The sequence below is a fragment of the Heterodontus francisci genome, chromosome 12 (genome assembly GCF_036365525.1).
Source record: "Heterodontus francisci isolate sHetFra1 chromosome 12, sHetFra1.hap1, whole genome shotgun sequence".
Lineage (NCBI taxonomy): Eukaryota > Metazoa > Chordata > Chondrichthyes > Heterodontiformes > Heterodontidae > Heterodontus > Heterodontus francisci.
Genome location: NC_090382.1, coordinates 86,229,404 through 86,455,399, shown reverse-complemented (window position 1 = coordinate 86,455,399; position 225,996 = coordinate 86,229,404). Strand labels below are relative to the sequence as shown.

Below are 225,996 nucleotides of genomic sequence, written 5' to 3'. Positions count from 1 at the left end.
GGACACCAAGATCTCTCTGTTCATCTACACTACCAAGAATCTTCCCATTAGCCCAGTACTCTGCATTCCTGTTACTCCTTCCAAAATGAATCACCTCACACTTTTCCGCATTAAACTCCATTTGCCATCTCTCAGCCCAGCTCTGCAGCCTATCTATGTCCCTCTGTACCCTACAACATCCTTCGGCACTATCCACAACTCCACCGACCTTCGTGTCATCCGCAAATTTACATACTGTGTCAGAAAACCCTCCTGCACACACTGGACAAAAACTGACCCATCTAAAGTACTCGAACTATAGTATTTCCAGTCAATATTTGGAAAGTTAAAGTCCCCCATAACAACTACCCTGTTACTCTCGCCCCTGTCGAGAATCATCTTCGATATCCTTTCCTCTACATCTCTGGAACTATTCGGAGGTCTATAAAAGACTCCCAACAGGGTGACCTCACCTCTCCTGTTTCTAACCTCGGTTAGATATGAGCATGAGAGCAGGGGGGAGTGTTGAAATGGCAAGCAACCGGAAGCTCATGATAAGTGATAAGGTTAGTACTACTAAAGTGTGTTTTTTGTTTTTAATTAGTGTAATTTATTAATAATTACTAGTAATTATTACCTTTTTTTATATATAGTAAGTAGTGGTTTTTAGGGAATCACGGTCCTAGTGTAAATAATCTCAAATGTTTGAGTAAATTAAGGGTAAGTCATGGCAGGGCAGTTCAGCAACGTGCAGTGCTCCTCCTGTGCAATGTGGGAAGTCATGGACACAAGGAGTCCCTTAGGTCCATCTCCCTCTCTAACAGATATTCCGCTTTGAATACTGGTGGGGGAGATAGCATCTCATGGGGATGCAGCAAGAGTCAAGTCTGTGGCACCACGGGTGGCTGAGCTGCACAGGAGAAGCTGAAAAAGAGTGGGAGAACTATAGTGATAGGGGATTCTATCATAAGGGGTACAGATAGGCGTTTCTGTGGCCACAAACGTGACTCCAAGATGGTATGTTGCCTCCCTGGTGCTCGGGTCAAGGATGTCACGGAGCGGCTGCAGGATATTCTGAAGGGGGAGGGTAAACAGTCAGAGGTCGTGGTTCACATTGGTACCAATGACATAGGTGGAAAGAGAGATGAGGTCCTGCAACAAGAATTTAGGGAGCTAGGTAGCAGATTAAAAAGCAGAACTTCAAAGGTTGTAATCTCTGGATTACTCCTGGTGCCATGTGCTAGTGAGTATAGGAATAAGAGGATAGAGCAGATGAATGCGTGGCAGGAGGGAGGGCTTTAGTTTCCTGGATCACTGGGTCTGTTTCTGGCGAAGGTGGGACCTGTACAAGTTGGACAGGTTGCACCTAGAACAAAGAACAGTACAGCACAGGAACAGGCCATTCGGCTCTCCAAGCCTGCGCCGATCTTGATGCCTGCCTAAACTAAAACCTTCTGCACTTCCGGGGCCCATATCCCTCTATTCCCTTCCTATTCATGTATTTGTCAAGGTGTCTCTTAAACATCGCTATCGTATCTGCTTCCACCACCTCCCCTGGCAGCAGGTTCCAGGCACTCACCACCCTCTGTGTAAAAAATTTGCCTCGCACATCCCCTCTAAACTTTGCCCCTCGCACCTTAAACCTATGTCCCCTGGTAACTGACTCTTCCACCCTGGGAAAAAGCTTCTGACTATCCACTCTGTCCATGCCGCTCATAGCTTTGTAAACCTCTATCATGTCGCCCCTCCACCTCCGTCGTTCCGGTGAAAACAAACCGAGTTTTTCCAACCTCTTCTCATAGTTAATGCCCTCCAGACCAGGCAATATCCTGGTAAACCTCCTCTGTACCCTCTCCAAAGCCTCCACGTCCTTCTGGTAGTATGGCGACCAGAATTGCACGCAATATTCTAAGTGTGGCCTAACTAAGGTTCTGTCCAGCTGCAACATAACTTGCCAATTTTTATACTCTATGCCCCGACCGATGAAGGCAAGCATGCCGTATGCCTTCTTGACTACCTTATCCACCTGCGTTGCCACTTTCAGTGACCTGTGGACCTGTACGCCCAGATCTCTCTGCCTGTCAATACTCCTAAGGGTTCTGCCATTTACTGTCTACTTCCTACCTGCATTAGACCTACCAAAATGCATTACCTCACATTTGTCCGGATTAAATTCCATCTGCCATTTCTCCGCCCAAGTCTCCAACTGATCTATATCCTGCTGTATCCTCTGACAATCCTCATGATTATCCGCAATTCCACCAACCTTTGTGTCGTCCGCAAACTTACTAATCAGACCAGCTACATTTTCCTCCAAATCATTTATATATACTACAAACAGCAAAGATCCCAGCACTGATCCCTGCGGAACACCACTAGTCACATCCCTCCATTCAGAAAAACACCCATCCACTGCTACCCTCTGTCTTCTATGACCGAGCCAGTTCTGGATCCATCTTGCCAGCTCCCCTCTGATCCCTTGTGACTTCACCTTTTGTACCAGTCTGCCATGCGGGACCTTGTCAAAGGCTTTACTAAAGTCCATATAGATAACATCCACTGCCCTTCCTTCATCAATCATCTTCGTCACTTCCTCAAAAAACTCAATCAAATTAGTAAGACACAACCTCCCCTTCACAAAACCATGCTGTCTCTCGCTAATAAGTTCGTTTGTTTCCAAATGGGAGTAAATCCTGTCCCGAATAATCCTCTCTAATAGTTTCCCTACCACTGACGTAAGGTTCACCAGCCTATAATTTCCTGGATTATCTTTGCCACCCTTCTTAAACAAAGGAACAACATTGGCTATTCTCCAGTCCTCTGGGACCTCACCTGTAGCCAATGATGATGCAAAGATTTCTGTTACGGCCCCAGCAATTTCTTCCCTTGCCTCCCTCAGTATTCTGGGGTAGATCCCATCAGGCCCTGGGGTCTTATCTACCTGAACCGGAACGGGACCAACATCCTTACTGGGAGGTTTGCTCGTGCTGTGGGGTTTGGGGGGGGGGGGTTTAAACTAATTTGGCAGGGGGATGGTACAGTAGGGGGTGATGCACAGCTAAATATAGAAAAGAAATTGAGTCAGTCTGGAGCAAATATAGCCTTGTTCAGGCACAAGCGCATAATGCAAGGCTGGATTGCATCTATTTTAATGCAAGGAGTCTTACAAGTAAGACAGATGAATTGAGGGCATTGATTAACACATGGGAATACGATATAATTGCGATCACAGAAACATAGTTGAGGGACGGGCAGGACTGGCAGCTCAATATTCCAGGATATAGAATCTTCAGGCGTGACGGGAGGGGTGGGGGGGGGGATGTAAAAGAGGAGGTGGCATTGCACTATTGATCAAGGAATCAATTACTGCAGTAAGGAGAGATGATATCTTAGAAGGTTCCTCAAATGAGGCCATATGGGTAGAACTTAAAAACAAAAAGGTGGCAATTACTTGGCTGGGAGTGTACTACAGACCTCCAAGTATTCAGGGAGAGATCGAGAAGCAGAAATGTCGGCAAATCTCAGAGAGTTGTAAAAATAATAGGCTAATAATAGTAGGGGATTTCAACTTCTCCAATATTAAATGGGATTGTCTTAGTGCAAAAGGCTTAAAAGGGGCGGAATTCTTAAAATGCATACAGGAGAGCTTTTTAAGCCAGCACGTAGAAAGTCCTACACGAGAAGGGGCGGTACTGGACCTAGTCCTAGGGAATGAAGCCAGACAAGGGGTAGAAGTGTCAGTGGGGGAACATTTCAGGGATATTGACCATATCTCTGTAAGATTTAAGGTAATTATTTAATTAACTGAGTTAGGGGAAGGCTGATTTCAATATGATAAAACAGGATCTGGTCAAAGTGTTCTGGGAGCAGCTACTTGTAGGAAAGTCTACATCAGACCAGTGGGAGTCATTCAAAAAGGAAATAGTGAGGGTTCAGAGCCAACATGTACCTGTTCAGGTGAAGGGTAGGACCAACAAGTCCAGGGGGGTCTTTAAAATAGTAATTAGGAGAGCGAAGAGGGGGCATGAAAAAACACTGGTGGGTAAGATAAAGGAAAATCCAAGGCGTTTTATAAGTATATTAAGGGCAAGAGGATAACCAGGGAAAGAGTAGGGCCCATTAGGGACCAAAGTGGCAATCTGTGTGTGGAGCCGGAGGATGTAGGTGAGGTTTTAAATGATTACTTTTCATCTGTGTTCTCTATGGAGAAGGACGATGTAGCTGTAAAGATCAGGGAGGGGGATTAGTGATATACTCGAACAAATTAGCATTGAAAGGGAGGAGGAATTAGCGGGTTTAAAAGTGGATAAATCCCCAGGCCCAGATGAGATGTATCCCAGGCTGTTATGTGAGGCAAGGGAGGAGATAGCAGGGGCTCTGACACAAATTTTCAAATCCTCTGGCCACAGGAGAGGTGCCAGAGGACTGGAGGACAGCGAATGTGGTACCATTATTCAGGAAGGGTAGCAGAGATAAACCAGGTAATTACAGGCCGGTGAGTCCAACATCAGTGGTAGGGAAACTATTGGAAAAAATTTTGAGGAATAGGATAAATCTCCCTGTGGAGAGGCAGGGATTAATCAAGGATACTCTGCATGGCTTTGTCAGGGGGAGATCATGTCTAACAAACTTGATTGAATTTTTCAAGGAGGTGACTAGATGTGTAGATGAGGGTAAAGCAGTTGAGGTAGTCTACATGGACTTCAGGAAGGCTTTTGATAAGGTCCCGCATGGGAGATTGGTTAACAAGGTAAGAGCCCATGGGATCCATGGCAATTTGGCAAATTGGATTCAAAATTGGCTCAGTGGCAAGAGGCAGAGGGGATGGTCGAGGGTTGTTTATGCGAGTGGAAGCCTGTGACCGGTGGTGTACCACAGCGATCAGTGCAGGGACCCTTGCTGCTTGTATTGTACATTAATAATTTAGACCGTAAATATAGGAGGTATGATCAGTAAGTTCGCAGATGACACGAAAATTGGTGATGTTGTAAATAGTGAGGAGAAAAGTCATAGATTATAGGATGATATAGATGGGATGGTAAGATGGGCAGAGCAGTGATAGACTTCAAGTGGGCATAGACAGGCTGGTGAAATGGGCAGACACGTGGCAGGTGAAATTTAATGCAGAGAAATGCGAATTGGTAAATTTTGGTAGGAAGAATGAGGAGAGGCAATATAAAATAAAGGGTACAGTTCTAAAGGGGGTGCAGGAGGAGAGGGACCTGGGGGTATATGTGTACAAATCACTGAAGGCATGTTGAGAAAGTGGTTCAAAAGGCATATGAGATCCTTGGCTTTATAAACAGAGGCATAGAGTATAAGGAAGTTATGATGAATCTTTATAAAGCACTGATTTGGCCTCAACTCACCAAGGCTCCTTTGACAGCACCTTCCAAACCAGCAAACTCTACCACCTAAAAGGACAAGGGCAGCAGATACATAGGAGCAACAACACCTGCAAATTGCCCTCCAAGCCACACACCGGGCTGAATTTTACGAGTGCGCCACATTTCATGGTGGCGCACTCTGATGGCGGTGTGCATCCCGTGCGGATGCGCTGTCCCTGAGCCCCCGCAATATTATGCGCGGGGTCTGATTTAAATAGAGGGGGAAGAACGCCCACACCCGATGACACCATCGGGGGCAGCCGCCGTTTCCCAGCAATGGCGTCCGACGCCACTGCACAGGCACCGGTACCATTTTTAAAGGATTTTAAGCCCTTAACAGAGATTTTAATTTTTAAAGGGACCAGGAATTTAACTTATAATAAAAATAGTACATTTATCATAAAAGTGCCACTTCCAGCCCCCAATGATCACACAATAAATTTATTTACTTCTCCCCACCGAAAGCCCATTCTTGATAGTCCCGACCTTTAAAGGGCGGCACAGTGGCGCAGTGGTTAGCACCGCAGCCTCACAGCTCCAGGGACCCGGGTTCGATTCCTGGTACTGCCTGTGTGGAGTTTGCAAGTTCTCCCTGTGTCTGCGTGGGTTTTCTCCGGGTGCTCCGGTTTCCTCCCACAAGCCAAAAGACTTGCAGGTTGATAGGTAAATTGGCCATTATAAATTGTCACTAGTATAGGTAGGTGGTAGGGAAATATAGGAACAGGTGGGGATGTTTGGTAGGAATATAGGATTAGTGTAGGATTAGTATAAATGGGTGGTTGATGTTCGGCACAGACTCGGTGGGCCGAAGGGCCTGTTTCAGTGCTGTATCTCTAATCTAAACCCCAAACTTTGCACTCATTGCCCTTCAACCCCTTCCCACCATCCCCACAGCCAATGAAAAATGTTTTCTCTCCTTCTCCACCCCTCCCGCCCTGAAAATTTTATTCCTCCCCCCCTCCCCACCAGGTTCTCGCCTTGGAACTCCATATGGAATTCCGAAGGTGCGCGGAGTACGAACGGCAGCCGTAAAATCGGCGTGGGACGCAGGCCGCCTGCAGGTAATTAATTTCATTTGCAACTCCTTATTGTAATTTGAATATTAAAATGAAGAGCCCGCTGCCAGGTGACGGGGGTGGGGGGGTGGGGGGTGCGGCCGCACCGAGGTCCCCCTGCCGCCGGTAATATGCGGCGGGCCCTTCACGACGTTGCAGGTCGAGGCGGGCCTCTCCCTGCCCTGCCACGATCCACGGCATTGAAGGGCTGCTAAAATTCAATCCACCATCCTACTATACCGCTATTCCTTCACTGTCGCTGGGTCAAAATCTTGAAACTCCCTTCCTAACAGCACTCTTGGTGTATCTACACCCCCACCTTCTTGAGGGCAATTAGGGATGGGCAATAAATGCTGGCATAGTCAGCATCGCCCACATCCCCCAAAAGAATTAAAAAACTAGAGTATTGTGTCCAATTCTGGGCGCCGCACTTTCGGAAGGATGTGAAGGCTTTAGAGAGGGTGCAGAAAAGATTTACAAGAATGGTTCCAGGGATGAGAGATTTCAGTAACGTGGATAGATTGGAGAAGCTTGGGCTGTTTTCTTTGTGAAGATAAGGTTGGGGAGAGATGTGACAGAGGTGTTCAAAATCATGAGGGGTCTAAACAGAGTAGATAGAGAGAAACTGCTCCCATTGGCAGAAGGGTCAAGAACCAAAGGATACAGATTTAAAGTGATTGGCAAGAGAACCAAAGATAACATGAGGAAAAAACCTTTTCACGCAGTGAGTGGTAGGATCTGTAATGCACTGCCTGAAAGGGTGGTGGAGGCAGATTCAATCGTGCCTTTCAAAAATAAATTGGAAAGCATCTGAAGGGAAAAATGTTTGCAGGGCCACCGAGAAAGGACAATGGAGTGAGACTAGCTAAATTGCTCTTACAGAAGGCCAGCATGGACTCCACAGGTTGAATAGTCTCTTTCTGTGCAGTAACCATTCTATGATTCGAACAACTTGTTAGCATGTTTTACTGATAGTCGAAAACCAGTGCTGCAGGGGAAAAGCTACACAAAGCTTCATTTGTTTGTTACTGTTGTTATTGCTGTTATGGTAATTATGCCTTATCTTATTCACCTTTTCCATTACAGGCCTCTTTTATCTCTTGTGGTTTGTCAGAATGCCACAACAGGAAATATTTAACAATGCTGTCTTTGTAGGACAGGATGATCAATCAGTTCATTTTTTGCATGAAAATAATATTGCTATATTGTGTAATGCAATGGCAGCTGGTGATCTTTTTGACAGGTGAGGCACAGCTATACATGCCTAACCGAGCCGGTGAGTTATCATGGTATTGGGCCCTTCCTGTGGAATCCCACCGGCAACCTTTTGCATACTCTTGCACTCTCAGTCCCATACTAAGGTGTGCCTCATCTACATGGCCCTTTACATGTTTCTATAGAAAGGAAAGCAACTAATCACATTTAGGCCAAGCAAATACACAAAAGAAGAAAATGAAGCTTTGTCATCCTTATCTTCCTCAGCTCACAAGACAGGATCCATGTGTCGAACCATAATTCAGTTTATAGGTTAAAGGACAAGAAACCTTCCTGTTTTCAAAAAGGCTGGAGTTGATATTGAAACTTTAAAGACTGCACTATTGTTTTATTTATAAAGCACTGTCTTTATGGCACATTTCATGATTTTGGCCTCTGCCAACAATGCATTAACTCCCCACTTGCAGATGCACACACAGAATGCTCGGTGAGGCCTTATCTGAGGAACTGTGTCTGCTTATTTGTGAGATATAAAATAACAGATAGTATATAAAAATTTGTATTTGTATAGTGCCTCTTGGGCATCCCCACAACCTTCATTGACCAGCATGCCTTCAGCCAGCAAGGTCCTACCCTCTGAAACTCCCTAACTGAGTCCCTCCACTTTGGCATCTTCTTTTCTGCCTTTAAGATGTACCTTAAAGCAGGGTGATGGGCTTTTCGGATTTGATGTGGTACAGGAGGATATGGACAACAGAGTTTTGGATGAGCTTAAGTTTATGGAGGGCAGTGGCCAGGAAAACAATAGAGTAATCAAGTATTTAAGTGACAAAGGCATGTATGAAAGTTTTGGCCACACAATTCAGTTCCGTAGCGCCCATATATTTGAAGCTTTAGTTGCCTTTTCAGGTCCAAAATGGCATTCACGCTGCACATGCACACTTTTTCTGGTGCGTGCTGCACCAGGCACCATTTTGCACTCACGCAGAGACTGTGAGCCGGAAGTGTGCAGAGTAGGTAAATCATGAAATCTGTCAGCCTGTAATGCTGATTTGACTCTAGCAATGTCATTTTTGACTTGAACACTCCAGCTGATGCCCTCTCTTAACCGCTCACAGCTGAACATGCATTCAGCATCAGGAAGGAACCCCCAACCAGTGCTATTTAAAGCGATCATCAACTACTTTCAGGTTAGCGCCTGATTGATTTCTATTGGTTGCTGTGGATTTAGTAGAGGGTTTGGAGGTTTGCACTGCTACTTAAAGTTGGTGATAGCTAGAGGGAATGATGTGGCATGTGGTGAAGGCCTTGGCTCTGACTTCATAGGTTCTAGTCAGACCCCTGACTACCAGTCATGGGTGCTGTACTTTCTATCCCCCTTAACCTGCAGCATGACAGGGAGAATAAGCAGAGGCAACACATAGGAGGACAAGCTGTTTGAAGAGGGAGGAGGAGGAAGGGGAGAAGGGCTGTCAGCAGGAGGCCATATCCATCCAGGATGTTCAGGGAGGAATTCTCTTATTTCAACCTCAGTGAGGAACCCTGTATGCAAAGTCACAGTTTCACTAAGGAGATGCTTACTGAAAGGTGGCAGGCAGGTCTGCAGCCTCAGAGCAGGGTGAGAGGAGCGCTGCCAGTGGCTGTAAAGGTGACTGTGGCCAAGAACTTCTTCATGTTAGGTCCTTTCCAGACTGGAGCAGGCAACATCTCACATTTTACCATCCACTGCTATGTAAGAGAAAGACTGACGGTCCATGAGCCAGGAGAGGGGAATACGTTGCATTGTGTTTGGTTAGAGAGAGGCAGGCAGAGTGAGCATGCAGCTTCGCCAAGATAACAGTCTTCCCCAGAATGCAAAATGCCATTGGCTGCATATACGTCGCTTTGTGTGTGCCGCATGCAAATACAGAGATGTACATGGGATGTGAGCATCACTGACAAGGCCAACATTTATTGCCCATTTTGAATGCCCATAAGAAGGTGGTGGTGAGCTGCTCACTTGAACCACTGCAGTCCATGTGGTGTAGGTACACCCACAGTGATGTTTCACTCCCTCATTATCCAGCTGGTGTCTGACTATATTCAGCACATCATGCAAGTCAATGCCCGGTATCCTGACAGCAGTTCTGAGGACTTTATTCCATGCAAGTCCACTGTACCATCAGTATTTGAGCCACTACAAGAAACCAGCTGGTGGCTACCAGGCAAAGTGGACTATCCGCTGACCATCTGGCTCATGACTCTGGTGCGCAATCTACTCATGCATGGGTAGCATGTATAAAACGAGAGCCATGCTGCCACACAAAATGTCATTGAGCAGGCTTTTGGGGTGTTTAAGCAATGCATCCGTTGCCTGGACCACTCAGGGGCAGCCCTGTAGTACTCTTCAGAATCTCCATGATTCAGCGTGGTCTGCTGCATCCTGCACAACCAGGGCATCATGATGGCACAGCCCTTGCCACAGCCCTTACATGAGCACTGAGGAGGAGGTGGGGGGCGGGGGGGTAGGGAGGAAAGAGAATGAAGAGAAAAAGCAAGATGAGCAGTTGGTGGAAGGGAGGAGGCAATTAACACATTCCTTTTCCAGCCAGGCGCTCTGTGATCAGCTCATCTGAATGCGATGAATGTCACCCCAATTCTCCATTCACCAACAGTCCCACCTTACCTTCCCTCTGTTACTGACCATCACAGTGCCCGCTTGGTCACAATGTTGAAATAAAAGCCACCACAAAACAAACATTCCAAACTAACTTTATCAATCAAACATTCCAATATTCCATTAAAAAATCAACTTTGTACATTCCCTCAGTGCAGGACAACCTCCACAGCTCTAGCCTGAGAAGGCCTGATTGTGGAAAGCACAACCCCGACATGTCTGAACAGGCTGGCTGACAAGCAACAACATGGGCACTGGTGAAATGGCCTTGGTGGGAGGATGATTGCTGACATCCTGAGAGAGGACAGCAGGCTTGTGCTCCATGGTGCCAATGCCATTCCCCTGGGAAAACTCAGCAGCCTCAGCATCCTAGTAACATGTTGGACTGCCATAAGACCCTGCAAGCCTCTTTGAACACTGGTATCTGCAGCCATGATGGCAGCAGTCTGAGCTTGCATGACTTCAGTCTGAGCTTCCACTGCAGGACTCAGACATTAGGCAGCTTCCGCTTGTGTTGCAATGGAAGCTGCGACATCAGCCATCAAACGCTGTATCAGAGTTGGGTCCACAAGTAATGGAGATGGCCACCACTTCCAGCTGGAAAGGATGGGTTCCAAGCTCTGCACAAAGCTGCTTGCAAGGTTGCTGCCAGACTCCTCCACGCTTCTGGCCCATCAAAGTCCTGATCTGGTGCTCCAGGGCAGAGGTCATGTGCGACCTTGCCCTCTGGCAATCTGGCACCTGCACTACTCCTTCCCCCTGCACTGGTTGCAGCCCACTCATGCCCGGTATCGCACTATGTGCAGGCCCTGCCTCTAAGCTAACCTTTAATGTATGCACAGTGCCAGTATCTGAGCTGGTGGCTGCGAGTGTGAGAGCAATTGATGGAGTTTCTTCATCATCACTCTCATCTTCCTCATTTTGCTCCTGCACAATTGCCTGGTCAGGTGGCAGTTCATGGGTATCAAAAAGGAGAAAGGCACAAGGGTAGGGTTTTTTTTAATTCATTCATGGGATGTGGGCGTCGCTGGCCAGGCCAGCATTTATTGCCCATCCCTAATTGCCCTTGAGAAGGTGGTGGTGAGCTGCCTTCTTGAATCGCTGCAGTCCATTTGGGGTAGGTATACCCACAGTGCTGTTTGGAAGGGAGTTCCAGGATTTTGACCCAGTGACAGTGAAGGAACGGCGATATAGTTCCAAGTCAGGATGGTGTGTGACTTGGAGGGGAACTTGCAGGTGGTGGTGTTCCCATGCATTTGCTGCCCTTGTCCTTCTAGTTGGTAGAGGTCGCGGGTTTGGAAGGTGCCCTTCCTCAGCCAATTTCAGCACTTGCTCTGGTCAAAATGCACCTGCCTTTTAAGAGGGGAGGCTGGATTTAAGCAGCACAGGCTAGGTTTAAGTGATGCTCACCTCTCACGAGTTTGCACTGCCCATTCAGGCGTGCAGCCACTCAGCAGCACGCTTAGCACAGACCGTATGCTACAATCATGATAATGAGCAGGCAGCACAGAGTTTGCTTGCTGCCTGCATAAGAAGGAACAGGTGCAGATTATTTGCACATCGTGATCCCTGAATCCGTTTTTGAGTATTATTGAATTTTGCGCATCTATGTCTGCAGATGATATCATCAAAGGACAGTATATAGAAGAAAAAGAAGAGAAGGGGGCCAAGGATGGATCATTGGGGGATTCTGGGTTAACTGTGCAGGGAGGAGAGAGCTGCCATTGGTAGATACTCTCTGGTTATGATCAAATAGGTAAAGGTGGAACAAAGCAAAGTTGACCATGTTGAAGGCCGAAGAGAAACACGCAAACAGTTCAAATGACATATTAAACATTAATATTAAAGTTAGTCACTTTATCATCTGAGCACAAAGATCAAAGGATTGCCAAATCTTGATGGCAAACAGTTACTGTCTTTACCATTGTGTATTCAGTCCATTTGCATGGTATAGTATCTGATAATGCAAGCAAATTTTATTTCATTACTACGTCAATGTATTTTAAATCTCTCCTGAAACTCAGCAAGTTTATCCAATAGCTGTGGTATATAGATCATGAAGATTCCAAGTTTTTTTTTCATGGGATGGATTGGCTGTCCGTCCTTCCTGTTATTCATTGTTGTATGTTCATTGATTCGATCCAAAATCTGTGCTGAATTAACTGATCTCAGTTGGAATAGTGATTGGAATACTTTAATGTTTTCAGTGCTCCTAGGTTAGGAAGGAGAAATTGGTCAAGGTTTCTGCTCCTGACTGCTATCTAGCTATCCCTGCTAGTAGTATGTAACATGGATGTTGGGCCAGGACAGAATTAAGCTCAGCTGTAATATTCCGGTAGCCTGCCAGCACTTAACTATGAAGGATCACACATGAATAATGATCGCTTGGGCAAGGCACCAATGTGGAGGCTGGCAGCTATGGAACTGTACCACATCAAGGAGTCAGGAGAGGAGAGGAGAAAATTGACCGGAGGGAAAAATTAGGTTTTAATCTAGGCCATGGTAAATGCAGAAGGCATGTTTTTTTTTATGCGAAGTGTTTCTACTTCTGCCTAAACAGCTTGGAAACTCCATGAATGATTGTTACAGTTCCATAGGCACTCATAACCTTTCAGCATTTTACCCAAGTAGCTATTCTTCAGATGTGAGCCTTAACAGTAACTACTGACAGGCTTTACATATGGCCATCAATAAATTTGAGCCTGAATCCTGTCCTCACCTGACAACCATATATACATACTTGATAGCAAAGGTGACTTGACAGTGTAGCTTTTCATTCTCCACAATGGCTGTGCAGCTTTTGACATGGTCAATCACACCATCCTTCTCCAACACCTCTTCTCTGTTGTCCAAGTCAGTGGAACTGCCCTTGATTGGTTCCACTCCTATCTATCCAATCATCTCAAGCAAAATCTTCTCTTCTCACCACCACACTGATATCTCCAGAGGCCCCCAAGGATCTATCCTTGGCCCCCCTTCCCTGTTCTCTTCTACATGCTGTCCCTTGTAATAATATTCAGCAATTTGCAAGAGCTAGACATTTACAGAACCAGTAATCCGGAGCAACGGGTTTGTTTTGACCTGCCTAAGTCTAAGGTTAATCACATCTTGATTTCCATTATCTATATAAAAACCACCTCAACCTACTAATCACTCTCAGGTGTCCATTATCCTAGATATAAACCATCTAAATGCCATAATTAGGAGATAATTTACAACTCAATCTGATTTACTTTATTTTATATTAATGCGGGAGATGAAGTTCTGCTTTAAAATGATTGGATGTGTGTTTGCAGGCAGGCACCCATGATTCTGAATGCCTATCTATTAGTCAATTTATAAGCCGCCTGAAAGCCTCAATTATATTATTGCCTGCAGTCACTTTTGGGTAACTGCAATGGTGATGCTGAGTAATATATCATATAAACTAGATAATATTGCCACCAGAGGGCATCAGTTGTGAAAAAACAGTAGAACTATAGGTCAATCAGGATTGTGGGTGTTCAGGATTCCAGAATCCCTCCAGGTATGACCAAAATCTACTGAGAAACAAAGAAATAGAACAGCAGTGGGAAACATTTTAATTGGTGATCAATGGAGCCCAGGAAAATATATCACACTAAAAAATAAGAACAAATTAGCCAACAAAATTGAAACTAAAGAGGACATACACCAAGTACACAAACCACAAAGCAGAGGACGACAAAAGAGAATACAATAAGGTTGGGAAAGAAGTTACAAAAACAATTAGGAAGACAAACAGAAACTACAAAATTAAATGATCAAGGAATATGCAAAAAAGTAAAGGATTCCACAAACAGAAATAACAAAAGCTAAACCAGAATAGGGATCGGGCCACTAAGGGATACATATGATAAACTCACGGGTAATGACAGCGAAATGGCAGAAATATTAACTAATTATTTTTCCTCAGTATTTACCAGGGAGACTAACATGGTGGGCATGACATTAGAAAAAGATCAAATAAGATATTTAAGATAAAAAGGTGGGAGATAATTAATAAACTAATGAAACTTAGAGAGGGTAAAGCTCCTGGTCTGGATGGATTGCATCGTGTTTATCAAAAGAAGTTAGGAAAAGATAGCAAAGGCTGTATTACATATATATAAAAAATCATTAGAAAAGGCAATAGTGCCAGAGGTCTGACAGACAGCAAATGTGATTCCTTTATTTAAAAAGGGAGAACAAGTCCAGGGAACTATAGACCAATCAGTTTAATGTCAATGATAGGAAAGATAATGGAATCTTTGTTCTAACACGTAATAGAAAAACACCTAAAATGTGAAAATATAAAGAACAATCAGCATTGATTTCAAAAGGGAAGGTAATGCTTGATCAATGTTATTAAATTCTTTGAAAAGGTAACAGGAACAGTAAACAAGTGAAATGTAGTAGACCTAATATATTTGGATTTTCAACAAGGTACTGCATTGTAAACTCATGATTAAGGTCAAACATGTAGGGCTGGATTTTATGCACCCACCGCCAGGAACGGCGGCAGGCAAAAAAAATGGTGGTCCGCATGCGCGGGTCGCACGCTGCCATGTCACTGCGAACTGCCTTGTGGCAGCCCACAATAATATGCCGGTCACATGGAAGGGGCGGGCTCTCTGATGCCAGCAAAGGTGTCAGCTGCCTGTGCGCAGGCATGGCACCATTTTTAAAGCCCTGCTGACTAATTTATATGTTTGAAGTTATAACCACGCCCCCCCCACTATGCTGATTAAAAATCTGCCTACCTTTTACCACCCCTCAATAACAATAAAATTCGCTATTTGCCCTCTCCCCCATGCCCCTCCCCAAAGCACTTACCTTCCACTCTTGATTGCACCCCCCCCCCCTCCCCCCGCCCCCACCAAATTGATCAATGTTCACAGGTCATCCCTTCCCACCATCCCCTACACTAATGATGTAAATTTGACTCCGTTTCTGTCCCCCCACCCCCACCCCTGCAATAAAAATCTTAAGTTCCCCCCTTTCCCACCACTGCAGCACCTGCTTTCCCCAGACGGGAAAATGAAGGTGCGTGAGTGTTGGCTGCCACTCAGAAGATCGTGGCCCGATGATAAGATTGGAGTCAATTTTATTTAAATGAATGCATTCTGCTAATTTGAATATTTTAATCTGGGTCCCATCACCCAGCGACAGGGGGCGCAGCCACGGAGCCTCGCCGCCACCAGGAAGATCAGGCCCAGCCCTCCTGGCGTTTGCCTCTATGGCGGGCTGCTGCCGGAACGATCTTCCGGCACCAACCCCCGCACCCCCCCACCCCCCCCCCCCCCACCCCAGCACCTGCTACGGGGCCCGACATCGGGAGCTTTGTAAAATCCTGGCCATAGAGTTAGGAGACAAATAGCAGAATAGATAGCAAGCTGGTTACAAAACAGAAAACAAAGCATACTGGTTAATGATAGCTACTCAGATTGGCAATAGATGGGAAGCATTGCTCCACAATGATTGGTGCTGGCACCATTGTTGTTCACCATTTACATAAATGATTTGAATTCAGGTTGACTCAATGTGGTTGACTCTTAACTGCCCTCTGAAATGGTCTAGCAAGCCACTTAGTTGTGAAGGGCAATTAGGGATGGGCAATAAATGTTGGCCTTGACAGCGACACTCACATCCTATGAAAGAATTAAAAAAATGGAGGTACAGTTTCAAAGTTTGCAGGCAACACCAAATTGGAGGGTTTAGTTGATTCAGAAGAGGACTGCGACAAAATACAGGAAGACATTAATAAACTTGCAGAATGGGTATGTAATTGGCAAGTGAACTTCCAAATACATAAGTGTGAGGTGGTACATTTTGGTAAGAAAAATAAGGAGGCCACATACTCCTCAGAAAATAAGTGTTCAAATGGGGTTCAAGAACAGGGGGATCGGGAGTACAAATACACAAAACATTAAAATGATGCAGGTTAATAAGGCCATTAAAAAAGCAAACAAAATACTGAAGTTCATTTCTAGAATTGAACAGCAGAGAAATTATGCTAAAGTTGTATCGAACCTTGGTAAGACCACACTTGGAGTACTGTAGGAAGTTTTGGTCTCCATATTATAAAAATAATATAGAGGCATTGAAGAAGGTGAAAAAAATATACTAGGATGATACCAGAACTGGGAGGTTATACCTATTGGGAAACATTGAACAGGCTGGAGCATTGTTCTCTAGAAAAGAGAAGACTGAGGAGTGACTTGGTAAAGATCACACCTTAAGATTATTAAAGGTTTTGATAGGGTAGATGTAGAGAATGTGTTTCCACTTGCGGAGGAAGAGCTGAAATTGGGGTATAAGACACAGAACACAAAAGTCCGAGTGTATCAAGCCTGTGTCCTCAGTACCTTGCTCTATGGCAGCGAGGCCTGGACAACGTATGTCAGCCAAGAGCGACATCTCAATTCATTCCATCTTCGCTGCCTCCGGAGAATATTTGGCATCAGGTGGCAGGACCGTATCTCCAACACAGAAGTCCTCGAGGCGGCCAACATCCCCAGCTTATACACACTACTGAGTCAGCGGCGCTTGAGATGGCTTGGCCATGTGAGCCGCATGGAAGATGGCAGGATCCCCAAAGACACATTGTACAGCGAGCTCGCCATGGGTATCAGACCCATCGGCCGTCCATGTCTCCGCTTTAAAGACGTCTGCAAACGCGACATGAAATCCTGTGACATTGATGACAAGTCGTGGGAGTCAGTTACCAGCGTTCGCCAGAGCTGGCGGACAGCCATAAAGGCGGGGCTGAAGTGTGGCGAGTCGAAGAGACTTAGCAGTTGGCAGGAAAAAAGACAGAGGCGCAAGGGAAGAGCCAACTGTGTAACAGCCCCGAGAATCAAATTTTTCTGCAGCACCTGTGGACGAGCCTGTCACTCTAAAATTAGCCTTTATAGCCACTCCAGGCGCTGCTCCACACACCACTGACCACCTCCAGGCGCTTACCCATTGTCTCTCGAGATAAGGATGCTAAAGAAGAATAAATCCAATATAAATTTCAGGAGAAACTTTTTTACCCAGAGACTGGTTAGAATGTGGAACTCGCTATCACAAGGAGTAGTTGAGGTGACTCATATAGATAAATTTAAGGGGGAACTAAGTAAACAGATGAGGGAGAAAGGAATAGAAAAATATGTTGATAGAGTTAAAATGAAGAAGCATGGGAGGAGACTCACGTGAAGCATAAATAATTTTTCAGGTCACAATTCATAATATTAGCATTTCTGTTGGACTGAATGGCCTGATTCTGTGCTGTAAATAATCTGTAATACTATTTAATACTGTTATGGACATGTGGTAAGGGGTGTGGGTGGCTCCCATTGTTCACCTCCCAACTGACCGCAATTGTGTTTTGTTTAAAATGATGAGTTAGCCCTTGAGTGTTTTACTTGCCAAATAAACAGACAGTGACAGGTTTTCTTGTAGATTTAAAACAGAAGATTAACTATTTATTAAACAGCATTCATCCCCCCAAATGTTTGCAACACCACTCATGCAAGCATTTACTCTCACATGCACTCTCAAGAGAAGATAGCTAGAAGGTAAAGGGTAAGACTTCAAGATGTGGTAGGTGTTTGTAGTTTACAGTAAACCTGTTGAATCTTCTTGGAAGGACAGTTTCTTTTAAAGGTGCAGGCTTGGGTATATGTACTTGTTGAGGTGTTGTCGATTTCTGGTGGTTAAGATTTCAGACTGAAGGTGGCGGTCACTTTCAGTTCTCTGCTGCACCAAGTTGAAGTGTAGAATTAGCAACGGGGCTTCTTCTTCTTGTTTAGGCTGGATCTTTTCACACACTCCTGGCTGGACTGCCTTCTCTGTGATGTTGCTGTGATCTCTCTCTCTCTCTTTCTCTCTCTCTCTCTATCCAGAGGGTTACATTTTTCAGGTCACAATTCATCATATTAGCATTTCTGTTATTCGACACATGGCCTTCTACCCTGGTGTGACCACACAGTGGACCATGATTTTGAATCCATGGTTACCTCTTCTGGATGAGTATCATTCTGTTAAGATGTGGCTACTTCACTCCTTCTTTGTCTCAGAAGAAAACCATTCAATTCAGGAATGTCTTGATGGTTTCAGGATGAGTGTATTCACCACCTCTTAGTCTGGAATGTATCCTCCTGTCCTTTTCAGACAGTGAAACAGTGTTTGAATACACAGGCCAGGTCATTTGACCTTTGGCACATTGTCCACCTTTGTAAAGGAGAAGTCAATTTCAAAGAGCCCGCATTGAATAAGGTTTGTATCTTAAAACTAGGAATATGATATGCCTTTACTGGGCATGACAATACTATGTAACAAATCTGTTTTTGTACATCATTGGAAAGCAAATCTCATGAAAGCGCACAAGGAACTCCAAAGAAACTGTGGAAAATTTTATAAGCGGGCATAACTATGGCAGGTAAATTCAATACAGATAAATGCATATCGAAAAAAATGGAGAATACATGTACTTTAAAAAAGTATATATATAGTGTGTTTGTAAAGCCCTTGTGCAGCTTTAAACTTTAATAACTTTAGATGTGCACGTGAGAGAAGCAAATTGTAAATGGCATATGAAAGCATAATTCAGGACACTTTAACACAACACAGTTCAAATTTCCAGACTTCAGCAGAATCTCTTGTGATACATTGCTCAATCTGATTTTCCAACAGTTCACCTTTTCTTCTACTGTCACCATTTTCAATCAGTTTCAGCATCATTAACTCAGCATTAACAAAGGCATTAGCAACATTAACAATAAAAAAAACTTCAGGAGTTATGCCTTCATATGCTGTTTATAGTTTGCTTCTATCATATATACATCGAAAATTATTAAAGTTTGAATTGCACAAAGACTTTATAAACACCCTGCATACACTATATCTAGACTATAAAAATGATGTCAAACTAAGATAGGGGCTGGAAAAGACCTGGGAACTGATAGCAGATTCAATATGCAATAATCTTGGAGCAGCAATTAACAATTAGAAAATACAATGCTTAACTAGATTGGAAAATGAGTTAAGTATTGAACAAATTTAGCCAGGCCTGGCACCACCAATTGGGCCTCACATGCAGTCAACAGTTATCATGTAATCATAGATAGTTCACCCAGGGGTTATGACCACCCAAATAGCACACAAGCGCATGCCAGTCTGAGACCGTGTGAATGTCAATATTAAGCACGTTTATTAACAGGCTTTTGTTTTTGAACCATGCATCTTGAAGCAGAGCTTAAATATAGGCATTTTTTAAGATATGTAGAAAATGTTGGCCAATCAAAGACAAGGTTGTTGTAACACTACGTTTGGGTGGGATCGTCACCTCATATAACGAATTATATGTGAGCAGCATTTGATTCACAGGTTGTGAAGCATGTGGCATGAACTCCTTGTAAGTGCCAACTGTTTTCATGTTTTTAACCTTATCTTAAATGTACATAGTGCGGATAGCTGGACCAGAAACAAGGGGACACTATCCAGTAATGTACTCGCTTTCTTTTAATTGACTAATTGGTTAAAATTTAAAATTACTGTGCTTTTGTTCATTCAGTAAATCTGCTTCTTTGGGCAGAATTTTGTTTTGCTCGTGGAGACGGGCATGGAGCCAGGAGGGAGAACAAAATGGCAAGTGAGTACCATTCCCGACGTTGCACAGGTCCCCTGCCATTTGTCCGGGCCAGGGATGACCTTCCGGCCTCAGGCCAATTGAGGCCCTTACGTGGCCAATTAAGGGTCTCTTTCCGCCTCCACCTCAATTTTGCTGGCGGGCTCCTAGCAGGGTCGGTGGGGGAGGGGTGTGTGTCCCTCCTTCGGGAGCAATCTAGGATCCCCGGAGGGCCCCCCCATTGGCAAGCGCTGCCGACCCCCCGGAAAGACCCCCTCCCCCCACACTGTCACCAGGGCCTGCCTGAATGGCCCCCGCAACGCTGATCCCACTCACTTCTCCCGGCATCTTCTCTCTCCTCGGTACTGCAGAGTTCATGGCCTTCTGATTGGCAGGCAGCTCTGGAGGTGGGGGCATGTCCGTTAAAGGGACAGCGTCCCTGATGGCAGGCAGTTAATTGGCTGCCCAACGTTAATGAGCTTTGGGGGTCCGAGGGAGGGCCAAGGCGGGGTCTCTCCCTGACTTCCGGCCCACAACTGGGACCCCCATTACCAAAATAAAATGAAGCTCTGTTTCTTTTAAGTGCATTTACTGCAGATTTATTTATTTGATGTAATCTACATAAAACAGCTTAAATGGATGTACGGGGTGATATTTAATGTATTCAGGATTTTACTTATTGTAATTAATTTGTAATATAAATGATTTGCTGTAACATAACATTGCCCATCCAACCTAAGTTAGGACTCATCCAATTTTAATTTCTAGCTACACCACTGATGCACCTGCTGTTAGCCAATCTGTACTAGCTGCATGTTCTTTCTTTTTTTCTTTTGGGCCTCCTTATCTCGAGAGACAATGGATACGCGCCTGGAGGTGGTCAGTGGTTTGTGAAGCAGCGCCTGGAGTGGCTATAAAGGCCAATTCTGGAGTGACAGGCTCTTCCACAGGTGCTGCAGAGAAATTTGTTTGTTGGGGCTGTTGCACAGTTGGCTCTCCCCTTGCGCCTCTGTCTTTTTTCCTGCCAACTACTAAGTCTCTTCGACTCGCCACAATTTAGCCCTGTCTTTATGGCTGCCCGCCAGCTCTGGCGAATGCTGGCAACTGACTCCCACGACTTGTGATCAATGTCACACGATTTCATGTCGCGTTTGCAGACGTCTTTATAACGGAGACATGGACGGCCGGTGGGTCTGATACCAGTGGCGAGCTCGCTGTACAATGTGTCTTTGGGGATCCTGCCATCTTCCATGCGGCTCACATGGCCAAGCCATCTCAAGCGCCGCTGACTCAGTAGTGTGTATAAGCTGGGGGTGTTGGCCGCTTCAAGGACTTCTGTGTTGGAGATATAGTCCTGCCACCTGATGCCAAGTATTCTCCGAAGGCAGCGAAGATGGAATGAATTGAGACGTCGCTCTTGGCTGGCATACGTTGTCCAGGCCTCGCTGCCATAAGTTGCATGTAAGGCTTTGCAAACAGCACAAGGATGGACATAATTTACCCTTATGAGTCTCATAGTATCATATTGAAGGCTTAGAGTGCTCTCATTAGGCCACACTTGAATACTGTGTTCAATTCTGGTCATCAAGTGAAAGATCCAAGCCCTGGAGAAAGTGTAACGAAGGACAAAGTAGCTGATCCCTACCATTAGAGGATGACGAACTATTAGAAAATAAATCAGACTCTTTGGCCTTACAAGAAATGATAGGGAACCTTACAGAGGCATATGTATAGAAAAGTAGAATAGAAACAGTTAATTCAGAGCACTGTGGATAAGGGGCTATCGGTAACAGACAAGTTAAGGAACCTTACCCTGCAGAGAGGAAAGAGAACAAGAAATAAAATTGACAGAGAAAAGTCTTATATTATTCTTTTGAACAATTATTTTGTTCACCTGAACTAAATACTATTTGGGTAGAATGTGGTTTGTTCATTCCTGGTGACACCTTTCAATTGTTGATGGTGTGTTTCATGAGAAGATCAAGAATGAGAGGAAATACATATCTTAAAAAGAAGGCAGTCTTCCTTCATTAAGAAAAAGAACAGAAAAATAGATGAAATGATGTAAAGGTTCATTTTAAATCTTTCAAAGTAAATTACACAATATTTTCTAATAAAGTAAACAGTGCGTTTAGCATTGTACAAAATTGCAGACAACCCAAAGTGCCTTACAGCCAATTAAGTACTTTTGAAATGTAGTCACTATTGTAATGTAGGAATGTGCCAAATTGCAAATGTCAAGCTCCCATAAACAGCAATGATATAGAGTCATAGAGAGATACAGCACTGAAACAGGCCCTTCGGCCCACCGAGTCTGTGCCGACCATCAACCACCCATTTATACTAATCCAGTGAATGTGTTTATAATTTGGTGGAGGTGGTGGCGTATTGGTAATGTCACTGGGCTAGTAATCCAGTGGCCCAGGATAATGCCCTGGGGACAGGGGATGAAATCCTACCACAGCAGCTGGTTTAGATTTTTTAGATTTAGAGATACAGCACTGAAACAGGCCCTTCGGACCACCGAGTCTGTGCCGACCATTAACCACCCATTTATACTAATCCTACACTAATCCCATATTCCTACCACATCCTCACCTGTCCCTATATTCCCCTACCACCCACCTATACTAGGGGCAATTTATAATGGCCAATTTACCTATCAACCTGCAAGTCTTTTGGCATGTGGGAGGAAACCGGAGCACCCGGAGGAAACCCACGCAGACACAGGGAGAACTTGCAAACTCCACACAGGCAGTACCCAGAATTGAACCCGGGTCGCTGGAGCTGTGAGGCTGCGGTACTAACCACTGCGCCACTGTGGTGGGATTTAAATTTAATTAATTTGATTAATGAATTAAAATATCTAGAATTGAAAGCTAGTCTCCTTAATGGTGCCAAGAAACTATCATCAATTGTCATAAAAACCCATCTGGTTCACTAATGTCCTTTAGGGTAGGAAATCTGCTGTCCTTACCTGCTCTGGCCTACATCTAACTCAAGACCCACAACAACGTAGTTGATTCATAACCGCCCTCTGAAATGGCCTAGCAAGCCACACAGTTGTCAAGGGCAATTAGGGATGGGCAACAAAAGCTGTCCTTGGAATGATGCAGACATCCCATGAAAGAATAACAAAAAATTGGTTGTGGGATAAATATTGACCAGGACACCAGATATATTTAAGAAGTCAGTAAGATTATAGGATGTTACATTTTTTCAGATATGCTTAAAAGAAAGGTTTATTCAGAACAGCCCTTAGCTTTTTCAATAAGGAACTGTAATCACTGAAAAATAGGTGGACGGGAGCCGCACATCAACTGAAAAGACGGTGGCGAACCCGCTTCCAGCTCACCTGGGGATCCGACCCTTATTTTGCAGGTCGCCGGGCTTCAGTTGGTGTGAGGCGGGACTTCCGGTTAAGGTAGGAAGTCCCACCTAATAGAGCTGCCGGCTAATCAGCAGGCTGGCAGCACTTAGTCCCAGCAGCGCCACGGGGAGCAGTGGCCACTGCTGGGACTGCAGCCCAACATCAAGAAAAGATGTTAGGGAGCCTGGAGCAAAGGTAAGCTTTGGTTGCCTCGCCGGGGGTAATCGGGCAGCCCCCAGCGAGGCAAGGGTGGTCGATTAGGGGTAAGGGGGGGCGTGTTGGGAGTGGTTGGGGTAGCGGATGTGGCCCTTCATCGGGCACAGGGTGCCCGATCATGAGGGCCTCCCTCCCCCCATCCCCACCCCCCCTGGTACGTTCGAGAGCCTCCTGGTTTTGTCAGGTGGCTTATCTCGGTCCTCGGCCACCCGACCAGCCATGGGTAAAATCCCCGTGGAGGCAGGCGTAGGCCCTTAAGTGGTCATTAAGTGGCCACTTAAGGCCCTTGATTAGCCGGGGGTGGGCCGGCTGTTTATCGCCACCGCTGCCCTGCATAAAGTGGCAGCAGAAGCGGGAGCAGGTCAGCAAGGGCCCGTGGAGCCTCCCGCTCCAGTTCTGATGAAAGGTCACAGACCTGAAACATTAACTCTGTTTCTGTCTCCACAGACGCTGCCTGACCTGCTGAATATTTCCAGCACTTTCTGTTTTAATAAAAGCAAAATACTGCGGATGCTGGAAATCTGAAACAAAAACAAGAAATGCTGGAATTACTCAGCAGGTCTGGCAGCATCTGTGGAAAGAGAAGCAGAGTTAACGTTTCGGGTCAGTGACCCTTCTTCGGAACTTTCTGTTTTTATTTCAGATTTCAGCATCTGCAGTATTTTGATTTTATTTTATGGCTGTTTCCTAACTGCCCTGTGAAGTGAAAGAAAGACTTGCATTTATATAGCACCATTCCCAATCACAGGATGTCCCAAAGTGCTTTACAACTAATGAATTACTTTTGAAGTGTAGTCACTGTTGTAATTAGGAAACACGGAAGCCAATTTGCTCATAGCAATCTCCCACAAACAGCAATGTGATAATGACCAGATAATCTGTTCCTTTGATGTTGATTAAGGAATGAATATTGGCCTGGGCACCAGGGATAAGTCTCCATCTCTTTTAAACCTACCCGAAAGGGCAGACGGGGTCTCGGTTTAACAACTGTGGAGCATTCACTCAACACTGCACTGGAGAGTCAGCCTTGATTTTTGTCCACATTTCCTTGAACCCACAAACTTCTGACTCAGAGGTGAGAGTTCTACCAACTGAGCCACAGTTGACATATTAGACTAGATTGCTAGATGTGTGGTCTAGAAATCCACCAGATGCATTAAACTGCTAGCCACGGTTCAAACATAATGCCCATCACCTTCTCAGGACAAATAGCGATGGGCAATAAAATGGGTCTTGCCACATTTCAAGAATGAAAAAAACAAGCACATATTCTAACATTGTTCATTTGTTAGCAAAGCCAAAAGAAACTCGAGCTGATTTTCCCCCTTGCTTGTCTTGGATGATAAGGCCCTCGCACCCTGGCTTTTATCCTGGCTGATAAATAACTTCGTTTAGATTATGAATCAAACCTAGGACTTTCTCATTTGGCATGACTCAGTGCCAAATTGAGCAGTGCATTTACCCAGTGAGCTATCAGGGATTTCATGTACTATATTTCTTAAATCATGAAGCCTGTTTCTTAAAATTTGATGCACTGATTTTAACATAGAAAGCTATATTTTCCAATCAACGTTAACACCAAAATTACCCCATGGGTAACACCAGCATTAAAATAAAACCAAAGCAGAAAATATAGACTAGAGAGTTCATTGCAAATCCCAAAAGTAATATATTTAATTAGATGCATGCCTGTGCCCCAGACACTGTTCTGCTATGTCTCATATCTTTTCAAGTGCAACTTTCTGACTGAAAATGTACCATGCTCCTTTGTGTCTCATTCTTTTGAAAATAAACAGAGGTCTCTCTGTGTTTAAAATGGGTTGGAAACTGTCTCAGTCAGTACTCATAAAATCTTACTGCTTGTATTGCTCTGAGGTTAATAGCTATCCAAGTAGTAGTTTGACATTTTTATATTTATAACTGTCATCAAATCACGAAAATCTACTGACGATAGTTTGATAAAAAAATTTTACAAACTCAAAAAAATCTGCAAGATTTACACAAAGGAATTCATAATTTTTCAGATCATTCCATTATTTTAAGTGTAAGGTAAGTGCATTTGCTATGGAATTTAGCATTATGCAAGCAGTTTCTCATAAATTACAGTATATTACAAACAGAGTGCGATGAACAATCCACACTTCAGCTGGTATATTTCAGAAGACTAGACGTTCAACTTCATTTAAAAAAAGGTTTATATGGCAGCCCAGTGTGGTTGCAAATTGATATTCATGTGCTAAGCTAAGAATAATAGGATGTGAATTTATGCTTGCAGCATGTTCCTGATCTCAGGCGTGTCCAGACAGCGAAAAGGAAAATTTTATGAATAAGCTCCCTTCCATCTCTTAGCCACTCCTAGGGACGTGCTCAATTATCGAATATTGCACAGTGAATTTTAAAGATGGGGATAGAGAATAAAAAACATTTTTTTGAAAAAATACCTGCATCCAGATTACATAGAATGCTTCAAAGGTTGTTGGGGGGATATTTTTTAGGGGGGAATTAGAATTTAATTGGATCTAGTATGTAATATCTAACTCTTTTATTCTTTTTCAGTCCTTTCAGATTTTATTTTCTTGATCCTAGGATATTGGGAGATATAGTTATCTGGTTGTTGCGACCAGGTGAGATGGGGGTCTAGGGTTCTCTCTCAGCTTTCACCTGGTCTTACCGTAAAAGGGTTTTATTTTTAAACACACTGTTTTTAGCTCCCCCTTGGTGAATCGTTGTTCAACACCTTCTAATAATAAGGCAAAGAAACCAGCCAAACAGGTTTTCTTAGGTTTAAAGAAGAAAAGTTGAAATTTATTAAACTTTAACTCTAATTTGGTTAACACCTACGGATAGACGACATGCCCACGCTAGCATGCATATGTGATACACACATGCAGATAGAGACAGAAAAGAACAGAAGAAATAAAGTGGAAACGTTTGAGGCAATATATGAAGATGGCTTTGGTTGCTGTTTTTCGAGCTTGCTGTAGAGTCCTTGATTGTAGATAGGTCTTGCTTTTCGTTGGGGCCCAGAATTCTTCTTAAACCTGGTTCGATGTAGGAGACTTTTCTCTCTTGAGGTTAACGTCTTCAGTGGACTTGGAGTTCCATGAGAAAGAAATGGAAGCAGACAGGAGAGGCTGTGGCGAGCCAGCCAGGAGAGGTCTTTACCGTCCAGGAGCAAACAGTCTCTCTCCCTCAAACTGTCTGTACAGTTCAAAAAAAGCTCAGGCTACCCAGGAGGTTAGTAATGTGACTAGCTAGTTTGACCATGTCTGTTTGTAGATTCAGCCATCTTAGCAGTCATCTTGGAATTTTGATCACGTCTGTTTGTGGATTCAGCCATCTTAGCAGTCATCCTGGAATGTGAGCTTCCTCAACTTCAACGTCTGGTGATTAAAGTCCATTGTGGAATGAATGTGTCAGGGAATGGTCCTTTGTCTCCACAAGCACTCTCTGTTAGTACGTAAATGTTTTTTCTAGCCATGGCTAATCTGTTTAACAAGTCATTTCCTCGCTCCAACAACAGTTTAAAAGCAATGCTCATATGACAAAATTAATACGCCTCATTCTTGGCAGGCGAGGGTCTGCATGACATGGTGATTAAGTGAACTGATACAAATTTGTTGGAATTTCATGGTAAAATCTGGAGAATTAAGAAGGAGCTAATCAATCTGTTATATATCGATACAGCAAATATTTACACAGAATTATTTGTTTTTTCTGTTCAGGTTGGACTTTTTATTTTATTCATTCATGGGATGTGGGAATCACTGGCAAGGTCAGCATTTATTTCCCATTCTTAATTGCCTTTGAGAAGTTGATGGTGAACCAACTTCTTGAACTGCTGCAGTCCATGTAGGTACATCCACTGTGCTGTTAGGAAGTGAGTTCCAGGATCTTAACCCAGTGACAATGAAGGAACCATGATATATTCCCAAGTCAGGACGGTGTGTGATTAGATTAGATTAGATTAGAGATACAGCACTGAAACAGGCCCTTCGGCCCACCGAGTCTGTGCCGACCGTCAACCACCCATTGAGACTAATCCTACACTAATCCCATATTCCCACCAAACATCCCCACCTGTCCCTATATTTCCCTACCACCTACCTATACTAGTGACAATTTATAATGGCCAATTTACCTATCAACCTGCAAGTCTTTTTGGCTTGTGGGAGGAAACCGGAGCACCCGGAGAAAACCCACGCAGACACAGGGAGAACTTGCAAACTCCACACAGGCAGTACCCGGAATTGAACCTGGGTTGCTGGAGCTGTGAGGCTGCAGTGCTAACCACTGCGCCACTGTGACTTGGAGGGGAACCTGCAGCCGGTGGTGTTCTCATGCGCCTGCTGCCCTTGTTCTTCAAGGTGGTAGAGGTCGTAGGTTTGGTAGATGCTGTCGAATAAGCCTTGGCAAATTGCTGCAATCTATCTTGTAGAAGGTATACACTGCACCTACGATGCACTGGTGGTGGAGGGAGTGAATGTTTAGGGTGGTGGATGAGGTGCCAATCAAATAGGCTGCTTTGTTCTGGATGGCATCAAGCTTCCTGAGTGTCTTTGGAGCTGCAGTCATCCAACAAGTGGAGAGTATTCCATCACACTCCTGACTTGTGCCTTGTAGATGGTTGAAAGGTTTTGAGGAGTTAGGAACTGATATACTCACCGCAGAATGCCCAGCCTCTGACCTGCTTTTGTAGCCACGGTATTTATGTGGCTCATCCAGTTAAGATTCTGCTCAATGGTGACCCCCCCCCCCCAAGGATGTTGATGGTGGGGGATTCAACAATGGTAATACCATTGAATGTCAAGGGGATATGTTTACAGTCTCTCTTATTGGAGATGGTCATTACTTGGCACTTGTGTGGCATGAATGTTACTTGCCACTTATCAATCCAAGCCTGACTGTTGTCCAGGTCTTGCTTCATGCAGGCACGGACTGCTTCATTATCTGAGGAATTGTGAATGGCACTGAAATTTGTGCAATCATCAGTGAACATCCCCACTGCTGACTTCATGATGGAGGGAAGGTCATTGATTAAGCAGCTGAACATGATTCAGCCTAGAACACTACCCTGAGTAACTCCTACAGTGATGTCCTGGGGTCCAACAACCATCTTTCTTTGTGCTAGGTATGACTCCAGCCAGTGGACAGTTTTCCCCCTGATTCCCATTGACTCCAGTTTTGCGAGGGCTCCTTGATGCCACACTCTGTCAAATCTGCCTTGATGTCAAGGGCAGTCACTCTCAACTCATCTTTGGAATTCAGCTCTTTTTGAATGTTTGGACCAAGGCTGTAAAGAGATCTGAAGTCGAATGATCTTGGCAGAACCCAAACTGAGCATCAGTGAGAAAGTTATTGGTAGGTAAGTGCCATTTAACAGCACTGTCGACGAAAACATCCAACACTTTGCTGGTGACTGAAATTAAGCTGATAGGGCAGTAATTGTCCAGATTGGATTTGTTCTGCTTTTTGGGGACAGGACGTAACTGAGCAATTTTCCACATTGTCTGACAGATGCTAGTGTTTTAGCTTTAGTCAAACAACTTGGCTAGGGGAGTGGTGAGTTCTCGAGCACAGGTCTTCAGCACGACAGCTGGGATGTTGTTGGGTTCATGACCTTTGCCGTATCCAATGTGCTTGATATAACATGGATTGAATCGAATTGGCTGAAGACTGGCATCTGTAATGCTGGTGACATCAGGAGGAGGCCGAGATGCATTATCCACATGGCACTTATGGCTCAAGATTGTCACAAACGCTTCAGCCTTGTCTTTTGCATTGACGTACTGGGCTGTGCTATCATTGAGGATGGGAATGTTCATGGAGCCTCCTCCTCCCAATAGTTGTTTAATTGTCCACCACCATTCATAACTAGATGTCTCAGGATTGCAGGGATCCGTTGGTTGTGAGATCGTTTTGCATTGTCGCTTGTATGCTGCTTCCGTTGTTTAGCATACTTGCAGTCCTTTGTTGTAGCTTCACCAGGTTGGCATCTCATTTTAGGTATGCCTGATGCTGCTTCTGGAATGCTGTATTACACTTCTCATTGAACCATGGTTGGTCTCTTGATTTGATCGTAATGGTAGAATGAGGGATATGCCAGGCCATGAGGTTACAGATTGTTGTAGAATACAATTCTGCTACTGCTGATGGCTCACAGCGCCTCATGGATGCCCAGATTTGAGCTGCTAGATCTGCTCTGAATCTATCCCATTTAACATGGTGGTAGTGCGACACCACATTGGAGGATGTTGTCAGCATGAAGACGGGACTTTGTCTCCACAAGGACTGTACAGTAGTTACTCCTACCAATGCTGTCATGGACAGGTACATCTTCGACAGGTAGATTGGTGAGGATGAGGTCAAGCAGGTTTTTCCCTCAAGTTGATTCCCTCACCATTTGTGGCAGGCCCAGTCTCGCAGATATGTCCTTCTTGACTCAGCCAGCTCTGTCAGTAGTGGTGCGACTGTGCCAGTCTTGGTGATGGACATTGAAGTTCCCCCACCCAGAGAACCTTCTGAGTCCTTATATGATTATAAATAGTGAGGGGAGTTAATATTCTATTAACTGGCTTAATTAACACAAATAGTCGACATGATACAATGGCTGAAACAACTTAAAATTATATGTCCTCCTTGGCTCAATGGTAGTACTCTCAACTCTGAAGGTCACGAGTTCAAGCCCCAGTCCAGAGATTTAATCACAGAGGCCTTGGACTTCATTTGTATCTGCGCTCAGAGACAAATGTAAAATGAATTACAGGCTTTAAAAGATTGTGGAATTTTCAGCGTAATTGAGTTTTGCATATAACTACAACATGAACAAATCCCCTCAATCGTCATTGGATGGTTATCAATCCCAAACGCGCCTCCGCGCATAAAGCTCGCCACATCACAAATTACAAAGCAACATATATGAGTTTCTTTCATTTGCACTTGTACAGAGGCTCTCTTAAAATTATGACCAGATTTTCAGGCATGGTAGGAAACAGTCAGTTTTCTGGTGTTTTATTGATTCTTTTGAGAGTTTTTTTTAGTTAACCCTCTTTGAGGCTTGTACTGTATTTTCTGTTTCTTTTAAGAACTTTTTTAAGTAAAAGTCACAGTAAAAATTGAAATGCTTCTCTAATTGCAGGTTCTTAAACATGGGTATCTAATTCATAAATAAACGGTTGAAAGAGTTGCAACTTTAAATTTCATACTCAAATAATGAATATATGGTGTGAGTTTGGTGTTTTCCTTGGTATCTGATTATCGAAGCTGATTTTTGATTCATACCCATTTTAATTTTTTTTTATTCTTTCATGGGATGTGGGCATCCCTAATTGCCTTGAACTGAGTGGCATGCTAGGCCATTTCAGAGGGCAGTTACAAGTCAACCACATTGCTGTGGGTCTGGAGTCACATGTAGGCCAGAGCAGGTAAGGACGGCAGATTTTCTTCCCTAAAGGACATTTGTGAACCAGATGGGTTTTTACAACAATCGACAATGGTTTCATGGTCACCAATAATCTAGCTTTTAATTCCAGATTATTAATTGAATTCAAATTTCACCATCATTTGGAAGATTCTACATAGATTGGTAGGAAATTTGCACATATTGTGAGATTATGAGAATGGGTATATCTTTGGGTCTAACTTCTGCAATGCACCAACACAGAAAATTCAAGGCCATAATCTGGGTTAAAATTTCACTGCAGTACTGAGGGAGTACTATGCTGTCAGAAGTACCTAACTTCAGATGAGATGTAAAATTAAGGCTCCTTCTGCCTGCTCAGGTGGATCTAAATGATCCAACAGCACAACTTGAAGAAGAGCATGAGATTTCTCTTGATGTCCTGGCCACCATTTATCCCTCAACCAACACCACTAACACAGATTATCTGGTCTTTTAATTCTCATTGCTGTTTCTGGGACCTTGCTGTAGATAAATTGGCTGCTGTGTTTGCTGCCATTACATCAGGCAGTACACTTTATTATTTATTTAGAGATACAGCATTGAAACAGGCCCACCGAGTCTGTGCCAATCAACAACCACCTATTTATACTAATCCCACATTAACCCCATATTCCCTACCACATCCCCACCATTCTCCTACCACCTACCTACACTAGGGGCAATTTACAATGGCCAATTTACCTATCAACCTGCAAGTCTTTGGCTGTGGGAGGAAACCGGAGCACCCGGCGGAAACCCATGCGGTCACAGGGAGAACTTGCAAACTCCGCACAGGCAGTACCCAGAACGGAACCCGTGTCGCTGGAGCTGTGAGGCTGCGGTGCTAACCACTGCGCCGCCCAAAAACATGTGTCAGAAGTGGGATTCGAACCCACGCCTCTAGTTGGAGACCAGAACACCCGGTTCATTACGGAAGGACTTTACTCTTTAAGTCTGGCGCCTTAGATCACTCAGCCATCCTGACCATCAAGCAGCCTAGTTAATCGGTTGAGAAGTATTTTGGGGTATTCCAAGGACTTCAAAATAGCTATATGATTACAAGTTATTTTTTTCTTACAGATGGTCAACTCACCTTTTTAGTGCAGTTAGGCAAAGTAACTTATCATAACCAAATAGTCAAAATAGGCAGAAATTGGGAAAAGTAAAAGTTCATAAAAGTTAATAAGTCTTTGTATCTGTTTAATTTTAAGGGTACTGTTACTGTGACTGCTGGATCCTTTCTTGAAAACTTGGAGAAATTATTGGTCACTGTTTTTACACTTGAAACCCAAAGACATTACTTGCTTGAAAGACATTATTATGGTACAACAGCGTCATTGTGTCACTTTACCCGGACGTCTTTTCCCTTCAGTTGCTTCTCCAATTTCCTCTTGGAAGCTACCATTGAAGCCTGCCTCCACCACCCTTTCAGGCAGTGCATTCCAGATCCTAATCACTTGCTGCTAAAAAGGTTTTCCTCATGTTGCCTTTGGTTCTTTTGCCAATCACTTTAAAACTGTGTCCTCTGCTTCTCAACCCTTCTGCCATTGGGAACAGTTCCTCTCCATCTCTTCTGTCTAGATAAAATTAAGTTAGTAAGGCAGCTGTTTGAATGGCAAACAGGGACTGGGACTGAATTGGCGTGTGTGGGTGGTACCTGTACCTGGGAGACAAGCAGATGCCGTGGGTAGGAGAACTACAATTCCCAGAAAGCTTTCCGAATGTTCACACCTGCGTCGAAGGGTTCGTCCTGGGCTCGGTCGCCCTGGCAACGGGAGAGCTGAGCTGTCCATCAAGGACACGTGACAGGCTCGGGTCTTTGTTCTGACTCGCGCCGGGTGAAGGGGAATGACGTAATGTGGAAGCACCGAATTTAAAGGGAGGGTGGAGAGAGAGTAGATTGCTGTATTTTTCGCTCACTGAACGTTAAGGAGTTTGCTTCAAGTCAGTGCTGGAGCAAAAATAGTTTAAAATGCCACATCCTGTGACTCTTTACGGACCGTCACCTTGGGGCTTTAGATTAGTAGGAGGCAAGGACTATAGTCAACCCTTAACAATCTCGCGGGTAAGCAACAAGTCTCCTCAAAAGGAACGTATTGGAACTTTTTCATTTCACTTGACGCTGTGGAGTGTTGACTTGTATCGTTTTCATTTCCTGCGTTTAAAATTATTTTACAATATGTTTTAAAAAGTCTGCCTGCAGAAGTGTTACTTGCATCAAAGTTGCTTAAATTTTTTGTGATGCATGTAGTTAGAAATAATTCCGGATTGTCTTTCTGGAATAGTGTCATTTTAATAAAGCAGTATTATCCCGTGGGAGCTCCTTACTCGGTTGCTTTTCTAATGATAGTTTTGTGTTCGACGTTCCGTTTCTTCCCAAGTCTTGTCCTTTTTTAAAATTGAGATTAAACAATCACACCAAGAATTATCTTGGGGGCATAACGGGCTGTTGGTTAGTTCACTGCAAGTGAGCTTTGATGTGATCGAGTTTTACTTGCATTTGAAATATAGTTACAGTGGGCTTGCTTTCTGGCGATTGTACTGGTAAAATGAAAACTTGTTCGAAATCCTGGCAGGGGTTTCTCCAATAGTTCAAGTCGTTAATGCCTCAAATAGATATGTAGACTAGGAAGGGTCACTCTCGAGAACTCGACCGAGTTAGTTGATGGTAACTGCAACCATACGCCAGGCGGAAGGCAACGACTCGAATAGTGGAAAACTGATCAAGAAAAAGAATGAAATTATTGTATTTCTCTAACTGAATGCACCATTTGGATGAAAGTGAAACATTTGCAACAATTTATAGATCGGATGGTTGAATTCAAATATTTAGTAAATACTGTAGTTTCCTCCTAAATGAAATAGAGGAAATGCTGGGACGGGGGGGAGGGGGGAAAGGGTGGCGAATGCTTTTCTAAATCGCGAGTGAGTTATAATTCAACATCACTAATGAGTTATAAATCACATACCCTGGATTTCATTATGTATTCTGGTTATGTTGTATGTTAACATCAATTAAGTGAAATTTATTTTATGGTAAAGTTTTTTTTTCTAAGTAAGCAGGTTTTAATGGTGCATTTTGGTTTGGTTCCAGTTTAGCTGAAGGCAGTTTGCTAATTGGGAGAAGATTTCCTATATACATTTGGTACAATAAAATGAAATACATTTATAAAGAATGACTTTATAATTTTGCTGTATCTAGCGTGCAAGGAAGGTGTTTGGGTGTGATGTAGGTTTTGGTCAAATTGATTTTTCTAACTTAAAAAAAAAAGTTGTATTAATGTCCTGAGATTTAAAAAAAAAATAATGGAAATGGCATCAAGTGTCCATTAATGTCCAGAGTCAATTCATCCAAACGACTAGTCTAAATATCATTAATCAAATCGCATTAGTAATACCTACATCGCTTGCATGGAGAGATGTATCCTGTTTGGGTTTTTGTACTGGTTATAGAATTCCCCAAAAATTGGTCTAGAATCAAGTTGCATTTTACTGATATTCATGTCAGTCTAGAGTGAAATCCAAAGCCAGATGATAGCATTTATACAGTTAAAATACCAAATTATATTGTTTTAAATTTAAAAGCCATACTGTCTTTTTAAAGTAGCTTAGTGTAATAGGATAAAACGAATTATCTCATTGCCTTAAACTAAACCTCCTTCCTATATTTAAATGTAATTATTTACATGCAGTATTGTGATTGCTACATATTACCATAGTGCTCAAGTTTTCATTCAATCCCCTTGCCAGTCCCATAACCTGAACTACATGTTTGATTTAACAATTGTGTCTACTGTGCATCAATGTTTAATACCTTGCAACCAATGGATTGACACAAAGGGAGATTTGTTACTCTTTGAAAGTGGCTGCTGTTTGGAAAGGCCTATTAATCTTTTTTTTATAAAATTCTGGTAGCTGTTTTATTTTCTGTCTCTGGAATAGTGGCATCCATGTCCTGTATTTCAACCTTTTACCAGTATTTTAAACTGTATACTCTTTTTATAGCACTTAAGTGTGATTTTATAATTACCAACTTGGGAACAGTGAGAAGTGAGAAACTGTTGCTCGCAACAGCAAAGCACCTTTTTTTTAAATGTAGGAAAATATCCCAAGGCACTACATAGAAACATGATCAGGTCCAAAGTAATTAGAAGCATGACTTAAAAACTTGGACATAGGTTGATCTTAAAGACAAATAGAGGGATGGAATTCCAGAGTTTAGGGCCTAGATGGCTGGACGCATGTCTACAAATGTTGGAGTGGAGGATGCACTAGAGACCAGTGTTAGCGGAACAGCCTACTTGAATGGGTCTTGGGCTGGAGGAGACTACTGAAATGGAAAGGGTAAGATCGTCAAGGTTTTTGAACATAGACTGAGAATGAATTGTAAGTGTTGCCGCTCTGGGAGCCAGTGTAGGTAAGCGAGCATTGGGGTGACGTGATGTGGGATAGGATACAAGAGATTTTGAGAAGGTGGTCAGCTAGAAGAACATTGAAATAAATGAGTCTAGTGGTGACAAATTATGGAAGAAGGTTCCAACAGCTGGTCAAATGAGATAAGGATCAAACTGGCAATGTTGGGGGAGGTGGCAGTAGACATTCCTGATGGATATGAATGGGAAGTTCAGTTCGGTGTCAAATAGGATGCTGAGGTTGTAAAGTCTATTTCAACCTGGGAGAGTGGCTGGGGAAGGGAACTGTATTTGGAGGTAAGGGTAGAGTTTGTTGGAGGTGGGGGAGATGAAGTTAATGGCTTAGGTTTTCCCAGTATTTAGATGGAGGATAACATCAGGAATCACTATACCTATAAGATACTTCTTGTCACCAAGAAATGGTAAATTTTCCATCATCCTGCTGTGTATTTAAGTTGCTGATGTTTATTTTGTACTTAAAGCAGAATTTTGCTCCAAAATCAAAAGATTGTGGCATCAAACTTGCCTTCAGTGAGTAAGGTTCAATACACAAATTCAAGTCTGCCTGTGAAGCAGTACATTTATTCTCTAAAACAAGAGGATCTGTACACGATACTGATAACTTAATGACTTAGTGCACAGATAGAATTTGAACATTTTTAAAAATCAAATTATTCTGTGGTTGGAGTAAGCATCAAAATGGGTCAGTTATTTTGTCTCAAATTTAATATGCCACTCTTATAGTGGTAAATAGGTGAATCCAATTTCCACTGTTGTAGATGTGACTAATTCAAGTGTCATTTGGATCCCTACCAATATAAATAAGCAGCAGACATGTAACATTGTTTTCAGCAGAATGTTTATATCTTTGCAATGGCATATTTTAAAATGTTAGTGCATTTTTGTATGTTTGTGATACTTGTGTTTTTAATGCTTAGTGTGATTTATTCTGTGGTACTTTTGAGGTTACTTAGAGGCTGTACATGCAAAGGTCAGGCCACATGTCGAGTTGCTGTGGCTAGTTGCAATGTGACAAAAGGGCTGCACAAGCATTGAAGACAATGCAAGAATGAGGAACAAGAATGATTCCAGATGTAGTGGATGGCCTCAAAGGAAAGGTTAAAACAAGCTCAATCTCTAAGAGCAAAGATACTTGGATGGGGATGAGGGGGTAGTTGATATGTATATAAATTATTCAATAGCTTAGTTAAGGTGAAATATTACAAAATAATAGGATCAGAGCTGTATGTTTACATAAGTGAGTATTTTAAATTAGATAGCAAAACACCACTCCATACATTTAAGAATGTCTGGAATAATTTACTGAGTAGTAAGAAGACATCTAGGTATTGGCCATTTTGATATTTAGATGCTTAGCTGAGAGGTTATAATAGAGGGGTGATCTTTAAATGACTAAACGACCTTTTCACATCTTTGACTTTTAAATTCCTTCCATTGAAATAGGTGAATTGCACTCAGTCCACCCAAAATATTTTAAAAATAACTATAGCTTACCAAAACACATCTCTTTAAACTCATCCTAAAAAAATCATCTTTGTGAATAAAAAGAAGCATTGAATTAAAATAGCCAATATTGTGATTAACATTAAATGAAATGCTATCACTTGATAAACCCAAAGGATTCCGAATTGTTTGCATATTCTCAATCTTGCACTAAGGTCAGCTATTCATATGCATACTTTTTGTTTTTAAATCCTTCTGATAAGTTTGTTCTATTAACATGCCAAGAATGAAAGGGAGACTTTGAAATTTGTGATAACTTCAAATTGTACATTAGAATCTTTTCTAAAGCTGGGTTTTCTGGTGAAGTGCTATTTAGCCAAATCTTGTGTGTGGTTTCAGTTCTAGTACTTCCCTTGTATGGATAAAGTTAGATTGCATTTAAAGAAACCATTAAAGCAGACTGACCTGAACCACAATTACAGTACTAAGTGTGCCCAGTACTTAATAGTAGGACAACAGATGCTTGAACATAATAGCTTTTTATGTTCTACATAAACTAATGGGAAAATGTGACAGAATAAATCCGTAGTAATTAGTTTTATGCAATTGAAATGAGACCAAGCATTAGTTACAGCATGTCCAAACTGGTGCTTTCTGTCCATTTTAAGTAGGTTGTTGGACTTTGAGGTTCAGAGGTCAGAGCTCCACATATGGTATTATTGCTTTTCAGCTATTTGCTTTGTCTACATGATGTAATGAATTTGGCCTAACCATCAGCCTCAAGAAAACTAACATCATGGTGCAGGACGTCAGAAATGCTCCATCCATCAATATTGCCGACCACGCTCTGGAAGTGGTTCAAGAGTTCACCTACCTAGGCTCAACTATCACCAGTAACCTGTCTCTGGATGCAGAAATCAACAAGCGCATGGGAAAGGCTTCCACTGCTATGTCCAGACTGGCCAAGAGAGTGTGGGAAAATGGCGCACTGACACTGAACACAATAGTCCGAGTGTATCAAGCCTGTGTCCTCAGTACCTTGCTCTATGGCAGCGAGGCCTGGACAACATATGTCAGCCAAGAGCAACGTCTCAATTCATTCCATCTTCGCTGCCTCCGGAGAATACTTGGCATCAGGTGGCAGGACCGTATCTCCAACACAGAAGTCCTCGAGGCGGCCAACATCCCCAGCTTATACACACTACTGAGTCAGCGGCGCTTGAGATGGCTTGGCCATGTGAGCCGCATGGAAGATGGCAGGATCCCCAAAGACACATTGTACAGCGAGCTCGCCACTGACATCAGACCCACCGGCCGTCCATGTCTCCGCTTTAAAGATGTCTGCAAACACGACATGAAATCCTGTGACCTTGATCACAAGCTGTAGGAGTCAGTTGCCAGCGTTCGCCAGAGCTGGCGGGCAGCCATAAAGACAGGGCTAAAGTGTGGCGAGTCGAAGAGACTTAGTCGTTGGCAGGAAAAAAGACAGAGGCGCAAGGGGAGAGCCAACTGTGCAACAGCCCCGACAAACAAATTTCTCTGCAGCACCTGTGGAAGAGCCCGTCACTCTAGAATTGGCCTTTATAGCCACTCCAGGCTTTGCTTCACAAACCACTGACCACCTCCAGGCGCGTATCCATTGTCTCTCGAGATAAGGAAACTCAAAAGAACATGATGTATGCAGAACAGTATTCACCAGAGTCCATAGTTTTTTTTTATACAAATCTGTCAATTGACACTTTTTTTTTTGTTATGACTTTCTGTGACCAAATCTCACTGGTACTTTGTCACATTTAAGCCCGACACGAAATGCACAATACATAACAGATGTGTCCTGTTTTCATTACCAGCTTTTTGAGTTGGGGTAGAGGATTTTTCATGTATGTGAAAATGTTTAAAAAAATTTTACTCATGGAGAACAGCTTACCATGTGTGATGATGCCAGAATGTTGAAGTATAGATGCCATGGGCAGGTCAAAGTAGATTTCCCATACCTCCTTTTAAATCATCCTAGCATGAAAACAACCTTTTGAATGACTTTGCAACAGATATTGTGCACCACCTGTAGGTCTGAATTTCAGTAGACATTGGCTCTAGTTGGTCTTCCAATTGACCATAAAATTGTACAAATTTTGATTTGGGTTGTAAAGGAGGAGATTTGTATCATGCTAGTGTAATATTTCTGAAGCTAACTGTCTGGAATGTACTTTTATAAACTGAATAGCTAATTCAAATGCTGGGAGTGCAAGTGCTCTTGTGTAAAGCACGCATGTGATTTGGTGAAGATTGAATGGGGCAAAGATCTGTGTGTTGGTCAAAAATTCACTTAATAGCAAAATAGGATTCCTGTGAAGAGCAATTTATGAAATTACTAAAACCAATATTTGTAGGAAATATTGAACCTCTAGTTTTGCAAACTGGGATTTCGGCTCTGAAATTTGTCACAATGTAGACTCCATTAAAGTTCCTGTTCTATATTGAGTGGTTCTTTCACTTTTTTTTTTAAATGCAGAAAATATAAAAATGGGATTTTCTTTAAATTAATAAAGTTGTTTTTAAAAAGTAAAATTGTATTTGTGACCGAAGTGGGAGTTATGCACTGTTAATGGAGACCCACTACTCCACAGGTCACAGCATTAAAGTTTCTCGCCTACCAGAAAAATAGCCAAATCACCTTTATTTATCCCCAGAATAAAGCATGCAAAGTCAGGTTTCTTTAAACAACACACAAGTTATTAATAAACCAAGTTTTAAATGACAATGTGTTGAATCTATATGTATGAAAGGATTTTATAAGTCTTTAATCTTCCTAACACTCGTGTGCACACACAAACATTCAATTACCAACGGTTAACCAGGAAAAATGTTTATTGATTTTGACAGTTTTTCAGGGATAATATAACTGGGTTGTATCTTCTGGTAATATTTTCCTGGATCAGTGAGGTGGCCCAGAGTCAGTCAGATGTCACTCTGTGTCTCTCCAGGTGAAATTAATGAACAGTCTATAATGGGTAGGCATTCAGAACATGGGAACATAACACAAGAAATAAGAGCACGAGTAGGCCATTCGACCCCTCAAGGCTGCCCCACCATTTAATAAGACCTCAACTCCGCTTTCGTGCTAGCTCCTCATAGATTTTTGAAATATCAGGGATTTGAGGGCTATCTACCTCCTGTTTAAGTACTTTCAGTGATCTAGCCTCCACAGCTCTCTGGGGTAGAGAATTCCAGACGTTCACTACCTCTTGAGAGAAGAAATTCCTTCACATCTCAGTTTTAAATGAGTGTCCCCTTTTTTCTGTAACTATGTCCCCTAGTTTGAGATTTTTCCACTGGTGGAAACATCTTCTCAATGTAGGTTGTCTGCAACAGGCATCACACAGATCTTTCAGCAACAGGTTATAGCAACAGATCTATTTTTAAATTTTAAAGTAGCAGTCTAACAACATTAGAAACTTTCTTGAGTTCAGGGACTTCCAAACACAAAGTCAACAGGACTTTGCTCTTGGCAAAGGAGCTTTCTCCACAGAGCACAGCAATTACAGAACTCTCTCTTCAGACAGTAATTCATGAATGGAGGCAACAGCAACCTGCCCCACCTGAAACACAGGCTTTCTTTCTCCAAAACCATCTTTCTTCTGAGTGTAGCAATTTTCCCTTTTCTCTGTGTCTCTTCCTCTTTGATACAGGAGTTATTTTTCAAGAGTTTTCTGGGCTGTATTACTGGCCAGTTTCCTGCTCTTTCAGCTGTTCACAATCCCCTAGTTTTTTCCTTCAGTCTGTTCTGTTTCACTGGAGCACTGAAACTAAGTTTTTCCACAGGAGTCATAAGTCTATCAGATTGCTTGGATACAAATTGCCCTGCAGCCTGGACTCTTCAAACACAAAACCTCTGCAGTTATTGTCCAGAGTTTCTTTTCAGTCTTAAAGGCACACGACTTTTTTTTTTTAAAAAAGCGCTTATGACCTAATCTAAACTACAGTACAATTTTTCAGTGAAGTTTTGCACTATTTACAAGAGGGGAAAAAAATTATAGTTGCCTTGCTAGCTGACACAGCACTGGGGCAGTGGCGGTGGTGGTGTGGTGGGGTTGGGGGGGGGGGGGGGGTTGTGTGGGCAGGGTGGAAGAGTCACAAACACCATTCTGTGATCATGGTGAATTATTCATCCTTGACCACTCCTGTTTAAGAAAGGAGGGGGAGAGAAAACTGGGACCTACAGACCTGTTAGCTTGACATCAGTATTCGGGAAAATGTGATAACTGGGTACGTAGAAAATAATGTTAAGATTGGGCAGAGTCAACATGGATTTATGAAAAGGAAGTCCTGTTTGACGAACCTGTTAAGAGTTTTTTGAAGATGTTGTAAACCGTGGCGCGGAGTCAACTCCCCCTTGGCCCCTTTATTCCCTTCACCCACTTGATCCTGGCCATCACGTGGGACTAAGTCCTCTTAATTCAGGCTCAGGCTGGGTGTTTGGGATATCGGGGTTACAGGAGAGCCATCCTCCACCTAATCCACCGGCTACGGTTAATGGCTTAGTACAAAGAGGAGGAAACTCAGTCCTTTAACTATCAATTTACTTTATTCACGTTGTTGCACAATGTAAGAATAAGGCTTATACACGTGGTTAGACAAAAGCATGCAACTCAAACTGGGTTATACAGTTAATAACAAAGCTAACTAGAATTGATAAGCACACCCACTAGGTTCCTCTGACCTTTCCCTGACCTAGTCACAGAAAACAAAGGATAATACCCGAAAAAGGGGAGAGCTGACGCTGGCCAGGTGTTCCGTTCTGTCTCTCTTTTACGTCGTTGCTCACGCAGGGTCTTCCACTTCCGCGATGGTTGGTCTCCGGAGTTTCTCGCTGGCTCTATGCCTGAGATTCTCCATACTTATTCTCTTATTGCCTCTTCAAACTGTGCTGTTTCTTTCTTGTTGGTTTAGGCCTGCTCACTTCATTCATATCTTTTCCTTATTGGCCCAGGCCCAAAGACCCTGGTATCACACCTTGTCCAAATAAGGCTCTCTTCCTGTGATCTCTCCCTTGTCTGTTACATAAATTAATTAGTTCAAACTGGTTTTTACCAGCACAGGCCAGTGTCTGAGCTCAAGTTACTTTAGTTCATGAGCTATGCAACAGTTTGTAACAGACTCTGTACTTCTTGCAGCCCCTGGCCAACAGTGTGATTAGCAGAATAGATGAGGGGGTAGAATTAGTGGATGTGATGTATTTGGATTTTCAGAAGACTCTTGATAAGGTCCCACACAGGAGGTTAGTAAGCAAATTGGAGAACATGGGATTGAGAATTAGTTAACTGACAAACTGAATAGGAATAAACAGGTTGTTCTCCGGTTGGCAGGCTGTGACTAGTGGAGCACCGCAAGGATTAGTGCTTGGAGCCCAGCTATTCAGTCTATATCAATGATTTTGGATGTGGGACCAAATGTAATATTTTTAAGTTTGCTAATGCAAAACTAGGTGGGAATGAGAGTTGTGAGGAGGCTTCAAGGGGATTTAGTGAGTGGGCAAGAACATGGCAGATGGAATTTAATGTGGGAAAAAAAGTGAAGTTATCCACTTTGGCAGGAAAAACAGAAATAGAGTTCTTAAATGGTGAGATTGGGAAGTGTTGCCCAAAGGGACCTGGGTGTCGTTGTTCACAAGTCACTGAAAGCGAGCAGGTGCAGCAAGCAATTAGGAAGGTTAACGGTATGTTGGCCTTTATTGCAAGAAGATTTGAGTACAGGAATCAAGACGTCTCGTTGAAATTGCATAGAGCCTTGGTGTGACCACACCTGGAGTATTGTGTACAGTTCTTAAGGAAGGATATACTTGCCATAGAGGAAGTTATACAAAGGTTTGCCAGACTGATTCCTGGGATGGTGGGATTGTCATTTGAGGAGGCTGGGCCTGATTCTCTTGAGTTTAGAAGAATGAGAGGTGATCTAATTGAAACATACAAAATTCTTACAGGGCTCAACAGGAAGGATGTTTCCCCTAGCTGGTGGGGGGGGGGGGGGGAAAGAGGACTCTAGAACCAGGGGACAGAGTCAGAATAAGAGGTAGGCCATTTAGGACTGAGATGAGGAGGAATTTCTTCACTCAGAGGGTGGTGAATCTCTGGAATTCTCTACCCCAGAGGGCGGTGGAGGCTCAGTCATTGTGTGTTCAGACAGCGATTGATAGATTTCTAGATATTAAAGGCATCAAGGGAAATGGAAAGAGTGTGGGGAAAATGGCATTTAGGTAGTTCAGCCAATATCTAGTTGAATGGCAGAGCAGGCTCGAGGGGCCAAATGGCCTACTCCTGCTCCTATTTCTTATGTTCCTACCTTTTTTTTGACCTGGTCACTCACTGTGCTACATTAAGACCTCCCCTTCATTGCTCTGCTCAGTGGGACTTTCTCACTTTTTTTTCTATCTGACTGTAGCTAGAGGATCTCCAACAATAGTTCTCCCCCCCCCAACTGCAAGCTACCCGCTGGCAATATCATCTGCAGGCTGCCATATCTATCCTGATGACACAGCTCTACTTTTCGACTTTTCTGCTGCCTCCAAGATGACCGATTGCTTCTGTGACATCAGTTGCTAGAGGATCTGTAATTTGTTCCAGCTAAATATTAAGACTGAGGCCCTTCTCAGACCTTTGCCACTGATTCTAACCTGCCCCCATCTGCTGTGTCTGACAGAGCCAAACTGTTTGCACCTTGGCATCCTAATTAAGCAGATTCCAGCCTTGTACTCTGTCACAAAGACCACCTACTTAGACCTATGTTATATTGCCTGCCTTAGCCAATGTGGTGCTGAAACCTTCATCTATGCCTTCGTCTTTTCCAGACTTCATTATTCCAAAATTCTCTTTGTTTGCCTCCTATTTTCCACTCTCTAAACTTAAATCATTTGAAAACTTGCTGCCCATATCCTGACCCACAACATGCCCTACTCACTCATCACCTTGTCATTGCTGACCTTGCATTGTCTTCCAATCCCACTAATTTAACACTACTTTCCTTGTCTAAATTCCTTTGTAGCTTTTCTGTTCCCCTACCTTTGCAACTTGCTCCAGTCCTACAATCTCCCTCCCCCTGAAATCTTGTTCCTCTTACTACTTGTGCATCTCTTCCTTATTGTTCACTACCATGCCTTCAGTTACCTAGGTTTCACACTCTGGAGGGTCCACCTGTGAATTTTCTCTCCTTCACCTTTTTCAACCAAGCTTGAGGCCACTTGACCTAATATTTCCTCCTTCTTTGGCTTAGAAATTTTCTTTGCACCTATGAAGCACCTTGGATCATATTTTCTATGTTAAAAGGTGCTATATAAATGCAAGATAGAATGGCCACCTTTTTGTGCTGCAACTAATTGGCCAGTCATATCCATAGTGGCACTTTGCAAGAACAATTTAACTAGTCCCACTACCCCACCTTTTCCCTACAGCCTTGATTTTTTTTCTCTTTCCTCCTCTCTCTTTCCCCCCGCCCCCCACCCCCTAAGCTGCTTATCCAATTCCCTTTTGAAAGCCACAATTTGAATTTGCCTCCATCACACTCTCAGGCAGTGCATTCCAGATCCTGACCACTTTTATAAAAAAAACACTGCCTTGTTGCGATTCACCTGAAATTGGTGCCCTCTTATTTTTGACCCTTCCTCCAATGGGAACAGTCTCTCACTACTGTTGTCAGGCAAGCCCCCCCACCTGCCAAGAATGAGGAAAATTAATTTCGCCAAATGAACATTGATTTTAAACTGCTGATGATGGTGAAGAAAGAACTTGCTTTAAAAAAAAAAGATTGGAGACTTTCTCTAGAGAGGGACATTAGCATAACTGCAGACAAGGACATCAAAGGACAAAGGAGCTATTCTCTGCTCCAATTTGATCAACAATGGACTTTTGATTACCAGACGTTCCAGGTTAACTACTAAGATGGCCGAATACAGAAACTGATGTGGTTGGGCCAGTTTGGTCACATGACGCTGCAGTTTTTTGAATTTGAGCTTCCAACAAGGAATTGGAAATCAGAAGGCTGTTTTCTCCTGGATTGAACAGTCTCTCCTGCCTGCTCTCATCTCTCTCACCAGCTTCAGAAACCATTGAAGACATATGAATCCCAAGAGAGAAAAGTCTCCGACAGTGAACAAGGTTTAAGAGGAATACTGGGCCCCAACAAAAAGTAAGAGCTGTCTACCACCAAGGACTCTATGGCAATTTCGAAATACAGAAACCATAACAAGAAACCCCCTTTTTAGAGACTGCCTCCAACCTCTCCATTTTATTTTTCTTCTCTTTTTTCTGTCCCTGTGTGTATCTCATGTGCATGCTAGCGTGGGCGTGTCGTATATCCATGGGCATTAACCATATTGGAGTTTAAATTTAAGATTTAATAAATTTTACTTTTCTTTAAACCTAAAGAAAACCTGGTGTGCTCATTTCTTTGCCTTATTGGAAAGCTGTGAATAAAGATTCACAAAGGGTAGCTCGAAACAGTGTTTAAAATTAAACCCGGTTACAATAAGACCAGGTGAAGATAGTAAAAGACCCCAGGCACCTTTTCTTACCTCATTGTAACACTGTCTAGACCCCTCATGATTTTGAACACCACCTCTATCAAATCTCCACCAACCTTCTCCTCTTGGAGAACAACCCCAGCTTCTCCGGCTTATCCTCATAACTGAAGTCCCTCTTCCTTTGGAAGTATTCTCTTTTCTGCACCCTCTCTAATGCCTTCACATCCTTCCCAAAGTGCAGTGGCTGGAATTGGACACAGTACTCCAGATTAGGTTGAATGTTCTATAAAGGTTCATCATAACTTACTTGCTTTTATACTCTCTGCTGCCTTTTTTTTTATGAAGCCCAGGCTTCCAAATGCCTTTCTCAACCTGCCCTGCCACCTACATCAATTTATGCACATATACTCCAGGAATTTCTGTTCCTCTGCTGCCTTTAGAATTGTATCCTGTCAGCCAGACCCCCATCTGCCAAGACCTGAGGCACACATTATTTCACCACATGAACAAAAACTTTAAAATTGCAAGCCCTGACTGGAAAGTTATTTGCATAGTAAACAACAATGTTGAAATAATGGGGACCCAGTAGTTGCTTTCCCAGTACATAGAAGTGGTCGAGCCAGTTTGTCACATGACTAGCTGGCTGGAGTTCTTTGAATTTGAACTTCCAACAAAGGATTTTAAACTCTGAGTGCTGTGTGTTCATGGACTGAGCAGATTTCCTTTCCTGTCTGCCTGCTTTCATCTCTTTCCACAGAACTGAATCTTGTGAAACCACGTGAAACTCAGTTTTCCTACGTGAACAAGGTTTTAAGACTACTGGGCCCCAACGAAATGCAAGACCATATCTTCAATCAAGGAGTACAGCAAGCTCGAGAAACAGTAACGAGTGCCTCAGACTGTTGTACTTTATCTTTTCCTCTGCACTTTTCTGTCCCTATCTGCATGTTTATATCGTGTGCATGCTAGCGTGGGCACATCGTATATCTGTAGGTGTGAACTGTATTAGAGTTTTTCAAGGATTAATAAATTTAATCTTCTTTAAACCAAAGGGAGCCTGTTTGTGCTCATTGCTTTGCCTTTATAATTGGAAAGTTGTGAACAAGGATTCACAGAGGGAGCTCAAAACAGTGTGTTTAAAATTAAACTCTGTTGCAATAAGACCAGGTGAAGACAGCAAAGTTCACATTGCCTCTCCTTGTTACCAAAATGAACCACTTCACACTACTGCATTAAATTTCATGTGCCATGTATCCATCCATTCCACTATACGGTCTATGTTCTTGTGAAGTCTATCACTATTCTCCTCCGTTTGCTATATTTCCAAGTTTTGTCATCTGCAAACTTTGAAATTGTGCCCTGTACACACCAGGTCTAGGTCATTAACATAATCAAGAAAAGCAGTAATCCTAGTACCAACAGGCGCAAACAGGCTTTTGGTTTAGAGAAGAAAGATGAAATTTATTAAACCTTGAACTTAAACTCTAATACAGTTCACGCCTATGGATATACAACACCCGCGCTAGCATGCACATGCGATATAAACATGCAGATAGGGACAGAAAAGAGAAGTAAAACAGTTTGAGACAATATCTTGTTACTGTTTCTCTAGCTTGCTGTAGTCCTAGTACCAACCCCTGGGGAACCCCACTATAGACCTCCCTCCAATCCAAAAAAACAATGGTTCACCCCTACTCTGTTTCCTATCACTCAGCCAACCTTGTATCCATGCTGCTGTTGTCCCTTTTTTATTCCATGAGCTTTGCTGCCAACTTTGCTGGCAAGCCTATTAAGTGGCACTTTACCAAACACCTTTTGGAAGTTCATGTATGCTTTATCAAACCTGGAGTTTTTTGGTGAGGTAACATTCAAGTTAGTTAAATACAATTTGGCCTTGATAAATCAGTACTGGCTTTGCTCCATTAATCGACACTTTGGACAGGTGACTGGTGTTTTTTTTTAACCTGGATTATCCTTTTCTATAACCTTTCCCACGAGTTATTTCATAGAAATAACATGTAAACAGGGCTTTAGTCCAACCAGTTGATGTGTTCACTCTCTGAGCAAGAAACCTTTTTTTGGTTGTTCACCGTCTAAGTCACAGCCTGGTAAAGTGTTTATTGCTCTAATTTCCAAAGTCAAAGGTCACCATAGACAAATATAATTAGTGAGCTGAAATACAGTGAGGATTTCCTGCTTAATTACTGGTTTTGCTACAGATTATCTAGTTATTGAGCAAGTGAATGTAAAAGTGATTAAATTGTAACCATTTCCCTATTGGAATGGTTTGAAATACTGACACAGAAAAAATGTATAGTGAATGCCCAATGTTACAAAATTAATAAATCTAGCCATATGTTAACCATGATCACATTTCCAGATGTATTGACTGACTTTGGAAAGAATTGGGTACAGATTTACTAGAATGATGAGGATGATGGGGTTAAAAGACAGATTTAATAAATTTCCTGGAGCTCAGCAGATTAAGGAGTGATCTAATTGAGGTGTTTTAAAGTGGTAAAGAGATTTGATAGGATGGGTACAGAGAAGTGCTTTCCTCTAGTGGACAATACAGAACAAGAGGACAAAACCTTAAAATTAAAGCTAGGCCCTTTTTTAGGGATGAAATCAGGATGCATTCTTTTCAAACAATCATGGAAATCTGGAAGCAAAATAATGCTGATGTTGGAAATCTGAAATAAATTCACAATGCTGGAAAGATACAGCAGGTCAGGCAGTCTGAGACAAACAGCAAATGTTTTTAGGTTGATGGCCTTGCATCTGTAACTCTTTCCAGTTCTGATGTAGCAGGTTTTAAGCAAGTACAGAGGCATAATCACGAATGATTCTGCTATTCTCATTGACGCCCCTTCCAGACCCATGTTTTAGTTTTTTTTTTCCAATTTGTCCCATTACCATCTTTTGCCTTGCATCATTATCACTTTTTTTTTGCCATTTAATCACCTCCTGCCATCGACCCTACCCTTTTTTCTTTTTTTTTCCTTCTTCCTTCACTACCCTTTCACTACATATATACATGCTTAAAACCTGTTATCTCTACCTTCTACAGTTCTGAACAAAAAATTCAGAGCTGAAGGGCTTAATTTTTTTCAGAGGTGGGAAACAGGAGCCAGGTCTGCTTTTTGGGTCAGAAACTCACCTTGGGTTTCCTGCCCACTTAGAGCCAGTGGGGACAGGAATGGAGATGGGTCAGATAAGTATGGGATTGATTTTAGACTCCTCTCTCAGCCTGTGTCTGGGGCTCCCATAGAGTAGCCATCTCCCAAGGGATTTCCCTGCCATCACTGATGCTGTGGCGCAGTGGTTAGCACCGCAGCCTCACTGCTCCAGCGACCCGGGTTCAATTCTGGGTACTGCCTGTGTGGAGTTTGCAAGTTCTCCCTGTGTCTGCGTGGGTTTCCTCCGGGTGCTCCGGTTTCCTCCCACATGCCAAAGACTTGCAGGTTGATGGGTTAATTGGCCATTATAAATTGTTCCTAGTATAGGTAGGTGGTAGGGAAACATAGGGACAGGTGGGGATGAGGTAGGAATATGGGATTAGTGTTGGATTAGTATAAATGGGTGGTTGATGGTCGGCACAGACTCGGTGGGCCGAAGGGCCTGTTTCAGTGCCGTATCTCTAAACTAAACTAAGGAAGAGAACTGAAGCTTTGGCACAAACCATGCACTTAATCAATGCTGACCTGGATCTAATGCTGGAATATTGGAGGCTGTGAGAGAGGAGAGGGAGGTCCTCTTCCCAGAAGATGGCAGGAGGAGGCTGCCTCATCCTACAGCAGGGACACCTCTGTTCAGCATTCTCTCCCTCTACCTCCTGCTCCTCCCCCAATGAGCTGTCTCTTTAGGGCCTCGCCATCCTCAAGGTCCAGACCTCTGCAGGGTCATGTTCAGGAGAGCATAGCAGAACACGATAATGACTGGAGACCCTTGGAGGGCACCACCTGATCGTCTGGGCTCCTGCAGAAGCCCAATGACCTGCTCAACTAGTTGTCCTGCTAAGTAGGCGACTTTGGATGTATTGCCTGTCTGGGGCGCACAGAGGGGTCAGTAACCACCTCCAAGGGATTTCCCCTGCTCCTAGGAATCATCCATGCACTCTGGTGGGGGAGGGGGGTGTGGTTGGAGTGAAGATCCTGAGGTAGCCTGAACTGCTAGAGAATGAAGGAGTCACGGTAGCTGCCAGAAAAGCGAGCACATATGGTGGAAATTCTTGTGGTTCCAGACCAGTTTCATCCACTGATTGGAGACCTGAATTTATTTAAGAAAGGAACAGAGGAAAAAGTGACTTTGCTAGCAACATGTGATGGCCACCTAATTTGCAACACTATCTTACATTGCAAGGCCTGTGAGGTGGAGACAAGTCTGGCCTGTCCCAGCAAGAACCAAGATTTGGGAAATTTAAGGGAACTGCTTGTCATTAGCAAGGCATCACAACTATCACTTGAACAATGGGACCCTGGTTCTGAGAAAGGAATCCTGAGACATGGCCTGTGAATTTGCAAGAAGAAATGCACTGCTAACCACCAAGCTTGAATCATGGGTGACTGTCAGGTGATAAGTCACCTCCCCATCTGTGTATTTTAAGCTGGTGTCTCTCTAACAGGCTGACCAGCATCTGGACTCCCAAGTAGGTGTCCATCCATTCTTGCTCCTGCTCTCCATTCCAGCTTGCAAACCTCAAACCGTGCCTGCTGGCTGACCACCTCTGCATATTCCGGCGGTAACTGAGACACCTTGAAAGAAATCATCTGCATCACTGTCTCCAAGAGACCTACCAAATCGGCCATCTCTCTCTTCAAACAGGAAGCCTCAGGACCACCAAATTCAACTGGAAGCCAGCCGAATCACCTAACTCCTCAGACTGTATACTTTTTTTTTCTATGGACACTAAATCAACCAATCTATCCTTTCCCACTCTGTAATGTGTTTATGTCCCTGCAGGGCCATGTCTGTCCTTGGATGAATGCCAGAGCTGCACATTTCAAAGAAAGCATCAGTAACCAGCATGTGATAGACAGAGCTAAGCAATCCCATAACCAACAGATCAGATCTAAGCTCTGCAGTCCTGCCACATCCAGCTGTGAATGGTGGTGGACAATTAAACAACTAACTGGAGGAGGTGGCTTCACAAATATCCCTATCATCAATGATAGGGGAGCCCAGAAGCACTGAGTTGCAGATCCATCTCTGCTACCTCCCTGAAGTCCCCAGCATCACAGATGCGAGTCTTCAGCCAGTTCAATTCACTCACTCACTCCTGCGTGATATCGAGATGACTGCAGGCACTGGATACTGCAAAGGCTATGGGTCCTGACAACATTCCAGCAATAGTACTGAAGCCTGTGCTCCAGAACTTGCGCGCCTCTAGCCAAGCTGTTCCAGTACAGCTACAACACTGGTATCTACCGTGCAATGTGGAAAATTGCCCAAGTATATCCTGTACACAAAGCAGGACAAATCCAACCTGGCCAATGCCGCCCCATCAGTCTACTCTCGATCATCAGTGAAGTGATGGAAGGTGTCGTCGACCAGTGCTATCTAGCAGCACTTGCTTAGCTGCCAGGGCCACTCGTCTCCTGATCTCATTACAGCCTTGGTTCAAACATGGATAAAAGAGCTGAACTCAAGAGGTGAGGTGAGAGTGATTGCCCTTGACATCAAGGCAGCAGTTGACCATGTATGGCATCAAGGAGCCCAAGCAAAACTGGAGTCAATGGGAATCGCAGAAAACTCCACTGGTTGGAGTCATACCTAACCACACAAAGGAAGATGGTTGTGGTTGTTGGGGGTCAATCATCTCTGCCCTAGGACATCACTGCAGGAGTTCCTCAGGGTAGTATCCTAGGCCTGACTATCTTCAACTTCAGCTGCTTCATCAATGACCTTCTTTCAATCATAGGGTCAGAAGTGTGCAATCTGCAAACATCCCCAATGTTCAGTACCATTCGCGACTCCTCAGATACTAAAGCAGTCCGTGTAGAAACTCAGCAAGACCTGGACAATATCCAGGCTTGGGCTGATAAGTGGCAAGTAACATTCATGCCACACAAGTGCCAGGCAATGACCATCTTCAACAAGAGAGAATCTAACCATCTCCCCTTGACATTCAACGGCATTACCATCGCTGAATCCCCCACTATCAACATCCTAGGGGCTACCATTGACCAGAAACTGAACTGGAGTAGCCATATAAATATCGTGGCTACATGAACAGGTCAGAGGCTAGGAATCCTGTGGCGAGTAACTCGCCTCCTGACTCCCCAGCCTGTCCACTATCTACAAGGCACAAGTCAGAGTGTGATGGAATACTCTCCTTGCCTGGATGGGTGGAGCTCCAACAACGCTCAACGCCATCCAGGACAAAGCAGTTTGCTTGATTGGCACTCCCTCCATCACCGATGCACAGAGGCAGCAGTGTGTACAAGATGCACTCCAGCAATGCACCAAAGCTCCTTTTTTAGACAGCACCTTCCAAAGCACTACCTCTACCACCTGGAAGGACCAGGGCAGCAGATGCATGGGAACACCACCACTTACAAGTTCCCCTCCAAGCCACACACCATCCTGACTTGAAACCATCTCACCGTTCCTTCACTGTCACTGGGTCAATATCCTGGAACTTCCTAACCGCACTATAGATATACCTACCCCACATGGACTGCAGCGGTTCAAGAAGGCATCTCACCACCACCTTCTTGAGGGCAATTGGGTATGAGCAGTAAATGCTGGCCTAGCCAGCGACGCCCACATCCAATTAACAAATTTTTTTAAAAAATGCAGTGGTGTGTAGCCATTTTTTATATGCCATTTTAAGGTCTGCAGTTGATGCTTGGAAGGAGCCAGAAGCAAAAGTTCAAGGCCACGGTCACTTTGACAGTCAGTGCCAGGACATGGTGACCAGTACTGTGAGGTCTTTGGCGACAAAAGCACTGACCGTCTGCCTAGAGTCAGTTGCCTGCAGCACTAGTTTTCTGTCATCTCCAGTAGCTCCATCCTTGGTTGAGGGTTTGGCCTCCATTGCCTTCCTACTCTTTTTTTTTTTTCCTCTCCTGTGACTACCTGATGCCCAGGTTCTGCCCTTCCTGCAGAGAGTGTTGCCTCTCATTGCCTGTCTGGGGTTCAGACAGTCATGCCTCCATTGCCACCTGAAGCCTTCCTTCTGGGCAAGTGGCCACCCAGCTATCCTTAACATCCTTTGCCACCTGCTCTTCTGGCCCATGATGCCAGGGGGTGCTGAGTACCCACTGTCATCTATGGAGCACCAGGCTACCTTTGCCTTGCTGACCCACTATGGGGCTGGGATGATGCCCTTGGGCAGCTATGACTGGCTCCCCACCCTTTTGACCAATTGGTTAGTTTCTGAAGGCACTTATTAGCTGTCTGCCCCTTTTCAAAACAAATTTTAAATGTCACCCCTTGACCAGCTGTAACTCTCAGCTTTTTAGCTGATTTTTGTTTGGCCTCCTTTTGGGAGGAGAGCAGGATCCCTGTCTCACCTTCCCCTACCTATTCCTTATTGCCAGCACCGGGATTAATGCCTTGAAATTGACATGCCTCCCAGTACCAGTATCTTGGTGCAGGAGTGGGGAGAAAGAAAAGAGAAAATATTTTCTGTTTTGTGTCCTCATGCTGCCTGACCTGCTGAAACTTTCCAATGTCTTGTGTTTTTTTTTATTATAATGGAAATCTAGAACTCACCAAAAGTTGGAAGTTTTCAAGGCTGACAATAGTTTTATTCTTAGGTAAGGGTATCCAGATAAGGAGCAAAGGAGGGCAAACTCTGCAAGTGCTGATAGTCGAATAGAGTGGGAGAAACTGGCTTATGGCCTACTGCTGTACCTCTTATGGCATTTCAGATTGTATAAACCCAAAATGTTTAATTTAGATAGCCTATCAATGCTAATGAGAACTGCACTGATCTGGACTTTGCGAAATTGAAATTTAGTTTTAACCAGTTAACTTGTCTGCCATGGCTCAGTTGGTAGCAGTTTCGCTTCTGGGTTCAAGCCCCATTTCAGGGCTTGAGCACAAAGCAAGGCTGACACTTCAGTGCAGTACTGAGGGAGTGCTACACTGTCAGAGATGCTCTCTTTTGGATGAGACATTAAACTGAGGCCCCATCTGCCTGCTCGGATGGATGTGAAAGATCCTATGGCACTATTTTGAAGAGCAGGGGAGCTATGCCTGGTGCCCTGGCCAATGTTGATCCCTCATCACAAACAAATTATGTGGTCGTTATCACATTGCTGTTTGTGCGGGGTTGCTACATGCAAATTGGCTGCCGTGTTTCCTACATCACAACAGCAACTTTACTTTGAAGTACATAATTGGTTGTAAAGTGCTTTGAGACGTCCACTGGTCATGAAAAGAGCTATATAAGTGCAAATCTTTAAGTATATTATAGGAACATAACTTTACTATTGCAGTGATTTTTATTTTCTTCGTCTTAAATCCTTGCATTCTGGATTAGATTGTGTTTTTTTTTAGTTTGTTTTATTAGAGATTAGCCGTGGTATATATTTAATTCCAGTGCAATATGTGAGGTTTGTTGTGTTATGGACTTTCTCAAACCAGATACTTGAGGTTTAATCCTTCAGTTAGTGATCTGGCTAATTTCAGGATGGCAGTCGAGTGCTACAGCTGGTGTGGGGAGGGTGACTAAGTCAAGATTTCTGCTAATGACCATTGTTTAGTGCTGGAAAGGTTGTTTGTAGATTTTGAATGACTGTCGGATTAGGCTCCACTACAATAAGCAACCCTCGCTGTCAGGGTTCATATAATAGTGGATCTTTGAATGAGGGTCGAGAACGCAACAGGTACTCGTGGAACCAACTCTAGCATAAGTCAATACTTTCAGAAGACTGAAGGAAATTGGGCAGGGATAAAAATTGTAGAGTTCTAAAGCTTTACCTAACAGAAGAATTCTGTAGCATTTCTATACTGGAAATTGCCCAAACATTTACCATTTACTTTTCCATATGTGCGTGTTCAAATAAGAATTTTTTTCCCCTAGGGAAGCTATGAAGTGCGACTCTGGGTTGCATCTGAATTTGTCCGACATGTTGCTTTCACAGTCTATGCTGGTCAATCTTTGGGAGGCACTGTGCCTTTTGTGACTTTTCTGCAGGGAGGAAATATTATCAAGTCAGTCATCCTGTTTTTGCTTATGGACATCTAGTGAGCTCTGAAGTGTCATTTGTTAGAAACCTGAGAGTAGCTATACAGGCCATAGTCTTATTCATGCCTATGGGAAGACTGAGGAGGTCAAATTATAAATGTTTTTGCTCTAAGCCTTTACATGTTCTAAGTTTTTGAATTGGTAAAATATGTCCATGTTGCCTAGCTTGAGATTTGGAGGCAAGTGAGTAGAATTTCTACACCAGTCTGCTATTTAGCAAATCATGATGAAAGTATTGGGTGTAGATGGCACTCTAAATTAGCAGAAGCGGTTTCCTTCAGGAAAAGCAGAATAGAAGAAAGTCTGAACAGTTAAAGAATGGAGGGAGACAAAGAGACTGCTGATTCAGATGCCTCAAATATTAGATGCTAGAAAACTCCAGAATTCATTGGCTGGAACATAAAGCTGGAACTTTGATATCTGGTGCATACTTACAAACTTTGGCAGCACCATGTAAACAAGCAGTCACCTTAGTTAGAAATGTCTGAACCTCTACTCTTTTCTCACCCAGTCTTCCAGTATTGTAAAACCAATTCTTAATCTTCGTGACCTAAATAGCCAAAAAATGGCCACTTTCTGCTGTGTCCTATTCAGAAAATGCTGCAAACGTAGCAGGTCAGGCACCATCTGTAGAGTGAGAAAGAGTTAATAGATTTTGAGAGAGCAGGGCATCTCGTGTTAGTGCCCTATATTAGTTACACTTTCTTCCTTGCCCTTTAGCCCAAGTTTTCTGCCCTGGAAATGTGGGTTGATGTGGTGAGGGAGCTAATTTTGTTTTTTAAATCTCTACCATTTACTACCTGTAGAAATGAGTCCAGTATAAATTATTTTCTTTCTGAGCCAGAGAGGTTGAGTGGTATTGCAGAAATATGGATTTTTTTTTTACTGCTAAGTAGCAACTTTAACTTCAACTGGTACAATTGGTTTAGGATGTGCAAATGCAACAATTTTGTGAAACACACAGGAAGGTTGAGGGAAAGCTGCTTTTTTTTTTTGCGAGATTGACCGAGCAGTGCAAAAAGTGTCATTTGTGGCAGCTTGCTAGTTACAACTTTCTGGATGATTTACACTTAAATAACAGTGTGCACATTAAACATTCCAGTATTTCCCCAGTAAACTCCTGGGCCTGGGAGGGTGCAAGTGATACAGTTGCTAGGAGGGTGGGTTAGTTGGAATTTGTGAGCTGGTTCTATTGGGTCTCTACTTTACTTTTCTCCTATGTTGCAAAATTTTAACTTGGCTTTAACTGGGTGGCTTGGTGCTTTCTATACCTTCTCCCTTTGTTTTCTGACATCAGCAGGTAAGAATAGTGGGATGATGTTACCTTCCAGATAATTGAATCATGGATATTCTATTAGTTTTGTCTATCTTGAAATCCATAGAAAGTTTGTGTACGTAATGCAGCCTTGCATGGTAGCTGAACACGAGCTGGGATATTTCCTAATTGATTGCTAGCAGGAAAGCAGCAATAGTGAAAGGATTAATGTGGAGAGAAACAGTTTAGCCACCCCCACAGGAAAATGGCACATTGGTGCTCTGAAAATCCTTGCCCTTGCTGGGTGGATACAGAAGAGCATCATAAATCCAAGTCTGAAGACTTGATCAAATTAGGTGAATAGGTTGTAGGAAGTCCTGCCTAAGGGTGGTGTGAGTCTTAAACTTCACCCCACCCTCTTCTGAAAAGGAGAGATAACTACCCTGATGGTTCAATGGGGAAGGAACTGTCTGGTGTGCAGTTAATCCATACAGAAAAGCAAAACCTCTGGTCCAATGCCTGGTTTGTAACATTAGTCTATCTCGACTGGATTGTTGGTTGGAGTATGGAAGGGAAAAATAAGCCTTGGCTTTGGTTTCTGATGGCCTTGTTAGATCCTTTTTTTTTAGGATAACATTGGGCTTGATTTTTGGGATCTTCCCTACAATTGCATTTTCATCAAGCTCCTACAAAACAATAAGCATTTAGGGAGCTTGTCAGAGCACCTATGGTACTCCATTTCAGGAAACGGTGGAGGGGGGAATTCAACAAGGAAAGTTTTTTTTAAAAAAGAGGGGATAAATTGAGTGTTCTTTAAGAGGAAAAAATCCTTTTTTTAAAAAAATAATAGCTTTGGACACCAGTTTGAGATTGAAAACATAAGTGATACAGTGTTTGGACCTACCCTAAAATTTAAGAAGCAAATATTCTGTGTACACTATGCCTTTTTCTTCCAGGCTTGCAAATTGAAAGATGTTTACTACTTTTGGCTGAAGTATACAACTTTCTACTGAAATTTGCAATTGGGATGTGTCTGGACCAGAACACTAAAGCTGAAATTTCCCACAAGTGGTAACTGTTAGCACATCAATGTGGAATTAGTCATAGAAATTTGTACAGCTGCATTAATCACTAGAGAATGGCTATGGCATGATGTGTGTAGAAGCATGATCCTCACTAGGATTTCGGGAGAGACAACTCTAATCCAATTGGCTTTTCACAAAATTAATTCTACCAAGTGTTCTTCATTCTTGTGAACACAAATTTAACTTTTATTTCTATATGAATGACAATAGAGTTCATCATACCACTTATTGTACGATCTAATCACCTGAAGTTTTTCTGCCTTTTACAAGAATTCTAGTTCACTTTTTTTTTCTCTTGTGCTTTGCAAATAGTCTGACCTTGCTTTACCTAGAGGTCAACTTGTGTGCTAATATGTGCAGTATCAATGGCAAGGCAGTATGACTGCATTAGTGATCCTTAAATGGTAAGCAGATTGCACTTTATGCACTGAAATCTGCCTCATGAATTTTGCCAGACCTTTTTTTATGCCCCACAGTCTTTGGAAAAAGTTTGAAATTTAACAAAATGTTGCTCCCTCTGCAATCACTTGTCTTTTTAAGTGGCTTCATCCCTTGAAAACTAATCGAACCTCAGAAGTTGAGATTTATTTTTTTATTATTCATTCATGGCTTGTTGGCTAGGTCAGCATTTATTGCCTATCCCTAGCTGCCCTTGAGAAAAGGTGGTGGTGAGCTGCCACCTTGAACCGCCGCAGCTTATATGGGCTAGGTACACCTAAAGGCCTGCTCAGGTCAGGTAAAAGAACCCGACCAATCCACAGCAGACCCGAGCCCGAGTCCTTCCAATTTCGCCCCGAGCCCGACCCTACTCTGGCCGACCAGAGGCCGACACAGACATGACCGTCCCTTTTACTTACCTTCCAGCTGCGAAGCTCCACAAAGCTGCAGCGCATGCATGATGAAGTCACTCGCTCACTGCACAGACTCCGTTTCATCCTGGACTCCCAGCTTATGTAACTTTAAAAAAAAATTTTTAATACTTACCGGCAGAGCACTTACTGTGTGTGTCCTGCCCAGCCCAACTCCAACACGTCATCTGGTTCGGGTCGGGTAGCAGGTCTTTAGGTACACCCACAGTGCTTTTAGGAAGGGAGTTCCAGGATTTTGACCCAGCGACAGTGAAGGAACAACAATATAGTTCCAAGTCAGGATTGCATGTAGCTTGGAAGGGAATTTGCAGGTGTTCCCATGCATCTGCTGCCCTTTTTCTTCCAGCTGGTAAAGGTCACTGGTTTGGAAGGTGCTGTCTAAGGAGCCTTGGTGTGTTGCTGGAATGCATCCTATAGATGGTACATGCTGCTGTCACTATGTCAGTGATGGAGGGAGTGAATGGGGTGCCAAACAAGCCGACTGCTTTGTTCTGGCTGGTGGTGTTGGAGCTGCACCTATCCAGGCAAGTGGAAAGTATTCCATCACTCTCCTGACTTGTCGTGTAGATGGTGGACAGGCTTTGGAGAGTCTGGTGGTGAATTACCCACCACAGGATTCCTAGCCTCTGACTTGCTCTTGTAGCCACAGCATTTATGTGACTGGTCCATTTCAGTTTCTGATCAATGGTGAACCCTAGGATGTTGATTGTGGGGTCTCTGTGATGGTGATGCCATTGAATATCAAGAAGAGATGGTTAGATTCTCTCTTGTTGGAGATGGTCATTTCCTGGCACTTGTGTAGCACAAATGTTACTTGTCACTTGTCAGGTCAAGCCTGGATATTGTCCAGGTCTTGTTGTATTTCTACACTGACTGCTTCAGTAAATGAGGAGTTTCGAATGGTGCTGAACATTGTGCAATCATTAGCGAACATTCCCACTTCTAACCTTATGATTGAAGGAAAGTCATTGATGAAGCAGCTGAATATGGTTGGGCCTAGGACACTACCCTGAGGAACTCCTTCTGCAGTGATGTCCTGGAGCTGAGATGATTGACCTCCAACAACCACAACCATCTTCCTTTGCGCTAGGTATGACTCCAACCAATGGAGAGTTTTTGAGATACACAAATCCTGCCATGCCTGCTGACTTGTGCCTATTCCAGAGTGGTTGGGAGTGTCTGTATAATTGTCTCAACTGCATTTTTTTTTTTTGTTTTGCTACTTTTTTTTCCCTCCCCTTTTTTTTCCATGTGGGCAGTGGTTTGTGCTGTTACCTAATATCTTTGTTCAAGTGACCTTTTTTGTTTACCAATTCTGGGCAGTAAATGTCAGGTAGGCTATTTGAGGAATTGTCACAGATGATTCTGACCCTGAATTTGATTGACTGACTTTTTTTTTTCAGCAACAGTTAAAGCAAAGTGGCAATGCATTTCCCCCATGCCCCCATCCTAGCTGGGGATGCTGAATCAAATTTAAGGTACCACTACTGAAATGGGCTATTTCAGCAAAGACCATGGATTCAACATGGGGCTTTCCTGGTCTCTGAGGCTCTGTACTGTGCCTTCCAGAGCATACTTATCCACTGTATCGTCATCTTGTACTTTGTGTTTTTAAGTCCGACAGATATCCCCAGGCACATTACTGCATAAAAATAATCGTGCAAGGTACTTGGATGTTTCCACATGTGCTGTACAAATGCAGTTATTAGAGATTTATTACTTATTGATTAGTATTGTGAATGTCATCTGTGCATGTTGGATAACATTTTAAAATATACAATTTTGTGTCTGTATAATTGGGTTTCCTCAACACTGAAGTCCAATGAAAGTAATTTCATACTGTATCAAGACAAATCGGTCAATAAATTGATCTTGCTGCAACGTTGAGTGGCAACAAGTAAATACTTTTTTGTAGATTCCTTTAGTTCAGACTTGTAGGTTGTATCTCTATCTTTTGACCTGCACTTCCTTTTCAATATAGCCCCCCACTGGGATTGTGCAGTCTGAACTTATCTTTCTATGTTCAACAGGTCATTTGTGTACCAACTTGTTCAGTAGAAACCTGCTTCCCCCTTACAACTGGCCCTGAATAAATGCTGCTTACCTGGTATTAATGCCCGCAGTGTGCTTCAGTTCATTTCCATACTCACTCCAATTAACCACCTGCATCCTATCCTATACTAACTCTCATTTCTTCATGTGTGTCCTTGCCAACCTTTATTGGCTCCCAATTGCCAGTATATCAATTTCAAAATCCTTACTCCATCTACAACATTCTCTTCCCATCTTTACAACATCCGTCAATCCTATAATCCATCATGCAATTTCCATTCTTACTTGAGATTATCTTGGAACTGCTTTTTCCTTTTACTCCACCTTTTTAAACACTGGTCAATTATCTGACACTCTGCTGTCCCAACAATCCTTGCCTTCCTTCACAAGCAGCCTCATAGGCTACTATTTTGATCTTTTAACCCCTTTCTCCCACTACTACTCCATGTCCACTTGGAGGTGAAATGCTTTTGGACCATTTTTATTATGTCAAAATTGCTTTTAAAAGTTGTGCTTGTTTTCATTAGTCATTTTTCCAGTAAAGTTTTATTCACAATCACTGCTCTGCTCTTTCCGCTTTTACGTTGTTACCTAGTGAAGCAATTCATATACAGAACAAACATCCTGAGCATGTGTAGAATCAGAGTACAAGTGATCTGAACAATGTTGGTTTAATAAAGGGTCATTAGCATACTTAAATTTTGACAGGTGATATTACTTTAGGGTATGATTAAAAAGGGTGTGTGACATTTTCTACAAAGTATTATGCAGCATACATATCTATTTAATCTTGCCTTTTTAATCTTGGCAAATGCTAATCTGTTTGTTCATTTTCTGTCTGCTACTCGATCTAGAGTAGTCATTAACTCTACTGTTACAAACGTACAGCTATGGGCAAATAACCGCTTTTACCTTGAGGGCAGGCTCTCGAGCTAAATGCTAGGAGGACACTCTGACATAACACTTAGTTACAGCTTTGAGGTTGCTACAGCTATCTCTGCCTGCTGAGTTATTGTGGAGAAACACTTAGCCTAAAGAGTGGGATTAGTCTGGCAAGCTGATTTCCATTTTAAACAGACTTCACACAGACAGGAAGGAAAGACCTACAGCAATGTGGGAGGCAAAATTGGCAGGTGCAAGGTGGCACTGGCCACAGCTTCAATCCTACATGTAGGTAGCTCAGTAGTATCAGTCATTTGACCATTGACCTGAGACGATAACACCATCTGCTAACAGCCTTTTCCTAGGAATAGCACAGCTTGTTCCGAATGGAGATGGGCCTAGAAAAGGTGGCCCAAACATTGCTGTCTCAACTCACCTTGTTTGGCTTACCATAGCCAGTGAGCATCTCCAACAGTGGTGCAAAAGAAAGTAATGAATACAAAAGCAGAGACAAAACATCTTGAAACTTGCATGCATGGAAATATTCAGACACCCTGAAAGATGTTCCACGCTTGTAGCCAGAGAGCTTGCCCGGCTGGACATTTTGACATTGTAGCACTCTGCAATTTGTTTCTTGGAGCAGGGATCATTGAGCATGGAGTAGGTTATACACTCTTCTGGTCAAGGAAGGGTAAAGATGAATGATGCCTCTCGGGTGTTGGATTTATGATTTTAAGAATGCCGTTGCCAGCAGGCTTCAGAACCTAACCATTGTTTTTTCTGATTGACCGACCCACCCACCCCAATGAATACCAATCCAGGACAGTCAGTTCACCACTATCGGCATATATGTTCTACCCTACTAGTTGATATACTGACTAAAGAAGGCTTCTACAGTGACCTGCACAACCTTCTACTCAAGGTTGACTCCAAGAATAAGCAGCACACTTGGAGATTTCAGTGCAAGAGTTGTGTGACCAAGAGCATTGGTGAGGTGTCTTGGACAGACATGGCATTGACAACTGTAATGACAATGGTAAACTTCTGCATTTCAACATCACTAAATTTTTCTATTGCAGCAGAAAGCCAGAGTTAGGACCACCTGAAGGCTTCCCTGCTCAAAGCACTGGCACTAATTTGACATACTAAACAACACAGTTATGCTCAATGTTGACTGTTTGCTTGAACACTGACCACAGGCTTGTAGTGCCTTCAGAATCAAACCATCACTCAAAAAAAGGACCAAGTCCATATACTCTATATTTACCAGATGTAAAAGCAGTCTTCTGGAGCAAGCTTGAAGACAGACTCCACAGTGACCCAACTCTGGGCAGTGATCTTAACCAGCAGAGCAGTGGGGAAAATCCTGCAAGAAACAGCTGCAGAAGTGGTTGGCTTCTCAACCAGATTGGTTTGATGAAAATGATATGGACGTCCAAGAACTTCAAAAGAAACAGTCCTGCCACAGTGGATTACGTGCATGCCCTGATGACCAGGCTAAAAAAAACTGCATTTGGGAAGCCTGCAGTACCCTACAAACCAACCTCCTGGGTCATCCAAAACAACTGGTGGACAGTGCTTGTTGAGAGGATACAAATGTCAGCAGATATGGGAGAGATGATCTCTTTCTATGACGTCTTTGATCTGTATATGGTCCTTCCCACCAGGTGCAGGCACCACTGAAATCTTTGGATGACACAACCCTGCTCATAAAGAATTCATCTTGTACTGATCAGAACACCTTTGCGAGCCTATTTGGTGACCAGCGGATGGTGCAGGAAACGTCCATTGTAAAGCTCTCCCAGAGGGAAATGAAGTCATCTTGAGCTGGATGAACCATCAACCTGTGAAGAAATCAAGACCACTGTAGCACAATTAAAAATCTCTCTCTGCACCTGATGTAGATGGGATTCTAGCTGAGCTCTGTAAACAGGGAGGAGATGTGATATTTGATAACTGACAGATCTGTTTACTGTTGCAACCGAGGCAGGAGGAGTGCGCTGTTGAATTCAGTCCCACTTCTGCACAGGTCGCAACATAGTTGCATTTTCCCACTCATCGAACCAGTCAATCAGATTCTAATTTCCCAAAAAATTAAAGTACACCAACCAGGTTTCTTAAACTGAATTTTGTTGTTTATTGGTTAAGAATTGGTTTATAATTAACAATGAAGTAAACATGCACAGATTGAAATATTAAAACCCCTATTTTATCCTCGCCCTTGTGCATGAGCACACACATACAAAAATGGTTAACTGCAAAGAAAAAAAGGAATTTTTTGTTTACCACTCCTTCAAAGAAATAGAAGGCATTAAAAAAACACTTGGGCTTAAAAAAAGGTATGGAAGGAAGTCCTTTTTTGTTTTGGTGAGGTATCCCAAAGGCAAATAGGTGGCTGCCACCTAGAACAGTTCTTTCCAGGCAATTTGATTTTTTTTTTAATAGGTCTGTATGGGTAGGCTTTCAGAAATTCAGCACAGAAGGTTTCACATAGGTCTTCAGGTGTGCAGCAACAAAAGTTTCAATTCTCTCTCATTCGATAGAGCTCCTTCAAACATGCAATATTTCCTCATACAGGAGGCAACAGTCAACTTGATGCAGGGATTCTTCAAAGTGAGAGATATATCGGCTATTGTCTTCTGGCAGGCACTGTTTCTGGCCAAACACCCACTGGCTTTTTTAACAGTTCAAAAATGAAACTAAAACCTTTCCAGAGGCAAGTTGTATGAAAACCATAAGTTTTGGTTTGTCATTCCCTTGTAAACATCCTTTTCAGAGTCATGAGCACAAACCCCCTGCTGGGTTATTTGCAAGCAGATGCTTTCCAATTTAAGATTTGTTTACAGGTCAAACTTCTGTTGACCTTCCTGTTTCAGCAAAACACCCAAGGTTCAGCTTCCTCAAGATTCCAGCTTTCATGGACTCCTTTTTCAGATTTTTAAAAAATAAGATTCTCCAGTTTTAACAAAATGGAAACTCCTAACATTACAGCATGCCGGGAGAAAGGGGTAGTGTCTCGGGACCTTTTTTGAGATGTTGATTGTCTCCCTCTATAAAAACAAGGGAAAGAAGTCTGACTGCTCAAATTAGAGGCGCCACCTTCCTGTCTATTTGCAGGCAGATTCTTGGCTAATGTACTTCTAAATAGACTTGTACTGACGACAATAGATGAAAGCCTCTTGAAAGTCAGTGCAGATTCAGACCAATAGGGGAGCTACAGACACTATTTTTGTGCTGATACAGATGCAGGAGAAGTGTTGAAAGCAAAACTTGTAGATGTCACCAAGGCACTCCATTCCCAGTCAGCTGATAGTATCTTCCAGATTGGGGTGCCCTCCACAGAGTCTCCTCATTTTCTATCAATTGCAGAAAGATCAAGACAAACAGCATGGAGCCCTCTCGGGCAGTTCTCTATCTCCAGTGACATTAAGCAAGATAGTGTTCTGGAACTGACCCTTTTTCTCCAGTATGATGTTTCAAGCCACAAAGGCAGGCTTGATAGAGCACATAAATCTGCTGCTGAACAGCTGGCAGTCTCCTCAACCTGTGACTGACTACGGGAAGTACCAAAACCACAGAAGAGCTTACCATGGAGCTTCTGTTTGCTGACGATTGCACCCTTCTGGCAGACATAAAGGAGGCAATGCAGCTCATTTGTAGTTGTTTCTCCTGAGGCAGCAAAAGCCTTTGGTCTTACTAGTAGCCTAAAGAAGACCAGAAGTGCATCACCAACCACGGTCCTGAGGAAATTGCAGTCCACTGCAGATTGGTATCCGAAACCTGAATGCAGTAGAACAGTTGACCTATCTCGGTAGCATTATCTCATGATGCCAGACATAAATCAACTGTCCAAGGCCAACAACTCCTTTTTTGGCTGCCTTTCGAAGCATGTTAGGCAGAACCATTCACTACACATCTCTACCAAAATTTCATGTATACAGAGTGGTTGTCCTCACCCTCTATTGTATGGGTTCCGTACAGAAAACAAAGGTGATTACTGGAGCACTTGCATCAACACTTTTTTTGATCTATCATGAACATCAGATGGCAGGACTACATCACAAAAATCAAGTCCTCAACAGAGCTAATATGCCCAGCAAACAGTTTTTGTTGTGCTGGGCAGGACATGTGTCATGCATGGAGGAGTCCAGAATGCCAAAAGCAGTGCTTTATGGTAACTATGCTCCAGTAAGCAAGATCGAAGTGCACCTCACAAACCTTTCAAAGACCAGTTGAAAAGACAGCTCTGTATGGCTGACATTAACCAATGGGTGTGGGAGCAGAAGGCTGCTGACACACAATAACCAGGAAAGCAGTTTACAAGTGTGAAACGGACACTAGGCTGCTGAAGAAAGGCTCCGACAACTGAAGGAGTCTGCTTATACCAATGCCTTTCCAAACCGGGGGTTCTTGTGCCCCCACTGCTCAAGCCTGCAGATCAAGAATTGGCCTCTTTGGTATTTGACATAATGGTGACTAGAGATGAGCCTTCCCATGATCTTTGCCAAGAATCTGCCATTATCGCAAGTAAAACGGTGGTTGTCTTTCCCCTCAGCCCTTTTTTTTGTACTTAATTATACACTTAACCAGGAACATGCAAGACTCCATTATAGTTAAGTGCATTAAATTGCAACAACTTGTATTTATGTAGTGCCTGTAATGCACTAAAATGCCCCTGTGGTTTTGCAGGAGCATTATAAAATAAGAGTTGTATAAGGAAATATTGGGGCATATCACCAAAAGCTTGGTCAAAGTAGGTTTAAAGGAATGCCTTAAAGGAGGAAAGTGAGGTAAAGCGCTGAAGAGTTATAGGGAGGGAATTCCAAAGCTTGGGGCCCAGGCAGCTGAAGGCACAGCCACCAGTGGTGCAATTTAAAATTGGGAGTGCAGTTATCTCAGAGGATTGTGGGGTTGGAAGAGATTAGAGATGGGGAAAAGGCCATAGTGACTTGAAAGCAAGGATAAGAATTTTAAAATTGAATCATTGCTTAACTGGGAGCCAAGGTAATTAGCAAGCAGAGGTGTTGGACTTGCAAGTCGGGGCATGGACAGCAGAGTTTTCAAGCTCCAGTTTATGGAGGGTAGAATGTGGTAAGCCAACCAGGAGTGATTTGGAATAATCCAGTCTAGAGGTCACATGGGTATGATGAAGGTTTCAGCAGTGGTGGGGCAGAGTTATGAGATGTTATGGAGGTGGAAGTAGCTAGTGGAAAATGAGCACTACATTTTAGAGTAGAAAGCTTAGGAAATCTTTTTAAAACTAGATTGCAAGGTCAGTTTTTAGAAGGAAATAGACGATCACCCTTTCATGATCTTTAGCATCTGTACTGAAACTATTTGTTAATGTTGCAGGTAAAGGAATGCTCAGAACATTTCAGACACTTCAAAGAGGCACTTCAGGATATTTAATGCTGCGGCAATGGTGTATTGCAGATATGAGGCTAGGCCTTCAAAGTTAATGGGCCATTGTTTAGGTTTAATTTCACTGGGCATTCATAAACATAAACATAAAATATGATTGTCATTCACCAATACAGTTTGCCAAAAGTACACCTGATCTGCAGCATGAATTTCTGTTGCCTAATTATTTTGTATTTGTTATGGACAGGTGGGAAATGATAGGTTCCATTTTTTTTACCTCTCTCCTGACCGAAAACTGAGTTCATTTATAAAATGTGTTTTAACCCCTGAGTATTTTTAATGGTTAACAAACAGACAAGTGGCAGGTTTTCTTGTAGGTTTAAAGAAAGATAAATGTTTACTATAAAATATTTGCAATTTCACCCCCACACACATGCAATACAGAGACACGTACAGACAAGAGAAGAGAGAAATTAGAAGGTAACATGCATTTAAGGTCTGATGTGTTTTAAAAGCATTCACTGTAAACCTGGTGTTCTTCCCTGGGGGTGCAGATTTTAAAAGTGCAGACCTGTTTCCATTTTTGTCTTGGTTCACTGAAGACAAAACTTAAAGTTTCAGGAGGGCGAATGTGTTGTTGCAGGCTTTGTTTTGTTGTATCTCAATCACAGTTCAATGTCTAACCCTCTTACAATTTCTTGGGTATGGAGTTCAAAGCTAATTCCTAGTCACTGCCTACTTGTAGCTTTAAAAGGTGTTCTTGGGTTTTCCTCCTTTTCTCTCCCTTCGCTGCTGCACCACCACCCACCCCCCCCAGTAGATAATTTCATTAAGCTCCTCTATCTGACCCCGAGTTCCTGTCGTGACTATGGTTTCTCTACCATTGTCCTTAAATGGTGTCTGGTGGGCTATTGTTAGGTAATGGGGTCTGGGTGTTGCCCATCTTAATTTCATTTTGATAAAATGGAGATTTTTCATACCCATTCATTTGAATTTGGAGACACCAGGTCTGTTGCACCACTGTTGATGCAATTTTGTCGAAGTAGCCATTAACACAGAATGGGCAATTTACAGCCTTCTCCAAGGTTGACTTAGGGTTCTTGTAGTTTCCATGTGTATTGACAGTACAGGGTGAGGTCACTGACCTCTTACTCTGTCTTGTTTTTCCAGAAAAGTGTCTATTTTTGGGTTTGTTTTATAAGTTCATTAGTTCATAGTTTCTCCATGTGTATGCATGATTGTATGCTCAAGAAACAATTTGCAAATGTTCAAGATCAAAGAGCATAATGCCTTTTTCACAAGATTTTATACCCTGCAAATCTAGGGTTGTGACTTGGGCACCACAGAAATTTGCAGATTTCATTTAGCTGCTGGTATTTAAAATATAAATTTGAAATGACACAGCTGAGTGACTAAGACAGCAAATTGTGTTTTGTTCATAGTATGATTATGGTATAGCATCATGCAGTGTACACAAATCTACACTTTAGCAAATACTCAGTAAATAAAGGGAATTTGTCTAGAAAGAAAAACACACAAGTGTAAGCTTTTGTTTGAAAGTTATCAAATATGGTGGTCATGTATTTATTTTGTCCCCCTCCTAGTCTAAATAATATGCTGCATCTAGCCACAAGTCCCCAGAGAGCATAATGTGCAGCATTATGTTCATCTGGGAAGCAGATTATGAAAAGGGTGCATTGTCGCTCAAAGAAAACTAATCTTGTGCCTCTATTTTTAAGATAACCCACACATGCACATCACTGGCCTACAAATGTGATTGATGAAGCTTGTTCAGTTAGGATTCCAGCAATGGATTACTCGACTGGGGCAAGTTTAACCTTTTTGGCTACTAGTTTGTTAGACCGGCTCATCAGTAAAAGTACAATTGTGAAGGAGTATTTTCCTTACTTGCCCCCTCAAATGCAGAGTAGAAAAAAATGTAAATATTGTATGTAGAGCATACAAATGCTGGTATTGCCAGAGACACTCACTCACATCCCATGCAAACTAATAATTTAAAAAAACACTCTCTATCTATATCATATATATATATTCTTCTCCATATTCTCTCTACCTCCTTTTCTTGTGATCTTGTGAAAATATTTAATTGTTTTGTGTCCATTTGTGTCAAAATGTTACTAAGTCAAACTGATACTCCATAATGACTTTATAGCTATAAACGCATTATACTTTTGTTTCAAAAATACACAATTAAATTTTTAAGCTTTGCATGTGACCTTTTTAATCATTCATGGGATGTCAACATTGCTGGCAAAGCAGTATTTATTGACCATACCTGCCATTTTCTTAAACTGCTGGAGTCCAGATGGTGTAGGTACACCCATAGTGCTATTGAGAAAGTTCCAAGATTTTGACCCAGCGACAGTGAAGGAGTGGAAATATTTCCAAGTTAGGATGGTGGGGAGCTTGCAGGTGGAGGTGTTTCCATGCATCTGCAGCCCTTGTTGCTCGAGGTTGTGGTTTTGGAAGGTGCTGTCGACGGAGCCTTGGCAAGTTGCTGCAGTTCATCTTGTTGCACACTGCTGCTATTGTGCACAGGTGGTTTTAAGGTGGTGGAAGGGGTGCCAATCAAGCAGGCTGCTTTGTTCTAGATGATGCTGAGCTTAGTGTTGCAGCTCATCCAGGCAAGTGGAGAGTATTCCATCACACTCCTTACTTGTGTCTTGTCGATGGTGGACAGGCTTTGGGGAGTCAGGAGGTGAGTCACCCACTGTGGAATAACTAGCCTGTGACTTTTGTAGCTACTGTATTTATATGGCTGGTCCAGTTAAATCTCTGGTCTTCAGATTGTGGTTTCCTTTTCGAGGTAGCATCTGTGCATTATGAACGTTGACTTGCACAAGAGTGACTGCACTTCAAAAGCGCCTTTTGAGATTGCCCAGCTGTTTAGAAACATGGGCTGAGTGGTCTACTCCTGCTCCTATCGAGCCTGCCCCACCATTCAATACAATCATGGCTGATCATCCACTTCAATGCTTTCTTTCCCCACACTGTCCTCATTATGTAATTGGTATTTAGAAATCTGTCAATCTCTGCTTTAAACATAGTCAATGACTGAGCTTCCACAGCCCTGTGGGGTACAGAATTCCAAAGATTCACAACCCTCGAGTAAAGAAATTTCTCCTCATCTCGGTCCTAAGTGGCTACCCCCTTATTTTGAAAATGTGTCCCCTGGTTCTAGACTCTCCAACCAGGGAACCATCATAGCTGCATCTATCCTGTCTATTCCTTTTAAGTGTTTTGTGAATGAGATCACACCTCATTCTTCAAAACTCTAGAAAATACAGGCCCAGTTTTCCCCAATCTCTCCTAGAACAGTTCTGCCATCCTGGGAACAAGTCTGGTGAACCTTCGTTGCACTCCCTCTATGGCAATAATATCCCTCCTAAGGTAAGGGGACCAAGACTACACACTGTATGGTCTAACGAGGGTACTATATAATTATAGCAAGACATCACTATTACTGTACTCAACTCCTCTTGCAATAAGGGCTAACGTACTATTAACCACCTTTAATTGCTTGCTGCACCTGCATGTTGGCTTTCAGTGACTTATTGACAAGGACGCCCAGGTCCCTTTTGTACATCTACACTTTCGAATCTCTTACTGTTTAAGAAATACTCTGCACTTGTGTCCCTCCTACCAAAATGGATAACCTCATTTTTCCACATTATATTCCATCTGCCACGTTCTTGCCCACTCAGTGAGTCAGTCTGTCCAAATTCCCTTGAAGCCACTTTGCATCTTCCTCACAACACACATTCCCACCTAGATTTGTGTCATCCATGAACTTGGAAATATTACATTTGGTCCCCATATCCAAATCATTGATATATATTGTGAACAGCTGGGGCCCAAGCATTGATCCCTGCAGTACCCCACTAGTCACAGCCTGCCAATGCAAGAATGACCCATTTATTCCTATTTTCTGCTTGTTAACAAATCCTTAATCCATGCCAATATATTACCTCCATGTGCTTTAATTTTGCAAATCAACCTTCTTATTATAAATTCTCCTGCCTCTGTCTGTAATGGACTTTATCAAAAGCCTTCTGAAAATCCAAGTATACCATGTCCACTGATTCCCCTTTATCAATTCTGTTAGTAACATCCTCAAACTCTAACAGGATTGTCAAACATGATTTCCCATTCATAAATCCACGTTGACTATGCCCAATAAGATTATTATCCATTTATCACATCCTTTAGAATAGATTCTAGCATTTTCCCAACAGGTCTGTAATTACCTGTGCTCTGTCTCCGTCTCTGTCTCTGTGTCTCTCTCTCCCTTCCTTCTCAGAGTGGGGTAACATTTGCTACCATCCAATCTGCAGGAATCATTCTAGAATCTACAGAATTTTGGATGATGATCACCAATGCATCCACTATCTCCATAGCTACCTCTTTCAACACTCTGGGATATAGAATATCAAATCCTGGGGGCTTATCAACCTTCAGCCCCATTAATTTCTCCAATACAACCTTATTACTAATACTAATTTCCTTCAATTCCTCATTCTCAAACCCTTGGATCTCTAATTCTGGGAGATTTCTTATCTTCCTCAGTGGAGGGACTCAAAGTAATCATTTTAGCTTCTCTGCCATTTCTCCGTTTCCCATTATAAATTCTCCTGCCTCTGTCTGTAATGGACTCCCATTTGTCTTAGCCAAATGTTCTCTTTTTTTTTGTACTTTAATAGAAGCTTTTACAGTCTGATTTTTGCTAGCTTGCATTCATTATTCTATTCTTCCTTCCTTTCTTTATCAATTTCTTCATCCTCCTTTTGCTGTATTCTAAAATCCTCCCAATCCTCAGGTTTACTATTATTTCTGGTAACTTTATAGGCATTTTCTTTTTAATCTTTATACAATCCTTGACTGCCTTTTGGGGGTTTTGTGCCTTGCAGAAATGTATAGTTGCTGTACACTATGTAATAATTCTTTAAAGACTATCCATTGCCTATGTACAATCATACCTTTTTAATATATTGTCCCAATCCACCTCAACCAGTTTGCACTTCATAATTTCCTTTGTTCAAATTTAAAACCCTGACTTCAGATTGAAGTAGCTCACTTTCAAACATAGAATTTACATTATCATATTATGGTCACTCATCCCTAAAGGTTCTTTTGTAACAAGATTATTAATTAGCCCTTTCTCGTTGAGTATTATGCAATCTAAAATAGCCTGTTCTCCAGTTGGTTCCTCAACATACTGCTCTAGAAAACCATCCCTAACACACTCCAGAAACGCGTCCTCCACAGCATTAGTGCTCATCAGGTTTATCCAGTCTATATGCAGATTCAACTCACCCATGATTACTGTATTGCCCATGCTACATGCTTCTCTAATCTCCTCATTAATACCATGCCCCTCCCTCCTACACCAATTCTGCACCACGTGTTCAATTGATCAATCTTGCTATTCCTATGCTCACTAGCATGTGGCACTGGGAGTAATCCTGAGAACTGCTCTTGAGGTCCTGCTTTTTAATTTCCTTCCTAGTCTTGAAAGCAGATTTTAGGGAGCTATCTCCCTCTTCCTACCTATGACATTGGTACCAATGTTGACCATAATCTCTGGCTGTTCATCCTCCCCAGAATGATGTCCTGCAGCTGCTCCATGACATCCTTGACCCTGGCACCCGGGAGGCGTACACCGTCCTGGAGTCACGTTTACTACCGCAGAAACACCTGATCCCCTAACTATTGAATCCCCTATCACTATTGCTCTTCTATTCTTCCTTCCCCTTCCATGCAGCTTAACTACCTGTGGTGCTGCGGACTTTGTTCTGGCTGCACTCCCCTGAGGAACCATCTCTCTCCAGTATCCAAAATGGAAAACTGATTAGTAAACAAGATAGACTCAGGACTCCTGCACTGCCTGCCTGGTTCTCTTAGACTGGCTGGCAGTCACCCATTCCCTCTCTACCTGCATGCTCTTAACCTGTGGTGTGACCACGTCCCTAAACATGCTATCTACGTAGCCCCCTGCCTCACAGATGCACAACAGTGACTCCAGCTGCCGCTCAGGTTCCGAAACCTAGAGCTCAAACTTGTGCAGCCGGTGATGCTTCCTGCAGATGTGTTCGTCTAGGACTTCCCACATACCACAGGATGCACATTCCACTTGGCCAAGCTGACCTGCCACACCGTAACTTTAAAAACTTTATTACAATGAGAAGTAAAATAACTTGCCAGTTGCTCACTAATCAACTTCTTCCCCTGTACCAAAGAGGGAGGCAGCTACTGGAAGCTGAGAAAAGGTAGAAGAAAGAAAGGAGCCCTTCCCTCACACACCAAACTCCCACTTTACACTCTGCACTCAAATTTGACTGCACGGAGAGCTGCTTTAGATTTTTCTTAATTTATAGTTCCCCTTCCTGAACTCCCTTCATACTCTGTGCCCTCCAGTAGCACTCCATGCAGACGAGCAGCATTGGTGAAAGTCCCCTGAATTTATATTCTCTGAAACCAGCTCTGCTACAGCTCAGAAACCAGTTTAAGCTAACTACCTAATTAACTAGCTACAGCTACTGAGTGTTAGTATACCCTTGTTTAAAACTGCAAGAAACCTGACTTGCCTCTTAACTGAAACAGGAATTTCAAATAATTGCTAAATATAAACAAAATAAAAGCTAATCTTGAGAACTTAACCCTTAAAATCCACTCACTTACCAAACTCCCTTTCACTCTTTGTGCATAATTAAATTCACTTGGATTTTGAATTAGCCATAATAGAATGATCTAGTTTATACAATAAGAATTGCTTGGACTCCTGAACTGAAGTTGTGTGCTTTCCATGCACATTTTGAGACTTTCTGGTGGTTTGAAACAAACCAGCAGAAGTGGAAATTGTTTCAGTAAATGGCTGGTAAGCCTTCAAAAATGAAAGGCGAGGATAAGCAAACCAACCATTTTACACTTTTTAAAAAAAGTCTCAAGCTAGCCTATTCAACCATTCACTATCTATCCCAGATCTTTGAGCTCTAGGCAACTCTGTTCTCACATTACCAAATTTGTTTTTTAAAATGCTGAGGGGCTCATTGGTTTCTTTTTGAGGTAGATGTAAGATTTATGCCATGTCATCATGTTAATTGTGACTACTGACCTTTGCTGCTCCTTTTGATCCTCTAGTCTATTGTTCTGCAATTTTGAACACCATACTATCAGTCATTGAAGTGGAGCCAAAGGTGGCTTATGGAAAAAGTTTATTCATCCAACTGTTGTAGCAGCTTCAATAATATGTTGCTCTTCCAAAAATCTCCTTGCAATCAAACCCATGTATAGTAGTCTCTCTGTCTCTCTCTCAATTTCTATAAAAGGAACTTGAGTTGTAACTAAGTTGCACTTTTGATTCATATTTCTAAAATGTTTCAATGTTTTTTTCTGAATTACTCTAATCTGGTTACCATTTGACATTTACATTTGAATGACGTATTGTTTGTGACAATTAGGTTGGAATTGGGGAAGAAACAATTTTTATTACTTTTCAAAAGAATGTTTTAATTACTCTTAATTATATGCTAAACTTCATAACTTGAACAACATTCTGTATGGGGGTCAGTACTTTTTATCTTCAAATATCCCTTCCCACCACCAGCCCAAGAAAAACTACGAACTAAATCAGTGTTTCATCTGCAGTATATCCCCAACTCTTATAAACATCCACAGAGAAGGCTGTTTGAGCCTCGTGTTTTTTTTAATATGTCATCTGAGATGTGGGCAATGCAGCACCTGCCCCCAAACCCCCCCCCCCCCCCCCCCCCAAAGTACTCCTCCTTGGTGTCAGCCTAAATTATGTGGTCAAATCTCTGGAGTGGAGCTCAAACACCATCTGACTTGAAGGTAAAAGTGCTAGCACTGAACCAAGATGGACACCTTAGTTGCATTGAGATTTTTTTCCCATCAGGATACTAACAACATGATTTTAGTGTGCATTAAATTAACTGACAATACCAGTTTGAAATGTTTTCTTTGCTTTCATATCCTTGCTCTGTAGACTTTCCAAGGATGTCTGCTGGATCCAGTGAACAATTAGCTGAGCTATATACATTGAGTACGGGAGAATGTATGACACCTGGGGAAGGCGTTGACCCCTTGGAAGTAGAAGATAGGGAAAATGTCATGGGTCACAATTTACCAAACTGGAAAAAAAATTTTTATTGAATCAACTCAGTGGATGGAATCTTCGGTATATATAAAAAAATTTCTGGGTGTCGGGACCATTTCCAATTCCAATTGCTGGGTCAACAGCACACTGGCAGGGACTAAAAGCTGACAAATCTCCAGGACCTGATGGCCAACATCCTAGAGTTCTACAAGAGGTAGCTGCAGAGATGGTGGATGTGCAGGTTGATTTTCCAAAATTCCTTAGATTCTAGAATGGCCCCACGTATTGGAAGTTAGTGCTGCTAATCAAGAAAGGTGGGAGAGAAAAGAAGGAACTACAGGCCAGTTAGCCTGAAATCAGTCATCTGGGAAAAATGCTGGAATCTATTAGGAAGTCTTAATGACTTAAATCATAGTATGATCAGAGTCGACATGGTTTTAGATTAGATTAGATTAGAGATACAGCACACCGAGTCTGTGCCGAACATCAACCACCCATTTATACTAATCCTACACTAATCCCATATTCCTACCAAACATCCCCACCTGTCCCTATATTTCCCTACCACCTACCTATACTAGTGACAATTTATAATGGCCAATTTACCTATCAACCTGCAAGTCTTTTGGCTTGTGGGAGGAAACCGGAGCACCCGGAGAAAACCCACGCAGACACAGGGAGAACTTGCAAACTCCACACAGGCAGTACCCAGAATCGAACCCGGGTCCCTGGAGCTGTGAGGCTGCAGTGCTAACCACTGCACCACTGTGCCGCCCTAAAACGTAAGGGCAATCGTGTTTGACAAATTCAATTTTTTTTGAGGCTGTAACTAGTAGGGTGGTTTTAAATGGGATGTAATATGCTTGGATTTCCAAAAGACCTTCAATAAGGTGCAACTCAAAAGGTTAATACTCAAGATAAGGGCTCATGGAGTTGGAAGTAATATATTGGCATGGATGGTGGAGTGAATTTGTGAAACACGATTGCCCCTCCATAAAACCATGTTTACTCTGATCATACTATGATTTAAGTTGTTAAGATTTCCTTAATAGATTCCAGCATTTTTCCCAGACGACTGATTTCAGGACTGGTTAACAAAGAGTAGGGGTCAGCTGGACATTTTCAAGTTGGCAGGCTGTAAGTATTGGAGTGCTGCAAGGATCAGTGCTAGGGTCTCCGCTATGAATGACTTTGACTTGGACGAAGAGACCAAGAGTAATATATCCAAGTTTGCTGATGATACAAAGCTAGGTGGGAATACAGGCTGTGAGGAGGAGACAAAGGCTGCAAAGAGATGTAGTCAGGTTAAATGAGTGTGCAACAAAGAAAAAGGTGTCAGAATAAGTATAATGTGGGGAAGTGTGAGGTTATTCACTTGGGTTGCAAGAATAGAAAAGTAGAATATTTTTAAAAGATGTGAAACTTCTAAATGTTCAGAGACTGGTGTGTACTCTTATAAGGAACACAAAGTTAGCGTGCAGGTACAACAAGCAATTAGATAGAAAAAAAGCATATTGACCTTTTTATGGCAAGGAGATTGGAGTACAAGAATAAGGAAGTCTTGCTACAATTATATAGGGCTTTGGTGAGACCGCACCTGGAGTACTGTGTGTAGTTTTGGTCTCCATATCTAAGGAAGGATATATTAGCCTTGGAGATGGTACAGTAAAGGTTCACTAGATTGGTCCCAGGGATGAGGGTTGTCATATGATCAGTTGAGTAAATTTTGTGCCAAGCATGAGTAGTAATCTCATTGAAACATAGATTCTGAAGGAGCTTGACAAGGTAGACAGAGGTTGTTTCTCCTGGCTGACTGGGGAATCCAGAACATGGGCACAGTTTCTGGATAAGGGGTCGATCATTTTAGGACTGAGTTGAGGAGAATTTTCTTCACTCAGGGTTGTGAACTTTTTGGAATTCTCTACCCCAGAGGGTTGTGGATGTTTAATCATATTTTTAAAGGCTGAGATGGGCAGATTTTTGGTTTCTCAAGGAATTAGGGAATATGGGAAGTAAGCAGGAAAGTGGAGTTAGGCAGAAGATAACCATGATATAGTACTGAATGGAGCCTTGTGGTTCAGTACTGCTCCTAATTTCTTATATTTGACATTTGTCTAATTGCAAGTCATTAAACTTGGTTCAGATTGTTTGTTTGTATTTTGAACTGTAGATGGTGAAATTCCAAAAATTGTTGTTATGGGATAGTCATGCCTTGTATTCATCTCACTTACATTTTTAAAAAAAAGTAACAACTTGGAGACATTACAGAAAACCTAGATTGGCTTTGGTATTGTGTAACATTGCTAATTTTCTGCCAATATCTTTGCAACTTGGCTGCTGAAAAAGTTTGTTTATCCCCATGTGAACTTGAGATTTTTTCTGAATTCAGTACTCTAATATGAATTTGACTTTTGATGAGTATCCCAAGAGGTACTGGGTGTACTCTTCCTGTTTGGAAAATATTGGTTTTTGCTAAGTTTGAAGAGATGTATGCACTTAAAGAACCAGTTGTAATAAATGAGACCATCCGCAACCTTAATGTCATATTTGACACATGAGCATCTGACCACATACTCCACCAAGAGTGCCTGCTTCCACCTCCATAACATCAGTCAACTCCTGCCTTAGCTCATCTGTTACTGAAACCCTCATCAATGCTATTGTTACCTTCTAGAGTTGGCTATACTCCTGGTCTCTTGGCCTGCCTCCCATCTTCCATGCTACGTAAACGTGAGCTGATGCAAAACTCTGTCTGTATCGTAACTTGCACCAAGTCCCATTCAACCATCACCCTGTCCTACATTGAGTCACTGTTGGACTGGGAGCCAGTTTGAAAAACTTAATTCTTGTTTTCAAATCCCTCTAGGGGTTCACCGCTCAGTCTTTTTGCAGCCTCTTCCAGTGCTGCAAGCCTACAAGATCTCTGAGCTTCTCCAGCTTTGGTGTTTTGTGCATCTGAGATTTTTAATTGCTCCACCATTTAGTCTGTCTGTCTGTCTCTTTTTTTAATACCTACCCCTTTTGGTCATCTGTCCTAATATCATATTTGTCACTCAGTGCCAAATTTTGTTAATATTCCTGTGAATTGCCTTGGGTAGGCTTATTGTGTTTAAAGACAGTATAGTGTGTTGCTATATACTGCTAAAGTGCTTAGTTAAAAATTTGTAAGTTTTAATATACATTGTATCTCTGCACAGACTCATCTACCCTCAACCTCTGAACTACATATGCTGCCAGTATCTGTTCTGGTGCCTACAACCATCAGATTGGGTGACTGCTTCCTCTGGCAAAAAAACTACAGGCCTAAGCTCCATCGTGGTGTTTGATTTCAATTTTGGCTGTCACTTTGTGGAAATTTTCAGCGAATCTTGATACTTAAGTCCTTTGCAGTAATTTTTGAAAAAACCTTCACAATTAAGTCAAGCAAAAGTGACTACGCATTTTCATATCCGAAAGCTTGTATAAATGTTTTCTTGTGGTGGAGAGCGGAAGGGTGCAAGGAATTGTGTATCAAATATGCAAATTAACTCCACAGGGCTATTGCTGTTATTACTATGCTGATGTTATGAAGTGGTCATTGTCAAAATAACTAAGACATTTCCAGAATCGCAAAATAGGGCTTTTTGTTCGCTCTTTTTTTCCTCTTTTATTTGACTTGGTTTATCAGTCCTGCAACCACATTTCATTGCAGTCATTGAGCATAGTGTTTGGGATAGAAATGCAATACTGGACCAATCTGCTTCCTGGCTTGGCATAGTCATGTGACCTCTACCATGCAGCACTCTGACTTCAGGCAGCCATTAGACTGTTTCAATAAAGAGACAGTACACACCAGACTGCCCTGTCCGCTCATAACATGGTGTCAGTGGAGCTGAGATTAAGTGTTGAAGAGCTGTTTAAAAGCACAGCTATGGAACGAAGTCCACAAGAATGGTCAGAGCTGCTAAAAGTCACAGAAAAGGAACAAAAACAGCTGAAAGCAAAAGGTAAAATAATGGGTACAAATTTTCCTCTGCCTGTGCCAGTCAAAATAAAAGGTGATGTGAAGCAGAACTGGCAGTTTTTCCACTCAATGGCAAAATTATGAAATTGCGACAGATTTAATTAACAAACCAGAACAGCTAGGAATAGCTACACTTTTTTTTTTCAATCAATGTTGGAGCGAGACTGGTAAAAAGTGTATTCCACCCTAAATTTTTCCAAAGAACATAAACGGACAGCAGAAATTTTGAAAGCCTTGAAGACTTTGAATCCCAAGTGAACATAATCTATGAACTGTAATGTTCAATATTTGGGCCGAAGGTGAAAAAGAGTCTGTTACTCAATATGTGACTGCATTCACACAACTCGCAGATTTCTGTGAATTTGCGCAACTTCTTTGGCCTCCTTGTCTCGGGAGACAATGGGTAAGCGCCTGGAGGTGGTCAGTGGTTTGTGGAGCAGCGCCTGGAGTGGCTACAAAGGCCAATTCTAGAGTGACAGGCTCTTTCACAGGTGCTGCAGAAAAATTTGATTGTCAGGGCTGTTACACAGTTGGCTCTCCCCTTGCGCTTTTGTCTTTTTTCCTGCCAACAGCTAAGACTCTTCGACTCACCACACTTTAGCCCCGCCTTAATGACTGCCCGCCACCTCTGGCGAACGCTGGCAACTGACTCCCACGACTTGTGATCAATGTCACAGGACTTCATGTCGCGTTTGCAGATGTCTTTGAAGCGGAGACATGGACGGCCGGTGGGTCTGATACCAGTGACGAGCTCGCTGTACAGTGTGTCTTTGGGGATCTTGCCATCTTCCATACGGCTCACATGGCCATGCCATCTCAAGCGCCGCTGACTCAGTAGTGTGTATAAGCTGGGGATGTTGGCCACCTCGAGGACTTCTGTGTTGGAGATACGGTCCTGCCACCTGATGCCAAGTGTTCTCCGGAGGCAGCGAAGATGGAATGAATTGAGACGTCGCTTTTGGCTGACATATGTTGTCCAGGCCTCGCTGCCATAGAGCAAGGTACTGAGGACACAGGCTTGATACACTCGGACCTTTGTGTTCTGTGTCTGTGCCATTTTCCCACAATCTCTTGGCCAGTCTGGACATAGCAGTGGAAGCCTTTCCCATGCGTTTGTTGATTTCTGTATCTAGAGGCAGGTTACTGGTGATAGTTGAGCCCAGGTAGGTGAACTCTTGAACCACTTCCAGAGCGTGGTCGCCAATATTGATGGATGGAGCATTTCTGACGTCCTGCACCATGATGTTTGTTTTCTTGAGGCTGATGGTTAGGCCAAATTCGTTGCAGGCAGCCGCAAACCTGTCGATGAGACTCCGCAGGCACTCTTCAGTGTGAGATGTTAAAGCAGCATCGTCAGCAAAGAGGAGTTCCCTGATGAGGACTTTCCGTACTTTGGACTTCGCTCTTAGACGGGCAAGATTGAACAACCTGCCCCCAGATCTTGTGTGGAGGAAAATTCCTTCTTCAGAAGACTTGAACGCATGTGAAAGCAGCAGGGAGAAGAAAATCCCAAAAAGTGTGGGTGCGAGAACACAGCCCTGTTTCACGCCACTCAGGATAGGAAAGGGCTCTGATGAGGTGTCGCCATGTTGAATTGTGCCTTTCATATTGTCATGGAATGAGGTAATGATATTTAGTAGCTTTGGTGGACTTCCAATCTTTTCTAGTAGACTGAAGAGACCACGTCTGCTGACGAGGTCAAAGGCTTTGGTGAGGTCAATGAAAGTAATGTAGAGGGGCATCTGTTCGCGGCATTTCTCCTGTATCTGATTAAGGGAGAACAGCGTGTCAACGGTCGATCTCTCTGCACGGAAGCCACACTGTGCCTCAGGGTAGACGCGCTCGGCCAGCTTCTGGAGCCTGTTTAGAGTGACTCGAGCAAAGACTTTCCCCACTATGCTGAGTAGGGAGATTCCACAGTAGTTGTTGCGGTCACCTTTTGTTTTTATAGAGGGTGATGATATTGGCATCGCGCATGTCCTGAGGTACTGCTCCCTCGTCCCAGCACAGGCATAGCAGTTCATGTAGTGCTGAGAGTATAACAGGCTTGGCACTCTTGATTTATTTTAGGGGTAATGCTGTCCTTCCCAGGGGCTTTTCCGCTGGCTGGAGAATCAATGGCATCACTGAATTCCGATTTTGTTGGCTGTATGTTCAGCTCATCCATGACTGGTAGAGGCTGGGCTGCATTGAGGGCAGTCTCAGTGACAACATTCTCCCTGGAGTACAGTTCTAGGTAGTGCTCAACCCAGCGGTCCATTTGTTTGCGTTGGTCAGTGATTATGTCCCCTGATTTAGATTTGAGGGGGGCGATCTTCTTGATGGTTGGCCAAAAAGCTCTCTTAATGGCATCAAACATTCCTCTGATGTTTCCGGTGTCAGAGGCCAGCTGAATATGACTGCATAGATGTTGCCAGTGGTCATTTGCGCAGCGCCTGGCTGTTCTCTGTGCAGTGCTTCTGGCTGCTTTAAGTGCTACGGATGTTAACTCGCTGGGGGCTTTCTTGTAGTTCAGCAGTGTGCTTAGCGGCTATGACGGGTTCTAGCTGTTCAAAGTGAGATTGAAACCAGTCTGCATTTCTCTTCGCATGTTTACCGTAGGTGGTCAAAGCTGACTCATAAGATGGTGTCTCTGATGTGGGCCCACTTGGTCTCAGCATCCCCTGTGGGAGTGTTTTGAAGGGCTGTTACAAAAATTTCTAAATTCATTTGTAACCGCTGTGGATGAGAAATTCTGCTCGTGTTGATGCGCGGGTGGCCCTTCTGCTCTGAATGATGCAACAACTTTGGGCTGAGTCTGACCTTGCTGCACACCAGGGAGTGGTCGGTGTCGCAGTCTGCACTGTGGAAGCTGCGTGTGATTTGAACACTGTTTAAGGAGGCTCGCCTTCTGATGATGAGGTCTAGCTGGTGCCAACGACGCGATCTTGGGTGCCTCCATGAAACCTGGTGACAGGGTTTAGTGTGAAAGAACGAGTTGGTGATGCAGAGGTTATGATAGGTACACAACTCAAGCAGTCTCTGCCCGTTCTCATTCATCCTTCCAACGCCATAGCGCCCAAGGCAGGAGGGCCATGAGTCATGGTCGGCCCCAACCCTGGCATTAAAGTCCCCCAGCAGGAACAGGTGTTCGGAGTTGGGGATGCTGCTAATGATATTGAGTTCCTCGTAGAACTGGTCTTTAGCTTCTTTGCGCAACTAAAAGATCTAATTAAAGACAGGATTATATTAGACATAAGAGATCCCGCCGTGAGAGCAAGTCTACTGAGCAAAAACTAACATGCTCTCAGAAAAGCGATGGACATGTGTGGAAGCATGAGGTTGTAAATCAGCAGCTAGACCATATTCATGGCAAAACAGAACAGGCCTTGCATTATGCTAACAGACATTCCAGGCCCAAAGGGCAGAAAGATCACCAAACGGCAGGATACAAATACTGCGGAGGACATCGCGCGCAGGAAAAGAAGGCATGTACAGTGTGGGGACAGCAGTGTTCTCACTGCAAGAAGTTGAATCATTTTGCTCGCAAGTGCTTGGCTAGACTGAAGCATAATAAGCAGGTACAGATGGCAACTGGAAAGATATCCACTGAAGATTCTGTTGAATCAATATACAACATGCAATGGGTTGCTTCAGACAGGTCGATCGGTGATTAAATGGTTCGTGACTGTTGGAATGATGACTGCAGAAGGAGAATTTCAAGTCAATATAAAGTGCCAGATAGACACTAGTGCGTCATGCAACATCATGACCTTCACAGACCTGTGCAAGGTACTAAACATGGCGATCCAAAAATGAAGCCCTTGAAAGTAAGGTTGAGGCTAGATGATGGCACCATACTAGTGCCAAGAGGACAAACTACTGAGAGCCCAATGCATTGACGAGAATGAAGATCTGGACTTCCAAATCATAGACAGCAAGCAAAAGCCACTCATCTCAGCCGAAGCATGTCTAAGGCTTGGACTGGTAACCCTTAACATGCAAAAAGAGATGCTAAAGAGCTTCCATGCAAGCCGTCAAGACTGAGGAAAAAAATCAATGAAAAAGAAAATAAAAACAGATCAAATAATTAAGGCGGAAGACGCTGCGGAGGAGAAGGCCTTGCAAAAGCCCTGTCCTCTGATTTTAAGGAAGAGAAAACCCAGGAGATGGCCTACAGGAGCGGGTGCAGGAGCAAGAACGCCTTTGCCAGTCACGAGGTGACGCGAGGAAGATCTGGCAGTTGTCTGCTCAGGCACCTGAGGTGGAGGCCATGGGGAAGGAGCACTCTGATTCTGCAGAGCGGGCAGACGAAATCAAGGTAAAATGGCAGCCAAATTTCTTTTTAACAAAACTGCCGAAATATTGCCAGAATTGAGCATTGGAGAACCAGTCAGGGTACAAACCTTCAATGCGTTCAAGAGACAGCCCAAGTGGCAACTTTGGACCTGCATAGAGCAGTTGTCACCTCTATCATATGTAGTGGAAGTGAAGGACCAGAGATACTGTCATAATCACAGGCACATGCGCACAACTGGAGAAGCTATTCCTTCACAGCAGGCAGCCGATCAGGAAGATGAGAACTCTCCAACTGCACAGCCCACAGAACAACCATCAGCCTCAGAGGCCATTAAGAGACTGGCACGATAAAGACTGTGCAATGCATGTGTGGAGACTGATGCAAATGACAAACTGCTAATGCATGAGAACAGTTGTGTGCATTGTGGGTAACTTGGGCAACTCCGTCTAAATGGTGATGCATACAGATTTTTGTATGAAAAGGGGGATGTTTGGGATAGAAGTGCAATACTGTACTAATGTGCCTCCTGGCATGCTGTAGTCATGTGACCTCTACCATGAGGCACTGACTGCGGGTAGCCATTACAGTCAGTTTCATTTAAAGACAGTACACACCAGACTGTTGTCCTGTGAGCTAGTAACACACACAGCTGCTTTAACATTTCAAAGGTTTGCAAATTTTAAGAGACTCCATAGCACTGACCTGGAAAGTAAAAATACCCAATCCCGTTTCTCTATCCATCTAAAGAAAAAAAACTACCAGAGTTGCTAAATGTCTTCTAAACTACATTTTAACTGATCTGGTAGCTGTTTTCTTTTGTGAATAACAAAACTTTTGATTAGTACCTTTTTTTAATGTTGTAAAACTTGGTTGACAAAATAGTGTTCAGAGTTCTGTCAGGAAGGGTGATGGCTACATGATGTTAGTAGCCATTTGATCTTTGAGATTGTGTTACAGCCATGCCCAGATCTCTAGGCAGCACAATAAATGTTCATAGTTGATTTGATTTTAGTGGTTGAGGGTCTTCAGCTGTTACCGTGTTTTTGAAGTTTGGGTATAAATATCAGTCACTGGTGGATAGATCGGGGTAATCCAATTAAAACTATTGCTCAACTTTTAAGCAGTCTGATTTGAAATATTTAAAGTTATAGTTCATAAAACCTGTAACTTATAACCAATTTAATGAACAAAGCCCTATTCCACCTATTGCCTTCCATAAGCTTGAGGTCATCCAAAACTGTCCACATCTCAACTCGCACACCAAGTCCCATTTCACCCGTCAGTCTCATACTCGCTGACCTACATTGGCTCCCAGACTAACAACTTTGTTCTAATCTCCTTATGTTCACATTGCCCCATTGCCTTGCCCCTCCCATTCTCCTGTAACCCCTCTCGCCCTACAACCCTGCTGCACCAATTCTAATTGGACATCCCTAACTGCTCTTGAAGGAAGTGGTGAGCTGCTGCAGTCTGTGTCGTGTTTATTATACTTTGTCAGAGCAATTTGGCACAACTGAGTGGTTTGCTAAGCCATTTCAGAGGGCAGTCAAGAGTCAGGCACATTGTGGGTTGGGAGTCACATAGGCCAGACAGGATTAGGATGTCAGATTTCCTTCCCTAAAGGATATTTGTGAGCTGGATGTGCTTTTATGACCATCTGGTAGCTGCATGGCCACTAACTTTTTTTTTTCCCTGATTTTTTATTTTTTATTTAATTAACTGAATTTTTAAATTCCCCAACTGTGATGGGATTGAACTCGAGTCTCCGGTAATTAGTCCAGGCTTCTGGATTAGTAGTCCAGTAACATAACCATTGTGCTGCTATACCCCAGTGTGAAGGTCACCACTGCCCTCAATTGTTTTGCCTCTGTTTCCTTCCAGGGTGCTATCGGAGACCTAGCAAGGCTTTTCAGTCCACTAAACATAAATGCATAAAACAAGTGATTGTTTGGTTGCCAGGGCTGGGCGTTTGTAAACTTCCCTTGTGATGACGATAGCCAGAGCAAATGAGTACTCATTTCTCCCTAGCACCCTGTACTTTTGGGAAGCCATCAATTGAACACATGGCAATCCAAGCACCGCCACAGCCATTTTCATCAACCGCAAGAGATAATATCCTATCAGCAGGCACCTAGTGTGCAACCACAAGAAGAGGTTCATGCAGGTGTGTTCCGATTCCCTGGGAGCTGTCATGATGTTTTCATACTCCGGCAGTCCAACATTCCAGATCCTTCCGTTCCAGGAAACCGACTTGAGGATTGGCTCGTAAGAGACAAAAAAATGCCTGCTTCAAACATCTGAACTCTGAGGGGCAGTGAAGTGCAAGAGCACTATACGAACCACCTGACCACCAGGTGTGTCATAGAGCAAGCCATTGGAATGTTGACTATGCGCTTCAGGTGCCTAGATGGGTTTTGAGGCGTACTTCAGTACTTGCAGTGGTGTATCTGCTGCATTTTGCCCAATGTTGCATTAGCAGAGAGGATTGCAGGTGGGGGAGGATGAAGGCGCTCCTCGTGTGCAATTGATGAGGAAAATATTGAAGTGGAGGAGATGGAAGAGGAAGATCTATGACCCATCACCAGACTACCACATAATTTCTACCTGCGTTCTCGAGATACCGAATAGGTTGAAGATTCAGCTAATGGCAACTTCCACAGGCAAACACTGCAAATTAAATCCTTCAGCTTGCTCCGAGCAGCAAACCCTGCCCATGCACTAAGCAGTCCTTCAGCCACACATCTGCCCAATGGGTTCCATCATGTATTGACATTCGTCATGAAATAAGTGAAAGAATGAGTTGACGTGTGACACTCGACATGGAAGTGATGCCAAACAGTAAAATTTGTGTTCATAAAGACACTCGTGCACACCTTTTGGTAAAGTACAATAGCTTTCTCTTGCATGTCACCAATCCACTAATGGTCATGTTGGACTTCTGGAGTGTTTGCATGGTACATCTGTCAATATCTGGCTGAGTTGCTGATGCATCTCTGGCATTTTCCTTCTCAACAAAAGCCCCCAGTGTTCAATGTCTGTGTCCAGCTGGAGTGGAGCTTGAAGAGGATTGTTTCCCCACACTCAATGCAGACTCTCCACAAAAACAAAATACTGTAGATGCTAGGAATCTGAAATAAAAACAAAATGCTGGAAATACTCAGCATATCTGGCAGCATCTGTAGAGAGAGAGAAACTTGAAATGTTAAGTCGATGACCCTTGATCGGAACTGTTTGGAGACACAAAACCTGGAAATCCAAAATTTATTTCCTCAATCAAGCTGAAAATGGAAAATGTGCTGGCTTGACTTGAGTTTTTTGCTGCTGCAATTCAACTTCCTCTCCTCTCCTCTCCTCTAACTTGGAAGCTGCCTTTGTAATATGTGATCTTAATGTTTTAATTGGTTATTGAAAGAGTGAGAGTAGTTTAAATTATTTTTGGAATCCATGGTTGGCAAAAGTGCTCACAGCAATTCTAATTGGTGAATGCTAAATTTCAGAGTTCCAGCTGTTTGCTTTGGGCAGTTGCCTGGTTTTATTTTTTACGCTGTAATTTGTCTCAATATTTTGAGGGGGTGGTGGGTGGGTGGAAATTAAACATGTGCTTGAGTCTTTCAGTTCAGTCCCTGGTTCTTGGCAGTATGCAAGACAAAGGTTTAAATTCTGGCTATGAAGGGGAAATATTTTAAATCATTCTGTAACATGTCAATCCAAAGTTTAAAACACTCTCAATTTAATTCTTGGATGGCTTTGCATAGCTAAATGAGTATTTAGTTTTTATTTCCTATCCCCAGTTCTACCTCACTACCACTACTACTGAAACTCTCATGTCTTTATTACCTCCACATTCCACTTTTTCTAAAGGCCTTCACACTGGTCTCCTAAGCCCCGGTCCACAGCACTTTACCCAAGTTGTATCTCGCATTCTAACCCTGCTTGCCTGTCGACCCTGTCCTTACTGAGTTCCTTCCGAGTCCACTTCAAAATCCTCATCTACAAATCGATCCCTGGTCTCACTTCAACTGATCTCTGCAGCCTCCTCTAACCTTATGTCCATACTCTCTCACGTTTGCCCTATGGCTTACAATGCAACTTCTCCCCACCTCCTGAGTGTGTCATCAGTATCACAGGCTTTTGCACCATGCCCTCACCCTCTCTCATTCTCTACCCAAAACCCTTCTATTTGCTACATCTCTCTTTTTCACTTTTAGAAGTCTCCTTTTTAAAATCTAATTTCCTGAAACACTTTTTAAGAAATCTTATCTAACTTTCTTGTGCTCTAGTCTGGACCGATTGTGAAGAACCTTATGTGATGCTTTATCAAAGCCATTGCGGTTGGAAATTAAAACCGAAAATGCTGGAAATACTCAACAGGTCTGACCAGCATCTGTGGAGAGAGAATTCTTTATCTGATGAAAAGTCACAGATCTGAAACGTCAACTCCTGTTTTCCATTCCAGGAATGCTGCCAGCCCTGAGTATTTCCAGCATTTTCTGTTTTTATTTCTGATTCCTAGCTTCTGCAGTATTTTGCTATTGTATTAATTGTATTTTTTTATAAACAGGATAATTTTGATTGTTTCCCCCCCGCACCCCCCTCCCGAAATGTTATCAATGCAAATTAAATATCACCTTGCATATTTTGGATTTCTTCAAATTCTGAGTATACACTATTTTTGTAATCGTGATGTTGGTGGGTTTTCTTTAGTATTCACTCTCAGGATGTGAGTGTTGCTGGCAAGGCTGATATTTATCACCTATTAAGTAGTTTGATATAATTGAGTGAATGGCTCACTAGTGAACCAGTTAGGTTTTTAATGGCAATTTGACTGCTATTACTGATATCGGCTTTTTATTTTATTCTGAATTCTGATCCACAATTTTTAACTTGCTGAAAATGTATTGCTTTTAGTCTTTTATTTTAAACATTTCTACAATAGCTTATTTCCAATATCTGGTCTCCTGGATAAGTAACAACTTTCCAAACTTTACTATTGCAGTGAAATCTAGGAAAGGTTTCAATAATGTGCTTTGGGAAAGTAAAATGGTACGGGGGGAAGAAATTTAAAATGCAGAAGAGGCAAAAGAGGTTTGAAAATAGGAATTTCATAAGAGGAATTTTAGAAAATCATCGATTGTTTTTAATCTTGGCATATTTCAAGTGTTAAATGCAAGGGTCTCTTATGGAATGCACTGCTTTCATTTTAATCTCCTTCAGTATGGTATCCGACTCCCACAAGGCTATTTGATCTCTGTGTGAGGCCTGGTTCTACTATGATGAAAAGAGAAATAATTTTAGAACTTTACTAGCTCTTCCCAAACTACCTCATAAACTAAGCTAAATAGGATTTTTCCAACTGCAGTTATTGAGTGAGTAATGAAACAGTTATTTCAAATATATAAATGCCAAATCTTTAATTTTGCATTCAGATTATGTTAAACATTTTTATTTTTAAGTGTTGCAGTTCATTTCTAACACTTAATTTGGATTTCTGTCTTCACTTAACCCCTAGTTGAAAATACTTGCTTTATAATTTCCTGCTGTTCTGGGTTGTAATGACTTGGGTTTTCAAATTCATTTGTCATCAGCCAGCTAGTCATTGCAGTGGAACAATAGTTCTTGCTGTTGATTTTTATGTAATATGTGGCAACTAAAAAAAATTCTGCCCACCCCCTCCCTAAAACTACATATTGAACACTAGGCTATTATGATTTGTGTTGGATTTAATTAAGTCACAACTTCTAAAGTTGGACTTTTTTTTTGTTAAAGGTTACCCCTGGAAGTAAGGCATCCTCGGCTAATCTTTGTCCTGGTGATGTCATTATGGCTATCAATGAAGACAGTACAGAGAATATGAACCATTTGGATGCTCAAAACAAGATCAAGGCCTGTACAGACCGGCTCACACTTTCTATTAACAGGTCAGTAAGTTTAGTCCAAAGCTCTTTTTAAGGTCAAGCTGTATTTGTAATGATCTCACAGCTGGGGGAAAAATATATCAGTCATGAATTTATAAAAGCAATCCATTCATGTAGCCATTAATGGCCAATTCTCCAACAGCATTAGTTTTAATCATCCCTCCACTGCTCTCTAGTAGATATTTTTGCAAAGTATTGTTCTGCCCCACCTGCAATATTGTATATTGCCTGATACTGTACTGTATTAAGAACCTCTTGGCACTGGAGAGAATACTATGAAGCTTGGCTAAATCGATGCTTTGCAATCTGGCAGGAGGGTGGGGTACCTGGAGCGTTGAAAGTTGGTATCAAGGGGGAGGGAGGGAAAGACTGAAATGCACTGATGCATGCACATACTCCTCACACTGCCAAACTCTCAATGACTCTCTGCATTAACCTATTGGAGTTTTTTTCAATCCAATTTTGATTGTGTCAAAATCCGCTAAATAAAGATTTGTTCCTGCTCAGAGAAGTTAATTGTCACATATGCTTAATTGGCTTTTGAACAGATGTGATCACCTTTCTCCCTCTGAACTCTGTCATGCAGGCCCCCACCTGCTAAGAATGAGGCACATTAATTTCACCACCTGAACATTAAATTTCAAATTTTTCCTAAGATGAACAGAAGGCCTGTTACAAGGGGTTGCCAAGCCCCTGGCTGGAAAGACATTTTTGCATACTAGCAGACAATGTTGGAACAAAGGAGCTATCCCCTGCTCCCAATACACAGACAACTTGGTCAGACCAGTTTCGTCAAGACTGGCTGTTGCAAGTTTTTTGAACTCACCACAGAGAATTTGAACTCACAGCTGTTTGCTCCTGGACTGAAAAGACCTCTAGTGGCCGGATCACCGCAGCCTCTCCTGTCTGCTCTCATCTCTTTTTCTCACCAGCTTTGGAATCCATTGAAGACACAGGAACCCCAACGGAAAAGTCTCCTATAGTGAACACTGTTTAAGGAGAATACTGGGCCCCAATGAAAATTTACCTACAAGCAAGAACTACCTACAAAGGGACTCTACAGTGAGCTCAAAGCACAGTAACAAGAAACTCTTCAGATATTGCCTCAAACCTCGTCCACTTTGATTTATTGATTTAGAGATACAGCACTGAAACAGGCCCTTCGGCCCATTGAGTCTGTGCCGACCATTAACCACCCATTTATACTAATCCCATATTCCTACCACATCCTCACCTGTCCCTATATTCCCCTACCTATACTAGGGGCAATTTATAATGGCCAATTTACCTATCAACCTGCAAGTCTTTTGGCTGTGGGAGGAAACCGGAGCACCCGGAGGAAACCCACGCAGACACTGAGAACTTGCAAAGTTCTCTTTTCTGTCTCTATTTGCATGTGCGTATCGCATATGCATGCTAGCGTGGGGTGTGGCGTGAATCTGTAGCTATTAACCAAATTGGAGTTTAAGTTTTAATAAATTTCACTTTAAACCTAAGAAAGCCTGTTTGTACTCATTTCTTTGCCTTATAATTGGAAAACGGTGAACAAGGATTCACCAAGGGGGCGCTAAAAACACGGTGTGTTTAAAATTTAAACTCTTACGGTAAGACCAAGTGAAGGCTGGGAGGGACCCCTAGTCACCTGGTCATAACTCGTCCTCTTGAAAATCTCTCTCGCTCTTTTGTTTCCCCCACCCCAGTCCCAACAATCACTATTCTTGACTTTTTCTCTCCCAGTTCATTGTACAACAGCGCTGTTATGAACAGCAGGAATTTATTTATTTATTGAAAAGTGCTGTTTGATTTCTCACTCAGACATTTGTAGCTTTTTTGTCGTCAAAAGCCATGACTTATCAGGAACATTTAATCGCAGTGAAGAAAAATATACACATGGTATAAACCTCCTATCATTTTGCAAAGCTCATCTTAAACTTGTAACTTTTTTTTTTCTATTGGCATGACAACTTGAGCTGTGTGCAGTAAACACTGTTGTAACCAAGCCTCTGTTCATGTGGTACTAAAAGTAATTACTTCAGAATTTTGAGAAGAACACTCATCTAAATTTGGTGTCTAGTTTGGGACTGACATCTGTTTCCAAGTCTGTTTCCAGGCCTCTGTCTTGTAGCTGTACTGGATAAAGTGAATTCAAAGTGATGCAGGATAACATTTATTATTAATACAGGGTAGTCAAGAAAAGATAATGTCAACCATCTGTCGCATTAGTATATCCTGACATCCTGTATTTGAATTAGAATGGCTGTTTTTTCTGCTGTATTTATTTAGCCTTGCATTGATGTATCATTTAAAAACAATACAATTGTTTTTTTTATAAATAGAAATTTTAGGGCAGGTGACAACCAGGAGTGTTGAGTAGCACCAACAACTAATACTCCTGAGCCTTCCAGTGCAGCATTATTGATATTTGAGGATTGATGTGAGCTGCTTCACTGCTCACATACATATTTTTGGTGATTGGATGTTCACTTTTTTTTTGTTAATTATCTGGTGTATGATTGTCATTTGGGCTGCATTAATATAACATACAACTCCGAGTCAGAAAGTTGTAGGTTCAAGCTCCACCACAGGACTAGATTGAAACATTATAGAAAGACTGCATTGCGAATTAGAGACTTTTATAAAAAAAAACTGAGCCCACCCTGCTCCAGGTCCAGGTAGATGTGAACAAATCCCACCGTAAAACAGGAAGGTGTCCTGGCCCACATTTATCCCTCAACCCAGCAAAACCCTTTTAACTGATCATGTATCTTACTGCTGTTTGTAGGAGCTTGCTGTGCATAATTTGGCTGCTCGGTAGATGCACTTCAAAAAGCAATTTATTGGATGTGATGCGCTTTGAGACATCCAGAGGACATGAAAGATGCCATATACATGCAAGTTTTTTTTTCCTTTCAATTGGCAAATTGCAGCAAACTATCTGTTTTTGCTTTTGAATTTTTTTTTAAAGTGGGAGTGATGATGAAGAGCCAAAATAGTGCACGAGCTGGGGTTGGCAACTCTATTCCTTGAGATTTGACGTGATATGGTTGCAAATGTCATTTTATTTACTTCAGTTGATTGTCTATCATTAAGGGCTGAATGAAATTTTGTAGAATACAAAGGTTTCAGTGAGATGAATTGTAAAAGCAAGTCTAGGAAATCCATTTCCAGAGGGTTTTTTTGGGTTAATTGCTGAACTCTCTTCTACCAAAAGAACCTTCCACGTCCTTTACCTCCTCCATTTCTCATTCCTTTATTTTTAATCCCTTGCATTACCAGTTTTTTTTTTTTTAAATCACTTCACTGCTATGCTCTTTGCTTTTGTCCATTTTTATCCTGGCTTCAAATCTCCATTCCTTTCAGTCATTTTTCCCTCCCATAACCAATCTGGCATAATCCTCTATACAGAGCTATGCATGGGTATTTAAATGGAAGGGAGAGTTGGAATGTGCAGTGTGGAAGATTAATTTCTTGGCTTTAAATTCATATGCCCTCACCCCCTTTTAGGGTCTTTCCCATTGTTCCAGTTATTGGCTGTACTGTCCTTGTTGTGACACTTCTCTTTTTTTTTTTCCCCTCCCTGCCTTGAGTCTGTTTGAGGTACACAACTGAGAAGTTGTGCTCTTCTCCTGGGTTTCTAGCAGCAAGAGGGTGGGCAACCTTAGCATGACACCACTTGTTGGTGATCTAGTTGAGGTCCGAACAAAGCAAGGAACACAACAAGCTTGACACATTTTGTAGCACTAAACGTTGCTTTTGTGACTCGTAATGAGAGAAAGGCCTCATGTCATGCAACTTTTTTTTTGTAAGTAATTTTAAATGCATAATAGCTGGAAAAGTGGAGAGCAACTGAAGTCTGTCCCAAGCAGCAATTGTGGCAATTGAACTGCCGAAATCACTCTGGATTGATGATTCTAAATAATTGAGTTTAGTAACTCCTCCAAACTATTTTCTGTTCTCCAGTGGCTTCATTAACACTCGCTGTTCAAGCAATTTTTAGCATCAGAGTGGATGAGTGAGTGCTGTATTTAATTAGACTTCTCTGGAACTGCTTTTTAAAGGGATACCAATGTTGAGACTTTAATTTTAAAAACAAAATCTCGAGAATCAACTGGCATAGTTCTGGCTTGATTGCATTTGATTAAACTACTGTAATAAAATTTGAACTGGAAAAATGTTTGTGGTTTGATAATTTATTCAGTTGCTTGAATTTATGGAGCATGTAAAATTAGCAAATATGAATGCATCTTGCTCACACATGCAAATAGCCTTACTATATGAAATAAGAACTATGAAATAAGCTTCTGACCTTGTATCCCCTCCACAAAGCAAAAACCCAACATACTTTCATTTCCATAACATTGCCTGTTTATGTCCCCACTTTGGTGCACATGCTGCTGTAGCCTTCATGTGTGCCACATGAGACTCCATTGGATTCTGATGAAAGGTCACTGACCTGAAACGTTAACTCTGCTTCTCTCTCCAGATGCTACCAGACATGCTGAGTATTTCCAGTGCTTTATTTATACTGGAGATGACATCAGTCTGGTCTCATTAGCCACACAGGCCGACAAAACGCCATCTTGAATTCCAGCAAGGCAGAGAGAGAAAGATCATTTCCAGCCAATATAGTTAAACCCGGCTGAGACAAGTTGGAAACTAGCTACAGCAGAGACAAGAGTGTGCCTTTGCAAAAAATGATTTTTCTACCAGTGAGAATTGACCCACGGCATCAGCACTGTCTTCAACCCAACGTGAACTGCCAAGAGAAAGCAACAGTCCAACGATACCAGACAAACAGCAAATAAGCCTGCAACTTTAAAAATTCACTTTCCGAGGAGGATCCCACAAGTTATTCCTGAAACAACAGACTTTTACAACCTTTAAATAAAAGTAAAATACTGCAGATGCTGGAAATATGAAATAAAAACAAAGTGCTGGAAATTCTCAGCTGATCTGGCAGCATCTGTGGAGAAAGAACCAGCTTTAACGTTTCAGGTCCATGACCTTTCTTCAAAACTAGAAAAGGTTAGAAATGAGATTTGAGCAAGTGAAAATGGGGGAGGGGGAAGAACAACAAAAAGGAAGGTATGTGCCAGGGCAGAGGGCAGGAGAGATTAAATGACAAAGATGTCATGGAACAAAGGCAAAGGGAGTGGTAATAGTTGTATGAAAAGACAAAGCATTAGTCCAGAGAGAGCAATAATGACATCATAATGAACAGCTCTGTCCAAAAGCAAAAACCTGAAACACGTTTAAGACAGGCCCATGGTTTAAAAAATGGAATAAAGTAAATAAAACAAAATAAAATGGAACAAAATAGGCAGTCATGCTCAAATTGTTGAACTCAATGAGTCCAGAAGGCTATAGACTTTTACAACCTGACCTCTGAACAGGTCTTAACCCTATACTTTTTTTCTATCTTCTCTTCAGGGTACATGTGAGAGTAAATGTGTGCGTGAGTGGTGGATGATCCTTTTCAGGATTGGTTTAAAATAAATACTTGGGTTTCCTCAAATCGGTTAAAAAAAAAAATCATCTATCTGGTTATTTGATAAAACACAAGGGGTTAAAACACTAGTAACAAAAACATTTGCTGTGGTCAGTTGGGAGATGAACAGTGGAAACCAGCCATGCCATCACCCACCTGGCTGTATCAACATTCATTATTTATTCCATTTGTTAATTCAACTTAATGGGTTTTTATCCACCACCACCCCCCCGCCCCGCCACTTCTATTTTGGAGCTGTCAGAGGGCCATTACGTATTCCAACTCTGCATTAGATATTCTCTTGAACACAGCAATGCTAGCCAGTCCTGTAGCTGTCAGAACATCTCTAGGGCAGTTGGGGATGGGCAATAAATGCTGGCCTAGCCAGCGACAGCCACAGTCCATGAGCGAATAGATAATTACTGCAACTTGACCACACTGCCTAATGTCTAATTCTGTGATTTTTTCTTTTTTCCCCTACCTGGCTGGCTGCTCCTTTCATTCCTCCTTTCTTGTTTACCGATCTCAGCAAGTGGGAGGGCAGTCTGTCTAATTTTCCCCTCCACACAGTAATTGATCTGTGGGTTTATCAATAAAAATAGTTAACTTGGCCTCTTTTTGTAGCTTTGAAGAAACCATCTGCTGCTATTGTCAAAATGAATGGGAACCATCTATCTTAATGGGCCTGGGATGAGACAATTGACTGATACTTTTGTTCATTTGAAATAGATTGTGAACACTGACTTTTCCATAACCTTGCTCACTTAAACCTTTTTGTCTAAGCAGTTTCAGACTCTCATTTAAAAATTGTGAAAACAAAAAATTAACTTTTTGTTTAAGATTTAGAAAACAAAATAAAAATCCCAAACTGTGACATGACCTGTTTTGGAGAGAGGTTAAGTCACTGCATGACTGAGGTTCATTGAGTACCAAAATTTCATCCATAATATATTTTAGTTTTGCTTGAGTTATTTTAAAATATCTTTTTTTTGTTTCTCTCTCTCCCCATGCTATCCTTTTTTACATGTACCAATTCTACAATGAAATGAGCAGACAACCCACTCCTGCTTTGCCAACGCTCCTATGTAATCCGAAGTAGAGAGTATTTACAACATAAACTGGGCATTTGGCCCAACAGGTCCATGCTGATGTTTGTTACGTCTGAGTCTCTTCTCCCCTTTTTTTTTTCTACCCCCATCAACATATCCTATTTCTTTCTTGCTCGTGCGTATTTGGCTTCACCTGTAAATGCATCTATGTAAGTCGCCTCAACACTTTTTTTCTTTTTGTGCTGAGTTCCACAAGGCTCCTTTCCAACTCACAGCCTCTACCACCTAGAAGGATAAAGGTAGCAGACGCATGGGAACACCAACTGCAAGTTTCCTTCCAAGTCACGCACCATCCTGACTTGGAGCTATATTGCTATTCATTCACTGTCGCTGGGTCAAAATCCTGGAACTCCCTTCCTAACAGCACTGTGGGTGTAGCTACCCCACATGGACTGCAGTGATTCAAGGTGGTGGTGAATAGTTTGGGATCGGCAATAAACACTGACCATGCCAGTGACACTCGCAGGTTGGAGAAGGGATTCTTCTCCTTGGAACAAAGGAGGGGAGATTTGATGGAGGTATATAAGATTATGAGCGGTTTAGTTAAGGTAGATAAAGAAAAGATGTTTCCATTAATTGATGATTCAAGGGGGCACCGATTTAAGCTTTTGGGCAAGAGATGTGGGGAGGGGAATGTGAAGAAAAACTTTTCATGCAGCAAATGGTAATGACTTGAAATTCGTTGCCTGTGAGAGTGGTGGTTCTATCAATGATTTCAAAAGGAAATTGGATGGGCTATTGAGGGAAATTGAAACTTGCAGGACTGCAGGAATAGAGCAGGGTAATGGGACTGACTGGATTGCAGTACAAAGAGCCAGCATGGGTTTGATGGGCTAAATGACTGCCTCCTGTGCCGTATGACTCTGACTCTGTCTTGGTTCTATACTACTTAAAATTCTTTCCTTTTATTGACCTAAGTTGTTTTTTTTTGTGAAATGTGAACAAATCCATTGATATTCCCAATGAATGAAGATGTTGACCAATGAAAATTTGAGATAGTTGAATCCTACTTCATTGCTTTAAAATTCTGTGCATGAATTGTACTTTTTTATTAAAAAGTAGAAAGACTTGCATTTGTACTGTACCATTTGGGATCTCCCAAAGCACTTTACAGCCAATGGACTACTTTTGAAGTGTAGTCACCTGTTGTAATGCTTGAGACAAGGCAGCCAACTTATGCAAAGCAAGCTTCCTCAAGCAGCATTGAATTAAGTGATTGACTGACTGGATTATCTGTTTTAGGTGTTGATTCAGGGATAAATGTTGGGCAGAACGCTGGGAGAACTTGCCTTTTTTTTCAAATAGTACCATGGGATCAGTTGCATCTACCTGAGAGGCAGACAGGATCTCTCATCAGAAAGACAACACCACCTCCCGCAGTGCAGCGCACTCTCCGTAATGTTCAGAAATCCTAGCTTAGATTATGTGCTCAAGTGATCTTGAACACATTGCTTTCTGACTCATTTAGCTAGAATATTAGTTTTGACCATCTATTTAAAGAATTGTAAATATATTAAGGCTGTACTTGTACCCAGAAGTTTTTTTTTGTTTGTCAAGAAACTAGCTTGGATCTAGCTTTGTATAAACTGCTGTTTTTAAAGGCAGCAAATTTGAATGTATTTAAACCAAAGCTCATTTAGATAACTTTTCCTCAATCCAGGCTAACCAAAAGCAAAGAAAATTCTATTTTGATGCATGGCACATTCTTCATTAGCAACCAATGATAAGGGGGTTTGCCTATTTGAATACACTTTAAAAAAAAAATCTGGAGCTCATTTTGTCAAAAAGGCAATGGTAACTTCTGCCTGACTATAACTCAACCCTTCAGAGTCCAGATATGCAACTCGAGGCCTCTGCTAAGTACAAGTTGCCATAGTAATCAAGTAAGTATGGAATCAATTTGGTAAGTATATTGTTAGGCCATGTTAAGTAGATCTAAGCTAAATCATTGTCACTTATACAATTTGAACATGATAATTGCACAATCTTATTTTGCAAAGTAATACATTAAAACTTTCACCTAGTCAACTTTTATGCTCAGCACATTCTTCTAAAGCTTGTGTAGACATTAGTCATTTTCCTTTTTAAGAACAGGCATGTCTGCCCATTTTAGTAATTGTGGCTTTGCAACAAAGAATAAATGGCTACCCTGACACAAGCACAGTAATTCTAGTTTTCTCAATAGTTGGATGTCACAAAGTCAGTAATGCATTTTATAGACATTCTTTGCTATCCACAGAAAGGTTAAAACATTTGAGATTATATTTTGCTGCTCTTAATGGCTGGGTATACGCTCCAATTTCATATAAACAGCAATTTTCATAAGTATAGCCAAAACGTACTTATCTGTTGTCTGATGTGGATTGGAATGGAATGTGACCTGTCCGTGGTTGTAGAAAGATTGAGGTAATTTTGATTTCATCATTTAAGAAGATAATTTTTGTTTATCATTTTAGGATATTAGCCATATTTCATAAAGCTGTAGAAATTGAGTTACAAAACCAACAACATTTTTCATTATTAACTTTTGGATCAGTAAAATCATTCTAATCAAACCTTTTGGGCTTCCTACTGCCATAGTGAAACTATCTACCTAGTCTGTTGGGTGTATTAATAGTGGGTTTCACAATGGCCGGCTCAAAGTTTATCCATCGTTCAGCTGAAACATATACCCCTGGCAAGTCCTACATTTAATCCCCAGTTTTCACTGAATTGGCAGATTTCAGCCAAGGCAGTGGTAAAGGCAATACACTTGACTCTTTTTTTTTCTTAAGTGTTCACAAGTTAAGGAGGGGAAAATTAGTTAAGTTTCCTACTGCTTATCAGTTAAATTTAGTTTGAGGTGTAAATTGGATAGCAAAGAAAATAAGTGGGGACGAAGGTTTTTTAAAAAAAATGAATTGCTTTGGACACTAGGCCTTTCTGGACCTGCTTCAGGTCTTGATATTTTTGTAAGCAAACCTACTTTTTTATTTTTGAGCATTTCTGTATTTTTATATGGGGATTGTGTTTTGGAGATGACTGGTTGGTATCTCATGTAATTGAAACAAGGAAAATAAAAGTCTACTCTGATACAGAATTCTACTCAGGACATGAATTTAGTCTTGTACTACCATTGCTCATCTTGATTGTGATTTTATAACACAATCAGTATGGAAGTATTTTATTATATCCTATAAAATCTGAATTATTTCAGTGCTCAAAGTTGAGGTTAATTCTCAGTCTGAAAAAGCAGTTTTAGTTTAGCTCCCTTTTTCCTACAGGTTCGCATAGGTTAGGAGTTCTTTGTGGATATTTAAGTGCTTACTCTAACTTATCTGCCCTCAAGATTGAGGATCCATATTTCATGTTTTTTTAACCATTGACAAAAAGTCGATTTTCCAAAATGGATTAGATACTAGAAAAACATATATTTTTATTGCTCTTTTAAAGAAAAACTAGTGGTTCAAGGGGCTGTCACATGAAAAGTAGATACTGAGCAAAAACCAAACAATTAGGAGAGATGACTGAAGGTAAATTCAAAAGTGTAACCTTTGAGGAAATATTTTAAAATCCAGGACAACAGCATTGAGCTCAAGGGGTTTAGTGAGGGATTTCCAGAGAGTTGAGTGGAGGTGGCTGAATGTTTAAACATCACTGGAGGAGGGCAAGGAGAATGCACAGAAACCAGAGTTGAACGGACACATTGGATGAAGGAGGTTGAGAAGGTGGAGTAGGGAAGTCAGAGGTTTGTAAACAGAAACCAGAATTTGGAAGAGGGCTAGTTGATAACAAGCGTGAAGTTTGAAGAGTGGTTTAGAATGCAAGCAGCAAAAGTGTGATGAGTTTTATCTTAGATGAAGCTTAACCAGTTGGAGAAATTTCATCTTGAAGATGCAAAAGCATGCATCTGGATTTTGGCTACATATTTAATCATTCTAAATGGCTGTATTGTTGAAGAACAACCCATTGCCAACTCCATTTAGTAGTTGCTGCGGTTCCTGACTCTTTTTCTCTCTCTCTGTCTCTCTTTTCAGTAACATTGACTTGCCAAAGGAAGTGGATCTGTGTGCCTGAAAGGAAATATTTAATTTCTTTGGATTTATTTTTGGAAACATCTCTATATTGAGCCCTTTATCCTTTTGAGTGTGTTTGTTTTTTCCAGATGTGATGAATATAATTTTAAAAGGTTAGCTGGCCTCGCATGGTGCTGCTGACAGTGTGGTTGTAACATTTAGGTGCTAGTATGGAGCTCCATTTCATCTGGCCGTGTTGATGAAAGCCATTGCTCAGCTACCTGTGTGGAAGTGATCTAACTAGGCACATTTTGAGATCAGACAGACTAATTGGTCTTGCTAAGAGAGCATTTATAGACTGCCAATTGCTTGATTGAAAATCCCCTGCTCCTCCACTGATATTACAATTGGTTAATACTTATTTTAATTATTTGTCTATAGAGATGTATCACTTTTTTAGAAAAAAACATACTGCAGCTTGCTTGTGACTTGTTAGTTGGATCTACAGGTGAAACACAAACTGTATTCCAGATCCCCATCGCATCCACGATGTAAACCCTATAACTATTTATTTCTTGGACTTAAAAGAACTTTGGTACCTGTCCAGTTTTTAACTGCTTTTTAAAAAAAAAAGTAACCAATATTCATGCTGAAAGCATTCAAGTTGACACATTGCAAGAAGTTTTATCCTGCAAGGCACAGTAGATGTATGTGTGCACGGGAGTTAAAGATGGAAGAAACGCTAGCGTGTTGAGAACCTGCCAAATTTGTACATTTAACTGGTGCATGTTTGGAGCATACCGAAACCCCCGTGAGACAAGCTGGTCTGCGATTTTTTTTAAAAAAAATATGCTAAAAGGCAATTGTCCGAAGATTTTTAACCCAGGATTCTGGCTTTCACCACATGGGTTTTCCAGGGTCAACAAGGTGAGAGCACGGTGGGGATTGATGGGGCTATGAAACTGACAGGCTGGAAAGCTTTTGAATATTGAAACAGGACAGCTGCTACTTTGCCCAACTGAAAGGCTTTTGTTTACAGGACTTGTTCTGAGACTTTGGTTTCCCTACTTTGGAGGTGATTTTCCAAGACTTTTGAGGTAATTTCTGCTCCCTTGAACTTTTGACTTTGATCGGCACTTCCCAGGTGTCAGCCTTGGCAACATGGGAGCAGTTTACACAGCTCTACCTTAGACTCTGAGGAACAAGAGGAGTGGCACCAACAGGAGCAGCAGCTTCCTTCTCCTTTAGCCTGTTTACACTCCACAGGGCAGAGGTGATGGACACAGCTCCATCATGCAGAAGATTATACAGGGTGTACTGACAAAGGATCAGTTTTCTCTATGACTAAGCAACAGTGTCTCAGGCAGCTCACGCTTTCTCGACATGTCATTGCTGACATCTGTAGCCTCCTGGAAGAAGATCTCTTTCCAGGTGGGCCTGGTGGACACTCGCCCCCTATGGTAGTCAAGGGCACAACAACCCTGAAATTCTTCACTTTTTCTGCTCCTTCCAGGGATCTGCTGGTAACATTTGCAGAGTTACAACCTGCTGCCTATAAGTGCATCTCCCAGGGAATGGTTGCCATGTTTGCTAAGGCTGCCACTTGCATCCACTTTACAACTGATGAAGCCAGTCAAAACGAGAGGGTTCTTGCATTTGTTGTAATAGCTGGATTCCAACAAGCCCAAGGAGTCCTAAACTGCACCCATGTGGCAATCAAGGTGCTCTCAGATCAGCCAGGAGTAATAATGAATCGCAACTGGTTGCATACCAGAAGTCATGATGCATGTCTACATGATCTCCAGGAAGCTGTCATGATGCCTTCATTCTCTGCCAGTCAAGTCTCCCACAGATCTTTCAAGCTCTCAGCAGACTCGGATGGCTCCTTGGAGCCTCTAAGGGCATGGTTGGTGACACCTGAGTAACCTTAACACTGAAGCACAGAAAGGTGCTCCTGTACCTTTTTATTGTATGAGTGGGTCATTGAGCAAGCCATTTGGCTGCTGAAGATGTAATTCAGGTGCCTGGACAGATCTGGGGCTTCACTTTATTGTTATGGTCAAATGAGCAGGGGATCACAGTTGCCCCTTCTTGCCCTCCCTCTAATCTGACCGCAACTGGGTTTATTCCTTTTCAAACCGTGGTTGTGCTTACCACCTCCGTGAGTGTTTTACCTTTTACCTTTACTGTGATAGTGAAAGAACCAATTGGACAGGTTTTCTTGAGTTTAAACAAGAAAAAGGTAAGTTTATTATACTTAAACTGTAAACCCAATTCTAAAAATACTAAAAAATTACGCTACACTTATGCAAACATTCTAACAAGAATCTCACACACAAATAGATTACAGAAGGGGAAAAAAATTTTGTGGTTGAATTAAAATCAAGAATAAATGAAACTTAAGTACACAGTCTGTGAAGTGGGTAATCTGGTAGTCCTCTGCCTGAAGCTGTATTCTTGAAGTCCTCTTGTCAAAGTGCACTTTGGCCTGCTTTGTTCAAGGTTTTCTTGAAGGCAGAATTGTAGTTGGCTCTGTTCCCCGGTCACTGGCTGTAGCAGTCTGTAGGCTTACGAACACATGAACAAGGAGCAGAAGTAGGCCATTCAGCCCTTCTAGCCTGCTCCACTGATCTGTATATCTCAAATTCCACTCTCCCATCTACCCCTGATAACCTTAGATTCTTGTTCGGCAAGGGAATCTATCTACCCCGCCTTTAAAATTATTCAATGACCCCACCTCCACCACCTTATGAGGCAGAGAGTTCCAAAGTCTCAAACCCTCAGGAAAAAATTTCTCCTCATCTCTGTCCTAAAAGATCGACCCCTAATTTTAAAACCGTGCCCCCAAGTTCTGGACTCCCCACAAGAGGAAATATCCTTTCCACATCCACCTTGTCAAGACCGTCAGGATCTTATAAACTTCAATCAAGTCTCCCCTCACTCTTCTAAACTCCAGTGAATACAAGCCCAGTCTGTCCAACCTTTCCTCAGAAGACAACCCGCTCATTCCAGGTATCTATCTAGTAAATCTCCTGTGAGCCACCTCCAATGCATTTACATCCTTCCTTAAATAAAGGAAACTAAAACTGCACACAGTATTTGAGATGTGGTCTCGCCAACGCCCTGTATAACTGAAGCATAACATCCTTACTTTTATTTTCAATTCCCCTCTTTTTAATGCAGGATAACATTCCATTAGCCTTTTATTACTTTCTGTACCTGCATACTAAATTTTTGTGCCTCATTCACTAGAACAGCTTGATCCCTCTGCACTTCGGAATCCTTTATTTTATTTTTATTTTTATTTAGAGATACAGCACTGAAACAGGCCCTTCGGCCCACCGAGTCTGTGCCGACCTTCAACCACCCATTTATACTAATCCTACATTAATCCCATATTCCTACCACATCCCCACCTTCCCTCAATTCCCCTACCACCACTAGGGGCAATTTACAATGGCCAATTTACCTATCAACCTGCAAGTCTTTGGCTGTGGGAGGAAACCGGAGCACCCGGCGAAAACCCACGCAGTCACAGGGAGAACTTATAAACTCCGCACTTGCAGTACCCAGAATTGAACCCGGGTTGCTGGATCTGTGAGGCTGCGGTGCTAACTACTGCGCCACTGTGCTGCCCCAATTCTGCAGTTGTTCTCCATTTAAGTAATACTCTGCTTTTTTTATTCTTCCTGCCAAAGTGAACAACTTCACATTTTCCCATATACTGCATCTGCCAGATTTTTGCCACTCACTCAACCTATCTAAATAGGTCTGCAACCTCCTTATGTCCTCTTCACAACATACTTTCCTCCTATCTTCGTGTCATCTGCAAATTTAGCTACCATGCCATCATTCACCTCAGCTAAGTATATAACAATAGAAATTAATAATAAAATAAGTATCTAACAATATAAATTGTAAAAGGTTGAGGCCCCAGCACAGACCCCTGTGGGACTCCACTCATCGCATCCTGCCAATCAGAAAAGGACCCATTTATGAATACTGTTTTCTGCCAGCCAGCCTATCTTCTATCCATGCTAATATGTTACCCACTACACCATGAGCTCCTACTTTATGCAATAACCTTTTATATGGTGCCTTCTGGAAATCCAAGTGCAGTACGTCAACAGGCTCCCCTTTATCCACGGCATATGTTACTCCTTCAGAGTGCTCCAATAAATTGCTTAAACACTCTCCCTTTCACAAAGCCATGCTGTTTTTTTCCCAATTACCTTGAGTTTTTTTAAGTGCCCAGCTACAACCTCCTTTTAATGATTGATCGATTCTAACACCTTCCCCACGACAGACAACAAGCAAACTGGCCTATAGTTACCTGTTTTCTGCCTCTTTTTTTGCCCTCCCCTTTCTTGAATAGAGGGATTATATTTGCAATTTTTCCAGTCTAATGGAACCTTTCCAGAATCTAGCGAATTTTGAAAAATTACCACCAACGCATCTATGACCTCATTAGCCACCTCTTCTAAGACCCTAGGATGAAGTCCATCAGGACCTGGGGACTTGTCAGCCCACAGCTCCAGTTTGGTCAGTACTGCTTCCCTGATGATTGTAATTTCACCAAATTCCTCTCTTCCTTCCACCTCCTGATTTACATCTATTATTGGAATGTTTTTTGTATCCTCTATAGTCTATAGTGAAGGCAGAAACAAAATATTTCTTCATTTCATTCACTGTTTCCTTTTATCTACTTTTAACACTCATTCTCACTCTCTAGAGGACCAACACTCACTTTACATGCTCTTTTTTCCTTTTTAAATACCTGTAGAAACTCTTGCTATCTGTTTTTACATTTCTAGCTAGCTTCCTCTCATACTCTAATTTCTTTCTGCTGATTAACCTTTGTTATTCTGTCATTCTTTATATTCTGACCAATCATCTGACCTGCCACTCATCTTTGTGCAATTATATGCTTTTTTTCTTAATTTTGATGCTTTCCTTAACTTCTTTAGTTAACTATGGATGATGGGTCCTCCCCTTGGAATTTTTCTTAATAGTAGGAATATCCTGAGTATTCTGAAATATCCCCCTGAATGCTTCTTTGTTAATCGATCTCCTAGTCTAGTAACCCAATTCACTTCAGCCAGCTCAGCTTTCATGCCCACAGAGTTGCCCTTATTTAAATTTAAAATACTAGTCTTATACTCCCTCTTCCCTTTTTTAAACTGGATGTAAAATTCAATCATATTGTGGTCACTGCTACCTAGAGGTGCTTTTACTCTGAGGTCATTTAATTAATCCTATCATTACACAATACTAAGTCTAATATAACCTGCTCTCTGGTTGGTTCCAGAACGTGTTGCTCTAAGAAACTCTCTCAAAAGCATTCTATGAACTCATCATCCAGGCTATTATTACCAATCTGATTTTTCCTGTTTATATGTAGATTAAAATGATTATTGCTGGCCCTTTATCACAAGCACCCAATATTTCTTCTTGTATACGGCTTCCACTGCTATGTCCAGACTGGCCAAGAGTGTGGGAAAATGGCGCACTGACACGGAACACAAGTCCGAGTGCATCAGGCCTGTGTCCTCAGTACCTTGCTCTATGGCAGCGAGGCCGGGACAATGTATGTCAGCCAAGAGCGACGTCTCAATTCATTCCATCTTCGCTCCTCCGGAGAATACTTGGCATCAGGTGGCAGGACCATATCTCCAACACCGAAGTCCTCGAGGCGGCCAACATCCCCAGCTTATACACACTACTGAGTCAGCGGCGCTTGAGATGGCTTGGCCATGTGAGCCGCATGGAAGATGGCAGGATCCCCAAAGACACATTGTACAGCGAGCTCGCCACTGGTATCAGACCCACCAGCCGTCCATGTCTCCACTTTAAAGACATCTGCAAACGCGACATGAAATCCTGTGACATTGATCACAAGTCGTGGGAGTCAGTTGCCAGCGTCTGCCAGAGCTGGCGGGCAGCCATAAAGGCAGGGCTAAAGTGTGGCGAGTCGAAGAGACTTCGTAGTTGGCAGGAAAAAAGACAGAGGCGCAAGGGGAGAGCCAACTGTGCAACAGCCCCAACAAACAAATTTCTCTGCAGCACCTGTGGAAGAGCCTGTCACTCTAGAATTGGCCTTTATAGCCACTCCAGGCGCTGCTTCACAAACCACTGACCACCTCCAGGCGCTTATCCATTGTCTCTCGAGATATGGAGGCCAAAGAAGATACTTGGTCCTACATGATGGTTACTGTTAGGGGGCCTGTAGACCACTCCCACTAGTGATTTCTTTCCCTTACTACTTTCCCTTACCTCATCTCCACCCAAACAGATTCTGTATCCTGATCTCCTAAACTAAGGTCATCTCTAACTATTGCATCAATGTCATCCTTGATTAACAGTTCTTTACCTAGCTTCCTATTCTTTTTAAATTTCATATACCCCTCAATATTCAGGACCCAGTCCTTGTCATCCTGCAGCCACGTCTCCGTAATGGCTATCGGCACACATTGAAATAAATAAATATGATCTATCAGTTCATCTACTTTGTTATGAATGCTACGTGCATTCTGATAGAGCCTTTAGTTTTGTGGGATTTTTGGTTATCTTTGTAACATCTGCTCTTGACTGTGTGGTATTAAGTCTTTTATCTCTGTCCCTGCCTGCCATTCTCTGACCTTCATTTCCCATGTTACTATTCTGCTCTCCTGCCTTGACTCTACCCCTTGGTTTGCTACATCTACCCAGGCTTGATTCCTCACCCCCACCCCCTGGTTTAGTTTAAAGCTCTCTCTACTTCCCTCCTTATACGGTTTGCTAGAACACTTGTCCCAGCATAGTTTAGGTGCAGATTGTCCCAACGGTACAGCCCCCACTTTCCCCAGTACTGGTGCCAGTGCCCCACAAATCAAAACCTACTTCTCCCACACCAGTCTTTGAGCCACATATTCATTTCACTAATCTTAAGCACCTTCTGCCTATTGGCGTGTGGCTCGGGTAATAATCCAGAGATTATTACCCTTGAGGTTTTGCTCTTCAATTTGGTGCCTAGCTCCTCCCTGCTGTGTAAGCAGAACCTCTTTCCTCATCCTACCTGTGTCGTTGGTACCTATGTGGACCACGACAACTGGATCCTCCCACTCCAAGCTGCTGTCCAGCCCTGAGCAGATGTCCCACACCCTGGCACCGGGTAGGCAACACAGCCTTCTGCACTCGTGTTCTCAGCTGTCAATCCCCCTCCCTATACTATCTCCTGCTACCACTACATTCCTTTTAGTTCCACATACTTGGATGGCTTCCTGTACCAGAGTGCCATGGCCAGTCTGCTCATCCACCTTGCAAACCTTGCTTTCGTCCACACAGGTTGAGAGCACCTGAAACCTGTTTGACAATTGCAAAGTTTGAGGCTTCTCCACTAATGTCTGCTTGGTCCCTTTTACCTGCCTTGCTCCCATCCTCCTGTCCCTCGCTGCTGACCAAAACAGCTGACCCTGTTCTAAGAGGTGTGACTGTCTTCCAAAAGAAAATGTCCAGATATTTCTCCACCTCCCTTATGTTGCGTAGCGTTTGCAGTCCGGCTTCCAGATCAATAATCCTGACCCAGAATTCCTCTAGCAGCTTACACCTTCTGCAGACGCGTTCATCATGGACTGCCTTGGCATCCAAAAGCTCCCACGTACCACAGCTGCAACATCACACCTGTCTGGCCATTGTTACTTATGCTATTAGGTAATTTACTTTAATTACTTTCTTAATCACTTTCTTAATTAACTGTTTCCCAATCTACTAAGCTTAACTAGTATTACGAAATGAAACCTTACAATTTGTAAAATTACCTGAGTTTTGAAAGATGAATGGTTGGTGAGTGTTTTATCAATCATCTATCTTGGCGTCCAAGGAAGGAGATTCACCAGGTTCCACTTGCCCCAGGATGTCAATTCACACTTGGAGGAGGTTTGCTCTTTCAAAGTCAATATGTGATGATTGCTTTGACTGCTATGCTCATGAAGCCATTTTAGGTAATTCAATCACTTCGAGCATGCCATTGTCCTGGCTGGGCTGTTTGGACTTTTGTCTCCCGTTCAGTCTGCTGGTATTTCCGATGCAAATTGCAGTGGCCATCTTGGCTACTAATTTTTTTTAAAGTTACTGTAGGGTTTTTTCCATTATGTCTAATGTAAGTTTCCAACTGATGAAATTAATATTTCTCATTTGGCATATAGGGTTTTGTTGACACTATGCACCAGCAAGGGTGTCCCGAATGATAGTGGTGTGCTATACACAAAGACGACGAGAGCTGTGGGAGGAGGAAAGTGATGGCAGCGCTGCATCCTCATCTGAGGAGGAGCCTGATGTGGCCAGAGTGCCTGCAGCCGCATACCTAGCTGAGGGAAATTCCCAGCACAGCATCATACAGGCATGATTCTACTAACTTGGGACTGTAGCCATGCAGCTCCCTATGCTGAACCCACTGCCCCGCCCCCCCCCCCCCCCCACCACCCCAGTACAAAGCAATCCCAATGTTAATAATTCCATCTCACTGACACCCACTACTCATTTTCTACTCCTGTCATACCATTTATCTCTGTTAACTTGACAGGCAAGAGGCAACAATGGGCACTTGAAATAAAGTTTCTGGTGCATAAACATTTGCAATGAATTTGACACATTAACACACTTTTAAACACCCAAGGAATTCCCTAGTGAAACTAGTGCCTTTCTTTTTTCTTTTCCTATTATTTCTACTTGTTGCTACACCATTTGGCTTTGGCAGAGCTAAAGGCAGGCTGTTTGTTCCACTGCTTTGACAGCTGAGATGTTTGTGGCCGATTATCCGCTCGGTTTTGGAACCTGTGACTACCCCAGTAGCAGCTGTGCAGGGGCAGACTCCGCCATTGGGGCAGGAGCCATTGTTAGGATTGCATGTTGAGAGAAGTGGGAGTACCTTGAGCAGAGTCTTCACTGCCATGTGCCCTTTCTCCATCTACTTGTCATGGTCCACCGACACTTCCCTGCTAGCCAAGAGCTGGGGAGTACTTTGCTACATTTCAGTGAGGCTCTGAACAGCCAATGTGAGGCTTTCCTCCATCCTAACTTGGTGAGGGCCAGGATGTGCCAGTTGACTGCCACATCTGATGCTCCATGCAAGTGGATATCAGCACAAAAGGCTGAAACATCATACATTCATGCTACAGAGGGACTCCTCTAATCTCTCCAATGGTGCACAGTTCCTCTAGAAATGCTGACAGAACCTCAAATTTTCTGTTGTTCCAGAATAATCCTCTCAGTTGATGACTCAAAGGCTCAGCATCTGCATCCAGCTGAGCAGAGTTTGGAGTGTCCTGTGCCCTCATATGGGGTCTCTCCACTGCTGTCCCTGTCTCCAGCTCCTACACCTGCTTAAGATGTAATGTGTGATTCACTGTGACAAATTAGCTACCTGCCTTGGAGGTGTATTTCTGAGCTGGTGGATGTTGGGTTTGAGTTGTGTGATGGTGTGTAATGTTCTAAGGACTCCTTGGCCTTCTCCTGCACAATCCCTTGTGTTATGCTTGAAAAATTTGGAAGATGAAGGACATAAATTAAAACTGACGAGGCAAGAGGGTTCAAAGTCCTTATTGTGCAGATGATTATATTTCAGTTAAAGACATCACATCAACCAGAGTGATTGTGTGCCATTTGGCTGTGTTGTTGTATCTAATTTTATCGCCAGGTATCTGGCAGACCCCGACTATGCACTCAGTCTGCTGACTTCTCGTGCTTTGCCCTCCACAGGGATCAAGATGGCACTTAATGGAGGGCCACTGCCAGTTCTCTGCCTCTCAATGGAGTTGTGCACTTTTGTTTTTCTTTATCATCTTGCACAAGAATAGAATTATGATTGTGTTGTTAAGATCTCATTGAGGACCATTAACTTTTAAAGAGAGTCAAATTCCCAGTTATTACTAAAAGAATTGTGCCACAAGATTTCAAGTTTTTAAACAATTTACTGTACAGGAGTTGAACAAAGCAAAACACTACAAACTTACAACTACAAAATTAAAACTACAACTTGACACAATTTTAAAACATAAAATCACAGAACAAGAAATTGTATTCTTTAAACTCTAAATCTCAACAGAACACTCCTGTTTGACTGTTAATAGCACCTCAAGAGTCCCCTACACATTACAGGATCTTGGTGATTTTTCACTTTGCCTGGAACTAATCCAAAGTATACCACAGCTCTTAGAAATTCTTTTCAAATTCCTTAATTTCTTAGCTGTCTTGAGGTATCAGATCTCTCAAATCTGGGATCCCCACTTTGATCACTGGCCTTGCTCAAAACACCCCTGGTTCCTGATGGCTTCTTTTGCTCCTGAATCCAGCTGCTTTCAAAGCCAATTGCTTTCTCTGTGACCAACAGTCTGTCCAAAAGCCAACTGCTTGGCTGTCTGCAAGCGCACAGATCAAAACACCAAAAAGCACCCCCTGCATCATCTATCTCCATAGCTAAGTGGTACATATGGGATGTCCCAGATAGCAATTTAAACTAATCACTTTCAACTCTATCTTCTCTCTGTTCTAGGAAATCGTATGAATAATTTAAACTTCTGAAGCAGCTGCAGACACGCCATCTCCATCAACAAGTTCAAAAATTGTTTAGGATCGTCACCTTCCCATTATGACCTTATTAAATAAACATGGGCCATCCTTTGATTTGTAGCCACCCTAGGTTTGTTTGCCAGATTCTCAAACCAGGTGTTTTCATTCGTCTTGCACTAAAAAATTCAATTGCCAAATTAAAAGCTTACCTCTAGAAAATTAATACAAACCATGAACCAGGTGATTGGAATATGTTGAGCAGATGGAATGACATTTGTGGAAGGTGATTGAGGGATGGGTGTGAGATGACATGAGAGCCTGTCAATGGTGGCTGCTCAAATGGAGAGGGCAGGACGTGCCTTGTAAGAGGAATGGATGGAGTAGCAAGCTGTGTTGTCTGAAGTGCTGCACAGGAGAAGGCTGGTGAAGTCAATGTGGGGATTGGTATTTGAATGTGGCATGTCACTTGACTTTCAGCATTGTATCCATGAGCAAGAAACCATCCTCCTTGCTGCTCAATTTCCTTTTGAGATTATTTATAGTGGCTGAAGCGAAGACTTCCAGCAATGCCTGGTTTGTTTCAGAGGCTCCTCTCCACTGGGAGGAGTATTTCTTCAGGCCCTAACAGCCCACAGCATGATCTCTGGGGTGCCTCAGAGAACTGGAGGGCATCCTTCCCACATTGAGACTCGATCATTGCAGTGGCTGTCTGTGTCCTGACGATTGAAGTTTGATTGAAGTTTGAATGCATTCTGACCCCTGCCCTATTTTTTAAAAAAAAAGTGTAGTTTAAACAGTCAGGTGAGTGTCGCGACTAAGCCCGCCCACTCCAATTGGTCGGGAAACCTGAAACTAATGCCATGGCTGAGTGTTTTTTTAAAAAAAACACGTGAAGCTCACGCTCACTGCCACTAACATTCAGGTTCCTGAGCTGCTGCCAATTGCCTCCACTGTGAGTGGGTCCATCAGTTAAAATTCTGCACATTGAGTCACTTTTTTTTTTCTTTACAAAATTGTGCCACTGAGCTGTTCCTCCTGCATTCCTGCCAATTGTAAAATTGGAACCCAGCTATTTAAAAAGTAGCCATCAGCAGTGTGGGCACTAGAACACACATTTCTGAAATTAATCTGTTGCGATTTTGTTAAACTTGATCATTTACTTGCCATGTTTATGTTAAAATTAAAAGTGAAAAGCTGCTATGGATTTAATTTTAATATTGACAAAGAAGCAGGCCATGGCATGGTTTGAAAATGCATGGGTTGATGTACTGAACTTTACCAACTAGAAAGATGCCAAGTTAATTCTTGGACTGCACTGATTTAATGAATCTCCATCATGAAGACCATGTTATTGACTTCAGAAATGCGAGGCTGGAACAAAAAACTTTTGTGTACTTCTTCACTGGCTCTCACTAGAAATGTGTGGATCTTGAAGTATTGTGCAATGCCACTACTGAGACTGCCTCCAGACACGCACTGAAGAATGAAGCAATTGGGTGGTATTGGAAAGCAGCTACTACGCTCTGCCAAATTGTACTTTTGTACATATCATTGCTTTCAGAAGAGATGGAGTGAGGGAAGAAACTGAGAGGAAGGTGAAGAGCAGATAAAATCAAGCGTTGAAATTACTTGTGAGTGGCATAGATCAGGACAACTCCAATTTAATTTTCAAGAGTAATATTAATCAAGCTCTTGCTCCCTATTTCACCCTTGTGGCACCAATTATTTTGAAGCATTGCCCACATTTTTGTGAAATGTATGCACATGTGTTTGACTAGCTCTTTGGCTGTATTATTCTGAATGAAAATGCATCTGTTTATTTCGAAATACTAGTGGGTCTGGGTGAACAGGGATGTGTTTTTATTTGGGGATACAAAGTATCAAGGACTAGGACAGATTGAAGGTTTTGGGCAAGAGATGCAGGGGGGAATGTGAGCCAGAATTTTGTTTATGCAGCGAGTGGTCAGGACCTGGAACTCACTGCCTCCAAGGGTGGTGAAATTGAGTAGGCACTTGAGGGAAATAAACTTGCAGTACTTCAGGGATAGAGCGAGGGAATGGGATTGACTGAATTGCTCTATAGAGCCGGCATGGTCTCGATGTGCTGTACTTATGACTATATATAATAAATGACTGGACATATGACTGCAATCCTGAAACAAAACATTAAGGATCTGAACAGTGGGAATTGATCTAGATGTTTTTAGAAGATATTCCAGGAACTAAAGCCCATACATGAAAGCTCCTTGATTTATACTATGCAACGGGAGCCATACATCATCTTTCACTATAAAATACTGAGGTTCCAGATGTTCTGTTGCACACCTGTGACTTTTGTCCTGTAATAGTACACATTTCACTCTTTACTAAGTGCTTCTTCTTGGAGAAAATTGGCTGTAAATGATCCATGGCAGATGTAGCTCTTTAAATTTAATTTTTTCCTCCTACAAGAGTTTCTTTTTGCTTTATGGCAAGTTTCTAGAAGAGTTGGATTTAATTCTCCTGAATCGATTTTAGTTTCAAATGTTCTGATGATTTATAATCTGTTGTAACTGGCCAGTTCAGTCATTCAGCAGCTGCAGTTGCAAAGTTCTTTTTTCAAACATAGATTTTCGTTCAACTGTTGGAAGTTAAAGGATGTCAGTAATGATTCTAAACCCCATAATCTTTTGCTCAGTGTACTTTTTTTTTAAATTTCCAGCATCTGCAGTATTTTGCTTTTGTTAGACACTGTGTGCAATTTTAGAATGTTCACAGTAGTTTAACCATTCCATGAAATGTGTTTGGGAAGGATCATCAAGGGGCCTGATATACCATGGCCAATGTTCTTCAGCACATTGGGGAGGTGTTGCTGTTTAGTGGCCCCCTTTTGACTTTCTTCACAGATGGTTTTGGGTTTTTGTGGAAGGAGCCTATTTGTCACACAGGAATGATTTTCAGGCTGCCTGGTATTTACCAGGCTCAGACATCATCCTTTCTGACTAGAATGTGATGCCCAGACTTTCCACTTGCATGTGACTGATGCTCTACTGTATATGTGTATATGTTCTAGTTTGGCCTCTGGGAAAAGAGCAGGGGAGTGGAACTAATTGGATAACTCTTCTCTTTTTCAAAGATGAATAAATGGCCTCCCTCTGTGCTGTAAGATTGTGTGGTGATGAGAGGTTCACTTGGAATCAAGAACCTGAGTTCGTACGTTCCAAAAAAAAAGTCTTTGAAGCATGCCACTTAGTTCCACAAAATTATTCCATCAGGATGTTTAATGCTGAATTTTTTGATTGTCAAATTACAGCTGACTAGTTTGCCAAGGAATTTTGTGTTTAAATTGGGTTAATACTTGAATCAGGATTTGTAAACCACAGAAAATCTTTGCATCACAGGCAATCTTAATCCATCATCCTCAAATCAAGTTAAACAAAAACAGCAATTTCAAGTGAACTAACACATTTTATAATTGGATGTAATTAGATTTTTAAAAAAGTAACCTGTCTTTGTGAAATTGTTTGCTGGCTTGAAAGTATCTAATAGTACTGGGCATTTTGTGTTTAAAATTTTATACACAAGGAAGCGATTTGGCCCACAGGAATTCTGCACAGCAGGAGAAAATGGGAAGGAGTTTGGGCCACTTAAAGCTCCATGCTTAGTTTACATATGTTCCATTTTGAAAGTTTAATTCCAGACAAATGCGTCTCCTGATCCAAGAACAGAATTTCCATGAGCCGTGTCCTATTAAATTTATTTCTGTATGGTCTGCTGATCACCCATTTTTAAAGTTTTATGGGTGGGGGGGGGGTGGTGGTGCTGAAATTCCTCAATTTGCAGAATCCACAAAGAAATGACCTAGACAATGCACTGGGTCTTATTTCCTGGAAATCCAATTTAACTTCTGTCTGCCCCTTTACAAGGTAAATGATCAGGCAGTTTGAGGAATGGGGACTCCCTAAGTTGGGAGTTCCCACTTCCACTCCACAGTAGGGAGCTGGCATTAAAGTGATGGCAGAGAATCATACAGCCACACTGGCAGAGCTTAGACTCTTCAAAGAATTGCATTTTTAGTTTCATCAGAATTGTCCCCTTGTTCAGGAGACTGATGGGACATTTACCAGGTTCAAGGGATGAGCCTGGGTAGCCCTCCCAAGTGGTGAACAAGGTCTGATCTCGCAGCATGAGGATGGTGTCTGACCTGGTAACAAGATATTCTACTGACACAGCAAAGCCTGGGGTTAATACTGCAGGGGGCAGTTGTGTGTGACCCAGATTAGATGCAAAGCAATTGTCGAGCCAGAGCCCTAATCCAGCCTATGATACTCAGTGGTTCAGAATTTATGTTCAGTTCAGTACACGATGTTTGTCTTTCATGCAGTAACGTGTGGTGTTAGCTTGAATTTTTACATGGGCAGGACAAGGGATTTAAATTAGCAGTTACATGTATTTTTTTCTTTTTAATATCAATTTATAATGTTGGCAGTACAGTGGATTTTCCTGGCAAAATAATTGGAATTCAGTTTGTGCGCAAAGATGTGGGCATCAACATGATATGAGGGTCATGGATGAAGTGATGTATGGCAGAAAAAGAAGGTAAAATGGACAAATGTGACAGGACTTTGTTTCTTCAAGAATGTTGGTTAAAGGTTCTTTTCTCTTAGGAGTGGGAATAGTAAACTGGGGCACATATCTTTACTAATGTTCTGTTTCCATCCCCTTTCCCAGGCTCCATTCCTGCTCAGATATGGCTCCCTGGGTGTCAATTACCCCCATCCCTCATGCAGTCATTATGTGTCTAAGCTCTGGCAAACTATTCATGGCACATTACAATGAAACCAAATCTTCTCTCAGTTGTCAATGGGAGTTATCAGATAGGGATTAGAATCTGGAGTCCTGGCTGTTGTCTTCACTCTGTCTAACCCAGGAATTAGAGGCCACTTGTAGCATGTCTTCTGCTGCCTAGACTAACTTGGTTTCACATCTCATCTTAAACACAGTAGTATTGCACTGAGGCAATGTTTAAAAAATGAATTTGCACAAAATGATATATTGCTATTAAGATAACTGGCCAACATCGGGGTTATTTGTGCATTGAAGTTGACATTGGATTTTATGCTCTTTGTTCACACTCTTGGAACAAAACAGCGAACATGCTTTTGAAGAAAACAGTACCACTCCTTGTAGGCAAATAAAGTGTTTAACACTCATTGGGAAAGTGAGTAAAACAAGGGTGGGTCACATCATAAATTCTTATGGTTCCTTGATGATGATGTGTAAAGCCGATGTGTTTTACTTATCAAATGTCTAATATCACTTGGTCTTACCTGAGAAATCTACTTGGTAGGGAGAAGAATTAAATAATGCATCTTAATTCTTCTGCTACAAACATAAGTAAAATGTTAGCTTTCAAGGTGGATTCTCACTCAGTAATCTGGTATTTTAGAAGTCTCCCCTCTTTTTGTCTTCCCTGGTAATTTTCCGCCGCCCAATTTTCTCTCCTTTTTTGGCTGCACTCTGGCTGTGATCTGTGGACTTCACCTAAAAGAGTCTAATCTCCAAGGCTCGATGATCACTGAGTTATACAGGGGTATGAGGGCCTTACCAAGAGTGAACTAGCATTGAGAGTGCCTTCTAAACCTCAGTAACCTGGCCTATTTAAATGTCAATGGAGAGGAACTATTGCAATGCATTTAAAGTTCTGTATTTATCAAAATGGATAAGGGTAATTGATTATTAGAGAAATTGATCAAATCTCTGGGTTCTGATCATTGCCTTCGGGTGGCTGAAGAGAAATCAAAAACCTGTTCCAGATTAGTGACCAGGCTGTACATCGCCCAACATTTCATCGATCTTTTGTACACCATGATACTGGTGTGCTGCAGAAACTCCTACAGCTCTGACTTCAATGCCAGTATATTGCGGGATGAGGAAGTACCCGTCAATCATGCTATTGAGTAATGCAAATCAGGAAGATAACTAAATTTAAATAGCAACAATATCAAGGTAAACACTTTCATTACTGCAAAGAAACTGTATTTGTTTTAAAGTTTGAAGGCCTGCCTTGCTCTCAGTTGGGGCAGCAGTACAGACATTGAAATTAGTCTGAGTCCTTAGCTAAGAAAAAAAAATCACTCCTGGGTTCTTGCTCCTGTTTGTTTTTTGGTGACCATTTTTGGAAAGTACATGTATGTATAGCAGGCCGGTCCATTGCTGCTTTCCAGTCATTTAGCCTGCTGACATTCAGTGGGACTCGTACATAAACGATGGCTTCTTGGACAAGGTACTGAGGGTTGCAGGAATCTAGAAAACTGCATTCCATGCAAGTCATTGCGTTCAAGAGAACAGACAATAAGCAGGGGAAAACTGGCATGGTAGCAGTGCAAGAGGGGAATAAAAATGATTAGGTGTGGTCCCTTGGACATTGGAATGAAGCTGAACAGATGGGGAGGCTGGAATTCTGAAAAGCTCTGATTTGTAGTTTATGAAGTCCTTTGCATCATTTGAGAACAAGAAAGGGCTATGGAACTGCTAATTCATTTTTTTTTATATAACCCAGAATATCTTGTACCTTTTGAAAAGGAATGATTCTAAGATGGACTCATGAACTGCAATGGCAATGACTGCTCCCTGAGCCCCAAACATCCATTGTCCAGGAAGCACAAAGCATTTTATTAGCCCCAGTAAATTCAGTCTGACCTCCACCTCGCTTAGTCAGAAGGTAGTGCACAAGAGCGAGACTTCAGCACATTCAAATCCCACCCACGTGCACGGAGTTAAAATTGGGCTCCAAGTATTTAATGAATGTCCTTGGAAAAACAAATGCAAGATTCAATGACGTCAGCTTAGCACAGGTAGCATAAGCAGAATTTGGCACTCGGCAATTCTTATGACATTTGTGCAGTGTGAGGCTAGCTCACTTTAATAAAAAAAAAAGTAGCTGTCATGTTCAGTACCAGTTTACTTCATTCTTACTGAAGTACAGTATGTAACATAAATCATGTTATCACATTGCTTATTTGTTTTGGACCTTTGACCAAAGAGGTACCACTTATTAAGTATGCAGGTGATTCAGTGCTATATAGTTAGCTGACTGTGGTAAATCATTGGGTATGACAGGATGTTGTGTGGCATGCAGTTTCATTACGATATCTTCTGGCATTCAGATACTATTAATCTTGCATCAATGGATATTAACTATCCCACATAAACGAACAGATGCCTCTGAAGTTTATCGCCTTAACTTCAAAATGAACTCTGAAGTTTGCATTGCGACCCTTTTTTTAAAAGATACTTTTACAATAATGACTGTAGCATATAAAAGAAATAGGAATAGGCCATTTAGCCCTTTCACACCTGCTCTGCATGTCTGATCTACCTCCGTCACCTTCCTGCACCATCCTCATATATCTCTTAATCCCCTTCGTAACCAAAAATTTATCGATCTCTGTTTTGAATATACTCTACTGAAGATCCACAGCTCTTATAGAATAGAAGATTCCATAGATCCACCATCCTTTGAGTGAAGAAATTTCTCCGTCTCCGTCCTAAAAGGTCAGTCCCTCATTCTGAGACTGTGACCCTTAGTACTAGATTCCCTAGCCAGGGGACACATTCTCCCAACATAGAAGGTTGAGATGAGATTTGATGAAGGTGTTCAAAATCATGAGGGGTCTGGACAGAGGTAGATAGGGAGAATCTGTTCCCAGTGGCAGAAGAGTCAAGAACCAGAGTACACTGATTTTAAGGTGAATGGCAAAAGAATTAAAGTCGATTTATGAGGAAAAACTTTTTTACACAGTGAGTGTTTAGGATCTGGAATGCACTGCCTGATAGTGTGGCGGAGGCAGATTCAAGTGTGGCTTTCAAAAGTGTATTGGATAATTATCTGAAAATAAATTTACAGGGCGACAGGGAAAAGGAAGGGAAGGGGAGTGGGACTAGCTGAGCTGCTCTTGCAGAGAGCTGGCATGGACATTATGGGCCAAATAACCACCACCTGTGTTGTAACTATTCTATGATTCGGTCTACTCTGTCAAGCCCCTGAAACAATGCCATTCATTTAATATTAGACCTGTTGTACTTTATGCAAGATTTGATAGTAACTTTCAGATGGGATAAAGTCGTAACTATGCTCTTACCTCCCATTTCCAATTTTCTTAAGAACATAAATAGGGGCAGGGGTAGGCCATTCTGCAAGTCAATGGGATCATGGCTGATCTTGTACTTCAACTCCATTTTCTTGCATTATCCCCGTTTTCCCATGGCTTTTTTTTTTAATGTGTAGAAATCTATCGATCTCCGTCTTGAACATACTCAATGACTGAGCCTCCACAACCCTCTGGGGTAGAGAATTCCAAAGATTCACCACCCTCTGAATGAAGAAATCCCTCCCTCTTCTCAGTCCTAAATGGCCTGCCCTTATTCTGAAACTGTGTTCCGTGGTTCCAGACTCACCAGCCAGAGGAAACATCCTTCCTGCATCTACCCTTTTATCACTTCAGATGTTAATCAGAAATCACGATATGAAATATTAAAGGTATTTTTATGAATTTATGCTTCCAACATGGGGTTTCGGCTGCGGGGATTCTATAAAGGGATTATGGAATATGCTGGATCATGATTACTTTCGCTATTAATTTTATATTGAAAGGAATTTGGGCATGTCGGTAACACTCGTACAAATTCCTGTGGTGCATTCCCAGTGGGAAAAGCTCTGCACCACCAACATGAATTCATAAAATGATCCCAATGTTGCTGCAAATATGGAAGATTTAATAACTTGTTGCAAGAGTAAATGTCACAAAAGTGTAAGTTTCACCCAGGATTTTGATTGCATGTCCAATTTTGATGTGGTAGTATTTAAATGTAGGGTACAGTAACACCTAGCAACTGACCTATGTACAAGAACTGTAAACTGCCATTGAAACCTTTAATCTGGTGGATTGCAATTTTTGTGCTTGCAATAATTAGGAACATTTAATGTAGGATAGGAAGTTAAATTGGTATTTTGTAAAGTAATAAATCCTGATTCATGCTTTTCTTTTTCCTTTTCCCCGCAACCCCTGCTGGCCCCACCCAACACCCCCAGCTACCTTTTTCCTGGCTTCCTCAAAGACGATTACTCATGCTGGGTTGCCTTGTACTTCTATTTTGTAATTAGTGTCACAGGACGCATTTGCCAGAACAACAGGCTTTGTGAATTTAATGAGTTAGAAGATGATCTTAATAGCAGAGCCTCATTTAAATAAAAATTCCTGGAGTCCCAGCCAGATTTACTACCTGGCTGACAGATGGGAGTAAGAATTTGATGGCAGGTGGCCACAGTCGTGGACCCTGGTGCCATGTTTGTGCTCCAAAACTGTCTTAACTACACCGTCCCAGGATATGAAGACCATATTGTTTGTAATTCCTTCATTCCCTGCACCCCACCTTTTACATAATGACTTTAGTTAGAATCTCATGCTTGCTTTATTAATTCTCTAAGAACTGCCTCAGTTGAAATGTTAAATGCCATTTTAAATGATATGCCAAAATTTTGTCTTTGAAAGCAATGCATTGAAACTTGGTTGATCCCAGTTTTGTCTTTGTGTTCATTGAATGAATGCTTTTGGGATCTTACAAAATAAATGACATTAATATTTCTGCACCTAAAGATTATTTCGTTAGAGCTGCTTGAGTCATTTTGTTGTTTTTCCTGTCAGTAAGTACATAATTTTGAAAACATCTGACAGTATCTTAACATTTTCCAGATAAGCAGATTGAAAAGTTATTATGAAGTTTAATATTTCCTACTGGCTATGGAAACATTTAAAATAAAATTGTACCAATTTAATAGCCACCCTGTTTGTTAACATCCATGCATTTTAATACTGTTTGGTGTTCAATAGGTAAAAAGAACCATACATCAATTCTGCCTTAAAATAAATTCAGAAAATGCTGGAAATACTCAGCAGGTCAGGCAGCATCTATGGCAAGAGAGAAAGAGTTAACTTTTCAGGTTGATGACCTTTTTCATCAGTCTTGAAACATTCTCTATTTTCCACTCCACAGATGCTGCCAGACCTGCTGAGTATTCCAGCATTTCCTGTTTCTATTCCAGATTTCCAGCATCTGTAGTTTTCTTTTTTGCTTTTGCATCAATTTTGTCCTTTCTTGGGTTGGAGGGGAGAACAATCTGGCTTCTGGAACTCTTCATGGTCAAACTCCCAAAAAGAATCAGTTGGATGGTTTTGAGATATTCTTGGTGCTGGGGATTTTTTTTTTTAGTAGAAAAGAAAATCCTTAAGCTACTTGTATCTTGAGAAGGAAAGGTAGGGAGGAATATTTGCTGTGTCCTGAAGAAATATTTAAACATTCTTGGGCTTAATGGATAATTGTGCTGTTTGCTATTCTCAAGTACTAAAGATGTGAAAGATCAAATGTTTGATCATTGGTTTGTTTCAACCAAGGTGATAGTAGATTGCTACAATTGTCCTGTGGAAATGAGAAGGGGGGCAGCGGGCAATTCAGCTGTGGTTCCCATTCCTGAACACTATCCAGTGAGTTAACCATGGCCACTGTTACTGAAACTGTGTGCAGATGGATGGTGAGGATATTGAGATTTGCCTCCATTTGCTGTCGCTGCTTATATACTTGGACACTTGGGTAGGATGCAGAGGACCGCTGTACCTTTTGTACTTTTAATACCTTTTGAACAAATACGTTTTTCTATGCAGGTTCAGCTTCATTGGTACTGTAGTTACCACCTTGGGGTTCTAGCTATAAGGGTGCCATCCATAATTCAGTGTAAATCCTAGGGTGGCTACAGTGATTTTATAATGGGCACTGATATTTAGGTCAATCAGAACCACCCAAGTCAGGAATAACTGTTGTTCACAGGTTGTTACATTCTGATACTGCATCCAGTCCTGTCTTCTCATGTTCACATATGTGCATTTTTCAGCAATGATCACTTGATGACCATTGGGTGCAGGAAGAATGGCTCAAGTTAACTGTAGTTACCTGATGGCCACTTTGGCTAAGACCAGTTAACTGAGTAAAGAGCAAGGTTTGAACTCATGTTTGTGGTCTGTAGTTCAGCATTGCATGAGATGATGCACTTAATCCACTAAACAATTGGGGGAAATCCTTGGATCCCTTAATCCCTTAATCTGTTAATCTAAATAAATGTCTAATCTTGTTGCCAAACCATTGTCATACGTAATAGTGCTTTTATGCACAAAAATTTAGTTGAACCTATAATGACCCTTCAATTCTAAGCCCATTTATGATAGACTTGCAACTGCTAGTCTCCTTAGCACTGAACTTGATATAATTTGGGGGGGTCATCTTAATTAAATATCAATTGATGATGATGGTACAAATATCATGTAAAATTGGAGTAGTACATGGTAAGGTGGTGGAAATGGGTGGGTGAACAGTTGGAATTAAGAATGTAACCTGTAAAAAGCCAAGAATAGCTGACATTTTGTCTCAGGCTAATGTTGATTCAATTTACCTGCTATCAGTTGAATGGTTGAGTAGTTATACTGGATGGCTTGTGATTCTTGCCATTTCAAAAGAATGTCATCCTCTGGTGGATCTATCTGGTAGAGACACCCAAATAAGGAGCAAGTAGACAGGAAAGAGGAACATGCTATTTGGATAACTTCCCAATGCTCTGGGATGAGATGTTGCAAAGGGCCAAAAAATGCTAGGCTTCAATGGGAGGAAGCCACAAAAAGTGGCTTGTCTATTATGCAGAGGGTGGTAGCAGTTGTACTGAGTGCTCCCTCTGAGTGGATTTCAGGAAAGCCCAAATAAGCATCTTCTACTCAGGCACATTAACTTTGGTAGAATTGCGTTGCAGCAGTTGTGTGCTACTGCAATGCCAAAACATGAGTAAATCTGGCAGTCAGCATATCAAATTTATTTTTTCACTTGTTTCCAATTCAATTACTGCTGTCAAATTGGTTTCCATTATACCAGCAAGTTGACCTTTAACCCTTTAAATGTTTTGTTTAGTCTTAGAATTTAACATTGACAGACTGCAACATGCCACTAGATCTTGTGTAGAGTTCAGATTTTCGACCTGGCCCATGACTTTTTTTTTTAAAGCGGGGTTATGGGTGGAAACTTTATTGGAATGGTTCTCCGCCAGGCTCGCACCTTGCCCTTTGCAGAGCACCATAAGTGTTGAAAATTTTGCAAGGAAAGTGTTGGTCTTGTTAATGTGCAGTTGTGAAAAAGGGCTGGCTTGTTGCATTTAATGGTGTGTTCCTGCTCCTAAAAATCCTTGTGTCCTTGCTGTTGATTTAATATGCTTTGCACTTGCTAGCTAGGCTCAAAGATGAAGAGTAGTCGGTTGGGCAAGACTGAGCTAGGATATATGCCAATCAGAAGAGTAGGGGACAAAATTTGATGGCCGGGGTGGGGGGAGGAAGTGGGGAAAATCTGTACAAAATTACACTGAGAGCCAGGTCGATTTGAATGATTATCCAGTGAATGATGTAACTGAATATGACCCAAGCAACAAATATTGATAGCGCTGGCAAAAGCTTACATTTTGAACATGCGAAACAATTTTACGGGCTGTGATGTGTCTGATGTAATATACATTCTTTCCTTTTTAGTCATTATGGCAATATTTAGGAACAACACAACTTCTGAAGAATGCCAGCTACTGTAGTAGTTTGGTGCCTTCCTACACATTTTTGACTTTTTGTAGTCTCTGAAACTATGGCAGAACCACTTTTTTTCTCTATTCTCCTGACCTATGCTTTCCCCGCTGACCATGGAACGCGTGTACCTCCACATAGGTTGAGGAGCTCTGTCTCATCATATCCAGAATGAAAGCCAAGACAAAAGTGTGGCGTGTCTTGATGTGCCAGTCGTGCCAACAGAAGACCAGCTCCAAAGGCTCATGCCTGTATTATGTTCTCCCTCACCATCAATGTCAAGAAAGCAAGTTATGGTACAGGGGTGTTGTCGCCACCTGTAATCCGACTCATCAACACATCACTGGAAGCAGTCAGCAGATTCTGCAAACTTGGATCTACGGTGACAGACAAGTAGTCTCTGTTGATGAAGAGCTCAGCACACTCATTGGAAAGGCAGCCACCAACATTGGCCGACTAACAAAATGGGCATGAAAAACAACAAACTGACCCACAGGACCAAGATGCTGATCTATAAGACCTGTATCCTCAGCACATTGCTGTATTGCAGCGAAGCCTAGACAACTTGCACCTTCCAAGAAAAAAGGCTCAACGACTTCCATCACCAGTGTCTACAATGCATCCCCAGAATCACCTGGAAAGACAAAGGACTGAAATTTATACTCCCACAGGCGAAAACAATGGTGGCCTGCCCTTGTAGGCTGAATGTCGCAGAGCTGCCGTGGTATTAAGCATGGCGGCTCAATTAAATAGCTGGGGCAAGCTGCCCTCCCTGATGACGTGGAGGGGGTGGGATGTCCACTCCGGTCAATGGTGTCGCTGCCTGTGCCATTCATTTAAATATTTAAAGAGACACTTAATAAATTAAATACATTTTATTTTGCCCCTCGCCCATTTCCCCAATAACAAATTAATTACTTTCCCTCTTTCTCTTTCCCCCCCCCCCCCTCCACCCCATCACTTAACTTGTCCACCTGACCTTCCACCCCCCCCCCAACCTTTAAATGTTAAACTATAACCCTTCTCACCGTCCCTACACCAATGATATTTGACCCTACTTCCTTCCCTCCCCAACCCCGCACTGAGAAACCTACCTCCTCCGCCCTCCCCACCAGTGTTCCGTCTCTGTTCCCCAGATGGGGATCTGAAGGCACAGGCGTGCCAGCCAGTAGCACAAAGATCGTACCGGGACAGACGAAGGTCTCATTAAAATCAATAAATTAATGAATTTGAATATTTAAATGGAGGTCCTGTTGCCAAGTGGCAGGGGAGGGGGTGTCTCCACAAGGCCTCACCACCACCACCAGCAATATCGGGTTGGGCCTTCCTGGCATCTGGGTGCGTGGCATTTTCCAGCCCATGCCCTCCCCAACCCCTGCCCTGATTTGTGGGGTGGGGGGGGTGGGGGGTGGTGGTTTGTAAAATTCAGCCCTTTTCTAGGGGAAGCATGTGAGTGCTAATCAAGCAAAGAAGGTTTCACTAGATTGGGCATATTGCAGAGGATGGAAGATGGCTGCATCCCCAAGAATATGCTATATGGGGAGGTAGCCCATGCTAAGACACCAGCAGTGCTCCTAAAGCTCTGATTCAAGGATGCTGTCAAGAGACACTAAAGCCCTCAACATCAATTATGAAGAGTGGGGAAACTCTGACAATAAATGCAAATGATGATAGCAGCGGTGGGCAGAAATTCGCCACCACAACGACATGTGGTTTCAAAAGTTCCAAAGTTGAAACCAGCCCTACAAACAAGGAGTCAGCAGCGATCATTCCGCACCACCACAACAGACAACTTCATTTGTGGCACTTGTGGCAGACTTTGCCTTTCCAAAATCAGCTTGTTCAGCCATCAAACAAAGTGCACTGGATGATCTCATTTGACCTCAAGTTCTGAGGCTGCATTCCCATCATCTTTCGCAGATGGAAGGATGCCAAATCAAAAAAATAAAGTCTGTGAAAGATGATCTAATTAGTAGTGAGGTATAAGTGCAAATCTGTATTTCCACTGTGGATCACTATTTCACTTCAGGACATAAGTAGAGTCCTCTAGCTTCAAAAGTACTTGGGGTGGCACAGTGGTGCAGTGGTTAGCATCGCAGCCTCACAGCTCCAGCGACCCGGGTTCATTTCCGGGTACTGCCTGTGTGGAGTTTGCAGGTTCTCCCTGTGTCTGCGTGGGTTTTCTCCGGGTGCTCTGGTTTCCTCCCACAAGCCAAAAGACTTGCAGGTTGGTAGGTAAATTGGCCATTATAAATTGCCCCTAGTATAGGTAGGTGGTAGGGAAATAGAGGGACAGGTGGGGATGTGGTAGGAATATGGGATTAGTGTAGGATTAGTATAAAATGGGTGGTTGATGGTCGGCACAGACTCGGTGGGCCGAAGGGCCTGTTTCAGTGCTGTATTTCTAAACTAAACTAAACTAAACTATACCGTAATGTTAGGGAAATTTCCAAGTCTGTTTGTGAAGAAGACACTGAGACTAGGATGCTTCGGTGGAGATTGTTTGTTTGTATATTGCTTGTCACAGAGTTTACTTCTGCTTGACAAACAACACCTATATCCCTATATCTATATATAGGGCAGCGCAGTGGCTAGCATCACAGTCTATATACTTAGATGAGGTGAGCGATGGCATGGTAGCTAAATTTGCAGATGACACGAAGATAGGGAGGAAAGTATGTTGTGAAGTGGACATAAGGAGGTTGCAGACCTATTTAGATAGGTTGAGTGAGTGGCAAAAATCTGGCAGATGCAGTATATGGGAAAATGTGAAGTTGTTCACTTTGGCAGGAAGAATAAAAAAAGCAGAGTATTACTTAAATGGAGAACAACTGCAGAATTGGGGCAGAACAGTGGCACAGTGGTTAGCACCGCAGCCTCACAGCTCCAGCAACCCGGGTTCAGTTCTGGGTACTGCCTGTGCGGAGTTTGCAAGTTCTCCCTGTGACTGCGTGGGTTTATGCTGGGTGCTCCGGTTTCCTCCCACAGCCAAAGACTTGCAGGTTCATAGGTAAATTGGCCATTGTAAATTGCCCCTAGTGTAGGTAGGTGGTAGGAGAATTGTGGGGATGTGATCGGGAATATGGGATTAATGTAGGATTAGTATAAAATGGGTGGTTGATGGTCGGCACAGATTCAGTGGGCCGAAGGGCCTGTTTCAGTGCTGTATCTCTAATTAAATAAATATATCTATATCCACTTGAATACAATTAACTAATTAACACCCAACACCTGTTCACCCTATTGTCCTGAACTACCAGGTCTTTATCATCCATTAACAGCACTTCAGACCCTAACGCATAATCCTGTGTTTAAATTTGAGCCCAGTTTTGGAAATGACAGAACTCCAGTGGTGCATAAGGCACCGTGGAATCCTGGTATATGATGATCCTGTTTGTATATTTGTAATACCATTGCTAGCTGGAGTCACTTAAGATTACTTCTTTTTATTGCAGAACGGAAAGCAAACCCTGGTCCCCAAATGGTTTTGAAGATGGAAACTCCCATCCTTTCAAAGTCGATTTGCAGTCACAGCCGCAAGTATGTATTAAAATCAGTGAGAGATAACATTCCAAGGGTTATTGCAATTGTAGGTGCCACTGTGAGGATAAAGTTATATGACTTAATCCACCTAAAGCATACACTTGGGAATTTGCTCCTAACTACTCCCACTCCATTGCTGGAAGTGTGACTGAAACCTTGTTTGCATGCATTAGGAGTTTCAATTACAGCACCAGAGTGGGAGCAGCTCTGAGGATATTTCCTTCCAGATGTTACTAAACCACCTTTGGAGCCATGCAACAGGAGTGGATAGAGGAGGAAAAGTAAAAGGATGCATTTTTTTAATCAATGCAATCATATTTAAAATATAAGGAATCGATATTTTTAATCTCTCCTTGAAAATCAATAAATTACACTTGTGACCAGCTGCTTCTGAAAGCTGCCTGAACAAACATAGCCTTATAAACTAATCATCTCCAGACATTTTGATTTAACAAAAGTTTCCTTGGCAAGAACCTCTCTCTTCAATGCCACCCAGAATGTGTAGGACGGTCAAGCGCCTGGTGGTAAAGATAAGTAATTACCTCACCACCTAAGAGCAGCTGCAAAGCACAAGCATCTCTCCCAAAAGATCACCCCTGGAAATCAACCTAGGCCCAAAGACCTGAAAACTGCCTTACAACCTGTGTTCTTCCTGGACTAAGTAATCTCTTTAACATTGAGTGAAACTAACCAAACATCCCCTTGGAGGAGACTGGCACAAACCAGCCAATGAGACAATATTATTTGGCCTCGAGAGGCTAGGGTACTGAGGAAATACATTACTAAAAAGCAGTTCTGCTTGGGCCATATTCTGTGTTGATTAATTTGCAGGTGATGCAAGGGAACAGAGTAAGAGATGATTAAGACTCTCAAATGAATATTGATTAGATAATTCACCAGCAGCAAAGTGAAAGTATTGAACTATTCATCCTTTTTAATCACATCACAATTGTAGGCATGCAAAATGCAATCTGTAATCACCGAGTAATAGCTACAAATAGCCATTAAATAACAAATTGAAGAGCATGTAAAAGGACAGTGGAATAAATCAAACGCTGTAGTGTATTAAACAATTAATAGTCTGCATACCTTATTTGGGCATGATGTGTTATATTAAAGCAGGAACAGTCTGGAGTGTATTAGTTACATTGAGAAGTCTATCGATTGGACAGCAATCTATTTTCATCAAAATAAAAGCAAAATACTGCAGATGCTGGAAATCTGAAATAAAAACAAAGTACTGGAAATAGAGTTAACGTTTCAGATCTGTGACCAGATGAAAGGTCATAGACCTGAAACATTATCACTGCTTCTCTCCACAGATGCTGCCTGACCTGTATTTCCAGCACTTTGTTTTTATTTATTATCTATTTTCATCAGTTGCTTGCTAAAATCAAATTGCACTTATATCTCTAGATGAGCATTCAGGCCACTATAAAGTGCTCTCACAGAATGTATAAGACCTTTTACTATTTGCAATCTTGTGTAAATTTAATTGAAAGGAATCTTTGCATGCTTTCCAGCTGGATATATAGTGCACATAGCCTGCCTGTCCACGTATAAGGAGCATAAAGAAAAGTTTTATACCAGTTATACAAGGGACCCTCTTGAGGAAACAGACTTTTTGGGAAGGTATATTTTTCTCTTTATGAAAATTGAGATAATGTAGGAAAGTAGCTGAATAATGACCCTAAAATCACCAGAAAGCCAAGTGAAAGTAAATTATTTCCATAAGCTTAGCAGAACTGTCTTCTCCCATGGTGAGTTACCTGTCCCACCTTGAGCAAGGACTTGGAAATCTGCCCTTGATCTGCAAATAGAGTAGCCTTTTCAGATGTTTAAGTTGAAGGAGCACAAATAGTGATTATATGCACTGTCAGTTACTCACACACAGCTGGCATGTATCATGTAGTTGGGTTCTTTTTAAATTGCTGTATGAAGCCTCTTTTCATTTTTTGAAGAAATTTATGGTGAGTTGTAGCTTGAATGAAAGAACTAAGAATGTTTGCGGGCTTAGCTTCAGCTATCAGTAATTGTGTAACTAGCTGCCAGGCAGTACTTTGTGATATGAGTACTTGGGCCATAAACTCAAAAATCATTGGAAGCACCTAAAGGTTAAAAAAAAAACATCCAGCATAACTTTGATAGAAGATCTGTGAAATCTTCAAAATTACAGCAAATGATGCTGGATAACCCTTGGAAGTTCAACTGTGGAATGCTTTGCCACAAGTGGATGTTGAGGCAGAGGTTGTATTCAAAAATGAGTTGTATAGAAGTTGACATAGTGTCAGCTTGGAGTATCAGCAAACCAATGTTCAGCTTTAGAGATGGTTGTGGAGGGAAGTGAATGTATGAACTGTTTGGGAGTCAAAGTATCAGTGTGTATGTTGCTGGAGGTTGTCTAGTGATATGCTTATAGGCACTCTGATACCTACTCCGAAGGAGCCCTCACTAGAGAGCAAAATCTCGAAGTAATATCACCGTCAGAAGCAAGTCAAAAATTGCACAGGCAGAATGCTTTTTTTTAAACAAAATTGCTCCAGAAAGTGATTTCCAGCTACTCAAATTCTCCACATAGCCTATTTCAACTGCTGACAGGAACTGCATCTTGATATCTCATACGGATTTATCCCTAATGCATTGATTAGTGTACAACCGTACAAATGTGAAACTGCAGCATCACTGAGTCTTATCGAATATATAATCAACTTCCTGGGGACTCAGCAGGCAGATCGTGGAAAAGCAAATCCTCCCAGTTTGCAAACTGAGTGGTTGAGAGAATGGACTTTGGGGTGGAAAACTGTCAAACTGCTTCTTCCCCAACTTACTGCCCAAGAAGAAAGATGATCCACTTTTGGAGAAAAAACGCCACCAAAAATGGCATGGAATTTGGGTGCATCTCTTCCTAAACATAAACATGATTTGCTTCAACGGTCAAACATTTATATCCCACCCCCATATTTAGCCATTTAACTTCAAATAGTCTTTCCCTATAAACAGCTCCTGCAGCCCCTAATGCTGCTGCAAAGGTACACGAAATCTAATATCTTCACTGTGTGAATTCCTAGCACCTATGCTTTTTCTGTCATGGGGCTCACTGAATATTATATTTTTAAGATTCTGGAATTTAGCATGCAATCAAATAATCTCAAACCTAACGAGTGTAAAGCCCATACAGATCCAACCCTATGACTTACATGATAACCCTAAACTCAATGTGTCATAAGCTACAAGACCAAAGCTTGAACGCAGTCAGTCAGTATCACTCCAATCTAAAACCTGCCTTGGAAAATGAAACATAAAATTTGGTTTTCTGACCAGGAGTTTATGTATTCAGTAACTTTGCATTTCTTTATTCATTCACAGGATGTGGATGTCACTAGCTAGGCCAGTGTTTATTGCCCATCTTAATTGCCCATGAAGGCGGTGGTGACTAACCTTCTTGAACACAACTAACTGAATGGCTTGCTAGGCCATTTCAGAGGGCAGTTAAGAGTCAACCACATTGAAGTGGGTCTGGAGTCATATAGGGCAGACTGGGTAAGGATGGCAATTTCCTTTCCTAAAGGACTTTAGTGAACCAGGTGGATTTTTGCAACAATCCAGTAGTTTCATGGTTACCATTATTGATGCAAGCTTTAATTCCAGATACATTTAACTAACTGAATTTAAACTCCCAAGTTGCTGTGGTGGGATTGGAACTTGTGTTTCCAGATCATTAGCCCACTAATCCCATAATGGATCCCAGAGGATGATGACTTTTGGTTTTCAGTTTACCATTTTCTGTCATTGCATTTGTTTTTGTGGGGTCTTAAGTCGTGGTCGTGGCTTGCTTTTGTGTACCACATGATTGGGCCACAGAGTTGCTATTATCTATCTAGGTTTATTTTTCTGGCTGGTGCTGGGAAATACCAGAGCATTTTATACAACAGAAGTGGCCACCAACATGGCTGAACCTGCTTCCCTATTGAGGTGCTATAGGGGAAAAAAAAATTGCTTCCTATTTAAGTATCACTGAATTGTTATTTCTACTGCTGCTAGACTTGTGGATGAAGCATTCTCTCCAGTCACAGTTGATAACTGCTGTTTGTCATGTGCCTACCATTACGCTGAAGTAAAATTCTAACATCATTGGTACTTTTTTATTGGAATGTTGACAGTGCTAATCTGTTTTGATATAAAAGTTTAAAGTAACTCTGAAATTTTTAACCATGTTATTTTAATTAGCAAACTTCATTTTTGATGCTTAATGTGCTTATGCGGCATTTCTTGCATGCTGTCCTTGTGTGGACTTTAATGCATTCATTTTAAATGGATTAACATCTGTATAAAGCAAGCAAATATAGCACATTAAGCAATTTTACATGAAGTTTACCAATCAGAATTTCTACCCTATACTGTTTACTGAATATTGATTGCATATTTGCATAATAGGAAAGTAGACCCAGTCCCTACAGCTTAATAAATTAGTTTGAAAACACAATTTATAACACCTACAAGTGATACAAATACATCTTTACAGCAATGTACAAAAACTCAATAGTGACAGAAAGAAACAGGAAGTACTTAATCTCAAATTAAGCAATTCTTAACAGCTGCTTCAGCAGTGGGATAGTTTGTAAATGCCACCAAAGCATAGTTGCAAGAATATTGCATAAAATATCGCTTTGCATGCTATCTAAGCCTCAGCTATAAGAATGGCTGACACAAATTTCGTTTAGTTTCCAGAATATACTCCACTAGAAAGTGGCAATGGAATTACTGAGCAGCATCAGAAAGTTTTACAGAAAGTAAATTCTGCCTTTTTTTAAAAAAAACCTTCTCCAGCATCGAAGGGAACAGCTAAAATCAGTTTTCCAAAATGAAGGGTTGGAGGAAATAATGCTTCTGACCGATATGTGTAGTTTACATTTTGGTCCCACTTAACTTTCAACAGGCATTCATTCTGTGCCAAATAGAAGATTTAACATTGAGTAAATCTGGGCAGCACAGTGGGGGAGCAGGGGGTACTTGTGCATTAAGATGGTCTGATTTCCTCCTCACTTCATGTTGTACATAAATACTAAGGGAAGGCCATATGCCTCCCCACAGGGTAGAGACACAGAATCCTCCCCAGGGCAGAAAATGCTCCACAAAACGTCCCACTACTTCTGAAAGTGGAAGAGGATTTGTCTACAAGTAGTCACTTTATTTTTAAAAACCTTTCTACTCCAAGTTTTTATTTATTTATTTACTAAATTTGAACAAAATTGTTTTTGTTGTAAATCCAATAACTTTGAACACTTTTTTTTAAAAACATTTTAAATCAAAAATGACCTAATATCTGCCATTTACTGTAAGTGTGTATTAATCCATCATTCATGGAAAATAATGAGTAAATTGAATCAATGCCTCCCTTTCCTGGAGAAATGGGAGTATATTTTCAATATGACTGAATCGACGGATATTACTGTCCAGCGCTGCCAGAAATTATGTCATTGGAAGGAAGGTTTGAAGTATTTCCTCTATGGGCTTTCTTGCTGTAAGTTTAAGAGATGAGATAAAATAAAACATCATTGTTCAGTCTATAAAATCATGGCTGAATTTCTTGCAGGATTGTATTTTGGGAATGTTCTCCACAAATGTTAACTTCTGAAGTAGAAAAGCTCACTGGATTCCAATTTAACCAGCCTGTGGTAATTTCTTTCCCTTTTTTTTAAATTTTGAAATTTCATAATCTGAGCTTCTATCAGTTAAGGCTGCCCAATGGTTTAAGTAGATGAATGCCTAACCACCATACCACTATATTAAGAAGGAAAGAAACTGGAATTGTATTGAAGTATGTTTTTCTAAAATCAATATTGTACTGGTTTTAATGACATACTTCATCATGCATCTAAAACTGTAATCATGGATGACTTGCCTGATGGCTCATTGTGTGACTCCACTGCATGATGTAGTGCTGAGCTATAGCATCCATTTAAGGTTCCAGATTTAATCCCTGTTCCATATTGAGTTAGCTGATCTCAATTGCAGTAGTGGTAGAGATGCCAATGTACCCCAGCCAATGAAGGGAAGATTTAATGAGGATTAGTTCATCTAAAATTCTTAGAGGGCTTTACAGAGTAGATGCTGAGAAGCTAGGCTGAATTTTGTGCCGTCCTCAGACAGGAATGAAGGCAGGGTGAGGTGGTCCATTTGAGGAGAGATGTCCGACCAAAGTCCAACATTGTGAAGTTCGATCCCAATTTTGTCCATGGTGGCAAAGATGGCAGGTGTAACTGAGACAGTGACACTGCAGACAGGCAATTAAGGTATTTACGAGGCCGATTGAAAGTGATTTTATTTGTAGTCGTACATTTCATTAACGACGCACTGGATTCACAGGGCTTCAAAGCTTCGTCCGCCTCAAGGAGGCGACATGGACGCAGGAGCTCGTTGCTGGCTGCAAGGGAAGGCCATCAGGAGAGGCAGTATCAACAGCCAGGAAGGGTAGAGAAGGGAGGCAGTCACCTGCAGCACCATTGCAACAAGCTGAGGCCACAAGAGGGCCAGCAGTGTCCTCCAGACAGTGGCGAAGGGCACAGGGGAAAGGCTCCTCCACGCAGAATGAGATACCCTCCAGAGTGTGTCTACAGGTCGAGGCTCAACTACCTGCAGATTAAGAGAGGTAGTGCCAATGAAGACTCTCCAGATGACCTGTGCGCTATGATGCAGGGTGAGCTGTGCTGCAAGGGACTTGGTGGCAATCTAATGCCAGTGACACTGAAGGTCACCATGGCACTGAACTTCTGCCCTTCTGGATCATTCCAGGGATCCACTGGGGACATGTGGGATCTTAGTCTGTGGCCCATTGGTATATCAAGGAGGTCACCAGTGCCCTTTTACAGGAGTGCTGGCGACTGCATTTCTGCACTGATCCTAACTCATAGGCTGAGGGGGCCGTTGGGTTTGGGGCCATCGCTGGATTCCCCCATGTACATGGCATCATCGACTATACACGTGTGGCCATCAAGGCTCTTTTGCACCAGCCAGTGGCCTTCATCAACAGGAAGGGCTCCACTCCCCCAATGTACAACTGGTCCTCAATCACCATGAACAGATCCTGCAGGTCTGCGCACGTTTCCTAGGAAGTTGTCACAGTGCCTGTATTTTGAGGCAGTCCCAGCTGCCAGAACTTTTCCAGCCTCCCCCCTGCCTTCAGGGATGGATGCTTGGAGACCAGGGCTACCTGCTGAGGACATGGCTACTGATACCTGTGAGGAATCCCCACACAAATATGGAGGAACATTGCAACTCCTGCCACAAGACACATGCAACCATGGAGCAGGCCATTGGTCTGCTGAAAATGAGATTAAGGTGCCTAGATTGGTCCGGTGGAGCCCTTCAGTGTACCCCTGCAAGGGTGTCTCTCATCATAGTGGTCTGCTGTGCACTGCACAATCTGGTGTTAGAAGGGGGAGGCGTTGAACAATGAGTAATGTGAGGAGCACGATACCCTCACAGCCCATAAGGGTACAGGGTGGGGGGGAATATGGCCAAGCTTCACCAGATGAAGGACTCCAGTGGCAACAGGAGAGTGGCCATGAGTTACATGTACGGAGGCTCACTATGCCCTTGTACATTAACGTTTCCTTTGATCCTCAATGCATTAAAGACTTTCCTTTTATTCAGCCCTCTTGCCTTTTTTCCATCAGGCAACAAATGCTTGTTGAACAATTGAACAGCACTAAGCTGGCAAGGTTCCAAACTGGATCGAGCACAGCATGATCCCTTGCCTTGAGTCTCTTCACAAAAGCCTGGTTGAGATGAAGGGCTGAAGGCCTGATGGAAGAGGAAGGAGATCTTGTTTGTTGGAAAGAAAAGCTTAAATGAGCGTGACCGTAAACATAGAGATCTGCAATTTCTCTCCATTTAGATAGTATACAGCTTTTCTATTCTTCCTGCCAACTTGGACAATTTTCCCACATATACCCCATCTGCCATATTTTTACCCACTTGCTTAACCTAACTATATCCTTTTGTAGACTCTTAACTAACTTTCCTTCCTATCTTGGTGTTATCAAGAGGAGGTTATCGGCAAATTTAGCTGCCATACCTTTGGTCCTTTCATCCAAGTCATTGATTATAAATTGTAAATAGTTGAGGCCCAGCACTGTTCCCTGTGGCACTTTACTGATTACAGCTTGCCAACCCAAAAAGACCCATTTATCCCTACTCTCTGCTTTCTGTTAGCTAACCAGTCCTTTTAACCATGCTAATATTGTTTAAACCCCGCCCCCCCCCCCCCACACTGTGTGTGTCAGCCCACCAGCCTGCACATATCTGCACTGGTAGAGGGTGCAGGGGTATGTGGTGACCCTAGACTTTCTGATGCTCCGACATCCCCCTCCGATTTAGGCAGGTTCTCCCACAGTCTGAGTCTGTTTGAGTAGGCACTGTGTGACTTGCATGAGAGAACAGAGACAGTGAAGGGCCACGGGCCTCCCCTCCAGATGTAGCATGCACCGTTGCTTTGGAAATCCTCATAGGCACCGGATGCCTGATGATTAGTATGGGTGCATAGCTGCAGATGCACTCTGGTGTCCTAGGACGTCCTTGCTCACTGTCTTGGAAAAGTGTCCCTGTCTCTCCAACTGCAACGCTTCTTCCGTCCTGCGGCCTAGCCAGCTCCATGGCCTCCTGCTCCATTGGGGATAGAATGCGGGGAATTGGCCCGCTCTCTGCGATTGTGTGCAATCTTCTCCTGCAGACGGGAATGGAAGCTGTTGGTCCCCCAGCGAGAACAATCTCAAGTCATAGGCTGGTGGTTGTCCAGCTGGCACTAACGGGGGCACACTGCCTTCTGTATGTGGCTCCTTTTCTAGGGACCTTGTGAGGGTCTGCACCAATAAATAACCTCCTTTTCAGGGCAATTTTGCCATGCCTCAGGCAGTTTGCCTGCATCACTTGACCCTTTGCCCATGTTTGGTTGGGCACTCCCTCACCACCCAATGCACCCACCTGCTTTGCTGGATGCAAGACCCTGGCAGCCTGTAAGAGCACCTGGAGGGAGCTATCAGTGAAGCATGTGGCCACCCGGGGTCTTTTGGCCATCACCCTGCAGCCTTTCAGAACACTGCCACCCTTATGACTGCAGCCAGCAAGATTGAATGCAGGGCTGACCGCCCTTTTCAAAATGGTGCATCTCCACCTCTGCCCTAGCCACTGACCACGTAATTGGTCGGCCCCTGTGACACATTGCTCTTAATTGGCCAGCTGCTGCTGTATTGCTTGCGGTCGGCCGCTCCTGGTCCTGACATGGCATACGCCTGCTTCTAGTCCCAATGGCGGGACTGGCATCTGTCAAACAAAATCCGGCCCACTGCTTCCCCTGTCTGGGGAGTCTAGCACTCGGGCTCATTTTATCAGGATGAGGGACAGTATTTAGGACTGAGGTGAGAAATTTTTTTCACTTGGTTGAATTTTTTGAATTTTCTGTCCCAAATGGTTGTGGATGCTCAGTTGTTCAATATTTTCAAGACTTGGATTGAGAGGTAAGACAGGAAAGTGTGGCTGATGTAAAAGTTCACTCATGATCTTAAGTGGCATAACAAACTTACAGGGCCTTATGGCCTATTGCTGCTCCTATTTTTTTTCTTCTCATTTGTGGGTTGGATTTTATGGCTGCCTAGAGACTTGCTAGGAGGCAGGGGCAACAATAGAATTGTAATGGGAGGTGGCACATAGGGGACCTACCCCCCTCCCCCCCAGTGAAACAAGGCAACCTCCCTGCAGGCTTTGGGGGCTGTCAGCAGCAAAGGCAGCCTCTCTGTTAACACCCTTCCACACCCACCCAATCAACGAGGCCTGCCGGACTGGCCCCAACGACCCTACCTCTACCCTACATCCCTTTAAAGGGATGGGGATCCCAGCACTGGGCATACCTGAGTGTTGTTGAATCACACTGTTTGGGGTGGGGGGGACTCTGAAAGGCTGAAGTGGAGTTCTCCTCACCTTTTCGGTCCAGCTCCAGGCACCCCACCAGCAGCACTAAATCCAGCCATGTGTCTGTGTGTAGAAATCTGTCAGATGCCAATGCTGTTCATAGCCATTTGGTAAAAGATGCATTGGAAAAGCATAGCATAACTAATTACCTGTCTGATCTATTATCCATAACAAATATTTATCAATCTCCGATTTAAAATTAATAACTAAATAAGCATCAGTTGCCATTTGCAGAAGAGATTGAAACTTTTACCACCCTGGAATTGTTTTCTAACTTTACATCTGTGTCTAAAAATTGGAGCCAGGACTATGTCCCTTAGTCCTAGAATCCCCAATCAGTGGAAATAGGGTAGATAGAGAGAAAGTATCTGTTCCCTTTAATATCTTGAAAACTTCGGTCATATTGCCCCTCATCTTTCTAAATTCCAAGGAATACAACCCCAGTTTGTGAAATCTCCTGTTGTAATTTAACTCTAGAATCCAGGTATCCTTGTGGGAAATTGACGCTGCACTCCATCCAAGGCCAATAGACCCTTCCTAAATTGTGGTTCCTTCTTTCAATACTCCAGATGTGGTCTAACAAGGGCATTGTAAAGCTGAAGTATGACTTTTACCCCCTTTTTATTCTAATCCTCTTTTTTTTTTTGTGTAAGTGTTAGTAACTGATGTACCTTAATCCCTAAGTCTCTTTGGATTTATTGCAGGGGCATATCAGTATCTTGCCACTCTGTGCCAGATGACATTGATACTCTATCGTATTGTAACACTCTTTTTGAAGTAGATTTTAAGTACAATCCTGTTCATGAACATTGGGATCCCTTGGTAAAGTGGCCAACCTGGAAATGGTACATGAATATATTTGACATTTGAAAAAATGGGTTCGTCAATTCCACTTTTATGCCCACACTTGATACCCTGAGTAGGTATTGATTGGCCAAAGGCATTATTTGTCTTTAACTCAAATCTGTTGCAAGGTTTTATAACCTGCACAGATGAATCCCTACCACTTTTGTTTGTGAAAATGGGAAGGGTTTTTGTTTTGTAAATGTTGTTTTGGTGTTTCCTTTTTAATGTTTTAGAACAAACTGAAGAAGGGCACTTAAGGTGATTCTGGAGAGAATGAATATTCAAAAGTTATGTACAGTAAAATGGGTCTGTTTTATAGCCATGCCCTACATGCATGTAGGAAACTAATCCAGAGCTTAACTGGCTAAGCATATTTCTTGGAAATCTGAACTGAAGCTGTTGAGCATGATCATAACTTTTTTTTTAATAGTGTCTGCATGTTTCAAATCTAATGCAGAATAATTTGTCATGCTGTATGGTAATGGATCAACATTTGTGAAAGCATGCACTCAGGTCTTTGTCCTAATTCCCTTGTGTAAGAGAAACCCAGATGCTGTACAATTTTTTTCAAAAATTGTCCAAGACTACTTGTGTAATTCCAAAGAGAATCATAAAAATATTGCTGGCAGAGGGCTTCATCTATAGAAAATGAGATGAGAGGTGGGAGGGAGTCATTAGTTACTGGATCCATGACGAACATTTTCAAATTTCCAATCAAGGATCCAACTTTTCAAATCTGAATAATGCAGATATTTCTTGTTTTCTTTCTATCCTCCCTTGCTCCCAAATTTGAAACTAGTTCATTCTAAACAAAGCATTTTTCTGAGATTAATATACAGCCTGACTCCCTGGCAGTGATTCAGTCTGCATCTCAGTAATAACAAGCATCAGCTGCATTTAGAAAGGACAAGCAGCTGTTTCTCGACATTAGAGAGGAATCACTGAGTAATAGCATTGACTTTTTTTAAAATTCTGATCTCATCTGTTATGTGTCTAAAGCATAACATTGGAAGTGGGTGGTGGAATTTAAACAAATGTGTTAAACTTCCTGAACATGCCTATGCCTAATGACCACATGGCAACATCCGTGGTCTGTAAGATGGTGGATTCTGTTACGCGTGAGCAAAGGAAAGAAAAATGTAATGAAATGGGTGCATAAGGGGTAGAATTACTAAAGGTTCTTGGCAGATGCTGATTCGATATTTGTCCCAAGTTAAATACAAACCCCATTGATTCTGTTTCTCGACTCCCTCCCCATTCTCCCTTTTCCACACTTTTTTTGTTCTCATCTTGTTCTGAAGGCACTGATTCATGTTGGGTTGGATTCCACTTGTGCCTGCGATCCTCCATCATATTGCACAAGTGGCTGTTTGTATATTGGACAACATGAAAGTAAGTATTGGCAGGTTATTCATCAGAGGGCTGAGTGGAAGCAAGCACAACTGATGCTAATCGTATTCTTGTCCAACATATATATTTGTACTTTCCAATGCATGATATTAGATAATGATCAAGAGCAGCAAACTTGTCTGCACTGTTCTTTCTCTTGCCATTCTCCCTGGTCTACCAGCATGGAAGCCTGTTGCAGTCTGGCTGAGATCACCTAATTCAGTTTAGACTAGACATTGAACTTTTACTGCTGTGTCTGGCTCATTAATGTACTAGGCAGCACACTTGACTGCTGAACCATCAAAATGCTTCTGTATAGTGTTGAGAGCTGAACTGATAAAGGCAAGGAAGCAGATGCTCTGTTTTGGAATTTGTACTTCCAGGAGGGTGTTAGTCCTCAACAGGGAAGACAGTAATGAAAGCAAGCAACTTGTGACTGTAATAGAGCATTTAACAGTGAAAAGATTAATGTCTGAGTAGATTCCACTATTTTAGCTGTCAATAATCTTGGCTGGCAGGTTGTTCAACCTTACCCGTCTAAGAGCCAAGACCAAAATACAGAAAGTCCTCATGAGGGAACTCCTCTTTGCTGACTATGCTGCATTCACATCCCACACAGAAGAGTGTCTGCAGAGACTCATCGACAGGATTACGGCTGCCTGCAATGATTTTGGCCTAACCATCAGCCTCAAGAAAACGGACTTTATGGGACAGAATGTCAGAAATGCTCCATCCATCAATGTCGGCGACCACGCTTGGAAGTGGTTCAAGAGTTCACCTACCGAGGCTCAACTATCACCAGTAACCTGTCTCTCGATGCAGAAATCAACAAGCGCATGGGAAAGGCGTCTGCTGCTATGTCCAGACTGGCCAAGAGAGTGTGGGAAAATGGCGCACTGACACGGAACACCAGTCCGAGTGGATCAAGCCTGTGTCCTCGGTACCTTGCTCTACAATAGCGAGGCCTGGACAATGTATGTCAACCAAGAGCAACGTCTCAATTTATTCCATCTTTGCTACCCCTGGAGAATCCTTGGCATCAGGTGGCAGGACCGTATCTCCAACACAGAAGTCCTCGAGGCAGCCGACATCCCCAGCATATACACCCTACTGAGCCAGCAGCGCTTGAGATGGCTTGGCCATGTGAGCCGCATGGAAGATGGCAGGATCCCCAAGGACACATTGTACAGCGAGCTCGTCATTGGTGTTGGACCCACCGGCCGTCCATGTCTCCGCTTTAAAGATGTCTGCAAAAGCGACATGAAATCCTGTGCCATTGATCACAAGTCGTGGGAGTCAGTTGCCAGTGATCGCCAGAGCTGGCGGATAGCCATAAAGGCGGGGCTAAAGAGTGGCGAGTTGAAGAGACTTAGCAGTTGGCAGGAAAAAAGACAGAAGCGCAAGGAGAGAGCCAACTGTATAACAACCCTGACAACCAATTTTATCTGCAGCGCCTGTGGAAGAGTCTGTCACTCTAGAATTGGCCTTTATAGCCACTCCAGGCACTGCTTCACAAACCACTGACCACCTTCAGGCGCTTGTCTCTTGAGACAAGGAGGCCAAAGAACAAGAAGAAGAATCTTGATTTTAATGCGCCAGTGGTTTTTTGGCCAGTTTTGTTTCCCTCACTGTCCCCTAGGCTAATTTTTCCTAGGAATGGGATACCCTTCCGTACATCACCTAAGTGGTTATTTTTAATGTGAACCTCCACATTGACTGTCACCAGATCATGTGGAATCCTGCCCTCATCCAAGGTGCATATACATTACATTTCTATTGGCGATTGTTGAGTAGCAATTAGAAGTGCGAAACATGGCTGATTTCATCTTTAGCCGATTCATCTAGACAAGAGCAAATGTATTGAAGGTGGTTATGTGGCCAACCATGTTAAAAGTTCCAGAGAGGTCAGTCTGGAAGAGGAGAGGGAGTGTGTCAGCGTGTTAGTCAAAAGGAATCTAATTTGTTACATTGATTAGGGTCGTTCAGTGGTATGGCAAGGAAGAAAACTTGAGTGGAGAAATTCAAATATGAAGTCTCAGGAAAAATGGCACAAATTTAGGTGGCGACAACACATACAAGAGGCAGAATTTTAATTAAGCCAACCCGCTGGTAGTGGGTTAGGAGCCAGTTTCTCAGTGAAGCGGGCCTTTCCATGGCTGTTTAACTCAGAGTGTCCTGACCAAGTGTGGATGCGATGATGATTTGAACCTGTCAATGGAAGCCTTTCTACTTAAGGGGACCCCAGCGTGGGTCAGGATGGCTGAATGCTTCAGGAAGGACAAGAATGGAAGCTGGACAAGGGAAGGCTCACCCTGATTCTGACACTTCCCTGGGCGTTGTGCTGCAGGCTGTAAGGGCCCACGAAAGTTTTGTTTGCTGCAGACAGGAGGAATAGGCCAGCCTCACAGAACAAACAGGCATGCTGAAAGTGGCAGAGCCAATGAGCAGCAGGAATGTGGGCTCTAGAACCTGGTTACCTTGTGAGGACAGGAAAGGTGAGTTGCATCCCATTTTCAGGTGCCATCTCCAGCAGAGCACTTCTCAGAACAGCTCACTATGCAGCTCCACTTATTTTTCTCGCTCTCGCTCTCTGTGCACCTCCTCGCATCCCCATCTGAGCGTCAAATACTCGAACTGATCCTCATTTTATTAGCATGCTACACCCTTCCCTCTCGGTCACCCCCACAAGTGTGCTTATTATATTTCTCCTACTTTTAACTCTGCTTTCTTTCCTTACAGAAGAGAGCGCACAACTCCAAACACAGGCAGCAAATTGGGGTGGCCCTCCAATCATAGCCATCTGACTGCTGTGGAGGAGGAGGAGGCCTTGGAGATCAGGGTAGTACAGTCGGTGGGCATAGGTGATAGATGGGGTCTCCCACATGCCTACCACTTGGCATGTTAATTTGATGTCGCCACTAACTGAAGTGTGAAGATCTGCACAATGTTGACTTTGAACCCCTTTCCCCATGGAGCGAGATTGGAGGAGTCTGCCTCAAACATGAATGCCCTGATGTCCACCTCCATGGAAGGAGGTCACCTGCATGGAGCATCACAGGCAGCAGGCAACTGAGTGCATGCTGCCCCTGACCAATGGCCTGTATGCTCAGTCTGCCACTTTTACACAGGATGGATAAAGCCTTACCTTAATCATTCAGAGCTTCACTGAAGTGCAGCAAAGTGCTATCCAGTTCTTGGCTCGCAAGGAGGTGCGAACAGACCATGAGAGGGAAGATGGAGAAATGGCACATGGAAGTTGGGAGCCTACTTGAGGTGCTCCCACTTCTCATCCCTTGCCTCCACCCCTATACAAAGCGCACATGCTGCCTCCTGCCCCAATTACAGAGTCTGCCCCTGTACAGGTGCAAGTAGGGCAATCTTTTATGGGGCCAAAACCCAGAGGATACCTGCCATGGGTATCTGTTGTCAGAGCAGTGGACGAGCAGTCTTCCTCTAGCTCTACCAAAGCCACAGGAGTGGCATCATGTAGGAGTAATGGAAAGAAGAAGTGGTAGATTTCTTAGTTGTACAAGGGGATTCACCTTGGGTGTTTTTAACAGTGGCAATCTTGTAATGCATATGAACATTTCAATGAATAATGAACCTTATTTGAAGTCTTAATTTTTCTGCCATCTCCATTGTTGCCTCCCAAACTGCAAATGTACAATAACCTTCAGGAGAATGGTTGTGTGACCAGAGTGGAAGATGATCAAAGGGTGTGCGTGTGATGGAGGGATTCTTGACTATGGCAGTGATTTGTGTTGGGCGGCAAGGGGCACAGGGTTCAGCATCGGAGTGCTACATGGATTCACTCTCAGGTTATCTGAAACATAAGTAAGTCTGTCCCAAGCTTCTCTTCCAGAGATAGGTGAACTGCTGCAGACATCCTGGCCACATCAGGCTCCTAGTCAGAGGATACAGAGCGAGGAGCACATTCCTCCTCCTCCTCCTATAGGTTCATTCCCCTCTGCAGTGCAATATTGTGCAAGGCATAGTGGCCACTACCATTCTAGACAAGAGCAAAATACTGGTATTTATTGACAAATACTCCTGGATGATATAAGGGTGCCTTGATAGTCATGTGTGCAGTCTGTCTGGGAATCCAGCCACTGCAGCAAATGCAAGAGTCCTTTCTGTCTGACTGTCCTAATCAGTATCAAACTGTATGCACGAGGTAGCCTTGACCAATATTGCATTGGTTATCTGGGCAATACAGTTGTGGCCAACAGGTTGTGAAATCCTGCAGATGTCACCAGCAGATCCCTGGAAGGAGCAGAGGTGAAGAAATCAGGGCTGTGGTGACCTTGACTGTAGAGGCCTGCTCAGGTCGGGAAAAAGAACCCGACCCAAACCCGACCAAACCACAGCGGACCCGAACCGGCCCGCGTCCCTCCGATTTTGCCCTGAGCCCGACCCAAACGCGCCATTACTCTGCCCGACCCGACCATCCGTTTACTTACCTTCCTGACACCGAACCTGCAAGAAGCTGCAGCGCATGCACGCGACGTCATAGTGATGTCACCCGTTCACTGCGCAGACTCAGTTTCGTCCCGGACTCCCAGCTAAAGTAAGATTTTTTTTTTTAATACTTACCAGCAGAGCACTTACCGTGTATAGCTGGCCCTGGAAGATTGGCCCGACCTAACCTGAACCCGACACGTGTCTGGTTCGGGTCGGGTAGCAGACCTCTACTTGACGGCACTGGCAATGCGTGCCGACTTGTGGTGTTCCAGGAGACTGTAAATATCAGTAACAACTTGCCAAGAAAGCCTGAAACACTGTTGCTCTGTCATGTTGAATAAAGCTGATCCCCCTGCCTTTACATCCTGCACTGGGGGTATCGCCTCATTCACGCCTGATCTGTGTCAGTCCCCTCTGCCCTGTGGAGTGGCATGTAGCTGCAGAGAAGACTGCTTCAGCTGCTGTTTAGTGCTGCTCCTTGTGCTGTTATTGGTACTGCTGCTCCTCTTGTTCCTCATTAGAGGTCCAAGGTAGAGATGCATAAGCTGCTCCCATGCTGCAGTGAAGACTGGTGGCAAGTAAGCGCAGATCAAAGTTGACATTCCAAGTTTGGGGAACAAGTTGGAAATCACCTGCAAAGCAGCAAAAGCATACTCAGAACAAGTCCTGTGAGCACAAGCCTTTCACTTAGGCAAAGCGCAACTAAGCAGTTTAACTCCTTTTAAACTTTCCAGCCAATCTTTTTTTATTGAGGAATGAATCCCCACTGTGCTCTCGCTTTGTCCCTGGCAAGTTCCACACAGCTTGGGAAACCCATGTACTGGTTATTAACGCCAGAATACCCATTTAAAGACTGCATTATTTGCTGTTCACTTACTTAAATCAAAGACTAGACAGCTCTAAGGTAGTATCCTACACACCAACAAACATGTCTCAGTAGAAGCTGGAAGTGAGCTGGATCGGGTCAGGTTTCCGACATGCAGGCATTTTTTTTTTTTTTTTTTGGAAATTTAACCCCCCACCAGCTTCCCCCCTCCTCCCACCCCCTCGCAGTTAAATTCTGTCCACAGATTCTGGAGGGGGAAAAGGAGGTTGAAGAGGAGGCCTTCGTTTATAGCACAGTCATGGGGAGGCGGTGGTGTAGTGGTCATGTCACTGGGTTAGTAATCCAGAGCCCAGGCTAATGCTGTAGACACATGGGTTTGAATCCCACCATGGCAGATGGTGAAATTTGAGTTCAATTAATAAATCTGGAATAAAAAAGCTAGTCTAATAATTATGAAACCATTGTCAATTGTTGTAAAAACCCATATGGTTCATTCATGTCTTTTAGGGAAGAAAACCTGCTATCCTTACTGGTCAGGCCAACATGTGACTCCAGAGCTACAGCAACGTGGTTGACTCTCTTAAAATGCCCTCTGAAATGGCCCAGCAAGCCACTCAGTTCAAGGGCAGCTAGGGATGGGCAACAAGTGCTGGCCTAGCCAGCAACGCTCACATCCCACAAATGAATAAAAAAAAAGTGTGGGTTCTATTGAGGAGGGATTGATGACAGGAAAGGACAGGGGATAGTATCCAAGGAGAGAGGATTATTTATAATATCAACTAGCATCAGGGCCAAAAAGGGAAGTAGGGTGTCAACAGTTTAGTTGGAATTGGGTTGAGAGCAGAAGGTGGATCTCCATGGACAAGATAAGCTTGGAGAGACATGAATGTAGGTGGGGGCAAACTAGAAAAAGATACAGTTTCACATGTAAGGGAGTAGGAAGGCTTGGCTTGGTTGGCAAGCGGAAGGGAGGGTAGCTGGAATGGAAGGTCTCTATCTTCTGGACAAAAGTCCATGAGTTCTCCCTCACTTGGAGGTAAGCCATGTAAAGGGGACTCTTTTTAAATTGTTCTGATGGTTCAGTGGGTATGATAATGAACCATACAAATCCTATATTTCCCTACCACCTACCTATACTCGGGGCAATTGCTAATGGCCAATTTACCTATCAACCTGCAAGTCTTTGGATGTCGCAATCTGTGACGTTTTTGTGGCACATGCTGTATTTGCGCATGTGCCAAAACAGCGCCACCTACCGTTCGCGTTGTCAACAAATGCGGTCTTTTTTTTAAAGAGGTACTGCACTGAAACAGGCCCTTCGGCCCACCGAGTCTGTGCCGACCATCAACCACCCATTTATACTAATCCTACACTAATCCCATATTCCTACCACATCCCCACCTTCCCCTACCACCTACCTACACTAGGGGCAATTTATAATGGCCAATTTACCTATCAACCTGCAAGTCTTTGGATGTGGGAGGAAACCAGAGCACCCGGCGGAAACCCACGCGGTCACAGGGAGAACTTGCAAACTCCACACAGGCAGTACCCAGAATCAAACCCGGGTCACTGGAGCTGTGAGGCTGTGATGCTAGAGCTGATTGGAAAATGATGGCTAGAGCCTTCACTACTTTTTCTTGCTTCCCATAACTGGCTAAGAGGCATTTTTATTTTGTCTGGGCCTGACAATCTAGCCATTTTAAAAGGTGTTAAACTCCTTTTAATACTTCCCCTCTCACTGTTAATTTCATCTAATATTTCACACTTCTCTGATTGCAGTGTTTGTGTCGTCCCTGTCTTTGGTGAAAACAGACGCAAAGTATTTATTAAGAGCCATTCCCATGTCCTCTGCCTCCACACGCAAGTGACCCTTATGGTCCCTAATAGACCCTACTTTTTCTTTAGTTATCCTCTTGCTCTTTATTTATATAAAAAAAAACTTTTTAGTTTTCCTTGATTTTACTTGAAAATGTTTTTTCCTGCCCTCTCTTTGCATTCCTAATTTCCTTTTTAGTCTCACCCCTACACTTTTTATACTCCCCTAGATTTTCTGCAGTACTGAGCCCTTGGTATCTTTCTTCAGCTTTTTTTTTTATCCTTTCCTTTAAACCCCTTGACATCCAGGGAGCTCTGGATTTGTTAATCCTGCCTTTTTTCTTTTGAGGGAACATACTTACTCTGAACCCTTACTATCTCTTCTGATCTAGCACTGATTTACCTTCAAGTAGCTGTTTCCAGTTCACTTGAGCTAAATCACATCACCACTTAGTAAAATTAGCTTATCCAAATTGAGAACTTTTATTCCTGGTCTTTGTCCAGCTACCCTAAATCTAACTGAATTATGACCACTTACACCAAAGTGCTCCCCACTGATACCACTTCCACCTGCCCAGCTTCATTTCCTAAAACTATGTCTAGAATTGTTCCCTCTGTCTTGTTGGGCTTGCTATGTACTGGCTAAAAAAGTTCTCTTCAATGCATTTGAAGAGTTTTGCTCTCTCTGCCTTTCACATTAATTCTATCCCATTTAATATTAGGGTAGTTGAAATCCACCCCTGCCCCCCATGACCGCCCTATTGTTTTTGCACCTTTCGGAGATTTCCCACATACTTGTTCTATCTCCCTCTGACTATTTGGGCTATTGAACACTAATTTTCCATATTAAGAGGTACACTGGTAACGCACAACCCAGCTACATCCGTGAACGCATAAATGACCCTTCTTGCCACAGTTACATTTTTTTAATGTGCTATCATTAACAGATGTGTAAATAATTTATAAATATTTTCCAACTAATTTCTAGGTCATTGCAGCACATCAGTTCTGTTAAAAGTAATGAGTGACGGTCATAAATATAGCATGTGACTTGTTTTGTGCAGTTTCTCTCCTCTGGGACCATTGATTTGATGTTTATTGCTACTGCACTTGTCAGTACTGTGTGACTGAAATATTTTCTTGCTGAAGGTATTAAGAGGAAAACAATACTTTGCCTTAGCCATCTCCACTGGGAACAAGGAATTAAATTCTAGCCAACGAATGTAGTAACCATGTAAAAACTGAGTAATTTGGTCTGATAAAATGTTAAGAAAAATTTGAGTGACTTGCTCGTGTAATGATAAATTGAGAACCCATGTTCCCTAGGAATGCGATTACATGTTATATGAAGCAAAGATTAATCTTTTTCTTCATCTGCTACAGGATTGTAGGCCCATTGGGAGTTCAAATAACAGAAAGCCGACGCCATTTGTGATTGGTGCAAACATAACTGAGGCCAAACAGTACAACACACCTGCTGCACTCTACACCAATGACAACGTAGACCACACTTTGCAGAAACAGTTAAGTGACCTTCATGTCACTTCTCCTCATCAGTAAGTAATGTTTTAATGGTCACTGCAAAATAAGATTGTTATCCTCTTTGTAAAGGCGATGGAAAGGAGAAAAGGTCATTAGTCAGGGCTCTCTGATTTGCTTTTCTCTCCCTTTGACTTCATGGCAAGTCCATGTTCTTCTCTCTCCTACCTATTTAACAACTTTACTTGTAGAAAATCTTTTTTATCCTAGATGCATCTGATCAGAAACTAATAGCATAAATATTTTGAGTATTCAAATCTAATTGTATAACCTGATTTTCACAAGTTTGTTACAAGGTGTAAATTATATTTAGCTTCAAAATCCAAAGAGGGAAAGGTGAATTGGAAAAAGAAATGTTGATATGCAGACCTAAAGATATTTAGGTAGGTACGTGGGATATATCATGTAGTTGTGACTGACCTTACCAGTTTTGAACTCACCTCCCCATGGAAACAGGAATGGAACTTGAGACCTTTTCTTGGCTTGAATGGCTCAATTCCAACTGAGCCATCATAGGGATTCTACCATTTCTATTTGTTATGTGGCAGTGTAAGTCTGCAGCACATAGTAAGTACGGAGTTTGCTTTGTAGTTTCCCCTATATTAATTTGGTTTTGTTTTTGAAGTAAATGAGGCTAAGTAGGCAGAACTTCCAAATCAGTATGAGAGTTGAAAACTTCACTTTAATTTTCATTAAAAAAATCTTGCTGCCATATATGTCAGGAAGGTCTGGTAGAGAGGGGACTCAATGTGTTGATTGTCCAATGTCCGACAAGATGGTGATCAGGATATTACAATTGAACTTAATCCCTAAGCTATGTAGTTGAAAAATTGGCACTATTTCGTGCATGTTCTGGGGAAGCTATTACATCCATTGCAGTCAAATAGCTTTTTGACACTGTCTAGGCTCACGTAAGAAGTGGCAATTTAGGAGGATCGTTTGTGCCCCATGGAACTATACCCCAGCAGGAGGAGAGTAAATAAACCATGAAGCACTTATTTTATTTTTCCCAAAGCTTTTGTAAAATACAAAGCTGCCAAAGGTCTTGTTCCACATAGTAAAAGCTTGCTTTTACTGTACCATGCCAGCATTAAGTACAGCACACACTCAACTCTAAGAATCAGCTTCACTTGGATTTATGATGTGTTTTTTTTGTAGAATGTTTTTTTTTTCCCTGTGGAGCACTTTGATTCTTGAGCAGAGAGGACAATGTGTCTGTTGTCTTTTTGTCCTGATACATGACGGCAGACAGATGCTTGCTTTTTGTTTTTAGCCAAGGGTGAACTAATTCTGCCTTTCCTGTAAATTAACAAAGTAGAAATCCAAAGAAAAAGGTTGGAATATTATATCCCACAGTTTGACAACCTGAAGGCTGTGAGTATGTTCTTGCAAGTTATGTCCTTGGATGTTTGTCTTATACTCCTTTTTATATCATATGTACGGCAGGTAAATAAAATTACATTTACTCTGCTGATACAAGACACCCTCTCTCTGTCAACTTTCCATCATATCCTTAACAATAAGCCAATTGTTCGGGGCTTTTGGTCACCCTCCATTACCTCTCCTAAATGGCCATTTTCCATGTGAGTTTAGACAGTGAGTGTTGGCAAGCGGCTCAATCCCTGGGAACATTAGAACCAAGCCTGGTCCTGTCCTAGCCCAATCTTTATATGTATGCACTTCAGCAGGGATTGCTGGCTAGTGATTAGGAGCAGAAAACCTGGCCAATTTTCCCCTTCCCAGCTAGCCCCTTGCCACCAAAGTCTTAATCTTGTTTTCTCTTGTATTGGTTTTGGATGGCAGCTGCTCTTTATTCTGCCATTCACACCTCCTCTGGACACATCTTCTGTCTCTTTATTTATTCCATTATTACTGCTGTTATGACCAGGTGAGAACGGGGTCTAGGGGTCCCTCTCAGCCTTCACCTGGTCTTACTGTAACAGGGTTTAATTTTAAACACTGTTTTTAGCTCCCCCATGGTGAATCCTTCTTCACTGCTTTCCAATTGTAAGGCAAAGAAACCAGCAGAAACAGGTTTTCTCAAGTTTAAAGAAGAAAAGTTGAAATTTATTAAACTTAAACTCCAATTCGGTTAACACCTACAGATACACGACGCGCCCACGCTAGCATGCATACGTGATACACACACATGCAGATAGAGACAGAACAGAGCCGAAGAAATAAAGTGGAAAAGTTTGAGACAATCTCCGAAGAGGGATTTTGTTATGGATCTCCGAGCTCACTGTAGAGTCCTTGCTTGTAGGTAGATCTTGCTCTTCGTTGGGGTCCAGTATTCTTCTTAAACATTGTTCGCTGTAGGAGACTTTTCTCTCTTGGGGTTCATGTGTCTTCAGTGGATTTGGATTCCATAGGAAAGAGATGGGAGCAGACAGGAGAAGCTGTGGTGAGCCAGCCAGGAGAGGTCTTTTCAGTCCAGGAGCAAACAGACACTGAGTTCAAACTTTTTATACCATGCAGAAAACCCCAGGTTGCCAAGCAAGTTAGTAATGTGACTAACTGGTCTGACCACGTTTTGGCTGTGTGGATTGTATCATCTTAGGGCCTGGAATGTGCTTCCCTACCTTCAATGTTTGTTGCTTAAAGTCTATTGTGGGTTAAATGGATAAGGGAACCTCTCTTGTCCCTATTGGTATGTAAATGTCTTGCAGCCCTTGTAACAGGCCTTCTCTTCCCAGCAACAATTTGAAATTTAATATCCATATGGTGAAATTAATATGCCTCATTCTTGGCAAGTGGGTCTAGCATGACTCTGCACCATCAACTCCTGTCATTTATTGTCTCCCAACTTCTGCCCTATCACAAACCTTCCCTTTTTCCACCCTCTCCCATTTGACCTCTTAAAACCTATTATATTTCTAGCTTTTCCTGGTACTGGAGGGTCGTCAACCTGAAGCGTTAACTCTGTTTCTCTCCCCACAGATGCTGCCAGACCTGAGTATTTCCAGCATTTTCTGTTTTATTACAAATTGAGTGACTGCTTGCTGAGCATGTCCATTCAATCTGCAAGGGTGCCCCTGAGCTTCTAGTTGCTTGTTACCTTTTAGTTCTCTGTTCTTAGCCTTCTGCGTTGTTCCAAGGAAGCTCAAAGCAAGTTCAAGGAATAACACCTCGTCTTTCAATTAGGTACTTTACAGCCTTCCAGCTTCAACATTGAATACAACAACTTGATCATAACTATCACCTCTCTTTTCTTGGATAGCTGTAACCATTTATACCTCCTTGGGGCCCATCCTTTGTTTCACAATTGTCCATTTAACACCCCTTTTTGCCTTGTATTGTCATTCCTTTTGTTATTTAATCACTCTTGCCCTCCACCCTATCACAGACCTTCCTTCTTATTCCTCTAACACTTTTCCTGCCTGTTAGAGATTTAACTTGCATTTGTAATGAAAGGTCATCAAACTGGAACATTAACACTGCTGTTCTCGCCATTGGCTGAGCAATTTTAGCACAGATTTCCAGCATCTGCAGTATCTTAGTTTTGTTCCATTTGTTTTCCTGTATCTTTCTGGCTTACTTACTGACTCTGTACTAGCCCTCTGGTTCTCCCCTCTTTCAAATTGGAGTGAAGGAACTGCATGGCTGAGCTCTTTGCTAATGAGTCACAGTGGATATATTGCACAATAAACATGGCAGTAGAACCGAACTGGATGAGCAGATTTACAGAATAATGTGTGCATTCCACTATAAGAATGTCAAGTTGTACATTGGATATATTTTCAGAATTGCATGATAATTTTTGCAGCACTTGGATGCAATTAGCGGTAAAAATCTAATTATATGGTAACTAATCTGCCTTTGTTTAATTCTCAAAGCTATTGTTTTCTTTATAGCACTGATCTGCCAAAATTATCACCCAAATTATGGAATGAGGTAGACACTGAATCAGATGTTTATAAGATGCTACAGGATGGTGAGGAACCAGCTTCAGAACCTAAACAGTCTGGATCCTTCAAAATACTACAGGGCATGCTGGAAGCAGAACAGACAGGTAACGCCTCATGAATAGATGAAGGTTGGAACATTAGTATTTTGAATGTGATGATTAAAATATGGTTTGTTGATCCTTCTCCAGTATCAAAATCCCAAAATGTTGGGGTAAAAGTTTCAGCTTTTACATTTGGTAGACAAGTGGCCAGGTAACGTTAGCCAGTGGATCAGTTGTATCAACAATTAATAAAAATAAAGAAGATTTGAAGGGGGAATTTATCCCTCACAAACTTGGTCATGGGACATTTTCAGAGCAGCATTAATGAAGATTCCCTTTCCCACCTTCAGACTCATTTGAGTATAGTTTGAAAGACCAACAGAAAAAAAATTGCACTCCAAATAAATTGAACAGAGCTCATCCCAGTGTAAACTATATATATGTGGCTTATTGAAAGAAGCTGACTCTTTATCTCTTCTCTGATTCTTATTTAAAGTGAGGATCTGCTGTTAAAGAATGTACTTTCTTACAGAATATTTTTTTTTAAAAAAGCTCCAATATGCTGACTTGGTGATCCCTTCTATTGTTTCCTGAACCATATAATCGAGAACTAATAAAATACATTGGCCTGGATTTAGTGAGGTGTTTGGATGATGAACTGTGTTTGCCATCATTACTCCTTTTGAAACTGACCGCATCTTCAGAATTTAGCACAAGCATGGTTTAACATTTCACCATTGGCTGTCTGAGATTTCTTTTAATGTGATTGGCTGCCTGGACAGCTTGATGACATCACTGCAACGTCACGCCCATTAAAGAAAGCTACCGTCCGCTGCACCGCAAGAGGTAAAGTTCTTACCACAGAGATTGCAAGATCTTTCAGGTTTTCTTGGACGACAGCAGTGAGACCCCTTGCTTTGCTGCTGACTGCAAAATCTAAACCAAAGTTTTAGGCCATGGTTTTGAATATTCCAAAACCTAATTATGACAACTTGAAAGTATGGACCTTTTTAGAACATTACTGGAACCATTTAATGATTTCACAGCAATGCAGTAGAATTCAACATTTTCTTCACTGCACTGGCTGTCGGCTATAATAGAAAGTAATTGTGAACAGTGAGTGATATTTTTGCATGTTGGCAACATACTCCACATCTTTCAGTGCAGTCACATTTTAACCAGATAAATAGACTTGCAGTTTAAACATGGAGAGCGTAATTGGAAACTGGCCAATTATTGGGTTACCTTTTATATTAGTTTATGTATATTTATATCTGTACACACATGTAAAATTCTAACCTTAATAGCACAGTCCTAATTATATGAATCTTGTGAAATTTCTTATAGGTGACAAAAGTGAAAGGCTGACTATCACCAAAAGTGTAAAATCTCCTGTAGCAAAATTCAGCAATGCTGCACCCACACTACAGAAGTTACCGCCATGTACTAGATGTGAGACTGGCATAGTGTAAGTATAGATGATGTAATTTAGGTTGATGAATTTAGGTGTGTGCTAAGTTGGTGAAACTCAGTCATAGGGGTGTTCGCCTTGACTAGTGAGGAAAAAAAATCCAACCCCGGGTTTCTGTTCATAATCACATTTAGTGATCCCAGCTGGAAAATGTCCATATGTGGATGATAGACAAGTACAGGGTTAGGTTTGGCTGCAATGCTTCTCACTGTTGAGCAACCTGTTAATATACATGTTTAGACTAGTTTATGAATGGGTGCTTGAGTGCTGCGATACTGTGGCAACACCTTCAGGAACAGAGGAGGGGAGAAAACCGGTAAAACATTAATTTAACGAGGACAGTCTTTACAAGTATACTTAACAAAACATTTTGCTTGAAGAGCAGCTGTGTCATTTTCACACCATGATCTGTAACAAGATATTTGAGATTTATTTTCTCATTGTTTTGCCAGCATTTTGGGTTTGAAGTGCAATATTCATTATATAAAATGTGAAAGGTCTTTTACATAAATGATATTTATTCACATATTTCCATGATTTCTTTCACCTTGGCTTTCCTTTCTTTCCTGTCCATTTCCTTTTGCCCTTATGTTTTATCTTTCTTTGCCTCTGCAGCACTTTTTATCTTGCTGTGCAGTCTTTGCTATTCTGCAGGAGGTGGGGCTGGGGAGAGTGCAAGCTACTGAGCATAAGCCTAGAGAGTAAGGAAGTGAACCACTGAGCAGTGAGTACAGAAAACAGGCCATAGTGTGCTGAGAGGACCTCGGGGACAAAAATCAACAGTGAGGATAGAACGCTGTAAGAAATATTGAGGCACATATGAGCATGGCACTGCTGAGGGAAGGAGTTTGGTGATTGGTATGGACTCCAGCATCATACAAAAGGATAGTGTGGTGACTGTTTGTCTGTTTGGAATCCAATCCACTGTGCCATTTGTGCTTGGGATATTGGTTTGTGTCTGTAATTTCATCCACGTCATTTGTATTCCCAATCTTGGCTGCATTGCTGCAGGACAGTGGTTCTCAAACTGGCGTCGATAGAGACTTTTCAGGGGGTCCTCAAAATAATGTGAAATGTGACCCAGGAGGCAGGAGCAGAGTGGGCTGGCAGTCTCACATAGGAAGGGAATGCACAAGGATAGACAGACTCTGCAGTGAGAAGCAGGTACATCCATCTATCTGATATCTGTAAGTAAACGCCTATTTTCTTGAAAGCATTATTAAAACACTCTCTTTACATGCAGCACTTTCATATTATGAGTTAATTTAGTTAGGGGATCAGTGATTACTAATCCATTTGTAAAGCGGTCCTTCAACCAAAAAGGTTTGATGAAAAGCTCTAGTTTATTTATGTGATCTCAAGACAGGAAGAAGAGCAGTAGCCTTCCAGCCCTTCCACCTCATTTCATTATTCAAGATTTGATCAGTAAGTTTGATCTTTTTCCAACTGAAACCACTACACGTGCAGAATCAACACTTGAACCAGGTTTCCTTTTGAATGCTTCAACTGAATCGGTGTTTACTGGCAGAAGTGTGAAACAGCTATGCTTTTTCCAAGGTTTAGCTTCTGACTTTAGGATATATTCCACAAAACAAGGAAAATATAATGTTCATAATATGGGTAGTCTACATTATTTTTTTAAGACTTGGTCATCATTTATCCCTTGTTTCTCTCTTACCACCATCCCCATCTTTTTCTAATCAGATTATCTTTGCACATCTCAGTGACTTATAATCTGGTTAAATGAAAGATCTTGTTTGCCCTCATCCCGAATCATTCCTTCTATATGTCTCTTTTTTTTGACATTTGTTTTTACTCTTTCTAGTGGTGCTGTTGTTAAGGCACGAGAGAAACTCTACCACCCAGCATGCTTCATGTGTTCCGACTGTGGATTAAATCTGAAGCAAAAAGGCTACTTCTTCATTGAAGAGCAACTATACTGTGAGACCCATGCAAAAGCAAGAGTTCAGCCTCCAGAGGGATATGAAGTTGTAGCTGTGTATCCCAATTCCAGAGTGTAAGCGTTAAGCAGTGCCTTCTGGATCTTTGTATTTAAAAAAAAATGAGAACAAGTAAAACTCTCTTTTTGCTTCTGTGATCTAGATTCTGAATGAAGCTGTGTGCCATAATTTAAATCTGAATTAGTATTCAAGCCATACCTAGAATCAGAATGACCACACATGCAGAACTGACTGATATTTTGATGTTTCAAATTGAGCTGTATCATAAATGCTTACCAGATGACTTCAAACAAATACAGTACCATTAAATTTGCAAGGATTGCCTTTTGGAATACAAATTTCAAGTAACTTGGCACACAGTTGGTGTATCACTGCATCAGTTTTTTTTTTTTGTGTGAATTCTATTTCCCCTTTTCCACATACCCCTGCTCCGTGTCTGCTCCATGAGGGTGCCAGGCATCTCCATTCCTCATGTCTCAATCTAGAATGAGAGTGCTGGTAGAGGATGTTCTGTTGTGGAAAGCATTGCAGCCAAGTCTGAACCTGCCCATGATCACATACATGCACTTTCCAGCAGCGGCGTCACTGTATGACAATCAAGAGCAATAACTTTTTGGCTGATTTTCCTCCTTAACCTGGGACGAAGATTGTAATTGTAGCATCTCGCCACTATCCCAGTTTATATCAGAAATCTTGATGCAGACTAGGAATTGACCTGGGACCTTCTGATTTCTATGGTTCAGTATCTTTTTCATTTAAGACAAAATTCAGCTTTTGTAAAATGCTCACAATGAGCATTTTAGTCATGTTTTTATTTTTCATTCAATTTAAGACAAAAACTTAGACCAAATTTATGGCACAGTAGCTTCTTTACAGTTGTAGCTTTCATTTTTCAGAATTGTAACTGAGCAATTGTCTTTTTGATGGCCTATGTTCACACACTAACTTGGGTAGAATTTTTTTTTAAATTTGAAGCAAATATATGGGAAAACCTTTGTGAATAAACTTCCAGATATTGCAGACATATTAACTGGCTAGAATACATGTAAAATAAACGCTGGTTATAAGGTTGCTGTGACCACCCTTTTTTTTTGAGGGGGTGGGGTGGCTGGTATTGGTGGCTGTACAAACTGCTAACATGCTGCGTTATTTCAAATGATGAACACTGCTTGCCTTAAGGAACTAATCATATTGATTTCCAGATACCAAGTAGCTAATGTATTTTTGCTCAATTGGACTTTGTCATATTAAAAAAAAAAATGATTGTGTATGTTGTTACATGAATAAACAGTTTTCAGCCAATCTGTAGGGGGTGGGGTGGGGGGGGTGCATTGTTTCTGTCCATCCAATAGGTAGACCTAAACTAATCTTTGTGCACTGTAATGTCTGGCCCACCTGTTGAATAAGTGTTATTTTCAATGGGACTCTAGATTTTTCATGTATTATGAGTATAAACAGAATAAACACAAATAATTTTAGTATAGTCAGTGAATATGAACTAAAGTGAGATTGACTTACTGCCACTTGAGGTAATACAAAACATTATATATGATAGATATTCAACCAATGATATATTAGTACCACCAGATGGGATAAGTGTGTGCAGGACTAAAAAATATTGTTGCTGAGTGTTGCAGCCTGTTCCCTGCTGGATGCTCTGTTAATAATTTCCATTTGGGCCTGTATTATTTTTGCTGCTCATTTTGATTGGATACCTCATTCCTTATACGTGCTGCATGTCAACAAGGGCCTTTAATTAACTGCTTATTTTCCTGATGCCTGGCTGGAAGTACTTTTCATTCAGAGCAAGTGTAAGTCAAACTTAAAGGGACACTTATTTTTTATGTAAATGGTTTTTGGATGCAATTTTCAAGTATAGGTCTTGAAGTTGTTTTATTTTGGAAGCATTTTCCCTGTACATTTGGATCAGACCATGAGGAAATATTATGTCCGAAGTTAAGCAGCAGATGACCACAGCAATCTCCTGAAAAGCACTTCTTTGTAATCGATTTCATTGATTTCTCTGTGACAATGAAATCGATTACAAAGAAGTGCTTTTCAGGAGATTGCTGTGGTCATCTGCCTTTTTGTAGTGGAACTAGAGATTGTCCTCAAACTGGCTTTTACTTTTTTTTGTGGGGTGGGGGGGGGGGGGGGGAACGGGTAGCAGGGGATGAAGTAATCAAGTTGAGAGGCTGTATAGTCTAATTAGTGCATATTTCTTTACTTACTCATGCTCAGTGTTTCACTGATTCCCTCCTGAAAATTACTATCCAAGTCCTCTGGAATATATTTACCTGCCTTTGTGCTTGTGAGCAGTGAACGATGCAGGGTATGCGAGGTGGCACTGCAACCTGGTTCTGCTGCGTATTTGACTTCTGTACGAAGTGCAAAGAGGCATGTATTAAAATGCTGGCTGCTTGATACCATTCAAATATTGCTTGTATGATGGACTATGTTGCTTGTTAGTGTGCTTGAATGTATGCTAGTGGTGGAGGGGGAAGTGAATGAGTGGGGTCGAAATAGTGAAAAAGAGTTTGAGGAAGATCTATGATTTCACATTTCTCACTGTCTCTATACAGAGTGACAATAATTTCCAGCCAGCCTCTGAAGTAACTCTAGGGCTTTTATGTTACAATTAGCTACTCTGTCAGACATCATTTTGCCTTACAACAAAGAAGTGGAGTTGAAAGGCTGAAAGCATCAGGAGAAAATGTGACAGTATAGTATCTGTCCTATTGCCTGTATGAATGCAGATGTATGCATAATACAGTGATAGTCTGGAAGAAATTCTTGGATGAGAACATATAAGGATATGAGTAAGGGAAAGGTACACTTATAGGTTGGTACTGCAAAGCATACCCTGCTGTACAATTGACAAGCATGGTAAACAATCCAAGACCTGTACATAGGTTTGATTGAAAGGGAGAACGTTTGTAGCCTGTATTACTTTTTCCCATCTATTTGGTGCAAAGTCATGGTGTCTAATCTTGCCTTGATTTGATTTTTGTAGCCAGGTCCTCTGCACTGTGCACACAGCATTGAAATGATCTCTATGCTGGCTCCTCCCATGCTTTGTATGACTTGCAGATGTGGGTAGTGTATTGCATTGCCAGTAGAGCAACCCTCATCTGCATTTCATTCAGCAGCACCTTTACTGTTCTATTAACAAATCGGAGATCTTGCGGACTCCTTTCCTCCATTGTGGTAAACCCAAAAGAATTGATTATGCCTGACTTGCTGAATTTTCCAGAGTCTGGCTTAATTAGGTATGCACAGCAAACTCCTAAAATTTTAATGTACCAGTCATTAAAGTTTTGGCCTTAAGTGAGATTTCTGCTGCTTTAACACAGAATTTTTATAGGTTGTCAATGGGCTGGATATAATTGTAGGTTATGCATTTAGCCTGTTCTGTTTTGCTCATGTGTGGAACTGAGGTTAAAAAAAATTCTATTAAAATGTCTTTGGTATTCTAGTGGAACTGAGCACTTAGTGGTTGTAAGCCATTTTTGTTAAGCATAAATATTCAAGTGTTTGATGAGTACAACATTATATAGTAACATCAAGTTGCATGCTGTCGCTATCATTTTTACTTGCTGAATGACTGGTGTCAGTGTTATGGACGTGTGTTAGTGTAGTGTATAGATTGTAGATACTGGGTGGTTATCAATGAATTACAAGTCAGCTCACGTGTTCCATCTGAATCACTCAGCTGGATTAGCACTTATAATGCATTAACAATAATCTTGTGTTATATTTCTTACTGGTAAAGATAGATAAGAGAAGCCCTTATTGCTTTTTAAAAAATTTGATCAAGTTTTTTGGTTAGAGCAAAGAATGGTAGAATGTACATTAGATCAATCGATGGGAATATAGAAAAATGAGTGTGATGATCTGTGTGACTTGCATACTGACATAATAGACGAGAAAACTGCCGCACACAATTTAACCTCTTTCTTGCATAAGATAATCTTGGATCTTTTTGAATACCTTCAACTTGATTTGGGAAGCCTTGTTTTTTTTTTGAAGGAACCAAGTAGGATCATATTGGATTTGACCTGTTTATGCAGTCAGTAAAATTGACAGGATTAATGCTCACATGAATTGAAGCCTGTCCATGTAGCTTTTTTTCTGCTATTTGCAAATTTTAGGATTTTGACCAATTTTGAAATGTTCCACCATCTGCGGATAAATTTTTCAATGCCCCATGTTGCTGGCATCGCTTGAAAGGACAAAAGTCTCCAACCTGCTGAGGCCCGCCGGCAGCATAGGGATGTGAACAATTATTTTGTATGTATACAGCATGCAAAATATAACCAGAATCTACCCATGGAAAAAAAAATGATCACTTGGTTCCAATGCTTGTTTCCATAATTTGTCAATCATGTAAATGTGAGCGATTTTAGTAAATTTTTGTCTGAAAATAATCTGACTGGTTTTCGGGGTATGTCAACAATTCCCAAATTTTGATGACTAAACAAAAACACAATCTTCCTTCCATTCTATTAACAGGAAATTGGTCTGCAGGGCAATGGTGTGTAAATAGAGCCAATGTTTTCAAATACTTGCAATAGATTTAAAAAGAACTTTTGACAATTTTGTTGCACCATGCTGGCACACTAGAGATTCTCTGCTAACTTTGTACAGCATACTTGCATCAAATAGCTGAATTCCAAGTGTTTGACTATACTTACCATATATAGACTGCTTGAGACATGAACTTTTTTTCTGTTTCTTACAATATCTCTTGGATGTCAATATATAACCTATGATATGTTCTTATATTTTACTATATTTACAATGTAATCTACATACTTTCCTAGTTCAGGTTTAACTCTTGTGTGTAATTTCTGAATGTTTTATGTCTTGTTACAGATTATAAAATGAAAGCAAAATACTGCAGATGCTAGAAATGTTGGAAATACTCAGCAGGTCTGGCAGCATCTGTGGAGAGCGAAGCAGAGTTAACGTTTCAGGTCTGTTCTGATGAAGGATCACTGACTTGAAACGTTAACTCTACTTCGCTCCCCACAGATGCTGCCAGACCTGCTGAGTATTTCCAGCATTTCTTATTGTTACAGATTATCCTGTTTTCCTACATCTTTTGTTACTAAGCAATTACCTTTTATTATGTTACTAATTACTGCTAGAGAATGAGAATAAAGCCATGAACACAAACTACCACCTTTGCCTTGGTGTTTCATTTTTTTGTATCGGTTTTATACTCTTCTCCTCTTGGAGGCCTTTAAATTACACTGGCATGTGGTTGGAGGCTAGTTTAATATGGGAACATCATAGCCAAGCTCAATTCTATCCTGCTCAATTGCCACTTTCGTACTTGCTTTTCAGCAGGGATCACAGGATCGATCTTTGTTACTAATCCTGGGGTGATGTCAACTGTGGTAGGCCTATCATTGCTGAAGTGAAGTTAGTTAACTTTGCATAGACCTTGGACTTTTCTAGTCTGAGTATCACACCTGGCAGTGCATCCATTAAGCAGTGGTTTTTTTTAATGTATTTTAAATGCACTAGTAAAGGTCCCAATGCATTGCTTATTGGTAGACAGAGTTGGAGTGCAGTTTTTGAAGCTTACTGCAGCTGTAAATCGGCCTAAACATGAGCAGCTTGTCCATCAGGCTCCACTACAGCAAGTTTGCTGAAGCAATATATGAACACATGACTAGCACAAGTAAAACTATACTTATGCAAATATTGTCTTTATATTTCAGTAATATTTGTAATACTATTTGCCACTTTACTTTTGGCTTATGCAACTTCTCTACTTTCTCCCAATTTTTTCTCAGTAATTTGCACTACTAAAAAATATACATACATTTTCTACCCTTCCCCACCCCACCCCACCCCCACATAGTAGACTTATCATCCTTGCTGAAGTTGATCTTTGATCATTGATGTAGCAGTGCACCAAGAAGGTTTTCTCCACAGTGGAGTCTGTAGTCTCCAGAAACTTAAATACAAAGGTATCTGCTGTGGTTCAGGGCTGACTGGCTCTAACCATATGAACTCAGCATCACAACACCTCAACATCCCTCTCCTGTTAAAATCATCAGGATCATTTTACTGACAAAAATTCCTTTTAGCTCAATTTATTTACTATCTTAATCTGAATAAAGCACTTGCGTTCAATTTAGCTGATAATTAGAAGTTTGTCACTCTTTGGTTGTATGTGGCTTTCCCTACTCTGTCTGTCTGGCTAAATCATAGCTAGGGTGGAGGTGGAAATGTTGCAGATTGCCCTAGTACACCTTGAGGTGAGAAGAACAAAATCATCAGGGTTCCTACTTGTGACTTCTATCCAGCAAACACGACTGGAAAGTGCATATTTGTGGGCACTGTTAGGCTTGATTGTGATTCTCTGCTCTGCACAGTTGAAGAGTCTGCTAACAGTTTGTCTAGGCTTACACATGAAGAATGTATACCTCAATGAGGAGTTTGAGTTGCTGACACTCAATTATTCCTGTATATGAGTCACCATTTTTAAGAACGCATGAGGAAAATGGAGCAGAGAAAAAACTTATGGAATATTATGAAAATCTCAAACTGACCTTGTGTAGCTTAAACGTCATGAGCCAAGTAGAATTAATTCTTCATTATCAAAGCACTTCCCCTCTTTGTTTTACTGCAGAGACCAACACAGAACAACTGTAAAAGCAGTTTTGTCTGAATGTGGCTGAGTTAAATTGCTATGGATTAATGTACTATTTAGAGGATTTTGAGGAATTAATGGTTTGTAATTAATTATGATGGGCTAACTGCCATTTAGTTTTGTTTTTTGAGAAATTTTCAAACAAATCAAACTTTTCCAGATTTGTAGTGACAAAACTTGGGATTGCTCTTCTAATGAGCCATCTTTTCCCTGAAATAACTTAAATTTACCAGAGAATAACATCTGGCCACACATTTATTCTGGAATCACTCCATTTTGCTGAGGCTACAATCTATCTTGAAATAGCTTCCAGAAACAGTAAGCTGTGCAAACATATGCAGAATATATGTGTGTTCTTTTGTAAAACCAGATGGTGCTGTGCATATATTGAAAAAATGAATTTCAAGCTCTTGGACAACAGTGCACAGTATGAAATTTATGTCATCAGTGCAAATCATAAAAAACACTAAGGATAACTTATCTATCTGCTAAGTTTTTTAAAAAAATTCTTGGGTTATGACTTGATTTTTGTCTGCTTGCAGTGTTAATGTGACCTTAAAAATTAAAAGCATAGCAATACAATTTTAATGTATTAGTGCAATAATTGCAATATTTTTAAAAGCAATTCCTTTTTATTAGATTTTGAATGCCTACCATATTAGTATCCAGTAAGCACTTCTTATGGACAGAAGCAACCTAACAGAATTCTACACTGGAATAGAGGGAACCTGTTTCATTTGCATTATATCGGTTTTACTGGACTTGAGGCAATTGAATGTAGCAACACATTTGGTGGTGTCCTATATTTGTGGTTCGTGCCTACTTTCTTACTGGTATAACTGACGTGTATGTATTGTGAATTCAATCACCCCCACCTTCCCCTAATCCAAACAGATCTGAAACAAGTCTTGTTTCTTACAGTTTGTGATGATATTTACTGCACATTTAGGATATTACAAGTAGCAGGACACACATGGTGACTGACAAACATGGTGATTCAGGTCATTATGCTTCAACGTACTGAAGGATTGAGGATGATTCACATTGTGAGGATTCCTCAGACATGGTGGAGCTCATTATATGAAAATAATATCCTCATAAACCACTGGAACAAAGCTCAAGCAGTTTGTCATCTGAAACTGTGATGAGATTATTTCCATTCCTAGATTCCACTTGCCTTTTTGTTGTAGTTATTTGCTTAGGAACTGGAATGCTGTTCTGGAATTTCTGTCCAATGTTAATCGGACTAAAGGCAATGACTCAAGTTGAGCAATAGTTCAAATGGGAATAGCAGAAACTCAGCCATATGGGCATTAATTATTGTCTATTCGACTATTAGAGCCATCATAGCTGATTCTGTATTCACCCGATGTCATATACGTACATGAGAGTAGGAGAACTCATCACCACCCCCCCCAACCACACTATTTAAGAAGGGAGGGAGAGAGAAAACAGGGAATTACAGACCTGCTAACCTTACATCAGTCATTGGGAAAATGCTAGAATCTACTCTAAAAGATGTGATAACTGGACATTTGGATGATAATGATCTGATTGGGCATAGTCAACACTAATGTATGAATGGGAAATCATGTTTGATGAACGTGTTGGAGTTTTTTGAGGATGTTACTAACAGAATTGATAAAGGGGAGTCGGTGGACACTGTATACTTGGGTTTTCAAAAGGCCTTTGATAAAGTTCCCCACAGGAGGTTGGTTAGTGAAATCAAAGCACATGGGATGGGAGGTAATGTACTGGCATAAATTAAGGATTGGTTGACGGGCAGAAAACAGAGTGGGAATAAACGGGTCATTCTCGCGTGGGAAAGCTGTGACTAGTGGGGTACTGCAGGGATCAGTGTTTGGGCCCCAGCTGTTCACAATATATATCAATGATTTGGCTTTGGGTACCAAATGTAATATTTCCAAGTTTGTGGATGAGACAAAACTAGGTGGGAATGTGTGTTGTGAGGAAGACTCAAAGCGGTTTCAAGGGAATTTGGAAAGACTTGGTGAGTAGGCAAGACTGTGTGGCAGATGGAATATAATGTGGAAAATGTGAGGTTATCCACTTTGGTAGGAGGAATAGATGTGCAGAGTATTTCTTAAATGGTAAGAGATTATGAAGTGTAGATGTACAAAGGGACCTGGGTGTCCTTGTCACTGAAAGCTAACCTGCAGGTGCAGCAAGCAATTAAGAAGGCTACTGGTATGTTAGCCTTTATAGCAAGAGGATTTGAGGACAGGAGTAGTGAAGTCTTGCTTCAATTGTGTAGAACCTTGGTTAGACTGCACCTGGTGCAGTTTTGGTCCCCTTACCTTTTGGAAGGATATTATTGCCATAGAGGGAGTGCAAAGGTTCACCAGACTTGGTGTTACCTAAAGTGGTGCAATGGATGGCACCCCCATACTACTGTAAGCTCCTACTGTTAACATACATACGAACAAGGAGCAGGAGTAGGCTATTCAGCCCCTTGAGCCTGCTCCATCATTCTATGAGGTCATGGCTGATCTGTTTGTGGACTCAGCTCCATTTTCCTGCTTACCCCCGATGCCCTTTGACTCCCTTGTTTGTCAAGAATCTGTCAACCTTGGCCTTAAAGACACTCAATGACCCTGCCTTCACCACTCTTGGAGAAGGGAGTTCCACAGACACTCTGCCCTCCTGAGAGAAAAAAAATTCTCCTCATCTCTGTCTTAAATTAGCCCCTTCAATTTTAACAAGCAAAGATTCTCAATAGTGCCTCACCCGTGTGAAGAAATGGTATGGCATCATCACTGAAGGAAAAGATTGTGATACCATTCCTGCAAGATTATAAGCGATTTAGTGTATACTTGTTCAGTTGCAATATTCTACATATATGATGTTTAATGCAGTGTTAATAGTTAGATCACTGCTATGATATATTTCGTGGACACTGGTAGGTGCAGTTTAATGCAAGGGAGTATAAAATGATGCACTTCGGCAGGAAGAATGAGGAGAGACAATATAAACTAAATACAATTTTAAAGGTGTGTATATACACAAATCTTTGAAGGTAGCAGAACACACTGAAAAGGCTACTTCTAAAGCATATGGGATCCTTGGCTTTATAAACCAAGACAGAGAGTACAAAAGCAAGGAAGTTATGCTAAATCTTTATAAATCACTAGTTCGGCCTAGCTGTTGTGTTCAATCTTCGGTACCACGCATCAGAAAGGGCGTCAAGGCATTAGAGAGGGTGCAGGGAATGTTTACCAGAATGGTACCATGAGTGGGCTTTCAATTACATGGAGACACTAGAGAAGCTGGTGGTTAATCCCCTGCAGAAGAGAAGGTTAAGGGGAAATTTAATAGAAGTGTTCAAAATTATTAACAGTTTTGATAAAGTAAATAGAGAAACTGTTTCCAGTGACAGAAGGGTCAGTAACCAGAGGAAACAATTTGAAGGTAATTTGCAAAAGAACCAGAGGCCAGATGGGAATTCTTTTTATGCAGCAGGTTATGATGATCTGGTATGCACAACCTGAAAGGGAGGGGGCAACAGATTCAATACTAACTTTCAAAAGGGAATTGAATAAATACTTGGGGAAAAGTTTGACAGGTCTATGGGGAAATTACAGGGGAGAAAGACTAATTGGTTAGCTCAACCAGCACAGCCACAATGGGTCAAATGGCCTCCTCTGTGGTGCATGATTCTATGATCTATAAAGGTGTATCCCTTGTTTCCATAGTTAGTGATCCCTGTGAGTTTCCTAAATGACAGCTGAGAAGTGCTGCAATGTGGCTTTTATATAATAATTGAAAGAACCATTGAGGTCTTAAAGGCCCAGATTTGGTGCCTTGATAAATCAGGAGGAACTCTACAATTTGCTTCCACGTATGTATTCTGTACAGTTGTACTTGCACAACTTTGCATCTAAAGAGGCCTGGATATGGAGATTCTTGGGGAGTTGGCCCTACCTGCTTTTGAGACAGAATGGAATGGAGCATAATGAGGACTCCTCGATGTCAACACTGTTGCCTTGGCTCTAAGGTCATCTAACTCAGAACAAACCAGAAATAAAGGTGACATTTTTCTCGTCTCCTTGGCTCAGTGGCGCATTATGCTGTGTATCTACCTACAGCAGTAGCAAGGAGCTCCGGGTACGAGTAATAATTCACGATAGAAGGTAGGACCTAGCTATTTGGGTTTGTGAATTAAAATATTGCATGTTTCAAACCACCTCTTGATACTAAAAAACCCAAATAGCTATTAAAAACCTAAAATAAACTCACTCAAGGTTGCTTAATGTGGTCACTCTCACTTTTATAAGGTAGAAGTCACAATGGAGCTTGCATAATGAGAAACCTTGGTTGTGTCATTTTTACAAAGCAATTGTGATCTCTAAAGAGATTTCTATTCATTGGTGAAAATAATGCAAGGAAAGAAATAACAAAGGAAGGAAGGAAATCTCATTCAGGTCAGGAGACTTACGAGAATGTTCAACATAGTATCATGGCAATGCTTGTAATACAGTTCCCTTTAGAAGAAGTGATCAGTTTTCTCCCTTGGATTTTGATTCTGTATCGTAATTTAAATCAATTTCCATGGTAGCAATCAGTTCATCATTTGAATAGTTTAAAATGCAGAAAAAATACTGAGATTTTTATTGGGCTAAAAACGGGTGCAATGGTGGATGGATAAACAGCATGACTTATGATGTTGGCAAGCTGCATTAACCAATTTCCATTCACTGTGGTATCTGGCACACTTCTGATACAGATAGGGTGCCACGGATTATCAAACACAATTCGGAGGCCTAACACCCATTTTACTCAGGAAATACAGGGAGCCATGTGTTGGATTTCTCCCCCGTTATCTTAAAGGCACAACACTTCATTAATTATTTCTCAAATATTTTTTCTTGGTTTATTTCCCAAATATATGAAGCAGCGATGTAAATTCAATCAAAATGCATTAGCGATAACTTGCATTTATATAGCACCTTTAATGTAGTAACATTCCTGCGAAATGCCTTGTGATGTTTTATCAGACAAAATTTAACACCAAGCCACATAAGAATGTATTAGGTGACCAAATGCTTGGTCAAAAAGGTAGGTTTTTAAGGAGTGCCTTAAAGGAGGAGAGCGAGAAGGTGAGGTTTGGGGAAGAAATTTCCGAACTTAAGACAGCTGAATATACAGGCATCAATGGTGGGGTGAAAGCAATCAGGGATGCACAAGAGGCCGGAATTGAAAGAACAGAGTTTGTGAAGCATTTTAGGGCTGGAAGAGGATACAGAGATAGGGAGAGTGAAGCCATGGATCGATCTGAATGGATTTAATTTTAAAATTGAGGTGTTGCTGGACTGGGAGCCAATGTAGGTTAGCGAGCACAGAGTGATGAGTGAATGAGACTTGGTGCGAGTTAGGAGATGGGCAGCAGAGTTTTGGCCAAGCTCAGGTTTGTCAAGGATGTAAGATGGGAGGCTGGCCAAGAGAGCATTGCAATATTCAATTTGGAAGTATCAAAGACATGGATGAAGTTTTCAGCAGCAAGTGTGCTGAGACAGTGGGAGATGGCTAACATTACAGAGGTGGAAGTAGTCAGTCTTGGTATTGCAGATCATATGGGGGATGTGAGCTAGGCTCAGGATCAAGTAGGCCGCCAAGGCTGCAAACCGTCTGGTTCAGCCTGTGACAGGGAGGTGGATGGGCCCCAAACAGTCGAATTCTCTAAACATCTCTGCCTCTTCACCTCCCTCTTACCTTCAAAATGTTGACCTCTTTTAGCCATTCCACCTAATATCTCCAACTTGAGCAAGGCATCCATTTGTTTTTCCTTACGCCTGTAAGTTCCATGATATGTTTTTCTATATTAAAGGTATAATGCATAATTGTAAGTTGTTGGATTAATCAATATAAATGGACCATATTTCCTCTCCAGTTCCTGGCAGTGTTTATAGCCTGTATTTCATGTTATCTGTTACAGAAACTGACATTTTTCATTATTTTCAGGCTCCACAACATTCAATCTTTACCCATCTGGAATCTGCTCAATATACTTCAAATCCCTAACCCTTCCAGACCCTGTACTTAAAATTCCTGCTCTCCTGCTTGACCTACTAATCCAGTTAGAAGGGTCACCACATTGCAAATAGCTGAGTCTGTCCTTCAGATAAACCCGACTGCTGAGCTTTCAACCTCAGTTATTCTATTCCAGTAGATTCCATATTGTTTATACAAGCCAGAATAAAAGGCTGCAAGGGGCTGATAATAGACGGGAGAGCACAGTATCAATGCGTAACAGGCTATTCTTAGTGACCAGCCAGTAATGATAAACATATCACAAACATACAAAGCCGAATTCAATAGCTATGCCCTGCATTGTTTTGGATTTTCTTAGTCTGGAAATAAACTATTTCCAGGACAGGGCTTGTATTTCTTGATGTAATATGATAATTGATGAAGTACCCTCTGTCTGAGAGTCCGTCATCATAACAGTGTCACACATAAGTAATATGTTCCTCAAATTTCTGTAGCCTGTTCCCATGGAACTGAACAAAAGCCAGTTCAGCTTTCTGTTTGGTTCTTAAATTATTTTGTAATGCAAGAAGTAGACACAAGAAGCACTTTAATGAGAAGGGGTGAGATTTTTTTACTTTGGTCAGACTCGGGAGGTGGTGGAACAAACTCGTTGCTGACCTGAAGTTACTGTCAACAGGCTCAAGCCATTTTGAGGGCCAGACCTCATTTCAGTATCATTAGAAAGCTGTACCAGTACTCAAAAGTAGAATGCCTGTTGTAAAGAGGGGGTTTCTCTGCAAAGCCAAGATGGAGGTTGCATCTTAAATAGGGGGGGAAGCAATTGCAGAGGGAGTTATGAGTGGGCTGCTAGAAAGCTAGAAGACATTTCTTTTTTTTTAATTACCTGGACTGTTTTGTGAGTGGATTGTACCAGCTCTGTTTAAGGTGCAATCTCCACCCATTTGGATTCAAAATTGCATTGGGATCCTACAACTGCTGCAGGAACCCGATTTTCGTATTAAAGGCAGCCAGAAATTCTGCCTGATACAGGTAGGTGCTCTGGTCGCCCATTTCTACCACAGGTCAGAAATAGTGGTCACTGTATCAGAAGCAGGAGTAACTGGATTAGAGTGCTAAGTGGTGCACTTTCATCTTTGGCTCCATTCAGCTCCCACACCATTACCTCTGGTGTCCCCCAAAGGATTCATCCTTGGCCATCTCCTATTTCTGAAAGCAGTGTTAATTTTCACAAGTAAGCTGACGACACCCAGATTTTCATCACCACCATCTCTTTCAACTATCAGACTGTTTATCTGACATCCAGGACTGGATGAGCAGAAATTTATGCCAGTTAAACATTGGGAAGACTGAAGCCATGGTCTTAGGTTCTCACTCCAAACGCCATTCCCTAGTTACTGACTCCATCCCTCTTCCTGACAACTGTCTGAGATTAAATCAGCCTGTTCCAAACCTGGTGTCATATTTGACTCCAAGATGAGCTTAGGGCCACATATTGCATATCCATGCCATCACTAAGATCACTATTTCCACTTCCGTGACACCGCCTGACTACACCCCTGCCTCAGCTCATCTGCTACTGAAACCCTCATTCATGCCTTTGTTACCTCTAGACTTGACTACCCCATTGCATTTCTGGCTGGTCACCCACATTCTACCCTCCATAAACTTGAGGCTGTCCAAAACACTGCTGCCTGAGTCCTTACTCATACCAAGTCCTGTTCAAACTATCTTCTTCTTGGGCAGTCCCTTGGGAATGAGGATGACTTTGTTCCACTCCACGGTTGTGGGTCCTTAAGTGACTCAATAGTGCAATTCTGGATCCGCACACTCTGCCACAGGTGGGGCAGATGGTGTTTGGTGAGGCGAGTGAATGGGATGCTTGAACTTCCGAACACTCATTCTGCTGTTTGAACTTGGTCACTGCTGGGCATGTCAACGTTGTTCGAACTGGCTGGCACCTTTGCGGATGCTTCTCCATTTTTGGCAAGAGATTCCCACGAATCAGTAGAGATGTCGCATTTTTTAGGGAGGCTTGAAGGACATCCTTGTAGCGTTTCCTCTGCCCTCCTGGTAGCCTCTTGCCGTGATGGAGCTCAGGGTAGAAAGCTTGTTTTGGGAGTATTGTGTTTGGCATCTGGATGATGTGACCCAGCCAACGTAACTGATTAGTCATGACCAGTGTCTCGATACTGGGGATGTTGGCCTGAGAGAGGACACTGATATTGGAGCACCTGTCCTGCCACTGAATTTGCAGGATCTTGGGGTGACACCACTGGTGATATCTCCCCAGGGCTTTGAGATGTCTGCTGTACGCGTCCATGTTGCTGACGCATATAGGAGGGCAGGTAACACTATGGCCCTGTAGACCACGAGCTTGGTGCCAGGTTTGAGGTCTTTGTCGTCAACTACTCTTTTCTTCAGACGACCGAAGGCTGCCCTGGCACACTGGAGGCAATGCTGAGTTTCATTGTCGATGTCTGCCCTTGCTGAGAGGAGGTTCCCAAGGTATGAGAAGTGATCAACATTGTGCAGTGGTTTGCCGTGGATCATGATAGTCGGGAGGTGTGTTGCGCTGCGGGAGTATGCTGGTAGAGGACCTTTGTCTTCCGGATCTTTAGCTTTAGGTCCATTTATTCATACACCTCTGTGAATGCATCACCGATGGTTTGAAGCTCAGCCTCTGAGCATACGCAAGCGTCGTCAGCATACTGCAGCTCGATGACAGAGGTTGGAGTGGCCTTGGTTCTGGACTGGAGGTGACGTAGGTTAAATAGTTTCCCGCTCATCCTGTAGAGTAGATCTACTCCGGCAGGGAGCTTCAAGGAGATGAGGTGGAGTGTTGCAGCGAGGAAGATGGAAAAGAACATTAGTGCAATGACACAGCCTTGCTTGACCCCAGTTTGCATTGGGATTGGTCAGTGGCAGATCTGTTGGCAAGGATTACAGCTTGCATGTCATGCAGCAGGCAGAGGATGGTGACGAATTTCTCCAGGCAGCCAAATTTGAGGAGGATGTTCCATAATCCTTCCTGGTTGATAGACTTGAAAGCCTTTGTGAGGTTAAAGAAAGCCATGTATAAAGGTTGCTACTGTTCCCTACATTTTTCTTGGAGTTGTCGTGCTGTGAAGGTGATGTCCACTGTGCCTTTCGATGGACGAAATCTACATTGTGATTCCAGTAGCAGCTCTTCAACCACAGGGAGGAGGTGGCTGAGAAGGACTCATGCGATGACCTTCCCTGTGGTGGGCAGCAGGGATACCCCTCTGTAGTTGCCACAGTCGGTCTTGTCGCCTTTTTTGAAGATGGTCACAATTACGGCGTCTCGGAGATCCCCTGGCATGCTCTCCTCCTTCCAGATGAGGGGGATGTAATTATGTCAAGAGTGCCTCTCTGCTGTATTTTAGAATTTTGGTGGGAATTCTGTCTTATTTTTTAGCTGCTGGATGGCCGTTTCGATCTCATGTTGGGCTGGGGTTGTGCTGAGATTGTGGTGGATAGCATGCTGTGGAATGTGGTGTCGAGGGTGCTCGCATCAAGGACTGAGTCACGATTGAGGAGATCTTTGAAGTGCTCCTTCCAATGAGCGCTAACTGCCTCTCTGTCCTTGATCAGCGCTGCTCCATTCTTTGCTCTCAGTGGGAAGGTCCTTGGGTACTTTGGCCGTAAATGGTCGTGACTGTGCTGAAGAATCCATGCATGTTGTGGCTGTCAGCGAGTTGCTGTACTTCCTGCACTCTTTCAGCTCACCAGCTGTTCTTTAGGTCATGGGTTTTTTGTTGAATGTCTGCCTTCAATTGTCTGTATACCTGTTTTTTTTCCCTCGAATTTTGGTGATGCTTCCATTTCAGGAAAGCCTTGCACTTGCACTTTAATAACTCCTGGATCTCCTGGTCTCGTTAAACCAGTCTTGAAGTTTCCTGATCGAGAAACAAAGAGTATCTTCACAATTGCTGATTATGGTAGATTTGAGGGCTGGTCCATGCATTTCAGGCTGGTCACCCACATTCTACCCTCCATAAACTTGAGGCTCTCCGAACCTCTGCTGCCTGTGTCCTTATTCACACCAAGTCCTATTCAACTATCACCCCTGTGCTCGCCGACCTACGCTGGCTCCCGGTCAAGCAATGTCTTGTTTTTAATATTCCCATCCTTGTTTTCAAATCCCTCCATGGTCTCGCCCCTCCCTAGCTATGTAATATCCTCCAGCTTTGCAACTCTCCAAGATATCTGCTCTCACTTAATTTTGGCCTCTTGAGCATCCCCGATTTTGATTGCTCCACCATTGGTGTCCATGCCTTCAGTTGACTGGGTTCTAAGCTCGAGTTCCCTCCCTCAAAGTCTCTGCCTCTCTACTTCTACTTAAGATGCTCCTTAAAACCTAACTCTTTGATCAAGCATTTGGCCATCTGCCATAAATTTGCATTATGCAGCTTAATGTCAAAATTTGCTTTATAATACTCCAGTGAAGTGCCTTGGGACATTTTTTACATTAAAGGCCCGATATCAATATAAGTGGTTGTTGATTTTCCCACCAGTCTGAGGCCCTGAAAATCAAGCTGCTGTCTTATCATCAAGGTCCAATTTAAAAACTGTCTTGGGGCTTCCCATACGGCTCAGTGAGTTTTTTTTCATTATTCATTCATGGGATGTGGGCATCGCTTGCTAGGCCAGCATTTATTGCACGACCTATTTGCCCTGAAGAAGGCAGTGGTGAGCTGCCTTCTTGAACCGCTGTAGTCCTTGGGGTGTAGGTACACCAATAGTGCTGTTAGGAAGGGAGTTCCAGGATTTTGACCCAGCAACAGGGAAGGAACAGCGATATAGTTCCAAGTCAGGATGATGTGACTTGGAGGGGAACTTGCAGGTTATGGTGTTCCAATGCATCTGTCCTTCTAGGTGATAGAGGTCGTGGGTTTGGAAGGTGCTGTCGAAGGAGCCTTGGTGAGTTGCTGTAGTGCAACTTGTAGATGGTACACATTGCTGCCACAGTGCATTGGTGGTGAAGGGAGTGAAGGTTGAAGGTGGTGAATGGGGTGCCAATCAAGCAGGCTGTTTTGTCCTGGATGATGTCGAGTTTCTTGAGTGTTGTTGGAGTTGCCCCCATCCGGGCAAGTGAAGAGTATTCCATCACATTCCTGACTTGTGCCTTGTAGGTGGTGGACAGGCTTTGGGGGGACAGGAGGTGAGTTACTCATTTATGTGGCTGGTCCAGTTCAGTTTCTGGAAAATGGTAACCCCCAGGATGTTGATAGTAGGGGATTCAGCGATGGTGAAGCCATTGAACATCAAGGGGAGATGGTTAGATTCTCTCTTGTTGGAGATGGTCATTGCCTGGCACTTGTGTGGCATGAATTTTACTTGCCACTTATCAGCCCAAGCCTGGATATCATCCAGGTCTTGCTGTATCTGGACATGGGTTGCTTTGGTATCTGAGGAGTTGAAAATGGTGCTGAACATCCCTACTTCTGACCTTATGATTGAAGGAAGGTCATTGATGAAGCAGCTGAGGATTGTTGGACCTTGGACACTATCCTGAGGAACTCCTGCAGTGATGTACTGGGTCTGAATGATTGACCTCCAACAACCACAGCCATCTTCCTTTGTGCTAGGTATGACTCCAACTAACAGAGTGTTTTCCCCCTGATTCCCATTGACTCCAGTTTTGCTACGGCTCCTTGTTGCCATGCTCGGTCAAATGCTGCTGCCAAGAACAGTCACTCTCACCTCACCTCTGGGGTTCAGCTCTTTTGTCCATTTTCGACCAAGGCTTTAATGAGATCAGGTGCTGAGTGGCCCTGGCAGAACACACACTGAGCGTCAGTCAGCAGGTTATTGCTGAGCATGTACAGCTTGATAGTACTGTCGACGATCCCTTCCATCACTTTGCTGATGATCGAGAGTAGACTGATCGGGCAGTAGTTGGCTGGGTTGGATTTGTTCTGCTTTTTGTGCAAAGGACATACCTGGCAATTTTCCACATTGCTGGGTAGATGCCAGTGTTGTAGCTGTACTGGAACAGCTTTGCTTGGCATGCGGCTAGTTCTGGGGCACAGGTCTTCAGTACTATTGCAGGGATGTTGCCTGGGCCCATAGCCTTTGCAGTTTCCAGTGCCTTCAGCTGTTTCTTGATAGGACATGGAGTGAATCAGATTGGCTGAAGACTGGCATCTGTGATGCTGGGGATCTCAGGAGGAGGCTGAGATGGATCATCCACTTAGCACTTCTGGCTGAAGATTGTTGCAAATGCTTCAGCCTTGTCTTTTGCACTGATGTTCTGGGCTCCCCCATCATTGAGGATAATGTGGTACTGAATCAAACAGAAGGGAAATGTCCCAGGTTTGATCTCTGGTCTGTATTTGCCAATAAGATGCTACATACCACTAGGGTGAGGTACCAGGCTGGCACCCATGGAACTGTACTTCACCACAAGCACTGAACTGCAGCAGGAAGAAAGTGAACACTTTGGGAGGGGGTAGCGAATGGGAAGTCTGAATTGGTTCACCAACCAGATCCTCTCAAGAACTTCAATTTGCAATGAATAGCCTGTTCTTGCATCCTCAGGAGATTCCAAAGTACTTCACATCCAATGACTTATATTTGACTATTAGTAGACATAATGGGAAACCATTTTGTGAACTGCATGGTTTCCAAAACAGCAAATAAGATCACTGATAAATTCATCTGTTTCAAGGAGAAAAGTGAAGCTGTTTCGTGTATTATGAATGATGATTTTTCTCTGTTTTCTTCCTTATCTCCTTAAGGCACTGACTGAATTGGGATAGGGTTCCATGGGTGCCAGCAACCTTCATTTAAGTAGCTATTCTTCATGTGTGAGCCCAGAAATGAGTATTCAACGATGGGGGATGTGACAGCTAAACTCTATTGAGTTCCTATCTGAGGTGTGATTTTCCAAGTATGTACTGAGGGTAGAAAACCTCACCTGCTGGAACCAGCTGTCAGAAAGTTAGGAGTGCGCTAACCATGAATTTTTGATATATACTGCTGGTGTTTGAGGTTTCCTGTGGTGGATAATGCTTAGCTACATGTGTATTTCCAGCAAGTGTTACCAATACCGATGAGGAGTAGAAATGTTGGCTTGATTTTTTTTTCTAAACACATCTCTAGCCTTGATACAATACAAATGATGAAATCAATTAGCTCAGCACAGATTGAGAATGAAACTGTGACTTTTTGGTCTGCCTTGTCCAGTGGTACAATGGCAAAGGGCTACTGGACCTTTTGGGAGAAATTGTAATAATGGTTTGCTGTCAAATAACTATAAGTAGATGTGTCCGTTGCCATTGCCTCCACTGTTAGTAAAGATGCTGCTATGCCCACAGCTGACATTGTTCACACAGAAATGTTTACAGATGATTTCCATAGGAAGATCAGACAGTTATGCATTACCACAGTGCAACTAAACTGTAAATGGAATGATAGATTGAATATGTGGGTGCTCATTTTTTCAATTTATCAATAGGCAGCTCTGGGACTGAAGAGAACGCTGGAGGTTTGGAGTGAAAACACTGACAGCTCTTGATACCAAGTTAAACATTAGAATACAGTTAATGTCACGCATTTCCACACCTGTGATTGGAACAGTCCATTGAAAGCCTAGTTATTCCCAGCTGATCTGTGCCACAACAGAGGCTTAGTGTGTGGAGCTTATGGGTTGATTTTCATCTTGCTACCACCCATTTACATTAGGCCAAGAGCAAGATGAAAATCAGGAGAAATAAAATGCTGCTCTTCTGTTTTTCAGGCAGACTTCAATGAAGATGTTCAGTTCTTCCAATAGAAACAGACCAGGGCTTCATAAATACATGCAAATAGGTGTCAACTGAAGATAGGACTCCAATGTAATTTTCCTGTCAGTCAGCACTGCCACTGCTACTTCCTCCACCTACCCACAAACTATGGCCAGTACTGGTCAGGAAATAGCCATTTAAACTATTTTAGATAAAAGCAAAATACTGCAGATGCTGGAAATCTGAAATAAAAACAAGAAATGCTGGAAATACTCTGCAGGTCTGGCAGCATCTGTGGAGAGAGAAGCAGAGTTAACATTTCAGGTCAGTGACCCTTCTTCAGTTCTCCACAGATGCTGCCAGACCTGCAGAGTATTGCCAGCATTTCTTGTTTTTATTACACTATTTTAAAGGTTAATTATCCACTCTTATTTTTAAAATGCTACAACTGTTGGGAGATATTTTGCTAGTAGGTTTTGGTTACTTGGTTTATTTTAAAGTGCTTATAATGCTTGCACAACCTTTTGACATCCCAAAGGAGTTCTGGCAATTCCTCTAGCTTGCAGAGGAGGAAGAAAGGAGCAGCAGCAATAGGAGGATGGAGCAAATCAAACTGCACCTGCAGGGAGACCAGATAAACGAAGGTGTGCTTACAAGAATCCTTACCGTCTAAATACAGTGTCCAGTCCCAGGGTGGCAGGCTTGCACTTATATGAGAAGTAGTGCACAAGGCGGCTGTGCTTTGTTAAGGGTGGCTGTCAGTGTTCTGTTAGCTCCTGCAACAAGCTCTGAGACCCATTGCTGCAGCTGGCACTGCATTGCCTGTTGCAGTCAAAATCCCATTGCAGCTTTCAACTTCTTTGCCTTCAGCTTCTCTCAGGCTACACAATGGGATATCAGGATTATGAATCAATTTGCAGTTCCAGTTACGCTAGGAGAAGACTGTCCACAGCTGCTTTTACCCAAGTAGCAGTGTTTGTAAACCCAGGTACAGCTATCTGGCTATGACTGTGGATGTATGCTTTGCCAGCTATATTTCATCAGGAAAGAAGTAATAGGAGCTATGCTGTGTTGTCGGGGCTGACCTTCAGCTGGTGTCTGTGAAGATGCCCACAGCCTGACATTTTATACTCTGGACCGTTCCAAGCTAATTCTGGTGATCTATGCCAAATCAGTCAATCAGTATTGCACTTATATAGCATTGTTTGCCAAGGTTAACTTTTTCATAACTTTGGACATGGAAAGCTACCAACAGCATAAGAGGCCACAGTATTATAGCAGTATTCTTGAAAGTGAACTCATTATTGATAGCACTCATGTAACTATCTTTGCCTTATGCTAAATCAAATGGCTTTCATGAAGAACAAGGCATTCCATTTCATGAAGAACAGGTGGTCTGTCACAATATAAACAGGCCAATATCAGTTTCTCTGGAACCTGTCATGATGCCTTCACCTTTACATAATCCACTGTGACAGCATTGTTAATGCAAAAGGCAGACTGGATGGATTGCTGCTAGGTGACCCAAGACTTGGATCAAGGTCACATTGAAACAGCCAACACAGAGTGAATGGAGATGTAATGATGCACATGCTGCCATGGTGGAAGTTTCAATAGGAATACTGAAACAGATGTTCAGATACTCAAAATGATCAGATGTCATTTTCCAGCATAGCCTGACCAGGAGCTAAAGATAATGGTAATGTGCCATTTTGTAATACAGGGAGGCATTGCCAAAGAGCAGGTCCCCACCAATGGTATAGCAGGACTCTGAGACCAAGGCTGACAATATTCCTGAGCCATATGATAGATGCTAATAGATGTCACACACAACTAAGTGACTGATCCACCCAATGCACAAACATGTTCACAATGTAGTGGTTCAAATTAGTATTTCCACCATTGCCCTCTGCACAATCTCAACTATCATGGCTTCAAATAGGCATTTGGTAGTACAGAACTTGAGTATTGATGAAAATAGAGACATTTTGTTGAAGCTTTTTGTCTTGTACTCATCAGGACAATTCACAAGAATACAAAAGTAAGGGAAAACGACAAATTTGTACTGTATGAGAAGACAGTGCTGATTGGTTGGCAAGTGTACTCTGATTGGTAGAGGCATTGCCATGGAGAATGCATCAGTTATGGTGGTTGACAGTTAACTGCCAAGCTTTGTCTGAAATTTAAACGAGGCATCTTGACTTTAATTCGTCAAGCCATTGTCCTGTGGAATGAACCAGCGAATGGCTGTTACTTACTTTGTTCAGTTGAAACAGGTGCAATGTGTGTACATGTTCTTTCTGTCTGCAAAGAACATACATATATATATATATAGATGTAGCTTCCACACAAGATCAGGGGGCAGGTTGTTCAACCTTGCCCGTCTAAGAGCGAAGTCCAAAGTACGGAAAGTCCTCATCGGAGAACTCCTCTTTGCTGACGATGCTGCTTTAACATCTCACACTGAAGAATGCCTGCAGAGTCTCATCGACAGGTTTGCGTCTGCCTGCAATGAATTTGGCCTAACCATCAGCCTCAAGAAAACGAACATCATGGGGCAGGATGTCAGAAATGCTCCATCCATCAATATTGGCGACCACGCTCTGGAAGTGGTTCAAGAGTTCACCTACCTAGGCTCAACTATCACCAGTAACCTGTCTCTAGATGCAGAAATCAACAAGCGCATGGGTAAGGCTTCCACTGCTATGTCCAGACTGGCCAAGAGAGTGTGGGAAAATGGCGCACTGACACGGAACACAAAAGTCCGAGTGTATCAGGCCTGTGTCCTCGGTACCTTGCTCTACGGCAGCGAGGCCTGGACAACGTATGCCAGCCAAGAGCGACGTCTCAATTCATTCCATCTTCGCTGCCTTCGGAGAATACTTGGCATCAGGTGGCAGGACTATATCTCCAACACAGAAGTCCTTGAAGCGGCCAACACCCCCAGCTTATACACACTACTGAGTCAGCGGCGCTTGAGATGGCTTGGCCATGTGAGCCGCATGGAAGATGGCAGGATCCCCAAAGACACATTGTACAGCGAGCTCGCCACTGGTATCAGACCCACCGGCCGTCCATGTCTCCGTTATAAAGACGTCTGCAAACGTGACATGAAATCGTGTGACATTGATCACAAGTCGTGGGAGTCAGTTGCCAGCATTCGCCAGAGCTGGCGGGCAGCCATAAAGACAGGGCTAAATTGTGGCGAGTCGAAGAGACTTAGTAGTTGGCAGGAAAAAAGACAGAGGCGCAAGGGGAGAGCCAACTGTGCAACAGCCCCAACAAACAAATTTCTCTGCAGCACCTGTGGAAGAGCCTGTCACTCCAGAATTGGCCTTTATAGCCACTCCAGGCGCTGCTTCACAAACCACTGACCACCTCCAGGCGCGTATCCATTGTCTCTCGAGATAAGGAGGCCCAAAAGAAGCTTCCAGTACACGCAAATATGCCGCATTACGAGTCCGAATGACAATCTTAAATTGGTTGTCAGCATAATTCTTAGCACACTGAGGATTATTTGGCAAATGTTGTCCAATCACAGAATCACATCTAATGTTGAACACTGTTGAGTTTTGCAAGTACAGGCTGGTTGGATACGGCCTGTACCTTGCCCATTGCAAATAGCGGAAGGAACATGTTGTTCGATATGGGCCGCCTGTCTTTGGGACGTACAGCCTATATACCTAGCATCACACTGGTATTGAAATTCATACATCACATTACTCATTTGTGTGATAGGCAGAACGGCTTTTTGGCTTGATGGCAGCATCCCTGTTAGTGGTGAACACCACATGTATTGCTACTGCATAGTAGCAGTGTGAAACAGTTAGCTTCCAGAGTAATCTGAGGCAGACTGGCCACTTTTCAGGGCCGCAAATGACTGCCTTCAGCCCATTCATAAGTTTGTGCGAAATACAGCAAGAAATGATCTGATCAGGGTAGCCATTGTCACACAGGAGGCCTTTGATTCAACCTAGTTCAGCATCATGCTTGCATGGTGAGCAAATGGCTCGGGCCCTATTTACGAGGTTGCTGATAAAGCCATTCTCACTGGTTTAAATTTCAAACAAAGCTTGGCAGTTAACTGTCAGTCCCATAACTGGTGCATTCTCCATGGCAACACCTCCACCAATCAGACTCCACTTGCCAACCAATCAGCACTCCCTTCTCATACAATATAAATATGTTGTTTTCCCTTACTTTGGTATTCTAGCGAATTTTTCTGATGAGTGCAAGACGAAAAGCTTCAACAAAATGTCTCTATTCAGCAATATCATGGGTTCGTTAATCTCCTGCTGGTAACTTATTCCACCCCAACAGAACTTACTGGACAAAACTGAAATAAAATAAAACTAGTTTATTTATCATTAAAGATAACTGTATGTGTCATTTGTGATTTTTTCTCCAGTGTCTCCACTCAGAGACAGTGTATATACTCTAGGTGCTTTCCCAATGACAGACGTAAGTGAGGTAGCTGGCTGGCTCCGGGGTGGGTCATGGGATGACCCTAAAGCAGCTTGTGCCCCAGCCAATGTTGCAGTGGCTGGTTGTCCCCATTCCTGGTATGTCTTATTGTATTTCAGCAGGGTGACTGGATGGGAGAGATGGAGAGATACAGCACTGAAACAGGTTCTTTGGCCCATCGAGTCTGTGCCGACCAACAACCACCAATTTATACTAATCCTACATTAATCCCATATTCCCTACCACATCACCACCATTCTCCTACCACCTACCTACACTAGAGGCACTTTATAATGGCCAATTTACCTATCAACCTGCAAGTCTTTGGCTGTGGGAGGAAACTGGAGCACCTAGCGGAAGCCCACACAGTCACAGGGAGAACTTGCAGACTCCATGCAGGCAGTACCCAGAACCGAACCCAGGACGTTGGAGCTGTGAGGCTGCGGTACTAACCACTGCGCCACTGTGCTGCCCCACTGAGAAATTTCATCATCTGTATATATTCCAGCCAAGCCCCAACTAATGCCTACTCCTGTAGCACATTCACCCATCGGCAAGGTAGCAGCCTTGTGGGTAGCCGTGATACCAAGGAAGCCCTGCCTCAAGACTCTTTCCCTCTGATCCCATGAAAGCAATCAAATAACAATCTGGCGGGCAATCCATTCTACCAGATTGCTATCCATGTGTGAAAGTGAAAATTAACCTAGATTTCAGTGGCCAATGTGAAGTATCATTTGCAGCAATATGAGTATCCACGTGAATATCTGAGGGAGTTTTAAAGTTGTCTGACTGATTCGCCTGCAGCGTCAGGCAATCATGGGGGTTACCATTGACCAGAAACTGATCTGGAGTAGCCATATAAATACTGTGGCTACAAGAGCAGGTCAGAGGCTAGGAATCCTGTGGCGAGTAACTCACCTCCTGACTCCCCAAAACCTGTCCACCATCTACAAGGCACAAGTCAGGAGTGTGATGGAATACTCTCCACTTGCCTGGATGGGTGCAGCTCCAACAACACTCAAGAAGTTCAACACCATCCAGGACAAAGCAACCCTTTTGATTGGCAACCCATCCACAAAAATACATTCACTCCCTCCACCACTGAAGCACAGGGGCAGCAGTGTGTACCACTGCACTGCAGCAAAGCACCAAGGCTCCTTAGACAGAATCTTCCAAACCTGTCACCTCTACCACCTAGAAGGGCAAGGGCAGCAAGTGCATGGGAACACCACCACCTGCAAGTTCCCCTCCAAGCCACACACCATCCTGACTTGGAACTATATCACTGTTCCTTCACTGTCGTTGGGTCAAAATCCTGGAACTCCCTTCCGAACAGCACTGGGTGTATCTACCCCACACAGACTGCAGCGGTTCAAGAAGGCAGCTCACCACCACCTTCTCAAGGGCAATTAGGGATAGGTAATAAATGCTGCCCTAGCCAGCGAAGCCCACATCCCATGATTGAATAATAAAAAATCAAAATAACAGTTTTGTCTTAACATGGATATTTCAGAATTTTCTGCATGAGACAAAAGCTAAGTGCCTCAACAGCACCATCTCCTGGCTGTTCTTAATCAGAAATTAAAAATATTGGGCTGCAGTTGAAAGAGTATTGCTATGCTACAAGTTTCTCACTTGGTGTGTTTCCCCATCTTATGACTCCCAGCTGAATTTCAAACCACTTTACCAAAGCTTGCAAACTTGTTATGTTTGAGGAGGCTGTGAGCGAAACAAGTTAAATTGAAAATTGGAGAAAACATGGGACAAAATCCCTGATGTTGTCAATTTTAGTGAGAAGGTGACAAAAAGTGGTTGATTTGAGGCTGTTCATTGCTCCTGCCAATCTAACCCTCAAACTATAATCATGAGTATTACATAAGATTGCATAGAAATACAAAGAGTATACAACACAGAAACAGGCCAGTCAGGCCCATTAGTCCATGTTGGTGTTTATATTCCAAACGAGTCTCCTCCTATTCCATCTATCTTAACTCAGCCTTTTGGCATATATTTCTGTAGCATAAGGGTCTGAAAGGGTTAATCTTGAGAGTATGTTAAGAATGCCTCCGACCATGATGACGCAAGAGATCATGTGAGTAAGAGAGAGACTCGAGGCTGGATGCAGCATGGTTTTTGGTGGAGTCACACCAACTAGTGTGAAGATGTATGTAGTTCTAATGTAATAAATATTAATGTTCTAACTAATCTGGACTGAAGTATCTCAATCAGCTAGACTAAGTAAGGTGACAGCGTACAAGCCAATATACAACAATTTCTGTTCTTTTTTTTCTCATGTTTCCTCATGTCTAGTTTCTTTTTGGAAGAATCTGAACGATTTGCTTCAATCACTTCCCGTGATAGTGAGTTCCACATTCTAACCAATCTCTGATAAAGAAATTTCTCCTTTTTCCCTATTGGGTTTATTAGTAGCTTTCTTGTATTTATGCCCCCATAGTTTTGGATTCTCCCAAAAGTGGAAACATTCTTTCCACATCTACCCTATCCAACCCATTCAAAACTTTAACGACCTCTATCAGGCTTCCTCTAAGTCTTGAGAACAGAAAAGGCCAGAAATACTCAGTAGGTCTGGCAGTATCTGTGCAGAGAGAAGCATTTTGGGTGTATACTAGGTGTTGCTGTTGTTGGGGGGTTTGGTGTTTGGAGCAAATAATGAATGCGATGGTCATGACAGGCCTAAAGGGAGGGATGAGTGCTGTCAATGTCAGGGTGTTGTGGGGCGAACTGCAGTTGGTGGAGGGAACGGTCACAGTCACTGGGGACAGTTGAATTCTGTAGCGGTGCAGGTCTAGACTTAGGTTGGATATTTGATGGAATCATAGGGAGGTGAATGGGACTCGGCAATGAAACTGACGTGGAGAACTGGAGGATCAAGGATGAGAGTGGACTCGTTGATTGTGACGGGTATAGAAATAGAGGAGAGAGGTGGCATGTATAAGTTAATAATGATGAAGTCCAAGGTAATGGGGTGAGTTTCAAGGGTTACAGAGGGAAGGTGTAAGGTAACTTTGGGTGGGTCAAGGGTGATGGGTGCAGGCTGGGAGGTGGCAGGAAGAGGGTGGAAGGTGGGAAAACTCGCCTTGATTGTAATACGCACCATTATTTCGATTGAGACTGTAAACCATGGGGTCATTCTGAGATTGCAAATCAAAGTGGGAGGAGACCAATGATGAGTGGATGGGTGGATTTTAGGCCAACATCCCCAGCACATACACCCTACTGAGCCAGCGGCGCTTGAGATGGCTTGGCCATGTGAGCCACATGGAAGATGGCAGGATCCCCAAGGACACATTGTACAGCGAGCTCGTCACTGGTATCAGACCCACCGGCCGTCCATGTCTCCACTTTAAAGACGTCTGCAAACGCAACATGAAGTCCTGTGACATTGATCACAAGTCGTGGGAGTCAGTTGCCAGTGATCGCCAGAGCTGGCGGACAGCCATAAAGGCGGGGCTAAAGAGTGGCGAGTCGAAGAGACTTAGCAGTTGGCAGGAAAAAAGACAGAAGCGCAAGGGGAGAGCCAACTATGTAACAGACCCAACAACCCATTTTATCTGCAGCACCTGTGGAAGAGTCTGTCACTCTAGAATTGGCCTTTATAGCCACTCCAGGCTCTGCTTCACAAACCACTGACCACCTTCAGGCGCTTACCCATTGTCTCTCGAGACAAGGAGGCTAAAGAACAAGACAATGTTAGGCACATACAAGCTGTCTGCTCATTCCTTCTATGGTTGAGCTTCATGGCAAAACAACTCTCATAATAGTTGCAAAGCAGCAAAGAAATGGGTCTTATGCAAACTTATGCCAACAATATTTCTGCTACTTCAGGAAGACAGGTAGAGGATGCGACTGAGGAGGCTCTTGCCGCTCAGCGCCTGATACCGTAACACCAGCAGCAGGCAGCACAAGGTAGAAGAAGAGGTCATTCCTCTGAGAGTACTATCCAAGAAAGAGTGGATGGATTTGAAGCAAGAGTACTTAATGCTGCAGAAGTCTAGCATGTCCAGCTTAAAGAAAACGATGCTACAAATCAAACAGCAAAATGACGGAGAGGCAGGGGGGCTGTCATAGAAGATGGGAGCTGGTGTGTCAGCGAATCCTCAGGACAAGGCCAAGCTACCTTCAGATGTTCGAGAGGCTATGCCAGAGATGCCTGAGGATGTCAAGTGAAATGGTCACTGAAATTTGTGGGATGATTTAGTATGACCTGCAACCACATGATTTTAATGGGAACCACATGCCAGTTGCCCTCAAGGTGACCTGCTGGACTCAATTTTTTTTTGCCAGCGGTGCTTTCCAGGGCTCAGTGGGCAACATATGTGGCATATCACAAACTCCAACTCATTTGTGTATAAAAGAGGTGATCAATGCCCTATTCCGTTGTGCTAATGATTTCATCTATTTTCCTGTAGACAAGGACGGTCAGGCAGCAAGGTCAGTGGCCTTCGCCGCCATTGCTCGTTTCCCTAGAGTGCAAGGGATGATCGACTGCATTCATGTGGTCGTTACAGCTCCTTGGGAACAGCCAGTTGCATTTCTTAATCATAACAGGCAAACAATCATGCAGGTCTGTGCTCGTTTCCCGGGGAGCTCTCACGACTCATACATTTTGCACAACTCACAACTGCCAGGGATTTTTGAAGCATTGGCCCAAATTGACAGCTGGATCCTGGGTGACAAGGGTTACCCCCTTTGGACATGGTTAATGACACCAATGAGGTATCACCAAAGCACAACACAACAGTGATACAATGCTGCTCATGCATCCACCAGATCCATCAATGAACACGCCATTGGCCTGCTGAAAATGTGCTTCTGCTGCTTTGAGTAGTCCTGAGGGGCTCTTCAGAATGCACCACAGAGGGTCTCACGAATAGGTGTAGTCTGCTGTGCACTGCACAATCTGACAATGCAATGTGGACATATTTTGCATGAGGAGGAATGGGAGCAGCAGTAATCCTCCTCAGATGAAGATAAATTTGAACAGCTTGAGGAGGAGGCCAATAATGTGAATGCAATTTTAATGGATGCCAGGGCCATGGAGAGACATGCAAGGGCTATCAGAGACAACCTTATCTTTGGACGTTTCAGCCAAGACAACAACTTGGCCATGTCCAAAAATCCTTTGTAAGCATCAACGCTTGCCAGCCATAAGGGATCCGTAATCATTATCCTTTTCACCTTGGCAAATTTGAATGAGATATGAGAATTTAGTTTAGAGATACAGCACTGAAACAGGCCCTTTAGCCCACCGAGTCTGTGCCAACCATCAACCACCCATTTATACTAATCCTACACTAATTCCATATTCCTACCACATCCCCACCTGTCCCTATATTTCCCTACCACCTACCTATACTAGGGACAATTTCTAATGGCCAATTTACCTATCAACCTGCAAGTCTTTGGCATGTGGGAGGAAACCGGAGCACCCGGAGGAAACCCACGCAGGCACAGGCAGAACTTGCAAACTCCACACAGGCAGTACCCAGAATTGAACCCGGGTCGCTGGAGCTGTGAGGCTGCGGTGTATCAAATAATTAATCAAATAAATGTTTTGACAAATATAAACATGAGCAGGGAAACTATTGTAACCACCCATGCCACCTTCATGCTCAAAATTCCTTCAGTTTGCATTTCCTACCAGTATGTCTTGCTGCTACCCTGACATTAGCAACTGAGGTGGAGGCAGTCTGCTCAGTGTTCTGCTCCGTTGACCTGGATGACCGTGGCTGGCGTCCTTTGGAACAAGAATGGGGCCTTGAGGGCTCCATCCTACTGAGGGTTTCAAGCACTGGTGCTTGAGTATTCCCTATGTGCTCGCCTGCTGGAGATAAGAGGGCCACTGCTGGGGGAAAATGAGATGCCGCTTACTCTGGGGGTGTCCTGAGAGGAAGGTCCTGGGGGCAACTGACATGTGCTCCTCCACCATCTGGGTGCACAATGGCACCTGTCTGTCTCACTGAGGGGAAAGGACACCTAGAGGGAGGTCCAGGTGCCTTGTCCCCCTCTCGCTTAGACACTGCTACATAGAGCCCATGGCTACAGTGATGGAGTACAGGTCAGATTGCATATGGGTTGAGTGCGTAACCAAACTCGCCACAGAACTCACCAAACTCTCCATTGAGGAAGCCAAACATTCATATGGAACATGGCAGACGTCATGGCTTGCATAGACTCCTCCATGTATGCACTAAGCCACACATGACCTCAGGCATCTCTGACACATTTTCCACATGAGATTGCAGCACTTCCAGCAGACTTCTTGTAGCATCAAACCAAGAATCATCATCAGCGTAGTACTGAGCAGGGGCCTAGTCCCCAGCAGTCCTCTGATTGTCAGGGGGCCTGGCAGGAACATGCTCCCTCAGCTGCTGGGACGTGACTGTGCCCTGCCCAGAAGATTGAGACCCTAACTTTAATCTCACAGAGCCCCCCCAGACCATGTGGATGTATCTGTGCTGGAGGAAGTGGAAGAAGAGTTAGGTGACGGCACACCCTCTGGGGCATAGGTGTCATCTTCCCCAGAGGTGGTGTCTTCGGGTTCATGGCATCCTGTTGTTCGAGTGTGGGAACCTGCAGTAGAAAATAAACAGAAGCACGTTAAGCATCATCACAGCATGAGATCATCACATTTTCACAGGATCCTCCTGTGAGCACATATGGTTGCAACAGTTATGTTGACACTTCATCCTCATGCCTTGATGATTCTGCCTCGCCTTCTGCTATTGCTTTTCCTCCCTCCTCTACAGCTATCTGTGCTGCATCCTCCTCTGCTGGGGTCAGGAGTCGGAGATCAGGTACACCACAACCTGTCTTGGTCCTCTCCCTTTGGTTGTGGGTCTGTTTGTTCTACAGGAGAATGTCCTGATTTAATGACATGTCAAATGATGCCGACCACCCATTGTCTACATGCATCAACATCAGTCATTCTGGCCTGTCAGTCGCTGGCTGCATCCAAGCACAAGCTAATGCCAGATTTACACATTCTACACAATCAATTTCTATATGGCACCAAGGCTGAACACACATTCGAACACAAGATAAGGCTGCCCACTGCCAGAGATAAAGGTTCATGGAGCCCATGAGCAAAACATTTGTACAGCTTCGGCAACATCATTTACCCTCGCCAATCTAAGCAGGTCATTGATCCGTTTCCAAAACTGAACCCTGGTTCTACGAATGACTCCAGGGTTCAGCACCTCCTGTGCAACCTCCATCCAGGCCACTTTGGTCAGATGGGAGGGTCTTCTGAGTCCATCCGCAAGGAAGAGGACCTTCCACCTTTCCCTGATAGCCTGGAGGTGCACATGCAGGGAGGCATCACTGAACTGTGGGGCAGGATGCTGTCTATTGGGTGCCATAACAGTGTTGTTGGGGTGGTGATGGAGAGATGAATTAAAGATAAATGGGAATTGGTGCTAGACTGGGAGAGAATTAGTTAAGGATGAGGGAGGGTAAACAATAAGAATGATTTAAGCTATATTTCAAGTAAATGTGTGCAAACGAATAAATAATGTGCAGGCTGGTGATCCTCCATGCTTGCAATGCAGATTGATTTATAGCTGTGGCATTAATGGTGCTTTGCTGAATAAGGGCGGGATCCACCAATGGAAAGCTGTCCACACTGCACAATCACACATGTCTCCCATGCCCGCCGCTGGAACTTAAATTTTAATATGTAATTGCGGCAAAAAGGACAGAAGCGGAAGTGCTGCGAACTTCTGGCTCCACCGTCGGAAACATCGCAATATGCATAAAATACTGCCCTGTGTCTTCCAATTCAGGCATATGTGAAAGATCCCATGGCACCATTTCAGGAAAGTTCTCTTGATGCCCTATCCCTCAAACGCCATCAAAACAGATTAACTGGCCATAAAATTAATTCATTGCTGTTTGTGAGACCTGTCTATGGGGAAATTGGCTGTCAAGCTTACCTGCATTTCAGAAAAAAAATGCTCTGGCTGTGAACGACTTTGGGACACTTGGAGGATGTGAAAAGCACTACAATAAAGGCAACTACTTTCTTGGAAGTACAAAAAGCATTTTGATACTTTCGTTGCTGACAGTGTACTTATTTAATTGCTAACATGGCTGTAGTTAATTGGAGTGTTAACATAGGCCATGTCATGAGCTTCTTAATGACAAAGGCTAGAAATCAATAAACAGACAACCTAATAGGCCTCTTCTCTATTGAATAATTAAAAAAATATAATTGTTTGTCTCTTAAGATATACATCCCTAAAAATAAGCTTTCCAGCATAATAAACAGAAGAAAAGTATAAGCATGATGAAAACTGTGTTTTGGCTCACTTGGTAACATTTTCACTTCTAAGTCAGAAAGTTGTGGGCTGAAGACGCACGCCAGAACTTAAACACATAGGTGGTAAAAATTATTGACCGATTATCCTGAGACTATGCGCCCTAGATCTAGACTCTCCAGCCAGGGAAAACAACCTCTCAGCGTCCACCCTCTTAAGCTTCCAAAGAATCTTACATGTTTCAATGACATAATTTTTCATTCTTCTAAACTCTAGAGAGTATAGCCCATTGTACTTAACCTTTTATCACAGGACAACCTTTTCATCGCAGGAATCAATCTAGTGAACCTTCACTGCACCACCTACAAGGCAAGTATACCATTTCTTATGTGCGCAGTTCTCCAGGTTTGGTCTTAGCAAAGACCTAAACAATTGTGACAAGACTTCCTTACCCTTCTACTTCAACCCCCTTGCAATAAAGGACAACATGCCATTTGCCTTCCTAATTGCTTACTTTCTGTGTTTTATGCATCTCTCTGAACACTAGCATTTAAAAGTATCTCATCATTTAAAAAATATTCTGATTTTCTGTTCGTCCTATCAAAGTGAATAACCTCACATTTCCCCACATTATTCTCCATCTGCCAGCTTATTGCTCACTCAATTAACTTGCCTTTGCAGCTATTTGGTGTCCTCTTCATAACATACTTTCCCACCTAGCTTGGATACATTACTCTCTGTCCCTCTCAGTCATTAATATGGATTGTAAATACCTGAGACCCCAGCACTAATCCATTCAGCACCCTACTATTTACAGTCTGCCATCTTGAAAATGTCCTGTTTAGCCCTAGTCTCTATTTTTTGTCCGTTAACCAATCCTCTATCCCAATCCCATGAGCAGTTATCTTGTGTAATATCCTTTTTTGTGACACCTTGTCGCATGTTGAATGTCTTTTGGAAACATACTGCAGCCACTGCTTTCCCTTTGTCTATACTGCTAGATACATCCCAAAAAAGCTTAGGAACATAGTAACAGGAGTACACCATTTAGTCCCACGAGCCTATTCTGTCTGTTCAGTGAGATCATGGCTGATCTACGACCTAACACCAAATACCTGCCTTTGCCCCATAACCCTTATTAACTTTGGTTAACAAAAACCTGTCAGTTGCAATTTTAAATTTAACAATTGATCTAGCATCAATTACCATTTGTGGAAGAGAGTTCCAAACTTCTACCACGCTTTGCATGAGCAAGTGTCTGTTAAAGTCACTCCTGAAAGGTCTGGCTCTAACTTTTAGTCGATATCTCCTTGTCCTAGACTCACCAACGAGGGGAAGTAGTTTCTAACAATCTACCCTATCTGTTCCCCTTAATATTTCCAGGCAAACCCCCCACCTGCCAAGACTGAGGCACACATGATTTTGCCACATGAACATTAAAACTTAAAATTGCAAGCCCCTGACTGGAAACACATTTGCATAGTAACTAGCAGAATTGGAAAAAGGGTCAAAGGACCATGCTCTGACTCATTCAACCAACAATGGACTTTTGGTTAACAGATGTTGAAGGTGGGGGGAGCTAGCATTCCAGGGTGACTGCGAAGATAGCAAGAATCCACAAACACAGAAGAAGTAGTCAGACCAGTTTTAGTCACATGACTAGCTGGCTGTTGAGATTTGAACTTCCAACAAGGGATTTGAACTCAGAAAAAGCTGTGTGCTCATGGAGTGAAGATCTCTCCTGACTGGCTCGCCACAGCCTCCCCTGTCTGCCTGCTCCCATCTCTTTCCCACGGAACTCAATCTTGTGAAAACATGTGAACCTCAAAGAGAGAAAAGTCTCCTATGTGAACAAGGTTTAAACAGAATAATGAGCCCCAACGAAACACAAGAATTACCTACAAAAGGACTATACCGTGAGCTCAAAGCACCATAACAAGATATTGCCTCAAACTGTTCCACTTTATCTTTTCTCCTCTTTTCTGTCACTATCTGCATGTGTATATCATGCGTGCATGCTAGCGTGGGCGGTCATATATCTGTAGGCATCAACCATATTAGAGTTTAAGTCTAAGTTTTAATAAATGTCAATTTTCTCCTTTAAGCCTGAGAAAACCTGGTGTGTTGGTTTCTTTGCCTTATAATTGGAAAGCTGTGAACAAGGATTCACAAAAGGGGGAGCTCAAAACACAGTGTGTTTAAAAATAAAACAACAAGACCAGGTGAAAGGGAGATCAGTCACCCTCTGATTCCATGATCCGACCAGATGTGACTCAAGCTTCTTTGTTCACCAGTTTATTGCAAGCATATGCAGGGGAGACCGTACCCATACAAGATGGCGTACGAATACCCCGAGTAGTTTCAAAACATCATTCTTATACCATTTTACAGATAACAGTTCATTTGCATTTACCAATCATTCAGTTACACATTCTTACTCTTTAATCTCTATCCAATTGTGTCTACCTGTACATAGCTAGGTTACCCTATTACATTCTAAGCAGGTATACATTATACTAACCAATCATTAGCAAGGCACGTACAACTGAAACTTACCCCCTTGTCTTGATTTTGGCACTCATGACCACTTGTGGTTCATCAGGCCTTCTCCTTTGTTCACTGTCCTTGTCTTTTTCTCCCCCTTCAGCACACTCCTTTTGGCCCTTGGCCCCGCCCAAGTTGGCCAAACACCAGCGTTGACAATTCCTCAGCTTGTCCTTCGGATGGCCAGTCGTCCAGACTTCTGGAGGAATCCTAAACTGCAAAATTGTATAGATTAGCCTTCCCTCTAATCCCTGTATCCCTTTCCCATGTGCGCATGGTGAGTACTGGAGTATATCCTCGGAATGCCACCTTGTATTCCTTTAGGGCTCGCTGCTGGTAGTGACACAGACAAATGGTCCATGCCAATACTGTCAAGCTAAAAATGATCATTACCATGCAGTGAATTTCCCACCAATTTGTCAGTCACCCTACGTTAGAGTAAGCTGAGGTCGACCTAGCCAATTGTGTTGCTAATCTAGCGGCCATATCACTTGGATGCGCCCCTGTATGATTTGTTCTCTTGATGCCCGGGTATACTGTTGTGCTATCTTTGTGGTCTGGTGCATGGCCAATCGTGCTGGGGTCTCATCCATAAATTCCATATCATCCCACCAGGGGCTAAATACGTATCCTGTTGTTTGCCCGGGCAGGTGGAAGTCCTGTAATATAAGGGAGTCAGTCACATGCATGCAAAAACTGGTATTAACTAAGCATCTTAATCCTCTAAAGACCACTTCAGCCTCACCTGTCATAAAATACCATTGCGTTGGGGACATCTCAACTGCAATGAATGCGTCCTGGACGGGGATATTTCGAGCGTGCTTTTGCTGCGGTTGGTCAGGGACTGTAGAGTACGACAAGTGCATACAATATAATTCTTTGATTCAGCACAACATTCCTTGGTACAGATCCAAATTGTGGAGTTAACATAAGAGAGGTACCCATGGGATCCTGCTCGATATACCCAACCATCCCTTTCTACTCCCAATGACTCAAAGCAATAACTGTTGTTAAAGGAGGGTCCTGGGTGATACTCTTGGGGTATTATCACCAGGAATTTGATAACCGCGTCTGCTCCTCCACTCTGGAATCGAGTGACCACTAGCTCTCGTCGTTCCTGGTGTAGGTTTATGAGGTTCAGTTGGTATATCGATTCAAACATGTGTCCGGGGACAGTTTCAAACCTGACGTCTCCTATATCCGAGTTTATACCCTCGATCAAATTTCAAGTTAACATGTCCCACGTCCTTCCCCTGCTTTGGAAGTCGACGGTATCAATTAGCCCTTGATTGGTAATATTTAAGGCTCTCACCAGTCCTTTGCCATGTATCTCAATAGCAGGGGTGCTTCAAATCAGGGAGTCCCAGTGCCAGGGCTGTGGCTAGTAATTGCTTAATCTCAGTGAACGCTTTCTCACATTCTGGGGTCCAATCCTCCGTCTCTAAACACTCCACAGATGGTCTTCCCCCTTTTGTTAGATCCTGAATCGGTTTCACAATCACCGTGTAGTTGTTCACAAAGTTCCTACAGTAATTAAATAGTCCCAGTACCTGTCTTACTTCCTGTATAGTCCTTTGACGGAATAAGGTGGGGATTGTCTGCTTCCGTTTGAGTGGAAGGGCTTTCATACCTTGGGATATTGTATAGTCCAGGTATGTCACCGATCGCTGCCCAATCTGTGCTTTGGTCGGATTCACTTTTAGTCCAGCTTTACTTATCGCCTCAGATAGCTGTGCAATCTCAAGGGTGTGGGCAAGGGTGTCTGTGGAGGCCAGGAGAAGGTTGTCTACATACTGCAATAATACCCCTCCCGTATTTGTCATATCATAGCCTTGGCCATATGGTAATGAAATATTCCTGGGCTGTTATGAAAACCCTGTGGGAACCTCGTCCAATTGTATTGTGTTCCCCCTATCCTGAAAGCAAATTTGGGCTGTGACTCCTTGTGCAGGGGTGTTGCCCAAAATCCGTTAGAAATATCGAGTACCGTAAAGATCTGGTGGTCCGAGCTCAATCACTTAAGGATCGTCGCTGGGTTGGCTACAATCGGGTGTAGTTGGGGCGTTACTGTGTTCAGGGCTGTATAATCTACCGTGAGTCTGTACGATCCGTTGGGCTTCCTAACCGGCCAGATCGGTGAATTCGTGGTTGAGATGGTATCTATCACCACCCCCTGCTCCTTTAGATCCATAATTGTGTCGACTACTGCTCTCATAGCCTCTGCTCTAATCGGTTACTGCCTCTTGGGCGCATGTACTGGTCCCGGTGTTTCAACCGCCTCTAACTGCATAAAGCCGCAATCCCTCTTATGCTTGGCCCACAATTCCGGAAATAGTTCGCAAATTATCCCGTATTCTCCCTTTGCGTCCCATTCCACCCAGATCATCCACGGACCCTATCCAGGGGTAAATTGTCTCGTGATGCTCTGGATTCATATATTTCCTGCTTCCCCAGGTCCATGTATTATCTTGTGGACCGATAATTGCACCCAGCATTCTCAATGTTTCTATTCCTAAAATAGTCCCCTCACTATTTGGGCGTACCCAAAATTTAACTGGTAGTTCCATACCTTCTTTTTCTAACTGTACCCATTCGCTTCAGTTTGCCTCCACTCTTCCCCTTCCTACCCCTTGTATTAGTTTAGTCTGTTTAATCGTGGGGATTTCTTCATTTGTAAGAGAGATGGATGCCCCTGTGTCTATTAACATTCTGCAATGCCGGCCCCCTAACAGCACGTTAATAAACATCCTCGGATCCCCGTCTCTCCACTTCCCGGGGTCCGATGCTACCTATTTTAGCTGTAAGAGTTTCAGTAAGTTGGCCAGATCTTGTTTGGTGGCTACCTCACTGCTATCCTTGTCCCCTTGTTGCTTGGGCACGCATCCCTCTCGACTACCCCCTTTCAGCCAACAATCCTTTTTCTGATGTCCTTACTTCTTAGTTGTCGCACTGTCATCTACCCCTGTTATCGCCCTGCGGGCATTCTTGGGTGAAGTGTCTCAGCTGTTTACATTTGAAGCAGCCGGTTGTGTGGTTCATGGCCGCCACTGGCGTCACCTCTGCAACCGCTACCTTCTCTTTCCCTGCTATTTTGTGATTTTCTAACTCCTCCGTCCATATCATTAATTCGTTGTACGTATGAACCATAACTAATCCTGTGGCCAAAACTTTCTGATGGTCTTCACCTAAGCCTTCTTTAACCATATTTAAAAATACTAAATCATCCTTGGTGGGATATCTTGTCCGGCTGTGATCTTTATAGGCTTCCCATTTCCTTTCCCCGAACTCAGATGGTGACTCCCCTTTCTTCTGTCGTATCCCCATTATAATTCCCCAATTTGGTCTCACCTCCCCCAATGCCTCACTTAGTGAGTTCTTTAACATCTGTGGTTTCCATTTGTCCGGTCTTGGGTTCCCGTTACCCTGTATCTCATTTAAATATGTTCCCTCCCTCACCCTTGGTGGTACCTTATCCCACGTCCCTCAGTCTATTTTCACTTTTACCAGGACATGGCAATCTCCTGGGGTCAGAGCATGGGCTTCCCTTAACTCATCTACCTTTTGCCAGAAACCTGTGTTCCCACTATTTCTCTTGGGAGTGGGTAATTCCTTTAGTAACATATGCTGCTCAGTGGTGGTAAACAGTATTACTTTCGTGTCTTTAGCTGTTTGCCAGGGGTTCCTGCTAAAGGCCTGCTACCCAACCCGAACCCGACGGGACCCGACGACATGTGTCGGGTTCGGGTTGGGTCAGGCGCAGGATAAAATGTAGGGCCGGGTCGGGCTCGGGTCCAATGTGGTTCTGTCGGGATCAGGTCGGGTTTTATTTCCCTGATCTGAGCAGGCCTTTAGTTCCTGCTATTTTCGTTGTGACTTTTATCTACTGTTTGATACGGGTCCATCCACACTAGGGTTGGTGGAGTGGTGGACCCGTGGTACGGGGGTAGTCTGTCCCCTTTTTCATAATCGTCCCATTTGGCCGCCTCATCATCTAAGTCCCAATCATGGTAAGTGTTTACGTTTCCCGGAAGGAATCGATTTACCGATCGGGGCTGTTCATCTGGTATGCTTTTGAATAATTTTTACTTGCTGTAAGTATAGGCTTAGGATGAGTATCATAGCCTTTTCAGTCTTATCACTTGTTTGCGCCTTCCACCACTCCTTAGAGCATTCTGGCGAATCACTGGGCTGCCAGCCTTGTTTTTTCATCTTACTGATCAGTTTCCTATATTTTTGGGCAAGGTGCAGAGACATAGTCCCTTCGCCTCCCCACTCCGCGACAAACTCGAGTTCCATTTTCTCGGGCCATCGCCATTTTGAGTGCTCTCTACCTTTCAATCCAGGATCCAATCGTCCCCCGGGACACACGCGTCCTGACTTATTCGTGCACTCGGGGATCCAATCGTCCCCCCGGGATCCTAGTCCCTACCGCCTTAGTCTCAGGTCTAGGGTTCGGACACACCCTGTGGACCTCCGTTCTAGTCTGACACAAACAACGGGAGAGTATTCTTTCAAATGAAATCATACTCACCAGATCATTGTTTTCACCTTCACAGAGGGCCGGGTGTATCCTGCCGACTATGCCACTGAGAGGGAGTTCAGTCACCCTCCGATTCCGCGATAAACCAGACGAGACTCAAGCTTCTTTGATCACTGGTTTATTGCAAGCATATGCAGGGGAGACCGCACCCATACAAGATGGTGTACTAACTGCCCGAGTTGTTTCAAAACATCATTCTTGTACCATTTTACAGATAACAGTTCATTTGCATTTACCAATCATTCGGTTAAACATTCTTACTCTCTTATCTCTATCCAATTACATTCTAAGCAGGTATACATTATACTATCCAATCATTAGCAAGGCATGTACACATGAAACTTTGCCTCTTGTCTGGTTTTTGTCACTCATGACAACTTGTGGTTCATCAGGCCTTCTCCTTTGTTCACTGTCCTTGTCTTTTTCTCCCCCTTCACCGGGTAAAGATAGCAAAAGACCCTTAGATACATTTCTCACCTGGTCGTAACAATATATTAAAAACTTTGATCAAATCACCCCTTAACCCATGTTTGACATGATGCCATGAAACTTCATGGGGCCCAAAATTAATGTTGAGGGCTCCCAGGGCCACTCCTTCCCAACTGTATACCACTGTACCAGCACTTCAAGGATGGTGATGGTGGAGCCTGGAACTTTGGCTAAAAGGTATGATTCTGAGACTATGGCTATGTCAGTCTCTGGCTTGACTAGTCTGTGGGACAGCCCTTGCAAATTTGGCAGATGTCCTCAGCTGCTTGTGAGTCAGACTTTGCAGGGTCAACTGAGCTGAGTGTGCCTTTGCTGTGTCTGAATCCAATGTCTTGGTCAATACTGAGTGGTCTGTCTGGTTTTATTCTTATTATGCTGAGTCATAGTGGCTTGATACAACTTCGCGACTTGCTGGGCCATTTCCAAGAACAGTTAAGAGTCAACAATATGCCTGTGGGTCTGAAGTCACATATAGGCCAGACCGGGTAAGGACTGCAGATTTCCTTCCCTAAAGAACAGATGGGCTTTTTAATGACAATACTGTAGTTAGAATGGTCACCATTATTGATACTAGCTCTTAACTTCAGAGTTATTTAATTAATTGAAATTAAATTCCCCAGCTATTGTGGTGGGATTTAAACTTACATCTCCAGATCATTACTCCAGATATATGGATTACTAATCCATTAACATTACCACTATTCTACCATACCCAGTAATAATCCCCTAAACATATGAGAAAAAAATTCAAACTTGTTCATTCAGGTGTAAGTGAACTTTTAATGGTGTGATAAGTCTTCATTAAGCCAAACAACCTCCCTGGCACTGAAAATTTATTTTTAAAAGTGTGAAGTCTCATTCTTCCATATTTTAATTATTGGTGGAGATTTTTTAAAAATCAAAAACGTAATTTGTTTTTACTTTCTGTCTCTTTTTTTCAATCTCTTATTCTCATTTTTCTTTGGCTCTATTTTGCTTTCTGTATGTGGTTTGGCATTGAAGGAAATATTCTAACTTATACTTCCTGGTTTTTGACATCAGTCAATGTGTAACGCTGTTTTAATGCCAGTGGTGCCATTTTCAACCTCAACATTTCTGCTAATGCCCTCTTTTAACCTTATACAGCTCAACATGCGTTTAGCAGCTGGAAGGAACCCCCCCCCCCCACCCCCACCCCCACTCACCATTAAAGCTATTTAAAGGGTTTTTCAAACACTTTCAGGTTAGTGCTGATTCATTTCTGTCGACTGTTGCTGAGTTAGTAAAAGTGTTTGGAGGTTTTTACTGCTACTTAAACATTGGTGGCATCTACAGGGAGTGGTATGGCATGTGGTGAAGGCCTTTGTTCTCACTTCTAGGGTTCTGCTGAGACCACTTTCTTCCAGTCATGGGTGCTATAGTTTCTATCTACCTTGGCCTGCATAATGACAGGGAGAATGAGCAGAGATTGCACAGAGGAGGACAAGATGCTTGAGGAGAAATGAGGAGGAGGGGAGAAGGTCTCTCAGCAGGAGGCCATATCCACCCACAGTCTTCAGGAAGCAATTCTCTTATCCCAACCTAAGCAAGGAACAGTGTGTGTGATCACTCCATTTCACTAAGGAGGTGCCCACTGAAATTTTTCACCTATCGCAGCAGACCCTGCAGCCTCAGAGCTGGGCAAGGACAGCATTGCCAGTAGCTGTTAAGGTGATCGTGGCTATGAGCATCTCACACGGGCTCCTCCCAGGCTGGGGCAGGCAACATCTGTAACACTTTGCAATTCGCTGTCCACTGTTGTATACTGGAAGTGACTGACGCTCTGTATGCAAAGAGAGGGAATGTATTGCATTCTCTCTTGCCAAAGGGAAGCAGGCGGAGTGAGTGCATGACTACACCAGGTTTACAGCCTTCCCCACGGTGCAGGGCGCCATTGACTACACACACATTGCTTTGTGGGCACTGCATGTAAATTCAGAGATGTATTGCAATTGCAAAGGGTTCCACTCCCACAACATCCAGGTGTTGTGTGACAACACCCAACACATCATGCTTGTCAATGCCCGGTATCCTGGCAGCAGCCATGATGCCTTTATTCTGTGCCAGTCTGCTGTACCATCAGCCTTTGAGCCACTACAGGAAACCAAAGTGTGACTACTGGGCTACATGGGCTATCCATTGACCATCTGGCTTATGTCTCCCGTGAGCAACCCACATTCATGCATATAACAAGACCCATGCTGTCACATGGAATATCATCGAGCAGAATAGTGGAGTGCTTAAGCCATGCCTCTGCTGCCTGAAATGCTCTGGAGGAGCCCTGGAGTACATGGTCTGCTGCATCCTGCACAACCTCAGCAATATGAGGGCCCAGCCCTTGCCACCAGGAACACGGCGACCAGCTGAGCAGGAGGAGCAGGAGGAAAAGAAACAGGAGGAGCAGAAGAGCAGGAAGAAGAAAAGGAGAAGGAAGGGAAGAAGCAACCAACAAATCGCTTTTCCGGCCACTCTGTCCGTGATCAGCTCATCCGACAGTGGTATCAGTAAATGGCACCCCAATTCCCCATTCAACAACAGTCCCGCACTTACCTTCCCTAAATTACTGACCATCACAGTGTCTTCTTGGCCATGATGCTGAAATAAAAACCACCTCAAAAAAAAGTTCCAACCCAATTATATCAAACAAACCATCCAATACTCCATACAAAAGTCGACTAATCACCCTTGTGCTTTCCCTTAGTGCCTATCTTGAGGGTGCCTTTGCCTGTCCTAGTGCTCCTATACCTCAGTGACTGCAGCATGGTTGGTGGAAGGCCCAGCTTTGTACTGCACCACCTCCGCATGGGTCGCAGCAGTCTGGACTGGCTGGTTGACAGGCAACAGCAAAGCCACTGACAGAGTGGCAGTGGTGGGAGGATGAATGCTGTCATCCTAGAAGAGGACAACAGTTTTGTGCTCCATGGAGTCACTGTCATTATCCTGGGGCTGTGCCGCAGCAATCCTAGTAAGCTGTTGGAGGACAGATTGCTGGACACCCTGGACATATTGGAGGTCGCCCTGCAAGCCACTTTGAGCACTGCTGTATGTAGCCATGATGGCTGCCGTCTGAACATGTAAGACAGCAAGCTATGCTTGCATGGCAACAGATTGAGCTTGCATGACTTTTATCTGAGCTTCCAGCGCAGCACTCAAATGGTGGATGGCTTCTGCTTGTGCTTCAATGGAAATTCAGACATCAGCCATCAGATGCTGCATCATGGCTGGGTCTGCAAGTGTCCTCCAAGCTCTGCACAAATGCCTGTGTAAGGTTGGTGTTAGACTCTTCCATGCTCCTTGACAGTAACCCCAGTCTTCCTGGCAGGGCTGACAAGCATTTCGTTGCGCATTCCCATTGCTATATTCCAGAAAGCCAGTTGCTGAAGGATAGAAATAAAGCCAATCTTTACACACTTGTATAAGCATTTATTTATAGAGATGCACATTACAAACATGCATCTCCTCACCCTGCTACCACAATTTCAGTCTTTTCCTTTCTTTAGGGGCACAAATGAATCCCCAGTTAATGCCCATGACCTGCATATAATTAATATACAATTAACTCCCATCAACCTTTTTCTTTAGGCTGCCGCATCAAAGACCCCATCTGAGTCCTCTGCAGAACCCGTGTGCGGCCTCACCTTGTGTGAGCTGGCACCTGCGCGACCCTTTCCCTCACTCAACCTTCAAGTCACTCGCGCCTGATGTCTCATCACCTGCAGATCCCGCTTCCAAGCTACCCTCTAAAGTACGCGCAGTGCAAGTATTTGAGCTGCTGGCTGTGAGTGTGAGAGCAAGCGATGGTGTTTCTTCATCAGTCTCTTTTTCCTCTTCCACTTCTGACACCTGCATCACTGCCTGACCAGGTGGCAGTTCTTGAGCATCTTAAAGGAGAAAGGCATAAATGAGGAAAGTTGTAGTGAGGAAAGGCTGGGGGCAAGCAAGAGCTGCATGCTTACACCATCTGCAGCTTGGAATCAGAAGACATTGTGGGATGAGGGGCCACCTCAGTCATGGCCACTCCAAGGATAGTGAGCACCATCTCCTCCTTCAGGGTGAGGACATGCAGCTGTGCCTGCCCCCACTGGTTAGGTGCAGTTGCCTCCAGTTATACACCACCTTGTCCTGCAAGAGACAGAGGGAAGTGTGTCAGTAAGTGTAGTGCAATGCATTTTGGGTGATGTCCCTGTCATGGTTGAATAGCTGACAGTGTTGCTTGAAGCAGTGCTAAGTATGTGAGGATAAGCTGAACATATGAATGTGAAGTATAAGTTGTGGTTGATAAGGATAGTTGGTAGGTCAGTGAAGGGGAGGGTGCTAAACTGAGCAGTGTGTGAGGCTTGTGGTTCAGTTGTAAGGATTTGAAGATGTATTCGCTGACTTTAAACACTTGTGTGAGGTCATTAAGCTTCTTATGGCACTACATCCAAATTCTCATAGCTATATGGCTGGCATTGACGGTGACGGCTATCAGATCCAACAGCCTTTGCAGTGTCTGTCTGGAGGGCCTCAAGGCCCCCTGTATATAGAGGACCTTTCTCCTTCTGTCCACCTCCTGCACCGCAGCCTCCAGAGCTATGTTGGAGAACCTTGGAGCCTGCTCTCTGCAATGTTGTATTATTCCTGCGTCTTTATCTCATCAAACTTGCACTTAGAATGACTTCCAGCACCTGCTCCAGACAAAATGCATCTCCCCTTTATGATGGCTTTAAATAGTTCAGGTTAGCTTCTCATGATTTTGTACCCCAAATCAGTTGTGCAACCAGTCAATAGCGCGTTTAGAGCTGTCTGCATGCTGCAATCAATCAAATGAGCAGGCAGCACGAAGTTTGCATGCTAATTGCATCAGAAGGTGGGGGCTAATCAGGCATTGCGATCCCAGGTCTGTTTATGGGGACTATGCAATTTTGCACCTTGCATTTCTCAGTATGGTTTCTTCAATCTGATGTTTAAGGAAATACACAATTACGCGCCCTGTTCACACAAGTCCCAGATCCCCTGGAGAGACTGCTGCACTATTTTGCCTCTTGAATAAGCATTGTAAAAGCTGTTAGAAAGTCTGAAGGCATGTGTTAGTGTACTGAACAGCCAGCGCCATTCAATCACCACTGAGTAGGAAATCAGGGCCATCATTTGGCTGATATTTCTACATAAGTATAGAAACAAATGCTGTGTGTAGTCCTAACTGTTACCTGAAAAAATGCTTGAAATTTGCCTCTAGCTTTTTTTCAAATAATTTTGAAAATAACCAGATCTTGTTGAAGCTGAGAGAAATACATTTCCACTTATTTTAGAAAAATGTTATTGATGTATCATGGGAAATTGTATAGAGTACATATGCTCAAGTGGCAGAATCTGTTCTCGGTTATAAGCGTTGGGTTTTTGGACAAAAAATATCAAGTCCAAGTCAGGCTTTTGAGATGTTATCATGAAATATGTGTTGTATGATTGCCTTTAAGAGTGATGTCCCTTTAGGATCTTAGTATGCCAATGAGTCAAGTACCAGAAGCAGTCATGTGACTTGGAGCCAGAGTCATTCTGCAACTGTAACACCTAGAGTAATGTTCCGTAAATAGTTAGCTCTGTACTGTATATAATATTTAGTTGTAATAAACCTGTTTGAGTTTGTCAACCAACTGGACTCCATGCATCGCATTTATGTTGCATCAGACAACATAAAAGAACTCATTACAATATGCCATTTTTGAAATGATTTTTATGTTCTCTTAGGCATTAGAACTTACTGTGAAGAAAATGCCAAACAAAAATTTTGAGTCATTCAATTTCATCAATGTCTTTCTTTTATTGGTAGGTTTTCCTGACTGGTCATTCAGGATTAGCTGTTTTCATGAATCCTTCATTTAGTATTGACAGTTTTCTCACTGTAATCCTCACTTTAGATTCATATATTCCCTAACTCTTTGGTTCTGATTTGCTGCTATTTAATTTTGAGGCAACTAAAAACATGTGACAGGAAAAGTGTGATGGGGAAAGTAAATAATGAACATACTACAGGAAAGGTTAAAGGGAGTAGGTGACACCCACAGGACATCTACACTATATACAAAACTTTGAATTTAAGCTATAAATAGGTAGATACATATGGTTCAAGAAGAATATAAATATTGGTGCTATAACCTCCTCCAGTGGTTCAGCAAGTCCATCCATTGAGTAGCTGAACTATATGTTTCCTACATTACAACAGCGACCACCCTTCAAAAGTACTGGTTCATGTGGAGCATAAATGCTGTCATCGATTGGTTGGGCCGAATGGCCTGTTTCTATGCTGTATTTTCTATGTAATACTTTATTGACTATGAAGTACCTTGAGACATCCTGAGGTTGTTAAAGGTGTTCTTTCTTTCTTTCTGTCTCACTTTCTCCCTTCTGTTCCCTACCTGCATTTAAACCTACGCATACGGAACCGTATACCCACAAGGGAACTGCAACTTCAGCAGTGTGGAGAGAAAATTGGTGATTGGGAGAGGGGAGAAAATTACGTAATAACTAGACCGTAAGAAACCTAGACCGTCTGAGCATTATAAAAGTGATTTTCAGGACATACCCTGGAACAAGAGGATAATAAGTCATTTGAGAAGACTGCTATAGTAACTGAATTAAATGGATCCCAGTGAATGGTTCCCTCTCAATGTAAGTCTGAGAGTTTTTATAACAAGATTTTTTCTCCTCTGACTGTTTTTACAGGAACAGAACTAGGCCCACCCAACGGACTTTTCTCTGTCAGCTGGTTTTCATTACAGTGAAGTCTTGGCTCTAGCTAATTGTTCTTCCGCTCACAGCTAATTTCATTTTTCCTTTTAGGAAAGTGATGAGTATTTCTGTCACATTCCATTCCCTATAGTCAGACAGGCCGAAGACACCTTGCCAACAACGTACTTAATATCAAAATTACAAACAAAGCTCCTCTTTCAAGTCAGAATTTTGATAAATTCCAGACGTTAAGCACAGTTTGAATTATTTCATTGATGCTGTAGAATTTCATGGTAATAAAATACATATTTCTCAACGAACCTGCACTTGTAATTATTATTTGTCTTTGCTCCCAATACACCTTTGTTGATCTCACCTCAATAGGCAGTTTCCATCGGTCCTGGCTTTTACTGTAAATTCACTACTGGACAATAAAGTAGGATTCCATTACATTTCACATCCCTTCAGAGGGAGGATAATATCAACCATGCCAGACTCTTTATATAACAAGGTAAAATAGGTCCGGATTTTGTGGTGAAAGAAAGCTGCTCACAAACACAAGCGTTTTTCCAGCAAGACGAAGAGCATAAAAGGTCAAGTTCTTATCAGTTCAGTGATTTCTAATTAATTGCAATTTGCTGGGAGTGCAACAGGGCACCCTAATGGAGAAGGACAGAATCACTAGACAGCAAATTCAGAATTTCCGTGTTTAACTGTGCATGTTGTCATGCTAGACCCCCACCTGCCAAGAATGAGGCTATTCAATGTTGTCATGAACATTAATTTTTAACTGTTACTGGAGCGAGGAAATGACTTGTTAAACAGATCAGCCGTGGCTGGAAAAAAACATTTAAATATTAACAGAATAGTGCATTCCAGGGCCTGCGAAGGAGGATACAATCCACAAGGGCCAGGACTGGTTAGACCAGCTGGTCACATGACGACCTGGCTGTTCCAGGGTTTTCTTTTGAACTGGCCACAGAGAGATGGAAGTCAGAAAGTCTGTTTGCTCCTGGACTGAGAAGATCTCTCCTGTCTGCTCCCATCTCCTTCTCACAAGCCTCTGTATCCACTGAAGACACTTGAACCCCAAGAGAGAAAAGTCTCCTACAGCAAACAAGGTTTAAGAAGAATACTGGGCTCCAACGAAAAGCAAGATCTACCTACAATCAAAGACTCTACAGTGAGTTCGAAGAACTGTAACAACAACTCCTCAGATATTGCCTCAAACCTTTCCACTTTATTTCTCGTCTGCTCTTTTCTATCTCTATTTGCATGTGTGTATCGCATATGCATGCGAGTGTGGGCGCGTCATGTATCCGTAGGCGTTAACCGAATTAAAGTTTAAATAAATTTCAACTTTTCTTCTTTAAACCTAAGAAAGCTGTTTGTGTTGGGTTCTTTGCTTTACAACTGGAAAGCGGTGAACAAGGATTCACCAAGGGGGAGCTAAAAACACGATGTGTTTAAAATTAAATCCTGTTACAGTAAGACCAGGTAAAGGCTGAAAGGGAATCTTAGACCTCTTTCTCACCTCGTCGTAACAATGTGCAGACTTCAAAAGTTGCTGTCAGTTTCAGAGGAGTTCTAACAGTGATCACTGTCAGTACTGCTGCAAAATCTGGGCTGTAAATTCATGAATAGAATTATTTATAGAAGTAAGCAATATATGCAAGACACTAAGCAATATAACACAGTGCTAGAAGTCTCAAAGGAGTTCACATGGGACTAATCAAACAAACTAGTCAGGCAAAACTCTTTAAATTCTTATACAACTTGAGATGAAGTACTTTATGGAAGGAAATAGGCAATCTTTTTCCTCAGTGAAAATAGTATTTGTGAGAACTGCGTAAGCGTCAAGTTTACACAGCCCCCAACTGAGTCATACTTGGCAGTTCTGTAACATTTATGTCTAGGATTCCACTTCAGTCTAAATGCAGTTTCCTATGAAGTCATTGTCAGCTGCCTATCTTGACAAGATCGCAGGTCAAATACACTACAAAACAATTCAATAAGGAAATGAGGTGTAATCTGGCAAATTCAATTGATGAGCCACTAATGTGAATAGTTATTAGGAGGGTTCTTGTAGTACATCAATATTTAACAAGGCTGCAACTAAAATATAAGCATATCGAAATACTTTCTCCCCGTCAATCAGGTATTGTGGCTGTAAATTGTCCAGATCATGAGTAAACATGTTAACTTTTTTTCCATGGTATAACCTCCATTTTGATATAACGGCAGGGCTGCTGTTTTGGTGAGGGCATTAGCATACGTGCAGGGAGCATCTGCCAGAAGTATGCAGAATAGGTAGATTGTGACGTTAACCACCATGTAATGTTGATTTGAAGTTGGTGCTGCCATTTTGGAGCTAAACTTTCCAGCTGGTATCTGCTCTTAGCCTCACACAACTGAACATGCGTACGGCAGCAGAAAGGACCCCCCCGACCAATGCTATTAAAAGGAAACATCAACTACTTTCAGCTGATGATTGATTTCTAATGGCTGTTGCTGTGATTGTAGAAGTATTCGGTGATTCCAAGAGTTGTTTAAAGTTGCCAAAGTCCACAGGGAGTCATGTGGTATGACAGCAGCAACTGTATGGAATTATAAGGACAGAAAAACTCCTGCTGTTCTAAAAAATAGTTAAGAAGCATTTTAAATCATGCTATTGCAGCCAAAACAGCCAAAAATGGACCAAACAAACACGAGCAGCACAAAAGAAATTGCGAATGCTCGAAGTCTGAAATAAGAACAGAAAACCTTGGAAAATCACAGTGGTATTGGCATCTGTAAAGACAGGTTGATCTTTTATGCCCTGCTGTCTGGGCCTACAAACCCCACTGTAGATTATTTTTCAGAACAGGGTATTAGTTTTCCATGTCTTCATTCTCCACTCTCAGGATGCATGAAATGCTGGATGCTGTGAGAAGCCAAGAGTTTACATGGATTATGGATATTTCTATCCACTAGATGAGCACAGCTGCTGGTACCATATGACCATCCTGCAATGGTTGCAATCCTCAGTATAAATAATCCAACAATTAGACCAGTGGAACTGTAGTGATCTACTGAATTTGTTGTCAGGTTGAGAAGATGTGTTCCTGGATTGTAAATGCAGCGAGCTGGTCCCAACATGTGTCAGTACTCTGGTCTCATATTGCACAGCAGCCTTTTGCAGACTAGCTCTTGCTGATGAATTTAAAAGACGAATAGTGAAATTGGGAGGTTGCTCTCCTAAAACAGGAAGAAACAAAAAAAGCTAGCATGCCTTTGACTCATGGGGCTGAATTTTGTGTGGCCAGCAGCAGCGGGAGTGGAGGCGAGGGGGGTCCGGAAAATCGTGGCGGACACACTCGCCCAAAAACCCGATGTTGTGACCTCGGTTCTGGATTATGTCAGTGGCGGGGATGCTCCAAGGCGGCGTTGCTGCCCCAAAGCAAGGGGACTGTAATTTGAATTGCTAGTTAGTTATAATACATTTGCATTGAAGTGATCACAATTTTATGGGAGGGGGGGTTTAACTTTAGTCAATGGTGTACGGGATCTCGTGTCTTCTGATAGCTGGCCATTTAAAAGTGGTGGCACTGAGGTGAAGCCTCAGTGAGGCTGCAGGAAGGCAGCCATGGGGAGCAGTGGATAAAGGAAGGGAGGGAGTGGAAGCCATTGTCAGCCTGCAGTGCTGGGCACTCTGCATGCATGGGCCCCTTGTTGGATGTAAGGGTTGGGTGGACATAGTATTGACTGCAAGGGTTGGTGGGTTCATTCTCAGCTGCAAGGGTCGGTTGGGCATAGTATCGGGTGTTGGGCTCTCTGTAAGGGTGGGCCCTTTGGGGCATTATTGCGTTATCTGAGGGGAGTATAAATGGGAAGGTGCCAAGGCAAGTTTGTCTCTGGATCGTTGGGCCAGGATGTAGCTGCGTCCGCCAGTGAAGCTCCAAGAGGAGATTGGTAGCAGCTGGCCACTTGAAGAAGGGCCTACCCGCATCAGAGAGTGCACCAGACTCGACTCAGCTACGTCCAAGTGTCTGAGCGGCAGTGTTAGCAGAGACTGCAGCTCTCCAGGGAGGCCGACTTATGTGCCATGCTGCAGGACAAGTTGCGACACATGAGCTTCGGTGGAGACCCAAAGCCCTTGGAGCTTTTTTTTTCATTGCAGCAGCTTTTTCGGGAGCAGAGAGTGCGAGCGAGTGAGCAGCTGGGAAGGTCAGTAAACTTAATCTCAGGATTGCTACCAGTGCCACGTGATAGTCAGAGTAGAAATGAAAGAATAGTCAGGATGAATGCGTGGCTTGAGAGATGGTGCAGGAGGGAGGGGTTCAGATTTTTGGGACATTGGGACCGGTTCTGGGGGAGGTGGGACTATTACAAATTGGACGGTCTACACCTGGGCCGGACTGGAACCAATGTCCTTGGGGGTGCTTTTGCTAACGCTGTTGGGGAGGGTTTAAACTAATGTGGCAGGGGGATGGGAACCAAATGAGGTCAGTGGAGAGTAAGGATATAGTAACTAAAGCCTGTAAGGAACTAGATAATGAAGTCAGCGTGACTAAGGGAAAGAGTAGGCAGGGAGCAGATGATGAAAGCAAAGGGACTGGTGGTCTGAGGTGCATTTGTTTTAATGCAAGAAGTGTAATAGGTAAGGCAGATGAACTTAGGGCTTGGATTAGTACCTGGGAGTATGATGTTATTGCTATTACTGAGACTTGGTTAAGGGAAGGGCATGATTGGCAACTAAATATCCCAGGATACCGATGCTTCAGGCGGGGTAGAGAGGGAGGTAGAAGGGGTGGAGGAGTTGCATTACTGGTCAAAGAGGATATCACAGCTGTGCTGAAGGAAGGCACTATGGAGGACTCGAGCTGTGAGGCAATATGGGCAGAACTCAGAAATAGGAAGGGTGCGGTAACAATGTTGGGGCTGTACTATAGGCCTCCCAACAGCGAGCGTGAGATAGAGGTACAAATATGTCAACAGATTATGGAAAGCTGTAGGAGCAACAGGGTGGTGGTGATAGGAGATTTTAATTTTCCCATCATTGACTGGGATTCACTTCGTGTTAGAGGTCTAGATGGAGCAGAATTTGTAGGGAGCATCCAGGAGGGTTTTCTAGAGCAGTATGTAAATAGTCCAACTCGGGAAGGGGCCATACTGGACCTGGTGTTGGGGAATGAGCCTGGCCAGGTGGTTGACGTTTCAGTAGGGGACTACTTTGGGAATAGTGATCACAATTCCGTAAGTTTTAGAATACTCATGGATAAAGACGAGAGTGGTCCTAAAGGAAGAGTGCTAAATTGGGGGAAGGCCAACTATACCAAAATTCGGCAGGAGCTGGGGAATGTAGATTGGGAGCAGCTGTTTGAAGGTAAATCCACATTTGATATGTGGGAGGCTTTTAAAGAGAGGTTGATTAGCGTGCAGGAGTGACATGTTCCTGTGAAAATGAGGGGTAGAAATGGCAAGATTAGGGAACCATGGATGACAGGTGAAATTGTGAGACTAGCTAAGAGGAAAAAGGAAGCATACATAAGGTCTAGGCGGCTGAAGAAAGACAAAGCTTTGAAAGAATATCGGGATTGTAGCCGCAATCTGAAACGAGGAATTAAGAGGGCTAAAAGGGGTCATGAAATGTCTTTAGCAAACAGGGTTAAGGAAAATCCCAAAGCCTTTTATTCATATATAAGGAGCAAGAGGGTAACTAGAGAAAGGATTGGCCCACTCAAGGACAAAGGAGGAATGTTATGCGTGGAGTCAGAGAAAATGGGTGACATTCTAAATGAGTACTTTGCATCGGTATTCACCGAGGAGAGGGACATGATGGATGTTGAGGTTAGGGACACATGTTTGATTACTCTAGATCAAGTTGGCATAAGGAGGGAGGAAGTGTTGGGTATTCTAAAAGGTATTAAGGTGGACAAGTCCCCAGGTCCGGATGGGATCTATCCCAGGTTATTGAGGGAAGCGAGAGAGGAAATAGTTGGGGCCTTAACAGATATCTTTGCAACATCCTCAAACACGGGTGAGGTCCCGGAGGACTGGAGAATTGCTAATGTTGTCCCCTTGTTTAAGAAGGGTAGCAGGGATAATCCAGGTAATTATAGACCGGTGAGCCTGACGTCAGTGGTAGGGAAGCTGCTGGAGAAGATATTGAGGGATAGGATCTATTCCCATCTGGAAGAAAATGGGCTTATCAGTGATAGGCAACACGGTTTTGTGCAGGGAAGGTCATGTCTTACCAACTTAATAGAATTCTTTGAGGAAGTGACAAAGTTGATTGATGAGGGAAGGGCTGTAGATGTCGTCTACATGGACTTCAGTAAGGCGTTTGATAAGGCTCCCCATGGTAGGCTGATGGAGAAAGTGAAGGTGCATGGGGTCCAAGGTGTACTAGCTAGATGGATAAAGAACTGGCTGGGCAACAGGAGACAGAGAGTAGCAGTGGAAGGGAGTTTCTCAAAATGGAGACGTGTGACCAGTGGTGTTCCACAGGGATCCGTGCTGGGACCACTGTTGTTTGTGATATACATAAATGATTTGGAGGAAAGTATAGGTGGTCTGATTAGCAAGTTTGCAGACGACACTAAGATTGGTGGAGTAGCAGATACTGAAGGGGACTGTCAGAGAATACAGCAGAATATAGATAGACTGGAGAGTTGGGCAGAGAAATGGCAGATGGAGTTCAATCAGGGCAAATGCGAGGTGATGCATTTTGGAAGATCCAATTCAAGAGTGAACTATACAGTAAATGGAAAAGTCCTGGGGAAAATTGATGTACAGAGAGATTTGGGTGTTCAGGTCCATTGTTCCCTCAAGGTGGCAACGCAGGTCAATAGAGTGGTCAAGAAGGCATACGGCATGCTTTCCTTCATCGGACGGGGTATTGAGTACAAGAGTTGGCAGGTCATGTTACAGTTGTATAGGACTTTGGTTCGGCCACATTTGGAATACTGCGTGCAGTTCTGGTCGCCACATTACCAAAAGGATGTGAATGCTTTGGAGAGGGTGCAGAGGAGGTTCACCAGGATGTCGCCTGGTATGGAGGGCGCTAGCTATGAAGAGAGGTTGAGTAGATTAGGATTATTTTCATTGGAAAGACGGAGGTTGAGGGGGGACCTGATTGAGGTGTACAAAATCATGAGAGGTATAGACAGGGTGGATAGCAAGAAGCTTTTTCCCAGAGTGGGGGATTCAATTACAAGGGGACACGAGTTCAAAGTGAAAGGGGAAAAGTTTAGGGGGGATATGCATGGAAAGTTCTTTATGCAGAGGGTGGTGGGTGCATGGAACGCATTGCCAGCGGAGGTGGTAGACGCGGGCACGATAGCCTCTTTTAAGATGTATCTAGACAGATACATGAATGGGCAGGAAGTAAAGAGATACAGACCCTTAGAAAATAGGCGACAGGTTTAGATAGAGGATTTGGAGCGGCGTAGGCTTGGAGGGCCGAAGGGCCTGTTCCTGTGCTGTAATTTTCTTTGTTCTTTGTTCTCTTTGTAAGATCACTGTGCCACTCAACTTCTATGTGTCTGGCTCTTCCCAGAGATCCAGTGGGGACATGTGTGGCATCTCCCAGGCAGCAGGCGACCGCTGCATTAAAGAGGCGACTAATGCCTTGTTCAAGAGGGCTGGCGACTATATGCGTTGCCGGTCCAAACATGACAGTGGGGCGACAAGGGCCATTGGATTCAGGGCAATCGCTGGATTCGCAAAGATACAACGTGTCATTGATTGCACACGTCCATCATGTTGTGTGGCACTATCACCGTGCTAAATGGGATAGATTTCAAACAGATCTAGCAATACAAAACTGGGCATCCATGAGGCGCTGTGGGGATTCAGCAGCAGCAGAATTGTACTCAACCACAATCTGTAACCTCACAGCCCGGCATATCCTCCACTCTACCATTACCCATCAAGCCAGGAGACCAACCCTGGTTCAATGAAGAGTGCAGGAGGGCATGCCAAGAGCAGCACCAGTCATACCTCAAAATGAGGTGTCAACCTGGTGAAGCTACAACCCAGGAATACTTGCATGCCAAACTGCATAAGCAGCATGCAATAGACAGAGTTAAGCGATCCCATAACCAATGTATCAGATCTAAGCTCTGCAGTCCTGCCACCTCCAGTCGTGAATGGTGGTGGACAATTAAACAACTAACTGGAGGAGGTGGCTCCACAAATACCCCATCCTCAATGATGGGGGAGCCCAGAACATCAGTACGAAAGATAAGGCTGAAGCATTTGCAACAATCTTCAGCCAGAAGTGCCGAGTTGATGACCCATCTCGGCCCCCTTTTGAAGTCCCCAGCATTATAGAAGCCAGACTTCAGCCAATTCGATTCACGCCACGTGATATCAAGAAATGACTGAAGGCACTAGATACTGCAAAGGCTATGGGTCCTGACAATATTCCAGCAAGAAGCTCGACACCATCCAGGACAAAGCAGCCCACTTGATTGGCACCCCATCCACAAACATTCACTCCCTCCACCTCCGACGCACAGTGGCAGCAGTGTGTACCATCTACAAGATGCACTGCAGTAACGCACCAAGGCTCCTTAGACAGCACCTTCCAAACCCGCGACCTCTACCACCTCGAAGGACAAGGGCAGCAGATGCATAGGAACATCACCACCTGCAAGTTCCCCTCCAAGACACACACCATTCTGACTTGGAACTATATCGCCGTTCCTTCACTGTCGCTGGCTCAAAATCCTGGAACTCCCTTCCTAACAGTACTGTGGGTGTACCTATCCCACATGGACTGCAGCGGTTCAAGAAGGCAGTTCACCACCACCTTCTCAAGGGCAATTAGGGATGGGCAATAAATGCTGGCCTAGCCAGTGCACCCACATCCCATGAATGAATAAAAAAAAACACGTGTGGCCATCAAGACTCCTATGGAGCAGCAAGTGGCCTTCATTAACAGAAAGGGCTTCCATTCCATCAATGTTCAACAGGTCTGTGACCACTGAAAGCATTTCCTGCAGGTGTATGCTCGTTTCTACGGAAGCAGCCATGATGCCTACATAGTTCGACAGACCCAGGTGCCACAGCTTTTCATGTCCCCCCTCTCGCCTTCAGAGATGGATTCTTGGGGACAAGGGCTACCCATCGAAGACATGGCTACTCATGCCTGTGAGGAACCTCGCACTGCAGCACAGGAGAGGTGCAACACCTGCCACGGGTTCACCCGAGTGACCATTGACCAGGCCATTGGGCTGCTGAAGACGAAATTCCAGTACCTCGATCGATCTGGTGGAGCCCTGCATATACTCCAATGAGGGTCTCGTGTATTGTGGTGGTCTGCTGTGCTCTGCATAATCCAGCACATCAGAGGGGGAAGGCCTTGCATCAAGATGGTATGATTGATCGCCAGTCCTCATCTGATGAGGAGGATGTAGAGGAGGCTATTGAGTAGGCAGCACTGGATCTTGATTCCCTTGCGCCGGAGGTCATGACCATTGAGAGAATCACAAGGGAGGCAAGAGACAATATGATTCATACCTGGCTCCTGCCACCATAATGACCTCTCAAAGCAAACTCAATAAAGACTCACCTCACTGTATTCCACCGGTCACCTCCTTTCTATCTCGATCCGTGTCTAGCGCCCAGCTTTGCCATGCACTCTGACACATTTGAGATGCTTACCAAAGGTGCCCTGTGCCTACACTGGCAGCCCATTGAGGGAGTGAGGGTGAAGGCAGCAACTCACAATTCAGGCAGGAAAGAATGAGCATTTTACACCAATGAATGTGAACTCTATTTTTGACACTAATTTCAGAAAACAATACAAAGTTCACAATAATACATCTGTGAAGCACCAAGTGTGTCTAGGTGCTCTTTTTATGTTCTTGTGTGCTTCTATGCAGTGTGACTCCTGAACTGGCAGTTAAGGTGGAGGGAGTCCTCTGGGTGCCTGAGGCTTGGAGGGGCCCAGCTGACTAAAGGTTTCCTCAGAGGTCAGGAGCCTCCTCAGTCGTCACCATTACTGGAGTTGAGGTCGCTGGTGGAGGGGCTGAGGAGCCACTGTCCACACTCAGAGTGCCCTGAGGGAAGCCCCCAGGTGTGGAAGTCAGCTTCTCCTCCTCCCTTTCAAGGCTCACTTGAACCTCCCTGCTGACCATTGAAGGAAGAGAGCCTGGAGAAGACTCCAGGTGCCTCGTTCATCCATCGCTAGCCTTGCCACTGCTGAGTTGACCTCATGGCCAAGATGATGGTGTGCAGGTCTGTGTGTATCTGTAGGATCTGGCTCTCCATGAGGATCACCTACCTCTTGACGGAGGAAGCCATGCGCTCACATGTCTGAGACATGGAAGCAGTCATGGCATGGATGGGCTCCTCCATCATCCGTGCATGACTGCACAATGCCTCTGGCAGCTCCACCAGATATTGCCTTACCTCTCACTGCAACTCCAGCATGCCCTGTGCTGTCAACACCAGAGTCTTGTCATCAGCCTGGAGATCAGCATGGACTTGGTCACCCATAGTCCTCCTACTTTCAGAAGCCTCGGTTGTCACAGCCTCCATCAGCTGCTCAGGCGTACAGGCAGGCCCCCCACCTGCCAAGAATGAGACACATATTTTGCCACATGAACATTAAAACATAAAATTGGTGCTGGGAAGAAAAGAGGGCCTATCACAAGGAATTGCCAGGCCCCTCGCTGGAAAGACCTTTTTTGCATGCTAGCAGACAGTGTTGGAACAAAGGACCCAGTCCTTACTCCCCCAATATACAGGAAAAGTGGTCAGACCAGTTAAGTCACATAACTAACTGGCTGTTGCAGAATTTGAAATTGCCACAGAGAATTTGAACTCAGAAAGCAGTTTTCTCCTGGACTGAGAACACCTTTCTCCTGTCTGCTCTCATCTCTTTCTTATAGAGCTGAAGACCCATTGAAGACTCATGAAGACCAAGAGAGAAAAGTCTCCGACAGTGAACAAGGTTTAAGAAGAATACTGGACCCCAATGAAAGCAAGAGTACTTACCAAAAGGACTACAGTGAGCTTGAAGCACAGTAAACAAGAAACTCTTCTGATATTGCCTCAAACCTCTCTATTTTTTTCCTGCTCTTTTCTGTCCCGAAATGCATGTGTGTATCGCATATGCATGCTAGTGTGGGGCATGGCGTGTATCTGTAGGCGTTAACTGTATTAGAGTTTAAGTTTAAGTTTTAATAAATTTCACTTTTCTTCTTTAAACTTAAGAAGGCCTGTTTGTGCTAATTTCTGTGCCTTGTAATTGCAAAGCGGTAAACAAGGATTCACCAAGGATAAGCTCAAAACGCAGTGTGTTTAAAAATTAAATCCTGTTACAATAAGACCAGGTGAAGGCTGAAAGAGACCCCTAGCCACCTTTCTCACGTGGTCGTAACAGGCGTGTGTGTGGTGCTCTCACCAGCTTGTGACCCTACAACTAATCCCGAGTGCATACCCACCGAGCTGAAAGTATTTATGCTAATGGAAGTTGCAGGAGAATAATGTGATGTGCATCCTCTGACTGCTCTTACTTCTCGTCAGAGGTCGATAGCCGGCCCTCTGCCACAGCTGCTGCACTTGCCTCTGGTGGTCGACGACCTGCATGAGAGAACACATTAGGTTGTTTAGATCTCCTCATATCAACCATGCGTGATATGGATCTCCAGGAGTATGGTTGAGGACACATGAACACAATGTCTCCTCATTCCCTTTGTGGATACTCCAGTCTCTCCGTGCACGATTGCACAGCTGCTCCTGGTCCCCGCTAGTTCCAGAACCTCCTCCTCAGCTGACGTCAGAGGACGCACATCAGGAATCCCACCTCCAGTCCTTGAGGTCTCCCTGGTGTTATGGCCCGTTTGTCCTGCAAGTGGAAATAGGGACATAGTAAGACTTCGCAGGAAGAGCAACAGAATAGTTATACTAGTGGCAGCCTCTTGTGTCCTGATGGGGATTCCCAAATGCCTCCTCCGCATGTCTGCTTTCAGGGGATGTAATTGGGTGAACTCTGAAAGAAGACAGCCTGTCATTGACATGCAACCATGCATCTGCTAGGATGTGGAGATGCCTCACCCACCTGCCATCGCCTGGCTGGTCACTCCCCATGTCGCACTCTCTCCCACATAGCCGCATGCGAGCCCCAAAGAGGAGAGAGGGATGGAGGACTCACGTTGGTGGAGCGAAGGAGGTCATTGACCTTCTTGCGATGCTGAACCCAGTTCTGGGGATGACGGCTACTGACCTCCTCTGCGATCTTCGTCCAGGCTTGCTTGGTTAGGCGGGAGGATCTCTTCTTGCCATCCCATGGAAAGAGGACCTCCCTCCTTTCCCTTGCAGCCCAGAGGAGAATCTCCAGGGAAGCATCACTAAACTGTGTGACCATCCCATGTCTTGCCTCGGATATGGTCCCAGTTTGCTCTTGCTCCATACAGATGGTCAGCAGCAGTGGTGCAGGGGTACAAGAAGTTCCAGCTACAGCAACAACAGCAGCAGTGGAGGTGTCACAGTCATAGAGAGTCATAGAGTCATTTATGGCACAAAAGGAGGCTATTCGGTCCATCGAGCCCATGCAGGGGGTTCCAGTAGTTCCAGCTACAGCAACAATGCTTCTGCAGAGACCAGTGATAATTTTAATGTAAAAATGGGACAGCAATGCAATAAAGTCATTTTGATGCTGCTCTCACGAGAACCTGATTGCAACTAGCTGTGGTGTGAAATTGCCTTACATTACAGGCTGTTTGTAATTCCAGGAGTTCGAGTTAATAGCACTCAATCATAAATGTGCCAACACAAATGGGTGCACCTTTACCACAGGTGAGATTATAGGCATGCAACATAAAGTAAACCTCGCTCCTCTGTTATACCCTGTTTCCCACAGTATGGGCTGAATTTTATGGACCCCCTCCCCCCCACACCCCACACCCCACACCAAATTGCAATGGAAGGTGGTGGGGGCCTGTCGTCTTCCCGTCGCTTCGGTATTTATTCGGGAGCTCAGAGGCCAACTAAGGCCCTTAAGTGGCCCATTACCGGCCACTTAAAGGCCTCTTCCTGCCGTTGCTGGGATTAACCAGTGGAGGCAGGGGTGGGGGGGGGGGAGGGGTGCCTCTGCCATGCAGGGAAGTCGCCCAGTAAAATGAGGTGAAATGAGGCGACCTCCCTGCAGGCTTGTGGGGAGGGGCCCTCCTCCATGGGAAAACTGTTGGGGCCTAGAAATGCGGCGTAAATAGTTAATGGGGCCTAGAAAATAGACATCACTGAGGGTTAGATTCATTCCACTCTCCAGATAACACTGAAAGCTTATGCATTAACTGGTAGACGGGCTGTGGTTGGACTATCAGCAGGAAGCATATATTCCTCTGGCTGTGTTTAGCTGGTTAAACCATATATGTGGAGGTCCCTAAGCCTTGGTTGTTACCAAACTGCACCTAAAACCTATGTGGATTTCACACTAGCTTGGTTTGGAGAGTGTTAAGTTGTTTTTTACAACAACAACAACAACTTGCATTTATATTGCACCTTTAACGTAGTAAAATGTCCCAAGGCACTTCACAGGAGTGTTATCAAATAAAATCTTACATAGGAAATATTAGGACAGGTGATCAAAACCTTGGTCAAGAAGTAGGTTTTTAGCAGCATAAAGAAAAATAAATAAAAGTGATTGGTTCAGGTCCAGAGTCACAGCCAAAATATATACACGACTGGGTAGAGAAAGACTGTTCAATGGTTTTATTCTATGCAATCAACATCATGAGCCATTTCATGAGGCTGCTATCGCAATAAAGGAACCAGATTCTGATCTCCCACAGTTCAAACTAAGAGAATAGTAGTAATAGGCAACCGTCTGTCACGGAAGACGATGGACTGCGCCCGAGGTGTATGCCACTTCTGAGTTGAACATCGTCTGTTGTGGCTGTAGAGGCCGACTCATGAGTGGCAATCCCTTCCACAGCTGGCACAGATGAGTATCTGTTGGCCTGAGGCCGACTGATTTTTTATCCTTCCATTAGCTCTCTTTTCCGCCAGCTGGTCGTTTCTTTTGTCCTCTGTTTTTTCCACGCCCTCCCTGATTGCCATTCTCCAGAAACTGTGCTCAACAGCAAGGACTCCCTATGCATCGACTCTGATACCGGTCAACTTGAGGTCACACTTGCAGCAATCCTTGTATTGCAGACGTGGGCAACCTGTTGGTCTCATGCCAATAGCAAGCTCGCCATAGAGTAGGTCTTTGGGGATGCGGTCGTTATCCATTTGGCGCACATGACCCAGTCGATGGAGTTGCCGCTGACTCAAGAGGGCAAAAATACCGGGGATCCCTGCATGCTGGTGTACTCCATATTCAGCACTCTGTCATGGCAGGAGATACCCAAAATCCATCTGAGGCAGCGGAGGTGGAAGCTGTTCAGTTGCTTTTCTTGGCTTGCATAAGTTGTCCATGCTTTGCTATTGTAAAGGAGAGTGCTGAGAACACAAATCTGGAACATGCAGAGCTTTGTATTTTTGGTTAGTTTGCTGTTGGTCCACACGCGTCTTCTCAACTTTGACATGACAGCTGCAGCCTTGGCAATCCTGGTGCTGATTTTGGCATCAAGGGGCAGGTCGTTGGTGATTGTTGATCCAAGGTATGTGAAGCTGTCGATGGCCTCCAGAAGTGATGTTGTTAATGTTGACGGAAGGTGTAGTCTCTGTGTCATGGCCCATAACTTTGGTCTTCCTGATGCTGATTGTCAGTCCAAACTCCTTGCAGGCCTTGGAGAACTGATTCTCTTTTTTTTATTTCCAAAATATACTTTATTCATAAAAATCTGTAAAAAAAATTACAAAACTGTTCCAAACAGCACCAAGTCAAAAAATACAAACAGTGCAAGGGAGATCAGGTTCCTTCAATACAGGAGTGAGTTGCTTCACAACCCTTCCATTTCATTTTTCCTGCCATATACATTTTACAGCAAACAAAGATTTTCTGGATACAGTTCGAGGGGTTTTCCATGGATCCAGCCCCTCAGTTCAGCTTGGTGGGGGACCTTACACAGTGGTCTTTCCCCATTGAGCCTTTGCTGCGGCTGTCCCAAGCTTTAGTGCGTCCCTCAACACGTAGTCCTGGACCTTGGAATGTGCCAGTCTGCAACACTCAGTCATGGACAACTCTGTGCGCTGGAAGACCAGCAAGTTTCGGGCAGACCAAAGAGCGTCTTTCAAAGTTGATGGCCCCAGCAGCAGTTGATGTTTATCTCGGTGTGCGTCCCTGGGAACAGCCCGTAGAGCACAGACTCCTGTGTTACAGAGCTGCTTGGGATGAACTTCGACAAAAACCACTGCATCTCTTTCCACACCTGCTTTGCAAAGACACTTGCCAGAAGGAGGTGGGCAGCAGTCTCTTCCCCACCACAGCCACCTCGAGGGCATTGGGTGGAGGGGGTGAGACTCCAGGCGTGCAGGAAGGATCTGACTGGGAGGGCTCCTCTCACCACCAGCCAAGCTACATCTTGGTGCTTGTTTGAAAGTTCTGGTGATGAGGCATTCCGCCAAATGACTTTGGCAGTCTGCTCGGGAAACCATCCGACAGGATCCACCACTTCCTTTTCCTGGAGGGCCTTGAGGACATTCCGTGCAGACCACTGCCTAACAGATTGGTGGTCAAAGGTGTTTTTCCGCAGAAACTTTTCCACGAAGGATCGGTGGTATGGCACAGTCCAACTGGATGGAGCGTTCTGCAGCAATGTGACCAGGCCCATCCTTCGCAACACTGGGGACAGATAGAACCTCAGCACGTAGTGACCATTGGAGTTTGCATGCTGGAGGTCTACACACAGCTTGATGCAGACGCACATGAAGGTAGTCATCAGGATGAGGGCGACGTTGATTCTCAAGCTGCTGCAAGTGAACTTCATTATGGGATGTCAGCGCAGCACCATCAACAAACAGCTACTCATGGACTAGGACTTTACACATTTTGGTCTTGGCGTGCAGTCTTGCCAAGTTGTACAGCTTGCTGTCAGCTTTGGTATGCAGATAGACACCCCCATTTGAATTGCTGAAAGCGTGCATTAGCAGCCTGGAGAAGCATATGCCAAAGAAAAAAAAAGCTGCCGCCAGTACGCAGCCCTGCTTTACCCCACTGCTAATCTTGAAAACGTCTGATGTTGCTCCAGTGTAACTGACGGAACTGTACATGTTTTTTTTTTAGATTAGAGATACAGCACTGAAACAGGCCCTTCGGCCCACCGAGTCTGTGCCGAACATCAACCACCCATTTATACTAATCCTACACTAATCCCATATTCCTACCAAACATCCCCACCTGTCCCTATATTTCCCTACCACCTACCTATACTAGTGACAATTTATAATGGCCAATTTACCTAACAACCTGCAAGTCTTTTGGCTTGTGGGAGGAAACCGGAGCACCCGGAGAAAACCCACGCAGACACAGGGAGAACTTGCAAACTCCACACAGGCAGTACCCGGAATCGAACCCGGGTCCCTGGAGCTGTGAGGCTGCGGTGCTAACCACTGCGCCACTGTGCCGCCCTGTTCTCATGGAAAGAAGTGATAATGCCCAAGAGTCCAGGAAGGCAGCCTTATTTCCGTAGCAGTCAATGGAGAGGGCAGGGGGTTGTCTTCCAGCTGGGGAGCCCTTCGTGATGCCTGATCAGGAGGATACCCCCAGCCCACAAGGAGGCCACCGGGTTTAGATGGGCGACCTCCCTAAGTGGTGAAGTGCCCATTCGTTGCTGGTAAAATACCAGCGGCAGTGGAAAGAGGCCCTTAAGTGGCCCAAGGGCTGGTGGGCTGACTGCCACCTCCCCTGTCACTGGTAAAATACCAGTGGGGGGTGGTTAGACGATGGGCATGGCATCCCTGCCATCCCACCCAACTTTATACACCCTCAGCCTGCTCCTGGGGGGTGGGATGGCATAAAATTCTAACCTTCATTTATATGGTGCATTTCGTATGTCCTCAAAGCACTTTACAGCCAAAGAAGTGCAGACATTGTTGCAATGTGGCAAATTGTGGGAGCTAATCTGCACTCAGTAAGATCCCACAAACAGCAATAAAATAATGACCAGATAATCTGTTTTAGTGATATTGGTTAAAGGATGAATATTGGCCAGGACACTAGGGAGAACTCCCCTGCTCTTCTTTGAATAATGCCATTGGATCTTTTACATTCACCTGACAGGAAAGACAGAGCTTTGGTTTAAAGCCTCTTCTGAAAGGCAGCATGGCTGACTGCAGCATTTCCTCAGTACTGAGGTGCAGTGTCAGCCTGAACCTGCTCAAGTCCCTAGAGTGGTGCATGAACTCATGACTATCTGACAGAAGAATCAATGCTCCCGACTGAGAAACAGCTGACACCCAATGTGCAGAAAAGCTTTCTCAACTGGCAGTGAACGTGTAGAAGTCGGGGTTCTGCTCAAAGTGCATGTGTAGTTTTAGAATGGGCTCCTTAGAGCAGAGGAGAGTAAGAGGAGATTTGACAGAGGTGCTCAAAATCATGAATGGTCTTGACAGTAAAAATGGAGAAATTGCTCCAGTGGACACAGATTTAAAACGATTGGCAAAAGAACCAGAGGTGACATGAGAAAACATTATTTTACACAGCGAGTTGTTGTCATCTGGATTGCACTGCCTGAGATGGTGCTGGAAGCAGATTCAGTATTAACATCCAGAAGAGAATTGGATAAATATGTGAAAGGGGAAAAAAAAGTCCAAAGTGATTCCTGACAACGCTGGCCAGCGCCGACGTCATCAGGCTGCGCCGCGGTGCGCACATGCGCAGACGGTCTCCTGATCTCTGCGCATGCGCTGCATTCCTGCTTGCTAGGACCAGTTTGCGCATGCGCTGGTGACGTCATCGCGTTACGTCGTCTTCCTCGGGCAACGCGCCAGGTTGGCCTCTGCGCATGCGCTTCATGCAACGCCACCGGATATTCACGCGTGCGTCAAGGCTTTGGCGCGAGTTTTTGAAAGTGGAAGGAGGAGAGGTTTCGTCGGGCATTTTCTCGCATTTTATCTCAATTATTTAGTCGTTTTGGAGATTTGCTTCATTTTTATTAGACAGAGGAGATTGTTCCAAGGTAAGTTGCTCTGAAAATATTTCCATTGTCTGGGGCACCGCATGTGCTCCAGTCCCTGTTGTAAGTTGCTGTGTGCAGGCAGTACATGTGCTGCAGTCCAGCGAACAACCTTCCATCTAAACGGTCACTTTCGTTTTTGTAATGTTTCAATGGAGTGCATTGTGTATTTCTTATCTCATCTCATGTATCCCGTGTGGTCCCTTAATAGCCTTCCTGAACTTCCTGAACATATGCCTGCCTGTTCAAAGCTCCACTTCCCCCACCTGCGGTACCCTCTCCTTGCTGTTCACCTGTTCCTGCACCCATCCGAGCAGTGCACATGGACACACAGTCCCCTCATGCCGTGTCCAGTGGTAGCACAAATGTGAATGCTCTTGCTGCGTACACAACTGGTGAGGTGGGAGTGCAGCCACACCATTCTCCATTCTCCATCCTCAGTGTTGCTTTAAGGCAAAGGTAGGTAAGAGTGAAAGAAATGGAAGGTGATGCTGATAGTAGTAGGCAGGATTAAATGGGAGCGTATGGGAAGGTGCAGGAGTAGCATAACCACTAGCAGGGAACAGCTGGGCTAAATGGCCTGCTTTATGTTCATAGCCCAAAAGAAATGTGCTTCTTTTTCCAGCACCCTCACATCATTCATGTTTTCCCTGAGAGCAGCATTGAACCATCACGAGATAGGGGCAGTAACATCATCCTGACTCCTACAGCTGAGGTGGGTACTAAGTGATTCATTGGCGGTGTTATCAGTACATGCCTATACTGCAGAACATAAAGCATGCTCACCAGTAATTTCATTGGAGGGAGGGAAGCTCTGACACTCCTGTTGTTTCCTTATTTCTTTTCATGTAAAACGTGCCCTTGAGAAAACAATCCTTGAGACTTAAGGGCGGCATTCAAGCAAAGGAGGCAGTGCAGGAGAGGACGCAAGGATGTGCTGATTCCTGCATCTGAGGTGGGTACTAAGTGATTCATTGGCGACGTTATCAATTGGTGCCTTCACTGCAGAACTTAAAAAGGTGTGCGCAACAGTAATTTCAGTGGATGGAGGGAGGCAAGCTCTGACTCTGATTTGCTTTATTTCTTTTCATGTAAAACATGCCGTCGAGAAAACAATCCTTGAGACTTAAGGTCAGCATTCAAGCAACGAAGGCAACTGGATCATGCTGCGGAGCTCGTCACGATGTGGAAAGGAACATTGCATTTATGGATGAATTGGGAATGCACATTGGGATGCGCTTGGGGAACATTCACCAAGAATAGACTGAGCTCAGACTGTTGTGACTTTGCCTTCTTCACACGGACAATACAGTAGTGGAATAGAGAGCCAAGCGTTCATTCACCACAAGGCTCTCCAGGAACAATCTCTTTAGCTGTGCATAGCAGAGACTCGGCCTGTCTGTCTCACGGGAATGCTGGACACAACACTCATGTATCCATGCACAGCAGTTCCTCGGATGCTTAATGAACTTAATAAAACTTCTCAATAATTAACCCCAGAATTGTTGAGGTTTTGTTTTGGATGCTATTTCCCCGACTTTGCAACTGCACTTCAGATATTCAACTGCGGTGGAGGGGTGGAGGTAGGGGGGTAGAGGGAGGGGTGGAGGTAGGGGGTGGAGGTAGGGGGTGGAGGTAGGGGGGTAGAGTGAGGGGTGGGTGAAGAGGGGGAGGTGACGATGGAGAGGGGGAGGGGTGGGGAGAGCAGGGAGGGGTGGGGAGAGGGAGCCTGCAAAAGGCAGGGACCAGACAGTTGCAATGCCTGAAGTACTGTTGAGACGTAGGGGAGAAAGCAACTGGGTAGGGGAGAAAGCAACTGGATTGGGCATCCGCAGCTGGAGGGAATGGCTGAATGGAGAGGGCCAGAAGCGAGAGGCCGTAGAGAGCCGCGGGGAGTGAGCGGCCGAAGACCTTGGTGTCGCCGGGTCCAGGGACTGGCCGGTAAGTCTTTTGCTGTTGTGTTTATGGCGCATGCACAGAAAAAGGCACTCCTCTTCCGCTCTGCTGCTCCCCCCCCCACTCTCCCCCACCGCAGCCCTCCCCCGCACCACTCTCCCCCACCGCCGCCCACCCCCCCCCACGCTCTCCCCTCTCCCCACACCCTCTCCCCTTCCTCCCTCTCCCCCTCCCCCCACTCCCCCAGTTCTCCCCCCCTCCCTCTTCCCCCCTCCCTCCCTCCCTCCTTCCCCCCTCCCTCCCTCTTTCCCCCCTCTTTCCCCCCCTCCCTCCCCGCTTCTTCCCCCCTCCCTCTTTCCCCCCTCCCTCCCTCTGTCCCCCTCTTCTGCCCCTCCCTCCCTCCTTCTTCCCCCTCCCTCCCTCCCTCTTTCCCCCCTTCCCTCCCTCCCTCTTTTCCCCCTCCTTCCCTCTTTCCCCCCTCCCTCCCTCCCTCCCTCTTCCCCCCTCCCTTTCTCTTTCCCCCCTCCCTCCCTCCCTCTTTCCCCCCTCCATCCCTCCCTCTATCCCCTCCTCCCTCCCTCTCTCTTTCCCCCCTCCCCCCTCCCTCCCTCTTTCCCCCTCCCTCCCTCCCTCTTTACTCCCTCCCTCCCTCTTTACCCCCTCCCTCCCACTTTCCCCCCTCCCTCCCTCCCTCCCTCTTTCCCCCCTCCCTCCCTCCCTCTTTACTCCCTCCCTCCCTCCCTCCCACATTCCCCCCTCCCTCCCTCCCTCTTCCCCCCTCTCCCTCCCTCCCTGATACCCACCCTCCCTCTCACCCACCCTCCCTCTTTCCCCCCTCCCTCCCTCCCTCTTTCCCCCTCCCTCCCTTCCTCTTTCCCCCTCCCTCACTCCCTCTTTCCCCCCTCCGCCCTCCCTCTTTCCCCCCCTCTTTCCCCCCTCCCTCTTCCACCCCCCTCTCTCCCTCCCTCTTTCCCCCAGCTCTCCCCCACCCCGCCGCCGTAGCCGTCGTCGCTCTCCCCGCGCTGGTCTCCCCGCCCCCCGTGCTGCTCTCCCCGGCCCGCTCCACTCTCTCACTCCGGCCATTGTATGCTGCCACGTGCTTGTTAGGTTGCCTCTGTGTGATTCTTTGACCAGCGCCATCTTTAGTCCTGGCAGCTGCTACAGTCGCAAGCTGTGACGTTTTAGTGGCACATGCTGTATTTGCGCATGTGCCAAAACAGCGCCACCTACCGATAGTGTTGTCAACAAATGCAGTCAAAAAAGTAACAGTTGGATTTACAGTGTCTTTCACAACCTCAGAAGCACTTTACAGCCAATTAAGTACTTTTGAAGTATAGTCAATGTTGTAATGTAGGAAACATGGCAGCCAATTTGCACACAGCAAGTTCCCACAAACAGCAATGTGATAATCACCAGATAATCTATTTTTGTGGTGTTGATTGAAGGATAAATATTGGCCAGGACACCGGGGATAAACCCCCTGCTCTTCTTTGAAACAACACCATGGGGTCTTGCACATCCACCTCGGAACGCAGACGAGGTCTCAGTTCAATGTCTCATCCAAAAGATGGCTCCTCCAACAGTGCAACACTCGCTCAGTACTGCACTAAAGTGTCAGCCTAGATTTTAGTGCTCAAGTCCTGGAGTAGGACTTAAACCTATAACCTCCTGATTCAGAACAAGAATATTACCAACTGAGCCAGAGCTGACACCCGGAAAACATTTACAGAGCTAAGGGGAAAGAGAAGGGGAATGGGATTAATTGGATAGATGCACCAAAGAGGTGGCACCAGCAAGATAGGCCGAATGGCCTCTATCTGTGCTGCATCATTCTATGATTCTATAGGAAACTTTAATGAGGCCACAGGACATCAACGTTTATGTAAGACTGTACTTTTAACATTTTTCTTTTCATGATACAAAGCAACATTAGCAGAGTCCTGGCTGTAGCATGCCTGCCTATCATTCTGTCTGGAGAATGCTGCGCGGCATTGAAAGAAGTAAATATTAAAAGAGAAAGAAAAAGTATTTTGTTTTGCTAGTTAAGCACATATAAGATTTGTTTGAAAGAGATCAGGCTGTTAACCTTAGTGACAGTGATGTTACCTTGTAGAATAATAATTCCAGAAAACTTTGCTTCCCATAAACATGTTTCCAAAGTCTCTACACTTGTACCTTGACTCTTACAGCAATCCTAACTTTTACAGCAATATTAATAAAGCAAATGGTTAATAAATCAAGGTATTCCAACTTGTTGTTGTTGACATCCCTCCATCTATGAGAGATGATGGACATGCAGTAAACAATACATTTAGATGGGGCTGTCTTCTTTTGGTGCATCTTTGCTGATGGCTGTGGAGGCCAATCCTTGAGAGGCAGGTTCTGCTACAAGTGCCACACATGAAGCTGCCGGGTGACATTTTGGGTTGTTGCTTTCGACATTGGCACCTGTTGCCAAGCTGCTGTAGCCACTGGTCATGACAGTGGTGCATACCAGCCCATAAGAAGTGTCGCCATTTCCCTCTTTCATCAGCTAGTGACTCACAGGTACAATAGTTGATGTTTAGGGCCTTCCTGTCATGCTTGCAGGTATCCTTGAAGCAGAGTTTTGGGCGCCCCACTGGTCATCCAGCTCCGGCTACCTCACCTCACTATACAAAAACAAAGGGGACAGAGGAGACTGCAACAACTACAGGGGCATCTCACTCCTCAGCGTCATGGGGAAGGCCTTTGCTAGGGTCATACTTAAAAGACTCCATTTGCTTGCAGACTGAGTGTACCCAGAAGCACAGGGCAGTTTTCGTGCCGTTAGATCTACTGTGGACATAATCTTCTACAAGAGAAGTGTAGGGAACAGAGTAAACCTTACTTTTGCAGACATCACTAAGGCATTCAACACCGTCAGCAGAGCAGTGTTCTACAAGATTTTTGGGAAAAATTGGCTGTCCACCAAAGCTCTTCAGTCTCATCTGCTCCTTCCATGACAACATGCACTGCACTGTACTGTTTGATGGCTCCACTTCTTATTTTATCAAGTGACTCTGGAGATGATGTAGCCCCAGTGCTATCACATAGCATTTATTATGGCAGTAGAGCGCATGGGGAAAGGCGTCCGCTGCTATGTCCAGACTGGCCAAAAGGGTGTGGGAAAATGGAGCACTGACACGGAACACAAAAGTCCGAGTGTATCAAGCCTGTGTCCTCAGTACCTTGCTCTACGGCAGCGAGGCCTGGACAACGCATGTCAGCCAAGAACGACGTCTCATCTTCGCTGCCTCCGGAGACTGTATCTCCAACGCAGAAGTTCTCGAGGCAGCCAACATCCCCAGCATATACACCCTACTGAGCCAGCAGCGCTTGAGATGGCTTGGCCATGTGAGCCATATGGAAGATGGCAGGATCCCCAAGGATGCATTGTATAGCGAGCTCGTCACTAGTATCAGACCCACTGGCCATCCATGTCTCCGCTTTAAAGACGTCTGCAAACACGACATGAAGTCCTATGACATTGACCACAAGTCGTGGGAGTCAGTTGCCAGTGATCGCCAGAGCTGGCGGACAACCATAAAGGCGGGGCTACAGAGTGGCGAGTCGAAGAGACTTAGCTGTTGGCAGGAGAAAAGACAGAAGCACAAGGAGAGAGCTAACTGTGTAACAGCCCCGACAACCAATATTATCTGCAGTGCCTGTGGAAGAGTCTATCACTTTAGAATTGACCTTTGTAGCCACTCCAGGGCTCTGCTTCACAAACCACTGACCACTTCTAGAGACAAAGTGGCCAAAGAAAGAAGAAAGAGATATCCATGTTTTCTCATTGCTTAATAGCTCAGCAAGGCGTCCAGGCCATACAAGACTGTAAATCAGTTTTTGAATAACTGTATTCTCCTACTTTCCAAGGCACTAGGCCAGGTACGACACCCAACTGCAAAATTGTGAAACTTGATGTAAAAAAACTTGATGTAGCTGCTGTCGAACAGAGTTGCTGTAAAGTATAAATAGATGAGTCCATTGCTTCATCACCCTACAGTAATATGAAAATGCTGTGAGTCCAGTCTATTTTATTGTTTGCAAGAAAGTAAGTAAAAGGTCTAGTTCAATGTTCATCGCCTGCCTTTTACCTCATTGTGCCAACTACTTCAGACATGAAACATTTGCAATTACCCTAACAGTTGCCGCAATGCTTTCATGTTATGGGACTTTTGGTAAGATGCTATCTTGACACCATGGTGCTTACAAGTGCAAATAGCTGGAAGGAAGATGTTCTGTGTTGTCCCAACACCCAAAACAGACTGTCCTTAAATTATTTTCTGTGAAATCTAAACCAGACCTGGGTGGCACCTTTAACTGCAGGCAATTCCTTCAGTTTCTGCATGTTATTAAATGCATCTCGTAATTTAATATTTATTTTGTGAGAATAGCACAATTATAATGTCATTTTTTTTCTAGTGACGCTATATGTTGAACATAAAGATTCCTTTATAATGTTCCTGCTATGTTTTCTAGCTCCAGGTATTTTGGGCAATCTGACATGCACCAAAAGCCTGCAATCAATATAAGGAGCATAAAAGTCAGGATTTATTAAGTGCCTTCTTTATTCTGAGATAACTTGAAACATTTGATTGTGGTAAGTAGGACACAGTGTTCTAATATAGGTAACACAGCTATAACCAATAAACTATA

General features: G+C 43.2%; 1 protein-coding gene, 1 long non-coding RNA gene and 1 other non-coding gene across 4 annotated transcripts in view; 1 reads left to right on the top strand and 2 right to left on the bottom strand.

Annotated features, from left to right (window-relative positions):
• Positions 1-31,800: 31,800 nt before the first annotated feature.
• Positions 31,801-31,914, bottom strand: trnal-uaa (transfer RNA leucine (anticodon UAA)). The gene is made up of 2 exons: positions 31,877-31,914; positions 31,801-31,846 (listed from the first exon to the last, which is right to left on the bottom strand). It is a non-coding gene; the product is annotated as a tRNA-Leu (tRNA).
• Positions 31,915-32,784: 870 nt separating this feature from the next.
• Positions 32,785-159,067, top strand: LOC137375974 (PDZ and LIM domain protein 4-like). 2 transcript variants are annotated; one of them, XM_068043792.1, is made up of 7 exons: positions 32,785-32,994; positions 88,203-88,354; positions 125,585-125,669; positions 146,362-146,501; positions 150,372-150,529; positions 151,814-151,934; positions 153,763-159,067. In XM_068043792.1, exons 1-7 carry the CDS (start codon positions 32,902-32,904, stop codon positions 153,956-153,958), a joined length of 945 nt encoding a protein of 314 aa, XP_067899893.1. In that variant the 5' UTR covers positions 32,785-32,901; the 3' UTR covers positions 153,959-159,067. The 2 variants fall into 2 exon arrangements, with proteins under 2 accessions (XP_067899893.1, XP_067899891.1); XM_068043790.1 differs by having other exon boundaries at positions 146,362-146,534.
• Positions 159,068-215,121: 56,054 nt separating this feature from the next.
• Positions 215,122-225,996, bottom strand: part of LOC137375973 (uncharacterized) — a 44,736-nt gene continuing 33,861 nt past the window's right edge. The window contains exon 4 of the long non-coding RNA XR_010976109.1: positions 215,122-216,147. This is a non-coding gene — a long non-coding RNA (uncharacterized lncRNA). The remainder of the gene's footprint in view (positions 216,148-225,996) is intronic.

Coding starts and splice junctions, on each gene's coding strand:
- LOC137375974 (XM_068043790.1), top strand. CDS start 32,902: ATGCCACATCCTGTGACTCTTTACGGACCGTCACCTTGGGGCTTTAGA. Junction 88,355..125,584: donor CTCACACTTTCTATTAACAG/GTCAGTAAGTTT, acceptor TTTTTATTGCAG/AACGGAAAGCAAACCCTGGT. Junction 151,935..153,762: donor AGATGTGAGACTGGCATAGT/GTAAGTATAGAT, acceptor TACTCTTTCTAG/TGGTGCTGTTGTTAAGGCAC.